The sequence below is a fragment of the Carcharodon carcharias genome, chromosome 4 (assembly GCF_017639515.1).
Source record: "Carcharodon carcharias isolate sCarCar2 chromosome 4, sCarCar2.pri, whole genome shotgun sequence".
Classification (NCBI taxonomy): Eukaryota; Metazoa; Chordata; class Chondrichthyes; order Lamniformes; family Lamnidae; genus Carcharodon; species Carcharodon carcharias.
Window position 1 is genome coordinate 108,085,390 of NC_054470.1, and position 288,358 is coordinate 108,373,747.

Consider the following 288,358-nt stretch of genomic DNA (forward strand, 5'->3'; position numbering starts at 1 on the left):
AATGTGGTTGACCCTTAACTGCCCTCTGAAATGGCCTAGCAAGCCACTCAGTTCAAGAGCAATTAGGGGCAGGCAACAAATGCTGTACTTGCCAGCGATGCCCACATCCCATGAAAGAATAAATTAAATTCCCTAAATTCTCCTGGTTTTCTGTTGTGTTCTTTGGTGAGAAACTGGCAGAATTCCCAGAGAAATGACTACAAACAACGGTTGTCTTGGAAATTATGATGGAAGGCTTGCAGAGCCCTTGTGGAATTTCTAGGCTGGAACTGACATCGAGAGAGTTTTCTTCTTAATGAAATACTTAAATCACTTCAATGGTAGAGTGTGTATAAACCAGACCACACATTTTATTGTACAAATACCACATAACACCACCTGACTTTACATAAGAAATTAGAAACGGTTACATGGAATGCTTTAATTCTGAAAAGAGAGCGATACTGAAACAGGCAAAAAAGTCAAGGTAAGCTACAACACTTTTGTCATACAAAATGTACAAAACATCTGATACTAACTAGACATATTCCTGTGTTGCACTTTCCACAGTTTAACACTTATTATAAAAAAAAGTACCAATTTGTTTTTTTTTGTTAATTTTAGATGGAAAGGAAAGGTTTTCTCTTCAAGTCACTTCTGTCATTGAAGCAGAGTGGTTCTGTAAGAGGACAAAAGGAAAGCATTTTATAAACGTTAGAACTGATGGAGCAACACAGTTTAATTCGTCAGAAATTATGCACACTGCAAATACATTTTGCCAACCAGATTTACAATTATGGGTTAAAAAAGGTTCCAAATTAATTCCAAAACTGAGCCAAGTAGAACTGCTACACAAAGCACAGAATCACAGTACACAGCACTAAATGAGGCACCTCAACCATAGACATAAAATTTGCAGTGTGCACGTGCAGCAGAGAATCACTATTAATCGACAGACGCAGACGGTATCAAACACCCTGTGAAGGGGGAAAGAGTTGCGGGTAAGAGGGGGGGTCCACAGAAAACAGTACAACAGACATCTCAAGTGTTAGAACAGACTGAGGTAATGTTCGAAGCACTAGGAAACTGGGCCATCCTCTAGTGGGATAGTTGCTTGTAATTACTGCACAACAGAAACTCCGTGAAGTCAAAGTCTTTCATCGTGTTGCTGCTAAGGGTGTTCATACAACTTTGCATCATCTTATGTAAGTGTAAAATTCTAGATCCAAAGTTATATACCTTTTCTGGGGGGGAGGGGCATGATTAAAAAAATACCTCTGGTGAGACAGGAAGCATCCTAGAAAATGGAATCAGCTTAGCTGAGCTTTGTGCTAATGCACAGAATGTGTTGTCAATTAGATACTCAAGTGCTGAGTTTTCACCCCCTATTTACTCACTAAGCCTTTTCAATCAAATACGGAATCTCTTTTGGAAACAAGTTGAAAGTACTTTTTCCTTAAAATAAAAAGAAATGAGCAGTCCAAAAAAATGAACAATTCATGTGAGTCATTGGAGGCTGGGTATTTGAGTAGAAGTATAGATTCTTACAGCACAGAAGGAGGCCATTGGCACCCCGCACCTCTGGCGGATCTGTGAATAGCCACCTTTAGTGAGGTGGGAGGTGGTTTCTATCCTCCACTAAGCCTCTGAACTCATCCTTAGCGACTGCTAAGAGGCAAACAGTGCATGTTGGCTACAGGGTGAGGAGGAGGGAGGGGGTACAGAAAGAAAAACAATAGGAGGGTCTTCACAGAGCTACTCCTGCACACCTGCCACTGAGCAGCCAGCAGTGGCATCGGTCGAGTCTAGGATCAATAGGCCTGCACTATTTTCTCAGCCGTAGAAAGTGAACCGGAGAGGGAGGAAGAAACGGAAGAGAAATGGCTTCATAGGAAGCCAAGATTCTCCTATTAAGTTTCTTGGAAGGGTGAAATCGGTATCCAGCAGTTGTGTAAATATGGGCATTAGCAACGCAGCAACTGCTTTTACACACTTTTATTTTTCCATTGGCTTCAGTATAGAGAAGAAAATGGAGACCAGTTTCAGCCCCGTGGTTTGAAAAAAGACTCACAATGAGAGAAATGAGCCTCAAAGTGAAAACTAGTGAAGTTGTCAATGACGGTGTTTCTACAAGTACGTTATGTTGGCGGCACCCTTGCCTGTGCCACCACCTACCGAGGATTGGGCCTCGGAGTTTTTAACATGCACTGGTGGCAGTTCAGGCCTCTGGCTGCCAGCAGCCACTCTGAAGATCAGCCCCATTTCACAAAACATGGGGAGGGGTGGTTTTGGGGATGGTGGGGGGTGGGTGGGGGGGGTGCGGTTGGTGGAAATGGTGGTAGAGATCATTTTAAAAGTGAATTCTTAAACATCAGCCCTCTCTATAACACCAAGTAGATTCTGCGCCGAATCTGTCACGACATTAATGGGGATGTTATAAACTGAGCCAGTCCTGCTGACTTTTAAAACTTATCTGATACGAACACATATACAGTTTAGACTCATTAGAGCCTCTTTATTGCTTCAAGGGTCATTTAGAAGGACCGATATAAGCTTCCTCTTGTTTTTCACTGCTTATACATTGGGTAGGTACAAACAGGGGAGCAAAAAAAATCCTACTCAAGTACTACACTCCCACAGGTCAGGAAGGGATGGTTACTCCATGAAAATTTGCCCTGGATTTTTGATTGATAACCCACCCTCCCACATACTCCCAGGGACTGACATAACACACAGGAGGGCAGGGAAAATGCATCTTGCCCTAGGCAAGATGGCATTCGCATGCACACTCACGCTCCCCCCGCTTTCATTGGGAGATGAAAGTACCCATGTGAATCATCTCTGCGACCTAATCACCTGAAACAGAAAAAAGTTCCCGCCTCAAACGTGTGAAAGTTAAAAATGAAAAATCCAACACTCACAAAGCTGGTCATTTATCACTTACCTGTTTAGTCCTTTAGCCCGTGCCTTAATCCTCCAGATGAGAATTATTAAATTTGTTTCTGGGTGAGGGATACGGAATATTTTTCAAGTGTCCAATTTCAATATCAAGAGCTTCCCGGTATGGAATAAGACAGCTTGACACAGAGTGAAGCTCCCTCTCTTCTCTGCAGCAACGTGCCTTAATCTCTAACACAGGGCAAGCATCTCCCACTGCACCAATTTGCAAAGGAATTTTGTGGTTTGAACTTGTATCCACTGAGACCTGGATTGAGATTAGCTGAGAACCATCTCACTTAGGCCTTTGGTAGAAAGAGGACAGTTTCATACTATTGGTTTGAATTGGATTTTAGCACAGGAGACACAAGGAAGCAGATGATGGTTTACTTAGCCATCAATTAACTGTGTTTTCTAAAACTGTTACTCTTAATTTAAAATCACAAAAGCATGTAGTAATTACAGTCCCACTAAGCAAATGAAGTGTTTTGATGCCTTACATAGAATGTAAAAACACAGAAACAGGCCATTTGGCCCAACTGGTCTGCAATGGTCCCCTCACCCTATTTCATCTCACCCCGTTAATATACCATATGCCTTGGGCGGATGGCAGGAATTCCTGATCTTGTGTGGACTTTAGCCAAGTTCAAACGTGTATCTTACTGCACTACACATGACCAGCAGCACTGTTGGAGCAAGGAGGAGAAGATTTATTCTGCCCTATGCGTGACAAAATTGTCATTTTGTTTTACGGAATGAGTGCACAATTCCATTATTCAAAATGCATGGAGGAAAGCTTTCCCCCATAACCCTCACCAATGTCCGGTCAGAAAAGATAGTCAACAAATCACGGTGTTCAAATAGAACCCTTAAATTCATCAATACTGCAGCAAATTGTTGGAGAAATGTGCTGAACCTGACCATCCATTAACAAGGTGACAACATGATAATTCTGGGCTTTCAAACCTTGTGCTTGTGTGTGCCTTCAGCATTGCAGATGCCACTGAGTGTAGGAGAAGGTGTGTCTGAGCTTACACCTGCTCTCCTTTGTAAGTGTAAATTAATGTAATCCACAGGGCCCTCCTAGCACAGTGCAAAAATAGCATCGGGACATAGAAGCAGCCATTCAGCCCCCAAGACTGTTCCACCATTCAATTAACTCATGGCTGAGCTTTACCTCTTTACTTTGCTTCCATAATCCCTAATATCCTTACTTGTCAAAAATCTAGCAATCTCCATTTTGAAAGTTTCAATTGACCCCCAGCCTCAACAGCTTTTTGGGAGAGGGAGTTCCAGGTTTTCACTACCCTTTGTGTGAAGAAGTGCTTCCTGAATTGTCTAGCACTAATTTTAAGATCATGCCCCCTTGTTCGAGACTCGTTTGCCCAGAGAAAATGTCTATGTACCCGATCAATTCCTTCAATCATCTAAAATCTCTCAGTTAGATTGCTCCTTGATCTTCCATACTCAGCGAGATAGAAGCTTTGTCTGTCTGTGCAAACACTCCTCATAATTCAACCTTTTTAGCACTGGTATCATTCTTTTTGGGGAAAAGAACCAACGCAATAGCAACACAGCACAAACAAACATGTCAACATTTAACAAAATGATACAGTTCTAAATGGGTAAATGCATGGTTCTGATTTTCCGCAGCCACTAGGATTAGCTCTTTGACCGTGCCAACATTCGGGTTGGTCCAGCAATATGGCCATGAGGCCTGGCAAGCAGTTCTGGGCCAAGGTCCGCATAAGACAACCAAGCAAAGTGGCCGGCCATGAACAGCAACCATGGCAACAAGGCCAAGAGTGCAGGAAAATGGAAGCTAGAAAATGTTAACGAGAAGTTTCACAGTGCCAGAATCACACAGGACACCGGAGGAAGGCCATCCATCCAGGAGCAGCAGAGGGGACAGACAGAGCGTAACCTCTTCCAACACTGGACTCATGAACCCCCTTGAGCTCGCAATGGAGCCCCAGTCCCTGCGTCATTATTAAGCATATACCTCCTGGTGAGTTGGGTGTCTGGCTGGTCCTGGAAAATGACCCTGGGACGAAACACCCTCTCTCGGGGGGTTTGGCGATGTCTCCCACCTTGCTGTCATGCAGGCATTAAGGAAAAAAGAGCCATGTTGTGAGATCAATGTAATCAATAGCAATACAGTGTGGTCATTATACTGCTTTGTGAACCAACCGCAGGAGACGTGAGGTGCTCTAATTCCATTTTGGTCAATCTACAACTGCTCAGTTTTCATTTTCAGGGGAATGGATTTCTTTATTTACACTTCCATTTAGACGATTAATGTCTGGATTCGCTAAGCATTAGCCGATTTGTGCCCACGCTGAAGCTGTTAGCACTACAACAAACTGGCAGAAGCAGAATGCTGACACCACGAAATCTCGCACTCTGGTGAATATCCTGTAAGCACAATATTTGGAAAGTGCTTTTATTAAGCTTGTGAGACCGTGCAAGTCCATTAAAGCTTAATGAATAAACTCTAAAGTATGCAGACAACAAATGCGCAAATAGAAGGGCAGCAAAGAGTTATTCACATTAAATCCACTGGGATTGTCACCAGTGTTCACAAATGGAATCAACTGTAATTACATTAAATATCCGGCACAGAAACAGGCCATTCGGCCCAACCAGCCTATGCCGGTGTTTATGTTCCACTTGAGCCTCCTCCCATCCTTCCTTATCCAACTCTATTGGCATAATCCTCTATTCCCTTCTCCCTTATAACCTTATCTCAACTCCTCTCAGAAGAAGAGACCCAGCTTGTTCATCTTTGCCTGATACGTATAAACTCAGAGTTCCAATGTCATCCTTGTAAATCTCTTTGTGCACCCTCTCCAGTGCCTCTACAAACCTTCTATACAATATGGTGACTAGAACTATACACAATTCTGCAAGTGTTGTCCAACTAAGGTGCAATAAATGTTTAGCATAACTTCTCTACTTTTCAATTCTATCCCAATTTTTTATGACCTTATTAACATCTGTTGCTACTTGCAATGATTATGTATTTCTATTCCAAGATCTCTGTGCTCCTCTACTCCATTTAGTTTCAAATTTTCTAAGTAATATGTGACCTCCTTTAATACATTCACCAAACTGTGATACCTCCCACTTGTCTCTGCTGAAATTCATTTGCCAATTACATTCCCATTTGGCAAGCTTCTTAATTTGTTGCTTCAGAAGCCTTTCAAATTAAAATATTAAGAACCTCATGGTCAAAACACTCAGCTTTCTTTCTTGTTTAGAGGCTATGTATTTCCAGCATTTCCTATTTTTAGTTTGGCATTTAATTATGATAGAATCACAGAATCATGGGATGATTCTGCATAGAAAGAGACTATCCAATTAGTCCTACTCCCTAATCATCTAGCCAGAGTCCTACAGTTCTTTTCCCATCAAGTATTTACCCAATTTTATTTTAAAAGTTAATATTGAACCTGCTGCCACTGCCCTCTCAGGGAGCGAATTCCAGATTGCAACAACTCAGTGTATTTAAAAAAAAAACTCCTCACCTCACCACTGATCCTTTTACCAATTGTCTTTACTGATTATTGATTTTTTAAAAATTTATTTATGGGATGTTGGTGTCACTGGCTGGGCCAGCATTTATTGCCCATCCCTATTTACCCTTGAGAAGGTGGTGGTGAGGTGCCTTCTTGAATCGCTGCAGTCCAGGTGGTGTAGGTACACCCATAGCACTGTTAGGGAGGGAGTTCCAGAATCTTGACCCAGCGACAGTGAAGGAATGGGGATACATTTCGAAGTCAGGATGGCGAGTGACTTGGAGGGGAACCTCCTGGGATGTTGGTGTCACTGGCTGGGCCAGCATTTATTGCCCATCCCTAGTTACCCATGAGAAGGTGGTGGTGAGCTGCCTTATAAGACCATAGGACCATAAGACATAGGAGCAAAAATTAGGCCATTCGGCCCATTGAGTCTGCTCCGCCATTCAATCATGGCTGATAAGTTTCTCAGCCTTCTTGAACCGCTGCAGTCCCTGTGGTGTAGGTACACCCACAGTGCTGTTAGGAAGGGCGTTCCAGGATTTTGACCCAGCGACAGTGAAGGAACGGCGATACATTTCCAAGTTAGGACAGTGAGTGACCTGGGGGGGAACTTCCTAGTGTCTATGGATTTTATTAAATCAATTTTTCAGAGAACTATAAGAAAATATCGAGCTTGACAAAGCATTAACAGAGGCTAATGTGCCATGGATCACCAAATAGAAATTATGCAATGATCCATTTGTAAGACAACCAATACAGCCAAAAGGTCTCGTTAATAGAGCATAGATATTTTGACCGTGAAAACCCCACACTGAATGCTATCGACAGATTGTTTAACAATGAGTACCAAGGCTGGCCCCCTTTCCTTTCATGGTCTTTGACGGCTTTTAATGTATTTTTCCTTATGGCTTGATGCTGCAATACCATACCAACAAATTGGAGAAGAAATGGAGGCCTGCAATGTTCAAGGATTTGTGTTACCTAGTGACCAATGATCCACTGGCATGTTTGTTTATCTTTTTATTGGTCTGTCAATATTCAATGAACCCTAGTCTTAAGATTTTCAGTTGCACGCTTTTTATCTGAGGCCAAAGACATAAACATGTTTAAAAGTGGTAAACAGTGTTGGTCACATGGGCCTTGGGATAACCAAAAACAATTCATGTTTTTTTTCTCCTGTTTCTTATCCCCTTTATCCTAACTTTATTTCCCCTCTCTCTTTCTTTCCAGCACATTTGTTTTCTTTTGTTTATTTTTTTCCTCAAATTTTATTTGCTATGTTTTGATTTTTGTTCACTCCTCTTCTCTTTGAAAACCTTATGGCTAAAGAGTTTGGGTGTTTTGCCAATATTTTTCATTTCACCAAACGGCAAGAGAAAACAGGAGAAGGTGCAGAGGCAGTCCTATCCTAGCATTTACTGTGATGGTGATTGACTTTGTAGAACTATAGGGATTGCTGACTTTGTAGTGTTCAGTTGTTTGATTATATGAATCTGGTAACTGATCTATGCTCACTGTACTTAATAAATTAAGCCTGGGCGTGGACTCAGAGCAAAGTAAACAGACACCAGAGAAGCTGCTAGACACTGAGTAGGAAGGATGACATAGACATTTTAAACTATTATGTAGAACTCTATAAATAAAGTTCTCTGCATTGTTCTGTGGAAAACCAAATATATAAAATATATATTAGGCTCTCATTCTGCCAGGCTGGCAACTCTGAGCTAGAACAATCCATGTCCTTACTAACTGGCCTATGTGCTCTACGCAACTGAGTCATGTGATTCTGCCAATTAAAAATGTGGTTTTTACACTGGATAATGGTCAGCAGACACCTTATCAGAGGAGCTAGACTCTGGTCACTACATAGCTATGCTGAGAGGGAAGGAACACAGTAATTTCTTGAGAAGTTTGACCAGTGTCTGGCTGAATTGCCCACGGGTACCTTTACTTCATCCTGTTTGGTCAATCCAAGAACAGGGAGGCCTCCCATTTTGAACACTCCATGCCTATTGAGCTGTGTGGTAGAAAGGGCCAACCTTGGTGCTTGAGGTGGCTCAGGTGAATTTTATATCCAATGTGTGAAGCTAGTACCATTTGCGAAAGCATGACGGGAGAGTCTATGGGGCTTACCTGTGCACTCAATGTTTCAAGTGGGCTTTCCACCCGAGGGAACGTCATTAATGGCACACCATGTGAATCCTCAGGCTTTCGTTTAACTGACATGGCCTGTATTCCTTTGAAGTTGTGAACAACACATATTCCCTAGCAGGAAATGGAGATTAGGGTCAGTAATAATTCAATGAAGATTTAATGCAATGGAGTTACCTATTTTTCTTTTAAAATGAATTGGGAATCTTCCACATATGTGCGATTCACTGCTCAAAGCCTTTAGTGAATGCTTGCAGGTTATCTGAAACCAGTTCAAAGGCCTTGTAAAGTTGGACGGATGTTTTCAGGAATGAGCCCACAGCTCTCTATGTTAAGTTGAAGGGCGATAACTTAGCCTCTGAAATTTGTGGCTAAATCTGCACTATCAGCGAGGGCCTCTAAGCATCCTAGCGTGAGTGGCAACACATTCACAGAACAGGGGCTTCCTGATAGATAACTCTGTGAATATGTTGAGATGTACCACTGCTGGTTAGACAGTGCATTAGACAGAAGAGTTCAGGAGGGTTAAATTTGAAAGCGTCCCTTTTTGGGAGTCCCAATACCAGTCACAAATGATGCAGTCCAAGAAACCCCATATATTGGCTCTTGGGCCTCATTATAATGAGGCAGATGCTGTGAGTCATCCTTTATTAGGGCCAATGCTTGAACTTGAGATCAGTGGGGAGTGTGTGAGAGGGTGGAGCAGCGATTGGGATCAAGGAAGGAGGGGTCGAGGGTGGGACTGGAGTGTGGGACTTGGGCCTTGAACCTGGGATTGGACGGAATTGCTGGTGGGATTGGAAGTCACTGGATCATTGGAGGATCAGGGCGTTGAATCAGAAACTGGAGGAGTCAGAGAGGATGAGGGAGAGGTGCCTGGAGGGCAGGGCCAGAGTGGAGGAAATGGGGTTTTGGAGTAGAGATTGCGGGGGTGGAGGGGGAGTTGATCATGGGGAGAGGGATCAGAACCTTGAACTTAAGAACATGAGGAGGGGTGTTGAAATCAGGATCAAATGCTTCAGAGGAGGAATTGGGGGGGAAGTTCTGGAAGAATGGGGAGGTGTGTTGATAGATGGGTTTGGGGAGGTATTGGGGGCTTTGGAGATGGTCTGGATCGGCAGCAATCAACATGGTGATGTTATCTGTTTACCTTTTTTTATTTATGTGATGTTTGGGTTTGGTTTTCGCAGGGAAAGCCAATATTGCATCAGGGATCTGAAGAACACGTTAGGTCCCTTATTTTACAAAATCTGTTTCAGGTAAAAGGCACCTCTTCTTTGTCCTTACCCAATGTGGCATGCATCGCGCATCAGACTGCAAATGTTTACATGCTCCCTGCCCTCCATTTTGGGACCTTAGGTGGTCCCAAAGCCCAGTTTATCCCAATCACCCCTGAGGAGTTACTTCAAGATTGCTGGTTGCCTTCTCACCTGCCTTCAATGATTAAATGACAAAAAAAGAACCCCCATGGGGAAAGAAGCATTTGGGCGTACATTCCCCCTACATTTTAGGGAAATTTCCCAAACAAGAAGCAGTCTCAAGAGAGGCTTTTGGAGTAAAAAGAGCAAAATAATTTTCACAAACAAAATGAATCCAAAACAAAGTTATGGTTATCTAGTAACTCAACGAAATGGGGCGTTATTTTTAAGATCCCAGCATCCACCCTTTGCTACCGTGTTTTAAGTTTCCCCTTACTTAATAATGGCACATGTTGGATCATTGGACCCTTGAGGGAAAAGGACAGAATTTACACCGCATGACTGTATCCTAACTGGGGAATTTGCATCTGAAACCTGCCCTCACTTCTGGTGGAGTTTCGGGAATTGGGATGTTAAAACTGGCAGATCCCCTCTCCTACCCAAATCTGACCCGACTCCAGAGAGATCCAGGAACACCGCTACCAAATCATTGGATGTTGGGGCCCATAGGTAAATAGAGGCAGAGACCTACCTAGAAAGAGAGAGATGCAATAAATTTATCTGTGCATGCAGTGAACATTATTTTCTTCTTTGCCATTGAATTCAATTAGTTTTCTGCGCATATTAACATGCAAGCAAATGTTGATATTAAAGCAATGCTTGATTTAGATCTTTGGACTGACTCTACAATTGAGCTGGTTCTTGTGCTGGTCATGTTGCAGCCAAGTTGCAGGACTCTGGGAGTTGTGGGTGCTAGAATGAAACATGTACCTTGTTCACTTTAGTTACAAAATGCTAAATGTGTGTGAAAGGAGCTTGTTTATAGTTTGCTTACTAATAGAGAACAGAGGAAATCTTTTTTCTATGCTTTATGATCACCAACAATCTTACTGGTCCAATGGGAACTCACTCCACAGGGTAAGATGGGATATTTCTGTAATTATTTACCACAAGTTTTCTGCTGGTCAGATCACCTAAGGAGAGGACAGTGCAATATTGTGATACCTATCTTGCCCAGAGGCACTGAATTCTTTTTGGAAATGTATAGTTGCTAGTTATCCCAAAGTTCTGGAACTTGATCTGTCCTCTCCTCCTAGTTCCGGAGGAATATTTAAGTGCAGGGCTGTAAGATTTTGTTTACTTATTGCATTTATTGCCCATTCCTAACTGCCCGTGAGAAGGTGTTGGTACACCCACAGTGCTGTTAGGGAGTTCCAGCGACAGCGAACGAACGGTGTGGAGGGGAAGATGAAATAAAGGCCATAATATCGGAGAAAATATCAACTGTAAAGCATGGCTTCCATTTTCACCTTAAGTGAGAGTTGAGGGTGGTCAGGTGGCATTGTGGTGTTGCTGAAGTTTAAACTGCATAAGAGTTGGAACAGACTCGATTTTAAGCGGTTTCTATTCCCAGAGATTATAGAGCCCCTGGCGTGTGTGGCTGGCTGCCGCATTGGATACTGACTCTCTTCAACTCTCCCCAAGGGAGCTGGGCTAGTTCCTGACGGGGCAGAGACTGCATCAGAGAGAAAGTAAGTGTCTTTATTGATAACACTTGGTCCTTGTGATCTTCTGGACTGGTTTCGACTGCCTTAGGGGATCAGAAGGAAATTTTCTAGAGTATTTGTTCCCTTACTGGCCATGGATTTTCCTTCTCTACTTTGGGAGGGAGGTGGGGAAGAGAGAGAGGGAAGGGAAGGGAGTGATTTATTGTTGTGATGCTCTGATCATCTGGGTATAGGGCAGGACAGGCTTAAAGATCAAATGGCCTTTTCCTGCCCATCAGTTTTGTATGCTGGGGTGTAGGATCCGCAACTTATGATTTTCCACATGGAAAATACCCAGTCCTTCCTAGCTGCCTGGGGAAGGAGGTCACAATGAACAAAGGGCCGAATGTCCTCACTGAGGAGGGGCGAGGACAACAAGGGAAAATTAGTGGAAAGCAAATTGTCGTATTTCTGTGCATTTGTCAATAACTGTTAAGTGGATGAAAGACACCCAGGAGAGAAGTCTGCTCACTTTCTCAGGTAGGAAATGGTGGACAGAGCTGGGAACGTAAGGGAGCAGAGGAAAACTTAATTCCATCTAACTTGTGCTGAGTTTACTGAACTCAACCGGATCAATGTCGAGAGGTTGTCACTGGTCCCAATGTTCTAGGACATGGGGGGGCAAGGGGAAAAGTACCAAGTTGCTTTGCATTTGATGATTCTCTCAATGACCTGGTGACTGAAAAGTATACTTTTTGGACACTGGGGAAGAGTTAACCATGATGGCTTCCCCAGTCAAATAGCCTGCTTCTGCATCAAAACTGTTGATGCTGGAAATCTGAAATAAAAACAGAAAGTGTTAGAGCTATTCAGCAGGTCAGGCAGCATCTGTGGATAGAAAAACAAGCTTAAAATGTGCAGCATAAACCCTGCAGGCTTCAGGGCCCCACTGTCAGCTGAAACAGGTGTCAGAGTCCTTACTGTGTGGGGGACAGTCACTCACCTGTGATTTTACTTTTCCCCTCGAATTGGCCAATAGCAGGTGGGCTCTCAAAGTTGGAGAGCCAATAGGAGGCTGCCCAGCCTGGGAAGCAGCAGCAGGTTGACCAGGAGAGTGAGAGACAGGATGCCCCAAGATGGAGGAAGATGGAGGAACCCTCCCTCCAACATTTTTTTTAAATTTTAAAGGAAAAAATAAATCAAACAGCCAGGCTGCCATTATAAAGGGGGTGCCCCCCCTGCTCCCCTCCCCCTACCATCCCCCATCGTCAGTGTGACCTCCAGCTGCAACAGACCAGCAGGGAGGGCCTTGAAGCCTACCCGGAGTGCTGGATCCCAGTCTGCCCCCAGGAATTTGCCTTCAGACAGCTAAACTGTTTCCCACCGTCTCCAAGGACGTGAAGGCCAACTGGAAAATCCCAGTCGCCAACGTCAACCCTCCCAACCCACCCACAACATTAGGCCTTAATAGGCCTCTAATTAGTTGAGACAGCGACCTGCCGTCTGTGCGAAGAAAGCCCTGCCACACACAACTCTCCTGCAGCACCCCCCTCCCCCCAGCATCCTCCCATCTACCCCACTTCCCCCCCCACCCCCACCCCACACTTGCCCCCCTCCCCTATATCGCCTCCAGAAAAATGGCTCGGGAGCCGGATGGATCCTGGAAGCCAGCAAGCTGTACAAATTTCTGCCTCTGCGCCAACTCCCCCTGCCTCCCACCTCTATCGGAGCCCTAAAATTTCAGGATGTTGCATGAAGTGGACGACCTTTCATCAGAACCAGGCCGTAAGGGGATGAAGCTGAGGCCTTTGTGAAGGACGGATGGAACAGGGTCAGAGAGGGCAATACACGGTAAGAGGTGAGGTTGGATGAAGGGGTGGGGGTCAGAGGAAAGGGAAGGGGGAAGTGAAGGGAAGGGGCTGCTTCTGCATGTGGTGCAGATTGACATTGGAGGAGTAATCGCTTGGGCATGGCCCAACCTCAGTCCCCAGCTTCTGTATAGAGGCGCAGAGAATGTTTGAAACTGGAGAATCCAGATTTAAAAGCTTTGGGCTTATTTTCTACATTAACACATGCTGTTGTTGAGGGAAATATTTTGTTGAATGCACACATGTACCTCAACATAAATTCTGACTTTTCTTAGACCTGGCCGCCCTGCAGTAAGTTGACACATCCGTATATCTTCAATGTTAAAAAGATAAGATGGACTTACCAAAAACAAAGCTACTGTGCTGCCCAGTACAAAGCCTGCAATCACATCAGAGCAGTGATTGCGGTACTCAGAGACTCGGTTCAATCCTGTTAAAAAAGCAGCACAGAGAGCCCCCAAGCACAACACGGGTTTGGCTAACCTGCTGCTTTTGGTCTTTATTGTGCTTGTGATGTACATCTGAAACAGAATGAGACCACACACACTGATCAGTGGTACACACGTATTTCTCTGTCTTATATATTTTTTTAAATCACAAGCCGGTGTACGCGCAATACCAGGGATCCTGATGAATATTGATGATGCTACACCGAGCATCACTGTGATGCTTTTCACATTACAGCAGGGACTGCATTTCAAAAGTCCTTCACTGGCAGTAAAGCACATTAGGATGTCCTGAGGTCGTGAAAGGTGCTATATAAATGCGAGCATTTTCTGCACTTCCAATTAATTTAAACACTTGTTCATTTATTTCTCTTTGTGGTGAAAGTTACCAGGACTTAAAAACATGAACCAAAGTCTTCAAAAGTAAAGCAAATGTTCTCCACCACGTTATTCCATTCAATTTGGTTTCTGGGGCGAAATTATGATATGACATTTATTTTAATGACCTAGATCTTGGAATGTAGGGCACAATTTCAGAATTTGTGGATGATATGAAACTTGGGAGCATTGTGAATGGTGAGGAGGAATAGTGTAGAACTTCAAACGGACATAGACACGTTGGTGGAATGGGTGGACTGGTGGCAGATGAAGTTCAGTGCAGAGAAATGTGAAGTGATTTATTTTGACTGGAAGAACATGGAGGGATGATATAAAATAAAGGACACAACGCTAAAAGGGCTGGCGGAGCAGAGGGCCCTGGTGTATACCTACATAAATCAATGAAGGTAGTAGGCCAGGTTGAGAGAGTGACTAATGTAGCATACAGTATTCTAGGCTTTATTTATAGGGGCATTGAGTACAAGAGCAAGGAGGTTATGCTGAACTTGATTAAGGCACTATGGTCAGCCTCAATTGGAGTATGGCATTCAGTTCTGGGTGCCGCACTTTAGGAAAAATGTGAAGACATTGGAGAGAGTACAGAAAAGATTCATGAGAATGGTTCCAGGGATGAGGGACTTCAGCTATGAAAATAGGTCAGAGAAGTTGGGACGGCTTTCCTTGGGTGGGGGGTGGGGAGAGGGGGAAAGAAGGCAAGAGGAGTTTGATAGAGGTATTCAAAATCATGAGGGGATGGAGTAGATAGGGAGAAACTGTTCCCACTCATGAAAGGATCGAGAACGAGAGGGCAAAGATTTAAAATAATTGGCAAAATAAACAAAACCGATGTGGGAAAAAACATTTTCACACAGCAAGTGGTTAAGGCCTGAAATGCACTGCCTGAGGATGTGGTGGAAGCAGGTTCAATCGAAGCATTCGAATGGGAATTAGACTGTTATCTGAACTGGGAGAATGGCACTCAGGGAATTGATCTTTCGGAAAGCTGGTGCAGGCGCGATGGGCCGAATGGCCTCCTTTTAAGTTGTAACAATTCTGTGATTCTGTAATGTTGATTGAAAAATGTGAAGAAAAATGCTATAAATAATCGACATTGAAAGGCTTCAAACACTTATTCATTCAGTTTTCGATCACACTAAGGTGCAAGAGTCAATGCTAACCCAAAACTGTTTACAGCAAATGTTCACGGGGATGAAATTCAACTTGGGAGTAAATACAAGGTGAGTGGTGTTGCATCTGCCACCAGTTATACATATTTAACAGCAACTTGCATTTATATAGAGGGCGGAATCGTCCCCGCTTTGCACTAAGTGCGGTAGTGGGCAGGTAAAACGTTGTTTTACCCGTTGGCCACGATAGTGGGTTTTCACGCAGAATCATCACAAACCCGCCACATTATTATACATTCCTGGGAAACATGCTGTTTCCATGACTGGTGGGCTCCGATTCGCCTGCCACACCACCACCTCGCCACTTCTTCACGCCAGGCACCACATTTAAAGTACAGCTGCAGCCCTCGAGCACCTTTTGGACGCCATGGAGGCCCGCTGTGATGTCCTCTACCCCCGTTCTGGCTGCAGGAGGGGTAGCAACATTACCACTCTGGTTTGGTAGGTGATGGCAGTGGTGATCAGCGCCAATGCTGCACTGAAGAGGTTGGACATCCAATGCAGATAGAGGGTGAATGATCTCATCCATGCAGCGAGGGATGGCAACCATCTCAACTCTCGATACTCACACACTCAAGCCCATCATACATTCACTGGCATCTCACTCACTGCCAGCTCAAGGGACATCACCACCCATTGTCATACACATACCCTCACATGTTCATCTGGCCTCAACTCCTTTGGAGACTGCCTCCTCAGCCCGCACCATTTTGAGGCCATTTGCACAGATCAACATGTGCCCCTACACATACCCTGGGATACCCTCCTTTCCCAGTACAGCCCTCGCCCTGCAGCCTCTTCCCTTGCCTGAGGCCACTTCTCCCCCTTTCCCTAAGCAAGACCTCACCCTGCAGCCATTGAAAAGCCATCCACATACGGCTGATCTGGTAGGTAGAGACCTATCCGTGAGCGCCCCTAAAAGTGATGTGGTGCTGTCTGTGAAGCCTGGCACTGATGACTGCGAGTGTTGCCCGAAGCAAGGTAGGCAAACAAACCTTGAAGTCCTGAGCAAAGTGCAGCTCGCCAGGCGCACATCTTATATATGATGTTGTGAAACATGTCGGCGTGTTTTCCTGCCAATGTAGACAGACAATCCAGTGGGAGAGGATGAATCCAACAGGCTGACCATATAATGATATGCTGCTGCATTACAGTGAGGTTCCTGGTGTCTGATGATGGGGAACGTGGCCTGCCATCAGCGGGCAGAGCAGACAATCACAAACTGGTTTCAAGACGTTGTGAAATCGATTTTTGGCCTTCTTGCCATATTGTCTGCTCACACCACCAAACACACCCGATACTGGCCGGGCACAGAAAATCCCAGCCAGTACCTTTAACACAGTGAAATCTTCACAGGAGAATCATCAAACACAATTTGACACCAAGCCACATAAGGAGATGTTAGGACAGGAAAGAGGAAGGTTTTAATGAGCATCTTAAAGGAGGAGAGAGTGCGATAGAGCTGAGGAGACGGTCAGGGAGGGAATTTCAGGGGCTAGAGCCCAGGCAACTGAAGACATGGCCACCAACGATGGAGCAGGAAGCACAAGAGATCAAAATTGGGAAAGTGCAGAGATCTGAGGGAATTGTAGGGCTAGAGGAGGGAAGGGTAAGGACATGGAGGACTGAGGCCCATCCAAATATTGAATATCAGGAAGTATAACAGACAGCAGATGCAATGGAGACTGTTTTGCATTCCTTCTCAACTCTAATTCCACACTCCACATCTTCCACTGATTTCTACACCCACCAATTATGAGACCATGTGTGGTAATCTTGTGCTGTAGCTGTGCTTTGTAACAATAACACACCCCTTTCACCCAATAACACCCCTTTTGCCCCTCTCCGCATTTGGCAGTCAGGATAACAGAATGGTCCAAATCATTCTATGTCTCTATAGCAGGCTATTGAGTTGGATGATCAGCCATGATCATAACGAATGGCGGAGCAGGCTCAAAGGGCCAAATGGCCTACTCCTGCTCCTATTTTCTATGTTTCTATTAGTCCTGTAGCCTACCAATACCACCCTTTAGTTAACCTTCCCTTTCCCACTTAGCTACTGCAGAATAACCACCCAACCCACACTCATGTCTGAACAAGACTATCCATCCATTTTGAATGGAAGCCCTTTCATTAAGAACATAAGAGCATAAGAAGTAGGAACGGTAGGCCATTTTGCCCCTTGAGCCTGCTCCATCATTCAATAAGATCATGGCTGATCTCTTCTCTCCCTGCCCTCATGTCTCTTGATTCCCTTGGTGTCCAAAAAAAAAGACAGTTCAACAACAGTCTTTACTCATTCACTCCAACTCCAAAAAGTTAATGCGGCAAGATTCCTTACTGTCAGCGGGAGGAAACAAGCACAATTACAGCGAGAGAGTGTGAGAGAAACCACATAGGATTGGTGAGTGGGCAAAAACTTGGCAGATGGAATATAATGTGGGAAAGTGTGAGGTTATGCACTTTGGCAGGAAAAATAGAGGAGGTGAATATTATTTAAATGAAGAAAGACTGCAGAAAGCTGCAGCACAGAAGGATTTGGGAGTCCCTGTGCATGAATCCCAAAAAGCTAACATACAAGTTCAACTGGTAATAGGGAAGGCAAATGTAATGTTAGCCTTTATTTCAAAGGGACTGGAGTATAAAAATAGGTAAGTCTTGCTAAAGCTATAAAAGGCACTAGTTAGACCACATCTAGAATATTGTGAAAAATTCTGGTCCCCTTATCTAAGGAAAGATATACTGGCATCGGAGGCATTCCAGAGAAGGCTCACTAGGTTGAATCCGAGTATGTAGGGATTTTCTTATGAGGAGAGGCTGAGTAGTTTGGGCCTGTACTCATTAGAATTTATAATAATGAAACATATAAGATTCTTAGGGGGCTTGACAGGGTAGATGCTGCGAGGTTGTTTCCCCTTGTGGGGGAGCCTAGGACCTAAGGGCATAATCTCAGAGTAAAGGGGCACCCATTTAAAACAGAGGTGAGGAGGAATTTCTTCTCTCAGAAGTTAGTCAATCTGTGGAATTCTTTACCTTGGCGGCTGGGTCGTTAAGTTTATTCAAGGCTGAGATAGACAGATTTTTAATCAGTAAGGGAACCAAGAGGTTTGGGGAAAAAGCAGGAAAGTGGAGTTGAGGATTATCAGATCAGCCATGATCTCAATGAATGGCAGATCAGATTTGATGGGCCAAATAGCCCATTTCTGCCCCTATGTCTTATAGTCCTATGGTCTTATACATTCAGCATTTACTTAGTTGCAAGCAGAGGACAATACAAACAAACTATACTGTTCCGCTGACCCACAATAAAGCTCAGTGATGAAAGAAAGGGAGCTCTTGTGGTACAGTGGGTAGGATCCCTGCCTCTGAAGTAGAAGCTCTGGTTCAAGACCCACTCCAGGACTTGAATGCCATGGAAGGTATGGTCTTAACATGGCCAAGCAGATTGAGTATGAATCTATAAATCCTTCCAAAGTATGCCAATGGCAGGCAGTAAAAGTGGGAGAGATACTTGGTCAGCCATGTGATGGAAAGGAAATTAGAGCCTCTACCATCACTATCCACAGCTCAACTATGACATGCTTGAGAAAGTGCATGTTGCCACAGCAATTTGGACTCTTGGGGGATGGTTAGTTGACTGGACTGCTGCTGTGGATCAGATTGATGCCAATAGCACAGGGTTTGAATCCTTGTTCTCCTTGCCCTGCCTGTGGTGGAGGTTGAGGTGCTTTGGGTTCAGAGCTGCCTTTGGGCAGAGAGCTCAAGAAGTGAAAGAAAAGCATTAACAAAGGTGAAAGCAAAAAACTGCGGATGCTGGAAATCAAAAATAAAAATAACTGGAAAAACTCAGCAGGTCTGGCAGCATCTGCGGAGAGGAGCACAGTTAATGTTTCGAGTCCGCATGACTCTTCAACAGAACTGCAAAGGTGAATTGCTTAAGTATTGCACAGCATCCTCAGAATGGTTTATTAAACCGCATTTTAAGAGACAATACATCATTCGACCACTAGAAGGCATTAAGCACATGCATATTTGGCTCTTTGCAATAAGGCTACTTTGAAACATTAATTCCTGCAAGCTAGATAAATAACTCAAGATTGGTTTAAAGTCACATTTGGAGGCTTCTGCAAATATAGGGACTCAATGAAGTCATTTTTAAAGAGATTAATGGCAATGACATTCAGCCTAAGCTCTACTCTTGGAAAGGTTCCAGACAGGAAAATACTTTAGCTCCAAATCCCTAAAAGGTAAAATTTCCTCAGTCAGAACTGTAACTTTACAATTACTTTGATGGACTAGAACAGTATTTTTTGACACCGCTAATCTGATCTTATCTGTGAGAGCACAGGAGTGAGGAACTTAATTGTGTTAATATTACCGCACACAGTGCTGAGAACTGTAAAGTTTTAGCCCATATTAATGGAGATTTTGCTCGCTAGTGGCCACTAGGTGGGTTATACAATCCAGCCTAGCAGTCTTGAAGATTCCTTTGAGGGACAGTTGGTGAAGTGAAATATTTTGTAAACCTCGTACAAGAGTCACATGAGTAAAACAGCAATTTTAACCAAAAAAACTCCCCACACTTTAATATAATAAAAACAGAGAATGCTGGGAAGAGTCATACGGACTCAAAACATTAACCCTGTTTCTCTCTCCGCAGATGTTGCCAGACCTGCTGAGTTTTTCCAGCATCTTCTGTTTTTAATATAGATTTCCAGCATCCGCAGTATTTTGGCCTTACCCACATCTCAGAAATGTCAATCACTGACCTAATCGAGTATGAGCAGCTTCGAATAAATCATAAGCGGTTTGATATCTAAACACCATTCTTTGTGCTGTATTTTTCACAGGGATTTTGCAAAATTATATCACAAGTGGTGCTGATTTGAAAATATACATAATCAAGGGTTTTGAATGCAGAATAATCCCTTCAATCTGAATCCCTTCAGCAAACATGTTTAAAACAGCACACTGTTGCTTCTGTACTCCTCAAACTACAGTTTGCTAATGATCCTCTGAGCGGTGAATTCATGAGACAAAATGCAGTCTGGCAAAGGCTTCTCAGTATTATTTGAATAGGCTCTAGAATGAATCTCACCACCACCTTCTGAGTTAGAGATGGGGCAATAAATGCTGACCTGGCCAATGATGCCCACATCTCAGGAACAAATGTGAGGGGGAAAAAAAGACTGGACTAAGATGAGGACTTGGAGGAAATGGAGCTGAGGGTGCAACAATTAATTTAAAAAGTCAACAGTTACCTTTTGATTATATATTCGCATTATTTGCAATTCAACTCTGCAGGAAAACCCATTATTAATATTTTATTTTCTCTTCCATTCTGACTTCCCTTTCCCACTTTTGTCCGATGATTAGGAAGTCCAACTACGAAACCATTCTCCCACCCTGCATTTTCCCCCTATTGTGACATTCACCTTCGATTGATGCAGAGTTGTTAAAAGTCATATACATCACATTTTCCTTTGCTACCACTAGATTCATCCCAACCTCCATATGAATGCTCTATCATCAAAATGAGCTTACAGGCAGGATTCATTAGGCTTCTCCTTGGAATCTCCCTTTACCTGGCTTTGCAAGCTAAGATAACATGGGCAGGATTCTCCCTGTGGCCTTCAGGCTCAAACAGGGGTCAGAAGCCCACACCCAATGTAGGGAACTGTTACTCACCTGTTACCCTCCTTGAGGGAGAGCAGGCTTAGGAAGCTGGATCAGGGGGCAGCGGCTGGGGGTGCCAATAGGAGGCCCTACAGGAGCAGCAGGATGCAGGTAGTTGAGCGAGAGGGCACCCTAAGAAAAGGCACCCTCTCTCCAATGCTTTTGAATGTAAAATAAAAATTAGATCTTTGTAGCTGGGTCGCCATTCCTGTTGTGATATGGGTTCTCTAGGTATCTCAGTGATGAGAACCTAAGACTTACATTTTTAAACATGAACTCTTTATTGTTAACCTTTAACTATTTACAGACCTCAGGTTACTGTCATGCATCGTGCTGTTACCTCCATGCAGGCTGGTTCCAGAGTGTTCTCTGGACTGTTCTCGCAGTCTGCTACCATGTGACTTATACACCATACTGTGGGTGATGCTATTCTCCAGTCCCATGTTAACCCTTGCTCTGCCGAGCACCTTTACATTACAATGGCTTGTAGGCACATCGTATAACATTTGCAAGGAATGGGGGTGGGGGGGGGAGGGTCCACCCCCTCCACCAACAGTGCGGCCTGTGGCTGCTTCTGAACTCAGGCAGGCAGGAAGGTCTAAGTCTGACTGGAGTACTGCCACTACCCCACCAAACCTCTCCCCCTCCAATCCGCCACCAGGAGGCGACTTCCAGGCGGCCTCATTATGCCCCACAACCTGCGGGTACCTGGCTTCGACAATTGGCCTTAATAGGTCTTTAGGGACTTTAAGTGACTACCTACCACTTCCACACCAACCCCACACCCTCGCACCACCCCACCACCACCACCCCCCACCTCCGCCAACACTGGGAAACTGGCCTGTGATTGTGCACCTTCACATTGGCCAGTGATATGAATTTCAGTGCCCGCCAGCCTCCATGCCCACTCCCATTGAGGCTAAAAATTCAGCCCCATATTTATTTCCATTTACTCTGGGAAACTATTTAGTGTTCTGTGTTGGCAGCAGAAATTTGGGGCTGAATTTTCCCCCTGTTGGGGGAGGATGTTGATGGGCAGGTGCTTGAGGGTGCACTTCCGATCGAAGGTGTGGTGTCATTTTACGTGGGTGGTCCAATTAATGGGGGGGGGGTGGGGAAATCCCAAAATTGAGAGTGCGCTCTTTCGCGTGTGTGCCTGAAAGAGCACATTCATCTCCCTGAGACTAAGTGCTGCCGCAGGGAGATCGGCTGTACTTTCAAAAATATTAAAAACAGAAAACAAAAATTTCCCTTACATGTCCCCTCATGTGACAATGTTACATGAGTTGGGACATGTTCATAATTTCCAAAAAAACTTTATTAAAATTTTTAAAACCCTACATGAAACCTCAACCCGCCTGTGGATGAGGTTTCATGTTTTTTTCACTTCTCGCCAGGGCTCCTGGCCTGCCCGACAACCTTAAGGTTGGACGGGCAGGTCCATTAACTACTTTAATTGATCTGTCCATGGCCTCATTTGGCCATTGACAGGTTGTCTGGCCCACAGCTGATTTTGCTGCACTCCCACCTTCCTGAAAATTTAAATGGGGCACAGTGACGCCAGGAGTTCTGCCCAACGTCATCGCGCTTCATTTTATACGTCAGTGAGCGGGTCCCACCCTCGCTCGCCAATGGCAAAATCCAGCCCTTAGAGTCTGCTTTTCTCTTCCAAAGTTTTCAGTTGACAACCTTGATTCCTGACTCTCCATCTTCCTGACAGCAACCATCATGAAGAATAATCTGGTATCTCTGTCAGATTGGTTTCTAAGTGATTTCTTCTTGACAGCAACAGCAGCCTGTGTGGCAAAAATTCAAAATTGCATGGAGTTTACAGCATGGAGATAGGCCATTCGGCCCATGCATCTGATCTATGCCAGAGCTGCTTCACATGAGCCTCCTCCCACCTTTCCTCAACTAACACAATCAACATATCCTTCTGTTCCTTTCTCTCTCACGTGTTTATCTAGCTTCCCCTTAAAGGCACTTGTGTTCTTTGACTCAATCACTCCAAATGGTAGTGAGTTGCACATTCTATGCTGTCTGGGCAAGAAGCTTCTCCTGAATTCTTTACTGGGATTTTTAAAAAGTTATTATCTTATATTTATGACCCCTAGTTTTAGATTCTCCCACACCTTCTCTCCATCTACCCAATGAAACTCCTTTAAAGACCTCCATTAGGTCCCTCTTCAGCCTTCTCTATTCTAGAGAGAAGAACCCCAGCTTGTTCAGTCCCCCCTGACAGTTATGTTGAATGGTAAGTATAAGGAACAAAATATCACCAAACAGCAGGTCAGCTTTCAACTAGTGTAACAGAATGTGCAATTAGTTGGTATATTTTGCTAGCAGTGCACAACAATAGTATGTGCAACAAGTGAAGAGGGCACTCAGTAAAGCGTGTATCTCCACCATGCTGGGATAACTCAATGTTATTACAATTACACAGCTCTTTTCTCAGGTTTTTCTCTGCCTGGTTGATATTCTGTAATTGCAAAACTGAAAAAAGAAATTCCCTTATTAAGGGCTTCCATCGCACTGAGGAGGCTTCAGGCCAATCCACATCCAAGAACCTGCTTTGAAAACTCTGCTCACATTTTGACAGCTGTGACTAATTGCAGCAGCTACAACAGAGGCAATCCACAACATTCTAAAGCAATCGACAATATACTTTAAAAAAAAGTCAATCTGCTCTATCTCCCAATTGTTCCTTTATAAAATTCAAGGATCTGGATCCATATCTTCGCCAAAACCTGAACAGTTCTTCCTTGGCCCATGCCTTACCTGAATACCAAGTTTAGTTGGCATCTGACCATTGGCTTTTGAGATAAATTGTTTACAGACAAACAGATTAACAAACAGGGGAGTTAGGACTTGCACAGAAATAAGAAATTTGCTTATTAATTTAAGCCCATTTTTTTTCGGAACAAGAACAATTTAGAAAGATAGATAATTTGCTTACTTTGAGATATGTTGGAATCCAGGAGTTAGCCCTTCTGTCATGTAAACAAAGATAAATTACTTCTGATACCTGTGATTAAATGGACAAAATCCTTGAGGCATAGCTAAGTGACTCCCTGGCTTATAGTGCTCACAATCAAAGGCTCTGCTTCCCTCTATCAAATATACCGTGGAGTAGAGTAGACAGGGGGGTTGGGGAGTTTAAGTGAGGAATCATTTGACTTCATTAGAAATTTGATCCATTTTTAATGAAAAGGAAAATTGATCCAATTTGCTAAAGCGCTGGAAAATGTTTTTTTATTGCTTTCCTTTTTTAATGTTGATGATGGTTAAGGGATTAATATTTTAAAAATAGAAAATGATAATTACCAGGATAGATTAATCACAGCTGCAAATCCAGTGACTTAGATTCTGCTCAAACATCCAGTAATTGTCGACATTAGCTGAAGCCAATACAATGCTGTATTAACAAGCATCTGTATGTGTTATACACAGAGTGCAATGTTTTTCTTACATTAAACATATTCTATTTCAGTTGTGGATATTGGGCCTCAGTAGGGACAATATTGAGGGTGGAATTGTCCCAGATTTGCACAAAGCGTGGTAGTGGGTGAAAAAAAAAGTTGTTTTACCCACTGGCCGCAATGGTGGGTTTTCACGCCATATTGTCCCTTTCCCACCTCATTAATTACGCAGCCACAGGAAACACGTCGTCTCGCTGGCAGGCGGCTTCCAAGTTGCCTGCCACACCGTTACCTCACTGCTTCCTCACGCCAGGACAGCATATTTAAACTGCAGCTACGCACACACTTCTCAATGCTTGCAGCCCAGTACTGCTCTGATGAAGACATGGCATCAAAAGCCAAGGAGCGTGCAGCCCCTCAATTCAGAGATGCATCCTTGGGATGCCTTCTGGACACTGTGGAGGCCCACCACATGTCCTCTACCCCCAATTCTGGCCGCAGTCTCACCACTCTGGCTTGGGAGACGGTGGCAGAGGTGGTCAGTGCCAATGCTGTAAACAGGAGGTCGTCCATCCAGTGGAAAAAACAGACAAATGATCTCATCTGTGCCGCCAAGGTAAGGCAACCATCTTATCACTCTAAACTCACACACACAAGACCATCACATATTCACTGGCATCTCACTCACTGTCAGCTCAAGGGACATCACCACTCTCTCTCTCACACACACCCTCACATCTCCATCAGGCCTCATCTCCTCTGGAGACTGCCTCCTCAGCCCTCAACATCTTGAGGCCACTTGCACAGATCAACATGTGCCCCCCCACTCCACCCCACACCCCCCCCCCCGCACACCCTGGGATACCTCCCTTCCCCAGTATAGCTCTCGACCTGCAGCCTCTTCCCTTGCCTGAGGCCACTTCTCCCCCTCCCCCAAGCAAGCCCTAGCCCTGCAGCCGTACAAAACCATCCTTGACTTCTGGCTGATCTGGTAGGTAGAGAGCTGCACGTGAGCCCCCCCCCTAAGAAGTGATGTGGTGCTGCCTGGTACTGATGACCACAAGTACTGCTTAAAGCAAGGTGGGCAAACAAACCTCAACATACGGAGCAAAGTGCAGCTCGCCAGGTGAACATCGCTAATGTACAGTTTTGAAACATGTCGCCATGCAATCATGCCAATGTGTCCAAATGATCCAGCGTGGGGGAATGATTCTGGCAAGCAGGGCTTATAATGAGATGCAAATGTATTAAAATAGCATTCCCGACATCCCTTACTTCCTGGTGCCTGCTCCCTCCATCAGGTACTGAGTGCCTTTCAATGAGGGACCCTCTCTGGAAGCCCGCAAGCAGTACCAACATGATTTGCTTTTCAGGTTCCCCACATGGCAAGTCCCCTGCCTGCCGCTGGGTGAATACTAGCGGCAGTGGGATGAGACCCTTAAGTAAGCATTAATTGCCCGCTTAAGGGCCTCAAATTGGCAGTGAGGCAGGATAGTCATCTACGGACCTCCCAGTCACAGATTTAATCAGGGCATGGCAGGAAGGCAGCAGAGTTCTCACCTGCTATGCTCCTGCCCAATTAAATGACACCCACTACCAAACTTGCCATGAGCGTGGGCACTGCATTGTGCCCAACTATCCTGATGCACTCCTGGCGACCTACCTTCCTTCCACCCTCCACACACTTCAGCTCATCCCCAACTCTGCCGCCCTCACTCTGTATCCAACTCACAGCAGGTGCCATTCACCCGTCACCCCTTTAATTGTTGACCTGCATTGGTCCTTGCCTCAGATTTAAAAGAAAATTCTCATTCTTTTTCTCAAATGCCACCAAGCCCGTGCCCTCCCTATCTCTGTAAACTCTGCCAAACCTACCAGCCTCAAAAATCTCTGGGCCCCCTCCTGTTATGGCCTCTTGCGCATTCCTGATTTACAGAATTTCCACTCATGAAGGCCCTACTCTCTCCCTGCTCTCTCACTAAACCTTCCCACCTCCTATCTCTCTCATTCCATTACAATGCTCCTTATAACACATTTTATGAGCAAGATTTCGGTCACCTTTCTTAATACCCCCATATGTGGCTCATGTCAAATTTTACATAAGAACATAAGAACTAGGAGCAGGAGTAGGCAGTTCAGCCCCTCGAGCCTGCCCCGCCATTCAATACAATTATGGTTGATCTAATTTCAATTTCTCGCCTTCTCCCCATAACTTTCCAACCCATCACTAATTAAAAATCTGTCTATCTCTTCCTTAAATTTATTCAGTGTCCCGGCATCCACTGCACTCTGAGGTAGTGAATTCCACAGATTCACGACCCTCTGAGAAAATTAATTCCTCATCTCTGATTTAAATCTACCACCCCTTAGCCTAAAACTATGGCCTCCCGTTCTAGAATGCCCCACAAGGGGAAACATCCACTCCAAGTCTATTCCCTTAAGCATCTCATATACCTCAATTAGAACTCCTCTCATCCTTCTAAACTATAGCGAGTATAGGCCTAAACTGCTGAATCTCTCCTCATAAGACAAGCCCCGCATCTCTGGAATCAATCTAGTGAACCTCCTCTGAACCGTCTCCAATGCAACTACATCCTTCCTCAAGTAAGGGGACCAAAACTGTGCACAGTACTCCAGGTGCGGTCTCACCAATGCCTTGTACAGTTGCAACAACACTTACCTATTTTTATACTCTATTCCTTTAGCAATAAATGCCAAAATTCCATTTGCCTTCCTTATTACCTGCTGTACATGTGTACTAGCTTTCAGCGATTCATGCACGAGGACATCTTGATCCCTCTGCACTGAAGCATTCTGAAGTTTCTCTCCATTTAAATAATAAGTCACCTTTTTATTCTTCCAACCAAAATGGATAACCTCACATTTATCCATGTTAAACTCCATCTGCCAAATTTTTACCCATTCACCTAACCTGTCCATATTCATTTGTAAATTTCTTATTTCTTCATTGCAACTTACTTTCCCACCTATTTTGATGTCATTTGCAAATTTAGCTATAGTACCTTCTACCCCTGAATCCAAGTCAAAATCCAAGTCAACAAAAATTTTGTTTGATAACATTCTTGTGGAGCACCATGGGGCCCCACTTACGACATTAAAGGCACTATATAAGGGCAAGGACCTTTCCATTGTAGTTGTGATATTAAATGAAGAAGTAAACCCTGCAACCAAGCCACTAAGGTGGGACAGCAAAATTCAATTCCAGAACATGGGCCCAGCCATTAGAATGGAAGTGCATCAGCCATGTGAAGGACACCTGTGATGAAACACGCTCTTACCGTGGCATACAAGGCACAGTAGATGCTCAAAGATGCATCCTTCGATGGAAAGGACCTTCGTGCGTTTGCAATGACTTCGGGGTTGCCAGTGCAGATGCGTTCGTTGGTTATGAATCGGGAATGGGAACGGCAATCAGCTCCTGTGTAATTGGGTTTGCAAACGGTTATAAAGTATGGGGTTAGGCTCCCCGTGACCACTTGGCCTGCGTTTACAAATATATCCGTAGCAAACAGTCCAAAGGCAAACACACCTATTGGGGAAGAAAGAAACACAAAACTGATGAATAGATGTCACTCTTTTCTGTGATCTGAGATTCAACTACAATACTGCCTCACTCAGCCACTTAAATGCTTGATACCAAACTCAGCTAGTTATCTAAAACTAGCTAATTTTCAGGGGGGAGAATTTTTCCTATGGCAGACGGGCTTGGCGGGAGCGGGCGGTGGCGGGTGTGGAGCCGATCGCCGCCTGCGATTGGCTGCGCACCGGCATTTTATGTGGGCGAGCCAATTAAGGCCCACCCAGCTTAATGTGCGGCCAGTAGTGTTCAGCGCTACCTTTGCGGGCGGGGGGAGGAGGGAGAGTCGGGGGCCCGCGCTCTTTCGCGCCCTACACATTCCACCCGTGGGTGAGGTTTCCTTAAAAATGCGAAGGCCGCCTGGGCTGTCCACCTGCCCGCTAAGCTTAAGGTTGGACGGGCAGCATTCTTAACTAGTTTAATTACTTTTTGATGGCCTTAATAGACTTGACATTTCGGCCGGTGCGCAGCCACCTATGGTGTGTGCCCGCTGAACGAAATAGTGAGATGATGCGCGATGACATTGAGATGCACGTCTAACATCACCGCGCGTCATTTTACATGTTGGGCCCGCCCCTGCACACCTGGTAGATTCAGCCCCGGGTTTTGCACCTCATTCTGACCAATCCTTTCAAAATAGGAATATCCAATGTTTTGGAGCTGGGGGACCACTCACACCCAGTGAGTGGAAAACATGAGGCCACACAGCAATCAAACTCCGAATGTGCAAAAGATCAAAGCCATCCAAATGCTAAAAATCTCTCAAAATCTACAGAAGAAAATAGTTCTCCTGTGTAAGGAATTGTGAGAACTGCCCATAAAAAGCAACACTCCCATGCACAAAAATTCCAAGTTCGCCATCACAAAAATTCCCACACTCCTTTATTCAAAAGGGCCAAGCGTTCTCCAAGCTCCTTTCCTCCCACTCCCCATCTCTCCCCTCGCTCAAATCTTAGAATCTTGGAAGCTTCAGACCATGCTCTTTAAACTTCCCAATTCCTGCAAAAAAGAAATAAGACGTTTTCCAATTTTTAAAAATTATTATTCATTCTCAGGATTTCGGAATTTATTGTCCATTCCCAATATTCCCTGACATGGCAGTGGTGTTCCTGAGTCGCTATTCTTTGTAGTGGTAAGGTACAATTGAGTGACTTACTGGGGCTCTTTAGAGAGTGGCTAGGAGTCAGCTGTGTTGGCAAGGGAGCTGGGGGGTCACATTAAAAAGGTATAACTAAAGGACATGGGTGAACCAGTTACATTTCGAAGACAATCCAATGTCCTATGGTCACTTTTACTGATATGAAATCCTCACATCTGCCACGAGGGATTTGAAATGCTTCATCAATTATGGGGCAGCCATTTACCTGCCTTCCAGGCTGCAGAACTGAGGATTAGCAGAAGTGCTCAAAGTAAAAGCTCAGGGACATATCGCAGGCTGAACACTCCTGCTTCACAGTACAGCCCAAACATCAATCTTGTTGCACTCATTCCTGAGTTGATAAAGAGACAAAGTATTGGCACAGATCCAGGACATGGGAGGGGGAAGGCTCCTCTGCCCAAGCTGCAGGTTCCCTGTGGACACCCTGTTGAAGCTATGGGTGTGGCGATGGCCTAGTGGGAAAGTTGAGTGCTGGGGGCAATGGCATCAGCTGGCTGTTGTCCGGCCGCCGGTACTTCCATGGGATCAGGAGGAGCCTCCCTTCTCCTCCCATGGATATCAAGAGTGAAACATTTCTTGGGCTGCCTCATGAACAGGCTGTTCAGTCCCCGCTCAGTGCCTGCTACAAGTAGGCAGAGCATGAACGGCGCAGCAGCTCAATTTGTGCATTCAAACTGCCTTGTGGCTTTCTCGTGAGCAAGATGCTCACTTCTTTACAGTCCCATCAGGTGGCTGAGGCATACTTTCCCCCAATTTCCAGCAGCTGGTGTCAGCTTTCCAGGTGTGAAAGGGCAGCTAGTTAGGGACAAACATCCCCTCACTGCTGCTGGGTCAAAATCCTGGAACTCCCTTCCTAACAGTGTTCCTACTACACATGGACTGCAGCGGTTCAAGAAGGCATCTCACCACCACCTTCTCAAGGGCAACTAAGGACGGGCAATAAATGCTGATCAAGCTAGCGATGTCCATGTACCATGAAAGAATAATAAAAAAATCATCCCACCAATGATGGACAGCAATAAGGCCTAAGGAAAGGCCATATAGATGGGTGAAGGAATTTGAAGATTTGTAACTACAGAAATATGCCAATAGCATGCAGCAAGAGTGGGAGAGATTCCTGGTCAGCCATGTGATGGAAAGAAATTGGAGCCTCCATTCACTATCCATAGCTTCAGGGTAAAACAATAAACATGTATAAGTGTATGTTGCCACAGCAACTCAGATTCCTTGAGGGTCCAGCTGGATCAGTTAGCTGGGCAGCTGGATGGATCAGTTTGGTGCCAACAGTATGGGATTCGATCCCCATTCCGGCTGGAGTGGATTTGGGACATGTTACCTTGCCCAACCCATGGTGGAGAACATGGCACTTTGGGTCAGACCTGCCTTCAGGTAGATAACAGAAGAAACACAATGGAAAGGTCACTGGACAGATTAACACAGATGGAGGTGAATGATCTCACCATTGAGAGCAGCTTTTTTTCTGAATGCAAAGTATTTCACAAACACTATAGATGGAGTAGTGGTATAATACTTCTTGGAAGAGGGAAACCATTCCTGGATTTCACTAACATTCATATGGTACTCTGATGAATCTCTGGTCCCTGGATTCTTACAACTAAGCATTTTGTAAATTAATTCTGGAACACGATACACGGCTGGCAATTGCTAAGGGCAGAATATTGCCATCGGTGTGCAGGGATGGGGCTGACATGCCGACGTGTAAAATGATGCAAGGTGATATCAGGCGTGCGACACGAGGTCACCACTCGTCATTTCGATCTCTCGTTCGGCGGGCGCGTGTCAGAGTCGGTTGCGTGCCCGCCGAACTGTCAACGGCCTATTAAAGCCATTAAAAAAGTAATTAACCATATTAACAATGCTGCCCGTCCAACCTTAAGGTTGTTGGGCAGATGGAGAGCCCAGGCAGCCTTCGTGTTTTTCAGGAAACCTCATCCATGGGCACGATGAGGTTTCCTGAAGGTTTTATAATACAATTTAATACATTTTGCTACATTAACAAACATGTCCCAGCTCATGTGACACTGTCACATGAGGGGACGTTTAAATAATTTTTTGCTTTATTTATAACAAAATTTTTTTATCAACTTAATCTCCCTGAGGCAGCTCCCTGCCTTAGGGAGATTGCTGCGCTACCTGGGCGGTCAGAGGGAGGAGGGAGAGTCGGGGCCTGTGCTCTTTCGCACATGCATTACCTCTACATGTAAATGATTTGAGTAATTAAAAGCAAGGATGGGTAATTAAGCATTACTGATTTGTGTTCCTGTGCATTAGAATGAAGTAAGAGTAAGGAGAGTGGTAAATCTAAGAACAATTGAAGGATTATTTCTTTGAGAGGAGGTGGCACGGGCACTAATATTTAGTAGCATGCTATACTATTGATCAAGTTGCATAAACAAAACAGAAACTAGGATAAATAATTTGTTGCCCTAATTAAAAATAAACTGATCCAGAACATCAGTGTGATAATTTGATTTCCTGGAATGTTCAAGCATTTAACAGCTCCCTTTGAATGACATTACTGTGGTTGATAGTGCAGCACATCATCTATAGGGACAATTTCATCATGAACAGGGTTTATCCCACAAAGTTTGTATTTGAGGGTGAGATGGAGAAAGAAAGATTTGCATTTATAAAGCGCTCTTCATGGCCACCTGACAATTCAAAGCGTTTTACCGCCAATGAAGTAATTTTGAAATGCAGTCGCTGTTATTATGTAGAAAATGCAATTGCCAATTTGCACCCTGCCAACTCTCACAAACAGCAATGTGATAATGACCAGACAGTGTGATTTGTGATGTTGTTTGAGGGATAGGTGCTGGCTGAGTCCCCTGCTCTTCTCCAAAACAATGCCATAAGATATTTTACAGATCTGCCTGAGAGAGCAGACAGGGGGCTTCAGTTTAACCTCTCAACCGAAAGACAGCAGCACTCCTGCAATATCGCGTGTGGAGCGCTGCCCTTGGTTTTGCACTCAAATCCTGGACTGGGGCTTGAACCGGGAACCTTGAGCTGAGAATGCTACCACCTCAGTCACGGCTGACATGGAGAGGAAGGAATTAATCCTCCCAGTTCAGCGATGCATTAATACTTCATTCTCACATCTTTGCGAGCTGCCTCCAGAATGCAAGAACCTTCTTACAGTTTGTGCAGCTAGTCAGGTTGCTGCGTGAGGAATTATTTGCCCACACTACTTCCTGCAGTGCATCCTCCAACAAACCCATGAGATTAAATACCATACATCTTCAAAGAAGGTTGCAATGAAAAATGTATTTTTAATGCCTTTTGGGGCAGTCAAACTGCACTTATTCCCTTAGATATCCAGGCTCACTAATGGAACAAGACAGCGTTTGATTCAATGTGCTTACCAGACTAAGAGCTGTTTCCCTACAGGTAACGAGTTACAGGCCACTGTATTCTAGTAGCTCAGAAGTAGCTGCATTAACTCTTTCCACTCCAACAATTAAAGGAGGGACTGTCCTCACTAAAAGGCATTCGGCAGACCGTGTTATTTCATGTCAGAACAGAGAACAGTCCCCAAAAAAAAAAATCAGGCTCCGTTTTGATAAGAGTAACGCCCCACATAAGTGATGTAAAGTTGGCGTGGGGCGACCTTACGCCGCTCGTTTGTGAAGAGGAGATTTACCGAGTGTTTTTCATGAAGGCTTTGGAATATAAGTTTGTCTTAGAAACTGAATGGAGGAGGAAATTGGGCAGCGTGAAACCTAGCTGCAGTTTCACCTCCTTTGCGCTCGGGCCCCAGATGGATTTACGCCGCCCTGCCTCTTTAAGTGTAACTTAACATCATGGCTGCAAATTCCCAGCGTGTGTGAACCTGCAGTTGACTCCCAGCCAAATTTTTTAATGTGCATGAACCTCTCGCACAAAATGCAGGTCAGAGTGAGAACACTGGAAACAGGCCTTTTCGATTTCAGTTTCCCTTCAAATGTCCAGCAGGGGCAGCATTGCCCTGACAACGATTTTAAAAATGAAATGTTACACCAAAACATATCCCTCTATAAGAAGCCCCACGAGGTTTAGCACATCACTGTGAGAAAACTATTGATTTTTAAAATAAATTGGATACTTCGGAGGAAGTTCCTCATCATAATTTAACAGAAATGCTTCCGAGGGTTGCTCTCTCAAATTAGATATTGCTGCATCTTGGCTGACCAGGGTCATTGTTTTGCCAGACTGTAGCAACCAAGCTCAAAGAATCACACAGTACAGAGGGAGGCCATTCAGTCCATCGTGCCTGTCCCAGCTCTTTGAAAGTGCAAGCCCCACTCTCCTGTATTTTCCCCATAGCGCTGCATTTTTTTTCAAGTATTTACCCAATTCCCTTTTGGAAGTTTCTATTGAATCTGCTTCCATCACCCTTCCAAGCATTGGGACCATAGCCGAGCAGTATGAAACTAAATCCTCAATTTTAACCCCTCACACCTGGTGAGAACAGAATGACACGGGTTGGACAGGGGGCTGGGGGTGGTGGGGGGGTGGTTTGGTTGATGGTGCTGGGGTTGCCATGAGCACACTAAAAATTCTTACAGCTCCCTTCTCACCCAATCCCCACTGCACCGCCTGCCCTTGTCACTGCAGCCAGAAAGTCTTCACACCCGGACGGTGATGAGGGCCTCTTTGACAGTAAAAGTCAGGGTCTAATGATATCATTCAGAACCAGGTGCTATTTTAGCTTTCAGCCAGATTTCCCAGCAAGATGGAGTGGTGGTGGTGATGGAGGGAGAAGTGGGCCTCCTTCAGCTGGGGCCCAGGATTCAAAATGGTTCTGGGGCTTAGCTCAACCAATTGTGTAGCCCATGCTCAACTATCAGGGCTGAGTGAAAATCAAATTTACACCAGCTTATAAATAGGATTCTATTCCATTCCATTCCATGAGTACTCTGCCTGTTGGTAGGTCCTTGGCTCATTATGTGTTGTTATTTCAACCTGAGCTATTTCTTGGCAGTTTTATTTTTGTCAGTGGTGGCTTGTCGTTGTTTTCCACTCTCAGGGGCAGGGTGAGGAGGCAGGTCCCAAGTTTACCTCAGCCAGAGCAGGAATCGAACCTGCACTGTTGGCATTATTCTGAACCACATGCTGGCTATGAGCTAACCGGCCCCCATATATAGGGTATATACTTCGAAAGGAGACATTTTCGGGGCAACAGAGAAAGAGGCTGGGGAGTGAGACTAATTGGATAGCGCTTCTATGGAGGTGGAACAGGCAAGAGGGGCAGAATTGCCACCTTGTGTGCTGTCCACAGTTTATGTGTGCAATCACCTCACTATCAATCCTAATGTGTTTTGAAGATATCAATTGATGGGTCCAAAGCAGGCACACAACCAATTTGTTTAGCTTCTGGCTGGGTGCGCACAGCTAATAGTGGGTTTCACTATTGTGGTGAAGGAAACAGATGGCTTCCCTCCACATGTTTAACCTCCATGGTTTAGTTATGAATAGATCAATGTCAGTAATAATCATAATACTGCCCTCGGGCCCTCTTGTTGAACTCTGACCCTTGGTAGACCAGATGCCCATATATCTTTTGACCTCCATTTACAGTTCACCGACAGGGAAAATTATATACTGTGTCCCAATAGACTGTCAGTGAGGACCAGTCTAGATTAGATGCAAATTAAGCCCAAATCAGTTTTTAATTTGCCAGCAATTGCTATGATTTCGGCTGAACTGACTCTTGCTTAGTCTTCATTACTAACATCCCTATTTTAATTAAGTTGGAAGATGAGGGAAGTGGTAAAAGATGCTCAGCTATTTAAATTCACACTCCTCATGAGTTAACATCCCTAAAAACAGATCCAATCCACATTTTCTTTTGTACCTTTTCCCAGTTTCTGACGCCACTAGAAAGAAGGAAACAGAGAGTTATGCAGGTCCTGTAAACATAAACATTGGTAAGGGCTGGTTGGGCCAAATGCCTTGTTTCTGTGCTGTATATTTTATGTAATTCTATGTAACTTATCCTGGCTCATAAAGCCACAGGCATCATCAACCTTCATAGCATGAGGCCATTTGGCCAAAGAACTTGAATGCTGATGCCATGGTGATATTTGAACTCAAATTCTCCAGATTATGCATTAAAATCTCTGGATTACTAATACAATAAACACAGCACCAAGAAGCTCAATACCATCCAGGACAAAGCAGTCCGATTGATTGGCACCACATCCACAAGCATTCACTCCCTCCACCACCAATGCACATTAGCAGCAGTGTGTGCCATCTACTAGATGCACTGCGGGAATTCACCAAGGCTCCATAGACAGCACATTCCAAACCCACGACTGCTACCACCTAGAAGGACAAGGGCAGCAGATAGATGGAAACACCAACACCTGGAAGTTCCCCTCCAAGTCACTCACCATGCTGACTTGAAAATATATCTCCGTTCCTTTACTGTCGCCGGGTCAAAATCCTGGAACTCCCTCCCTAACAGCACTATGGGTGTACCTACACCACATGGACTGCAGCGGTTCAAGAAGGCAGGTCACCACCACCCTCCCAAGGGTAGTTAGGGCTGGGTAATAAATGCTGGCCTAGCCAGTGTCAACCACATCCCATAAATGAAAAAAAAAACTAATCTCCCCTTTCTGAGGGTCTTATGGTGCAGTGGGAAGGGTGCAGAAGCTCTGAGTTCGAGTCTGACCCCAGGACTTGATGGCCAAGGAAGTTGTGCTCATAACAAGGCCAAACAGGTTGACTATCAACCGCTAAATCCTACCAATGCCAATGGTAGGTGGTAAGAGTGGGAGATTCATGGTCAGCCATGTGATGGAAAGAACATTGGAGTCTCTACCCTCACTATCCATAGCTCCAGGCTACAACATGCATGTAAAAGTGTACCACAGTAACTCCGATTCCCTGAGTGTATTGTAACACATCATCACCACACTACCCTTTCTAGAATTACATAGAATCAAAAACACAAGAGCAGACAGGTCACTGAGCCTAACAGGTCCGTGTCAGTGTTTATATGCCTTCTCCCACTCTCAAGCTCTTCCAACCCTGCCATCTATTCCCTTTTTTCATATAAATGCATCAAGCTTTCTCTTAAATGCAGGCTTTCCAAATATCTGTAATTAAACATTTACGACCTGGTTTCAAAGCAGCTTTCAAAAGGCACATTCTTCATAATTTGACATAAGTTTACAGTAAAAATGCAAATATTTTATGAAGCTATAGTAAAGGACACTATAATGAAGAAACATCTGCTCGAGCTGCTAAGTATTCTGTTAGTGGCAGCCTGTCTCATTGCTGTGCTTAACTAGGTGGCACATTTAAGTCACCATTTTAACCCATCATTTCTCCCAGGCACAATTTAACAGTGACAAATATGAATATTTTTGGTTGTACAATTAGCAGAGATTGGTTGATTAGAAACACTGGGTGGAATTTTCTGTCCTGCCACTGGCGTTCATGTGTCTTCAGCTGCCCTGATCCTGAAGTCTGGAATTTCCTTCTCATATTCCTCTGCCTCTCTATCCTCCTTTATGACACTCCTTAAAACCTCCTCCTTTGGCCATACTTTTGATTAGCCGTCCTAATCTCTTCAATGGTTCGGTGTCAAAGTTTGCTTGATTATGCACCTTGTGAAGCGCCTTGGGATGTTTCACTGTTAAAGGTGCTATAAATGCAGGTTGCTGTTTTAGTTGGGGATCACAGCAGATAGAGATGTTGAATTAACCCCCACTGTTCCACCAAGACCAGTGCTGCAATATATAAGCGCATCCTTGCCTTGGGAAACTGCAAGGGTTGGAAAGCTGCCAAAATGAAGCATTAGATATGGGAACCGTAGAAGTTTGCGCTGAGTGGATGGGCGCGCACCCAACCCGCTCGAGCATGAAATGATACATGATGACGTTGAGCGAGTGTCCCAACGTCAATGTGCACTCGCGCAATATTTCATTCGGCGGGTGCACGCGGGAGTCGGCAGCAAGCCCGCCGACAATGAACAGGCCTATTAAGATCATTAAAGTAATAATTGACCAAAATTTTTCACTGCCCGTCCAACCTTATGGTTGAAATCATGGTCGGGGCCTGATTGCGGGCGGTGGTTGGCTTCACAATCGCTCCCAGCCCCACCCACCACACCTGTCCAATAAGATCAAAACCCTGCCTCCAGTTACTGCTTACTGCACTCCACCACAGCAAAACATTTTATAATAATAACCTTTAATAAAGGTTGAAAAATGCCGTGGAATGGAAAGTACTAAACAATCTCCTGAATTAAAAATGAGTCTAATTTATTTGTGTCTCAGAGTGTGCGTAGCATCACTACAAGAAGGCACGCGCACTGTGTGGAACAGATAAACTTTGTAAACTGAAATCCACATGGCGTCCCTTCAAAAGCTAAAAGATTTGGTCTTTAAATGAATATGGTTATTCCTAAAAGGGAACCCATGACCAATGCTTCTAATCATTCAACTGATTCTTCCAGATGGTGTAAATGCACAAAGAAAGCTTTGGAAGAGTGCAATGCACAGCCAAGTTTTCAGCCTAGTTTTATGAAGTTGTTTTTAAGAGTGCTGCAATTCCCAGTTCCTCTCTTATTGTAACACTTGATATTATTTCACTGGTCAGACTGCACACTTATATCTTTACCACCAGATAAAAATGCCAGAGATAAACTAGCGATATTGATTCAGTGCCCCAGCACCCCCCAAACCCCATCATGAGGTATATGTATAGACTAGATTTGTTTTCCCTCGAATATAGGAGATTCAGATGCTATCTAACTGAGATGTTTAAAATTATTTTAAAAATTGATGGAGAGAAACTATGCTACCTGGTGGAACAGTCCAAGCCAAGGCATTAGGGCTAAACTTAAAATTAGAGATCGGTCATTCAGGGTGACGTCAAGAATCATGTCTTTACACATAGCGTACTGGAAATCTGGAACTCTCTCCCCAGTAAAATGTTTGAGACTGAGGGTTCAATTGAAAATTTCAAAGCTGGGATTGATAGATTTTTGCCGGGTTGGGGATATTCAGGGTTTTGGAACCAAAGTGGAAAGATGGAATTAAGACAGATCAGCCGTGATCTCATTGAATGGCAGAATAGGCTCGATGGACTGAATGGCTCCTCTTGTTCCTGTGTTCCTTCCTGTACTGATTTCCATTTTTTAAACTGAATGAAAACTGGGGAGATGCACAACAGGCTGCTATATTGACCTGGCCCAGTTTAGGTTGTTTCAAAGATGTCAAAATTACCCTCTTTGTTACTACTCCTCACCGTAGGGTTGCAGACATTGATATCACAGCCTTTGATCAGCAGCACCTAGAATCATAGAATCTTACAGTGCCATTCAACCCACTGTGTTTGTGTCAGCTCTTTGAAAGCTCTGTCCAATCAATTGCACCCCTTTGCTTTTTCTCCAGGACTATGCAATTTTTCTCCCTTCAAGTGTTTATCCAAAGGTTAATATTGAATCTGCTTCCACTGCCCTCCCAGACCATTATAACTCATAATGTTAAACAAAACTCTCCTCATCTCCTGCCTGGTTCTTTTGCCAATGGCCTTAAATCTGTGTCCTCTGGTTACTGACCCTCCTGTCAGTGGAAACAGTTTCTCCTTATTTTCTGTATCAAAATCCCACCTAATTTGAACCACCTCCAATAAATCTCCCCCCTAACTTTCTTTGCTCTAAAGAGGAATTGGGTTTCCATGCTGCCTCTGTCACCTAATGGGATGGAAGCTAATCTCCTCCCAGTATAGAAACAGCTTCGTATGGTGACTCACCTATAAACCTTATTATTCTCCGGAAAAGAGGACTCAAATAACAGCACTCTCCTGTTATGATGGTCTTCTCCTGATTGAGGAGGCTCTCTCTTGTTGATTTTATAAAATACATCGATATCTCACCAATGAAAATCTGGAACAAAAACAGATACACACGATAACCCAGAATATTAAAGCTGCAGGCAAAGAGAAGTTAGAATTTGGGACATCAAGAATGTCAAGGTGGATAGGATTAGGTAACGTGCATAAGACAGTAAGCTAGTTGACCATTTTCCCATCGTGCCCTGACTCTTTGCAGCAGGCGGAAATGTCCTCACGACACCCGCGCTGAGCATAGCAGGTTGATGTTTACAAGCAGGATGAACTTGTAGCTGCAATATCTAAACAAGTACAGATAAAAATCATTAACAACAGAACACTGTGCCCAGACAAGGGCAGAATGGACGAAATTAGACCCCGGCATATGGTGGTGGTGGGGGGGGGGCGGGGGGGGGGGGGGGGGGGGGGGGGGGGGCACGGAAGGGTGGTATAATTACAAGGCTATTGGTCAGGGACCTTTAGGGGGTCTCATTGCATGTGGAGATCATAGTCTAATAGGTTTGGAATCTCAGAGTAGCCAGGTTGTATAATTATAATTATGGTGGTGTAGTGGTAATGTCACTGGACTAGTAATCCAGAAGTTAAAGCCATGGGGCCATGGGTTCAAATCCCACCACCGCAGCAGGTCAAACTTAAATTCAATTAACTAATAGAAGAAATTTGGTATTGAAAGCTAGTCTCAGAAATGATGACTGTGAAACAATTGTTGCATAAACACAACCTGTTCACAAATGCCCTTAAGGGAGGGGGATCTGCCATCCTTACCTGGTCTGGCCTACATGTGACTCTAGACCCACAGCAATGTGCTTGATTCTGAAATGGCCTCACAAGCCATTCAATTCAACGGAAATCATCAATGGGCAACAAATGCCGGCCTTGCTGGTGACACCTGCGTCCCATGAAAGAATAACTAAATATGATACCAAGACCTTTAATGAAATATGACTTAGTTAATAATCCGGCCCTGTCATGGCAGGACACATGGTGGGAAATTTGGCTGCTCAGTTAAAAGTCCAAGTTTCAACTCCAAATTTCTTTGGTTTCTCGACAGCTGAGCTCTGGCCTTTGCATAGCAGTAACAAGCTTATAGTGTACAATAAATTATATCATGTCAAGATAAAATGAGGGAGATTTTCTTCTGTAAAGCTTCATGTTGTCTAGGCAGGTTAAATTGAGACGGAATGCCAGGGGTGGGTGAGTTATGGATTCTTATCCATCAGACAATCTTCTATTTCCTACTCCTTATGCAATACATTTCTGCCTCTAGCTGGCAATTTTGGGTGTGATTCCTCTCCTGCCCCCTCTGTTGACATAGCTTGGACAGGTAATATGAAGGATAAGAATCTACAGCTCACTCATATCCTAGTAACTGCACGCAGGGACGCCTTCAGAACAAAATCACTTCCACTAAAACCTTCATCCCATCAATCTGGGTTGGATCAGATGCCAAAACTCCGAGTGTCTGGTCAGTCTCTCACCTAAGGCCCTACATGGTGAGATGAAGGAGCATGAAAGCAAAATACCGTGGATGCTGGAAATGTGAAACGGAAACAGAAAATGTTGGAAATGCCCAGCAGGTCTGGCTGCAACTGTGGAGAGAGACACAGAGTTAACCTTTTAGGTCAATGACCATTCATCAGAACAGAGATGATGTAGAGTGGAAGAAGCTCTAATGGACTATAAACACCAATACACACCATTCAAGCTGAATGGCTTCTCTCTGTGCTGGAAATCATGTTTAATAAAAGATTGCTGGGGATCTCCAGCTCCGCTGCGGGTAACGTGGCAGGTCAACCAAAAGTCCATTGACATTCAGAGGGAGATGCATGATCCTGGTGGCAGGCAGGGGCGGAAAATTCCAGCCTGTGTGTTTGCTTGGTGACAATGTGAGACTCATTTCAATGGGTTTGATCTATCTCATGTGAGGAGCAGCATGTCTTAATCAATTTGACCTGGAGGGAGTTTATTTCAAAGTGATGTGGAGCACATTGACCCATTGGAACAAGAAAATTTCCTTCACCCATTTTCAACACTTGGGTCTTGATGATTTGAAGCTGTCAAGCTTAATGGGCATTCAATTAATTAGTAAATTACTGAAGCAGCAATTCAGTGCTTTCAGAAGCACAGTTTGTCAAAGGCATTTTCAAATGAGTTGAGTAAATCTCCTTATCAATGGATAATTAATCTGGTGAAGTATCTTCATCATACAAGTCACCATTATAAATACACACATTGGACTTTACATGAGGTAGTGACTGCTTATAAACTGAGGGAATGATTTCACTTGCCATTTCATTAAAAACCTGAAATTAAGTTGCCACAAGTAGAAGTAAACAGAAACAGGCCATTTGGCCCAACTGAATGATGCTGGTGTTTAGGCTCCATATGAGCCTCCTCCCTAGCCCTCTTCAACTATCCCCTATCAGCATATCCTTCTCTTCCTTTCTCCCTCATGTACTTACCTACCTTCTCCTTAAATGTATTGACGCCAATTGCTTCAACTGTTCCACGTGGTAGCAAGTTTCACATTCTCTCTACTCCCAGGGAAAAGAGGTTTCTCCTGAATCCCCTATCGGATCCTCTGCTGTGTGAAAGGTCATTTTTACCCTTGCCGCTGGATCTTACTGGGTGCTGTGATCCACCATTCCGTTTATGGATTTTTCCATGTGCCCATTCTCAAGGAATCTGCCAAAAATTGGTTACCTTATGAAACCAATCCACCCCTCAGCCCATGTGCACAAGATGATGCATGTCAGTTCACCTTAGACAAGGTCTTAAAACAACTTGGGCATCTCAGACACCTTCAGACAAAGGTGTGAAAACTCAGTTTGGTCAAAAGATTGATGTTTATTCCTAGTGAGTGATGGGTTAGTGTGATGGGTTTGATTTTGGCAACCATTCGCAGATGGCATCCCATCATCTGCCCCATCATAATCCTTGAGCACTGAGTTAGAGCCTGATGCGGTGAATAAAAACAGAAATGAGGAGGATGCACAGCTTGGGGAGGTGGTGTCCGGGCGCGGGGTTGGGGGGGATCAATCACTCGCTGCAATTCGTTCCTCCTTGTAAGCGTCACTTGTTCTCTATCCTTGAATTTCCGCCCCAATGCCGACCTCCATTTTCTTGCCAAAGTCTTTGAATGTGTTGTCACCTCCCCCCGTGCAATACCTGTCCATCTTTCCCATAACTCAATGTTTGAGCTCTTCCAATCAGGCTTTCCCCCTCCACCCGACACAGCGTTGAATTGAAATATACCCAGCGGCGGGATTTTCCGGCCCAACCTGCCTCTGGGATCGTCCATCCCACCGAAACTCCTGCAGCAGATCCCGAGCCAGTAAAGCCCAAGTGACACCTTATGTTACTCTGACCTATGACTCTGGTAAACGATTCCTCCCTATCCTTGGATATCTCTGCAGTATTTATGGCCCATCTCTAGTTGCCCTTGAGAAGGCGGTGGTGAGCTGCCTTCTTGAACCACTGCAGCCCATATGGTGTAGGTACATCCACAGCGCTGTTAGGGAAGGAGTGCCAGGATTTGACCCAGTGATAGTGAAGAAATTGCGATATATTTCCAAGTCAGGATGGTTTGTGACTCGGAGGGGAACTTGCAGGTGATGGTCCTTGTCCTGGGTGATAGGGGATTTGGAAGGTGCTGTCAAAGGAGCCTTGGTGAGTTCCTGCAGTGCACCTTATAGATGGTACACACTGCTGCCACTGTGCATCAGTGGTGGAGGGAGTGAATGTTTAAGATGATGGATGGGGTACCAATGAAGTGGGATACTTTGTCCTGGATGGTGTTGGCCTTCTCAAATGTTGTTGGAGCTGCACACATTCAGCCAAATGTATTCAATCACACTCTGGACTTTGTGCCTTGTAGGTGCTGGACAGGCTTTGCGGAGACAGGAAATGAGTTACTCGCCACTGAATTCCCACCCTCTGACCTGCTGATTTAAGCAGCGCACAGACGTTGTGTGCTATCATTGCACAGAGTTGTCATGGTGCAGTCAAGCTGAATGGCTGCACATAGTCCTGTCAATCTGGAAGTCCTCCTCCATACCTTGGCAGGAAAGCACGAAACCTCCTTGGAGTCAGTTGGCAGTTATACTGAAGGTTGGGAGCATCATTTCAAGGCATTTGTTGAATGGCTCTACTGAGACCTGGTCCAGAGGAGAGTGCCTCTGTTGAACATGACTCCCAAAGTTTTACAGGTAAAGTACAAGTCTGAGGAAAATTAATATGGATATAGAAATATGTGCCTAGTTTCATAGAATGTATTTCTTGCAATATCCTCTGCTATTTACAAAGAATCTACGTTACAATTTTTCTACAGAGCTCCGATTTTTTATAAAAACAAAAAAACTGCGGATGCTGGAAATCCAAAGCAAAAACAGAATTACCTGGGAAAACTCAGCAGGTCTGGCAGCATCGGCAGAGAAGAAAAGAGTTGACATTTCGAGTCCTCATGACCCTTCAACAGAACTAGGTGAATCCAAGGAAGGGATGAAATATAAGCTGGTTTAAGGTGTGTGTGTGGGGGGGGGTTTGGGTGGGGGGAGAGAAGTGGAGGGGGGTAGTGTGGTTGTAGGGACAAACAAGCAGTGATAGGAGCAGATCATCAAAAGATGTCACAGACAACAGAACAAAAGAACACATAGGTGTTAAAGTTGGTGATATTATCTAAACGAATGTGCTAATTAAGAATGGATGGTAGGGCACTCAAGGTATAGCTCTAGTGGGGATGGGGGAGCATAAAAGATTTAAAAATATTTAAAAATAATGGAAATATGTGGGAAAAGAAAAATCTATATAATTTATTGGAAAAAAAAAGGAAGGGGGAAGAAACAGAAAGGGGGTGGGGATGGAGGAGGGAGCTCAAGACCTAAAGTTGTTGAATTCAATATTCAGTCCAGAAGCCTGTAAAGTGCCTAGTCGGAAGATGAGGTGTTGTTCCTCCAGTTTGCGTTGGGCTTCACTGGAACAATGCAGCAAGCCAAGGACAGACATGTGGGCAAGAGAGCAGGGTGGAGTGTTAAAATGGCAAGTGACAGGGAGGTTTAGGTCATTCTTGTGGACAGACCACATTGGGAGCAACGAATGCAGTAGACTAAGTTGGGGGAAATGCAAGTGAAATCCTGCTTCACTTGAAAGGAGTGTTTGGGCCCTTGGACGGTGAGGAGAGAGGAAGTGAAGGGGCAGGTGTTACATCTTTTGCATGGGCATGAGGTGGTGCCATAGGAGGGGGTTGAGGAGTAGGGGGTGATGGAGGAGTGGACCGGGTGTCCCGGAGGGAACGATCCCTACGGAATGCCGACGGGGGGCGGTGAAGGGAAGATGTGTTTCGTGGTGGCATCATGCTGGAGTTGGCGGAAATGGCGGAGGATGATCCTTTGAATGCGGAGGCTGGTGGGGTGATAAGTGAGAACAAGGGGGATCCTATCATGTTTCTGGGAGGGAGGAGAAGGCATGAGGGCGGATGCGCTGGAGATGGGCCGGACACGGTTGAGGGCCCTGTCAACGACCGTGGGTGGAAAACCTCATTTAAGGAAGAAGGAGGACATGTCAGAGGAACTGTTTTTGAAGGTAGCATCACCGGAACAGATGCGACGGAGGCGAAGGAACTGAGAGAATGGGATGGAGTCCTTACAGGAAGCGGGGTGTGAGGAGCTGTAGTCGAGGTAGCTATGGGAGTCGGTAGGTTTGTAATGGATATTGGTGGACAGACTATCACCAGAGATTGAGACAGAGAGGTCAATGAAGGGAAGGGAAGTGTCAGAGATGGACCACGTGAAAATGATGGAGGGGTGGAGATTGGAAGCAAAATTAATAAGTTTTGCCAAGTCCCGACGAGAGCATGAAGCAGCACCAAAGAAATCATCGATGTACCGGAGAAAGAGTTGTGGAAGGGGGCCGGAGTAGGACTGGAACAAGAAATGTTTCACATACCCAATGAAGAGACAGGCATAGCTGGGGCCCATGCGGGTACCCATAGCCACACCTTTTATTTGGAAGAAGTGAGAGGAGTTGAAGGAGAAATTGTTCAGTGTGAGAACAAGTTCAGCCAGACGGAGGAGAGTAGTGGTGGACGGGGATTGTTCGGACCTCTGTTCGAGGAAGAAGCTAAGGGCCCTCAGACCATCCTGGTGGGGGATGGAGGTGTAGAGGGATTCGACGTCCATGGTGAAGAGGAAGCGGTTGGGGCCAGGGAACAGGAAATTGTTGATGTGACGTAAGGTGTCAGAGGAATCACGGATGTAGGTGGGAAGGGACTGGACAAGGGGAGATAGAAGGGTGTCAAAATAACGAGAAATGAGTTCTGTGGGGCAGGAGCAAGCTGACACGATCGGTCTACCGGGACAGTTCTGTTTGTGGATTTTGGGTAGGAGGTAGAAGCGGGCCGTCCGAGTTTGGGCGACTAACAGGTTGGAAGCTGTGGGAGGAAGATCCCCAGAGGAGATGAGGTCAGTGACAGTCCTGGAAACAATGGCTTGATGTTCAGTGGTGGGGTCATGGTCCAGGGAGAGGTAGGAGGAAGTGTCTGTGAGTTGACGCTCAGCCTCCACGAGGTAGAGGTCAGTGCAACCGACAACAACAGCACCACCCTTGTCAGCGTGTTTGAGGACAATGTCAGGGTTGGACCTGAGAGAATGGAGTGCAGTAAGTTCAGAGAGAGACAGGTTAGAATGGGTGAGAGGAGCAGAGAAATTGAGACGACTAATGTTGCGCCGACAGTTCTCAATGAAAAGATCAAGAGGAGGTAAGAATCCAGAGGGAGGGGTCCAGGTGGAGGGAGAATATTGGAGGTGGGTAAAAGGATCCGTTGAACGGGGTGAGGACTCCTGCCCAAAGAAGTGAGCCCGGAGACGAAGACGGCGGAAGAAGAGTTCAAGAATTCATTGAGGTGAGGGCGTAAGGGTATGAAACTAAGTCCTTTGCTGAGCACTGAACGTTCAGCATCAGAGAGGGGAAGGTCAGGGGGTATAGTGAATACACGGCTGGGGCTGGGATTGGAAGAGGGGATGGGGACGGAGGGACAGGCAGGGGTGGAGGGTCTTAGATGGGTGTTGGTGTCGATGAGTTGTTGGAGCTTGCATTCCTTAGCACTTGAGAGAAAGAGAAAAAGTTTCTTGTTGAGGCGTCATTTGAGACGAAGAATAAAATGAAACTGGGGGCATGCGCAGCTTTGATAAAGGGTACGGCGGTGCTGCTGGAGGGAGAGGTCAAGTGTGTTCATATGGCGGCGCATGACACTGAGTGTGGATCTCAGAATGTGACGGGAATAGCAGTCCGAGAAATGTTTTATGTCCCGGAGATAACTGTAATCCTGGGTGGGTTCGAAACATGAGGGTTGGAATTTCAGTTGAAATCCACGTGGGGTAAGTCGGAGACGGAGACAGTCATTGAGAAAGGAGATATGGATGTGAAAGTGGGTTTTAGTAAATACCTTGTCAAACACCAGGAGAGAAATGGAAAGCAATGAAGGTGAGCAAGGCAAAAGAGAGATACGGAAATCTTGTCGCAGAGACGAACAAAACTTCTTCAAGGAAGTTCCAATCTCCACCCCTCCATCATTTTCACGTGGTCCATCTCTGACACTTCCCTTCCCTTCACTGACCTCTCTGTCTCAATCTCTGGTGATAGACTGTCCACCAATATCCATTACAAACCTACCGACTCCCACAGCTACCTCGACTACAGCTCCTCACACCCCACTTCCTGTAAGGACTCCATCCCATTCTCTCAGTTCCTTCGCCTCCGTCACATCTGTTCCAATGACGCTACCTTCAAAAACTGTTCCTCTGACATGTCCTCCTTCTTCCTTAACCGAGGTTTTCCACCCACGGTCGTCGACAGGGCCTTCAACCGTGTCCAGCCCATCTCCCGTGCATCCGCCCTCATGCCTCCTCCTCCCTCCCAGAAACATGATAGAGTCCCCCTTGTCCTCACTTATCACCCCACCAGCCTCCGCATTCAAAGGATCATCCTCCGCCATTTCCACCAACTCCAGCATGATGCCACCACCAAACACATCTTCCCTTCACCCCCTGTCGGCATTCTGTAGGGATCGTTCCCTCCGGGACACCCTGGTCCACTCCTCCATCACCCCCTACTCCTCAACCCCCTCCTATGGCACCACGCTATGCCCACGCAAAAGATGTAACACTTGCCCCTTCACTTCCTATCTCCTCATTGTCCAAGGGCCCAAACACTCCTTTCAAGTGAAGCAGCATTTCACTTGCATTTTCCCCAACTTAGTCTACTGCATTCATTGCTCCCAATGTGGTCTGTCCGCAAGAATGACCCAAACCTCCCTGTCGCTTGCCATTTTAACACTCCACCCTGCTCTCTTGCCCACATGTCTGTCCTTGGCTTGCTGCATTGTTCCAGTGAAGCCCAACGCAAACTGGAGGAACAACACCTCATCTTCTGACTAGGCACTTTACAGGCTTCCGGACTGAATAATGAATTCAACAACTTTGGGTCTTGAGCTCCCTCCTCCATCCCCATCCCCTTTCTGTTTCTTCCCCCTTCCTTTTGTTTTTTCCAATAAATTATATAGATTTTTCTTTTCCCACCTATTTCCATTATTTTTAAATATTTTTAAATCTTTTATGCTCCCCCCACCCCCACTAGAGCTATACCTTGAGTGCCCTACCATCCATTCTTAATTAGCTCATTCATTTAGATAATATCACCAACTTTAACACCTATGTGTTCTTTTGTTCTGTTGTCTGTGACATCTTTTGATGATCTGTTTCTATCACTGCTTGTTTGTCCCTACAACCACACCACCCCCCCTCCACTTCTCCCCCCCCACCCAAACACCCACCCCCACCCACCACCCCCCACCCCCCCCCCCCACCTCCGACACACACACCTTAAACCAGCTTATATTTCACCCCTTCCTTGGATTCACCTAGTTCTGTTGAAGGGTCATGAGGACTCGAAACGTCAACTCTTTTCTTCTCTGCCGATGCTGCCAGACCTGCTGAGTTTTTCCAGGTAATTCTGTTTTTGTTTCTGATTTTTTATGTTGTGCAGGTACAAAGAGCAATATTTTTAAAAAATGTCAATTTGATATAAATATGTCAAGTTGCAAACTGTGTTGCAAGTGCAATATCTAATTGGCTTGCTAAACAGATTTTATCCTGCTTTCCATTAACCTTCTCCCTGTTCTTCAGATAGACAGATTCAGGTACATGACCTCTTTCTCTTTTACCTTTCTGCTTTACCTTGTCGGCGTTTTCTCTGCATTTTTGTCAGTGGCCTCATTCTAATTTACCAATACACAACAGAAACAACTTGCATTTATATAGCGCCTTCAATATGGCAAAATGTCTCCAAGGCATTTTGTTGAATGGCAGAGTGTTATCGGGCAAAAAAATTGTCATTGAGCCGCAAAAGGAGATATCAGAGCAGCTGACGAATAGCTGGTCAAAGAAGTAAGGTTTTAAGGAGTGTCTTAAAGGAAGACAGTGAGAGGTAGAGAGGAGACATCAGAGCTTAGGGCCTAGACATGGCCGCTAATGGTGGGGAGAAGGAAATCGGGAATACACAAGAGGTCAAGAGTTGGAGGAGTGTAGAAATCCGGGTGGGTTGTCGGGCTGGAGGTGCTACAGAGATAGGGAATTCAGGAACATTAAATCTCGAAGGGTTGTCGGGCTGGAGGAGGTTACTGAGATAGGGAATTCAGGAACATTAAATCTGAGTGGGTTGTCTTGCTGTAGGAGGTTACTGAGAAAGGGAATTCTGGAACATTAAATCTCGATGGGTTGTCGGGCTGGAGGAAGTTACAGAGATAGGAAATTCAGGAATATTTTTTGTCAGGAGCACCCCACACACAGCGAGGCCAATTTTCAGCCAGTATGAACAGAGCCTTGAAATGGCATCAGCCTCTTCACCCCAGGGATGGGCACATTGCCAGCAGTCAGAGGCCCAAAAGTGAATGCTGAATCTGATAGGCCCTGCTTCAAGAGATACTGCATGAAAAGCTTAACAAATAAAGGTAGGGCAGGAAAATTAGGTGTTTTTCATTATAACAATGCAGATTACAGAGTGGCATGACAAGAAGCATTTAAAATTAATAAACAGGAGACAGGGTAAATAGAAGCAAACTGTTTCCAGCAGTTGAGCAGGTTAGAACAAGAGACAATAGATACAAGATCAAATGGAAGAGATTTAGACCAGATGGAAGGTGTAACTTCACACGAGAGTTGTAAAGCTATGGGATTCACCTCCTGGGTCAGTGGTGAAATCAGAAACTACGTCAACATTCAAGATTAAAGTAGATTGATGGATAAAGAAAAAGGGATTGATTAAATATGGGAACAGAGGGTTAATGTTATTAGAACTATTTGCTCGTGTAATCTGATAGTAAATCCAGACACAGACTAGGTGGGCTGAATGGCCTATGCCTGCGTGGCAACTTGGGGTGCGTGCTTGTAGGTAATTAGGCCATGATCTAATTGAATGAACGAACAGTCTCAAGGGCTGAATGGCCTCCTCCAGTTCCTATGGCCAGAGTTTTTAGCTTGGCAGGTGGGCACGCGCCTGACCCGACCGAGCGTGAAATGACGCACGGTGATGTCAGCCAAGCATGCCAATGTCAACGCGCAGTCGCGCAATATCTTGGTCGGTGGGCGCGCACCGGAACCAGATGCACCCCCGCTGACAATTAAAAGGCCAATAAGGCCATTAAGTCACCAATTGTGCCGCGTTTCCGCTGCCTGTTCAACCTAACGGTTGCCGGGCAGGCGAAAAGGCCAAGCGGCCTTTGCATTTTTTTGGAAACCACATCCCGCCCATGGATGAGGTTCCAAAATCAAATACAAATGAAATAAAAACCTTAATTTTAATTACAAACATGTCCCTGCTCGCATGACAGAGTCACCTGAGGGGACATGTTGCATTAAATTTTTCTGCTCTTTAATAATTTTTTTCAATATATTCTTCATCTCCCTGAGGTGGCTCTGTGGGAAGTTCATGCTAGGCCTGCTCGCCCTCCCCCCCACACCCCCAGCTCACACAGGCAGCACTCAGCGCTGCCGCTCGCGTATCACGCTGGACGGGCCTTAATTGGCTCACCCGTGTAAAATCCCAGAGCGCTGCCGATCACGAGCGGCTGTCGGCTTCCCACCCGCCCCCGCCAGTCCCACACGCCAAGAGCAAAATTCTGCCCTACATTCCTTGCTTTGAGTCTGCCTGCAGCTCCAAATATTGGCCACTGGGTGGTTCTGTAAAGCACATTTGTCAACTTCATCCGAAAAGTTTTGATCCTTTTCCCCCTCTCAGCACCAAGTCACCGACTCCCAAAGTACGACTGACAAAAAGTTTTCTTTTTTAAAATTAATATTAGATATTTCAGGCCAGCACAATTAAATCCGTCCATTAAATAGTCATCTGTGTCCTCTTACAGCTCCAATGTCTGGACTCCAACTGAACAATTTACTTTTTAACAATTATGAAATGCCTTCTGAGTGTGTAGAGTTTGCCAAATTTCCCAGTGTGTGATCTGTATGTTAATGGGAGTCAAAGGCAAGAGGTGTATGTACCCTCTTCACGGAAAATCTTGGGAGTTTATGGGAAAAAATTTCCACTTTGGCATAAGAACATCATGGGCTGCAAAGTCCAAGCTCCCCAGCGTCGGGTTTGGGGGATGCCCCAAAGATGCGCTGGGGAATCCCTCTGGGAAGTTCCCAGGTAAGGGTTTGCACGGCAACTGCCCGGAAGCACACACTTCCTCTGGACAATTGCGCTGCTCTGGGAACCATCCGAAAATGCGGTTCAAATCGCAAATTTCGGATGGTTCCGCCAGGGATACACCAATAGTTACCCAGAAAAAGTTGGAAGAATTAAAACCGCTTCTAACTTCTGGTGAACTATTGCAAAGACCCAGACCAAACCCAGATGACTCCCCCCATGCCACACCCCTTGCTTCCCTCAGGATGTGCCAATAAAAAGGGGGCCAGGCCTCCTGAATCTGCCGGAGCTGCACGTCCCTGGGGCTTGCGAGGGGTCTTTCAATGCAGGCTCCAAGCAGCTGTCTTGGGAACAGAAGGGTCGGTGTAATTTTCAAAGCCAGGTAAGCGTGCATTTATTTCTTGTAATGCCCGCGGGCCCAGCACTTTCCGACACTAGTTGCAAGTTACAGCCCAATAAACACGTGGCCAAGAGTAGACCGTATGACCCCTCAAGCCTGCTCCTCCATTTAATAAAGACTGATAAGCCTCCATTCCACTTGCCTGCCCTATCGCCAGATCCCTCGATTCCCCCAGAGCACAAAAATCTATCAATCTCTGCCTTGAATGTACCTCAATAACTGAACATCTACAGCTATTTGTGAAGAGAATTCCTATTCTTGGAGCGAGGAGCTTTCTCCTCGTGACCCCTTATCCAAGCAGGGGCATGAACAGTTCACCTGCCCATTAGACACACAATGAATCTTTCAATAGGATATTGCCCCATTCTACACCCCACCCCGGGTTAAAGGTTAAAGTTCCTCCAGTCTGGGGATTGAATTCTCAAAACTTCCATTTTAAGCAAGCGATGAATTTATGTAAATATATTCTAATTGTGCCTTTGTGTTATAAACTGTCACAGAATCAGCATGTTGAAAAAGTAACAGGTGTCAAGTTGAGTTCTTTATTGCTGGTTAGAAAGGAAAGCAGATTGCTTATTTTAACTAGAATTTAGTTAAGCATGGCTTTTGGTTATATATAGAGAGAGAGAGTCTGTTAAAAATAACGTTTCATACTTGGCAATTTTTGTTCAGAAGAATCTGAAAACTGCTGAAATTATAATCTTGAATGTTATTATAGATTTAATAATCTATAGCTATTAAAGACTGAATATGTGGGAAACTCGCTAATAATGTACATTGATTATTGATTATTGTAAATTAACTTGATGTACCGCACAGGTTTCTTACTTGAAACAGATAACTTTATTACAAACCTCTTATAGAAGCTACATGCTTGAACCAGGAGCACAACTAGAAATCTCCGCCCTCCTGATAACCTGCGCTTAGGGCTCGCTCGTCAGTACAATCACGTGACCCCTAAAGGCAGTAGGAAAGGTTATACCTACAATCACTACAGTTATATAATGAGGAAGTCATGCAACTCTAGTCCATGGTTTTCTGTCCATTCATTCACACAAGCAGAAAATTGACACCTAAATGCTTTAAGAAAGGACTCACATTCACATAGGGCCTTTTATGAAGTCAAGACATCCCAAAGTACTTCCTTGACAATTAAGTACTTTTGAAGTGTAGTCACTGTTGTATTGCAGGAAATGCAGCCGTAAGCTCCCACGAGACAACAGAGTAAATGACCAGATAATCTGTTTTTGATGTTTAATGATGAAGGATAAATTTTAGCCAGGGACCTGGGAGAAGTCTCTCGCTCTTCCTTGATTAGTACCACGGGAGCTTTTGCATTTGCCTGACAGCGGGGAGGAGGCCTCCGTATAGAGTCTTGTTCAAAATGCAGCCCCTGCAACATTGCAGCTCTGCCACAGCGTGGTATCAGGTGTCGTCTTAGATAGCTAAAGACCATGGCGCCAAGGGTGAAGCAAAGGGAATTTGGGGGGGTGGGAGGTGATGGGCGCAGGTGTCCATAAGGGTCTAAGTACTTCCCCTGATGCTAACAGACGTCTCCGTTAGCTCCCAGATATAGTAAAGATTGGGAGATTGTATTAACTCATTCTGTTTTCTCTATCCAAATGACAACTTACATTTATGTAGTGCCTTTAATGTTGGGCGGCCTTTGGTTGTATTGCTCTAGGCAGGGAGAGCCTGTGGGCCCGCCTGGAGTTCTGGTTTCCTCCCCACTTCCCCACAACCTGTCGCTGGTGATTGCACCCTGCATCCCCTGTTGCATCGGCGAACTGGAGGCTGACTGGGAAATCACAATTGGCCTTGTTTAACCGTTCCTAACAAGATTGTTAATTGGCTGACCAACTCGTAGCAGTGGGCAGTCTTGCCGGGCCCTGAACTCGCCTCCCTTAAAAGGGCTGGCACCAGGAATTGTTTTGGGAAAGCAGCAGGCTAGTCAATACACCAGTATTTCGGGCCCTTGTCTGCCTCCATCCCTGACCTCGCGATCTGGAAATTCTGCCCAGAATTTCAAATCAGCACAGACTCGTGTCGCTGGGTCTATTAGGAAAGCTGCAATAGCTTAATCTCCTTTTTTGGAGGTTCCATTGGCTTTTTCTTTGAACAGAACACCAGGTTTGTCTAACACCAGATTCTCCCAACGTCAGCACTTTGGGTCATCTTGTCTCCTAATCCAGAACCATGTGTCAGAACACTCTTTGGCCCTGCCAGCCTCATGAATCAAAGTCTTTTACCTCAATACATCCAGAAATTCACCTCAAAATACAACTTAATCAACCTGTGTGCTACAATGACATATTATCCATTGACCATATCCCATGCAATGTATAGCATTGAAAACAATTCTACATTTTGTTTTTGAAGCACTAGACTTCACTATTCCAATGCTCTCCCACCTGGCACCCTCTGTAAACATGAGCTTGTACAAAAGTCTACTCCCAATTTCCTAGCTCACATCAAATCCCATTCATCCCTGTACTCCCTGATCTATTTTAGTTGATAGTCCAGCAACAGCTCACTTTTAAATCCCTCCATGTCCCTCCCTCTCTGTAATCTCAGTAAACCCAGTAAATGCAAGGCCTAATGACTACTCTAGGGCCCCTGATGTGTGTTAACAGAGGCCCAATCTTCTTGTCTCTTACTTTCATGATGCTAACCTCATGCTAATGAGATCTGATGCACTATATCTGGGGGTCCTTGGACCTCTTCATCTATGTGGGGATTGTGGGTGTTAATGTCATGTCAATTTCATTAAGGTTAAGAGAAGCAGATGATGTGTATTAATTGTCTTTGAGCACATATAAATAAGGGATGCCTTCCTCAATCAGTAGGCACCGCGGGAGCTGGGGTGCATCATCACCCCTGGAAGTGACACTTTGATTTGGTTTGTAAGTTTCATTTCACATTTTTGTTTTGGTTACAGTGCCCCACCAGGGGCTGTCACCCCTTATTGATCTTTAGTTTAACTTATTGATTTTGTTTTCAAAAGAGTCTATAAACAGGGGAAGACTGGGACACTGGGTTGTGTGGGAAGAGAGCTGTAAGACGGAACAAATCAACAAAATATCTCAATAAAGAAAATCTCTGTGGCTTGGTCTCAGCTTCATTTGGATCCTTTTACCACTGGGGATGTGAATGGAGGGGGTGTACCCAAAAATAGACGCTCCCGAATCTTTAGGCCTAGCTTCTCAACCTGTAATTAATGGAGTTCAGATAGACAAACTGTAAACAATTCATGGTTCATGGCAGTAAATTCTTCCTGATATCATAGCTTTCTTCCTCTCTGTCCCATCTAATATCTTATTGCCTGACAATGAAAGAATTGATGTGCAAAATTAAAACAAAATTGATACCGAAATAACAATATGTGCCTTGAACACTCGAGCAGTTTGGGGATTGTGTGAATTTTGGATGACACCCTCCTTTTATAATAAGCTATGAAGCCCTAATCACATATTTAAACACAGATTAATATTTAATTAAGCGTTGTAATATTTCTGGACTGTAATCAAAATAATGCATTATGCAAAATTATACATGAAGTGATCCAACATCTATTTGATGGAAATGCTAATGATCCAGCAAATTCCTACCCCCACAGGGAAGACAATGACTAATAGCAAAACAGCTCTGTGCTTCCATTTGATGTTAATATGGGTCAGTCACAGAAATGTTGCAGTGGCGGTTGACAGCAACAAAAGGCAATAAAGGACAGAGGATAGGCGTCACCAACTAAACTGGCACAGTCTTTCCCCCATTTTATTCTGCTTTTTTGTCATGTGTTACTGTGAATCTTGTTTTTCGTGTTTTTGCTTTCGGACCATGCCGTGCATTATTCTGCCATTCACGCTCAATCTGGACAAATAATTTGTTTCTTTAATACAACCATTACCATTCCCTTTGCCTCAAGTTCTACAACATCTTTTGTCACTTAAACTCTCCCCGCCCTTCACGCTATCCTGGACCTTTCCTTTTGTTCTACCTTGCCCCCTGCCCCCCTTTCAACAGTATAAAACCCATCACATTTCTATCTTCCTTCAGGTCCGAAGAAGAGTCACATTCAACTTGCAACGTTAATTCTGTTTCTCCCCTCACAGATGCTGCCAGACCTGCTGAGTATTTCCAGCACTTTCTGTTTTTATTTCGGATTTCCAGCACCCGCAGTATTTTGCTTTTACATCCAACCAGAGTTGTCAACCCTGGCTATCGCAGTAGGTATAAAGCACAGGGATCTCAGCGTGAGGTGGAACAGTTCAGTTCCTCGCTGAGCATCTTGGGGAACGCCCTCAGCACCCCACTCACAATATATGTACCTTTAAAAGTAAAGAGAAAAGTCTTTTCAAGAATGAAGACTCCGGCCCCTCATACAGTCTCCGCTTATCCCCAACGGCTGCCTAGAAGTGGAGTGCATCCATCACTTGCCGTTGCCATTGGCATCAATTGCAAAGGCGCCATTTAAATCATATCGAGTGGATCCTCTGAAAAGTTACATAAAGGCATTGGGCAAAGACAGGATTAGACTGTTTTTGCATTCCTTCCCCTCAGTTTATTAGTGTGCTACAACTTAAATTATGATTTGTGCAAGAGGGGAGAGCTTCTCGCATCTGAGTGATTGTCAAATCATGGGTAACATTTCACCCCCCCCCACTATCGGATGGTTGTGGGGGGTATGGGAGCAGGCGCAGGTGGGCATGTTCCCGATCAGTGCCCCCAGTTGGAAGCGTGCCGCCATTTTATGCGGGCGGGCCAATTAAGGCCCGCCCATTGTGATGTCTGCCCGGAAGCGCTGTGCGCTGCCTGTGCGGGCGGAGAGTGGGGGGATTCCCGAGCCGGGAGTGCACTCTTTTGTGCCTGTGCACGTGAAAGAACACACTGAACTCTCTGAGATAAAGTGATGGAAGTTGTGAACATTTTTGGAAGTGTACAAAAAAAGTTCCCGACATGTCCCCTCAATGTCACTTGAGCTGGGACTTGTCAATTTCTTTTTATTTCAATACTTTTTAAACATTTTAAATCCCTCATGAAACCTCATCCCGCCCGCAGGTGAGGTTTCATGTTTTTTCTGAAGGTCGCCTGGGCTCCCGGCCTGCTCGCCAGCCTTAAGGTTGAACGGGCAGCTCCATTAATTGGCTTAATTAGTATTTTAAAAGCCATAAGTGACTGTTGACAGCTCGGTGGGGGTGCAGCAAAATCTAAATGACGCGGGGTGATGTTGGGACGCACGCCTGACGTCACCCCGTGTCATTTTACGCGTCAGTGAGCAGGCCCCACCCCCTCCACTCACCGACCAGAAGATGCAGCCCCCATGAGTCAGTTTCTTCAGAAAGGATAAAGGAAGGAAGCCATCTGAGCTTTTAAGTTCTGCAAGGCCTTTCTGCAAAAATATCTGATACCACTTGGGCAATATTGTTCGAATGGTTACTGATGCATTTTAAAATAGCATAAGAAGATCTTCCAATACATGTCAGGTGCTTAATTTTGGATCACTTAGAAAATAAGGAGAAAATGAATAGATTAGCAAGACAACGACAGATAAAAGAGAACACAAAAGTCTCCTATAAACACATAGAGCAGAATTTTGCCGTCAGTAAGCAGGGGCGGGTCCTGTTCACCAACGCGTAAAATGACGCAGGATGACGTTGGGCGGAACCCCCGATGTCATCCCGCCCCATTTAAATTTTTAGGAAGGCGGGGGCGCAGCAAAATCAACTGCGGTAAAAACAAAAAAACTGCGGATGCTGGAAATTCAAAACAAAAACGGAAACAGAAATACCTGGAAAAACTCAGCAGGTCTGGCAGCATCAGCGGAGATGAGAACAGTTGACGTTTCGAGTCCTCATGACCCTTCAACAGAACTAATTAAAAATAGGAAATGTATGAAATATAAGCTGGTTTAAGGGGGTGGGGGGTGCTGGGAGAAGTTGGGGGGGGTGTTGTTGGGACAAGCAAGCAGTGAAAGGAGGAGATAACTAAAAGATGTCACAGACAAAAGAACAAAGAGGTGTTGAAGGTGGTGATATTATCTAAAGAAATGTGCTAATTAAGGGTGGAGAGCAGGATAAGCAAGGTACAGATAGCTCTAGTGGGAGTGGGGTGAAATAAGACTAAAAGGGCATAAAAGGTGTAGATAAATGATGGATTAAAAATAATGGAAATAGGTGGGAAAAGAAAAATCTATAGGTTTGTGTGGGGTTTGTGTGTGTGTGTGTGTGTGTGTGGTGGTTTGTGTGTGTGTGTGTTTGTGATTGATTGATTCATTTTCTCTCAAGGGATTTCAGGAATTTACCATAATTTAATTTGAGAGAAGACCTTTTTAAAGATAGCTTTTATTTTCCATTCTTACACACGCTCGACTATTTTAAGCCTCCTCCACTGTCATTCATATGTTTAAACCTTATCTCTTTTAACCAGAAAGGTTCCAGCTAAAGTACTATAATTTGGTGATATCCGTCATCTTTCACACATCCCTGCTTGCTACAATATCCACCTTTGCTACACTTAAGATTATTATATATTATGATGGACACATCATGGGAGTGGGGTGAAATAAGACTAAAAGGGCATAAAAGGTGTAGATAAACGATGGATTAAAAATAATGGAAATAGGTGGGAAAAGAAAAATCTATATAAATTATTGGAAAAAACAAAAAGGAGGGGGAAGAAACGGAAAGGGGGTGGGGATGGAGGAGGGAGTTCAAGATCTAAAATTGTTGAAATCAATATTCAATCCGGAAGGCTGTAAAGTGCCTAGTTAGAAGATGAGGTGCTGTTCCTCCAGTTTGTGTTGAGCTTCACTGGAACAATGGACTGCTGTTCTCGTCGCATTCTGAGATCCACACTCAGTGCCATGCACCGCCATAACACACTCGACCTCCCCCTCCAGCAGCACCGCCGCACCCTTTTTCAAAGCTGCGCATGCCCCCAGTTTCATTTTATTCTTCGGCTCATCCGACGCCTCAACAAGAAACTTTTTCTCTTTCTCTCAAGTGCTAAGGAACGCAAGCGCCAACAACTCATCGACACCAACACCCATCCAGGACCCTCCACCCCTGCCTGTCCCTCTGTCCCCACCCCATCTTCCAATCCCAACCCCAGCCGTGTATTCATTATACTCCCTGATCTTCCCCTCTCCGACGCTGAACGTTCAGTGCTCAGCAAAGGACTCAGTTTCATACCATTAAGCCCTCATCTCGATGAATTTCGGGCTTGGCATGATGCTGAACTCTTCTTCCGTTGCCTTCATCTCCGTGCTCACTTCTTTGGGCAGGAGTCCTTTCCCCGTTCAACGGATCCTTTTACCCACCTCCAATATTCTCCCTCCACCTGGACCCCTCCTTCTGGATTCTTACCTTCTCTGGATCTTTTCATTGAGAACTGTCGGCGTGACATTAGTCGTCTCAATTTCTCTGCTCCCCTCTCCCATTCTAACCTGTCTCTCTCTGAACTTACTGCACTCCATTCTCTCAGGTCCAACCCTAACATTATCATCAAACCCGCTGACAAGGGTGGTGCTGTTGTTGTCTGGCGCACTGACCTCTACCTCGCGGAGGCTGAGCGTCAACTCGCAGACACTTTCTCCTACCTCTCCCTGGACCATGACCCCACCACTGAACATCAAGCCATTGTTTCCAGGAACATCACTGACTTCATCTCCTCTGGAGATCTTCCTTCCACAGCTTCCAACTTGATAGTCACCCAACCTCAGACGATCCGCTTCTACCTCCTACCCAAAATCCACGAACAGGACTGTCCCAACAGACCAATCGTGTCAGCCTGTTCCTGCCCCACAGAACTCATTTCTTGCTATCTTGACTCCCTTCTCTCTCCCCTTGTCCAGTCTCTTCCCACCTACATCCGTGATTCCTCTGACACCTTACGTCACATCAACAATTTCCAGTTCCCTTGCCCCAACTGCCTCCTCTTCACCATGGACGTCCAATCCCTCTACACCTCCATCCTCCACTGGGATGGTCTGAGGGCTCTCTGTTTCTTCCTCGAACAGAGGCCCGAACAATCCCCATCCACCACTACTCTCCTCCGTCTGGCTGAACTTGTTCTCACACTGAACAATATCTCCTTTAACTCCTCTCACTTCCTCCAAATAAAAGGTGTGGCTATGGGTACCTGCATGGGCCCCAGCTATGCCTGTCTCTTTATGGGGTATGTGGAACATTCCTTGTTCCAGTCCAACTCTGGCCCCCTCCCACAACTCTTTCGCCAGTACATTGATGATTACTTTGGTGCTGCTTCATGCTCTCGTCGGGACCTGGAAAAATTTATTAATTTTGCTTCCAATCTCTACCCCTCCATCAGTTTCACATGGTCCATCTCTGACACTTCCCTTCCCTTCCTGGATCTCTCTGTCTCAATTTCTGGTGATAGACTGTCCACCAATATCCATTACAAGCCTACCAATTCCCACAGCTACCTCGACTACAGCTCCTCACACCCCGCTTCCTGTAAGGACTCCATCCCATTCCCTCAGTTCCTTCGCCTCCATCGCATCTGTTCCGATGATGCTACTTTCAAAAACAGTTCCTCCGACATGTCCTCCTTCTTCCTTAACTGAGGTTTTCCACCCACGGTACTTGACAGGTCCCTCAACCGTGTCCGGCCCATCTCCCGCGCACCCGCCCTCACGGCTTCCCCTCCCTCCCAGAAACATGATAGGGTGCCCCTTGTCCTCACTTATCACCCCACCAGCCTCCGCATTCAAAGGATCATCCTCCGCCATTTCCGCCAACTCCAGCACGATGCCACCACCAAACACATCTTCCCTTCACCCCCCCCCCCAGCAGCATTCCGTAGGGATCGTACCCTTCGTGACACCCTGGTCCACTCCTCCATCACCCCCTACTCCTCAACCCCCTCCTACGGCACCTTCCTATGCAAACGCAGAATATGCAACACCTACCCCTTCACTTCCTCTCTCCTCACCGTCCAAGGCCCAAACAGTCCTTTCAAGTGAAGCAGCATTTCACTTGCACTTCCCTCAACTTCGTCTACTGCATTCATTGCTCCCAATGTGGTTTCCTCTACATTGGAGAGACCAAATGCAGACTGAGTGACCGCTTTGCAGAACACCTTCGGTCCGTCCGCAAGCAGTACCCAGACCTCCCTATCGTTTGCCATTTTAACACTCCTGCTCTCTTGCCTACATGTCTGTCGTTGGCTTGCTGCATTGTTCCAGTGAAGCTCAACGCAAACTGGAGGAACAACACCTCATCTTCCGACTTTATAGCCTTCCAGACTAAATATTGAGTTCAACAATTTTAGATATTGAACTCCCTCCTCCATCCCCACCCCCTTTCCATTTCTTCCCCCTCCTCTTTATTTTTTCCAATAATTTATATAGATTTTTCTTTTTCCACCTATTTCCATTATTTTTAAATGTATTTCCACCCATCGTTTATCTATACCTTTATGCCCTTTCAGTCTTATTTCACCCCACTCCCACTAGAGCTATCTGTACCTTGCTTATCCTGCTCTCCACTCTTAATTAGCACATTCTTTTAGATAATATCACCACCTTCAACACCTTTTTGTTCATTTGTCTATGACATCTTTTAGTTATCTCCTCCTATCACTGCTTGCTTGTCCCAACAACCGCCCCCCCTGCTTCTCCCCAACCCCCCTTTAAACTAGATTATATTTCACCCCTTTCCTATTTTTATTTACTTCTGTTGAAGGGTCATGAGGATTCGAAATGTCAACTGTTCTCTTCTCCACCGATGCTGCCAGACCTGCTGAATTTTTCCAGGTATTTCTGTTTCTGTTTAAAATCAGCTGCGGGCCCACCAACTTGTCAATGGCCAATTGAGGCCATTGACAGGATAAATTAAGCAATTAAAGGACCTGCCCGTCCAACGTTAAGTTTGGCGGGTCAGCCAGGAGCCCCGACGGGGAATAGAAAAAAACATGAAACCTCATCCAGTGGTGGGACGAGGTTTCATGTCCGGTTTTAAAAAGTTTAATAAAATTATTATATAAATTATGAACATGTCCCATCTCATGTGACATTGTCACATGAGGGGGACATGTTAGAGAATTTTTTTTTTCTATTTTTCATATTTTTCAAAATGTAAGCGATCTCCCTGAGGCAGCACTTCGCCCCAGGGAGATGCGCGCTCTTTCGTGCACATGCATGAAAGAGCGCACTCTTGCTTTTGGCGAATCCCCCCCACCCGCACAGGGAGCGCATAGTTTAATACCTTAATTGGCCCACCCATGTAAAATGGCGCCAGGACCTGCTCCTCTGGCATGGATCGGCTCCCCGCCCGCTGGAGATTGGGCTGGGCCCACCCACCCGACAGGCAAAAAATTCTGCCCATAAATAATGGGAGATTGGGGTCAGTTAAGGACCAAACATGAGGTTGTGTCGTGGAGGCACAGAGCAGTAGCCTTACGGCAGTGGCAGTATGTGAGTACTTTGCATCTGCCTTTACTAAAGACCGGGATGTTGTAAATGTTATAGTAAAGGAGGGAGTAGTAGAGAAATTCGGTACGATGAAAATAGATCTATGAGGATAGATTGTAGAGTTTGGGACTGTCCTCCTTGGAGAAAAGAAGGCCGAGAGGAGACTTGATAGAGGTATTCAAGATCCTGAGGGGTATGGACAGGGTAAATGGTGAAAAACTGTTTCTACTCAAGACAGCATCAAGAGCTAGAGGGCACAGATTCAAAGTAATTAGCAAAAGGAGTAAAAGCGATGTGGGGATTTTTTTTTTTTGCCCAGAGTGTGGCTGGAACCTGGAACAAGCTTTCTGAGAGGGTGGTGGGGGCAGATCCAAAAGGGAATTGGATGGCTATCTGAAAAGCAAGAATGTGCAAGGTACGGGGATAAGGCAGGGGAGTGGGGCTCGGTGGAATGTTCTTTCAGAGAGTCAGTGCAGACATGATGGGCCGAATGGCCTCCTTCTGCACTGTAAAGATTCTGTGATTCTGTGAATATTTTGGGTACTTTCAAGTGCGATTTAGCATTATTCGTTCGTGGAATGTGGGCATTGTTGGCCAGGCCAGCATTTATTGCCAATTGCCCTTCAGAAGGCGGTGGTGCACCTGTCAATAAGCCTTAACTCCAATTCACCTTCTGGCCCCTGGAACTCCTAGCACTGCTGTGAGTCCTTTGTGCTAAATGCCTTTTGGCTCCATTTTGGAAAGAGGTTATATAAGCCAATCCTCAAAGAAGAGGTGGGGGCTGTACTCTGAAATGGTCCTTGGTTGGTCCAGTATTTTCTGATACATCCATTTTAGCCTTCAAAACGAACAGAAAACCTCACGCAAAATACAGATAAGTTCCATATTTTGAAAGGTGCATTTGCTGAAGTATTTAGTGATCAGGAGCTCGCAACAGAATATTAATTACTATTTCTGCAGATCCTGACTTTACCAACCCAAAACGGCAAAACAGTTAGCAACAGATGTAAAACGTGAGTTTGAAAGGAGTTCTAGCTTACAGAAACAAAATGGTTTAAAGTTACAATAAAGTCACAAAAGCTCCCTGAAAATGTATCAATGCTAATCTGGGACTGAATACAATTTGCTAACAAATTTCTGCAAATCTGCATCAAGTGCTTCAATTATTTTGCTTAAAATGTGTCCATCATAACATATAATAATCTTAAGTGTAGCAAAGGTGGATATTGCAGCAAGCAGGGATGTGTGAAAGATGACGGATATCACCAAATTATAGTACTTTAGCTGGAACCTTTCTGGTTAAAAGAGATAAGGTTTAAACATATGAATGACAGTGGAGGAGGCTTAAAATAGTTGAGCGTGTGTAAGAATGGAAAATAAAAGCTATCTTTAAAAAGCTCTTCTCTCAAATTAAATTATGGTAAATTCCTGAAATCCCTTGAGAGAAAATGAATCAATCAATCACAAACACACACACACACAAACCCCACACACAAACCCCCCCCCCACCCCCACCACACACACACACACACACAAACCACACACACAGACAGAAACCACATACACACTCAACACACCCCACACACACTCAACACACCACATACAGACACAAACCACACACACACAACACACCACACAAAAAACCTACACATAAACCCCACACACACTCAACACACCACATACACACAAACCCCACACACACCATACACACACACAAACCACCACACACACAAACCAACACACACACACACAAACCCCCCCCACACACACACCACACACACGCACACACAAACCACACACACACACACACCACACACCACACACAAACCGCACACACAGACACAAACCACACACACACTCAACACACCACACTCACACACACACACACACACACACACACACACACACAAACCCCACACACACTCAACACACCAAATACAGACACAAACCACACACACACTCAACACACCATGCAAAAAACCCAAACAAACCCCACACACACTCAACACACCACATACACACAAACCCCACACACACTCAACACACCACACACACACACACACACACACCCACACACACACTCAACACACCACACACACACACACAAACCACACACACACACACACACACACACAAATCCCACACACAAACCACACACACACCATACACACACACACAAACCCCACACACAAACCCCACACACAGACACACACCACACACACACACACAAACCACACATACACACACCACACATCACACACACACACAAACCACACACACAGAGACACAAACCACACACACACACAAACCACACAGACACAAACCACACACACAAACCACACACACACAAACCCCCCACACAAACCACACACACAGACACAAACCACATACACACTCAACACACCACACACACACACACACACACAAACTACACACACCACACACACATAAACTCCACACACAGAGACACAAACCACACACACACTCAGCACACCACACACACACTCAAAACACCACACACACACACAAACCACACACACACAGACACAAACCCCACACACACCACACACATACACACAAACACACACCATACACACACAACACTCCACACACACACACACACACACACACACAACACACCGCACACACAAACCACACACATCAAAGCTACTTGAATGTTAAATGGTTCTCATATGACTGCACTGGATGTAGACTACGTGTACATCTCATGCCGCAGATTGCAAGTCGATCTTCATTACAGGCTTCCAATGAAGCAGCAATGATTTTATGAAGCTTAAGAGAGCTGTGGTTTGACTATCAGCGACTGATGTCTGAATACTGATGATTAAACGAGGCAAAGCATTAGCAGCAGTAGGCGTGGAACTGGCAATGGAAAAATGCCTTTCTAAATTGTAATATTTATTAACAGTGCCATAATTTCTAATTTTGAATAGATAGGGAGCAAATTGCTCCCATGTACTGCAGTCTTGTGAATAACTTATTTTTTTGTTTAAGTGATGTGTACGCACTGAGGCTGCAAAAGGTATAACATTTCCTCTTTGTCTTGGATGTATTGAAAGGAGTGAGAGATGAAAAAAAAACATAGAGGGGAAGTGAGTGATGGAGACACAACTGCACAAATTGGATTTGAAAAGGAAAAGGAAAAGGGGAGTGAGGGAGGGCAAGTGAAACACTGGGAGAATTTGACAGAGGAATGATAGATCGAGATGGATAGGCATTCACAACAGAGATGAAGAGCAGCATGCAGTTTGGCTGGTTTACTTACAATGATGGTTGGAGTTGCGGCCAGCACACAGTACAGGACGAGCGGGGAAATGAAGCTGTCTTCTTCTGGTCCTGGGTACGGCTTCATTAAGTCACCGTCTTGGCAGAAGAACCCCTGGATATGCACCTCGAAGGTGTCTGTACACTCAAAGTAATAGGCGAGCAGCACAGTCCCAGCCATTATGACAAGCTGAAAATACAGCATAGTTAACATAGAGATGTGTGGTCATTACTACAGAAGCTGCTTATGGTGCCTGAGATCAGGTGGTCCCAGAGTGCATGCTCCCTCTAGCAACCCAACTTCTGCCACTGAGCAATGTGCACTCCCCTTTGATCCTCCCGTTATGTAAGTCCTTTGGCAGATAACACTAATAAATGTTTCATTTGGAACTAGGGGCCAGTGTCTGGCACATGAGAGAACTGGTGCTTTCAGTCTCAACTTTATCAAAGGGAATACGAGTGTTACTAATCATTAAGTAATCAATGTTGATGGCAAAAGCATCATGTCCTGAAGTTAAACATCAAAATCAGCTCTATTTTTGTCAGCCCATCTGTTTCCGGAGACATTAAGGCTGTTGAAGCGCTGGAAAGCTTGCGAATCCAGCACTTGGCATTTGCTGGGCTAATTAAATTGTCTGTCTTTGTAGACCAGCTGCAGTACACTCCCAAAGTACCAGCGCCGAAAGCAACCTCATCTACAGGTGAAAAGCCAGCAACAAAACCTCAAAGTCACAGGTCTGGGAATTTTGAATTTTACAAACTCTGCAGCAATCATGTTCATGAAACATGAATCTTTGCTGAATAAAATTTTACTAGGCTCTTATCAGTGTTATTCTAAACAGTCGCTGGCAGGACAGAACTTAAACTGTTGATGAAAGGAGCCATATTGCAATGGATGTTGCAAATTTGGCATTATGCATTTGTCCTGATGGGTTCAAGGTGAAAGACTTTGGCAATATGTTTCTCTTTGTGTTTTTGAGCAATGTTAAGGGGCAAAGTGACAAGTCTCATTTTGCAATTTCTTTCTTTAGAATATTTTTTTTCAAATGGAGTTGCGGGACCTCTCAGAATTACATAAGGTTGAATTTTACCAGCCCTGGGGAGATGGGCTGGAAGCTAGGGCAACTGTGCCACAAAAATGTCCGATTAAAAGCTACCCCCTCTCCCTGGCTGGCATTTTGCCAGTATCCAAGGGGCCCTCCACCGCAAGGGGAGTCCGCCAGGTAAACCTTCATGGTTTCCCAATTAGTTTGGGGGAGGGGACCCTCCTCAATGAGTGCTCCAAGGCCTGCAGTGGAGCCCCTTGGTGACAATAATCACCCCTTTGGCTAAGGCACCTCCCCTGGCATATGCCATCTTAACTCCTCCCCCCCCCCCCAACCTTTTCCCTCAGTCTCCAAAGTTTCCCTGTCTTGACTTGGCACAGTGCCCTGACACGATTATCAAAGAAACTTATCTTGTCTTCAGGGGTGCCTTGACATGGAGGCACCTCCTTCCTCATCCTGCAGCTTGACACTGGTCACCACAAGCGAAGGAGCTGCCAAGGCCTCTGAGCTGTTGACCCTCTGATTAGGCCAGTAGCTCTGGGAGGAGAGGACGATTGAGGACAGTGACCCCAATGGCAGCCTCTCAACTGAGAAAATGTTGCCCCAGGGTCCTGCTCTACACAGGATCTTGCTTTCTCTCCCAGCTGGGGACTTAGCTGCTGATAACTTTCAGCTTATAGAATGTACAGAACAGAAACAGGTCATTTGGCCCGACTGGCCTACGCTGGTGTTTATACTCCACATGTGCCTCATTCCACCTTACTTCATGTCAACTTATCAACATATCCTTCTATTCCTTTCTCCCTCCAATACAGTTCGGTCCTGACAATCAGATAACATCTTTACTTTTCTCTGAAACTTTGCTCAAGGATTAATAAAGAACAAATGTCTGAGTGCATCTCATCTTTCTAACTGTCAATGTACAATTAGGGACCCTTTAAAGGGTTAAACTTCTATAAAAGGAAGAAGGTAGTCATTTTGTGTTGTTTCTTCTAGATTGCGTGCAGCAACTTAGACCGGGATTTTCCAGCCCTGACATGGTGGGACCTGCCATAGGGGATGCGAGGGTCCAGCCAAAAGGCAGTAGGCGTGGGCTGGTAAAATCCCATCCATAGAAACCTCCAATCATCAGACTTTCCTCACCAAACACCAATCGACTTCTGTCTGACATCAGTTAGATTTAGATTCTCAATACAAACTGATCTGTTTATGGGGGAAGAAGCTTAACTACAGAGTAATACATTATTCATTTAAAGATGTTACCCTCCCTGTTATCATAAAACAGCAGATCATCCTACTTACCAAAAGTAAAACAATGGGAGATTGACTGAAGGATATCTTAAGTACTCTCTGTCTGTGCGGTGCAGTGTTCTGGTGTTGTAGAGTCACTTTGACCAATTGCAGCACAGAACCAGCTGAATCCAAAACTTAACACCTGCCCATAACTGTGGCTCTATCAAACCTTCCCATGCACCAACCTGGATAACTAGCAGAAGCTAGCCTACAAATCGTAATAAAGGGGAGAATTTATTGGATGGTAGGATTTTCCACCCCCCACAAAACTGCATTCCCCAACCCCACCCCACCCCCCCCCCCACCTCCCACCCAGTAGGGTTGGTGGGAAATGCATTAGCCAGGACTAGGACTACATGCAGTCTCCACATCCTAAGCCCAGGACCAGATAAGTGTGTGTGTGGGCAGTGGGGCGGGGGGCTTATGGCGTAGAGGGGAAGTGAGGCCCTGGGGAGGGGATGGGTGGGGACAGTGGAGGTTGGGCTCTTAATGGAAAGGCCAGGGGTCGGCAGTGTGCACCCACATGAAGCAGACTTTGGACGGGGCACCTGATGTGGAAAGGGGGCCCTTGAGGCCGGGTGTCCACCACTTCACCCCCGAGGCTTGAGCAGGGTGACCTGCTGGGATTCCCTCCTGCCCCTGAACTCCTTCCAACAGCCTCCTAATTGGCCACCTAAGGCCTCAATTTTGGCGAGGGTGGGCAGGCCTCGCCCACCCTGTACAAAATTGCAAACAAGTCAGGAGAAAGCAAGTGGCAGGAAAGCCGCCCCACCCTACATCAGCAAACCCTGGGGAAACCTTTTATGGGAACCATAAAATTCTGCCCAAGGTTTTGAATGTAAAACCGCCCTAAATATAAGACCATGAACTGCAATAACAAGTACTTACACTGAAAGTGCAGTGGTTTGTCATTTACACTGCCGACATACCCAACATTGCTTCACTTCTTTGGACAGAATAAACTACCCACATGAAATGAAAGCCCTTAAAAGGAGTACAAGTGTCAAAGGCACAAGAACATTTTAGATTTCATTTTCAATAATTTGGTGAGTTTTTCAGCATTGAGGAGTCTTGAATGAATGTGGGCATGGAATTTCCTCAACCATAAGGAACACTTCCTCAATATTTTCAAAAATACTCTTTCTATCAATTAGGAGTTAACTCCTGATATCTAATGTAACTTTCTCTTCCCAAAAATATCAGCTAATCTATTACTGCAAGAAAAGGGTATTAATTCACATTCATTTTTTTAAAGATGCCTAGTGGCAAATAGACTGTACTTGAAGCTAACCTTATCAACTGCAGGGTCATTCCAATTAAATTTAGAATTGTTTACACTTCATTTAAATGCTGCCAACCCCTTTGCTTTCCTCCCCCATCCCTTGTGTCAACTAACTGTGCATTGCTCTTGAGACCTTCAGACAAGCTCCAAACTGAAGTTTATGCCTTAAAAGTAGCCCAATGTTGATCACACTTTTTTCACAAATGTTACAACTTTAATTGTGGACTAGTAAGTACCATTTGGGATTTCAACAGACCAACTGATCCATTGCTTCCCAAAAGCTACCTAAACAATCACTCTCTGCCTCGTTCCACAAAGGCACCGCATTCCCTCCACAGGGATACTTTCTTTCTCTAATACACTGCAGTTCGTACTTGCTCAACCCCTCCAATCTTCCCCAGTTCGAAGGCACCACCACTCCATTCTGCCCACTAGTTCCCTTCTCCTCTCAGTTCATGCTGGCTCTCCTCCCTTCTCCCCGACACATAAAGTGCCTGGCCGATACACTTTTTTAAACCTCAATTCAAGTTGGCACTATTTCTCCGTCCTGCCATATTTCCTGCTGGACATGTTCATCCCCATCCCTTCATCCATCACATGCCAAAACTCCTCTCCATCGACCCCCTCAATTCAAGTTATCAATCATTTCCAACCGACCCATCCACTTTGAGCGTATGTTGTCAATCTTTCCCCATATCTCTTCACTTGATGCTGGCACTCTCCTCCCCTATCCCTGCTCCCTCTTCTACCTCAAGCTGTTCTTGTCGCAGGGATCCTGATGGAATTAAATTTAAATCCCTGGGCAAGTAACAGCAGTAAGAGGAGATAAGAGTCAGGATTAGTGCTATAGTCAGGAGAAATTCCTGGACTGTCCCTGGAGCAGATCCAAGAATGACACTGGATATTCATTAGCAATGTAAATATTTGCCTGGCAATGCTGACTACCCACATTTAATGCAGTTTGTTAGAAAAAACTTGCATTTATATAGCACTTTTAATGACCTCAAGACATTCAAAAGCACGTTCCCAACAACAAATTACTTTTAAAGTGTGGTGGGACAACAATGTGTCTTGTGCAATGTGAGATATTAATCTTTAATTTCGTTGGCTGGTCAGCTATACATTGAACATCCTTAAAAGGATTTTTGCCAAGCAAAGACACTGTCGGTAAAATGGCTGCTAATTTGCATTTGTGAAAGCCACATTCCCTGTCTTAGAGTTACCAAGTCTGCAGAACCCACAGATAGACATTCCCTTCAAGGTGTAAAAGCCTCCTTTCTACTTTAGGGGAAAATGGAGCCTTCAAGGAGTTAATAGCTGAGACATTAATATTCAATCACAATGGCTAATAGGATACAAGGAATTAATTGCCTGACCTATTGGAGGCCACTGTTGATCAATAACGCCTCCAACAACAGGAGAGAGAACAGGTCAGAGGGAACGATGACTGTGCACTTTGAAAGCCAGTCACATGGCACAGCAACCATCTTGCCTGCCACCAGAGATATAGAAAAGCCTGCAGAAAGTTATAACATAGAAGAAGTCCGCAGAATGGACCAGTAACATCATGTCTCTCTACCTGCTAGTTTCAAGTTTAGAGCCCCATCTCTGTTACACTTGGAATACATTACGGAGATAGAGAATTTTGATCAAGAGGAACTTCAAGTATCATAGAATCCACTTTGGGAAAAGCCAGATTATAGTTTAAAAGAGATTGTCTCTAGAAATTATAGCTACTGTCGGCCGCAACATCACTGGTATTTTAAGACCGCCAAGAAAACATTGGAATGTATATTTCTTCATTTTCTTATGGACTTTAACTCTTGCCAATTGCACCTCCTTCACCCTGTAAACTGCTCTGTTTTGCATGTCAGTGTGTGTATGTGTGTTTGTGGGTCGGCAGATTTGGGATGCATTTTTTTACCTTTTTAATAAGTCTTATATTTTTACCTGAGTGAGTTTTTAACAATAAAACTAACCCCATACTTGTTAACTCAATAGACATGGAGGGCTTATTTCTTCCTATAGCTTAACATACAGTCAAGTACATATTGAATTGGAAAAAAAAATCACATCTTTTAAAAAATTCAAGCTCTGTTACAGCTTTCCTCAGGAATGGGAAAGAGGAATTTATTCACCCTCCAGACTTAGAAGAAACTAAGAGATGTACAGAGACAAGAGACAAATGGCAAGCAATTGTGCTAAAGACACAGAGTGCCAGACTTGAAAGGGAAATGGGTGTACAGAGTGGTGAAACACAGAAACAGTGTAATAGCCACTCAGAGAGCAAGAGATGTACAGTAGAGAAATAACAGTAAGAAAATCAACAAAGAAAACAGCGAAATACAAAGATAAGAGAGAATTTTATCTCTATTGTACTGGGAAGCACTAGTCAGCTTGTTATAGAAACCATGCAATATTTATTCCACTGAAATCAATGCAGACTAACCTTGCCTTCACCACATAACAGCCCATGCAGTGAAGATGAAGAAATACCACATGTGAGAAAGTGTGAGAGGAACATGAAAGAGATAGAGCAAAAAAATTGAAAGCAGATGAACAGAAAGACAGTGATAATGGGATACAAAGAGTTGAGAGTGTAAGGTAAGGAGAGACAGTAACAGGAAGAGAAATACTTTCTTTTCACAGAATCACAGAATTTTAATGGCACAGAAGGAGGCCATTCAGCCCATCATGTCTGCACTGGCTCTTCAAATGAGCATTATAACCTAGATCCATTGCCCTGCCTTTTCCCCGTGCCCCTGCACATTATTTATATTCAAATAATCATCAAATGCCCTCTTGAATGCCTCAATTGAATCTGCCTCCACCACACTTCCAGGCAGTGCATTCCAGACCCAGACCACTCGTTGTGTGAAAAAGTTTTTTCTCACATCACCTTGCTTCTTTTGTAAATCACTTTAAATCTGTGCCTCCTCATTCTTGATTCCTTTACGAGCAGGAACAGCTTCTCCCAATCTACTTTGTCCAGCCCCCTCATGATTTTGAACATCTCTATCAAATCTCCTCTTAGCCTTCTTCTCTCCAAGGAGAACAGTCCCAACCTCTCCAATCAATCTTCGTAGCTGAAGTTTCTCATCCCTGGAACCATTCTTGTAAACTTCTTCTGCACTCTCTCCAATGTGTTTGTCCTTCCTATAATGTGGTGCCCAGTACTGTACCCAATACTCCAGCTGAGGTCTAACGAGTGTCTTATATAAATTCAGTATAACCTCCCTGCTCTTGTGCTCTATGCCCCTATTAATAAAGTCCAGGACACTATATGCTTTATTAACTGTTCTCTCCAGCTGTCCTGCCACCTTCAATGATCTATGCACATATACACCCAGGTCTTTCTGCCCTTGCACCCCCTTCAAAATTTCACCCTTTATTTTATATTGTCTTTCCTTGTGCTTCCTACCAAAATGAATCACCTCACACTTCTCCACATTGAACTTCATCTGCCACCTATCTGCCCAATCCACCAACTTGTCTGTGTTCTTTTGAAGCTCTATATTGTCCTTTTTGCAGTTTACAACACTCCCAAGTTTTGTATCATCCGCAAACTTTGAAATTATCCCCTGCACGCCAAGATCTAGGTCATTAATATATATCAGGAAAAGCAAGGGTCCCAATATCAACCCCCAGGGAACTCCACTACAAACTTTCCTCCAGCCCAAAAAATATCCATTGACCATTACTCTCTGCTTCCTATTTTTTAAACAATTTTGTATCTATGTTGATACTGTCTCTTTTGTTCCATGAGCATTAACTTTTCTCACAAGTCTGTTGCGTGGCACTGTATCACATGCCTTTTGAAAGTCCATGTACACCACATCAACAGCATTGCTCTCATCGACCTTTTCTGTTACCACGTCAAAAAACTCCAGCAAGTCAGTTAAACATGACCTCCCCTTTAGAAATCCATGCTGGCTCTTCCTTATAAGCCCATATTTTTCCATGTAACTACTAATTCTATCCCGAATAATTGTCTCTAGAATTTGCCCACCACTGAAGTTAAACTAACTGGTCTGCGATTGCTAGGTTTATCCTTACAACCTTTTTCGAATAGGGTGTAGTGCTCGCAATTCTCCAGTTCTCTGGCACCTCCCCTGAGTCTAGGGAAGACTGAAAGATTATGTCCAGTGCCCCTGCAATTTCTACTCTCACTTCCTTCAATATCCTTGGATGCATCTCATCCGGTCCCAGTGCCTTGTCAACTTTAAGTACCTACAGTCTATTCAACACTTCCTCCTTATCAATTTTGAATTTTGTCTATAAGCAACACCAAAGGAGTACTAGTAATTTTTAAAAATGAACTCAAAAGTCTGGCAAATCTGTCAGAAAATATATATTTTTTTCATTCTTAGACTGCATTGGAAAGAGAAATTAGATAATCAAATATACTTTCAAAACACTGAAATACATCTATTATAAGAGCAGCAGAGAACACTTAGGCCAGGATTTTCTGTTCGCCCCGACACGTAAAATGACGCGGAGAGACATCTGGAATGTGTCCCGACATCACCACGTGTCATTCCAATCTTTCGCTCGGCGGGCGCACACCGGACTCGGCTGCGTGCCCGCCAAACTGTCAAAGGCCTGTTAAGGCCATTAATAAACTAAGTAAGCAATTTGACAGGGCCGTCTGTCCAACCTTAAGGTTGGCGGGGGGGCAAGCGAAGAGCCCAGGCGGCCTTCGCATTTTTCATGAAACCTCATCCGCGGACGGGATGAGGTTTCTCGAAGGGCTTATTAAATTGAAAAATATTTTTTAAATGTTTGATAAACATGTCCCAATTCATGTGACGCTGTCACATGAGGAGACCTGTGTAAATGATTTTTTACCTTCTTTTATTTTGAATTTTGAAACTGAACTTAATCTCCCCAAGGCAGCTCCATGCCTCAGTAGTGCTGAGCGCTACCGGGCGCGTGTCTTGCTGCATTGGTCTTACGTAAAATGGCGGCGCGCAGCCAATCACGGGCAGCGATCCACTCCGTGCCCGCCCGCTCCCGACCGACCCGCAAGACAGAGAGAAAATTCCCCCCCCCCCCAAGGTAGAATCACACTTTGGAAGGTATATTACATAAAATTACACAGGGTTGGATTTTATATTCTCGTGCAGTTGTGAGGGAGGCGGAATGGAAAATGAATGGTCCACTGGCTTCTGCCCCAGTCCTCTCAGCACAGCAAATCAAGCGTCTTATAGCCAATTAGGGATGCGAGGATCGGGAGTCTAGGCCGGGATGTCATGCAGCAGAAAGGTTATGCTGTGAACAGGAAGTCGGTCATAGCTCCGAATTTAATGGCCCCCCTGCCCTCTCAACCTCTCTTTATCTTTTATTGAAGGCTGAAAAATGTTTTTGTTAAAAAAGGAACTCAAAAGTCATACAAACACTGCCACTTTCACTGACACAATCTGTTGCTGCATTTAGCCATTTCTTTGGCTCTTGTGCCACCCTGTCATAGCTGCTGTAAAACACTCCCAAACTTTTTACCCATCCACTGCCTGAAAAATGCAGCAGGCAATGAAAAATCCCATACAATTGGCTTTTTAACAAGCTCAATAGCTGGATAATCAATAGTCACTCAGTAGTACAGAACTTGAGTATCACTGAGAAAAGAGACATATCGAAGTTTTTCGTCTTACACTATTTAGGACACTTTGCAAGAATACCAATATAAGGGGAAAACAACAATTTATACTGTATGTGAAGAGAGTGCTGATTAGTTGGCAAATGGACTCTGATTGGTGAGGCATTTCCATGGGGAATGCACCAGTAATGGTGACAGACATTGGTGATTTAAAAATGGTGGGTCGGCTTCTGATTTAGTGCTCACTCGCCTTCCCTAATATTTGAGACTGGCATGATGACGTCATATTGCCGACCCGACGTCAATACGCTCGATTTACAGCTGTAAAATCCACAGTATTTACAGCTCAGAAAAAGGCCATTCAAGACAATGGGTCCATGCCACTGCTTATGCTCCACATGAACCTCCTCCTGCCCCTCTCCATTTGGATTGCCAATCCACCAGGATTGAATTGAAGATCAATCTCCAGGACACTGTGGTGTGCAACCCTGGAAAAATGTCATAGGGACATTAAAATAGATTGTATTTTTTTTCATCTCCTTTGAACATTTCTCTTTACCAGATACAAAGACATTGAAAATAGGGGGGAGGCAGAAGACTGTTGGGCTGACAGTCAAGCGTTATCCAGTTGGGTAATGAGTCTTTTTATTTTTCAATTGGTATAGGAAGGCAGTGTGTCACAAGGATGGATGTGTTGACCAACTAATGGCTGGAATGTGGGGGCAAGTCATGCGATGAAACCTCCAGGATATACATTTAATCACAGTTGGCAACTCCACTCCTCATCTAACCTGATCATTGTCATCTATTTTCTCTTCCCTCATGTATTTATCCAGCTTCCCCTTAAATGCACCTATCCCCCACAATGATACCCTGCGGTAGTGAGTTCCACATTTTAATTACTCTCTGTTTTATAGTTTCTCCTGAATTCCCTACTGAGGTTATTAGTGACTGTCTTAGTTTGATGGACCTAGTTTTGCACCCCACCCCACCCCACCCCCCCCCTCCCCCCACCCCCCCCCCCCCCCCCCCCCCCCCCCCTCCGCTCCTCATACATGGAAACGTCCTCCCCACTTTCAAATCCCTTCATAATCTTAAAAACATCTCTGAGGTCAGTTGGCTATAATGCCAGCACAAGACCCGGTCAGAATGGATCTAATTGGATCATTTCTCCTGTCAATCACAGCTGGATTCCTGGAAGTGGTTGGGATTGATTTCACTGCGAGTTATTTATATTACATAACTAACCTTCACCCTTCAATTTTCTGGAGAAATATTCCGGTTTGCTGTAGTTTGTGTGACTTTGACTCTAAACCATAGTTTGTAGAGGCTCTTTAAGCTGTGTAGCAAATAAGAGAATAAGAATTAGGAGCAGGAGTAGGCCATTCAGCCCCTTGAGCCTGCTCCGCTATTCAATAAGATCATGGGCTGATCTGACTGTGGCCTTAACTCCACTTTTCTGCCTCCCCCCAACATAACCCTTGACTCCCTGTCTGTCAAACTCAGCCTTAAATATATTCAATGACCCAGCCTCCTGCTCTCTCTCTCTGGGGAAGGGAGTTCCAAAGAATAATGACCCTCTGAGGGAAGAAATTCCTCCTCATCTGCCTTCAAACATTTTCACCTTCAAGTAATGATCCAATTCTCTTTTCAAACCTATTATTTAATCTGCTTCCATCACCCTTTCATCTAATACATTCTAAGTAATCTTTAATAATGAGTATCCTACAAGGTTTCGTGTGTAATAGAAACAGAAAGTGCTGGAAATACTCAGCAGATCTGGCAGCATCTGTGAAGAGAGAAACAGAGCTAATGACTTGAGTCAAATTATGACTCCTCTTCAGAACTGACTCAGACTCATATTCATATTCGATTCAAAAGGACAACTCTGTTTCTCTCTCCACAGATCCTGTCAGGCTGCTGTGTTTCTCCAGCATGCTCTGTTTCTATTTCAGATTTCCAGCAACCACAGTCTTTTGCTTTTATTTTCAAGTCTTGCATGTCTTTTTTTGTCTTTCCGATTTAAATCACTGTCTCAATCAGAATTTTGTTCTTGAGACAGAGACAGATGGTTTACAACAGATGTCTTTGGAAGATTTTTCATATTTATGCAACCTCGATATCCTTGCCACATCAATTTGGCATCCCTGTGAATCTATGTCTGCTATTTTGTGAAGTTATCTTTCTCCTGCTGCTTCCGTTTTGTGTTCCGTGTTCCACAATCCAAGAAAAATCTGCACCAATTCAGCTCTGGAATTCCCTCTCAAAACCCCTCTGCCTCTCTATCTCTCTTCCTCCTTTAAGGTTCCCCTTAAAATCTATGTCTGCCATCAGCCCAAATCTCACCTTGTGTGACTTGGTCTCAAATTTTGGTTTGGAGGTTCTCCTGTAAAGCGCCTTGGAATGTTTTATCACATTAAAGATACCATATAAATGCAAGTTGTTGTTGTAGACAGACAATGTTTGTAGTTTGGAGTTCAGCAAGAACTTTTGGTAGTTTTGTATTGCCTCTCTGTTGATTGGCTCATACTAATCATAGGATGGTTAAAAGCATGTTGCCTTCCATGGTCGCCAAAGTGCATATTGGCGCTTCTATATCAGCCAATGAGTCAGAGGCCGAACAAGATTGAGTCCATTTATTCAGCAAACACTTGCTTAACAGGGGCTGTACAGGATTGCGCTGACAGGGCTTTTCCCCTCATGAAGGAATCTAGAACTAGGTGAAAAATGCAGCAAGCAATGAAAAATCCCATACAATTGGCTTTTTAACAAGCTCAATAGCTGGGTAATTAATAGTCATTTGGTAGTACAGAACTTGAGTATCGCTGAAAAAAGAGACATGTCAAAGTTTTTCGTCTTGCACTTATCAGGACACTTCACAAGAATACCAATATAAGGGGAATACCTGGAAATCTTGCCAATATGGTTATGGCAGGCAGTAAGTGCAGTAGAGTCTCCTGGTCAACCATACTTGATACAGAGTGGCGCCCCTCAAAATATAGCCTCTGACTTCATGGCCTATGACCTGTTCCAGAAAAACAGGCTATGGAAAACATGCATAAGCATGGGCTTTGTCTGTCTCATGTATCTCCAGGCTCAGGAAGTCTTCTAAGTCGAGAGCTCTGCTACATCTCCTCTGGACCGATTGTTTGTTTCTGTGTTGGCCCCGTTCACCTTGCACTATCATCCCTTTTGTCAATCAGTCACTGCTGCCCTCCGTCCTTTCAGTGAATTTCCTCTTTTCCTCTCTTCCAGCTCCCCGCTCTCCCCACCACCACCACCACCAGCTCCCCAAACTTTTCCCTGACTGTGTACTTGCTTAAAAGACCTCGTAACATCTTTCAGTTCTGACGAAAGGTCATCGACCTGAAACATTAAACCTTTTGTTTCTCTTCCCACCAGTTGCTGAGTGTTTCCAGCATTCCCTGTGTTAATGTCCCGGGGCTAGGGCAGGAGGAAGAAAGCAAATTAACCAGGACTCAATTACTCTCCCATGACCTCTGCTGTAAAATGTCGGGTGTGACTGCGAAGAGCCCAAAAGGCTCAATAACATCTACTGTCCAAGGTCACGTGTGAACTGTAGTCCAGGGTAAGTCAGCAACACAGTAGTGGAAATTAAAAGAAATTTGGAATGAAGAAAAGCATCAATGTCTGGAGAGGAGGGAGGTCTCGCTATGCACCACGTGCAATGAAAGATGATAAATAATGGATTTACGGTTTCGTTCCAAAGGAAACCACACTGCAGCATTTCGCCACACTGTCATAAGTTAAGCCGAGACCCCATGTGCCCCCTCAGGTGGACGTAAAAGAGCCCAAGGCAATCCATTTATGAAGGAGAAGAAGCAGTCCGGTCAATATTTATTCACCAACAAACACCAGCAAAGATAGATTAGAGCAAAAGCTTTACACTTCAATACAAAAACTTTTCCAGCTGTCAAGTGATTCAGGCCAGCCTGGTGTTGTGAAAGGCACAATTATAAACACAAGTTTAAAGTATTTTTTTTTTCCTTTTAAAGGTTCTAAACAGGATACCTTCGATGTCTACTGAACACAAATCACTGTCACTTCATCTTCACTCTCTATTCGCTCTGTTCTGGGCCGTATGTGCAGAATCTGTCACTCACACACCACAATAATTCTCAACATTCAAAGCTGACACTCGTGAGGCATCACAAAAGAATTCTATTTAATCCATTGCCATTCAAAATGTCAATATTGTTAGGGTTGCTGCAAATCTACTGAAAAAATGCAATCAGCTCATCTTCAGCCAGAGGCCGCCTGACATTTGCAGTCAAAACTGTCAACTGGAATGGAGTAAATCTCCTGGTGCAGTAAGGATAAGGGTGAGAGCCAGATAAATGCAGCAGCCGCCTAGACAGAAAATTAATAAATGCAATGAATAAACCCATGACAGTTAGCCATCTCTGAAAGGAAAAAAAAATACAGTTTTGAAGCTGGGTTTGGAGGCAATTTGGTCCTGCAGTTTATGATATTTTTCTCCCCAGTCACATGGCACCAAGGATGTGACGGTGTAGTGGTATTATCACTGGGCCAGTAATCCAGAGACCCAGGGTAATGCTTAGGGACCTGGATTTGAATCCCACCATAGCAGCTGATGAAATTTCGATTCAATTAAAAGTTTGAGAACACAACCGTTGTCAATTGTAGTGAAATTCCGGTCTCCTCTACATTGAAGAGAACAAACGCAGACTGGGTGACCGATTTGCAGAACACCTTCGTTCTGTCCGCAAGCATTACCCAGACCTCCCTGTTGCTTGCCATTTTAACACTCCACCCTACTCTCTTGCCCACATGTCTGTCCTTGGCTTGCTGCATTGTTCTAGTGAAGCTCAACGCAAACTGGAGGAACAGCACCTCACCTTCCGACTAGGCACTTTACAGCCTTACGGACTGAATATTGAATTCAACAACTTTAGATCTTAAACTCCCTCCTCCATCCCCACCCCCTTTCCGTTTCTTCCCCCTCCCTTTTGTTTTTTTCCAATAATTTATATAGATTTTTCTTTTCCCACCTATTTCCATTATTTTTAAATCTATACCTCTTATGCCCTTTTAGTCTTATTTCACCCCACCCCTACTAGAGCTGTACCTTGCGTGTCCTGCCTTCCATTCTTAATTAGCACATTCTTTTAGATAATATCACCACCTTCAACACCTCTTTGTTCTTTTGTCTGTGACATCTTTTGATTATCTACTCCTATCACTGCTTGCTTGTCCCAACAACCACCACCCCACTCCCACTTCTCTCCCCCAACCCACCCCCCCCACCTTAAACCAGCTTATATTTCACCCCTCTCCTATTTTTACTTAGTTCTGTTGAAGGGTCATGAGGACTCGAAACGTCAACTTTGTTCTTCTCCGCCGATGCTGCCAGACCTGCTGAGTTTTTCCAGGTAGTTCTGTTTTTGTAGTAAAAATCCATCTGTGTTTAGGGAAGGCTACCTGCTATCCTTACCTAATCTGACTTCTGTGTGTGTGTGTAAATGGCCTAGCAAGTTCTGAGGGGCAATTAGGGATTGGCCATTCCATGAGTGAATTTTTTTTTAAATTGAAAATCTAGGAATTGAAGATCAATCTCCAGGACACTGCTGTGGGCAACCCTGGAGGAAAATCATAGGGACATTAAAAAAGATTGGCCTGAATTTTTTGCTTGGTGGGAGCGGACGGGAATTGGGTGCCTGACCGCGATTTCACCTGTGAAACACGTGCTGAGAAAGGCTCAGCACTGCCGGTGGGGGCGAGAAGAGGGCAGGTGCTGGTGAGAGCTTCCAGTGAGCTCCCTGAAAGCAGATGGCTGCCCCAGGGAGTTGCAGACCTCCACAGAATAAACGAAACAGCAAAAATGCTGCAAAATGTGTCCAGGCAGCACCATCAAGCGCCTTGAAAGCAAACCTCATAACATAAAAAACAGTCCCCAGATATCTCTTTTTTTCTTATTTCCCCCGCGGATATTTCATCCCATCCCGGATCGAGGTTTGAGCAAATATATAAAGGCCGCCTGGCCGATCGTAAAGGTGGACGAGCCACGAAAAATCGCTTTCAATTGCTCCTTCATGGGCTTGATTGTTGGCGGGCATGCTTCCGACTGCCATGTGCCCCCACTGAGCGAGATATCACTGGCGCTACCTAGCGACCAGATGGGCCGGATGAGCATCTACCTACGTGACGTAAAATTCTGGCCATTGTCCTTTTTTTCCATTCTCTTTGACGTTCCAGAAATAAAAACATTGGGAAGGACTTTTAGCTCGGCGGGATCGGCCGGGGAACAGACTCCTGACCGCGATTGTGCACTGGATGGGCCTATTCAAGGCCAGCCAGTGTGAAACGTGCACTGAAACGCTCAGTGCTGCCGGCGTGTGCGGGGGGTGGGGGTGGGAGGAGAGCGAGCGCTGAAGTCAGCGCAGGCGTGGGGGAGTGTAGAATGATAGTTCCCTGAGGGCAGAGAGAGCTGCCTCAGGGAGCTGAAGAGTTTTAAATGCAATAAAATCAGATTTTGAAATCCGTAAAAAAAAATGCCCACGCATCAGAATCAGTCACCTGAACATAAAGGGCAGGATTTTCCCCGGGAAGGTGGGGGGGAATCTCAAAATCGAGAGTGCGCATGCATGCGAAAGAGAGCACTCATCTCCCTGAGGCTAAGTGCTGCCTCAGGGAGATGGTCTGTTCTGTGACAAATATTAACAATAGAAAAAAAATGAGTTGGGACATGTCCATAATTTTTTTTAAAACTTTATTAAAATTTTTCAAAACCTAAATGAAACCCCATCCCGCTGGTGGATGAGACTTTGTGCTTTTCCTAATTCCCACCTTAAGGTTGGATGGGCAGGCCTATTAATTAGCTAAATGACTCTGTCAATGGCCTCAATTGGCTATTGACAGGTCAGTGGGCGCACAGCTGATTTTGCTGCACCCCTGCCTACCGGAAAATTTAAATGGGGCGGGATGATGTCGGGAGTTCCTCCTGATGTCACCGCTCATTATTTTATGCCTTGGCGAGTGGGCTCCGCAACCTCCCACTCGCCGATGGAAAAATCCTGCCCATAGAAGATGAACATTCTGTCCATACATTTTATATTAATTTAATAACGAAAACCTCATCCTGCCCGTGGACGAGGTGTCCTGAAAAATGCAAAGGCCGCCTGGCCAATCCGCCCTCCTGCCAACCGAAACATTGGACGGGCAATGAAAAATCTCCGTTAATTACAACTTTAATGACTTTAGTAGGCCTCTTAATTGTTAGCTGGAGTGCTTCCAACTCTCACCGCCCGAAATATCACGCAAATCTGCAATGACGTCGGGACACTCGCCCAACATCATCACGTGCTATTTCACGTTCGAGCGAGTTGGGCGTGCGCCCGCAGGCCGTGTGAAAAATTCTGCCCATTAAAAATGGGGATAAAAGGCTGTTTGGCCAACAGTCAAGCATTATCCAATTGGGCGGTGAGAATGTTTGCTTTCCAATTGGTGTAGGAAGGCTCAAGGCTGGATATGTTGAACGACTAATGGCTGGAGCGTGGGGGCAAGTCATGTGATGAAACCTCCAGGAATACATATAATCATGGTTGGTGACCTTAGCTCCCTTCAGTATCTCTACTTTGCCTCTGTGCATTCTCGATGAAGCTTCTTGATGTGTCTGGTGCCTTCCTGAATGAGCCTTCTCCATTTTGACTGGTCAGGGTCTCCCATGAGTCGACATGTTGTTTGACCTCTTCGGGGATGCTTTGAGGACATTGCTAAAGCCTTTCCCCTGTCTTCCTGACAGTCTCCTGCCATGACTATTGTACATATTCTTATTCAACAGCCCTTCAGAAGCAGCTGCTCCGCTATTTAATTCCAATTCAATTTCAGTCAGGAGGGTCTCTCTTTCAATAAGATCTTTCATCATCATTCTGATTTTTGTGCCAGCTCAGCATTGGCACTTAAAATTTTCCCTGTCATGAAGGTTGTGATTTAAAATCTCACCCCTGAGACTTGAGGACAAAAGCTTGACTGACACACCAGTGTTGCGCTGCCTGAGGTGCTATCTTTCGGATGAGTTAACCCTATCTGCCCCCTCAGCCGGATGTAAAAGATCCTATGCCACTATTTCGATGAAAATCAACGGAGTTATCCCTGGTGTCCCGGGCCAATTTTAATACTCAGGCAACATCATTAAAGCAGATCACCTCGAGCCAAATTGTGCACAGCATGATCCCATGGACAGCAGTGTGATAAATAATCAAATGGTCTGTTTTTAATGGTGTTGATTGAGTGGGAAATATTGGCCAGGACAATAGGAAAAACTGCCCTGCTTCCCTTCAAAAAAAAAATAGCATTGGATCTTTTACATCCCTCTAAGAGGACGGACAGGACCTCGGATTAACATTTCTTCAGAGAGACACAACCTCCGACAGTACAGCACTCCCTCGGTACTGCGCCAGGAATATCAACCTAGATTCTAGAGTGGAGTTTGAACCCACAACCTTCTGACTCGGAGGTAATTAGTGACTGGTCTGCAGAAGAAACAAATATCTGGACTTATTGACCTGAACAGGGGATTCTCTGATCTGAATTGGATTGGAATTAAATAGCGGAGTCGCTGATTCTAAAAAAGCTGTTAAAAAAGAATATGTATCAGCCTGTGATTTTTAACAAAAAATTGCTCAGGTACTTTTTTGACAATTGAAATCTCGCTATCCAATTCAACACTCAGGTGGAAGGATCATTATTGGACAGAAGGTTTAAAATGCCGAAGCTTCCACAGGGATTAAAACTTTTCTGCTTTAAGGGTTGGCTGTTTTATGGGATTGGATTTGGAGAGCTTCTTTCTGTTTTGGAAACAAGAGGGCCCATGGTTTGACGTCTTGAGCACCACTGGCATCACATCTTTGTGAGGAGAAATTTATAATTGAGATACATTTTCAAATTCTAAAAAGATGAGCCAGCCACTTTTGTGTGAAGATGGTATCGCCTAGGCAAGCACCCTTTTTAGTTATATCACCTCTGGTTTGGTGGGCTACACTCTTACCTCTGACTCAGAAGGTTATTGGTTCAAGTCCTGCTTTGGAGACTCGAGCATAAAGCATGGGGCTGAGGGAGTGCTGCATTGTTGGAGGTACCACCTTTCAGGTGAGATATTAAACTGAGGTTCCATTTGCCCTTGCAAGTGCATGGAAAAGATCCCATGGCACTATTTCAAAGAAAAACAGGGATGTTTTCCCTGGCCTCCTGTCTGACACTATTAGAACATATTATCTGGTCACTTATTTCATTTCCGTTGGTGGGAGCTTGCTGTGTGTAAATTGGTTGCTATGTTACAATAGTGAGTACACTTCAAAAATACTTCATTGCCTGTAGAGCACTTTTGTATTTCATGAGGTTATGAAGGGCACTTTATAAATTCAAGTCTTTTCTTTAGATCTCACTAGTTATATTCAGACTATTCAATTAAAAAAAATACACAATATTTTGTTTCTTCGAATTTATTATTAATAAAGTGAACAGTAAAATAATGAGAGACGCAACAAAGATGTTCCTATCCTGCTTAATAAAGACATCAGTTGTTGCTCTGTGGGTGTTGGATATTAAAACAACTAACTGATGAAGATTAATTTAAGCCGAAATTCTCCTTGTATATGGGTCTCAAGGCAACGTCTTCAGTCAAGTGCTATCTGATATGCTCCTTCCAAGACTCAACTCCCAGAACAATCAGCAGGGATCTCGTTTAATACACAGCAGTACATTCAATTAGAAGGACAGGCTTCAGCTATCAGTAGGAGCGTTGGAGCTTCATAAGTTTACAGCTCAGAGTTCTAGATGCAGCAGATTTCTTTCCGTGTGGACTTTGCAGCTGGTGATGGTCTTAACATAAATCTAGGTTTATGAGCTTGGTTGTCCCAGTATCTGTAATATTTTCAAGTGTTGTTGCTAATTAGGAAGTTAGTGAGTCGGAGGTTGTCAAACAGAACTTTTCTTCATCCAATATTTAATAAAGCTATTGAATAAATGACAAGGATGGCCATTGAAGCTGGCAGAATTGGACTTGAGAGGTAATTGGAGAAAGACATAAATTTCTCAGCAAGGGATAGGCTAGTGGGGGTTGGAACTTATCAAAGAAAAAAAAATGATTTTACGACTGCCCCCATTTCCTGTATAGTTTCCTGTGAGAGATGTTCCCTCCATCAAGCCATCTGGTATTTGAATTAGGCTGCGGACTATATACCACAATGTGTGTGAACTGGAGTTTTGATTGGCTGCCATCAATCATCAATAGATGGCAGGTGTAAACATCCTTCCCTCTGTGTTATATGCAGCAAATCAAGTCCCTTGGGCAGGGGAACTTAGCTTCATATGGTGCACTTCTGCTGATGGCTGAAGAGACCAATCCATGAGAAGCCACAAGTTCTGCCACAAGTGTCACATATGAAGTGGTTATCAGGTATCGTTGTGGGTTGTTGTTCTTGGTGTTGGTGTCCATTGTCAAGCCGTTGTAGCCACTGATCGTCATGGTGATACATGACAGCCCACAGATGATGTCCCTATTTTCCTCTGTCATTGACTAGTGACTCCAAGGTGGGAAAATTGATATTTAGGGATGTTGAGTCATACTTGCATGCATCTTTGAAGTGGAGCTTTGGACGTCCTACAGTCTGGCTCCAGCTACCTTGCTGCACTGAAAATCCTTGTCTGTGTGTCTGTTGTCCTAGCTCTGTTGTTTGTCAGATTTTACTAATCACATCATCACTAAAAAGTTCTTCTTTGCTACAAAGCACTACTGAGGGAGTGCGGCACTGTCAGAGGTGCCATCTTTCAGGTGTGACCTTGAACTGTATCTTTCCTCTCAGGTGGCTGTAAATTTCAAACAATAGAGGGTGGGGGGGGGGTTCTCCCCAACTCCATGGCCAATATTTATCCCTCAACCAACATCACTAACCAAATCTAGACATTATTTCATTGCCATTTGTAGGATTTTGCTGTGTGCTAATTGGCTGCTATGTTTCCTAGATTCAGTTACACCCTAACTGAAACAGTGGAAAAGGGAAAATTGCAAGTGAGAGGGCCAAGGATGGCAATGGATAGTCAAGGTTTGAGGTGAACAGTGAGGACCTCCCTAGGGAGTTGATAGCCCAGGAGCCAAGCAATGTTCCCCTCCAGCAAATTCCCACCTCATTCAGCATGGGATGTGCCTGTTGTCTACCCACTCCAGTACCTTTATTTTCCTATTTTCAATATTTTGATATCTAGTAAAGAGAAATGTTTTTTTAAAAAAATGAAAGAAAAATCTATCCTAATGCCCCCTATAATATTTCTCCAAGGTTGCACACAGCAGTGTCCTGGAGACTGATCTTCAATTACTGAAGACTCCAGGCCAATCCTGGATGGTTGGCAACCCTAGTTGCAGTTCCACTGGCGCAAGTAGTGGGTGCATTTTAACTTTAATTCCAATTTAACGGTTCGTTTGGACCATGCCTGCTGAATCCCCTGACCATGCCTGCTCTCTGTGTTCCTCAGGAGCACTGGATCCTTTCTCAGTTTGGCTTCCAAATTTATGGATGGCTCTGAGGATGTCAAGACAACATTTCTGTGCTGGGCTCCACTAGGTTACACCATAAGACTCAGCCACTGTGACTCGGAGCTGTTGCTCTGTTACTATTATTTTAAAGTTATTTTGATCAGCTGACACCCGATTCGCCAACACTGCTGTTTCTTGTTCAGCTTGTGACTCTCTGTCTACCGGTTTTTTAGCTTCAGCTACAGTCTGGTTCCTGGTCAGGGATTCACACTCCTGGGCCAAGGTACATTTCTCTGCCACTTATCAGGAACCCATAGTAACCTCCAACCTTGCCACTGTTTTTATTCCACTACACAACCGATTCTGTACACCTTCTTCTTCATTCCCATGGAAACACCTCCATCAGTGGTCTTCTGACACACTGTTCTTCAAATAGCTTCAGGACTTCACTCGCCTGCCACACCTGTCTCCGAAAGTGGACTACAGTTTGTCGATACTCCAAGCCAATTCCGCCCTCACTGCGTTAATTTTATGCCACCATGGATTCCCTGACACTAACTCTGGACTCCCTCCTATTGTCTCCTATTTATTTCCTGCTTACTTTCAGGTTCTTCTGCATCCTAATAATTGCTACGTAACCAAGCCTGGGTAACTTGTGTTTTCTCCATGTCCATTCACATGGGCATTTTGGTTGGCATTTCAGATCCGAGCCAATCACTTCTATTTCCACTTTATTGCCCTCCTTTTTTTTCTTTTTTTCTCTTTAGTCCATCTCTCCTGTTGTCATGACTCCTTTCAATTCTCCCTTCTCAGGTACCCTACCCTCCCCAATCCCTACTCTGAACTTTCAGCGCTCTTCAACATCCTCCTCTCCTGCCAAGTTTGTCTCTCTCTAAGATAAGCCTAAAGCTTCCCCACTTCCTTTCTTAGCATCCTCAAGTGGGCCCATCGAGGCACTCGATCGCTGTCGCCTTATAAGCAGCAACCCCAACTATTCCACCCCACTCTCACCGGCCTTCCCGCCCTGCGTGCCAAAGGTGGGGATAATCTAGCCAATCTTTTACCCCTCACCCCATTCTCACCCGTCCCACCACTGACCCTGTGGGATGCTGTCGCCACCCCTTTACACATCTCCCTCCAGAATGGAGGCCTCTGCCTGTGGATGATTACATTGGCATCAAGACCTTGACGGAAACCTGGCTGATGGGGTGATCCCCGAAATGAACCCGCTGCCTGGCTACATCTTCCTCCTCTTTCCCTGTCACAACCATCCTGGTTGGCGGTGTGACCCTGATCACCAAATCAGGTTTTGGTCTGACCCCTTACACCTCTGGCACTTTCTCCTTCTTTCAGCATCTCACCTTGTTGTGCCTCTCTCACCTCTCATTTAAAATTCTCCATTTCTACTGCCAATCCAAGTATCACACCAATTTTCTCATTGAGGTATCTTCAGTACTTTCCTCCCTCTGTACCAAGTGACTTCTCAGCCTTGGTGATTTCAAGCTCCATTCCGAACTTATCATGTTCTCTCTCCTTTGACTTCACAGCCCTCTTATCCTCACTTAAATTCTCTCTCTCCTGGTAAACTCCCCAACCCAAGGTCACCCTCTTGACATTGTCATTTCACATGGTTTCACATTTGTATCAATCTCAGATAAGGCCATCTCTAATCACTTCTTTTTGTCACTCTCCACCCACATCTCCCTTCCACCTCCCAATCTCACTTCCTTCTATGTCAGCCCCTGGGGAAAAATCTCTCCCAATTCACTTTCCAAATCTCTAAGTCTTTGACACTCAGTTTGCCACAACATTTCTGCAGCTACTAATCTGTTCAACTCCACCTTTGATGCCAATGTCCCCATTAGCACAATTCTTCTCTGTCTCCCCATTCTCCCTCATACGGCCTTCATCTCTTCTCCCTTCTGGCCAAGGATGCAGACTTGGAAGGATTGGGTTGGCAACTGATTTAGTCATTTACCACCAGATCTGGCTGGACCACATTAGCACTATCAGGTCTGCTCTCATCTGCCAAAACTGCTCACTCCTCCAGGATCATCCTGCGATGCAAACATAGCCCCTAGTTTATTTCCAATACTGCAAACTATCTCCCCCTGTCCCCTCCACCCTCACCTCCAATAAGTTCAAGGAGCTCAAGGACCTCTTTGTCACTTAACTTGAGTCCATTGATCAGCTGTCTCTGCTGCTTCCTTCCCTTCCATTAGCCGACCCGGCCAAACTTCCTCTAAAGTTCCTCCCCCAACCATCGCTCTAACCCTGAACTCGCAACTTTTTCCAGTTTCTCTCCTGTCTCCCCTCATCATCTTGTCCATGAGACCCACCTCCTGCTCCCCTAAACCCACTAAATTGATGATCATGCAAATTCCCCTCCTGGCCCCCGTATTAGCTGACATTGCTAATGTTTTTCTCTCTCCTTCAACCCTTCCATCATCACCCATCCCCTCCAAAACACCTTTGATCTCTTTGTCGTTGCAAACTGCTATCCCGTCTCCAACCTCCTTTTGCTCTTCAAAGCCTTTAAACGCATTTGTTGCCTCCCAAAACCGTGCCCATCATGTCTGAATCCCTCAATCAGGTTTTCGCCTCTGCCACAGTAACAAAATGGCTCTTATCAAAGTTACAAATGACATCCTATGTGACTCCTCATCCTCCTCTACCTGCCCGCAGTATTTGGCACAATTGGCCACACCATCCTCCTCCAACACCTCTCCACGATCATCCAGCTGAGTGGGACTCCTCTCATCTGGCTCCACTCTTATCTATCTAATCATAGCCAGAGTGTCACTTGCAATGGCTCCTCTTCTCACTCCTGCGCCATTATCCCTGGTGTCCCCTAAAGGTCGACTCTTGCCTCCTTCCTATTTGTCATCTGCACGCTGCCCCTCTCTTATGACAACAGTTTGAGGGGGCCCAAAGATATGCTGAAAATAATATATCGCACAGTGGGGGCAGTTTTTCTTGAGAAAGCTATTCATTTCATTGCTGCGACAGTCAGAAAATTAAAATGTTTCGAGATTGAAGCCCCAAGTCACTCAAGATGAATGAAAGCCATTTTCAGTGTTCTCGCTGTGAAAAGACCTTTGTCACCTGTGTCATATTAAACTGAAACATTTACTTATGGTAAGTTCTACGCATCAATCACATTGCACAAGATACCACAGTATATTTCAATGATAGCCTCAGTGATGCTAGAGGTAGGTCAGTAAGACAACTGTTGCTGTAATGCCACTCATTCTCTTTCACCTTATTTCTTAGCGCAATATATTGATATTTGGTTAAGTTTCCGATTTGGTGATCTTGCTATCAATCCTTTATTTCATGGAAATGTTTCTTTGAAGCAAAGATATTTATTATTTATTTATAATTACATAAAGAGCGATCATTACCTGGTTGCCAAGGTGGGCAGTTTATTTACCACAAGCACTCTAGATCAGACAATCGGGATGCCCTTTCCCACTGTTGCTAAGACAGCAGCCTGTACACACGATGGCGTACAGTTCCTCTCTGTGCTAAGGTGAGGGAAGAGGATGGTAGGAATGTTTTTGTAATTCATTCCCAGGACATGAATATCACTGCCATGGCCAGCATTTATTGCCCATCCCCAGTTGGCCCAGAGAGGGTGGTGACAGGTGGCCTTCTTGAACTACTGCAGTCCGTGCGTGTGGTGAAGGTGCTCTTGCTGTAGGGGGCAGTGAGTTCCAGGATTTTGGCCCAGTGACAATGAATAAAGACGCTATGTTTTTGAGTCAGGTGAGTGACTCAGAGGGGGATGTGGGGGTTGAGGTGTTTCCCATGGACCTGCTGCCCTTGCCCTTTGACAACTGTAGCTTATATTTTTATAGCACTTTTAACACAATGAAACATTCCAAGGCACTTCAGAAGAGCATTATCAAACATAATGTGATATTCAGCCACACAAAGAAAGATTTACATTTACATAGTGCTTCTCATGACCACCTGATGTTCCAAAGCGCTTCACAGCCAATGAAATACTTTTTGAAGTGAAGTCACTGTTGTAATGTAGCAAACGCGGCTGCCCATTTGCGCAAAGCAAGCTCCCACAAACAGCAATATGATAACGACCAGATAATCTGTTTTTGTGATGTTAATTGAGGAAGAAATATTGGCCAGGTCATGTGGGGATAACTCCCTTGCTCTTCTTCAACATAGTGCCATGGGATCTTTTACATCCACCCAGGAAAGCAGATAGGGCCCTGATTTTAACATCCAATACAAAAGACAGCACATCTAACAGTGCAGGACTCCCTTGGTACTGCCTTGATTTTTGTGCTTAAGTCCTGGAGTGGGACTTGAACCAGAACCCTATGATTCAGAAGTAAGAGTGCTACCAACTAAGCCACATAAGGAGATATTAGGGCAGGTGACCAAATTCTTGCTCAAAGCAGTCAGTTGTAAGGAGCCTCCTAAAGGAAAAAAGTGAGGCAGAGAGGCGTACAGGTATGGGAGAGTACTGCAGAGCTTAGAGCCTTGGAGGCTGAAGACTCGGCCAACAAAGGTGGAGCAATTAATATCGGGCATATTCAAAAAACCAGAATTAGAGGAACACATATATCTCCAAGGGTTGTGAAGCTGGACGAGATTACAGAGATAGGGAGGGGCGTAGCCATGGAGCAATGGTGGTGGAGGACATGGGTTTGGAAGTTGTTGCCAAAGTAACACTGGCGACCGGCTATAGTCCCTCCTGTGGTTAATAAACACTGTCACCAAGGTGTATCACTAACTGAAGGAGTGAATATTTAAGGATTTCTTGATTTATAGTTGTATCATTTTTTCCACTTATATTAGCAGGAAGCTACAATTTATCCCAATATCTGTGCTCCAGAACACTTACCAAAATCAAAATAATAATTGGTTGCAAGGAGGACTACAGGAGCAGAAAGCTTTCTTTCAAACCACAATGAATTTAATCATCTGAGGAACTGTAAAGGGGCTTGTGTCTGTCAGGGTTAGAAAAGGTAACAGTACATCAAATACAAACTTATGAATTAGGAGCAGGAGTAGACCACTCGGCCCCACAAGCCTGTTCTGCCATTGAGTAAGGTCACGGCTGATCTGGTTGTCACCTCCATTCCACATACCTGCCTACCCCCCGATAACCTTTCACCTCCTTGTCAATCAATAATCTATCTTGCTCTGCCTTAAAAATATTCAAAGGCTCTGCTACCACTGCCTTTTGAGGAAAAGAGTTCCAAAGACTCACAACCCTCTGACAGAAAAGATTTCTCCTCCTCTCTGTCTTAAATGAGTGACGCCTTATTTTTAAATAGTGACCCCTAGTTCTAGATTCTCCCACAAGAGGAAACATCCTCTCCACATCCACCCGGTCAATACCCCTCAGGATTTTAAAGGTTTCAATCAAGCTGCCTCTTACTCTTCTAAACTCTGCTGGATACAAGCCTAACCTGTCCAGCATCCCCTCTTAAGACAACCCGCCCATTCCTGGTATTAGCCTAGTAAACCCCCCCCACTAAACTGCTTCTAAAGTATTTACATCCTTCCTTAAATATTGATCAATTACTTCTGGAAAGGTGGGACAATGTTAAATTTTATTTGTCAGCTTAAATATTAGCAGCAGTTTTTGTGGGGTGCAGGGCTAATTTCACAAATGCTCTGTCCAACTCTGAAAATAATCAAGTAAACTTGAGGACACAACAATTGTTTTATTCCCAAGTAGGAAAATGAATCCCACAACTAATTATCCTAACTCCATTTGTGTGAATTTCTGAGACATTTTAGATGGGGCACCGTCAATGTATTTTGCCATCGCTCCAGAATCAGCATTCCGGGTCTAAGAGAAATAATGAATGCTTACTCACTGTTCAAACCTCAAAGAAGACCACGGAATTTCTCCCCATTGCCCTGGACAATATTCATCACTCAACCGGCATGGCTAGAAAAACAGATCATCCAGTCATTTGCCAGAATCTTCCGTTCTGGAGTCTAAAGTTCTGGGGTGTGTGCAGAAGTCGGAGTGAAAGCTGCTGAGCGGGATGGGATGGCTGATCACACGTGATCTTGCGCTGGCACTGCCACCCACCCAGTCTGAAGCACAGGCTGGCATTTACAGGCACTCCCCAAAGAGGACAGTGCAGCGGCAACTCACTGTTAATCATGGAAGAAGCCTGCCTAGCCAGGAGTACATCCCTTAACGTGCAGCTGTAAAAGTGGACATTTTCATTTCTCACTGGCAGGGGAACTTATTTCTGGCGAGGTGACCTTTCAATGAGCATGCATGACATGCTTTTGATTGCAAAAGAGCTTCCTGACATTTTTTTAAAATTCATTCTCAGGATATGGGAGTCGCTGGCTAGGCCACCATTTATTGCCTAACCCTAGTTGCCCTTGAGAAGGTGGTGGTGAGCCGCCTTCTTGAACTGCTGCAGTCCATGTGGTGTAGGTACACCCACAGTGCTATTAGGAAGGGAGTTCCAGGATTTTGACTCAGTGACAGTGAAAGAACGGTGATATATTTCCAAGCCAGGATGATGAGGGGCTTGGAGGGGATCTTCCAGGTGGTGGTATTGCCATGTGTCTGCTGCCCTTGTCCTTCTAGATGTTAGTGGTCATGGGTTTGAAAGGTGCTGTCTAAGGGGCCTTGGTGAATTCCTGCAGTGCATCTTGTAGATGGTACACACTGCTGCTACTGTGCATCGGTGGTGGAGGAAGTGAATGTTTGTGGATGTGGTGTAAACTAAGCGGGCTGCTTTGTCCTGGATGATGTCAAGCTTCTTGAATGTTGTGGGAGCTGCACTCATCCAGGCAAGTGGGAAGTATTCCATCACACTCCTGACTTGTGCCTTGCAGATGGTGGACAGGCTTTGGGCAGCCAGGAGGTGAGTTACTCACCACAGGATTCCTAGCCTCTGACCTGCTCTTGTAGCCACAGTATTTAAATGGTTAGTCCAGTTCAGTTTCTGGTCAATAGTAACCCCCAGAATGTTGATAGTGGGGGATTCAGTGCTGGTAATGCTATTGAACATCAAGGGGCGATGGTTGGATCCTCTCTTGTTGGAGATGGTCATTGCCTGACACTTGTGTGGCACGAACATTACTTGCCACTTGCCAGCCCAAGCCTGATATTGTCCAGGCTTTGTTTGCCAGGAAGCTCAACTTGCCTTTAACTCGCCTTCAAAATCCTGAGAAAGTAATTCCTAAAGTTCATCCTGCCATCAGGAAACTGACCTTTGGCCTCACACAAAATTAATTCGGCCCCCCCGCCCGCCAAGCTTCCAGCTGTTGGCGGGCCCGGAAGATTCCGTCTATTATCATATTGCTGATTGTACAAGCTTTCTCGACCCCAAAAGGTAATTAGAAATATTAGATCTGATTGGTTGTTCAACTTTTACATGCTAATGCCATTGTCTGTCTGGAGGGTGGTGAGAAGGTGGAATTTGCTACCGCATGGAATAGATGAAGTGATGCGAATAAATGGAAGCTGGGTGAATGCAAAAGGTAGAAAAAAATAAAATTTTATGCTGGTAAGATGAGGTGAAGTGTGGGAAGAGAATCGTGTGAAGCATAAATGCCAGCACTGATCAGTTGGGCTGAATGGTCTGTTTCTGTTCTGCATGTTCCATGTATATTGATGCATTTGATGAGTCATTAAAGACATAGGTGCTAGTTCCACATTGCTGTGTACAGATTGCAGTATTCAAATGTTAGTTCAGTTTTAGTGTTAGGATAGTTCCTCTGATCTTTCACTCTCACTGGACATATTAACAATGGACTATTGAAAGTTCCTACACAATAGGACAACATGAGTCATGGATTAAGTTTGGCTGCAGTCACAGTACAGTGAGCAATCCAATCCTTTGCTCTTGTAGTGGTCTTAAATAGCAAATCAAAATGATGAAAGGGTTAAATTATGAAGAATCTTAAAAAAATTTATGTGTACATGGGATGCAGGCATCACTGGCTAGAACAGGCCTGGATTTTACAGCCACTCCCACCCAGAGGGATATTACAGTCCTGCCGAATTGAATGATGATTTAAATGGCTCGCTGCCTCTGCAGGGGGGAGACGCACCACGATGGGGCCATAAAATTTTGGCCCAGCATTTATTGCCCATCCCCAGTTGCCCTTGAGAAGGCAGTAGTGAGCTGCCTTCTTGAACTGCTGCGGTCCATGTGATAGGGACACCCACAGTGCTGTTAGGAAGTTCCAGGATTTGGACCCAGCGACAGTAAAGTTTTCAAGTCAATGTGTTTCCAAATCAGGACGGTGAGTGACTTGGAGGGGAGCTCGAAGGTGATGGTGTTCCCATGAATCTGCTGCCCTTGTCCTAGGTGCTGGAAGTCACGGATTGCATGCACTAGGCTTGATTTCCCTAGAGTATAGGAGATAAGGGGATGATCTAATTGAGGTGTTTAAGCTGATAAAAGGACTTGAAAGCCTAGATAGAGGTAACTATTGCCTTTGGTGGGGAGAGTCCAGAACAAGGAGGCAGAACCTTAAAATTAGAGCTAGGCTGTTTAAGTGTGATATCAGGAAGCATTTCACACAAAGAGTGGTAGAAATCTGGAATTCTATCACTATAAAAGCTGTTGAAGTTGGTGGGGGTGGTGGGGGGGAGGGGGGGGTCAATTAAAAATATCAAAACTGAGATTGATAGATTGATGTTAGACACAGGTACTAAGGGCAGAATTTTTCAGTTGGCGTGCAGGGACGGGCCCAACACACTGACGCGTGAAATGACATCGGGCATGCGTCCCAACGCCATCGCGCAGAGTTGCAATGTTTCGTTCGGCGGGTACACACCAGAGTCAGCTGTGTGCCCGCTGATATGTAAACAGCCTATTAAGGCCATTAAGAAAGTAATTGAAGTACTTGTTAACGCTGCCCATCCAACCTCACGGTTGGCGGGCAGGCGAAAAGGCCAAGCGGCCTTTGCGTTTTTTTAGGAAACCTCATCCACGAGCGGGATGAGGTTTCCTAAAGCTTTTATTAAATAAATAAAAATATTTCCCAAAATATAAAAACACATCCCATCTCATGTGACACAGTCACATGAGGGAACATGTTTAAATAACTTTTTAAATAACTTTATCCATGCCTCAGAGAGATTGAAGCGCTCTTTGGCGTGCATGCCGAAAGAGCACTGGCCCTGACTCTCCCTCCTCCCTCTGCCCGCACAGGTAGAGCTGAGCACTACGTCACCCGCGTTATGCTGGGCAGGCCTTAATTGGCCCACCTGCATAAAATGGCGCACAGAGCTGATCATGGGCGGTAATCAGCTCCATGACCGCCCCCACCTGCTCTCGCCGAGCCTGCCCACCGCCTGAAAATTCAGGCCTAAGGGTTATAGATGCAATTGAGATACAAATCAGTGATGAACTAATTGGATCGAGAGGCTAATCGCTTACGCCTGTTCCTAAGCTTGAAGTATATTACATATTAGCACAAACTCTATAACATCCATTATATTTAATCAAATATAAATATGAAATAATGAGAAAGTATTATAGCTCTGCCTGTTCATAGGGAGACGCAGTACCACAAAATTGTTCAGTAGGGAGTCATTGCCACCATTAGAAACATGATGTATAGGATATATGTATAAATCAGTTATCTGATGTAGCTGATTCCTGATTGGATTTGTGATGTTCTTTATTATTATTTCTTATGAAGTTAATGCATAAATTATCAAGAGTTCAAGTGTAGTTTTAATGAGTTAAGTAGAATAAGACAGTATATTTTAGCACTATCTGAGAATTGCTCTGGGATTACCTGTAAGTCATAATGAAATGCAGCCATCCACATTATCCTCACACATTACTGCACTGCCGGAGTGATCTTAAAAGTTCTCATTTTTAATTCTACTTGCAATTCAGAGTCAATTAAATGAAAACAGCAAAATATATTAACTAAATCACTTTCCTAGTACACGTGAAAATATAACATTAACTCCACAGGTATAAAGTCTATGAGGGAAATCTCTCATTTCAGTAAAGGAGGTTTGTAAATTTATGTTTACGGCTTAAATTACAAGAGACAGTTTTCTGATCATGGGATTTATCTGTTCTTTCTGCAAAGAATTACATAGAGAATTTACGATGCAGGTCCATGCTATTGTTTATGCTCCACTTGAGCCTCCTCATGCCTTACTTCATCCCACCTCATCAACATATCCTTCGATTTCTTTCTCTTCATGTGCTAATCTAGCTTCCCCTTGCACGGAGCTATAAAAATGATTGTGCAACAAGAAATAAGTCAATAGAGGCCTGAATGGAGAATAGGACAGGTATGCCAACCAGCAGAATTATGAACTGAGAAAGACTTGCATTTATATAGCGCTTTTCACAGCCTCTGGGTATCCCAATAAAGTGCTTTACAGTAAATGAAGTACTTCTAAAGTGTATGATTAACACGGCTGCCAATTTGCAAACAGCAAGCTCCCACAAACAGCAACATCTAATGACCAGATAATCTGTTTTTGTGCTGGTGATTGAGGGATAAACATTGTGCAGGATAACAGGGCAAAGTCCCGTGCCCTTCTTCAAAATAATGCCACAGGATCTTTTACTTCCACCTTAGATAGCAGGTGCTTTAATATCTCATGAAAATCCATCTGCTTCACTCATGTCCTTTAGGGAAGGACAGTGAAGCCCTGTAGTGTCAACTTGGACTTTGTGCTCATGTGAGATTTGAGCCTGCAACCTCCTGGCTCAGAGGTGACAGTACAACCCCCTAAGCCACAGCTGACAGCTAAAAACATGGTGAATTTGAATTTAGTATTTACGGCGCTTGTCCAACTTCAACTCATTTGCAAGACATGAGTGACAGGTATATATTGTCCCATGACTTAGCATGTAGGAACATTGGCATGTACCTATACTGGCGTTTCTCCATCACTTAGTTTCTCTAAGGCTGTTTATTTTCTCCCACTTGCTCTCCCACTTCCTCACATTAATTATCCCTCTCACTCATCATCTGACTCTATGTGATCATTTGATAACGAACCGACGCTACGTGCATTCGGTTTTATCAAGTTGCATGTCTCTCAGTACATAGCCCTAATTTCTCTTTCACAGCAATGGTTTGATCACTAAATCTTGATCTTTCACACACCCAAGAATTAGAGTTGCCAACCCTCCAGGACTGGTCTGAATCTTCTGGAACTAACGGTACACCAGATGTGTAACACCTACGAAAGTCATGGTTGCATTAAAAAAAGTGTTATTTTTCTTTTCTTTGAACAATTTTGGATATTAGTTGTAGAAATATTGGATAAAGGGGAAAAAACTATTGACGGTCAAAAATCATCCAATCAGTTAATGATGAGTTTGTTTGCTTTCCAGTTGGTTGTGGGAAAGCATCCCGAGGTAGGGCATGCTGTGGACCAACAGCGCGAGGTGGGTAAGTTGGTGGGGCAGTGAAGGCAAGTGGTCATGTGGTGAAACCTTCAGGAATAGCCAGTCAGAGTTGACAAGCCGACCTTCAACAAGGCAATGTAAGATTGTTTCCTTCAACTGTTTAAAGACATTTTATCAATGTATATCACAGTCCAGCCAACACCTACTAACTTTCCATTTCAAGGCTGCACTTTAGAATTTTTCTCTCTTTCATGGGATGTGGCTGTTGCTAATTGAAGGTTTGGCTGTCCTGAAAGCTGTCTTCTTGAACAACTGCAGCTTTCAGAGTGGCTTGCTCAGCCATTTCAGAGGGCAATTAAGAGTCAACCATATGGCAAGTTCCGCTCCAAGTCACATGTAGGCCAGACCAGTTAAGGACGGCAGATTTCCTTCCCTAAAGGACATTATTGAACCAGATGGGTTTTCACAGCAATCAATGATACTTCACAGTCACCATTACTGAGACCAGCTTTATGTTCCATTGAAATTGAATGTATTCAATTGGAATTCCACCAGCTGCTGTGGTGGGATTTGAACCCACTTCCCCAGAGCATGCCACCAGCTTCCTCCTGATAAATCTGGTTGTCTGTTTGCATTCTCTGGTCTTAGATGCTACTCCCACTATCCCCCATTACTAACACTGCTTCCTAAATGCTTGGTTTCCCCTTTCATACTGAATACTATTATTTCTCCTCTTCAGCTTTTAACCCCATTGGCGCCCAATCCACCACTTTAAACATTTACTCCCTCCACCAGCGCAAAGTGGCGGCAGTGTGTACTATCTACAAGATGCACCACAGCAGCTCACCACGGCTCCTTGGCAAAAGGCTCCAAACCTGCTGCTTGTACCACCTAGAAGGACAAGGCAGCAGAAGAAATAAAACACCACCCAAGTTCTGCAATTGGAACAAGTTCCGCTCCAAGTCACTCACCATCCTGACTCGGAAATATATTGCCGTTCCTTCACTGCCACTGGGTCAAAATCCTGGAACTCCCTTCCTAACAGCACTGTAGATGTTCCTACACCATATGGACTGCAGTGGTTCAAGAAGGCAGCTCACCACCACCTTCTCAAGGGCAATTAGGGATGGGCAATAAATGCTGGCCTAGTCAGTGACGCCCACATCCTAAGAGTGAATTAAGAAACAGCTTTCAATGATTCACAAGGCAGAATCACATGAAAAGGGCCTGCTGCTCTTTATAGCTCATCCTAGCAGAATACCATGCCCACCACCCACCCACTATAGCATCGAACTGTTTCTGAAATTACTCCAGTGTTATCCCCTCGGTCACCCTTCTAACCAAACCTATTCCAGGCCCTCCCTTGCCTACATTTTCCAAGATCAGTGCAAGTACGTTGCACTTACCCTCGATGGGGGTGCAATTATGCTTGCATCAGGTAGGCGTAGTCTGGCTGGATTCTTACAATGCTTCCTCAAATTCGATCCCTGCAAATGGAAACTTGGGATCTCTGCTCGTTGTCATGCACACCCAGCTTGGTGCCATGCAGGCTCAGACTGCTGTTATCCTGGTTGTGGATATCAGTGCCCAAAGGACCTTTAGGGTCCAACCACTCCAGCGGAGGAGCTGCCAGGGGGACTGTCATTGACTCCGCGGTGCACAAGGCCTCTCTCATGGTGACAGTATTCATGTTCTAACTATTGGCACTCTGCTAGTGCCCCGTCAGGAAGCCCTCTACCCTGGCAAAGCCATGTGCCCACTTGCCCTGCTTCCCTGCTTAGAGGGATTCCCCTCTCTCGCGTACAGGACCTTGGTGATGTTCCTGCTGCAGCAATGCACCGTGAGCTGAGAAATGTTGGTGATGTGACTGGTTCCACCCTGGAAGAATCCTGAGGAATCGAAATTGAAGGCCACAGTGATCGTGACATCTGCTGGCAGCTAGATCCTTGCCCTGCTCTGTGGCTGCAGGTCGAGGTGGAGTTCTGTGACCACCCTCTTGCTGAAGCGTATCTGCCTCAGATACTACTCCTGGCTGAGGTGGAGATGTGGGAAGTGCTCCCTGAAGACCCTCAGTAGGCGGGGTCTTCTAATGAGAGCACTCCTCTGCCCTCTGCGAGCAACTTACCCTCTCTGCTCCATCTCCATGTCATGCTGCCACCCTAGGGTGACTGCAACTATAATAATATATATAAAAACAAAAAAACTGCGGATGCTGGAAATCCAAAACAAAAACAGAATTACCTGGAAAAACTCAGCAGGTCTGGCAGCATCGGCGGAGAAGAAAAGAGTTGATGTTTCGAGTCCTCATGACCCTTCGACAGAACTTGAGTTCGAGTTCAAGAAAGAGTTGAAATATAAGCTGGTTTAAGGTGTGTGTGGGGGGGGGGGGGGGGGGGAGGGTGAGTGAGTGAAGGGGGGAGGGGTGGTGTGGTTGTAGGGACAAACAAGCAGTGATAGAAGCAGATCATCAAAAGATGTCACAAACAACAGAACAAAAGAACACATAGGTGTTAAAGTTGGTGATATTACCTAAACGAATGTGCTAATTAAGAATGGATGGTAGGGCACTCAAGGTATAGCTCTAGTGGGGGTGGGGAGAGCATAAAAGATTTAAAAATATTTAAAAATAATGGAAATAGGTGGGAAAAGAAAAATCTATATAATTTATTGGAAAAAAACAAAAGGAAGGGGGAAACAGAAAGGGGGTGGGGATGGAGGAGGGAGCTCAAGACCTAAAGTTGTAGAATTCAATATTCAGTCCAGAAGCCTGTAAAGTGCCTAGTCGGAAGATGAGGTGTTGTTCCTCCAGTTTGCGTTGGGCTTCACTGGAACAATGCAGCAAGCCAAGGACACACTTATGGGCAAGAGAGCAGGGTGGAGTGTTAAAATGGCAAGCGACAGGGAGGTTTGGGTCATTCTTGTGGACAGACCGCCCCCCACCCCCCTCCACACCTTAAACCAGCTTATATTTCAACTCTTTCTTGGACTCGAACTCAAGTTCTGTCGAAGGGTCATGAGGACTCAAAACTTCAACTCTTTTCTTCTCCACCGATGCTGCCAGACCTGCTGAGTTTTTCCAGGTAATTCTGTTTTTTTTTTGACTGCAACTATAGTTCCCCTGACTGGCAGCAAGTTTCCAGCTCAGAAACATTTCAAATTCGCAGCACTCCTAGAAAAGGTCCAGAACAGTGCCCTTCGAAAAACAACAACATCAACAACATAGTCCACTGGAACTCCACTATTACCCAGCAGCAAAGTATTTTGTCCAGAAGTTGCATGGTGAGGGGAAGGGGGATGTGGATTGGCAGGTGGTGGTCCCTCATATATAGCTGAAGGACTTGTTCAGCCATATGGGTTTAAGAGGGAGATTTAACAGGACCTCCGAGTTCCAGAATGGCAGGTCAAGGCTGCCAACTTGGAGTTAAATGCAGACAGTTGTCACCATCTGCCCCCGCTGCATATTTCTGGCACACAGACTGGGTGTCCCCGTTTCTTGGCGTCGCGACCAGCCCAGGGCACAACACAAGGGGATGGGAGCGAGCTCTCCACCATATTTTCATCTCGCAGTTCCTGTAGCGCCAAAACCGGTCACTCTATGGAACTGAATTTTTCATGAATGGTGACAAGTAGGGTAGTGTGTTTGGTATACAGTTATAAAATTCATTTGCCTCATGTTGAATCCTGTCTGCCAATCCCAGCCACATATTTGTAACAGTGACTCACTGTACAATTAAGATACTTCTTCGGACTAATTGACCACTTGTAAAGAGGCTTTCTTAACTCATTTGGAAATGATGAACATGCTGTGCTTCTATAAGGCATAGGGTTTTAGTCATGTTCTAATTGATCCGAACATATTGACAACTTAAAATCATAAACATCTTGCTCCAAACAGCCTGCTTTAAGTTCTATGTAATTTTCTTCTAAAATCAGGCAGAATTCTAATCAGGCTACCTGCTTATATACCAAATTAAGTTGTCACTGCAGTGTAGTAATACCATATAACTCGACTCCATATGTTCATCCAATTCTCTTTTGATTATTATTATTAAATATGCTTCCACCACCATTTTAGACAATGCATTCCAGTCATAACAGGTTCTTGTGCATTTCTTTTTCCCTCAAGGTGTCTTTGTTTCTGCTGCCAATTACCTTAACTCTGTGCCCTCTGGTTACTGACCTTCCTGCTATTGGAAACAATTTAACCTTATTCACTTTCATGATTTTGAATACCTCTATCAATTTGCCCCATAACCTTCTCTGCTGCAAGGAGAACAACGCCAGTTCCTCCAGTCTCTCCACATAACTGAAGCTGTTGATCCCTGGTACCATTCTGGTAAATCTCCTCTGCACCCAATCTTTGGCCTTGACAAACTTCCAAAACTGTGGTGTCCAGAATGGGACATAATTCTCCAGCTAGGGCCTAACCAGTGTTTTACAAAGGTTTAGTATACCATGCTTTTGTACCATATTCCGCCAAAAACCAAGGATCCTGTTTGACTTTGCACTGTAATTTTAACAATAATGGATGTGATACGCTACTCCAATTGGGCACCTTGCTGGACTTGAAGCAAATTTCCAAATACCCCTCTCCTGTGTTCTAGCCTCCTTGTCAGTCGTTGCTGTTTGACTCCTTCCCAGCTTATTCTTTCTTAAAGTCCCTGACTCCAGTATTAGTTTTTAGCTAAACTGATCCCTCACCCAGCCACTCTGCAGTAGCTCGCTTCAGCCTAACTTGGCAATGGTGCTCACTGAGCTCAAACAGATAGAGTTAGTATACAATTGGCGCAATGTTGAACCCTCTCTCATTGGGGTTATAACTGAAGTCAGTGTAAAGAAAGCTGGAGGGCCATGATACGATGCTCATTTGCTGCTGTATACTGCCGCTGAAGGCCTGTTTCACCCTCAAGTGTCTCCAGTCTGAAAAATTAATCTACAACTGGAAGCGCTGCTGTCATTGTGACTTTAACCCTCTGAGAGCCAGGTTTAGCCCAATGGTATTACTTTTAATATATTGCCACCTCAAGGTCCTTCCATGGCAACTTGGTTTGAACTCTGACAACATGACATCTGTACACAAGATCTTTAGACTCAAAAAATTCGACTGATTTTCAGATAATGGACATCGATCCTACGCTGCTGTTTCCTTATCACTGCCTAAGACACTTGCAGAAGGTGGCAATCTAAGACAGTGGTCAATCCCTGCTGGATAATTAACAGTGTTTTAATGATCTGTCCCATTTCTATGATGTGCAAATTGGCCAGGAAGTTCAGTAGATAAAGAGATATACCGTGAGTTACAAATCTTCAGAACTTGCTGGTCAATTTCCCTGGTCTGGCATTTGTTTCATCCAAACTACATCTTGTCCTCACTCTCCCTCTTATTTTTAAGACCTTGCTCGATTTGCACATTAACTGCCCATGAACCTTGCCACGGAAAGTTAGGGCTGGTGATTAATAGCATAAGTACCCTTGTAACTTTTAATGCAATGCCAATCAACCTCTTTGACCCAGAAAGGGAACAATTTAAATTTCTGAATCTGATTCATTCATGTAGTACATTCTTCTTAGATATTCATGAACATGTCAAATTCAAAATCTTACTTTTCCTTTTTATCTCTTTTCTCTCTCTGCCTTAATCCAATCTTTCTTTCCCTCCCTTTATTTCTCTTCCTCTAACTGATTTGACTCTAATCCTCTCTAATTCCTTCTCCATTGTTCTTTGGTTTCTTTCTCAATCCCTAAATCTCACTGGGTTAAGGAGATAGGCTGTTGGCCCATTGTTCACTGAGGACCAAGGTGCCCCATTGCTTTCACTGCTCCATTATCAGCTCACACTATCAGCATCTTATACAGGGCTCAAAGCACTTGATACTGCAAAGGCTATGGGCCCTGACAAGATTCCAGCAATAGTACTGAAGACTTGTGCATCAGAACTCCGACAACACTCAGGGAGCTTGACACCATCCAGGACAAAGCAGGCCACTTAATTGGCACCCCATCCACAAACATTGACTCCCTCCACCACTGATGCACAGTAGCAGCAGTGTGTACCATCTACAAGATGCACTGCAGGAATTCACCAAGCCTCCTTAGATAGCACCTTCCAAACCCACAAACACCACCATCTAGAAGGACAAGGGCAGAAGACATATGGGAACATCGCCACTTGCAAGTTCCCCTCCGAGCCACTCACCATCCTGATTTGGAAATATTTCACTGTTCCTTCACTGTTGCTGGGTCAAGATCCTGAAACTCCCTCCCTAATAGCACTGTGGGTGTACCTACACCACATGGACTGCAGTGGTTCAATAAGGCAGATCACCACCGCCTTCTCAAGGGCAACTAGAGATGGGCAATAAATGCTGGCCTAGTCAGTGATGTCTACATCCCATGAATGAATAAAAAGAAAGATTGCCGCCAAGCTGTTCCAATACAGCTACAACACTGACATCTACCCGGCAATGTGGAAAATTGCCCAGGTACGTCCTGTACACAAAAAGCAGGACAAATCTAACCCAACCAATTACCACCCCATCAGTCCACTCTCCATCATCAATAAAGTGATGGAAGTAATCACTACTGTACTACCAAGCGGCACTTGCTTAGAAATAACCTGCTCACTGATGCTCAGTTTGGATTCTGCCAGCGTCACTCAGACCCTGACCTCATTCCAGCCTTGGTTCAAACATGGACAAAAGAGCTGAGCTCCCGAGGTGAGGCGAGAGTGGCTGCCCTTGACATCAAGGCAGCATTTGACCAAGTGTGGCATCAAGGAGCCCTGGCAAAACTGGAGTCCACGGGAATCAGGAGGAGAACTCTCCACTGGTTGGAGTCGTACCTAGCACAAAGGAAGATGGTTGTGGTTGTTGGAGATCAATCATCTCAATTCCAGGACATCACTGCAGCAGTTCCCCAGGGTAATGTTCTAGGCCCAAATATCAATGATCTTCCCTCCATCATAAGGTCAGAAGTGGGAATGTTCGCTGATGATTGCACAATGTCCAGCACCATTCGCAACTTCTCAGATACTGAAGCAGTCTATGTGCACATGCAGCAAAACCTGGACAATATCCAGGCTTGGGCTGACAAGTGGCAAGTAATATTCACACCACACAAGTGCCAGGCAATGACCATCTCCAACAAAAGAGAATCTCACCATTGCCCCTTGACACTCAATAGCATTCCCATCACTGAATCCCATACTATCAACATTCTGGGCATTTCCACTGAACAGAAACTGAACTGGAATAGCCATATAAATACTGTGGATACAAAAGCAGGTCAGAGGCTAGGAATCTTGCGACGAGTAACTCACCTCCTGACTCCCCAAAGCCTGTCCACCATCTACAAGGCAAAAGTCAGGAGTGTGATGGAATACTCTCCACTTGCCTGAATGAGTGCAGCTCCAACGACACTCGAGAAACTTGACACCATCCAGGACAAAGCAGCCCGCTTGATTGGCACCCCATTCACAAAATTCACTCCCTTCACCACCAATGGACAGTGGCAGCAGTGTATACCATCTACAAGATGCACTGCAGGAACTTAGTGAGCCTCCTTAGACAGCACCTTCCAAGCCCAGGACCATTACCATCTAGAAGGACAAGGGCAACGGACACATGGGAACACCACCACCTGGAAGTTTCCCTCCAAGTCGCTCACCATCCTGACTTGGAAATATATTTCCGTTGCGTCACTGTTGCTGGGTCAAAAATCCTGGAACTCGCTCCCTAACAGCACTGTAGGTGTACTTACACCACAGAGACTGCAGCGGTTCAAGAAGGCAGCTCACTACCACCTTCTCAAGGGCAACTAGGGATGGACAAGAAATACTGGCTTAGCCAGCAAAGCCCATATCCCATGAAGGAATATATATATGTATATATAAGCTGAAAGGTGGAGGGATAAGCCTAAAAAGCCAGGCCACTAAATGCCTCATTCCAGCAAGACTTGGCACAGTGAGTCGCCACTTCCATCTGGCTACGCACAATTTTCAGCAATTTCTGGCCTCGAGCAGGCCAGAGTCAAAATGAAATTCCCGCAGCTTGGGGTCAGACCCAGCCCCAGTGCCAGAGCAAAGCTCTGAAGACACAAAAAGACTGGAGAGCTGTGGGAGGGCAGCTGTAAAATGAACACAAGCTCTTCAAAATAATGAGGATTGGTTGCAGGATTGTTTAGCAGCAGAATAACCATATTGGTCCATGCGTGCAGCGTGCTGCGATTGATAGACAATGACTGCTTAATGTGTGAATAGCCAGGGGGTTGAGGTAATGCAAAGGAAGAACTTAAGCTGTTCTCCCATCATTTTATTGATTCTTTTTTCCACCTCATTGATTTCTCTGCATGCTCGCAGCAGCTGAGTCCTTGAACAAAGCATTTTGGTTACATAGTATTTACAGTACAGGAATGGGTCAACCAGCCCATACGGGCCTCCGCCCATCATAACTTACTAACCCTATCAATGTAACCTCTATTCATTTCTCCCTCCTGTACTTATCTAGCTTCCCTTTAAATGTATCTATGCAATTTACCTCAGCCACTCTGGGTGGTGGAAAGTCCCACGTTCTCTCATTGCTCTCTAGGTAAGGAAGTTACTTCTGAATTCCTTTCACAGAAATTTACAGAATTGTTATGGTGCAGAAGGAGGCCACTCGGCCCATCGTGTTTGCACCGGCTCTCCGAATGAGCATTTTAACTTAGTGCCTTTCCCCCATAGCCTTGCACATTGTTTCTATTTAAATAATCATCTCATGCCCTCATGAATGCCTCGATTGAACCTGCCTCCACCACACTTCCAGGCAGCGCAATATAGACCCGAGCCACTCGCTGCATGAAAAATTATTTTCTCACAACACCTTTGCTTCTTTTGAAAATTACTGTAAATCTGTGCCCTCTCGTTCTTGATCCTTTTACGAGTGGGAACAGTTTCTCCCTAACTACTCTGTTCAGCCTCTTCATGATTTTGAACATCTCAATCAAATCTCCTCTTGGCCTTCTCCTCTCCAAGGAGAACAGTCCCAATTTCTCCAATCTACCTTCATAAACTGAAGTTTCTCAACCCTGGAACCACTTTTGTAAACCTAAATCCTTGTTGGATTTACTAGTGCTTATCCTGTCTTTATGATGCCCAAGCTCTGGATTCCCCACAAGTGAAAACGTGTTTTCTACGTCTCTCTCCTAATGAGTTTTTTCATGATTTTAAAGGCTTCAATCAGGTCACCTCTCAGCTATCTCTTTTTTTTTAAAGAGAAGAGCCCCAGCCTATTCAATCTATCCTGTGTGTTATAAGCTCTTAGTTCTGGTTCCTGACAAGGCAAAGAAAATTGTGAAAGCGCAAATAAAAATGTTGGAACTGCACAGCAGGATGATAAACATCTTAAGAGGAGGGGAAAATGTGTCAGTTATGGCAATCCACCAACAGCTCTGTTGAAAGGGTCAAACAAGGGTTGTCAACCCTCCTGGATTACCCTGGAGCCTCCAAGCTTTGAAGATTGATCTTCAGAACATTACTGCAAGCGATCGGGGGGAAAATCATTGGGACGTCAAACAAAAATGTGCTTTTATCCTTAATTTTTTTTTGAACACTTTTGTTTATTGGTTTTAAAAAATACAGGCATGCGGGGAGGGTGGAGGAAAGAGACTGCGACACTGGAGAAGCATCCAATTGAGTCATGAAGAACCAGTTCGCTTTCAGGGTAGGCAGTTCCAAACCAGCTCATGGGAATTACAGCTTATTTTATCAAGGGTAAAGAACCAAACACCACCACATTTTGGACTCTTATCGAAAGCAGTACCAGCTCTGTAAACATGAAACAAAAGCATGAAACAAAATTTTTCCAAAGAGAAGTCTTTGAAGTTGCAAAGGGGTTCAATCTGGGAAACATATGTCTCTGATTGTGCGGGAATCCAAACACAGGGAAGTCATCAATATAAGTTGGACACTAGTAAAACCCAGAAGGAACCTCTTTACTGCAGAAACCGGTGAAAATATGGCACTCACGACCGCATGGTGCAGCTGAGGCAAATGGCAGATGCATTTAAGTAGCAGCTGGATAAGTACGTGAGGGAGATAGCAATAGAAGATTATTCTGATAAGGTTAGATGGAGAGAGATAGGAAGAAGCTCATGCGGAACATCATGCCTTCCCCAGTAGACCAGTTGGGCTGAATGGCCTGTTTCAGTTTCTGAGCTGTAACTTGAAGTAATTCTCAGTGACAACAATAACCCTTTAAAATTGGCGTAATTTATATGTTACATGTATGTAGAATATTGGAGGGGGGGTGCGGTGAGGTGAGGAGGGGAGGAAGCACCTTCATACATTTTGGTTTGTCTGTATAAACTTTGAATGTTTCCAAAGCACTTCAACTGCAGTTTCTATCATAAATCTTTAAACCAGTCAAAACTCAAAGATTGCCTTACAGCAAAAGAAAAATGAATTGTTCACCTATTGAGAAAGCAGTTTAGACTGTTCTGGCTTTTACAAATGAACTTGAGAACACTGCTGCATTGAATCTGAGCACTATAATGGAATCTGTTATGCTGACATTCTACCATGTAAACATACCCTGCATTGGGCTCTTAACCGCCAGGGACATTGGTCAGTATTCACAGAACACTGATTTCCCTTTACGTCCATGACAGTTCACCCCCATTCCCACCGCCCAGACCCTTCGGAGGTCAAAGGTCAGCCCATACAATGGTAGATTCTCTCAGTTCCTGTCTTTCATCCTTTTGGGACCTGGGATACGATCCAAAGAACGGAAAGATGATGAATGTGGCGGTGGCCAAATGTCACGGGAGGAATGCTTCTGAATAATTCCACTGGATGCAGCCACAGCAAAGGAATTCCCTGAACTTGGTGTCTGCCTTTAGTTGCTGGATTAAAGGGACTTTGTAACCAAGCTGAGGAATTTGATTTGTCCAAGCTGCTCTCACAGTCTGATCCACAATCTTCACCTGAAGTGATACCTTATTAACTGTTCAAATAACTTAATGGAATAACCCCATGGCTGCGAATCGAGACAAATATCTTCTTTACAACTTGCTTCTTATGTTAGAATTTTCTTAATGACACATCTGCGATATCATCATACAAACTTGATAAAAATACACGAGAAGACTTTGTAAAGAGATGATAGTGCCCCATCTTCTCAGATTATGCAAATAACTAATAGGCCAGTGATTTTTTTAAAAATTCTTTCATGGGATGTGGGTGTCTCTGGCAAGGCCAGCATTTGTTACCCATCCCTAATTGCCCTTAGAACTGCATCGCTTGCTAGGCCATTTCAGAGGGAAGTGAAGAGTCAACCACATTGTTGTGGGTCTGCAGTCACACATGGGCCACACCATGAGAGGACCACACGTTTCCATCCTGAGCCAGATGGGTTTTTATGACAATCGATGATAGTTTCATGGTCACCATTAATTTCAATTCCAGAATTTTTTTTTTTAAATAATTGAACTTAAACTCCATCACTTGCTTTGATGGGATTTGAACCCATCTCCCCAGAGCATTACAAAAACAGAATTACGTGGAAAAACTCAGCAGGTCTAGCAGCATCGGCGGAGAAGAAAAGAGTTGACGTTTCGAGTCCTCATGACCCTTCGACAGAACGAAGGGTCATGAGGACTCGAAACGTCAACTCTTTTCTTCTCTGCCGATGCTGCCAGACCTGCTGAGTTTTTCCAGGTAATTCTGTTTTTGTTTTGGATTTCCAGCATCCGCAGTTTTTTTGTTTTTATCCCCAGAGCATTAGCCTGGGTTATGAGTCTAGTGACATTACTAGTAGGCCACCATCCCCTCCAGTGATTAAAAAAAAGCCTCCTTAAGGTAATCAGGTCAATATTTCAGCTTAGTAACAGTAAGTGGTCCTACTTAGTCCTCTGCTTTGTTGTTGAGTTTGAGTATGAAAGCTTTACTCTATTACTCTTTAGCAGGGAGTTCTCCCAGGGTCCTGGTCAGTATTAATTTCCCAATCAATACCAACAAAACAAACTTGTTCTTTGGCTGGGCTTGTACCAAAAACCCTGATGATCTTCAGTCTTTAACTGAGCCTCCCTCCCTCCACTCTTCCACATTCCAGCCATTGATTGCCTGAGAGGACCACCTGCAGGTCATACCATCTTCCGACACCAAGTGAACTGTTCCCCAACTGGATGTTAGTCAATAATATAAAAGCAAAATACTGCGGATGCTGGAGACCTGAAATAAAAGCAGAAAGTGCTGGAAAAAAACTCAGCAGATCTGGCAGCATCTGTGGAGAGAGAAACAGTTAAAATTGAGAGTCAAATATGACTCTTTTTTGGACCTTAGGGGTTCCTTGGGGACATGTAAGTATGGTAGCCTCAAGAGAACAAAATGCATGGTGCAATTTTCAATACGCTACATTAGCTCCTGTGATTCACCTGTTTTACAGTTCACTGGCTTGATGTTCTCTGCCAGAAAGTACATCTCTCTGCTGCCTCCTGTCTGTCTTTCTCTCAGTTTCTCTCCTTCCCACTTACTTATTCATTCGTTCTAGTTCTCTGCTGTTTCCCTGCGTCAGAATCTCTTTACTACACTCGCTTTTTAAGCTGCTTTTTACACCTCTCTGCTCCTGTCCCTATTGACAGGCCACCACTGACAGGAAAGACTGAATAAGCTGGGGCTCCTCTCTAGAAAAGAAGGGTCACTTTACTGCATAAACATCTTTAACCTCATCAGCAAGAGCAGGCCTGTCAACAGAAAAGCACTTCAATACCTAAGGGGCACAGCAATTCCAACTGCTACACTTCAGAAATGTCAAAACAGTGGCAGGCGGGCTAAGAAAAGACTAGAATCCAATTTCACGGGCACAGCTCAACAATCTGCTGCTCAAAGTCACTTCAAACTTTGTTATTGTTCTTTCAGTCAGTGATAATTAAGATTAATGTTCAACATTGCAAAGAGTGCCATAATGGTAAATACGTGTCATTATTTCTCGCAATTGGTGTTGATCCAATTCCAATGGTTAGTGAAAGCAAAATTCTCTGAATGCCGGAGGTCTAAAATAGAAACAGAAAGTGCTGGAAAAACTCAGCACGCCTGGCAGCATCCGTGGAGAGAGAAACAGAGTTAAGGTTTCGAGCTCGTATGACTCTTCTGCAGAACTCTGAAGTTCGAGAGGAACAATGCAGAAGAAAATAGAGTGACTTAGAGCCAGATCAGTTACAGAAAGAGAAAGAAAGAGAGGGAAAGGTTGCATTAAGCAAGAGGAAAAAAGAAACGGAATAGAAAAGGAAGATAAAGTCTTTAAAATTTAAAAGGCCTCGAGGAACACATGACGACCTGCAGGAATGAGATGCCACAGTTTTAATTGTTCTCTACCTGGGTAGCGCATTGCACGAACATACACCTCCCCATTAAAAGGGTCCTTACACTGTTAAGTGCCAGCCCTAACTTTCTGTGATGAGTTTAATTTGCATTTACAGCACTAATCCAGCAAATTCTTGGCAATCACAGGGATGTTGAGGATGAGCCCCATTTTTATGAAGCTAATGGTGGAGAGACGTCAATCAGTCAGTAACACGTGACGCTTCACAGCATAACAGAAGATGGTGGTGTGGTGGTAAAGTTACTTGTCTAATAATCCACAGGCCCAAGCTAATACCCTGGGGGGATGGGTTCAAATCCCACCACAGCAGCTGATGGAATTTAAATTCGATTAATAAAATCTGGAATTGAAAGCTGGTCTCAGTAATGTTGACTGTGACAACTATCATTGATTGTTGTAAAAGCCCATCTAGTTTATTAAATGCCCTTTAGGGATGGAAATTTGCTGTCCTTACCTGGTCTGGCCTATATATGACTCCAGGCCCTACAGCAATGTGGTTGACTCTGAAATGGCTTAGCAAGCCACTCAGTTCAAGGGCAATTAAGGATGGGCAATAAATGCTGGCCTCGCCAGTGATGCCCACATCCCATGACAGAATAAAAATTAAAAAACTCTTCACTGCCACAAGCTGCTAAGCTATTTACAGGTCACTGGTTAAAAATAAGGGATCACTCATTTAAGACAGAGATGAGGAGAAATTTTTTCTCTGAGCGTCGTGAGTCTTTTGAACTCTTTTCCTCAAAAGACGGTGGAAGCAGAGTCTTTGAATATTTTTAAGGCAGAGTTAGATAGATTCTTGATTAACAAGGTGGGGGAGGGTGAAAGGTTATCGGGTGTAGGCGGGAACGTGGGGTTGAGGTTACAATCAGATCAGCCCTGATCTTTCTTATTGAATGGCAGAGCAGTCTCGAGGGGCTGAGCGGCCTATTCCAGCTCCTAATTCGTATGTTCGTATGCCATGCATGGTCATAAATAACTCACTGATTTTCACAGTAAATTCTGGCCCCTTGTATTATATGCCCGACTGCTACTTTGTGGCATGTTAGCTGGCATTTGCCATTAGTCACTCTTCAAAAGCTTATGGGTTTGCAATATGCTAATGACAAGACAATGGAATGGAAAGTGTGCAGGGTGTAACACAGGCCGAGGATTCACTATCGCTCCTTCTGCACTCCTGACCATCAGCAACTTCGCCATCCCATAATAGGAAGAGTGGAAAAAGAAAGAAAGACTCGCATTTATATAGCGCTTTTCACAACCACTGGGCATCTCAAAGCACTTCACAGCCAGTAAAGAACTTTGGAGATGTCGTGACTGTCATGACAGAGCAAAGGCTGCAGCCAGTTTCTGCACAGCAAGCTCCCACAAAACAGCCATGTGATAATGATCAATTAATCTGTGTTTGTGATGTTGATTTGAAGAGTGAATTTTGGCCCAGCACAACAGGAAACTCCCCTACTCTTCTTTTACATCCACCTGAGATGACAGGCAGGGTTCGGTTCATCTGAAAGACAGCACCTCCTACAGCGCAGCACTTGCTCAGTACTGCACTGGAGGGTCATCCTTGATTTTTATGCTTATGTCCTGGAATGGGACTTGAACGCAAGACCTTGTCACTATGAGACGAAGGAAGAAGTAGAGCTTCAGTCAGTCGGAATCGGTGACAACAATACTATCAAACCAATTGCCCTGCTGACTGCTCACTTTACCGTATCAGCTCTTGACAATTCCCTGTGCTGACTTGACAAGGCAGGTATATCGGAACAGGAGGGGGCCATTCAGCCCCTTGGGCCTGTTCTGCCATTCAATTAGATCGTGACTGATCTATATCCGAACTCCATCTGCACTTTGGTTCTGTAACCCTTAATACCCTTTCCTAACGAAGAATGCATCAACCTCAGTTTTTTAATAAGTCATCTAGTTTCAACAGTTTTTGTCACGGAGAGAGTTCCAGATTTTGACTCCCTTTTTGTGTGAAGAAGTTCTTCCCTGATATCACCCCTGAATGGCCTGGTTCGAAACTTTAAGGTTCTGACTCCTTCTTCTGGACTCCACCCCCTACCAGAGGAAACAGTTTCTCCCTCTCGACCCGATCAAAACCTTTAATGTGCCTCAATCAGACAGTGGGGTGGGGGGGGGAGGGGGGGGAAGAAAGGAAAAACCCCTTTTGATGCAGAGCTCATACGTGGCACAAGCTATTTACCCCCCACCATATTAATGTGTGGGTTTTAATTTGGGTAATTTAACTTGTGTGACATTTTTGACATTTTAAACGAGGGCCCAGAGTGGGGGAGTGGAGGGGGAGGGTGGAGTTTGGAATCCAGGTAGGGAAACCCAAATGGGTTGGTGGGGGGCTTCTATGGTCTTAGGGGGGGGAAGTGCTTCCATTGTGCACAGGGCACAACCCCTCCCCCAAAGGATGTAACCCCGTTTTCCTTCCCACCCTTTCCTTGATGAAGAAATGGCCTTCCCACTCTCGCTCGCCATCACTACCCAGTGTATTGGAGCAGTGGAGGAGGACTGAAGGCCTTGAGTGGCCATTAGTTGGGCCGTTAGTGTACAGGTTCTTAGCTGCTTAACATGAATGTGGCAGCCTTGGTTGAGTTACTTGATTCAGGTCACTTGGCAGGCAGCGTTGCAAAAGGGGGCTGGTGTCAGTCTCTAGATCTTGTTGGCAGAGACTAAATGGAAGTTCAGTGACAGGTGGTGTTGTCAAAGGGGTGTTATGGCCTATCTTTTCTTCAAGCGGCAGGCCAAATTCTGATGAGCGGCTACCCAAGAGCGACTGAGGAATCTCTGTTGGGGGCAGGTCACGCTCTCAATGGACCGAATTTTACGGGGCAGGGGTGTGGGGTGGTGGGGTGTACTGCTCACTACCCCCGTTAGAAAGTTCGGTCACCAACCGACCGACTTTTTTTTTAAAAAAGGCTGTCCTGCGGCGACCTTATGCAGCAGGCGGCCTTAGCTAATTGAGAGTGGGACTTGCGCCCCCTCAGTGGGAGGAGGTCCCATCCCCCAGAGCTGCCAGCCAACCTGACTGCAACAGAACTCAGTTTTGGGCACTGCTGGGAAAGTAAGGGCTCCCACCAAGAAGGTTGATGGCGACCAGACCCAGCTACGTCCCGGAGCTTTTGGCTAGGAAGGGATCGAGGGCCCAGAGTGGGGGAGTGGAGGGGGAGGGTGGAGTTTGGAATCCAGGTAGGGAAACCCAAATGGGTTGGTGGGGGGCTTCTATGGTCTTGGGGGGGGAAGTGCTTCCATTGTGCACAGGGCACAACCCCTCCCCCAAAGGATGTAACCCCGTTTTCCTTCCCACCCTTTCCTTGATGAAGAAATGGCCTTCCCACTCTCGCTCGCCATCACTACCCAGTGTATTGGAGCAGTGGAGGAGGACTGAAGGCCTTGAGTGGCCATTAGTTGGGCCGTTAGTGTACAGGTTCTTAGCTGCTTAACATGAATGTGGCAGCCTTGGTTGAGTTACTTGATTCAGGTCACTTGGCAGGAGCCAGTGCTTCCCCCGCCCCCACCACCCCCCCACAAACACCTTCCAACTACCCCCCACCAAACTCGTTTCAGGTTAAAATCCTGCCTCCGTCAGGCCCACAGAGCTCACTCTGCACATTTAAAGAGCACCACGCCAGCATGGGGATCCTGCACTTTACATCTGTAACCAGGAGCGGGGAAAGATGAGAATGAGTCCGCCCACTGCTCCAACTTAACTGCACTGCCTTCAGCAAATCCCCTCCATGGTGTTTACCCGAACTGGAATTTGGGCTAACATGGTTATCGGCCAGAACAATAGGCGCAGGGACCAGCAGACCTGTTGGCTGCATCCACATCAGGCATGAGTATCAGGTGCTGGCCAGAACATTGGAAGCACCCAAGCGGTATCACTTAACTATTTGAGATTGTCTAAGTCATGCTGCTTCCATTTGAAATATTAACTGGTTAATGGTTAAATCCTCAAGGTGGCCATGATGGCAAGTCTGGAGGCTAGATGAGAAGTAACTCGCTCCAATATACACAAAGCAAGCGTACACAATATACCAGGGAACAGCCCCTCTAAGATCAGACCTCACAGGATAAGTGGAGGGAGAACATCTAAGGCCAAGTTTGATCACCTTGGGTCTACAAGAAATCAGGCAGAATGAATCCACTGTATAACCATCATAGTTATTATACTATTGGTGTCTGAGTATTAACCTTGCATTTGGATAAAACACTTGAGCCGAATCACGAGGAATTATTTAACTGTGTTTAAAGGGTTTCCAACACTTGGTTTCTGCCACACCGGGGTGAAGGGGGTTAAAAATCGACTCTGGCCTGAATGTTTCACTCGTCGGGCGATTGGCAGACCTGGGAGCAGACTGGAAACCGGCCCTTGACCGCGATCGACTCCCGACTGCAATTTCACGCTGGCTAGCCAATGAGCAGCTTGGCCTGAGTGAAACGCACACTGAGAAAGGCTCAGCACTGCCGGTGGGGCGTGGGGAGAGGGTAACCACAGGTTGCTGGTGGGCTGTACTAGTGAGCTCCCTGAATGCAGACAGCTGCCCCAGGGAGCTGCAGACCTCTACAGGATAAACAAAACACTAAAAGTGCTGTGAAATATGCCCATGCAGCACAATCAAGCACCTGAAAAAAAACCAGCCCCCAGATATCTCTTTTTCTTCTATTTCCCGCCCGGGATCGAGGTTTGAGCAATTATGTAAAGGCCGCCTGGCCAATTGACCCATCTGCCAACCATAAAAATGGACGGGACATGGAAAATCGCTTTCAATTGCCCCCCTAATGGGCTTAATTGTCAGCGGGCGTGCTTCCAAAAGCCGCGTGTGCCCACCAAGCGAGATATCTCACGAGTGCACGATGACGTCAAGACGCTCGCCCAACACCATCTCGTGCTATTTCACAGCTGGATGGTTCAGGTGCCCACCCGCTCGCAGAACGTGAAATTCTGGTCTCCGTGAACTTTAAACTCTGGGGGGCATCAAAGCTGACGAGGAGATGCGGTTCTTCGTCATCTAGCTACGACACTCAAAATGACTGGGGACTCAATGTGTTTAATTAAGTTACAACTGATCCCTGTTATGAAATTTATTATCATGTGCCAGGCTTTGGCAAGCAAGCTCATTTAGCGGAGTGTTCGAATAAAGCACCATGGGCTTGGCCTAAATAGCCAAGTGGTTATGGTACTGGGTTTATAACCCCAAGATCAAGAGTTCAAATCTCACGATGGCAAACTATGAAACAATGTAACTTCATCTGAAACAGATGGAAACAGGTTTACTCAAAAGAGTATCACCATCTCTGTCTGTCCTCAGATCCTGTGCTACCACCAGATGGCAGCAGAGCTACATTTTTATTAAAACTTTGGACAACAGATTTGCCAGTGATAAATGAATTATTTTGTCCTCGGGGCTCCCTTTAAATATTCTGCTTTTGCGCAGGAACACTGGTATACTTGATCTGCAATGACTGGGAACTTTTTTTTTTTATTCGTTCATGGGCTGTGGGCATTGGTGGCTAGGTGAGCATTTATTGCCCATCCCTAATTGCCCTTGAAAAGGTGGCGATGAGCTGCCTTCTTGAACCACTGTAGCCCATGTGGTGTAGTACACATGCAGTGGTGTTAGGGAGGGAGTTCCAGGGCTTTGATCCAGGGACAGTAAAGGAACGGTGATATATTTCCAAGCCAGGATGGTGAGTGGCTCAAAGGCATCTCTGGGTTCCCATCTCTATAGCCCTCAGTATAAATTTGAAATGGTTGTATTCCTTATCCATATGACTTTATGAACATGAAGGGTGCTTTTATGTGAATAGCATCTTGATACTATGGTTTAGCGAGGTGCACCCACTGATATGTTAGCCTTGTAGTCGCTAAAAAGCAAATTTATATAACCGCAAACTACTTACTCAAATTTTGAAAAAGCGCAGATGTCTTATTTAAAAACCAGACCCTCAATAAATATTTAGCTGTTGGATACTAACATTCAAAGTTCAACACGCGTCCATTTAGAAGGAATCCATATATATTGCCTTTTATCAAACATGCTTGGATGTCACATTCCCAGCTTGGAGCGTGGCCCAATTTCACATAATGTTCCGCACATTATAAAGGTGATTACATTTTGGAATCGCTCCATTGACTATAAAGGTCTTTGAAATATTCTGAGGTCATGAAGGGCACCGGATCAATGATGTCTTCCTTCTTCGAACATCATCAATAGTTTGATAGTCAGGGCTCCTTAAAGGGTTTTATATTCAGGGTGGGTCATACTGCAGGCACAAGTCAAAATTGGAATCGCTCACACTGCAAAAAACCCAAAGCAACTGGGCTTAAAGCCACCGAATTTTTTATGATCATCTGAACATGCAGACAGGGCGAGTGAACCGAGGTTTCATCCAAAATGGTGGCACTTCTGAAAGTGCGGTGCTCCTTGGGTTGCCAATCTATACTATGTACTTGTGTCTGAGAGTGGGACTTGAACTCTCAGCAGCCAAGGGGCCACGGATTTGATGGCAGCATTGAAAGTTAGTACTCGACAGCTAACTATTTAGAAAGGGTCTGGTTTTTCTGCAAAACCTCTTCTACCTTTTCTAAATTTTGAAACTTAGGTAGTTTGTGGCCAGTTTTTATTTCCCTGCTTATTTAACTCTGACAGTTTAAATCCGCTAACATATCAATGAATGCACCTCACTAAACCATAGTATCCAGATGCTGCTCGCATAAGAGTGCTCCTCATGTTCAAAATGTCTCATATTATGGGTAAGGAATAAAACTCTTTCAGCTTTATACAGAAAGCCATGGAATGCCCCAAAGATCCCAGTAAGTGCTGTTCAAATATCCAGTGTTTCTACTCAAACTTTAAGGGAGCATATACTTGCATGTTATTTCCCTAACACTTAATGCCCATGGATAGTGACTGAGAGCCTGCTCTTCATTGAGTGTTACTGTGCTCAATAAATTCCATTTTTTAAAATTCATTCACGGGACAAGGGCTTCGCTGGCTGGGCCAGCATTTGTTGCCCATTCCTAGTTGCCCTTGAGAGGGTGGTGGTGAGCTGCCTTCTTGAACCGCTGCAGTCCATGTGGTGTAGGTACACCCACAGTGCTGTTAGGGAGAGAGTTCCAGGATTTTGACCCAGTGACAGTGAAGGAATGGCGATATATTTCCAAGCCAGGGTGGTGAGTGGCTGCAAGGCATCTCTAGGTTCCCATCCCTCTCGACCTCAGTATAAGTTTGAAAGAGTCCATGTCAGGATGGACTGCAGAGGTTCAAGAGGGCAGCTCACCGCCACCTTCTCAGTTTGAATAGAAACACTGGCTATTTGAACTTTGGGGCATCTCCATGACCCTCTGTACAAAGCTAAAAGATTTTATTCTTTACCCATAAGACAGGACATTCTGAACATGAGCAACACCCTTACATGAAAAGCATCTTGATACCGTGGTTTAATGAGTTGCATTTATAACAGAGTTAATGATTGCAGGATGTGTGAGTCAGTGCATCGATGGTTTTATGTTAGGGAACTTGGGCAGGCCTCCTTGAACTGTTGTATATTGAGGGCAGGTACAAGTCTAAGTTGAAAGCTCGGCATAATTAAATCCAGCGTGGAAGAAACCCAAAGCAACAGGATCTTAGCAATGAGCTGGACTCTACAGGTTGAAGAGGATCTCGGTGGTTCAAAATGGCTCCCAGCTCAATGACTTGAATGGGATATCTTAACCAAAGCTGCCATACTCAGGGTAAGCAGCAAAGAGCCGGTACTGAGATGCTCAAAACAGTTGATATCAGATCGAATAGTTGAGGCCAATTCCTATTACGAAGAAGTAAAATAAAAATACTTATTAAAACAAACCACAAACTTTCCCTTAACTGAAATTGCTCTGATCAAGGATTCACCTCGACTTGATTGGGAGATTAGAGGCCAAGCATCGGGATAAAGGGAGTGGCAAGTGGTGTTTCCCAGAGATCTGTCTTGAGCCTGCAGATTTTCATCACATATTTTACATTGAATTTACAGCCCAGAAACAGGCCATTAAGCTCAATGTGTCCACGCCCCACTCGAGCCTCCTCCACTCTGCATCAACCAAAACCTTTCAGTAAACACGTCTATTCCTTTCTCCTGCCTCTACTTATCCAGCTTCCCTCAAATACATTTTTTTTTCATTTGCTCTTGGGTTGTGAGTGTCACTGGATAGGTCAGCATTTACTGTACATCCCTAATTGTCCTGCACCACCACCTTGAGCCACTGTAGTCCATGTGATGTACGTAAACCATTTTTTTCTGTAATAGTTTGATCCAGCTGAGTGGCTTGCTAGGCCACTTCAGAGGGGAGTTAACCGCAATGCAATGGGTCTAGAGTTGCACATAGGCCAGACCGGGTAAGGATGGTAGATTTCCTCCATGAAGGATATCTGGTAGTTTTATTATCGTGATTTATTCCAGATTTATTAATTTAATTTAAATTCCCCTAGCTGCTGTGGTGGGATTTGAACTCATATCTTAAAACCATTAGTCCAGGCGTCTGGATTCTTAGCTCAGTGACATCACCACTATGCTGACATCCCCCTTTATGCTAGCCTCATTTGTGACCTTTATTTGTGGCCACCACCTCCAGATAAAACAATTTCTCTTGAATTCCCAATTGGATTTATTGGTGAATATCTTGTTATTATTGTTTAAGACTCCACCACAAGTTGTAACGTCAGTGATCTGGATGAAGCAACGAGAGGAGTTGTGCATCAACGTTTGGAGATGACTCTCGCTTAGGGGGTAGAGCAAACTCATCAAATCATAAAAAACATAGGAGCAGAAATGGGCCATTTGACCCCTCGAGCCTGGTCCACCATTCAATACGATCATGGCTGACCTGACTGGGGTCTTAACTTCACTTTCTTGCTTGCCCCCAATCCACCCAACACACCACTCCCCCCAACCCCTCCATAACCCTCGTAGATCAAAAATCTATCTAACACAACCTTGAGGATATTCAATGACCCAGCCTCCACTGCTCTCTAGGGCAGAGAATTCCACAGACTAACGATCCTTTGAGAGAACAAATTCCTCCTTGTTTCTGTCTTAAATGGGCGACCCCTTATTTTTAAACTGTGCCCCCTAGTTCTAGATTCCCTTATGAGGGGAAACATCCTCTCAGCATCTATCCTGTCAAGCACCCCCACAGGATCTTATATCTTTCTTGTAATTGTGCAGATGGAAGCCAGGGGTTACAAAGAATCTTAGACAGATTCGGTCGGTGAGTGGGCAGAACAGTGAGCGATGGCATTCAGAGTGGACAGAACAGTCACCAATAGGGTTCAATAATGGGAAATGTGAGGTCAGCCACTTTGTATCTGAGAAAAACAAATCAGAACAGCTCCTTAATATATAATAAATATATAATAATGACTGAAACTTGATAGAATTTTGGACTCTGAAGGTAATCCATGGATATGGGAAGGAACATGGAGTTGAGCTGAAGCTCAACAGGCTCAATGAGCCAAATGGCCTACTCTTGCTGCTATTTCATATGTTTTTAATGGTGAGAAATTGAGGATTGAATGATTTAGCTGTCCTGTACGCAGATCACTAAAAGCTAGTGCAGAGGTACAGAAAATAATCAAAAAGGTGATCAGAGAGTTGGTCATTATCTCAAGAGGGCTGAAGCTGAAGAGGAAGAAGTAATGCTTCACTTATACAGAGCCCTCCTGGACTGTGGTGTTCAGTTTTTGGGCACTGTACCTCAGAATGGATGCATTGGTGTTGGAAAGCGCTACAGTAAAGGCTCATCAAAAATAATACTTTAAAGTATTAAATAAACAGGTTGCATAGTTTGTATTCCTTAATGTTTAGCAAGTTAAGTGTTGATCTAACAAAGTTCTTTATAATGACTTTTGATAGTGTAGATACAGAGAAACTATTTGCTCTGATTGGGGAATTCAGGACAAGCGGGCGTAACCTGGAAGTGAAAGCTCAGTGATATAGTACTGAAGCCCAAGGAGCATTTCTCTACACAAAAGGCAGTGGAACCTGGAACTCTCTATGCCAAAAGGCTGTAGATGCTGGGCAGACAACTAAAACTTTCAATACTGATGAGATCAATTGATTTTTGTTGCGTAATGGTATCAAGGATTATGGAGCAAAGGCGGGTGGATGGAATTGGGTTATAGATCAGCCAAGGCTCCTTAGACAGCACCTTCCAAACCCATGACCACTACCATCTAGAAGGACAAGGGCAGCAGACACATGGCAATACCACCACCTGGAAGATCCCCTCCAAGCCCCTCACCATCCTGGCTTGGAAATATATCACCGTTCCTTCACTGTTCCTAGGTCAAAATCCTGGAACTCCCTCCCTAACCATACTGTGGATGTACCTACACCACATGGACTGCAGTGGTTCAAGAAGGCAGCTCACCATCACCTTCTCAAGGGCAACTAGGGATGGACAATAAATGCTGGCCTAGCCAGTGATAACCACATCCCGTGAATGAATTAAAAAAAAGGCAATTCACAATCTGAGGTTTTGCCTTACTTGAAATGAAGACTTCTGATACCTCAGGATGATTCATTGAGCTTCTGTCAACACTGTTAGTTAATAATATCACATTTATATTGTACCTCTAATGTCGTGAAACACCCCAAGCTGCTTCACAGGAATGTTATCAGACAAAATTTGACACTGAGCCGCATAAGGACACATTTGGACAGATGACCAAAAACTTGGGTAGGTTTAAATTAGAAGTGTCAGTGACACTCACATCACATAAATGAATGAAATAAAAATGATCCCATTCAGTGTTGTCCAGTACACACGCTACACATGGGGAAATTAGCCACTGACATGTGACTAATTGGTGCTTTTCATCAAGGGAGATATTTCAATCGTTTGGACATTAGGACCCTGCGGCAGTCCATTTCACTGAGGACGTGGTTCTAGACTCTGTCTGACACAATCTACGGCCATGCGAAAAGCAAATAGAAAATTCTGCAGAAGAAACAATCTTTAATATTAAAAACCCGTAGCTTCTCCTGTAAAGTAATTGATAATGAGGAATTGTTTAATTAAGAATTAAGATTAAGAATAATTGATATGAAGGAAGTGGAAGCTTGTTGAAATATTTTTAGTTGATACTCCACAACCGCTGCTAAAAATATTCTTTGACAGAGCTGCTGTCACAGTGCAGTAGATTATAGTTCACCATTAGTCCTGTCTTTGTTCATTATGTTACAAGATTCACCAGATCCATCGCATATATTTTGTATCATGTGGCAAATGTTTTTTAAAATTCATTTATAGGATGCGGGCATTGCTGGCTAAGCCAGCATTTGTTAACCCATCCCAAAATTGTCCCTTGAGAAGGTGGTGGTGAGCCAACTTCTTGAACTGCTGCAGTCCCTGTGGCGTAGGTACACCCACAGTGCTGTTAGGGAGGGAGTAAAAGGATTTTGACCCAGCGATAGTGAAAGAACGGTGATATAGTTCCAAGTCAGGGTGTGTGTGTGGCTTGGAGGGGAACTTACAGGTGGTGATGTTCCCATGCATCTGTTGCCCCTGTCCTTTTAGGTGGTGCAGGTCGCAGGTTGGGAAGGTGCTGACAAAGGAGTTGCTGCAGTGCATGCTGTACATATAGTATATTGGAGTAGATGGTGACTTGACCATCAGAAGTTTGGCAAGCATTGAAATCCTACTGGGCAATACTGATCTAGGTCAATCTAATCGAGGGACTGAATGGTCAACTCCTGTTCCTATCTTGCTCGATGATCCAGAAATTGTGAAATTGAAACAGTGCTATATCTGATTATGGTATAGATTTTCCAAGCTAGGAATAATAGTGTTAATGGAGGGGATGCCCCACAGAGCACAAGTAGTTCTCCATCCATACAAGGCACATCAGGACGAGTGCTAATTGAAAAAGTCTGTACAACGGGCAATAACATTCCTACTAAAAAGCACCCAATGCAAGGAAATGATGCTAAACACTTTATCTAAATAATCATCAGTTGTGGGCACCACACTGTGTGAAAGACATCAGAACCTGGAAGACTCCAGAGATTTACGGCAATGATGTCAGAGATGAGGAATTTCTGTTATGTGGAGAGACTAGAGGAGCTGGGATTGTTCTCTTTTGAGTAGTGAATGTGAACAGGAGAATTAATAGAGGTGTTTCAAATCATGACAGATGGAGTAAGTAAGGAGAAACTTTTATCGACAACCAATGGACACACACTTAATATAGTTGGCCATCAAACCAGCTGGGAGATTAGATTTTTTTTTACACAGCAAGTTGTTGTGACCTGGAATGCACTGCCTGAGGGGTGGTGAAAGCAGATTCAATAGTAACTTCCAAAAGTGAATTGGATTAATACTTGAAAAGGAAAATAAATTGCGTGGAAAATAAGTTATGTGCCCACTAGAGGCTGGATTCAGGCGGTTCAAATGAAGGTGAGATGGGGCCTTAACAAACAGCAGAGCAAGGAGAACGGATTTGAACTGCCTTCTAGAGGTGAAAGTCAATGTCTATCCCATTGCACCACCCGTTTCCCAATAATGTCCCTCTCCTGGCTTGGAGGAGACAGTGGTGTAATGGTAATGTCACAGGACTAGTAATTCTAGAAGCCCTAGCAAATGCTCAGGGGGCATGGGTTCAAATGGCAGCTGATAGAGCATAAAGTTAGTTAATAAATCTGGAATAGAAAGCTAGTAACAGTTACCATGAAACTATCATTGATTGTTGTAAAAACCTGCCTGGTTCACTAGTGCCCTTCAGGGAAAGAAATCTGCTATCCTTACCTGGTCTGGCCTACATGTGACCGCAGACCCGTAGCAATGTGGTTGACTCTTAACTGCCCTCTAAAATGGCCTGGCAAGCCACTCAGTTCAAGGACACTTACAGATGGGTGACAAATGCTGGCCTTGCCAGCCATACCCACATCTCATGGAAGATTCAATTCTAAAAAAAGCTCAGCTTGGTTCATTTTTTTAAGGTTAGCCTTCATTAACACATGCCTGTGGATAATAAGAATCCCAGCTCAGCCCACCCACATTGGCCCAGCAAACTAGCAGGCAGACACAGGGTGCCAAATCGCACCCCTACTGTCCCAGAGTATTCTGTGCCACCTCTGCAGGGCAGCAGGCCTCAAGACCTGTCCTCCGCCTGGATTCTTGTATTGGCTTCACCCTTTTGCCTATTTGCAATTTCTTCTCCAGCCCCGTACTCCATTTCCTCTGAATTGATGGATGGCCCATGCTCCATTAGATCCACTATTGGAGGCTGTTGTTTCAACCATTACCCCTCTGCCCTCTGAAATTCGCTTTTAAAGCCATCTTTCATAGAGTTTTCCAAGCCTCCAAGACTGCCCTGCAATCTCCACGAATTAAGGCTTCATTTCCTGGACCCTGCTGAGCACAACCCCAAGAAGAATTTGGCTTTCATTTTATTTGGAAACCTTTATTTATTGGAAACCAGGGATAACTCCTTTCCTCTCCCTCGACATAGTGCCATGGCATCTTTCACATCCACCTGTGGAGACAGATGGGACCTCGGTTTAATGTCTCTTCTGAAAGATGGCACCACAGGCAGTGCCACACTGACGTAGCAATTTTGTGGCCAAGACCCACCCCACACCATGCACCCCACCACACTCCCCACCTCCCCCACAGTGATCCTGATCTCAGCAGAACTGGACCACCTGGGGTAAGGGCTCAATGTTTCCCTGGGTAAGGAGGGGAAAGAAATGAAGTCAAATAGAGAATCACACTGGGGCTGCTCTCCTTTCACACTTCTTGACCTGCCAGTTGGAAAAGTCACACTGGCAAAGATTCTGCAGATCTCTTCATGGAGACAGGTTCAGGTTGAAGAAAGCCCCTACGTACAAACATACAAATTAGGAGCAGGAGTAGGCCATTCGGCCTCTCAAGCCTGCTCCGCCATTCAATAAGTTCATGGCTGATCTGATTATAGCCTCAATGCCACTATCCTGCCTACCCTCAATACCCTTTGACGCTTTTGCAAGAATCTATCTACCTCCCCCTTAAAAATATTCATTGACCCTGCCTCTACCACTCTCTGGGGAAGAGTTCCAAAGACTCATGACCCCCTGAGAGAAAAGAAATTCTCCTCATCTCCGTCTTAAATGGGAGACCCCATATTTTTAAACTGTGTCCCTCAGTTCTGGTCTCTCCCACAAGGGGAGACATCCTCTCAGCATCCACCCCGTCAAGCCCCTTCATCCCATTTTATCTCACCCTTCCAAACTGTCAACCCCATTGCTTCCCATTGGACCATTTCATTTTTTCTTAAGTTAATCCAGTGCCTGGGCATCAATTGCAACCTGCTCTAAATGTTAATGTATCTCTCTACTCTGAAATTCCTGATTTCTATCCTATTTATGCCCTTCACAAACCTGAGCCCTAATTCTCATCCCTTCCTGGGGGATGATTTCCTGATGCCCATGACCTTCTGTGTGGAGAAGTGCTTTCTGATATCACCGCTGAATGGCCTAGTTCTAATTTTAAGGTTATGCCCCCTTGTTCTGGACTCCCCCATCAATGGAAATAGTTAACTCGAAATGTTAACTGTGTTCCTCTCCGCAGATGCTGTCAGACCCACTGAGTTTTTCCACGTATTTTTATTTTTGTAATGGAAATAGTTTCCCTTGATCTAAAATATTAATTTCATTAATCATCTTAAGCACCTCAATTAGATCACCCTTTAACCTTCTATACTGGGAGAGACACAAGCCTATAGTCTATGCCACTTGTCCTTATAATTTAACCCTTTTAACAGCTTTGTTGTTTAAAAATAAGGTGTCGCTCATTTAAGACCAAGGTGAGGAGAAGTTTTTTCTCTCAGAGGGTTGTGAGTCTTTGGAACTCTCATCCTCAAAAGGCGGTGTAAGCAGAGTCTTTGAATATTTTTAAGGCAGAGCTAGATAGATTCTTGATTAACATGAGGTGGGGGGGTGGGGGGGGTGGAGTTGGTGTTGAAAGGTTATCAGGGGTTGACAAGAGTGTGGGGTTGACGTTACATTCAGATCAACCATGATCTTATTGCATGGCAGAGCAGGCTCGAGGGGCTGAGGGGCCTACTCCTGCTCCTAATTCTGTAATGTATCAAGTTGGTGCTCACAGCCTTAACCACTGACCCCTAGTATCAGCCTCCATTCTCTTTGTTGCCCTGTCTCTGGGTTTTGGAGGCCCCTCATGTGTGTTGCACAGGGTAGCTGGGTCATTTGCGACCTGAGGGGGCGGACGTCCCTGCCCTTTTGTGAGGTAAGAGTCCAATGCTCGGGGTTACAAATCCTGATGGCCGACGGCGGAAGCAGTGGCTTTTCAGTGGTAATGGCGGAAATGCTAGAACTTTGAGGGACATCAGCTGCCTACAAGCAGAGGATCCTTTGAGAGGAGGACTTGTGTTTCCGTGAAGCATATATGAGGAAGGCAACGGGAAACCAGCTCACGTATTCTTTCCTCTAGCTAATATTGCTAATTGAAATGGAAAATGGAAGGTTCTTAGAAGCAACTGAATAGGAACATGATGTTCTCAAGGTGAAGACCATGCAGCATTAGCATTACTGACGGGCATTATAACACAGAACATTTTTTTAAAAATTCATTCATGGGATGTGGGCATTGCTGTCATTTATTGCCCATCCCTAATTGCTGTTGCTCAGAGGACATTTAAGAGTCAACCACATTGTCTGGAGTCACATGTAGAACAGATCAGGTAGGGATGGCAGATTTTCTTCCCTAAAGGGCATTAGTGAACCAGATGGGTTTTTACAACAATTGACAATGGTTTTATGGTCATCATTAGACTTTTGATTCCAGATTTTTACTGAATTCAAATTCCACCATCTGCCATGGTGGGATTTGAACCCAGGTCCCCAGAACATTACCCTGGGTCTCTCGATTACTAGTCCAGCAACTCATGGCACAATATCCTGTTGGCATTGTTAATGGCTAAATCTCATGAGTCAACTAACACACCTAGATCTCTTTCAGCTTCCTCCCTGAGCAGTTCCATCTCGCCCATGATGACTAATGGTCTCCCAATGTCAAAATTCCCATGCGCAGGAAAAAACACAAAAGGGAATCCAACAATGTCTTGAAACAACATTGAAATGCATTGTTCGCTCTTAATCAGTCCACCTGTAGTCACTTTTCCGGTACTCTGGTGGGTTAGATGTTTCTGAAACAGTTTCCTAAAATATATTCCAGTATAAATTGCTCCCATTTCTTCCCACTTTACCCGTCTCTCGAGCTGCAGGTTTCAGAAACAAAAAAACGCTGGAAAAACTCAGCAGGTCTATCAGCATCTGTGTTTCTCTTCCAGCACTTTCTGTTTTTGTTTCAGATTTCCAGCATCCACAGTATTTTGCTTTTATCTTAGAACTGCAGGTTTCACAGGCCCAGAATACACCCCGAGGTCAGCTTTGGCTTTACTGCATGTGCCCTGCACGCACAATTCTAGCCATATCAAAGCAGACATTTTTAATTATTAGGTACTTGCAATTTTTCTCTTAAAACTCCTCGTCTTCCTCAACTCATTAATTCAAAAGTGAAATACTGCTGATGCTGGGAATCTGGAATAAAATCAGAAAATGCTGGAAATCCTGGGCAGGTCAAAGAGCACTGACAAATGTAAGAACATGAGAAGTAAGAGCAGGAGTAGGCCATTCAAGCCTGCTCTGCTATTCAGTAAGATTATGTCTGATCTTCCACATCAATACCAACTTCCCACCTGCTCCCCATATCCCTTAATTCCTCTGGTACCCAAAAATCTATGGATCTCTGTCTTGCATATATTCAACGACTGAACATCAAGAGAATTCAAAAGATTCACAACCCTTTGCTTGAAGAACTTTCTCCTCACCTCAGTCGGGAATGGCTGACCCCTTATTCTGACACTGTGACCTTGTGTTCTAGACTGTTCAGCCCAGGGGGAAACATCCTCCCAGCATCTACCTGCCAAGCCCCTGTCAGCCATTCTGACTAAAGGTCATGGAACTGAAACTCTAACTCTGTTTTCTCTCTTCAAAGCTGCCTCCTGACCTGCTGAGCATTTCCAGCCTTTTCTGTTTTTAATTTCTTAATTCAGATTTTTCTTGAATCGCACTTAAAAATGAACCATGTGTTTCCAACTGTTCTGAGCTAGACAACATGAAAGAGACAGACAAGCATTTAAATAGTCCTGTCCAAGCAGTCTCCCCCTTACCTCTACAAATATGAAGCATGGAATAATGGAATAACTCCTCTGAATGTTGTTCACTTCCGTTGCCATTATGATTCATCAGATCACTCTCAGGAGGGAGCTGAGTTTCAGAGACCTTCACACCTGCAAATCAATAACTGCATTTTAACTACTGCATTCTATTAGCTATTTTAATCCAAGTTAGTGCTAACTCTAGCAAATCAAAGAGAAATAATTAGCATTATATGAAACACTGCTCCAGACTTCCTATATTGGATAGCATAGTCTCCAGCACAGAAACAGGCCCAACTAGTCCATGCTAGTGTTTATGCTCCACATGAACCACTTCCCATCCAACTGTACCTCAGCTGTGCTTCAATAGCTAGCACTCTTACCTCTCAGTCAGAAGGTTGTGGGTTTGAGTCCCACTGCAGGACTTAAGCACAAAAATTAAGGCTGATACGACAGCACTGAAGGAGTTCTGCACTGTCAGCAGTGCTGTCTTTCAGACCAAGGCCCCTCCTGCTCTCTCAGGTGGATGCAAAAGATCCTACGGTATGGTTTTGAAGAAGAGCAGGAGAGTTACACCCCCTGTGCCCTGGCCAATCACTCAAACAGATTAGCTCATTATGATCACATTGTTGTTTGCATGTGTGCACATTGGCTGCAGCTTTTGCTACATTACAACAATGGCTACACATCAAAAGTGCTTCATTGAGTGTAAGTGCTTTGGGACAGCCTGTGGTCATGAAAGGCGCTATAGAAATGCAAGTCTTTCTCTTCTCTTTTCACTCTATCAATATATTTTTCTATTCATTACTCCCTCAAATGTTTACCTGGCCTTTAATTATAAGTGCATCATATTCATCTTGTGTTAGTACATGGTCTCCTCAGTAATAAATGTAACGTTGAAAAGTAAACCAATCAGTCTTTAATAGAACTAACACAAAAATAAGAATCAGAAAAGACACGTTTAAAAGTCATGTGCTCCTGCCTTTTTATTAGCAGTGTGTTTCTCCTGGAGAAACCCAAGCCCTTCCATTTCGTTATCAAATGCAAATAACCCCCCTAATTATCTTGAACTATATTTTCCTCTGTTGACTAAATTTAGTGAAACATTAGGCATGATTGGAGATCAAAATTTGTCTATTTTAATCCTGGGTCTGTTGATCGCTAAAATTGACATAATAAGCAAAATCCACCCCTTAAGTGAGCTATCGACCTTTTTCCCCCAAGCATACGCACACAGGCTATCCTACAATTACTGTCAAAAGTAATCGCGAGCAGTTTGCCTGAAAGCCCAATGAAGTATAAGAGATGGGGACAGGGATTTTTAACACGTGATATCCTTGAAAGTGAACTAAAAACAAACTTGAGCCCACGGTGGCCAAGCTGTTGGCGTAATCATCAAAAGGGCTTTACATTTGTGCCACTTCATATCAACACCGATATTGGATTTAAAGCGACAGGGTCTAATACACCCTGGAGCACATTGCATTAAGACAGCAAATTCCTGGACTTAAATTGTTCATTAAATACATGCAGAAGGAGGGCACAAGAGGTTTAAGTGTTGAAAATGTTTTATTTTTACAAACACATATTGACTGCTAGTCTCTCTGTACATATGAGAGAGTTCATTGTGAACATCACCATTTAAATGCACAAAGGCATTCCTTAGTGGTCCATTCTTACATGCAACCAGGGCAGAATTAAATACATCTCGTTGCTTTTCTTTTTCAAAAAGCAGTTTATTTGTCTAAAATTTCTCACATTGATTAATTTTCTTACAAACAATGCGATCCAACCAATAATGTTCAATTCCAACATCACAGCTGCCTCATCTTTCAAATGAAATCACACATTGTAGGTTCACCCAGTGTTAAACGTTCTGTGAAGGGGAAGGGACACATTTTCTTAAATCCCTTAAGAAACCAACAGAGGAAAGGATGTCGGGTCAACTCCAGTTACATATGTAACTTCCCCTTGGATCTCTGAACTGAAGGGGGCCCCAATTCACGACAGTGTGAATCGATCACTGGGGCTGGTTACACTTCTCTAGCCAATGCGTGTCGTGCAAAATCCATGTTTTGCACAAGATTCAAACTACACAGATTTGATGCAGCCTTGTCAGTTCTTATTTTCCAGACTTCACTGAGAGGATTCTTGTCGATCGAGGTTATGCCGGAGCGCACATTTATTTCTACACAAGTAAAGGAAGAGGTGCCTATGAGACCAGGAAGCAGCCGAGTACTGTATTCAAAGGCAGGCAGCCTGTTTTCTGCATTTGATTATAACTGTACAATGTAGTCACCAAAAAAGATACTGACGGGGACTGCTTAATTAAGGACTGCTACCTTAAGATTTATTTCAGCAGAAAACATTTAAGCCTCCCGGAAAGTTTCTTTAAAAAAAAACAATTAAGGTCTTTAAACAGTTAGTTGACCCCCTTTCATGAAAGGGGGAATTATGTTGTCTTTGTCTTATGGGTTTGACAACAAAAGCAGGTTTTGCAAAAAAAAAACATGGTCCCAGGCGAACAATGCGATGTCCGGGGACACCGTGAGACCTCAATGTGCAAACACCACAAAACCATGCATAAACCGCAAAGCAAAAACACTGCTACTTTAGCCCAGGAAAATAAATGCGGTCTATTCCGTTTATATTGATTTTTTTATACATTAATATTAAACCAATTTTGTAAGGCAGGACTGAATGGACAGGCTACCATCGCTGCAATCTAGAACAATGGTAGGTGACAAATGCTATTAAAATATTGAACCTGCTGATTCTATAATGTTGGATTATTCAATACAAAGCAGAAAAAGAAATAAGATTTTATCCAAGCATTTGAGGTTTGAGCGGCGGAGACTGCTTCCACTGACTAGTGGTGGCTAAATCTGGCTCTTCTGTAAGAATGTCTGGTCCCTACAAACAAAAGAAGCGACAGGCGGAGAGAGGGAACGAGCTACAAGCTTATTTCTTACCTGTGGTGGTGCCACTCGTTCACCAGTGCCGTTCTGCCAAGCTGCTGCCTCACCGAACGCACCATCAGGACAAAACCCAGAAGCTGCTCAGCGACCGGGTTGGGGGCTCCCCTCCTCTGTGCCTTAGTCCCTCCAGCAGCTCGTCTTCACTCCTCGTTGATCACCCGAACAGCAACGGCACCATCCCACAGAACTGCCCCTCTGCTGCCACCCCTTGCCATGCACGTCTCATTTCCTGTTTGGAGGGGCTTTAAAGGAGGCGGGATCACCAACGAGGCAGTCACAGAAGTTGCTTAAAACAGAATATCTGCTCTCTTATAAACACACGCAGAATCTGCTCTCCTGTCCACACACACAATAAAACAGAATATGTTCTCTCTCACACACACAAATATTAAATCAGAAACTGCTCTTTTATAAACACACACACAATCTGCACTCCTATCCACACACACATACCCACAACAAAACAGAATATGATCTCTCTCTCACACACACAAATATTAAATCAGAATCTGCTCTATTACAAACACACACAGAATCCGCACTCCCATCCACACACACATAACCATAACAAAACAGAATGTGTTCTCTCACACACGCACACACAAATATTAAAACAATCTGCTCTATCTCTCCTATACACAGAATCTACTCTCCGACACACACACTAACATCAAAATGGAATATGTTTTCTCTTAGACATACACAAATGTTAAAACAATCTGCTCTCTGCACACATTGCTTTGTCCTCTTTTTCACACATACAAACTTGAGTTGCAATGAAGTCTAATGGCCCCAATTGTTGAACTACCAGTTAATGTATGGTGATGTGTGGTGCTGTATGAGCTGCAAGTTCATCTTTATTTTCTTTTCAAAAGAAAGCAACTTGATTTTTTCCTTCATTCATTTTGGTATTCCTGATTTTATTCTTTGTAATTTATTTAGAAACATGGGCCATAACTTCCGAGCTCCCCAGTGTTGGATTTGGAGGGTACCCGAAAAAGGCGCTGTGGAATCCTTCTGGCAAGTTCCCAGTTAAGGGTTTGCATGGCAATTGCCCAGAAGTGCACACTTCCTCTGGACAATTGCGCTGCACTGGGAACCATCCGAAATGCAGTTCAAATCGCAAACTTTGGATGGTTTCACCAATTGTTACCCTGAAAAAGTTAGAAGAATTAAAACCTCTTCTAACTTCTGAGTAACTACTGTAAAAATCCAGACCAACCCCACAGGACTCCCCCCCACCTCCCACCCCCCACCACCACCACCACCACCCCCAATGACCACCCCTATTCCTGACCTCTGACAACCCTCATCCCTGACCTCTGACACCCCCTGCCCCTGACCTCTGACACCCCCCACCCCCGACCTCCAACGTCCCCAACCCCCCTGACCTCCGGCACCCTTCATCAATTTGAGCACTGGAGAAATGCAGCACCAAAAGAATAGCCCAGAGTTTGCTGGATCAGGCCATCTCATGGCGAGCACTGTGAGTTGCATTTTTTTTTCTTTATTCTTTCATGGGATGTGGACGTCATTGGCAAGTCCAGCATTTGTTACCCATCAACTGAGTGGTTTGCTAGGCGATTTCAGAAGTCAGTTAAGAGTCAACCACATTGCTGTGGGTCTGGAGTCACATGCAGGCTGGACCATGTAAGGACAGCACACTAAAAACAAAATGCTGGAAAAGCTCATCAGGTCAGGCAGCATCTGTGGAGAGAGAAACAGAATTAACATTCTGAGTCCATTTAAGTTTTCTTCAGAAGTCTGGCATTTTCTGTTTTTATTTCAGGTTTCCAGCATCTGCAGTATTTTGCTTTCATCAAGTGAGGATAGCAGATTTCCTTCCCTAAAGGACATTCGTGAGCCAGATGAGTTTTCACAACAATTGTTTCACGGTCACAATTACTAAGACCAGCTTTTTTTTTAAAAAAAAATCCAGATTTTTAAATTCCACCAGCTGCTATGGTGGGATTTAAACCCATGCTCCCAGGGCATTAGCCGGGGCTCTTAAACAGACTATTAGCTCAGTGACATTGCCACTATACCACGATCTCCCCCAAGTTAATTAACCAGCCTTCAGAGACTATTAGTTTTGCGCGAAAAGTTACTGGTGGTGTGAGCTGATAATAACACCACTAGGGCAATGGGGTATCTATAACCTTCCAAATGTCTGGTCCAATAGGCTATCTCTTTAACATAAGGAGCAGAAGAAGGCTAAAAGCCCCTTGAGCTCATTCCACCATTTACTGAGATCACGGCTGATCTGCAACCTAACTCCATATACCCACCTTCGCTCCACATCCCTTAATATCTTCGACTAACAAAATATTTCTGTCTCAGCTTTAAAAAAAAATTGATCCAGCATCAATTACCCAGTTGTGGGAGAGAGTTCTAAACTTCTGCCATGGTTTGTGTGAAGAATTGTTTCCTAATTTCACTCCTGAAGTGTCTGGGTCTAATATTTTGGAATGATAGAAAAGGAAATAGAATCAATAAAAATGGACTGGACTCAGATTAGGTACAGAAAGGGAACTAAAGAGAGATAATGGATTATGAGAGAGAGAGAGAGAAAAGAGACAGAATGGAAAATTATGAAAAAATTAAATTCAATATTATTCCACTAGGAACAATTTATTACCTGCAAGAGTGATACTCCATAGTTTTAATTGCTCTCTTTCTGGGCCTCCAGGTTTTAGTGACATTGCAGGCCCATAAATCATGTAATTAAATTGGTCCTTACATTGTGAAATGCCAGACCTAAATGGCTACAGCGAGATTCATTCCTACTTGCTGCACAAATACAGAAATTTATTGAACTGCACAGGGAGGCTAATGATGACCTCTTGTTTTTGTATGGGGTTGCATAGAATATACAGCACAGAAACAGGCCATTCGGCCCAATCAGTCTCTGTTGCTGTTTACCTTCCCGTAGAACCTCCTGTCCTTCCTCATCTAACTCCATCAATATAACCTTCTAGTCCCTTCTCCCTCATTTGCTTATCTTGCTTTTGCTAAGCTAATGGCGGAGCAGCATAAACACTCAACAACGTGTGGCGATTTATATTTCACATCATATCTCTTCCTCGCTCCAAGTTGCTGGAAATTTTATGCATGAGTAATAGTGATTACAGTGAAGTCACTGTTAATTTTCCAGCAATTATTGGGCCATTGGTTTGTGTTCCATTTTGGCAGATGTTAATAACGCTGCATTCCCAATGATGTGGCCTGCAGAACTCCAATTTCTCCCAAAGTGCTTTAAGGATGAGGAGGTATGGGGATCTGCAACTCCTGGAGCTCATGAACCTCCATCTAGTGGTAGAGGTGTGGAGCTACAGGGGGAATCTTCAGGGGGATGTCACCTCAAGAGTATGGTACAATGGTGATGTCAAAGTAAAGAGTATGCGCCATTCAGCTTGTGAAATGTGGGTCTGGCGAAGGGCTCTCAGAGTCTGCTGGACAGAGCAAAGAGCCAATGAAGCTGTCCACAGGAAAACTGGCATCCCAGCATCTTGTGGGCTTTTAACTGAAGTGAAGAAATTGGGAACTGAGTATATACGATCACTGGGCAAGGCAGGGTGAGAGTCTGGTGTTGGTGACAATGAAAGGTGAAACGTCAGGAAAGAACAGGCCAGGTCAGAGGAGGACTGAATGGGTGGACAACATCAGAAACTGAACGGAGAGAGCAATGCCATGTAGAATTGCAATGAACAGACAGAGGTGCCCATGACCCCTCGTTGATTACGACTAATTATGGAATGGCGTGGCCATACATACATTACAGCTGTGTTCCAGTTTCATCTTTTTCTCCCCACCATTCTGTTTTTTGTGTGGAAAGAGCTAAATGACAGGTTTGACAAGCTCAGATCTGTGTCTTTATCCTGTATCCCACTGCGAGAATTAGCTCAATGGAAAATCACACAGGATCCCACTATGTGTCCTGTCCATTCGAACAAGAAAAAACATTATTCTTGGACCACTTTGCACTTCTGAGCATATATCTGCTCTGTCACCAAGACTACCCAATTCCGCCTCAGTAACATCAACTGTCTCCACCCCTGCCTGAGTTCATCTGCTGCTGAAGCCCTCATCCGTGCCTTTGCTACCTCTCAATTTGACTATTCCAATGCACTCCTGGCTGTCTCCCATTTTCTACCCTCCATAAACTTGAACTCATCCAAAACTCTGTTCCCCGTACACTACCCCAAGCCAAGTCCTGTTCTATCAGCCCTGTGCTTGCTGACCTACGTTGGCTCCTGATCTGGCAACCTCTTGATTTTAACAATCTCATCCCTGTTTTCCTTGGTCTTGCCCTCCCTAACTCTATAATCTTCTGCAGCCCTAGAAATCTATAAGGTCTCTGTGCCCATTTGATTCTGGCCTCTTGAGCATCCCCAGTTTTAATCAGTCCACCAGTGGCAGCCATACATTCAGCTGCCTTGGACCCCAGCTCTAGACCCCTCCTGAAACCTCTTTGCCTCTCTACCTCTCTTATGATGTGGCAGATGATGTGTGCCAGGTGGATCAAATCCACAAGGGTAACTTTGTTGCGCCATCACAACAGTTTTGTAATTTGTATTTATTACAAGAAAATGTGTGCACTGAATTCAGAAGTAATGAGTCCACCAAGACTTTTAGAGATTTTAACAATTAAATTAAAATCTTTATGAACAAAATAAAAGATTTCAAACACATACAGAAAACTACAATTACCTACTACTATAACAACTCCTAAAATTCCTAATTAACCTGACCCCCAGTTACACCCCCTTTAAGCCAACAGTCCAAAATAGATTTTAGATTTGAAACAAAATCAGCAAGTTTATACAGTGCCCACTTGACAGTGGAATTCCAAATGGGTGTCTCAAACTTCAGTTACTTTACAAAGCAGGCCTATGCACAAATGGCTGGAGGCCTTGTGAACATGTGTTCGTGTTGTTCGTGAACATCGTGAGAGATACTGTTAGATCTTATATGGCCTTCTCCCACATAGCCTTTCATCCTCCTTTATATATGTTTCTCTCTTTTAATATGTAAAGTCTATTGTTCCATATGTCTTTTTGAAACTGTATCTTTCTCATAATATAACAACTTTCATGTTGTCAATATTGTCAGTATCCTTCAGGAAAAATAAACACACTTCTTGCTTATCTGGCTAGTTGTAAACAGATTAACATCTGTTTGAAATCCAACAATCCCTTCGTTTATCTAAAAATGCAAATTCCCTTCACACCTTACATGCTAAGCCAGCATCCATGTTTACTCGTTAGCATGCCAAGCATGTAGCTTCTTTTGATGCAGTCTACTTGACTCCAAATGTAACTAAATCACACAGACAGACTCAACCATACTTACCCCCATAAACCTACTTCACAATAAACCAGAAAAATATTATGAAAATTATTATACTTTCATCACAACTGCACTTTCCTACTTTGAGATGCTTCTTAAAATCAATCACTTTGATCAACTTTTGGTGATTTGTTTTTTAAAATTTCCTCATGTGACTTGGTATTTTATTTTCTTTGATAATGCTCCTGTGAAGCACCTTGAGACATTTTACAACATTAAATATGCTATATAAATGCAAGTTGTTGTTGCTGTGCAGCTAAACTAGTATCCTGATTTATTTGTAATTACAAAAGATTCACAGAAGCAAATAAGTAGGCAAGAATTGACAGTGCAATTCATTCTCTATATTACAACAGCATATATCTCATCCAAAATCCATCAATAGGGAGGCGATGGTATAGTGGTATTGTCACTGGACTAGTAATCCAGAGACCCAGGGTAATGCTCTGGGGACCCGGGTTTGCCAAGGCAGATGGTGGAATTTAAATTCAATAAAAATCTGGAATTAAAAGTCCATGAAACTGTCGTTGATTGTTGTAAAAACCCATCTGGTTCACTAATGTCCTTCAGAGAAGGAAATCTGTCATCCTTACCTGGTCTGGCCTACATGTGACTCCAGACCCACAGCAATATGGTTGACTCTTAAATGCCCTCTGAAATGGCCAAGCAAGCCACTCAGTTGTAACAAACCACTACAAAGACACAAAAAAGGAATGAAACTGGACAGGCCATCCAGCATCGACCTAGGCACTGGAAATGACAATGGCAATCGCAGCCCTGTCAACCCTGCAGAGTCCTCCTTGCTAACATCTGGGGGCTAGTGCCAAAATTGGGAGAGCTGTTTCACAGACTACTCAAGCAACAGCCTGACATAGTCACCCTCATGGAATCATATCTTACAGATAATGTCCCAGGCTCCACCATCACCATCCCTGGGTATGTCCTGTCCCACCAGCAGAGGTGGTGGCACAGTGGTATACAATCAGGAAGGAGTTGCCCTGGGAGTCCTCAACATCAACTCCGGACCCCATGAAGTGTCATGGCATCAGGTCAAACTTGGGCAAGGAAACCTCCTGCTGATTACCACATACCGCTCTCCCTCAGCTGATGAATCAGTGCTCCTCCATCTTGAACATCACTTGGAGGAAGCACTGAGGGTGGCAAGGGTGCAGAATGTTCCCTGGGTGGGGGATTTCAATGTCCATCGCCAAGAGTGACTCGGTAGCACCACTACTGACCGAGCTGGCCGAGTCCTAAATGACATAGCTGCCAGACTGGGTCTGCGGCAGGTGATGAGGGAACCAACAAGAGGGAAAAACATACTTGACCTCATCCTCACCAACCTACCTGCTGCAGATGCATCTGTCCATGACACTATCGGTAGGAGTGACCACAGCGAGAAGTCCTGCCTTCACATTGAGGATACCCTCCATCATGTTGTGTGGCACTACCACTGTGCTAAATGGTATAGATTTCAAACAGATCTAGCAACTTAAGACTGGGCATCCAAGAGGCGCTGTGGGCCATCAACAGCAGCAGAATTGTAATTGACCATAATCGGTAACTCATGGCCCGGCATATCCCCCACTCTACCATTACCATCGAGCCAGGGGATCAACTCTGGTTCAATGAAGAGTACAGGAGGTCATGCCAAGGGCAGCACCAGGCATACCTAAAAATGAGGTGTCAACCTGGTGAAGCTAGAACACAGGACAACTTGTGTGCCAAACAGCATAAGCAGCAAGTGATTGACAGAGCTAAGTAATCCCACAATCGGCGGATCAGATCTAAGCTCTACAGTCCTGTCACATCCAGTTGTGAATGGTGGTGGACAATTAAACAACTCACTGAAGAAGGAGGCTCCACAAACATCCCCATCCTTAATGATGGAGGAGCCCAGCACATCAGTGTAAAAGATGAGGCTGAAGCATTTGCAACAATCTTCAGCCAGAAGTGCTGAGTGGATGATTCATCTCGGCCTCCTCCAGAGGTCCCCAGCATCATAGATGCCAGTCTTCAGCCAATTCAATTCACTCCACGTGACATCTAGAAACGGCTGAAGGCACTGGATACTGCAAAGGCTATGGGCCCTGACAACATTCCAGCAATAGTACTGAAGACTTATGCTCCAGAACTTGCCACGCTGCTAGTCATGCTGTTCCAGTACAGCTACAACACTTACATCTACCCGGCGATGTGGAAAATTGCCCATGTACATCTTGTACACAAAAAGCAGGACAAATCCATCTTGGCCAATTACCACCCCATCAGTCTACTCCCCATCATCAGTAAAGCAATGAAAGGGGTCATCAACAGTGCTATCAAGTGAGCAATAATCTGCTCACTGATGGCCAGTTTGGGTTCCGCCAGGGCCACCCAGCTCCTGACCTCTTATAGCCTTGGTTCAACCATGGACAAAGAGCTGGACTCCAGAGATGAGGTGAGAGTGACTCCCCTTGACACCAAGCATTTAACTGAGTGTGGCATCAAGGATCCCTAGCAAAACTGGAGTCAATGGGAAACAGGGGGAAAACTCGCCGCTAGTTGGAGTCATACCTAGCACAAAGGAAGATGGTTGTGGTTGTTGGAGATCAGTCATTTCAACTCCAGGACATCAATGCAGGAGTTCCTCAGGGTAGTGTCCTAGGCCTAAGCATCTTCTTCTGCTTCATCAATGACCTCCTTCCATCATAAGGTTAGAAGTGGGGATGTTCGCAGATGATTGCACAATATTCAGTACCATTTGCGACTCTTCAGATACTGAAGCAGTCCATGTCCAAATGCAGCAAGACCTGGACAATATCCAGGCTTGGGCTGACAAGTGGCAAGTAACGTTTGCACCACACAAGTGTCAGGCAATGACCATCTCCAACATGAGAGAATCCAACCATCACCCCTTGATGTTCAATGGCGTTACCATCACTGAATCCCCCACTTTCAACATCCTGGGGGTTACCATTGACCAGAAACTGAAGTGGACTAGCCATATTAATACTGTGGCCTCAAGAACAGGTCAGAGGCTAGGAATTGCGCGACAAGTAACTTGCCTCCTGACTCCCCAAAGCCTGTCCACCATCTTACAAGGCACAAGTCAGGAGTGTGATGGAATACTCCCCACTTGCCTGGATGAGTGCAGCTCCTACAACACTGAAGAAGCTGGACACCGTCCAGGACAAAGCAGCCCACTTGATTGGCACCACATCCACAAACATTCACTCCCTCCACCACCTACGAACAGTAGCAGCACTGTGTACCATCTACAAGATGTACTGCAGGAATTCACGAAGGCTCCTTCGACAGCACCTTCCAAACCCACAGCCACTACCACCTAGAAGGACAAGGGCAGCAGATAGATGTGAACACCGCCACTTGGAAGTTCCCCTCCAAGCCACTCACCACCCTGACTTGGAAATGTATCGCCGTTCCTTCGCAGTCGCTGGGTCAAAATCCTGGAATTCCCTTCCTAGCAGCATTGCGGGTGTACCTACACCACATGGACTGCAGCGGTTCAAGAAGGCAGCTCACCACCACCTTCTCAAGGGCACTTAGGGATGGGCAATAAATGCTGGCCCAGCCAGCAAAGCCCACATCTTGTGAATGAATTTTAAAAAAGGGACACCTCCAGCAGTGCAGCATCCCTTCAGCACAGCACTGAAGTATCAGCCTATGTTTTTTTTATGCTCTCGGCCCCGGAGTGAGATTTAAACCCACAACCTTGTACCTTAGAGGCAACTGAACCACAGCTGACACATATGTATGTTTTGGTGCTCTACAAACTTTCTGGATTAAAAATAGGCAAAATGAGGATTTTACTACTAAAAGCTTAGACAGGTAGCTTTCTTCTGAAGTTCAAGCAATCTCTTTGAAGTGATTTTGTCTGTTTTCAAGAATGAGCCAGACCAGTTATTGGCTGAGGCTGAGTTCACATCAATTGTCTTTATAAACAGCATTTGTAGCTTGTGATCTCCAGGACTAGTGTTGATCATCTGCAGAAGCTCAGAGAGGGACTTTCCAGAGCATTTATTCCATATTGGCCCTGGTTTTTTTTGTTGTATCTTGCTTGCCTTTGAAGTTTGAGGGTGGCAGATCGTGGTGGGGAGGGATTCTGGCAGGGAAAGTGTTTAGTCATGATGGTCTGGCCATTGTGCGTTGTGAGGCAGGCTTGATGGACCAGCTGGTCTTGGCCTGCTCATCAATGTAGTACATCTGTAAAGAATCTGTTAAAATATGGTTGCCTTCACAGCTTGGCAGACAGTGGAATGCCTTATCGCTCCCTGATAATGATTGCCAGCCCGTAATCTAAAATGGCATTTCTGACCTTTCCTTTTAATTCTTTCATGGGATGTGGGTGTCACTGGCTAGGCCAGCATTTATTGCCCCTCCCTAAATACCCTTAGAAGCTGGTGGTGAGCTGCCTTCTTGAACCGCTGCAGTCAATGTGGTGTGGGTACACCCACAGTGCTGTTAGGGAGGGAGCTCCAGGATTTTGACCCAGTGATAGTGAAGGAACAGCAATAAATTTCCTAGTGAGGAATGAGGGCCAATTTAGGTCAGCAAGCATGGGAGTTAAGGTACCTTATAAATGCAAGCTGTTTTAATATACAAGGGCCTACTCCATAAACACTGCAAATAGTTGTTCTATTAAGAACAACAAAGCTTGCATTTATATAGTGCCTTAACCCCGTGCTTACCAACCTAAATCAGCCCTCAGTTCAGTGACTTCGCAATTTTAAATTTCTCAATTTTGTTTTCAAATCCTTCCATGGCTTTGCTGCAACCCCATCCACACCCACCCCCGCCCACAACCCCCTTCCCCACCCTACTTTACTGAGCCCGAAAATCCTCCGAGAGCTTTGCATTCCTCTAACTCTGGCCTCTTATGCAACTCTGATTTCAATCACTCCACCACTGGTAGCCATGCCTTTAGTTGCCTCTGGAATTCACTTCCAAAACCTCTCCACCTTTCTCTTCCCCTTAAAATCTGCCTCATTGACAGAATATTCCTGTACGCACACCGAATTTGCTAAGTCAATCACTGCACACATTTAAAGACAGATTTTAAGAGGATAGCCTTATACTAATCAGATTCTTTTAGACTATAAAACAGAAAAGAAAATCATGGTGGATTAATTTGGTCAGGGTTAATCTCTAGCTCACAGTACATGCCGGTTGTCACTCAATGGATAGCACTCTTTTCTCTGAGGCAGAAGGTTATGGATTTAAGTCCCATTCCAAAGGATTGAGCACAGAATCCTGACTGATGTTCCAGAATGGTACCTTGGGAATGCTGTATTGTCGAAGATGCCATCTTTCGGACAAGACGTTAAAATCTCGGGCGGAGCCATAAAAGACCCCATGGGACTAATCAAATACAAGCAGTGGAGTTATCCACAGTGTAGTGCTTGACATTGACCACTCAATCAACATCACTGTAGTGTTCAATTGTTTGGTGTCTGATTATGTAAATCTGTTGAATACTCACTGTGTGTGATCAGTTAAGCCTGGGCATCGTCACATAGAAGAAAAAATTAAACCGAGGCAAACTGCTGTAAGCATGAGAACAGACATTTTAAATCATTGAATAAAACTCCCATTTCACTCTTAGAAACTGATGTATCATCTCTGTATATCTCCACGGCATAAAACACAACAGCCACTAACAGATTATTCATTTATGGGTGAAAATTGGCTGCCATGTTTCCCTCATTTAAAAAGTGACCACATTTCAAAAGTAATTCCTCAAACTAATAAAACAGTTGTCTTTCTTTGATGGAGAGAGATGCCTATAGTTCTTTGTGGGTTGCATCTTACCTTATCTACTTTCATAGTAAAGCACCTTGCAATTTCCTGAAGTCATGAAAACTGTTGTCAAATGAAAGTCTTTCATTTCTTTAATGCATGGCCCTCCAATTGATTTTTTGTAAACAGAATGCTTCTAAGTTCCTCCAATGTAACACAGCAGGGAAGAAAGTAGTGAGGCTGTGAAAATAAAAATATGTCTCAATCTGCCACATCTGAAAGCATTCCATGCTAAATGTTTGCATTGGCAATAACAGAATTAGCAATAACAGCCCCGAAATGGCTCAGCAATCTCAGGCACATAAGGATATTTCAGAAAATTACTCATAGGATTAGCCTGCAACGTCACAAAATGACAGTGTAACTTCAAAGTGAAGCGAAAATACTTTTCAACAGAATTAGTCAAAGGCACGAGAACAATGTTGCACTGTCAAAGCCTGGGAATATCTCAATGTAAGCACTTTACACTGACTTTCTTGTCATTATAATTCATAGGTGGCATCAATTCCATTAATGGCCTTTTATGAGTATGATTGAGGATCTTGAAAATGCATCGCCAATTATAATATCTAAAATCATAAATATTACATGCCTGTAAAATGAAATGCGTGCACAGAGGATTGGTTGGATTAGTGGTTAACCTATGTGACCATAGTTAGCGTCAAGCCAAGATTGATTGGAAGGAAGTCTCCGGCCTTTGAAGGCTGAGAGTCCTGAATGAAATGAGCTGGGGTCATCCAGGAGTGCAATGTGGGAGGATGGTGCAGAAAATTGTCAGAGATGCCATAATTCCAATGAGACATTAAAGCAGGCCAACATCTGCTCTCAAACTGTTGATTGTCATGTTCAACCCTTCAACAAAAGATGTCACAGAAGCTTTTTTTTTTGTCTGCTTATTGGATCTTTGTGTTAATGGCATCCTGGTACCATGCACCAACTGTGGCTGACAGGACCTCTGCCAGTGCTCCAGCGAAACCAAATGTAAGGACAGCCCTACGTCATTGACCCACTTCCTGTGGATGCTGCTGAGATCTTCCCTTTGCTGCTGCGCTGCTTCTTACATTACAAGTGTGTTTCCAAAACACCAAATTAACTGATTAACTTAATGCAATTAGGTGGGCTACACCGCAGATCCTGTGTATTTAACATCCTTACAGACTTGTCATTAATAAGTTCAGCATGGACATGGAACTGTAGGCCAAATTTTCCCATAGCAGGGCATCTAATGTTGATTGCCATTAGTTAGACCTGCCCTTGCATGTTTTGGATTCGCAAATGGCTGAATTTGCAAGCTAAGAATGGTGCCGTGGGTGAAATAGGACATCTGGGACTGGAGTGAACAGGGCAAGAAATTGTGATATCCTTAACCAATCAGATAGAAGGATTGAGGAATATGGCCTGAGAAAGAAATTTAAATTTATGTGGGTGAGTTCAATGTCAAATCAGGTACAGAAATAGAAATAGAGAAGAAGAAAGGCTGGATGGAGAAAGAGAAGATAAAAAGAGACAGATAAGAAATATAAAAAAAAAATAAACCTTTTGTATTGTTGGAATCTCCAACAACAATTAAAGTCTGAAGGAATGAGACTCAATACTTATAATTGCCAATTTTCAGCAAATATAGTCATTCAATGCATTTCAAAGGTGAGACAAACAGTGAGGTGTTGTTTTTTGCAGAGCTAATGTTGGGATGATGCATCTCGGATAGCAACCTTTGGATATTTGAGTTCAACCTTGCATTTGCTTCTTGCTTGAAGTTGCTCTACCATATGTGTATAATAACAGCAAGCCATGTTACCCTCGCTGTTATTTTGACAGGAAAATCTGTGCCATTTTCCTTGCTGAAACCAGCAGCAGGATAATAACACAGAACTTTGTTCTTCATCCTTTCCAATCATGAAGAGAAAGACCATTGCGATGTTTGAGAAAATTGGATTGATGCTCATTTCATTTAAGGGACTGTTGATGTTCCAGAATTGGACTGGCTGTTTTCTACTTAAAAATTCATCTATTCAACCTGTAGGCCGTGTTCAACTGTTCACGGTAACACTGTTCGCTGGGATTTGAAACATTAGAGCAATGATCAGCACACAGGGCTGCTTTGGGACTAAATCAATGTAAAAAAATGATCCGTCAAAGAGATTTCCAGCTTTAGAGACCTAGATACAGAACTGCACTTATCAAGGGTACTAACAATAACAACTTTCATTTATATAGTGTCTTAATGCAGTAAAACATCTGTGAGAATTGCACAGGAACATTATCAGGCAAATAATTTGATTCTGAGTCACACATGGTCTATCAGAGTAGTTGAACAAAAGCTTAGTCAAAAGGTATTCTCTATTTGTATTCTTTACCTCACTCACCATCCAAGGAGCCCTAGCTTTGGTTTCCTTAAATTTTGTCCTTGATGGAATGTACCTAGCCTGTACCTGAAACATCTCCTCCTTAAAGCTCACCCACTATTCCGTTACAATTTATCTTGATAATCTTTGGTTCCATTTTCTCCTGGCTAGGTCCCTTCTCAACCCATTGAAGGCCAATTTAGAAGTTCTATGTTAGATCGATCCTTGATCACCTCTATTACAAATCTAAACCTTATGATATGATGACCACTCTTACCCAAGTGTTCCTCCACAGACTCTTGGTCCACTTGGCCCACCTCATTCCCCAGTACCAGATCCAGCAATGCCTCCTTCCTAGTTGGACTGAGAACACAGGTCAAGGAAATTCTCCTAAAAACATTTCAGAAATTCATCCCCACATAACTCTTCATTCTAAGATTATCCCAATTGATTTTTGGGTCATTAAAGTCTCCAAGTATCATCACTCTGTGGTTCTTGCATATCTCTGTGACCCCTGTGATCTTAAATACACAGGATCTATGCTTTAGTCCACCTAATTGTATTGAGTTCATCAGTTAATTTAGTGTTTTGGAAACACAATTGTAACATAAGAAGCAGTGCAGCAGAAAAGGGAAGACCCCAGCAGCATCCACAGGAAGTGGGTCAATTACCTAGGGCTGTCTTTGCATCTGGTTTCACTTGAACACTGCAGATTTGTTCCTTTATCTCTCTCTCCTTATTTGGAGGCCTATAGAATACCCCTAATAACATGATCATCTCCTTTTTGCTTCTCAACTCTAAACAAATGGATTCTGATCTTGTCTTTCTAGGACACCTCTCTTTCTGACATGACAATGTAATGTATTTCCTCATCAATATTGTCACCCCAACTCCCTTTATCCCTTCCCTATGTTTTCTGAACACCTTATATCCTTAAATATTAAGCATCCAGTACTCACCATTTTTAATCCATGTTTCTATTATTGCCACTACATCATATTCTCACACAGTTATTTGTGCTTGTAGCTCACCAGTCTTATTGGTGGGAAGAATAGAGAGGTCAGTAGGAAGAATAGGGAAGTCATTTAGTACTTGGGTGGTGCTAGTCTAGTGAGGTAGAGGAACAAACGGATCTCAGAATACAAATACACCAATCACTAAACGTCACAGCACAGGTTAGCAAGACGAAAGAAATCAAACCAAGCACTGGGATTTAGTTCTAGAGGGATCGAATTATAAAAAAGAATTTAAAAGTTATGTCAAACCTGTACTGAACTTTGGTTAGACCACTGTATTGCCTGCAGTTCTGGTTGCCACAAGGATATAGAGGCACTGGAAAAGGGTGCAGAGAGAATTTACAAGGATCATACCAGAAATTCATGGGTAAACATCAGGAAAAGGATTGACAGGCTGGGTCTCCTTTTCTCTTGTAAAAAGAAGGCTGAGAGGTGACCTAATAGAGGTCTTTAAAATGATGAAAGGTTGTGATAAAATGGATACAGAGAAGATGTTTCCTCTTGTGGAGAAGAGCAGGACTAGAGGCCATCAATATAAGACAGTAACCATGAAATCTGACCGGGAATGTAGATGAAAACTCTTTAGCCAAAGAGTGGTGAGAATGTGGAAATCACTACCACAGAGAGTGGTTGAAACAAATAGTATAGATGTACCTAAAGGGAAGCTAGACAAACATGAGAAAGCAGGAAATAGATGATTGCAATGGTAGATTTAGTTGAGAAAAGATGTGAGGATGCTTAAGTGGAGTATAAACACCGACAGAGACTAGTTGGGCTGAATTATGTGCTGTATAAATGGGGTAAGTTTTAAGCAGCATCTTAAAAAAGAAGAGAGAGGTGAAGAGGTAGAGAGGTTTAATGAGTAATTCCAGAGCTTAGGGCCTAGAGCTAAAGACACAGCTGCCAATGATGGTGTGATGGAAATTGGGGGTGTATGCAGGCCATGATTGGAAGAGTTATAAGAAGGTTGTATGGCTGCAAGAAGGAAGGGAAGAGATAAGAAGGGGGGAGGACATGGAGAGATTTGAAAACAAGTATATAATAATGTAATAACAAAATAGTTCAACTGGATTTTTCGAGCCTGCCTGAGTGGGCAAAGGAGGCTTCAGTTTAATGCTTTATCCAGAAGAGGGAACATCCAGCAGTGCAGCACACCCTCAGCACTGGACTGGAGTGTCAGCCTTGATTACATGCTTACAGCTACAAAGCTGAGGGGATAAATTATGTGGTAAAAGCCCACAATCGTAGCATAATCTCAAAACTCAGATCAAAAACAGTACACTACAAATTCTTAGCTATATTTCCTTTAGCTTAATCTTCCAATGATTATATTGAAAGCTGCAGCATAAAAACCACACTGCAATATGGGTCAGACGGCTGATTAAGACACTTGGGTTCATTCAATGCTTTAATCAATTCTGTTGTTACAGCGATATAAATATTTTGGCAGGAGCAACACACAATGTTGATGTGGCCTTTTGAGTAATAAGTTAAATAAATTTTAAACTTCAATTCTCCTTCCTTTCTTCTCCAGCACTTTTAATTAGCCTGTATCAGTTTGAATAAAAGCATGCACAAGGAAACATGTTTCTTTCTGTCATTGCTCTTCACTCAACCACAGAGCGCTGCATTACCGCCACGTTATTCTTTATTTTACAATTCATAACGCAGAGATCATTTCAAACTGAATCCTGTCAAGGGATTTTTGTTTTTCTTTTGCGATTCCCTGGCAGCATTCTGGTTGGAGACACGGGAATTTATGCAGTTGTCACAAACTTTCAACTGAGAGATGCAATCAGAGCTCCCTCAACCGTTTCTAATCCTCCGCCTCCTGTAACACTCATCATTTCCATTGCTTCCTGACTGATCCACACCTACCTAATTACTATCATTGTCAAAGGGCGCTGCCACATTTTAAACTCAGCTCTCACAGGTCTTAAATTACATTGGGTCATGGGCATTTATTTTGTAGAGCAGCAGATTGAAAGTAGGCCTTTGAATAAAACCTCCAGCATTGTAATTATAAAACAACGCACATTCCATTGGTTGGTTGTGATCAATGTACAAATACCACAAGCATGTCAGCATTAATGGGAACCAGATGATCTATGTAGCAAGAGTCGCACTCTACCAATTCAATGGCAACAGTCTGAGGCAATTTACCAGTGAAGGCAATGCACTAAAACACTTAAACACTCGAGAATGATAGCACAGGAGAATATCCAAACTAACCTGATGTATCATCAGGTCCTGCACTAGGCAAAAGATAAGGCTGAAGCATTTCCAAGAATCTTCAGCCAGAAGTGTCGAGTGGATAATCCATTGCAGCCTCCACTGGAAGTCCCCAGTATCACAGATGCCAGTTTTCAGCCAATTTGATTCACCCCATGTGATATCAAGAAAAGGCTGAAGGCACTGGATGCTGCAAAGGCTATGGGTCCTGACAATATTCCTGCAATAGTACTGAAGATTGGGGTGCTCCAGCACCCTGAGCCAAGCTGTTCCAGTACAGCTACAACACTGACATCTACCTGGCAATGTGGAAAATTGCCATGTATGTCCTGTACACAAAAAGCAGGATAAATCCAATCCAGCCAATTATCGCCCCATCGGTCCACTCTCAATCATCAGTAAAGTAATGGAAGGAGTCATCAACAGTGCTATCAAGCAGCACTTACTTAGCAATAACCTGCTCACTGATGCTCATTTTAGGTTCTTCAGGGCCACGCAGCTCCTGACCTCATTACAACCTTGGTTCAAAGAGCTGAACTCCAGAGATGAGGCGAGTGTGACTACCCTTAACATAAAGATGGCGTTTGACCGAGTGTGGCATCAAGGAGCCCTGGCAAAACTGGAGTCAATGGGAAACAGGGTGAAAACTCTCCACTGGTTGGAGTCATACCTGGCACAAAGGAAGGTGATTGTGGTTGTTGGAGGTCAATCATCTCAGCTCCAGGGCATCACTGCAGGTGTTCCTCAGGGTAGTGTCCTCGGCCCAATCACCTTCAGCTGCTTCATCAATGACCTTCCCTCCATCATAAGGTCGAAATGGGGATTTTTGCTGATGATTGCACAATCTTCAGCGCCATTCACGGATCCGCAGATACTGAAGCAGTCTATGTCCAAATGCAGCAAGACCTGGACAATATTCAGGCTTGGGCTGACAAGTTGCAAGTAACATATGTGTCCCACAATGCCATGCAATGACCATCTCCAACAAGAGAGAATCTGACCATCGCCCTTAACATTCAATGGCATTTCCATTGCTGAATCCCCCACTATCAACATCCTGGGGTTTACCACTGACCAGAAACTGAACTGGACTAGCCATATAAATACTGTGGCTACAAAGCACATCAGAGGCTAGGAATCATGTGGCAAGTAACTCACCTCCTGATTCCCCAGAGCCTGCCAACCATCTACAAGGCACAAGTCAGGAGTGTGATGGAATACCCCCCACTTGCCTGGATGAGTGCAGCTCCTACAACGCTCAAGAAACTCGGCAGCATCCAGAACAAAGCTGTCCACTTGATTGGCACCCATCCACCACCTTAAACATTCACTTCATCCACCACCAATGCACAGTGACAGCAGTGTGTACCATCTACAAGATGCACAGCAGGTACTCACCAAGGTTCCTTCGGCAGCACCTTCCAAAACATGACCACTGCTATCTAAAAGGACAAGGGCAGCAGATACATGGGAACACCACCATCCGGAAGTTCCACTCCAAGTCATTCACCATCCTGACTTGGAAATATTTCGCTGTTCCTTCACTGTCGCTGGGTCAAAATCCTGGAACTCCCTCCCTAACTGCGTTGTGGGTGTACCTACACCACATGGAGTGCAGCGGTTCAAGAAGACAGCTCACCATCACCTTCTCAAGGGCAACTAGGGATGGGCAGTAAATGCTGGCCTAGCCAGTGATAACCACATCCCGTGAATGAATTAAAAAAAAGGCAATTCACAATCTGAGGTTTTGCCTTACTTGAAATGAAGACTTCTGATACCTCAGGATGATCTATTGAGCTTCTGTCAGCACTGTTAGTTAATAATATCGCATTTACATTGTACCTCTAATGTTATGAAACACCCCAAGTTGCTTCACAGGAGTGTTATCTGACAAAAGTTGACACTAAGCCACATAAGGAGATATTTGGACAGATTACCAAAAGCTTGGGTAGGTTTTAAAGTAGAAAACAGTGGTTCAGAGGTGGAGAGGTTTATGGAGGGAATTCCAGAGATTAGGCCTTCAGCAGTGGAAGCAAGGCCACCAATGGTGAAGTGATTAAAATCAGGGATGCGCAAGAGGTCAGAAAGGAGAAGCGCAGATATCTCGAAGGGTGACAGTGCTGCGGCGGGTTACAGAGATAGGGGGCCATGGAGGGACTTGAGAACAAGGACATTATTTGAAAATAATATCAGAAATACGTGTCCTCTCATGACTTAGTGGGTGAATGGCACTAAGCTATGCAAGTTCTGGAGTTCAATTTCTCTAGTTAATGAGTTAACTAGGGTTAACAATCGAGTTAATATTAGAGTCAACCATCACAGTCCAGGTGGTCTGTGTGTTAGAATAGGCCTAAACGCTCCTGCTGAAGAGGATGAGAGAGGAATAAACAGCCAGGGTCCTGCTCTTGAAATGACTCGCCTGGTCACATGGCTTGCAGGCATCCACTGTCTGGGATCAAAAGTGAAAGATTCCTGCTTGGCTATGTTAGTAGAGGGCTTCTCCCAGCTGTGGGGCAGTAGCCTAGCATGATTCACTGCTTGCAGTAGGAAAGAATATCAAATCAACAGGTTTATGTCGAGGTTTTATTTAATAACCCATTAATGATCCTCTCCACAAACAACACAATAATCCAATGTTTATTTACTGGATAACAGTCAGGGTTAGAAAACCTCCATGGATTTCATTTCCTCTCTACTTGTACAACGGTCCTAAGGAAAGTTCTAGCCTCCCCTAAATCAGTTAAAAATCAATACTTGCACTTATATAGCGCTTTGCACAATCTCATAATGTCACAAAGTGCTTTGCAGCCAATAATATGCCTTTGAAATGTAGTCACTTCTGTAATGTCAGAAACATGGCAGCCAATTTGCACACAGCAAGTTCCCACAAATGACAATGTGATAAACAACCAGATAATCTGTTTTTAGCAATGGTCAGCTCACCAGGGAGAACTCCTCTGCTCTTCTTCAAAACATTGCTGTCAGATCTCTCGCGTCCTCCAAAACCTCAATTTAATGCCTAAATCCAAAAGATGGCAACTCTGACAGTGTAGCCCTTCCTGTGCACCACATAAGGTCAACTCAGATTTTCTGATTCAAATTTCTGAAGTAAAGGCAAGAGTGCGACCAGTTCTGCTATAGCTGACCCTAGCATTGAGCTTGAAACATTCCCCATCTCTGTAACTCAGTACAACACTGGCTCTGTACTTTCCCACTATTACAGTTCTATGGAACCCTTGTTTATATAGGCAATCAAAAACAAATCTGTATAAAATGTTAATACGTCTACCCAAAGCCACTAATATTGCTTTATGATAGGATATTGTGGAAATAAATACTAAAGCAATAGAGGATGTCATAATAATTTAACCCTAGCTGTTGCACGAAGCACAAAATAAACTTTATGGAGGCATTTATAGGCATAGATTGGTGACTGACTTATACATCTGTCAACAACATGTGTTGAACAAGTGATGGTTAAGCCTCCATTTAAACTTATGCATAGAAGAGATAAGAAGATATATTCTCTTCCTTTGCTGAATACCAAGACTATTTCCCTGTGTTATAGTCATACTAACCTTTGGGCTAACATCAGCAAACATTTAAAACATAGCTCAGTTTGCACGTTATCACGACTGCCTCTTCACCTTAATTCCATTCTCAGGGGTCAAAGATAAAGGAGTAGTGTTCAGACTTCCTGTTTATTGAGTTCCATGCAGTTTAGACCCAGTGTTTTTAAAACTGAAGCATTAATATTTCAACAGGACAGCCAGTTGCACCAAAATCTCTGCAGCTGCTACGTTCAAAATGAAAGGGGGAGGTGGGTTTTGTCCCTTTGTACGAGCCTGGTTCCTTTCCTAATCCTTTCATTATTAAACCATTCCTTTCTGAGCTACAGACATGAATTGCCAGAGGAAAAAGATTAATATTAAAGTAAGAAAATTATAAAGCTGATTGATTTTTGAGCACATGTTACCTTGCCCTGACTTATGCAAACTTCCAAACTGGCATATTGCAGTGATCAATGTTAAACCCAGAGGATTGTGCCCAATTGGACTAATTGGGTCTTCTGAGGAGTACATGAATCCTTCATCTCCTTACGACAAAAAGACAATCCTAGAAACAAAGTGGCCTAATTAGAATCAATAATGCCAGGACTAATTACCATCCTATCTAACATTGTGCTTTAAATAACCTCCCATCTACGATAACATTATGACACGCCAGTGTGCATCTGCGCTTTGTGCCTCAGCTGATAAGAGAACGTTGCCTGTGCCAACTCTTGTCACATCAAATAACTTGTCTCCAAGGCCAAAACAAGCTTGAATGAAGAAACGTTGCTGCAAATTCATTGCAACCGGAAGATGCAGTTTCCAATGGGCAGGAAGCTGGAGAGAAATGGGGGCTTCTTTCTCACTCTGACAAACCGTTTATATCAGAGGGTCCACAAGTGAGGTTTGCTGATGGAGCATTGAAGGAAGTCTTGTATTTCTACAACGCCCACTTTCACGATCCCAGGAAACCCCCAAAGCGCCTTTTTTTGCAATGAATACTTGTGAAGCATACTATAATACAGGAAACACAGCAGTCAATTGACTCACAGCAAGCTCCTGCAAACAGCAATGGGTTAAATGATCAGATACTCAGTTTTAATCCAGGCAACAGGGGTCTTGGCTAGAGAAATAGTCGGAGCCCCGTGTCGCCTACTTTGGGGAAAGCCTGTTGAGTTAAGTGCCTCTCAAACACATAAGTGCCCAGTGGTAGGCCTTCCCCGGATAAAGGACCTGAAGGGGTTAGAGGTGGGGGGAGAGTGGTGGGGGGAGCGGGTGGGGGGAGCGGAGTAGGGGCAAAAATCCCACCCCCGAGAGTTATCGGGCAATAGGTAACTGCTCACATTGCAGCTGGCACCACTCGCGGAGCAGTGGCAGCACTCAGGGAACGGTCCAGGGTCGCTGAGCGATACAGGGTACAGGTGAGTGAGGGCTGGGTAGGGGGAGTGTGGTGTGGGGTCGCAGGAGGTGGGGAGGGCTGTCTCAGAGGCAAGGGTCTCCGCAGGTTCTCCATTCTGATACTGGGTCCCTCAATCAGGCACTGAATTCCTTTGAACAAGGGACCCCCTCTCAGAGCCCACAAGTAACCCAACAGGGTTTGTTTTTCAGGCTCCCCCTGTTGCAGCTGCCCTGCCTATTCTGAGTGAATACCAGCAGTGGTGGGAAGGGGCCCTTAAGTGGCACTAATTCCCTCAATTGGTGGCAATGTGAGAAGGCTGTCCATGGACCCTACCACCACACACATAGTTGGGGCAGAGGCAGGAAGATGGTCAGGCTCCCACCCAACGTCTTCCCGCCTAATTAAATGACCCCTCTCCTCCAAATTTGCTTCAGGGAAGGGCGTTAAATTCATCCCATGTTGGTAAAATGGCATTGACTTAGAAGGTCAGCCACTATCTAGTTGATTAGTGGAGCAGGCTCAAGGGGAATGGCCTACACCAGCTCCTATTTCCTATGTTCCTTTAACCTACAATTCAGAGATTCCCCGCATACCCTGGGGCTTTTCAGGTGGGATACCATCCAGATGATTCCCTAGGACAGAGTATGTCTGTGATGCCAGCCGGAGTGGTTGTGGGAATGTCAAGCCCAAGTGAGGGGCCTATCTGACCCCAGGGCCCTTGGGGAGGAGGGGGTATAGTCCAACCAAGGGTTGGATGGGGTGGGGTTGCTTCAGTTCCAGTGTCCTGGAGTTCAAGGGGAGGTCTTGAAGGGACCCAGTTACATGGTCCTGGGCTGTGGGTGGGTCCAGCCCTGATGTCCAGAAGCTCAAGGTCAGTGTTGAGCTCAGGAAAAGTTCAGAGGCCTCACGGAGGGGATGAGAGACCTGGGAGGGGGATGATAGTCACTGACCTGGGTTGGAGGAGGTTGCGCAGAGGCCTTTTAGAGGATGGCCGGGAAAGGGTGATTGAAGGCTCAGCCTAGGGATGGGGGTTGTCAGAGGCTTTGCAGGGAGGTAGGGGTGAGATCGTAAGGGTTGGGGGGGATGTTTCTGCTCACAGAGATGTTACCATGCTGGATCCAGCAGATATCATCACTGAGGTACTGATCCAGCATTCCCTCGCCTCAGTTTAGCCGTGTTCAATTTTAAACAGTGAATAAAAATGAGGCACACAACTTTGTTATAATATTTAAGGCAAAAACCTGTTTCCTTGTTGTGGCTTGGTCACTCGCAGCCACCAACAACTCCCCATTTTGCCACTGTTAAAACCTAAGTGGGTGTGATTCAGATATTTAACACTTCAATACCCTCCCCACCCTCATGCCCCAAACATGCTTATCCTTTGGGGTTAAAATTCTCCCAATTATTTGATAAGTATGAGCCAAGGGCACCAACAGATAACCCCCCATGCTTATTAAAAACAGTACTATGGAATCTTTCATGTCCATCCAAGACAACAGACAAGACCTCAATTTAACACCTTAACCAACAGCAAACACATCCAACAGTGCAATGCCCCCTCAGTATTGCACTGGAATTGAGCCTAGATTTTTGAGCTCAAGTCTCTCAAGTGAAAATTGTACCCACAACTCCACAGATGCCACCTGACCTACTGAGTATTCCCAGCATTTCTGTCTAACACGAGGTGTTGTTATGATACAGCAGTTGGTAAAGGCTGAGTTGTTTAAATCCCAGTGGGAAACTTGAACAACTGTCATAATCTATATTTTCAATTGGTATGTTTGAGATGCAGATCTGAATTCAGGAATAAGACCACCAAGCCTCAAGAGGTTTTAATATAAACTAAATTAAACATTTATTAATTTAAGAATGTCTACATGTCTACAAATTACTACCACAATAATTTTTAAACAAATCACCAGATTGATCACTCCCAGGTAAATTTTCACCAAGGCAACAATAGCCCATAGACTTTATACTGACACCAAGCAAAGCAATTTGACCGTACAAATTCAAAATGAGGTCCCTTGCAATTTGGTTCCTTTGCAGACACAGTTGTAGGGCTTACAGGCTGCTTAGATCTTATATGCCTCTGACCTGCACACACAATCTCCTCTCAGGTCAGACCTAGTTTCCCCTTTTAATGTAAATTTTCATTGTATCACTAGGTCTTTGAACTCCATCTCTTCTAACAATAAAACCCCTTTCATAGCACCCATTCCATTAGTAATATAAACACATTGCTTGGTGTCTCCTAGCTAAGTGCAAGATTTTACTCCCTTCTTTTGAACGGTTTATTCAACAAATGTAAATGTACTCTTTACCTTCTAGTCTTATGTTTCTCTAATTAATATCTCGAACTATTATATGTCAAAGCACCCTGACTAGCTGGCTTTAATCTAATTAAGCCCTCCCCCACCACACCCCAAAACACACACACACACACACACACACAGACCCTACTACAAGTCCAATTTCAAAATGATTTCCAATAGCATTAGGTACATTAATATCTTCATGACAGTGTGATACCATGATTGGACAGTGCTTGCTGAACAATCCTGAGTGTGCTAGGAATTAGACTGACATCCAATTTAAGATTATTGGTCAGGCTCACAATGTAGCTCACTTACACTTGCTAGAAGCTACAAATATTCATACGCAGGGACCTGTCCTCTGCAGGCAAAAGGAACATGTCCAGGCATTGCGCCTTTTTTGAATTAAACAAAGCACAGGGGACAACAACTCCTGAGTAAGAACTCCAATCAGAGTTGACTTATCAGTCGGTCAGCACATTTTTCTCATGCAGTATAAATTGTTGCTTCCTTTGAAATTTAGCATTCTTGCATCTGTCCTGATGAGTGCATGATGTAAAGCTTTAACAACATGTCTCACTTTTTCAACAATACTCGTTTTCTGTTTTCTTTCTGCAGTGGCCAATGTTTGATTGATTCTTATATCAATAGGTGAGTTGACAGCAAGTTCATCAAAGGTGATTTTTAATGTTTAAACTTAGGAGGTAGACCTCATCTATTGCCCATCCCTGTTGCCCTAAGAAGATGGCGGTAAACCTACTCATTGAACTGCCAAAAGTCTTGTGGCATTCCCAAATGGTGTCAGACAGGGGACTCAGGGGCAATGATCCAAACAATTTCCAAGAGCTTCAGAGAAGACACAGCAAAAATACACAAATTATTCCATGGAGAATGAGCCAAGTGAGTAATAAAAAAATCCTTGAGATGTATAGTTTAGAGATACAATACTTAAAGGAGCAAAGGGCTGGAAATCTAAACTCTAGACAGAAAATTCTAGAAATGCTCAGTAGGTCAACCATCATCTGTGAAGAGAGTCTGTGCGACATGCTGAGTATTTCCAGCATTCCTGTTTCTATTAACAATTAAAGGGTGGTGGGGAGGGTGCGGTGTTAATCATATAAAATATTAAGTGACTTGGATATGTTAAATAATACAACATGGATACAACATGGCCAAATTGCCTCAGCTGTAGCCACAGGAGGAGGCCAGTGAAATCACTAAGAGAAGGCCTGAAGCATGGGTATGACAGAATGTGGGGGAAAGCCCTCTGCGTGTGTGTGTGTTCTGGTGGGGGGGCATGGGTGGTGAAGGAGGGGGAAGGGGTGAATGTTCAGAACTCAATGGTGGACTTTCCTGAACTAGGATTCCTAGTTTGGCCTTAGTGAGGGACGAAGTCTCCCCTTATGAAGTCGGATTGGGACAGTTATATTGCAAAAGGGATAAAACATCAAGAAGCCAAATTACTTTTATCTTCATTGCTTTCCTTCTAGATTTGTGTCAGCATGGTGGCCTGGATGTTTACAGAGATTTGAGAAGGGAGCGCAGTGATGGGTGGGGGAGTGGAAGCAGTAAGCTGGCGGGCTTGGTGATAAGGAAGACCTGCCAAATTTAATGGCAGGACCTCATTGTGATTTTTGTATTTCATTTCCTAGCCAGCTGCAGAAGGCGGGGATCGGAGACTATCGGGAACATGGTCTCCGATAATCGGGAAAGATCAGGGTTTGATGGGGTTGGGGGTGGCAAATGGAAGGAAGGGAGAAAGAGGAAGGCAGGGGATTAGGGGAATGGTAGATCTGAGCCCAGAAATTAAAGCGAGGTAAAGATCAGGGGTTTGGGGGAAGAGGGTGCGATCACAGCAACGGGAAGAGGCTGCTACCAGTAGAATGTTTGCTTGACAAGCCAGGGGCAAATAGCCCTGGATCTCCCAACCCACAAGCAGTGCTGCAAAAAGCACCAACCTGCTTGAACCTGGCTGCTCCTGTCCTCATTTTGCTGCTGGATTTCCAGAGACCTGGGAAACGAGGCAGCCGTTACATTTAAATCAGGCTGTCAATTGCACTTTGGGAAGCTGGGTTTAAATATAATGATGAGGAATTCCACTTCTGAGGGACAGGATGCGGACGTGCCATGCAACCCACCACCACACATATCGGGGCACGCACGTACAAGGCTGGTTGGCATCTTGTTTCACCAGTTTCCTTTTATTTCTAACGCCCTTCTGACTCTATGCCAATCATCATGACCCCACAATAATAGCAGAATCAAAGATGACATATTTCCCAAATTCACCCTTTAGTCATCAGATCAGCCCCATAATCAAATGGACATCCTTGCTCTGCATCACCAATTGTTCATTAAGATCTGTCAGAACACTTACTTCGACTTGACAAAAACATAATGACAAATACACTCTCGAAACACACTGTCAACAGATCTGGCCTTTTTTTTTGCCCCTTACACTTAGAAACTTAAGGCTGGAAATTCATCTCGGACTACACCACCTGTTTTGCACTATCGCATGAGCCAAATATCTGGCTCTTGTACTCTGCATCTAATTTATTATTTTCTCCCTATTCTGAGAGGAAGGAAACATTTCAAGTTTCCTTTGCGCCTTTTGATAGATGCACTTGGAGATTTCTTTTGAAACCAAACTTCATTCATCAGAACAAAGGAGCTGTTGACAAATTTCCAAAAATAGGAAATAACAAAATAAACAAGTAATGTGTACTGTGACCATAAAAATCCAAAGAAGTCACTCCAAAATAAAGAAAATAAAATCCTGAATTAGAAACATTCTCAATTACACATATACATTTATTAATGCTTCTTCTGTTCATCTACAATTAATTTTTGTTGGGGTCCTTTAACAGGCATTAAGACTCTACTTTGTGTATTAAAGGGATTGATATCTGTTTTAGGAATGAGCCTGGGCTGGTAAAAGGTACGGCCTCATAAATTTAGCAGCAAGAACATCATTCTTGCATTCCTAGGGCAACTTTCACAATCTTTGTGATTACACTGTGTGGTGGATGGACAGACAAGTGGCAGGTGATGTTCAATGCAGAGATGTGTGAGGTGATTAATTTTGGCAGAAAAAATATGGCGAGACAGTATAAAATAAAGGGAGAACCTCTAAAGGAGACGCTGGAACAGAGGCACCTTGGTGTATATGTACATGGGTCATTGAAGATGGCAGGGCATGTTGCGAGAGCAGTTAATAAAAATATAGTATCTTAGGCTTTATTAATAGGGACGTTGAGAGTAAGGAGGTCATGTTGAGCTTATAAAAGACACTAGTTAGGCCTCATCTGGAGTACGGCATCCAGTTCTGGGTGCCATACTTGAGGACGGATGTAAAAGCTTTGGAGAGAGTACAGAGGATATTCACAAGAATGATTCCTGGGTTATAGAGCTGTAGCTTTGGGGATAGATTGGAGAGGTTGAGACTCTTTCGTTGGAGAAAAGGCGGCTGAGAGAAAACCTGATAGAGGCATTCAAGATCTTGAGGGACAGGGTAAATAGTGAGAAACTGTTCCCACACAAGAGAACATCAAGAACTAATAGAGCACAGATTCAAAATAATTGGCAAAAGGAGTAAATGTGATGTGAAGAAAAATGGTGTCACCCAGAGGGTGGTTGGAGTCTGGAATGAACTTCCTGAAAGGGTGGTGAAGGTAGTTTTGATCGAGGCATTCAAAAGGGAATTGGACTGCTACCTAAAGAGAGAGAATGTGCAAGGTTACAGGGATAAGGCAGAGAAGTGGGACTAGGGGGAATGCTCTTTCAGAGAGCCAGTGCAGACTCGATAGGCTGAATGGCTTCCTTCTGCACTGTAAAGATACTGAGTGCTTTACACCCAATGAAGACATTTTGGAGTGTAGTCATTGTTGAATTGCAGCAACCAATTGTGCACAGCAAGGTCTCACAAATCAGCAACACGACAATGTTCTTCGAGCCTGCTCTGCCATTCATTATGATCATGGCTGATCATCCAACTCAATAGCCTGCTCCCGCTTTCTCCTCATACCCTTGATCCCTTTTGCCCCAAGAGCTATATCTAACTCCTTCTTGAAAACATATAATGTTTTGGCCTCAACTAATTTCTGTGGTAATGAATTCCACAGGCTCATCACTCTCTGGGTGAAGAAATTTCTTCTCATCTCAGTCCTAAAGGGTCTACCCTGTATCCTCAAACTGTGACCACTGGTTCTGGACTCCCCCACCATCGGGAACATCCTTCCTGCATCTACCCTGTCTAGCCCTGTTAGAATTTTATAGATTTCTGTGAGATCCCCCCTCATTCTTCTGAACTCCAGCAAATATAATCCTAACTGACTCAATCTCTCCTCATATGTCAGTCCCCATCCCAGGAATCAGTCTGGTAAATCTTCGCTGCACTCCCTCTCTAGCAAGAACATCCTTCCTCAGATAAGGGGACCAAAACTGCACACAATATTCCTGGTGTGGTCTCACCAAGGCCCTGTATAATTGCAGCAAGACATCCCTGCTCCTGTACTCGAATCCTCTGGCTATGAAGGCCAATATGCCATTTGCCTTCTTTACCGCCAGCTACACCTGCATGCTTACCTTCAGCAACTGGTGTACAAGGACACCCAGATCTCGTTGCACATTCCCCTCTCTTGATTTATAGCCATTCAAATAATAACCTGCCTTACTGTTTTTGCTACCAAAGTGGATAACCTCACATTTATCCACATTATACTGCATCTGCCATGCATTTGCCCATTCCCTCAGCTTGTCCAAATCACACTGAAGTATCTCTGCATCCTCCTCACAGCTCACCCTCCCACCCAGCTTTGTGTCATCTGCAAATTTGGAGAAATGGGATCTTTTGCATCCACCCAAATGGGGCCTTGGTTTAATGTCTCATCCTCTGACAGTGCAGCTCTTCCTTGATACAATGTGAGAGTGTCAGCCTAGACTTTTGTGCTTAACCCCACAGTGGGACTTGAACCCAGAACATTGTGACGCAGATGCAGGAGTGTCAACAACTGACCCACATCTGACACCCATAGGCCGGAATTTTCCAGCCCCTCCTGCCGGAAGGGAATCATCTGGTCCCGCTGAAGTAAATGGACAATTGGAATGGCTTGCCAGATTTGCTGGCTCCAACCCCACCACTGGAAAACTCACCTTATAGTTATTGTCCATGGACACAGCATAACTTGTTCCTTTTGTTTGAAAGAGTACCATGGGATTGTTTACATGGGGAGGCCAGACTGGGCTCCAGTTTAATGTCTGATTAGAAATATGCACCCTGACTGAGCAGCACTCCCCCAGTACAGCAGCGGAATGTCAACCAAGGTTTTGCTATGGGACACAAACCCATAATTCGGAGGTGAGAGCTAAATCAGTACAGCTAAATCGGGATATATTTTAGCCCGGTTTACAGATGAAAATTGGGTGCATTGCATTCTAATTTCTACCCCATAGACTTTAAATCTGGTGCTAATGCCTCCTAATTGCTGAAACAGTACATTCCCATGGCCAACACATACCAGCCATCACCATCACCATCACAATGTGACTACCTTCTCTGTTGCTTAAAAACATCAACACAAAAGAAATAGGACATGGGGTCAGCTGTATGGCCCCTCAAACAATGATAATATAGTTGACCTTTGCCCTCAACTCACTTTCTTGCCCAATTGCCACATCCCTTGAATCTTTTGGAATCCAAAATTCTATTGATCTCAGTCTTGAATACACTCAATGACGAAGCATCTCCAGCTCACTGGGGCAGAGAGCTTCAAAGATTCGCCCATCTCTGAGTGAAGTAATTTCTCATCTCCAAAATGGCCAGCCCCCTTATCCTGAAGAATGTCCCCTAATTCTAGATCCTCCAGCCAGGGGATACAGTCTCTCAGCATTGACCCTGCTAAAACCTGTCAGAGTGGTATATGTTTCAGTAAGATCACCTCTCATTCTTCTCAATTCCAACGAGCTAAGACATCTTGCTGGCAAGGGGATCGAAGATTATGGGGCATAGTTCATTCTACTCAATCTCTCCTTATAGGGCAATCCAGGTTGCCATGCCAGAGCCTCTTTAGCAGTTACTAGTTTACCCCACATGACAACTGAGGCCTAGCTGTGGGTGGACAGTATTTATGTTTAGGCTTAATTTCATTCCTTAGTTACAACAAGATTGGGGAACAATTTATATAAGCCAAGGGAAATCCATGTACAATGCGATGTAAATCACATAAAGATGATAAGCATACCTATTGTCACACTATCCAGACTAACAACTCCTTAACATGTACAATTTCCTTTATTGGCATTTCTAAATTGCCAAACATTACAATGCACATCTTTATTAGGAGTTCATACAGGGAGCTCCCATGCAGTTGTGAACAGTGCGCCATTCAATATTTTATGCTAGACATGATTGCCAACGATTCAGTGTTTTAATCAACATCTGGGCTTGAACAAAGAATGCATTTAAAAGAAGCCAATCAAATAATTAACAATGACATTTAAACAATTCCTCTTTACTGAAAAGCGGACTCAAACACTTCAGTCACTGCTCTACAATTGTCAAAAACATCTGTTTGTTCTTCTGGTCCCATAGCATATGAATATTTACTGCCTCAGTCTCCTTCAAAAAAATCACTTCAATGATTAACCATAAGCTTTTTTGTTTCTTACAGAGGGGTCATTCATTAGGTGGAACCTTGTGCTCTCATCTTGTGTGAGCTTGGAGGTGGGAAGGCCGTGTGATTAGGCAGGATGGTGATGTACAGGAATCTTGCTGCCTTCCCGCCTCCACCCCAATTAAGTTCTGGGAGGGAAGACCCAAGGTTGACCTTCCCACCACACTGCCATTTGAGGCCCATAAGTGGCCAATTAATGACCAATTAAGGGCCTCATCCCAACTCTGCTGGTATAACCCAACTGTAAAGGCTTGGCCTAAATAGCCAAGTGGTTATGGTACTGGGTTTGTAACCCCAAGTGCAAGAGTTCAAATCTCACAATGGCAAAACTATCAAGAGTTCAAATCTCATAATGGCAAACTATGAAACAATGTAACCTCATCTAAATAGGAACAGATGGAAATGTGTTTGTACTTGAAAGAGTTATAACCCAACTGTAAAGGCTTGGCCTAAATAGCCAAGTGGTTATGGTACTGGGTTTGTAACCCCAAGATCAAGAGTTCAAATCTCACAATGGCAAACTATGAAACAATGTAACTTCATCTGAAACAAACGGAAATGTGTTTGTACTTGAAAGAGTTATAACCCAACTGTAGGTGGGCCTGTTGCCATGTATGCGAGATGAACCTGTGCAGGCTGCTTGTCAGTTCCAGGGTTTTGCGGAGTGGGGGGTGGGGTGGAATGGGTCACTTGATCAAAGGTGCTCCATGTCTGATCGAGAGGCTCGATATTGGGAAAGGGGAGCCCGTTGAGAGCCAGCCCACTGTGCCCTTGCTGCTAAACCCCTTCCCCCCACCATTACTTACCTGCGGCCTGGGTTGCTCTCCAGCCTGGGACTCTGGTGTCCTTCCAGCAGCAGCCACAGTCTCTCCTGTAGCACTGTCGGACTCTGATTGACCTGCAGCTCTCAGTAGGTAAGTTTTATGTCTTGGGTAAATGGGTTCGTTGGCCAACCGAACTCTAACTGCACGCCTTCCTATGTTCTCATCAATTACTGCTTGCAATCAATAACAAGGAGAGACTGATGTAAGAATAAACAGTGAATGGTTCATTGAGACATAGGCCAGAATTTTTCCTCGTCGGGCGGGCTCGGCAGGAGTGGGCGGGGACAGCCGGGAAGCCGACTGCCGCCTGCAATCGGCTCCGCTCCGCGATTTCACATAGTTGGGCCAATTAAGGCCCATCCTGCATGGATGGCAAGCCCCTGTGTGGGCAGAGCAAGGAGGGAGAATGGGCCTGGCGCACAGTTCACGCATGCCCGCGAAGGAGCGTTTCAATCTCCCTGAGGCACAGAGCTGCCTCAAGGATTTGAAACGATTTTTAAAAAAATTAATAAAGACCTTAAAAAATTTTTAAAACATGCCCTCTTATGTGACTCTGACATGTTTTTGATTCAAAAATAAAGGTTTTAGTCAATGTTAATTTGCTTTAGGAAACCTCATACTGCTCGTGGATGAGGTTTCCTAAAAAACATAAAGGCCACTTGGCCTTTTCACCTGCCCGCCAACTGTAAGGTTGGATGGGCAGCGTTAATTTGATTTTAATTGCCTTGAAAATGGCCTTAATAGGCCTTTCAATTATCGGCAGTAACAGCCATCTCTGGCGCACGTTCACCAAATGAAATATTGAGCGAGTGCGTGATGACATCAAGATGCACACCTGACGTCATCGCATGTTGGGCATGCGCTCGCACGTCGAATGTAAAATTCTGCCCATAGGGCAGAGCACCAGATCATACGTGCTCACTCAGAAACCTCCAGAACTAGACTTAATGTTCCCAGTTGCCCACGCTGTACAGTGATTCATCAGTGCTGTCACATGATCAATACACTCACATTCTCTTAAAGGACAGGATACTTCACTTTACTAGAGTAAGACTTCCAAGTTCCCTCAGGGTCATGATTCCAGGGGAAGGCCCACCACTGGCCTCACCATTGCCTGATTGGCTTGTGTTTCAGCTGGTCTTCCAGAAAAGAAGCAGCGCAGTTCCCTCGCTAGCTCTCCAGCCAGCAGGAAAGACCCCCAACACCTCGACAAGATTCTGTCCATCCTCAGCAATTTCTGCGTCAAATATTGCATAGTCCAAATTGAAGAATGAAGTTTCTTGCTTTCTGGCCCAATAATGTGCTCCAACCCCAACAGTGACAGAAATAGAAACAGATTTTACAATAATTTCCAAGAGGGAGCCGGATATGTACTTCAAGAAGAGAAAACTGCAGAGTTATGGGAAAAAAGCAAGAGAAAGGAACAAATGGGATAGCTCTTTCAAAGAGCCATCGCAGGCTCTGTGAACCAAATGGTCCCCTTCTGTGCTGTACCATTCTATGACTCTATCATTCCATGATAATATCTCTTACATGTAGAGCATGAATGTTTTACATCTAAATACTAGTTCAATGTGTGGGGTTGTTAGTTTGGTATTAATGGCAAACATTGAGCAGTTTTATATTGCGCATTCATACAAAATAGTAGATTGACTAATATTTGCTGAATTTGTCTCACCTTTGATCCTGGCAGCTGGCAAAGGAAGAAGCCTACATATGTTCATGCCCAATTTAAAAGCAAGCCTGAGAAGTGAACAGAGTGTCTGACTCATTGTGCCAACCAGTCTGCTTGCAGGGTGATTTTCCCACAATTATGTAAACAAAAACACAGAAGGAGAGCCAGGTATCAGGGGGTAGCACTCTATCTGAGTCCAAGAGGTTATGGGCTCAAGTTTCACTCCAGCAGCTTAAGCACAATTCCTAGGCTCACACTTTGAGTGCAGTACTGAGGGAGTGCTGCATGGTCGGAAATGTTATCTTTCAGGTAAGACATCAAACCACGGCACTGTCTGCCCTTGTGGGGTAATTTAAAGATCTCATGGTACTCCTTTGAAAAAGAGCAGGGAATTCTCCTTGGTGTCCTGGTCAATATTTATCACTCTACTAAGACCAGTGAAACAAACTATTTGCTCATTTATCACTTTGCTATTTGTGGGAGCTTGTTGTATATGTTTCTGACATTGCTGCACTGATGGCAACACAAGAAGTATTCAACTGACTGTAAAGTGCTTTACAGAGACATATTTTCAGCAAAGTGGTGTAGTGGTAATGTCACTGGGCTGGTGATTTAGGCTATTGCTCTAAGGACATGGGTTCAAATCCAATAATAGCAGTTAATGAAATTTAAATTCAATGGGTGGAATTGTCCCAGATTTGCACAAAGTGTGGTAGCAGGTAGGAAAGCATTACTTTACTGTCAGCTGCAATAGTGGGTTTTCACACCATATCCTCCCATTAATTGTATCCTGCCTCATTAATTATGCAGCCAAAGGAAATATCCCGTCTTGCTGGCAGGCAGCCTCCGATTTGCCCACCATGCCATTACCTCACTGCTTCTTCACTCTGAGTGCTATATTTAAACTGTAGCCGTGCACACACTTCTCAATGCTTGCAGCCCAGGACAGCTACAGTGAAGACATTTTCCCAAAAGCTGAGAAGACTGCAGTCCCCTAATTCACTGACACATCCCTGGGGTGCCTTCTGGATGCTGTGGAGGCCCACTGCGATGTCCTCTACCCTCGATCTGGCCACAGGAGGCCCATCAGCCTCATCACTCTGGTTTGGGAGGCGGTTGCAGAGGTGGTCAGTGCCAATGCTGCACATAAGGAGTCGGCTATCCAGTGCAGAAAGAGGATGAATGATCTCATCCGTGCCATCAGAGTAACTCAGCCATCTCATCACTTTAAACTCACGCACTCACAAACCCATCACACATTCACTGGCATCTCACTCACTGCCAACTCAAGGGACATTACCACTCACTCTCTCGCACACACCCTCACATCTCCATCTGGCCTGATCTCCTCTGGAGACTGCCTCCTCAGCAATGATCATCTTGAAGCCACTTGCACAGATCAACTTGTGTCCCCACACACACCCTGGGACACCCCCTTCCCCAGTAATGCCCTAGACCAGCAGCCTCTTCCCTTGTCTGAGGCCACTTCTCCCCCTTCCCCAAGCAAACCCTAGTCATACAGACACTGAAAAGCCATCCCCGCCTTACGTCTGGCCTGGTAGGTAGAGACCTGCCCGTGAGCCCCCTAAGAAATGATGTGGTGCTGCCGGCAAAGCCTGACACTGATGATTTTGGGTGCTGCCTGAAGCAAGGTAAGCAAACAAACCTCAAAGCCTGAGCGAAGTGCAGCTCATCAGTAGCGAGTCGTTTATGTACAGTGTGAACACATCGACGTGGTGCCTGGATGATCCAGCATGGGGGAGGATGATTCTGGCAAGCAGAGTTTATAATGAGATGCTAAAGTATTGAAATTAGGTTCCCAAAGTGTGGCGGTGGGAAACACGGCCTGCCATTGATGGGTGGAGCGGACGATCGCAAGCTGGTTTCACGGCAGTGGGAAACCGATTTTTGGCCTTCTCGCCGTATTGTCCAGCCTGCCATGATGCCCGACGCCAACGTGGACTGAAAATTCTGGCCAATGAGTTTATAAACCTGGAATTGAAAGCTAGTCTCAGTTAGAGCAGCCATTGGAACAATCATTGATTGTCATAAAAACCTACCTGGTTCACTAATGTCCGTCAGGGAAGGTGACCTGTATCCTTTCCCGGTCTGGCCTGCATGTGACTCCCCACAGCCACATGGTTGACTCATAACTGCCCCTCTGAAATGGCCAAGTAAGCCACTCAGTTCAAGGGCAGTTAGGGATGGGCACCCACCTCCCATCAAAGAATTGAAAACAAAATGTCCTGAGTGCTATCTTTAGTCAGATTTAGTAACAAAAAGTCAGTGTCTTTGAGGCAGTGTCCTAGTGAGCTCCTGCAGCCATAGAGAGCAAAGAGGTGAGATCAGCCTGTACTAGTACAGGTTCATAGCGATTGGCACTCTGTCTTACGTACACAATGCTTTTTTTTCCCTCCACTGACTTCAATGAAAGAAAATCAGGCACATTGAGAATGTAGCTGCTGATTCATTATCAGCCCATTTTATTTTCCTGTCGAGGGCCAATTTCACTGCCATTATTCTTGTAAGATCTCAATAGTAAACTACTAAACAGTTAAGCAGATTTTGTTCAAGCTGTAATGACTTTGTTGCTCCCTTAACCAACTGTGAAACTGTCAAGTACTGTTTCATTAGTTCAAACTTGGAAGTGTTCCTGCCATATACCATCAGAAGTGTGCAGTCAACTTTCTCGAAGCATGTCTGTCTGGAAACAATTGCAGAATCCTCTTCCATCATGAACTTTTAACCCTCGTCTATGTTTGACAAACGGATCAGTTTAAATGGTTTATGTAGCATTTTTTGAAGAATTGTGCAATGTTGCTGAAAAAGGAGGCATGTTCTCAAAGCTCCTCATCTTGCACTGATCAGGGCAGATGAATAAATGCCAAATTCCGTTTATATCCATGTGCATTCACAAAGATATCTTGAATTTTCAACAGTTTGCTCTTAATTGCCTCATGTGCAGTTTATACATTTAAAATACTCAATGGGAAACAACAGATTTAAATCCATTTTATTCCACGATGAGGAATTCAGAACTCATTATGAGTGAGATAGCAAGGCATATGTTTGGGGTGGTTTAACTTCCCCTGTGTTGTGGGCTAGCTGTCGAAGATGCCTTCTTTTGCATGATTTGCAGCCCTACCTTCCCGCACAGGTGGATGTAAAAGATGCCGTGGCACTATCTGAAGGAGATCAGGGTGTCCTGGTCAATATTTATAACCTAATCAGCATCACAAAAAAACACAGATTATCTGGTCACTATCACATTGCTGTTTGTGGGAACTTGCTGTGTTTTATTTAGCCACGGCATTTCCTGCGTTACGGCAGTGACTGCACTTCAAAATGATTTCATGGCTGTAAAGCACTTTGTGACATCTGGTCATCGAGAAAGCGCTATATAAATGCAAGTCTTTCTAAGTGTTTTAAATTTAATTTGAAGCATCACACCGCTGGAGAGACAGCCGCTTGCTGTGTAGCAGCCTTAAAACAACTGACAGAGCATTGTGAGTTTGGGACATCAATTAATGACATATTAAGAGCCAGAATGATAATGAGGATATTTCTGAACTTGTTCCTACTGGGGTGCCTAGTGGACAGATAACTCCTGAGAAGGAAGCCACAGATAAACCGTCCGAAGTCATAGAACCACAATGGTCGACACATTTGAGAGACTGAATTTGTAAACCGTTTATTTATTGTAAATAGTTAATATAACGCAAAATGTACTTTCAAGTAAAGGGGGAGGGATGTGGTAATCTGAGGTCTATTACATCTTTCAGAGAATATGAGCAAATTGACCACGTGACTGTAAGATCCAATAGCTGTGTCGTGGAGGCTACCAAGTTAATGTTACACTAGGGTAGGGTCTGGCTGGAGAAGAACACATCATGTCAGCGCTCTGTTGTCTGTGTAAATAAATAACACGTGCTTCATTTCATTTTGGTCTCTGCATCTGTAGTATATTGTAATTGACTCACCTGCCGACAGATAAATGTGCAACCAGTTTGTGAGCAAAATGACCCCATAGTAGAACATAACAGCCCTGTATCCATTGGGATATGTCTGAATAGCATTGTCATTGAAGTAAAAACCGTCATTGCATTTAGTTTCTATGCCACTGAGTCTCTCCAGATGTAGCAATAGTTTTCTTTTCCTCGAAATAAAGAAACACAGGATGAAAGCAGGGGTATTATCATAGAATGATATAGCACAGAAAGAGGCTATTTGGCCCATCGAGTCTGTGTCAGCTCTTCCGAGAACAATCCAGCTCCCCACGCTTGAGCCATATCCTTGCAATTTTTTTCTCAATGAAGTAGTTAACCATTTTCCTTAATTTTAAATCTACTATTGAGTCTGTATCCATAATTCAGGCTTTGTTGCTGCAATGATAACGTATGCCCAGTGCAGGAATGATGAAGTGATGTGTTGTTCTATGAGACATTAATCCGAAGCCCTGTCTGTTCTCTCAGGTGCATGTAAATGATTCTGTGATACTATTTCGAAGAAGAGCAGGGGAGTTCTCTCTGGTATCCAAGCCAGCATTCACCTCTCAACTTAATCACCAAAAAATATCTGATCAGTTTCACGTTAGTATTTGTGGAATTTTGCTGTACACAGATTGGCTGCAGTGATTCCTACATACAACAACAGCCACTCTTCAAAAAAGAGTCCTTCATTGACTGTAAAGCACTTTGAGATGCCCCAGATTCATATAAGGCACTATATGAATGCAAGTTCTTTCTCTATAAGTTGGCAGGTCTGGTCAAATCAGTGCCAGCTGAAGGTGGAAAATGTTAAGCAAACACTTCTGTGCATGAAGACAATCAATGAACGATCTTTTTCAGTTGCCAGTAAGCACACCTACTTTTACTAACCTATTATAATAATTCAGAAATATCCTGATTATCACTCTTATGTGCTCAGCTCTTCTGCTGCCTGGAACCCTTCTTGCCCCGCTCTCACCTCAAGTATTCAAATGCCTTCCTGGTTGGTCTCCCACCTTCCAACCTCCATAACCTCCATTCCAGCAGGAGGCAATGGTGGTGTAGTGGTATTGCGTTAGTATTCCAGAGTAATGCAGTGGGGACCCATGTCTAAATCCCACCAGGGCAGATGGTGGAACTTAACTTCAATAAAAATCTGGAATTAAAGGTCTGATGATAACCACAAAAAAAAACATTGCTGATTGTTGTAAAAACCCATCTGGTTCTCTCTGCTGTCTTTACCTGGTCTGGCCTACATGTGACTTCAGATCCACAGTGCTGTGGTTGACTCTTAAATGCCCTTTGATATGCCACTCTGTTGTATCAAAGCACTACAGAAAAGTTCCCTCCCTCACAGCACTGTGGGTGTACCTACACCATATGGCCTGCAAGCATTCAAGAAGGTGTCTCACCACCACCTTCCCAAGGACAATTAGGGATCAGCAACACCCACATCCTGTGAAAGAATAAAACAAATCTCCTTATATGACTAGGTGTCAAATTTTATCTGTTAATGCTGCTGTGAAGGACCTTGGGATGCTTTTATTACATTAAAGACGTTATATGAATGCAAGTTGTTATGGGGGGTCATTCACTTACAATTGTAATGGCAATTATAACAATAGTGTAGCACGAAACCGTTCAAGCAAACACGACTGATATCTGAAAGCCACTTATTAAATGCGGATAGGCATTTCTTCAAGTACAAGAGAGGTGACATTTATACTGGTGTGACATAGTTGACAGGGACATTCATTATTAATAAAACAATATAAAAATAAAGTGCTGGTAATATTCAGCAGGTCTGGCAGCATCTGTGGAGGGAGAAATAGTGTTAACGTTTCAAGTCGAATATGACTCCTCTTCAGAGTTGAACGGAGGTAGAAATGTGATGAATTGTATGCTGCTGAAAGTGGGGGGCAGGGGGAGGAAGAACAAAAATGCATGTCTGGGATTGGGTAGAAGATGGAGGGATAAAATAACGAAGGTTTCATGAGCAAAAACCAAAAGGGAGTGGTAATAGTTATAGAACCATAGAACCATGGAAAAGTTACAGCACAGAATGAGGCCATTCGGCCCATCTTGTTCATGCCAGCCCGAGGACACCCAGGTGCCCTTTCTTATCCCACCTTCCTGCACCAGACCCATAGCCCTGCAGCTTACAGTACTTTAGGTGCAGATCCAGGTAGTTTTTAAAAGAATTTAAAGTTTCTGCCTCTACCACCAACTTGGGCAGCGAATTTCAGACACCCACTACCCTCTGTGTAAAAAAGTTCTTCCTCATGGTCCCCTACACCCCCCTTATAATAAAGAAACAAAGCATTGGTCCAGAGTGAGTGTTAATAGTTGAATAAAGGCTGCTCTTTTCGTTTTATTTCGGATTTCCAGCATTCTTAGTGTTTTCGTTTTATTTCAGTGATCTTCTCCCCAAGCCTGTCGAGTTGTAGATCTCCCATGTGGTTACTTCCTACATCTGCTGGACTCTCCGTGTAACAGTGGGCTGCCCTTCATGCCCAGAGGACATTTCGTTCGAGCTATCCACAAAAACATGAAAGGTCATCCTCCTTCTTGCTCTCTCAATTGTTTGATAGCTGCAGCATATCAGAACATCAAACAAAAAAATCATTGTGGAGATACATTTCTGAACTTGGTTTGATGGGTGGGAAAATTTCAGGTGTAGTTTATTGATCTGCTCTGCTGGTGAGAAGAGTGCAAACTCAGACAAAATGCAAGTAAATTGGCATGTTGCTGTAAGTTAGTTAAAATGGGCATCTCACTATTCATCATTCTATGCCCTACTTTTATTAATTGATAAACACATTGGTTTAACTAGTTTTATAAACTGAAACAGTGAATCATTGGAAAGTTTTAAGCTGTTGATACCTCTCAGCAGATATAACTCTTACACTCTTACTATTGGAGAAGTTTTCCAGGAAATGTTTCCATTCAATGTCGGGAATGAGCTCCAAGTCATTTCTACAGCCAAACAGACTTAACTGGACCAATTGGTTTGACTTTGATCTTTAGCCTTCAGATGGTACTTCCACTTTGGTAACCGTGGCAACATATTTCAACACAGACCCTCTGAAATTGCCTTATCTGAGGCCTTATTGGGTTTGAAAGATGATATTATGTATTAAGAATACACCCTAGAGATTCATACAATGATACAACACAGAATGTGGCAATTCAGCCCATTGTGCCTGTGCTGTCTCTTTGAAAGAGCTATCCGATTGGTAGCATTCTGCTGCTCTTTCCCCATTGCCCTGCAAATTTCTCCATTTCAATTGTATATTCAGTTCCATTTGAAATGCTCATCTCCCTACTTGACTGTTATTATTGAATCTGTTACCACTACCATTTCAGGCAGTGCATTGCAGATCACAACAACTCACTGCATAAAAATAAATTCTCCTTGTCTCCCCTGTGGTTCTTCAGCCAATTACCTTAAATTTGATTCAGAATTTATTTTGATTCAAAATCAACTTAAAACATCAAATCACATAGGTGTGAAGACTGGTATAAAACTTCTAGCCAACCATCACCCAATATATTTCTGTAAAGGGCCATTACACAGGGGAACACAGTGTAATTGTACAGCAATTAGTTTCACACTGTATAAGAAAAGCAACATGTCTTATTTACAAAGCCCTGCGTTAGATACAGCACAAAAATAGGCAATTTAGCCCAACTAGCCTATACTGATGTTTATGCTCCATACTTGTACCTTCCCATTCCATCCGCCTCACCTCAGCTTTTCAACTTGATTGTGCTTTCGATGCATTATTAAACTAAACAACAACAGTTTCTGTTAGCTATGGAGACCATGGATGTCATAAAGAAAACCTTGGTGTTAATGACATGTTAATGACATTTTCAGATAAAAGGCATTGTTTAATTAAGTACTTAGAGTGCTTATAAAGAGAAACTGGGTGCGGAGGAGCTAGGCAGGGAGGAGGACCTCCTTATTTGCATGTTCCTGGGGCCTGACCAAATTGGCCATTAACGGGTCCAGGCAGTGGGCGTTCGAGGGGATTGTCTGATCGGATTGTTTGCACCTCTTCTACAGCTATGTTCGCAACCAGGTATCCCTGGAAAGGGAGCATGCGGTGTCCGCTGGAACTGTCGAGGCCTTCCATGCCCGATGGGCACCACGTGGACTGGGGTGCTTTATAGACCCGTTTGATCACATTTTGATTTAATTTTGGTAAGTTTCCTTTAAATTTTGTCTTTGCTTTTGCAGTTTCCCTTTAAGTGGCTGCCTTTTACTTTATCCCTCATTTTGTTAATTTAGTCTATTTGATTTTGACTCGAAAGAATTATAAAGAGAAACTGGGTGCAGTGGGAGCTGGGCAGGGAGGAGGGCCTCATTGTTAGCCTGCTCCTGGGGCCTGGCCAAGTCGGCCATTAACACGTCCAGGCAGCAGACAGTTGAGGGGGTCATCCGACCTGACTGTCTGCCCCTCTTCCATGGCTACATTTGTGGCTAGGTATCCTTGGAGAGGAACACTTGGTGTCCACTGGCACGCTTGTGGCCTTCCCCAGCCAGTGAGCCCCACAGGGGCTGGAATGCTTCCTCAGCCCACAAAATGAATTTTTTAATTTGATTTAATTAAGTTCCTTTAAAAAAATGTTCTCCTTTGTTACGGTTCCCCTTTATTATACAGTTCCACTTTAATTTGATTTGATCTGTTTATTTAACTTGACCTCTTCACCTGTTAAACTTAGCTACACTCAGAAGAGTATAAAGAAAGGCTGGGTGCAGAGGGGGGCAGGCAAGGCAGGCAAGGGTCGGCGGGGGGACAGACCTCCTTGTGTGCTTATTCCTGGGCCTGGCCAAGTTGGCCATTAACAGGGCCAGAGAGCAGGCAGTCAAGGGGATCGTCCAGCCCAACTGTCTGCCTCCCTTCCGCAGCTATGTTGATAGCCGGGTGTCCTTGGAGAGGAAGCACGTGTGTCCACTGGCATGCTTAAGGTCTTTCGAGGCCGGTGGGATGTGGGGGCTAGAGTGCTTCATCAGCCCCAAATATGAAATTTTAATTTGACTTAATAAGGTTCTTTTTAATGTTTTTTTCTCCTTTGTTACAGTTTCTCCTTTGTTACAGTTCCTCCTTTAAGGGGTATCACTTTAACTTGATTTGATCCGTTCACTTAATTTGACTTGTTCACCTGTTACTTCACCAAATTAGTTAGCAGTATACTCAAAAGAGGTGTAAAGAGAAACTTCCAGGACATGGGGTAGTAAGTAGAGAGCAGACATATGCAGTGCTGCATTCTGTAAATAAACCTATAGATATTATCAAAAAAAGGTATAAAGAGAGACCAGGCCAGTGGGCACCTTGAGGCTGGAGTGCATCACCAGCCCCCAAAACAAAATTTTGATTTAATTTGGAAAGTTCCCTTTAAATTTTTCCTTAGTTATAGTGCCCCTTTAGGGCTGTCAATTTGTTTAAATCAGTTTATTTGATTAATTGTTCTTAGTTCATTGGTGTAAAAGAGTATAAGAGAGACTGCTGGGACACTGGGTCAATAGATAGGAGGCAGACATTTGTAATACTGCATTCTGTACAAAAAGGAACTATCAAGAAAAGTAATTTTATATTTCACTATCTGGCTTGGGATTCATTTAACACTTGGATGATATACGGAACATCTTGATAAAGGCCAGTACTTCATATTCAAGGGCTGGCTATACACTGCTTGTGAAAAATTGATGCAGTCAGGACTCATAACATGCCTCAGAACAAAGAGGCAGGACTGAGAATAATAACCTCTACATTGAAAGCATTAGTTACACCACTGAGAGCTATTTCCAGAGGGATAGAATTGAAAAGCAGTGAAATTATATTAAACCAGTTTAGAAGCAAAAAGTCATTTGGTAATGCAGAATCTGAGTATTGCTAAAGAAAGGGGCAGGCTGCCGAATCTTTTTGTCTTGCACGCATCAGGACAGAGTCATAAAAATACCAATTGTAAAGGGAACAACAATTTATACTGCATGAGAAGAGGATACCGACTGTTCGGCAAGTGGATTCTGATTGGTAGAGGCGTTGTTATGGAGAATGCCTAGGGGATAGTTAACTGCCAAGCTTTTGTTTAAATTCAAACAGCAGATTGACTCTGATTGCAAGGCATTATCAGTTAACTGTTCCCTAGTGCATTCTACATGGCAATGCCTCTACCAATCAGAGTCCACTTGCTTACTAATCTGCACTCTCTTCTCATGCAGTATAAATTGTTGTTCCATTTACAATTGGTATTTTTATGAATCTGTCCTGATGAGTGAAAGACAAAAAGCTTTGACAGCCTGTCTCTTTTTTCAGCAATGGTTTAGAAGCCTGGTTACTAGACCAGGGGTTCTCAACCAGGGCCCTCTATGGGTCTGCAAGAAGGTTTCAAGTGGTCCGCCAGTCAATTATAAACAATATATATTTACACTGAACAAGTGCAAGACTCATTTACTTGAAACAACTTTTGTAAACTCCACCTTCCAGTGGCATTGATTGGCCAATTCTGCCTCATTGAGGAGTTCCCAGGGAAGTGGATTGGCCGGTACACTGTCAGAGTGATAGTGGCGGATTTCCTTTTAAGATGACCAAGAACAATCAGATTGGTCAGATTGTCTGTCACGCAGTGTTTGCAGGGCCTGAATTTTTGAATGGTGGGGTTTCCCTTTCCACCATCCGAGGAGTTGGCAGGGAACTGAATGAACACCAGTTGGCTGCAGGCATGACTTCTGCCCCTCACTCGGGAGGAAGTCCTGCCTCAGGGAGCTATCAGCCAATTTGATTAGCCTGCAGCTCTCCGGTCCCTTCAGCGGCAAGAGCTGCAGTGGACTGAAGAGGAACTTCAGGAGCATGCCTGCAGCTAAGTCCCGGGACTGGAGGACAAGGTCATTTAAAGGGGTCCCAATTTGGGGAGGAAAGGGAAGGTCTGGTGGGGGGGGGGGTGGTGGTGGTGGTGGAGGTGGTGCCAAGGGGGAGATCAGGGTGTCAAGGGAAAGCCGTGAGCAGGGAGGTCCAGCAGCCACTGGACCTTGGGGGCGGTGGGGGTGGGGGGTGCCGCCTACAGTCAGAAGGCTGCTTCTCACGGAGGCACTCCCCACCTTCTCTCCCGGGATTTAAGCCCATTCTTTCTCAGGCTTCCCCAAGGTTGGTAAGTCCTTCCGCTAGCCTAAAAAATGAGGCTGGGCAGGAGACGGCCCTTTAGTGACCAATAATTGGCCACTTAAGGGCCTCAACTGGGGAAAGGGCAGATGTCCCGTCTGAGACCTTGCCCTTTCCCAGCATAAAATTGCTGCAAGGTGGGGGCGGGCGGGAATCCAAAGGGAATCCCACCCCATCAATTTCATGCTCCCCCACCTGCCCCCCCACATCTAAAACCTGCCGACGGGGGAGCATGAAATTCAGGCCCAGCTGCTCATTGAGAAACAGCATCATTTAAACAGAGATCTCAGGGAACAACCGGGGAAGGTTTAAGAATAATGGTGGAGGAGAATCTTTGAGAAATTCATGGGCATTTCAATTCCATGGAAGTGAAGGTTTCAAATCTGCAGGAAGAGAGGGAGCAAAAAATGGGCTAATATTTCTGAAGGTGAAGGATTATATTGTGGACAACTTCATACAGTCACAGGATAATAGGTGACACCCACTGAAATGTTTGCAACTGATTTAAATTAATTGCTTTGTCTATTCTGGGGTGTTTCTGCAATTCTCACTGAACTAGCCTTCTCCAACACCGTTAGCAGAATGTCTGGAATGCCCCACAGTCTTTAAGGAGAGGTGATAGTGTAATGGTAATGTCACTGGACTGGTAGTCCAGAGGCTCAGGGTAATGCTCTGGGGACCTGGGTTTGAATCCTGCCATGGCAATGGTGGAATTTGAATTCAATAAAATTTGGAATTAAAAGTCTGATGATGACCATAAAACCATTGTTGTAAATGCCCATCTAGTTCACTAATGCCCTCTAAGGAAGGAAATCTGCTGTCCACAGCAATGTGGTTGACCTTTAAATGTCCTAGGGATGGGGAATAAATGCTGGCCTAGTCAGTGACACCCAAATCCCATGAATGAACAAAAAAAAGAACAACTTGCGTTTAGGTAATCCCTTTAAAATAGTCAAACACTCATGAGAGTTATCAACAAAGTTCAACACTGAGCCTCGTAAGGAAACTTCAGTAAAGATAAATGAAGAGGTATGTTTTAAGGAGCATTTTAAAGGAGGGGAGAAAGGCATGGAAGCAGAGAGGTTTAGAGAGGGAACTCCAGAGGAATGGGACTAGCCAGCTAAGGGCCCCAGATGCCAATGGTGAAGCACTGGAAATCCATCATGAGCAGCAAGAGGTCAGAATTGAAGGAGTATAGCAAACTTGGAGGATGTTATAGATACAGAGAAGGACATGCCCATGGAGGGAAATGAAAAAATACACCAGCAATAGGTTTTGCATTAAATAAGCAAAGCAAAAATAATAGATAAATATATTTCATTGTATAACTATTTTCATAGGGAAAGAATGCTTGTACTGTGTTACCGGGCTTGTAACACTGGATGGGAGCCTCCGAAGCAAAAAATGTTGAGAATTCCTTGGTTAAACCACATTCAGAGTCCTGTGAACAGTTCTGGTCTCTATATTGTAAAAATAACACAGATGTAGACATTAAGGAGAAGATGCAAAAAATAATTATCAGAATGATGCCAGAACTGAGAAATTGTACCTGTTAGGAAAACAAATTGAGCAGGCTGGTGTCTCTTTGCTCTAGAAAAGTGAAGACTGAGAAGTGGCTTGATGAAGGTCATTAAGATTGTGAAAGGGTTCGACAGGTTAGATGTAGAGAAGATGGTTCCACTTGTGGGTGGGGCCAGAACTAGGGGCAATAAATATAAGACGGTCACTAGTAAATCCAATAGGGAATTCAGGAGAAACTTGCTTACAATAGAGAATGGTGAAAGTGTAGAAATGACTACCACAAGGAGTGATTGAGTGAATAGTAGAGATACATTTAAGGCTGTGTTTGCTGACACCACAAATGAATGGGGTGCATTAGTATTGAGGGGTCTCCCAGACCCTGTAGATACATTTGCTGTGCCTGTGATATCACTGACAGCGATGTCCCGGGCAGCTGCCTGCATCAAAAATGGCCCAGATGTAACAAATATAGAACAGTCTTGTCCACCACACTTGCCCAGCACCTTGCCACCCCTCCTGCCAGCTCCCTCCTGGCCCCTTGCCATCCTGCTCGCCAATGTACCCTGGCCCCTCACCACTCCACCCGCCTCCTCCATCCCAGCCTGTCACCACCCCGCTCACCCTTCCCCCCAGCACCTCGCCACCCAGCTCGCCACTGTCCTCCAGCCCCTCATCACCCCGCCCCCTCCATCACAGCCCCTCTCCACCTCACCTCGCTCCCCCTCCCTCCCAGCCCCTCACCACCCCACTCATCCCTCCCTCCCAGCCCCTTAACACTCCACTCGTCACTAACCTCCCAGCTCCTCGCCACCTCACGCCCTCATGACAAGCCTCTGGACTCGGTCATATCAGAGTTGTTGGATATGCAAAGGCAAGCTCAGGAACATCAGGAAGCAGTGCCCGCTGCACTCCTCAGATTGCAAGGCATGACGGAGGAGTCCATCCGCCTTCAGTCTGAGGTTAAAGTGCCGGCATGCAATGCACCGAGGTCAACACTAGTAAGATGGTGGCCGCCATGGAGATCAGAGGACACCCGCCAAGGTCATCACAGACAGGGTGTCACAGTCAGCAGGCTGCATCCACCTCCACTGTGATTGCCCAAGGAGTACCAAGATGTAGCAGCAAGGTTAGGAAAGTTAAGAAAAATTAATTGCAAGTGTTAATCACTTGTACATAATGTTCACTATTGTCAATAAATTCCCAAGAATGTCTCCCTGCCTCTGGCTCCTTGTTCTGATGAGCAGTGTTCATGTCACTCAGATGTGAAACCTTTCAGCACAAGATAAAGGCAGGTGTCTCAGTGCAGGGCCTCTTCCCTTTGCAGCCTTCAGACCAAAGTGATGGTCCAGCCTCACACTCCCTGGACACATTACTGATGCTTGCACCTTGGCGGTGCTGGTCATTGCTGCCAGAATGTAGTGGGCAGGGGCCACAGACTTCTCTCATCCTCTCTGTGTGGTCTCAGCACTTTTAAAGTGGGACTGGCCCCCATCTCTTCAGCATCTGTGACCTCTGATGCTGTGCTCCTGAAGGGCTCAGCTGCTGAAGGCAGATAAAGGATCAGATGCTTTTAAAGTTTCATGGCTGTGTCTCTATGATATGATCCTGATCACAGAACGCGAGCGATCTGCCCTCAGACAATCAGGAGTCAGACATTCTCAGAGGCTATGTGAAGATTTATGGAGTGTCCTCACTGCATGTCATCATCATCCTCCTGGAATCAAGCTACTGTAAGGGCCTCCACTGTGTCTCCATGACAGGAGCATTCTTACAGAGGGTACTCGTGCTGCCTTAAGCCAGCCTGGAATCAAACATTCGCAGATGCAATGTGAGGATCTATGGGGTTGTCATCATCCTCCACAAATCTAGCAGCTGCGAGGGAGTCCCAAGCACGCCTGCCTTGTTTAACCAGTGCGAGGGCCTCATCCCCATCATCGTCGCCTCTGAGGAACTCCTCACCCTCATCCCCATCGGTATCCTCCTCATCGGAGAAGGTGTGCAGCCCCTCCATCTCCTCCTCAGCCAGCTCCTCTCCCTGTTGCAGCACCAGGTTGTAAAGGATGCAGCAGATGATGACGATGCATGACATCCTCTGTGGACTGTATTGCAGGGCTCCACCAGACCACTCCAGGCATCAGGAGCTCATCTTCAGCATCTCGATGGTCTGCTCCACCAAGCTGCAAGTTGCAGCATGAGCCTCATTATAGCATCGCTCTGCTGCAGTCTGAGGCAGCCGCTCGGTGTCATCAGCCACGGCCTCTGTGGGTAGCCCTTGTCCCCAAGGAGCTATCCCTGCAGCTTCTGTGGGCCCTGGAAGACTTCAGTGATCTGTGACCGACTGAGAATGTAGGTGTCGTGCACACTCCCTGGAATCTGTGTGCACACCTGCAGGATGCACTTGTGGTGGTCGCACAGGCAGCTGCAAATTCAGCGAGTGGAATCCCTTGTGGTTGATGTAGTTCACCGTGTGTTGTGATGGAGATCTGAGCGCCACATGAGTGCAGTCAATTGCAGCTGCAGGAAACCTGAGATCTGGTCGAATCCAATCACTCTTGCATCTTGGCAGTCCCGGTGCCAGGCAAAATGCACAAATTTGTGTGTCCTCGCAAAGGTGGCATCTGTGACCTCATGGTTCCATTTGTGTGTGGAGGCTTGTGACATCCCACAGAGATCTCCACAGCTGTGGAGCCCTGAAAGGAGACACTGGCATAGAAATTGAGCGCCACAGTCACTTTCACAGCCATTGGCAGTGGATGCCCTCCATGTCCCCTTGGCACCAAATCCTGCAGCAGCTACAGATGTGAGCGACCAGTTCCCTAGACCTGCGCAGTCTTCAGTGACACTGGTCTCTGTCATCTGCAGGAACGAAAGGCAGTGTCTATAGACCTTGGGTGTCACTAGGCGCTTGGCCAGCGATGACTCACTCTTGGATGGTGTTACGGCAGCCCCAGCCGCCCCTTCTTCCTGAGGGTGCTGCTCCTGCCTCTGCGCAGCCAGGAGTGTCAGCCGCTCCCTCCTCTGCTGTCTCCACTCTCTGTAGGCCATCAGTCATACAGTTAGTTCACCAGGCTCCATATCCTAATGTACTCCTCCTGTAGGATGAAAGAGAGAGATACGTGGTTAGCATGGTGTACAAAGAACCTGTTCTGGTTAAGTATGACGGCTTTCCGGAGAGTGCTGACCACCACTTGGATGACCAGAGATTAGTACACTGCCCTGTTAGCTTGAACCGTGGTGGGGACTGGTCCAAACCAGGATGCTCACAGTGCATGGGGCTGTGAGCACCTCCAGCAGCATTAGCGAGGAGATTGTATAACGTGTGCAGTTGTGAAACTGTTCTGCAGTCCACTAAGATGCTCATGAATTTGCAGCCTGTGCGGGGGTGAGGGAGTGGGAAAGCTCTGGAGCACTTGGTGGCACTTTGACCTCGCTGCATTGCTTGAGTGGACAGATAAGTTCGGAGCCCGACTCCAATCATATCGATGTGGCTGTGTTTGAACTGTCTCAGTTGCAGAATGATGGTCACTTTATGCAAGTTTCTCTAATGCGTGGCCTCTTCCCTCCCACAACCTCCCCCCCACTCTAAATGCATGTGTGCTATATTCAACGGCATGGCTGCCCTTGCCCTGCCACAAGTCGCCCCAACGACATGGCTACCCTTAAGCCCCCACCCCCACCACAAGTTACCTCAATGGCAGGGCTGCCCTTAACCCCGACCCCTCAACTCCCCTGAATCTTGAAGTCCACTAGGCAACCCTGGCAAGTGCTGCACATCATTACCGTGCTCTCACCCTCGAGTTCCCCTCAAAGTGCAGGCCGCCAAGTGCACACTTTTTATGTGCTGTTGTGAAACATGTTGGCATGCTTTCCCACCAACATGTGGGTGGGATGATCCAGCGGGGGAGGGGACGATGCTGGCAGGCTGGCCTGATGACGATATGCTGATGTATTACAATGAGGTTCCCGATGTCCGATGGTGGGAAACGTGGCCCGCCATCGGCGGGCTGAGCAGGCGATCACGAACTGGTCTATTCGTCGTCGTAAAACCGATCGCTCCACATAGTCCGCTCACGCCGCCAATCATGCCCAATGCTGGCGGGCACGGAACATTCCACCCAGCGCCTCAATTCATCAATTCTGTTGCAGCTTCCTAAAAAGTTCATCCACAAATCCCTACTTCAGGGAAAGGCAACACACAGGGACTGCAGTGGTTCAAGAAGGCAGCTCACCACCACCTTCTCCAGGGCAATTAGGGATGGGCAATAAATGATGGCCCAGCTAGTGACGTCCACATTCTGTACATGAATGTCAAAAAAAAATCACCAGCCCCATTTCAAATTCGATGCAGTATTCCAAACAGAACAGGGACAGCATTGCGAATTTGAAACTTTTGAGACCAGCAAATTTATTTCTGGAACACATGCCCTCAACCAGAGAGTTTTTTCATTCCCACAGGAATGCTGGAAAGAACCTTTTTCATAAACTGATAGAAGAGATGCATCCACAGCTGTTCCTGATGCATTTCACCAATCCCGGCTGATTAGCCAGCATACTGTGTTCCATTTTGCAGTAAGCGGTTCAGCAAGTTAATTATTAAACAAACTGAATGAAGTGATATACTTAGAAGGCCTCCTGTAAAAAGCATTTACAGAATCATACAGCACAGAAGGAAGCCATTCAGCCCATCATGTCTCTTTGAAAAATAATCCCACTTCTTCCTCATTGCCAAAACCTTTTAAGCACACCACAGTTCCCTTTTGAAAGTTACTGTTGAATCTTTCAGGCAGTGCGTTCCAGATCATAACTAATTGCATTAAAAAAAAATGCCCTCATCAATGTCCTGGCCTTTTTGCCAATGATCGTAAAGGTGTCCTCTCTTTATTGGCCCTCCTGCCAGTCAAAGCAATTTCTCCCAAACCAAGCTATCAAATGCCTCACAATCTTGAACACCCCTATTAAATCGCCACTTCCTTGGAAAATCAGCTTTTTAAAAAATTCTTTCATTCCTGAAGGCACTGATGTTCACCGGTGTACCCTTACAATGTCAATACTGTAGTGAACCCCCCAACCCACAACTCCTCATGAGGCCATTCCTCATAAGGACATGCCTGGGCAGTGAGTCATCGCTGGTTTATTTGATTCTCGAGCGTCTGAGTTTGGCCCTGTTCTCACCTGATGTCCCACATGTGAACATATTCTAACAGGCCAATGGAGGGCAGTTGCAAGCAGGAATCCCCATTGCTCTTCCACCCCACCCTCTCCACAAAGGCGATTGTGGTGTCTCTCTGCCCAAATGAGCAATTAACTCCTTGAAAGTCTGGAGTAGAACAGGGAACACCAATACACCAGGCGATGTATTCCACCAGTGGGATACATAGGGGCTATTTGTTCTGACATGGATGCAAGCATGGTGGTAAAATTCTATTAACATTACATCTGTAAATTTGAAATTGCTTTGCAGTAAATTTCCATTTTAAGCCGTTTTGTTACATGCACATCTTGAAGGCAGAGTTTAAAAGCCATTTATGCATTATGCTCATGTCATTCCAGATTTCTTTTCCCTCACTCGGGTTAAAATTCACTTTGGGGGGCATTGAAAAATAGCTGGCATTCAATCCATTCCTCATAAGGACGTGCCTGGGCAGTGAGTCATCGCTGGTTTATTTGATTCTTGAGTGTCTGAGTTTGGCCCTGTTCTCACCTGATGTCCACATGTGAGCATATTCTAACAGGTAAACGGAGGGTAACTGGAAGCAGGAATCCAAATTGCTCTCCCCCGCACCCCCTGTCCCACCCCACCCCCTCCACAAAGACGATTGTGGTGTCTCTCTGCCCAAATGAGCAATTAATCCCTGACATTCACTCCCATTTCAATAGTAATTATACTAAACCTGAATTTCCTCGCTCTTGTGTGCCTATCTATCAATCCCTGCCCCCAAACACAACTTGTCTCATTATATTGGGCCTGCCCTCAAGCTAAACAGTCTAGGACATGAACTTCCCGCCAAACAGGCATAAAATTAGGGACTGCGTTTGTTGCCAATGCTGCCCATGCGCATTTATAGTGTTTTACTCGGTTATGTCATTGCTTGTGATGGAGAAGGCAGTGGCCAGGAGCTGAGATGCTTATCAAACAGCTGTGAAAGACATTTCCCCATGAATTTTGAAATAAATTTCAAGCAAATGCAGGTGCTGTAAGAAAACATCAGGTGAGACCCCGTCTCCAAACCAGTTAAAAAAAAGTTCCAATCGCGCACAACAGCGTTCGCCCTACAGCTCCCCAAACCAGAGGAGGCCACTGAAGGATACGGTGGGCCATTGTCCTGGACATTGATTTGGCAGCTTAACCTGCTCACACTAGGCCTCGATTGCTAACAGCATTATTCTCATCTAGCTGGTGCCTATTGTAGGGTGGCCAAGTTATGCTATTAATGATCAGGTTGATCTGCAGACACTTCTTGGGTGGAAACATTAAGTTTATTTGCAGTATACTGAGCAGCAACTACATCTGTGCTTTCAACTCCAACTCTATCTCGGCACTGATTCCTGAGATAGCGTGCACTTACTCTCCCATTGGTTACTACAGATCATGTGATCTTCCTTAACAAGTATTATTCTTAAAGGTACATTGCACACTAAATAAAACTATAATTACTACGGTGCCAAACTGCTACAACCACACATGATCCATTCAGTCCCATGCACACGGTTCTGATTGGCTTACACACATCACCCTGCCCCCTGAAACTGACATACCATTGGTCGAAGTGGATGTCAATCATGTCCAGATGCCCACCTCTGCTGTGCTATCAGGCTAGGTTGTGCAGCAGCCCTGACAGGTTTTTTGCTAGCATAATCAAAAGCAGAAAAATTAAACAGTTGAGCATGAAAATCACCTTCATTCAGGAGTGATTTTTGGAAACATTCATATATGCAAAGGAAGTTTGAAACAAGTAGCAGTTGATGCTCATTCAATTGTTGATTTTGGATCTGAGATAGGTATATTTTTGTTAAGGGATATGGGGCAAGGGTATGTATATGGAGTTAGTTGTTACGGCAGGCAGATGGTCAAAGCCAAACTGCTCAAATCCCAGAGGGAAACTTGAAGCAGATGCCACAACTATTTGCAATTTGTATTTATTTCGAGGTGTGTGCTTTGAATTCAGTAGTGATAAGACCACTAAGTTAAACATTTATTAATAGAAGAAATGATTTTAAGCACATACAATTACTACTATGATAACTCCCAGCTCCACTGATTAATCTAACTCCCAGTTATGCCTCTGTTAAGGCAACAGTAAAATACATAGATTTAAACAGACCCAGGCAAAGCACACCCTGGACAGTCAAACTCAAAGTGAATTTTTCTCAGCTTCAGTTCTTTGTAGACTGCAGCTTGATGCTTAGGTGCTAGAAGCTTTTCATACTTGTGTTAGATCTTAAAATGCCTGCCCTTACACACAGCCTTCTCTCCTTTATACATATTTTCCACTTTGAATGCAAACTCCTGTTGATTTACTATGCCTTTGGACTTTATTGCTCTAATAATAAAAATCTACCACAGCACTAATTTTACCAGTAATCTTTTAGAAAAATAAACACACTGTTTCTTAACTTCTCCTGGCTAGGTGTAACATTTCACCCCCTCTTTTGAATTCAAGCTACCCTGGTTTATTTCAAAATACAAATTTTCCCTTTACACCTCACATTCTAAAACTTCACCCATGTTTACCTATTTAGTATTTCAAACCTAGCATCTCTTCTAACATCAAAGCCTTCAGACCAGCTGTCTTTAATTCAATTAAGTCCCCCAGGCTCCCCACACACACACACATACCCCTCATAGACACAGAGCCCACTATTACTCTATCCTAAATTCCATTAACATTAAGAAAATTATTATATCTTCCTTACGTTAGGTTGCAGACCAGTCATTGAACTCATTGACTGGCAAAAGAAGCTTGAGGGATGGCCTCCTACTGTTTTTACGTTCCTCTGCTCTGACTGGATTGAATTCAAATGAAGAAAACAGTAGTTGAAGCAGAATTTATCAAGAAAACATGAACGTCCAAATAACCTTCAATGTTGCTCCATAAATTCTGACTGTACTTGCAAAATGCTGCAGATTCTGGAAGTCTAAATGAAAACAGAAAATGTCTGGAAACACTCAGCAGGTCAGGCAGCAGCTGTGGAGAGAGAAACAGTGTCAGCTGACCTTTCATCAGAACATTCAAGTGACATTAAGAGCATTTGTACATGCAGCAGAATATGATCATTAAAATATACTTGTAGTAGCAGCACTCAGAGTTGTTCCAATTGGCCCACCCCTTGCTCCTTCCCTGGAGCCTTGAAAATCTTTCCTTTACGAGTATTTATCTAGTCCCCTTTCAAGCGTTACATTTGAATCAGCTTCCACTGGTCTTTCGAGCAGTAGATTCAAAGTTGCTATGTGTAAAAATAAAATTCCTTCATCTCCCCTCTGGTTCCTTTGCCAGTCAGCTTAAATCACAGAATTGTTACATTGTAGAAGAAGGCCATTTGGCCCATCGTATCCGCACCGGCTCTCTGAGCATTATGACTCAGTGCCAATCTCCTGCCTTTTCCCCGTAACCCTGCACATTGTTTCTATTTAAATAATCATCCAATTCCCTCTTGAATGCCTCAGTTGAACCTGGCTCCACCACACTTCCAGACAGTGCATTCCAAACCCTAACTACTCACTGTGTGAAAAAGTTTTTTCTCACCTCACATTTGCTTCTTTTGCAAAACATTTTAAAACTGTGTCATCTGGTTCTCAATCCATTTACAAGCAGGAACAGTTTCCCTCTATCTACTCTGTCCAGACCACTTTTGATTTTGAAAACTTCTATCAAGTCTCCTCTTAGCCTTTTCCTCTCCAAGGAAAACTGTCCCAACTTCTCCAATATTTCCTCATAACTGAAGTGTCTCATCCCTGGAACCAATCTCATAAACCTCTTCTGGTTTCCATCCAGAAAGGACATTCACATCCTCCCTATAGTGTGGCATCCAGAACTGTACACAATACTCCAGCTGAGGTCTAACCAGTTTCTTATATAAATTCATCAAAACCTCCCTGCTCTTAGACTGTATGCCCCTATTAATGAAGCCTAGAATACTGTATGCATTAGAAACAGTTCTCTCTACCTGTTCTGCCACCTTTAATGACTTATGTACATATACACCCAGGTCTCTCTGCTCCTGCACACCCTTTGGAATAGTATCCTTTATTTTATTCTGTCTCTCCATGTTCTTTGTACCAAAGTGTAATCTGTGTCCTCTGGTTCCCGATCTTTCTGCCACTGGAAACAGTTTCTGGTTATTTACCCATATCAAAGTCCTTCATGATTTTGAGCACCTTCAAGAGGGTAGGTAAGTGTTCTGCTGTCAAGCACCTGATACCGCCTAACTAGAAAGCATACAGAAGTAATTTGTGCGGTGATTGTTGCTTTAAGGTCAGCCTTACTGAGTAAGGGTCACATGGTCAGAATAGCCAATCATCACCAAGTGCAGGGAATCTCATAAGGGGGTGGGGTTTCCTCACCAGGGATAGTGTGTTGTAGCCTTGCTAGAGGCAGGCAGCTAATCCAACAGCTTTGTAAATAAAGTTCGTTGTTCAATTAAAGAAGACTCTCAGTAGCACATCTCGACATCTGGTGACGAAGATAAATGATCCTGGCGCTACCTCTCACCATAAAATTCTGAGTATCTCATTTTAAAGAGGGAAAGAAAAAATATATACTCACCAGGATGCCTTTTTTAGGGAGAATTGACCCATTTGACTCCTCGACGGAGGACTGGATAATACATCAAGTGCATGGGGCTTATTTCCAGGCCAATGAAATAAGGGAGGGGGCAAAGTGCAAAGCAATTCTCTTGAGCATCTGTGGGAGTCAAACCTATAACCTTATTCGCAGTCTCAGAGCTCCAAGTGTGCCCAAATCCAAATCGTTCAGTGAGCTCAAGGATTTAGTGAAGGCCCATTTTCAGCCCAAACCATCAGTCATTATGCAAAGATTTGAATTTAATATGACGGTGAGGGCCCCAGGCAAATCGATGGCGACTTATATTGCTAAGTTGAAGCAATTGTCAGAGCGTTGTGATTTTGGAGTGACCTTGAACTACATGCTACAGAATCAGCTAGTTTGTGGTGAGCACAATGATGCTGTTCAGAGCTGATTGCTTGCAGAAGTCAAAATAACTTTTAATCAAGCAATGGAGATAGCACTGGCCATAGAAAGTCCTGAAAAAGATTCTCAGGAGCAACAGAGCTTGCAAAATGGTGCCGTTTACCAGTTAGGGTGGGAACCTGAAGCCAGGCGTGGCACCAGAACTGCAGAAACAGCCACGAGGCAGGAATCATTCCCAATCACCCAGAAATCAAAAACATATACTGAGGCAATCAGACAGTGAACCTGAAGTTGAAATGATACCGATGTGGGGGTAACCGTACTCCTGAAACATGTAGATTTAAGTTTGGTATGAGCCATGTGTACCAGCAGCTCCAGTTAAATAACAGATCCCGGGGGTATGTCACAATAAACTCACACAAGGGCCTTTCCAGCATACGCACCTTTCTTTTGGCATGTCCTCGGCATGTGCATTACTTCAAAGGATGATGAAGAGTCTGCTACAGGAATTACTATGGGCTGTAGTAACTGAGTCGACAGAGGCTGAGCATTTGGCAAATTTAAAGGAGGCATTAAGAAGATTTCTGGAAGCTGGGGTCCACCTATAAAAGGAGGAATGCACTTTCCAAGTCACCAAGGTTATCTATCCAGGGCACTGTGCGGATGCACAAGGGTTACACCTCATAGAAGAAAAGGTTAAGGTGATAAAGGAGGCACCTTCCCCCACAAATATCACCAAACTCAAATCATTTTTAGGGATGATAAACTACCCAATTTTACCCAATTTATCGATTGTACTGGCCCCCTTACACATACTGTTGAAGAAACACCATCGTTGGTCTTGAAAGGCTCCACAGGAGGAACAGAGTAAAACAACTGCTGCACTCCTCAACCTTGTTAGTGAACTTCAACCCATCTAAAGAATTGATATTGACCTGCAACAATGCTCCATATGGTGTTAGTGCAATGTTGTCCCATGAAATGGACGATGGCTCTGAGAGGCCAATATGTTACGCGTCAAGAATGTCTGTGGCCGATAGAGCTTATTCGCAGATCAAGAAGGAAGGACTGTCAATAGTCTTCGGAGTTAGAAAATTCCACCTGTACTTACATGGCAGGCACTTTACTATCGACTCTGACCACTTTTGGGCCTTTGCAAAGAAGGTAAGGCTATCCCACCAATAGCCTTGGCAAGAATCCGGCGATGGGCATTAATTCAGTCCGCCTATGAATACACTTTCAAGCACTGACCTGGGACACACATAGCGAACACAGGACGCTCTAAGTCACCTACCCTTGCAAGAAAGCATCGTGTGTACTCCTGTACCCCAAGAAATCATCCTTGCATTGAATTTTTTAGACACATTGCCCGTCTGCATGAAGCAGATCAGGAATGGGACCAATCGCTTCTGTCCAAAGCGAGAGACCAGATACTTACAGGGTAGTTAAATGAGCCAGTCTCTGAGGAAATGAAACTATTTTTTACCCGCAAATACAAATTGAGTTGTCAGGATGGCATCATACTATGGAGAGCAAGAGTAGTCGTTCATGTACCAGGCAGGGGACTGCTCCTAACCGAATTACACAGCACTGACCCTGGCATTTCTAAGATGAAAATGCTCACCAGGAGTTACATGTGGTGGCCTGGCATAGATGCAGATATTGAGAAGTTAGTCAAGCACTGTCAACAGTGCCAACGGCAACAGAAGTTGCCTATCACAGCCCCACTACACCCTTGGGAATGGTCTATCCGACCATGGAGGCGGATCCATATAAACTATGCGGGTCCATTCATAGGCACAATATTTTTGCTCAATCGAAGTATACGCAAAACGGATGGAGATTTTAAAGGTGAAATCACCTAAGCCACATGCTACCAACGAAAGGTTATGCCAATGCTTTTCAACTCACGGATTGCCCAAAGTTATTGTATCAGACAATGGAGCTGTATTTACAAGTGCTGAATTTCAGAGCTTCACCAGTCTAAACGGCATTAAACACACCTGAACTGTGCCTCACCACCCAGCAACAAACAGACTGGACAGGAAAGCCATCCAAACTTTCAAGTCAGGACCAAAAAAATTGTCAGGGGGAACCTTGGAAACCAAAATCCCATGCTAGCTTCTTAGCTACCTCATGCAACAATAGGAGTTCCACCAGCAAAACTGCTTATGTAGTGTCGTCTCAGAATGAGACTGAGCCTTGTATTTCCCAGTTTGCCAAGGAGGGTAGAGAAGAATCAAGGTAAATCAGAAAACAAGCCATGATTTGCATAGTAGATTCCGGAAATTTATAGTAGATGAAGCCGTATATGTAAGAACCTACGGTAGCGGTCCAAGTTGGATCCCAGAGATTATTGTCTGTGAGACCGGACCCCTTTCATACCAAGTAGACATGGAAGGCCTGATCCTCCAAAAACACGTGGATCACCTGAGGAGCAGGGAGACGCTTCCACCGTCAGTGTTGCCACCAAGGAATGTTATTGAACCTATAAGCACCAAAGTGCCTGATCGACCTGTCATAGACATAACTGATGTCTTCATTGAATCAATTATTGATGAACTGTCTGTGCCAAAAGAGGTATCTGCATCACAGTTCTTGTTAGTGTCGATCCTGTAGGAGAGCTGCTGTGCCCAAAACAGAAAACCCCCTCAACGACTTGATATGTAATTACTGAGCCCATATATATGTGTATAATCTGAATTCATGACAAAGTGCCAGTGTGATTATTTCTAAGATTTTTTATGTTGTTTTCTATTCACTTGTATAAAATAATTTGTATCAGGAATGTAAAACAAGGGATTAAGTGGGGGTGGGGGAGGGTGCGGGGATGTGGTGATTGTTGCTTTAAGGACAGCCTTAATGAGCAGGGTCGCGTGGTCAGAACAGCCAATCAACACCGAGCGTGGCGAATTTCATAAGGGTGGGGGGGGCGAAGTTTTCCAAAAAGGGGGAGTGCATTGTAGCCTTGCTCGGGCAGGCAGCTAATCCAACAGCTCTGTAAATAAAGTTCATTGTTCAACTAAAGAAGCCTCTTGGGTAGTACATGTCTGCAGATTGGAATAGCCTTTTCCCCCGTTCTCCCACTCTCTTTATAGGATCCATTCACTACAACAGTTTTGGGTGAATTCAAGCCATGTGTCGGGAACCATTGGCACAAACCCATGCTCCAACATTCTTTCGCATTGTAGAGTTCGGCATTTCACCATGCTGTGCCTTCATAATGCAATTACCATTAAACATCTTGCTTTAATCAGATGTGGTTTCAAGCTTGACATATGTGTACATCTTGGATTGAGGCTATGGTTCCCAGAATATATGCTGTATTACAGGGTGGATGTGATTATAATGTGCAAGGCTGCCTATAGAGAAAGCCAATTATTTTACTTCAGAAGGACCACAGCATCTGTCGAAGATGGCAATTCTGTTCATTCAGTCCAATGCTGGGAATAATCTACTTATTCTAATTTTCAACAGCAACAATATTTTAAGTATGTTAATGTTAGGATGCATCAAATAGCAGAGGAGGAGGTGGTGGATAATTTAACCCAAGGTGATAACGTAGTGGTGTTGTCGCTAGACTAGTAATCCACAGGCCCAGGGTAATGCTCTGGGGACCTGGGTTTGAATCCTGCCATGGCAGATGGTGGAATTTGAATTCAATAAAAAAAGTCTAATGATGACCATGAAACTATTGCCAATTGTTGTAAAAACCCATCTGGTTCACTAATGCCCTTTAGGGAAGGAAATTTGCTCTCCTTACCTGGTCTGGCCTACATGTGACCCCAGACCCCCACAGCAATGTGGTTGACTCTTAAATGCCCTCTGAACAAGGGCATTAGGGATGGGCAGTAAATGCTGGCCTAGCCAGTAATGCCCACTTCTCATGAATGAATAAACAAGGCACACCACTGAAAATGGCGCCATGCCCTCATTGATTGTCCACATCCCCAATGAACAGCTTCCAAGAAGTCCACTTCAGCCCCTGCTCATAGACTTTGGAAGGCTGTTGCTCTTACAACTGACCCACGTGTGGTGCAGAAGTCAAATTGTGTCCATCATTCTATTTTCTTCATAGTTACGATGCCCTTAAAATTGCTGCCTAGCTGGCAACTTGGGATCCAGTTCATATTAATTAGATCTTATTTGTTCATTACCAGACATTTCTGTTCTGTTTAATGTCTTGTGAGTAATTTTTAGCAGGTATATTTATACACTTGTGTATCATTTCCCTTAGAGCAAAGAAGGTTAAGGGGAAATTTAATGGCGGTGTTCAAAATTGTGAAGAGTCTTGATAGTGCAAATAAGGAGCAACTGTTTCCAGAGGTAGAGGGGCCTGTAAGCAGAGGTCACAGATTTACAGGAAGTGGTTTAAAAAAAAACAAGGTGATGATGTGCAGACTTTATTTTTAGACGGCGGGTTTTTGTGATCTGGAATCTGCCTGAAAGGCATGTGGAGGCACATTTATTAGCAACTTTCAAAAGGGATTTAGAAAAGTACTTGAAGGGAAGGAAATTGCAGAGCAATGGGGAAAGAGCAAGAGAGAGAGACTAATTGAATAGCCTATTCAAGGAGCTGGCACAAGCATAATGGGTTGAATGGCCTCCTTCTGTGCTGTAAGATTTCATGCTGCTATGGAGAAAGGAAAATAATTAATAGATCTGAATAGCAGAATTGTGATGCTGTTTCTTAAAGGTGATTATTTGGTTGCGAATTTGGTGTCAATTAACCTAAAAATGTGACCTCATAATCTTTGTAAAAGTAAAGTGAGCCATAAGTGGATGACACAGGCAACTGTGGGGATAGCTTTGGAAAACTATTTTCTGTTCATTGATACAAAGTAAAGCTGCAGGATAGAAAGTGGATCCCGTGGGGTGGGATTTGATGCTGTGCGTGTATTGCAGAAGTCAAGCGGCTCTTTAATATAGTGCAAGCCCTCAGACTGTAGAAGGTGCTGAATGTGTCATGAGGTTGAGTCAGGAAACAGCTTGGAAACAGCAACATGCGCAGTTGCTTTTCAGTTACACCCTGACAGTTCTCGAATGACTATTCCTTGCAAAAGAGGCTGGACAAGGGGCATACAGGTCTGTAAGGAAAGGCTGCCTTGCAAGAGGTCAGAAAGGTGACTTGTCACTGTCAAGAAGTGGGAAGTGCCAGATCCCTCCCTTAAAGGCCATGGGCGAGCCAATTGACATCAAACAGCAGCTTTCGTGGGACCAAATGTATAGAATCCAATTTCACAACTTGCCTGAGTAGGATTTAAACTCATCAGCTGGAATTTTCCGTTGGCGTCGGGCATCAAGGCAGGTGGAGGTGCATAATATGGCAAGAAGGCCAAAAATCAGTTTCACACTGGCATGAAAGCACAGCGCGATCATCCGATGGCGCCCACCATGGTGGAACGCAAATCCTGCTGGAGGCCTTTGTCAACCCGATATGCAGAGTAAGGCCAAACCAGAATCGCCCCACCCACCACAGAAAAACACGCTGGACCAGAAAACACCTGGACATGTGTGACATGCAGAATTCAGCACTTACCATTAGGGCCTTGCTCAGGTCGCAGACATCCAAGGAGCAGAAGATGCTGGAGCCCTACAGCGACCGGACCCTGGAGCAACAAGTGTATCGCATGCTGGGTGGATTCTCATTGACATGGCTCTGCCGCGCAGCAGCTCAAGGAAGGTGGGAGGTCTCCGTTGATGTCTCAGGTCTGCTTCGGAACATCACAGTATTGGCCATGGGCTGCTACGAATGATTGGCGAGAGGGGGCAGTGAAGGTGAAGGTCCAGCTGTGAGTAGGAGAGGAAGATGAGGGGAGGAGGGGGGAGGGGATGGGTTGGGGATGGCTGGGTGCAGGGGAGGAGGGTGAGGTTAGTGGGGAGTGACAAAGATGTTTGTGGTAGGTGAGGTTGGGAGGTGAGAGGAGGGAGTAGCAGGGGAGAATGCGGTAAGTGGGGAGGAAGGCGTAAGGGAGGGAGTTATGAGGGGGTGAAGGAGATTGGAAAGGGGAAGTTTTCAGGTGCTGGGGGATGGGTAGGGTGGGGGAAGGTGCCTGGGGGGAAGACGGAGTTCAGAGGGGGGGAAGGTTTCCAAGGGGAGGAAGGTGTCCAGCGGATGAAGGGAGTTTGAAAGCAGGAAGGTATCTGAGGGAAGGAGGAACTAAGGGTGGAGGAGGGAGTAAGGGGTGAGGGGTGTCCAGGTGAACATGTAAGGGAGGGGTCTGTGGAGTCAACGACTGCCTCCTGGGAAGCGAGCTGAGGTTGGGTGTGGTACGAGGCAATGGTGAGTATAAGAGGGGGTAGAGGGAGCTAGAAATGTGGAAGGGTGAGAGTGTGTTGGTAGCAGTGGAAGAATGGCCAGGGTGGTTGGTGGGGACTTGGAGGAAGACGGGGACCCTGGGAGTGGGAAGGAGGAGATCAGGGAGATCAATGTGGATGGGGGTGGGATTCTCAGGAAGATGGGGAACGTGCACATTCACCTGGACATCCTGGAAAGCAAGGGTTTTGGTTGGTAGGTGATGGTGAGGAGGTAGAAGGTGATACCAGGTTGGTCAGCAGGGGAAAGGACATGAGTGACTGGGGAAGGGGAAAGGACAGGGGAGCTGATCAAAAACTTCACTACGACCATAGGTATAGAAACCGAAAGTGAGCGGAGCCTTGTGTTGGATGGGCACAGGTGCTGCATGGGAGTGCAGTCAGTGGGTGGGTGGAGATGCAGGTCAGTTCAGACGGACAACTGAAAGAGACCCCCAGCAGGCAGCATTGAAAATGCTCAGGACATTGAGATGAGTATGATGGAGGAAGAGTCCGTATGCAGGGAGAGTGCTTGCATGAGGCTCCGAAAGGCCCTGCCACACACACACTTCTCCTTCCAGAATCACTCGTGGTCCTGCTGCATGCAGCTGAACTGCTAGTAGAGGGCAGAAACAGTGGGAGGACTTGCAAAGCCTGTAAATGAAGCTGAAAGACACCATTACACAATATCCAGTGAAAGTGAATATATTTCCAGATTATAAAGTGACAAAATGTATTCAATCACGCAACCACTTGTGATCAGAATTTCTTAACTTTTCTAGGTCTACCACTTCTTCTAGGTGCTGCCCTGACATCTGCAGCAGGGGTGGAGACAGCCTGTACAATGGTTGGGTCTGTTGCCTCTGATGACTTTGGCATGCATCCTCTGGAGAGCCGAGGGCTAGTGGGCCCCGGCTTGCTTATGCTGTCCTCCTGTGGGCTAGCTGCTCTATCTGTGGTGACAGAGCTCGAGGTTGAGGGGGTAACAGGTAAAGGGGGCTCAGAGGGAGAGGACAGCTTCTGAGATTCCTGAGTGGATGACACAGGGGTGTCCAGCTGCCACTCCTTCTCCTTTCAGGTGACCGAGGGCCCCAGCCTGACTCCTTGAGGGGAAGGAGCTCCTGGAGGGACATCAAGGTACCCCATTTCCCTCTTGCATTGTCACTGCAGGAACTCACCCATGGATCCTGCAATAGAGTGTCGGTCTGCGCGCATCTCCGCATTCTGCTGGGCCAGGATCTCCATGGTGTCCGCCATCCTCCCATGATGACCTCCATACGGGCACATGTAGGCACTACTTCATCAGAGATCAGGCGGATGCACTCCTCCAGCTTGCATGCCACTCTGTTATTGACTTCCCACAGCTCCGCGTGATGTTCTCCCACCTACTGCTGACTCTCCACGATGAGTTGGAAGGCTGAATCTAGGGGCTCATCATCTGACTCGGACCTCACAGATGCCTCTTCCCCAGCAATCCTCCGAATGCCGGGGAGCCGGGCTGAACCTGTGTCCTCCTGCTGCGGACACGTGTCCGTGCGGTGACCACCAGATTGTGAGCCCAAGCCTGCTCTGGATCTAGGTCCCACCAAGGTGTGTGTCTCTGTGCTGGGGGAGGGTATGGGTAAGCGCTGTGATGGGTCTTCCAGGCTGCTCATTTCCAGCTCTTCAATGGAGGAGGTGTCCTCTTGGATGGGGGTAAGGATGTGAATGGAGCTGAGGGACTGGCTGGCTGAGGGTATCAGTCCTTACGCAGAGCTCCCTATGAACCAAAGTAGAGATAATTAATGCATGGCAGCAGAGTCAAAAGCAGGAGAGAGAGCACTCACAGTTGCGTTGAGAAGGGGAATGATGTGGTGCAGAAATCTCATGTGGGTGTCCACCATTGACCTCACCACCTCCGCAGGCAGGGTCCATGTCCTCACCAGTCAGCACACTCCACAAAATGAGTGAGGGGCCTAATGTGGGCCACTCCGCCCCCAGTATGGGACTTCTCCCTGCTGTGGTGAATCAGCTTCTCTTGCATGAAAACAGATAGCGAGAGTGTGAGCAGAACGCATGCCACGGCAAATGATAAGGATGTGTGGAAGTTTGTGTGATGAGCAGAGCCATGGATGGGATGAGCACACCAGCACTCGAGGATATGAGCCTGATGGAGAGTGTGTGAGAGTTAGTGGGGCTGTCCCTTGAGGTGTGAGATCCCTGTGGACGTGTGATGGGTTTGTGAGTGTGTGAGTTGAAAGTGATGGAGTGGCTGACTTACCCTGGTGGAACGGATGAGAGCGTTCATCCTCTTCCTGCATTGGGTGGCTGACCTCCTCTGTGCTCCAGTGGCATTGACCCCCACTACCACCCGCCTCCCCAGGCCGGATTGGTGACTCTGATGGACCTCCTGCAGCCAGAGCGGGGGTAGAAAACATTGCAGCGGTCTTCCACTGTGCCCAGCAGGTGCCCCAGAGAGGTGTCACCTAATTTGGGGGTGGCCGTCTTGTTTGCTCTCAGGGACATCTGTCACCTGGAGCAGCCCTGGTCTGTAGATGTGAAGTAGTCACGAGCTCTGGTGCGCTTTAACTATGCCATCCGGGGTGAGGAAGCACTGAGTTCACACGGGGCGGGCAAATCTGAGCCCACCCGCCCGCCAGCAGTCTGGAGTGTTTCCTGTGAATACATTATTAATGAGGCAGGATGCACCGGGAATGGGACGACACGGTGCGAAAACCCGCCATTGCGGCTGGCGGGTAAAATGACTTCTTTCCCACCCACTACCGCGCGTTGTGCAAATCTGGAACGATTCCGCCCGTAATGTGGAGTTGCTGATCTAATACTGTAATCGTTAGATTATCACATCCAATCTACCTGCTGAATGCTGAAAGTGCAAATTCAACAAACTAACTGAGCAACGTTATTAATAATTTCACACGTTTGTACATTTAAAGAATTGTACATGCTTATTGTGAAAATTTAAAATCAAACTGAAACAATGCAAATGTAACCACAATACATGTAAACAATTCAAGTTACGTTAGCCTTATTGATATATGTACTTAGCATAGAAAAATGTCCAGGTGATTGGGTGATTTCATGAGATGTCTTGAGTAGGACTAAGGTGCAATGCTTCTTCGGGATGTGACCCATCGGAGCTCCATAAGCTTGTCATGTTTGTACCAGCATCTTTCAATACTGATGGTTCACCCCAGAGACTTGTTCAATTATATTATCTTTAGATGAGCGCAAAATCATCAGTGTAAATGAGATTTATATCTTTGAAACTTGGTGACTTTTTCTTCGGATGGCAAAAGGCAATGTGACCTTTTTTTAATGTCACCGAGGAGAGAATTTATCTCCCAATCCGATGCAACAGATTTTTAAATGGTCTTTAAATGCAAATAAATGTCACATTGGAATAATGGAAAGGAATAGAAATACAGAGGAGTGAGTAATCAAAACATTAAGGATTTGTTACTCAATTCCCAGCACCATTGTATAAAACCAAGGTGTCGTACCTATTCACAACTTACTCAATGTTGTGATGCATAACACAATCAAAATAGAGTAAAATACGGTAACAGCAATGATCACGGATAGTTACTTAAAAAGTAAAGCATTCATCAGGCAATAAAACAGACATAAATATAACGGATTAGGTGAGTTATTGAGCATTCTCTGCTTATGTCACAGAAAGCTTCCCATGAAAATCTAAGGGTCCCTGTGGCATGGATTTCCCGTTTCCCAATCACAGTTCAAATCCATGCCAAGTCAAGGAGATCGCCAGAGGTACAGTAGCAGTGATATCAGCAAGCAGGGTAAGCAGCCAATCACATTAAGGTATTCTCATAGACAGGAAACTTGGAAGTTGAAAGCTAAATTTAATTCTTCATCTTTAATTTAAATTTTCACTTTAGCAAAATAAAAGCTTATGATTGGATTTAGATGGAAGCTAAAATATCAATATAAACAAACTTTAAAAGATATTTTATTTTATACAGGGTGGAGTTTTCTCTCAGCTGTCAGCAGGAGGCCTTATCCACCGAGGGGGCTGAATAATATGGGGGGAGGCGGTTGGTTTGCCCCCATCCCACCCCCATCCCCGCACCACCCCTGAAGCAAAGTCAGCGTGGAGTCAACTCGCTCGACACCAGCCTGCCCCACCAGCAGACTAAACAAGGGCCAAGTGGGACTTCTGCTCCTCAATGGAAGTCCTGCCCTCTGGAGCTGCCAGCCGATTGGATTGACCAGCAGCTCCATCAGTCCCGGCTGCACCAAGAGCATGTTAGTGGCTGTTTCCCGGACTGCAAGAAGAGGAGGAAGGAGACCCCGGGATCCCCGAAGCTGGTAAATCTGCTGTCTTGGGCAGGGAGGGTTTCGGCAGATTAGGGACGGGAGGGGTCGGAGATGGGTTTAAGGCCGGCAGAGGAAACACGCCCAGCAGGGACACGTAAAATGCAGCCCAGGGTCTTCTGAGCGTATATCTCTTACCTCAATCTGGGCCATGAACATTGGGTGGGTTGCTTCTGTTTCACAAAGGAGCTGCTCACTGAAATTTGCCACTGTTTGTCCTGTAGACCAGACCTGCAGTCTGAAAGCAGGACAAAGACAGAGCGGTCAATGGCTGTGAATGTAACCATGATCATGAATTTTTTTGCACCAAGCTCCTTCCAGGATGGAGCAGGCAACAACTGTAACAATTCCCAGTTCTCTGCACTTCTGTGGTAAATGCTAAGATTGCACGACCTCAGTCTAAGCTTCCACTGCAACACTGTGATGTAACAACTGTGACAGACCACTTGATTTAACAACTGTGATGTAACAACTGTGATGTAATAGCTTGATCTAATAACCTTGATGTAACAACGGTGATGTAACGAGTTGATGTAACAACTGTGATGTAATGGCTTGATGTAACAACTGTGATGTGACAACAGTGATGTAACAACTGTGATGTAACAGCTTGATCTAATAACTGTGATGTAATGGCTTGATGAAACAACTGTGATGTAACGGCTTGATGTAACAACTGTGATGTAACAGCTTGATGTAACAACTGTGATGTAACAACTGTGATGTAACAACAGTGATGTAATAACTGTGATGTAACAACTGTGATGTAACAACTGTGATGTAACAACTGTGATGTAACAACTGTGATGTAACAGCTTGATGTAACAACTGTTATGTAACAGCTTGATGTAACAACTGTGATGTAACAACTGTGATGTAAAAGCTTGATGTAACAACTGTGATGTAACGGCTTGATGTAACAACTGTGATGTAACAACTGTGATTTGACAGCTTGATGTAACAACTGTGATGAAACAACTGTGATGTAACAGCTTGATCTAACAACTGTGATGTACTAACTGTGATGTAACAACAGTGATGTAACAACTTGACCTAACACCTGTGATGTAACAACTGTGATGTAACAGCTTGATGTAACAGCTTGATGAAACAACTGTGATGTAACGGCTTGATGTAACAATTGTGATGTAACGGCTTGCTGAACTGACTGTGATAGAACTGCTTGATGTAACGACTGTATTGTAACGGCTTGATGTAACAACTGTGATGTAACAGCTTGTTCTAACAACTGTGATGTAACTGCTTGATGTAACAACTGTGATGTAACAAGTGAGATGTAATAGCTTGATCTAACAACTGTGATGAAACAACTGTGATGTAACTGCTTGATGTAACAACGGTGATGTAATGGGTTGATGTAACAACTGTGATGTAACAGCTTGATCTAACAACTGTGATACAACTGTGATGTAACAACTGCGATGTAACACCTGTGATGTAACAAATGTGATGTAACAACAGTGATGTAACAACTGTGATGTAAGGTCTTGATGCAACAACTATGATGTAACAGCTTGATGTAACAACTGTGATTGAACGGGTTGATGTAACAACTGTGAGGTAACAACTGTGATGTAACAGCTTGATGTAACAACTGTGATGTAACAACTGTGACGTAACAGCTTGGTCTACCAACTGTGATGTAAGAACTGTGATGTAATGACTTGATGTAACAACTGTGATGTAACGGCTTGATGTAACAATTGTGATGTAACAGCTTGCTCTAACAACTGTGATGTCACAACTGTGATGTAACACCTGTGATGTAACTGCTTGATGTAACAACTGTGATTTAACAACTGTGATGTAACAGCTTGATGGAACAACTTGATGTAACAAGTGTGATGTAACTGCTTAATGTAACAACTGTGATGTAACTGCTTGAAGTAACATCTGTGATGTAACAACTGTGATGTAAGAGCTTGATGTAACAACTGTGACGTAACAGCTTGATGTAACAACAGTGATGTAACAGCTTGATGTAACAACTGCGATGTAACAAAAGTGATGTAAAAACTGTGATGTAACGGCTTGATGTAACAACAGTGATGTAACAGCTTGGTATAACAATTGTGATGTAGCGGCTTGACGTAACAACTGTGATGTAACAGCTTGATGTAACAACTGTGATGTAACAGCTTGATGTAACAACTGTGATGTAACAGCTTGATTTAACAACTATGATGTAACGGCTTGATGTAACAATGGTGATGTAACAGCTTGATGTAACAACTGTGATGTAACAGCTTGGTATAACAATTGTGATGTAGCGGCTTGACGTAACAACTGTGATGTAACAGCTTGATGTAACAACTGTGATGTAACAGCTTGATGTAACAACTGTGATGTAACAGCTTGATGTAACAACTATGATGTAACGGCTTGATGTAACAATGGTGATGTAACAGCTTGATGTAACAACTGTGATGTAACGGCTTGATGTAACAATTGTGATGTAACAGCTTGATGTAACAACTGTGATGTAAAGGCTTGATGTAACAACTATGATATAACAGCTTGTTATAACAACTGTGAACTAAAGATTTCATGTAAGAACAGTGATGTAACGGCTTGATGTAAGAACTCTGATGTAACAAATGTGATCTAACGGCTTCATGTAACAACAGTGATGTAACGGATAGATGTAAGAACTCTGATGTAACAACTGTGAAGTAAAAACTTGATGTAACAACTGTGATGTAACAGCTTGATGTAACAACAGTGATGTAACAGCATGATGTAACAACTGTGATGTAACAGCTTGATGTAACAAATGTGATGTAACGGCTTGATGTAACAACTGTGATGTAACTGCTTGATGTAACAACTCTGATGTAACAACTGTGATGTAACAACTGTGATGTAACAACTGTGATTTAATGGCTTGATGTAACAACTGTGATGTAACGGCTTGATGTAACAACTGTGATGTAACGGCTTGATGTAACAACTGTGATGTAACGGTTTGATGTAACAACTGTGATGTAACGGCTTGATTTAACAACTGTGATCTAACAACTGTGACGCAAGAGCTTCATCTAACAACTGTGATGTAACAACTATGAGGATCGGCTTGCTGCAACAACTGTGATGTAACAACTGTGATGTAACAACTGTATGTAACATCTGTGATGTAACAGCTTAATCTAATACACTTGATATAACAACGGTGATGTAACCGCTTGAGGTAACAACTCTGATGTAACGGCTAGATCTAAAAACTGCGATGTAACAACTGTGACGTAACAGCTTGGTTTACCAACTGTGATGTAAGAACTGTGATGTAACAACTCTGATGTAACAACTGTGATGTAACGGCTTGATGTAACAATTGTGATGTAACAGCTTGCTCTAACAACTGTGATGTCACAACTGTGATGTAACACCTGTGATGTAACTGCTTGATGTAACAACTGTGATTTAACAACTGTGATGTAACAGCTTGATGGAACAACTTGATGTAACAAGTGTGATGTAACTGCTTAATGTAACAACTGTGATGTAATGGGTTGATGTAACAACTGTGATGTAACAGCTTGATCTAACAACTGTGATACAACTGTGATGTAACAACTGCGATGTAACACCTGTGATGTAACAAATGTGATGTAACAACAGTGATGTAACAACTGTGATGTAAGGTCTTGATGCAACAACTATGATGTAACAACTGTGATGTAACAACTGTGATGTAATAACTGTGGTGTAATGGCTTGATGTAACAACTGTGATGTAATGACTTGATGTAATAATTGTGCTGTAACAGTTTGATTAAACAACTGTGATGTAACAAATGTGATGTAACAACTGTGATGTAATGACTTGATGTAATAATTATGCTGTAACAGTTTGATTAAACAACTGTGATGTAACAAATGTGATGTAACAACTGTGATGTAACAACTGTGATGTAACGGCTTGATATAACAACTGTGATGTACAACAGTGACGTGACAGCTTGATCTAACAACTGTGATGACACAGCTGTGTTGTAACAGCTTGATCTAACAACTGTGATGTAACAACTGTGATGTAACAGCTTGACCTGACAACAGTGATGTAACAACTGTGATGTAACAGCTTGATGTAACAGCTTGATGTAACGACTGTGATGTAACAGCTTGATGTAACAGTTGTGATGTAATGGCTTGCTGACACGACTGTGATCTAACTGCTTGATGTAACAACTGTAATGTAACAGCTTAATCTAACAACTGTGATGTAACAACTGTGATGTAACAGCTTGATGTAACAATTGTGATGGAACAGGTTGATGTAACAGCTTGATTTAACAACTGTGATAAAACAACTGTGATTTAACAGCTTGATGTAACACTGTGATGTAACATTTGTGATGTAACAACTGTGATGTAACAGCTTGATGTAACAGCTTGAACTAACAGCTTGATGTACCAACAGTGATGTAACAACTGTGATGTAACAGCTTGATGTAAAAACTGTGATGTAACAACTGTGATGTAATGGCTTGATGTAACAACTGTGATGTAAATGCTTGATGTAACAACTGTGATTTAACGTCTTGATGTAACAGCTTGATCTAACAACTGTAATATAACAACTGTGATTTAATGGCTTGATGTAACAACTATGATGTAACAACTGTGATGTAATGGCCTGATGTAACAACTGTGATGTAACAGCTGGATGTAACAACTGTGATGTAATAAATATGATGTAACAGCTTGATCTAACAACAGTGATGTAACAACTGTGATGTAACAGCATGATGTAACAGCTGTGATCTAACTGCTCGATCTAACAACTTATATGTAATGGCTTGATGTAACAACTGTGATGTAACAGCTTGATGTAACAACCGTGATGTAATAACAATGATGTAACAACAGTGATGTAACAACTGTGATGTAACAACTGTGATGTAACAGCTTGATGCAACAGCTGTGATGTAACTGCTTGATCTAACAACTAATATGTAACTGCTTGATATAACAATTTTGATGTAACTGATTGATGTAACAACTGTGATGTAACAGCTTGATGCAAGCAACAACTGTGATGTAACAACTGTGATGTAAGAGCTTGGTGTAATAACTGTGATGTAACAACTGTGATGTCACAGCTTGATGTAACAACTCTGATGTAACTGCTTGATGTAACAACTGTGATGTAAGGGCTTGATGCAACAACTATTATGTAATGGCTTGATGTAACAATTGTGATGCAAAGGCTTGATGTAATGGCTTGATGCAACAACTGTGATGTAACAACTGAGATGTAACAGCTTGAAGTAACAACTGAGATGTAATGGCTTGATGTAACAACTGTGATGTAAAAATGGTGATGTAATGGCCTGATGTAACAGCTGTGATATAACAACTGTAATGTAACAGCTGTGATGTAACAACAGTGATGTAATAACTATGATGTAACAACTGTGATGTAACAGCTTGATCTAACAACTGTGAGGTAACTGATTGATATAACAACTGTGATGTAACAACTGTGATGTAACAGCTTGATCTAACAATAGTGATGTAGCAACTGTGATGTAACAGCATGATGTCACAGCTCTGACGTAACTGCTTGATCTAACAATTGATATGTAACAACAGTGATGTAACAGCTTGATGTAACAGCTTGAACTAACAGCTTGATGTACCAACAGTGATGTAACAACTGTGATGTAACAGCTTGATGTAAAAACTGTGATGTAACAACTGTGATGTAATGGCTTGATGTAACAACTGTGATGTAAATGCTTGATGTAACAACTGTGATTTAACGTCTTGATGTAACAGCTTGATCTAACAACTGTAATATAACAACTGTGATTTAATGGCTTGATGTAACAACTATGATGTAACAACTGTGATGTAATGGCCTGATGTAACAACTGTGATGTAACAGCTGGATGTAACAACTGTGATGTAATAAATATGATGTAACAGCTTGATCTAACAACAGTGATGTAACAACTGTGATGTAACAGCATGATGTAACAGCTGTGATCTAACTGCTCGATCTAACAACTTATATGTAATGGCTTGATGTAACAACTGTGATGTAACAGCTTGATGTAACAACCGTGATGTAATAACAATGATGTAACAACAGTGATGTAACAACTGTGATGTAACAACTGTGATGTAACAACTGTGATGTAACAGCTTGATGCAACAGCTGTGATGTAACTGCTTGATCTAACAACTAATATGTAACGGCTTGATATAACAATTTTGATGTAACTGATTGATGTAACAACTGTGATGTAACAGCTTGATGCAAGCAACAACTGTGATGTAACAACTGTGATGTAAGAGCTTGGTATAATAACTGTGATGTAACAACTGTGATGTCACAGCTTGATGTAACAACTCTGATGTAACTGCTTGATGTAACAACTGTGATGTAAGGGCTTGATGCAACAACTATTATGTAATGGCTTGATGTAACAATTGTGATGCAAAGTCTTGATGTAATGGCTTGATGCAACAACTGTGATGTAACAACTGAGATGTAACAGCTTGAAGTAACAACTGAGATGTAATGGCTTGATGTAACAACTGTGATGTAAAAATGGTGATGTAATGGCCTGATGTAACAGCTGTGATATAACAACTGTAATGTAACAGCTGTGATGTAACAACAGTGATGTAATAACTATGATGTAACAACTGTGATGTAACAGCTTGATCTAACAACTGTGAGGTAACTGATTGATATAACAACTGTGATGTAACAACTGTGATGTAACAGCTTGATCTAACAATAGTGATGTAACAACTGTGATGTAACAGCATGATGTCACAGCTCTGACGTAACTGCTTGATCTAACAATTGATATGTAACAACTGTGATGTAACAGCTTGATGTAACTGCTTGATGTAACGACTGTGATGTAACAGCTTGATGTAACAGTTGTGATGTAATGGCTTGCTGACACGACTGTGATCTAACTGCTTGATGTAACAACTGTAATGTAACAGCTTAATCTAACAACTGTGATGTAACAACTGTGATGTAACAGCTTGATGTAACAACTGTGATGGAACTGCTTGATGTAACAATTGTGATGTAACAGGTTGATGTAACAGCTTGATTTAACAACTGTGATAAAACAACTGTGATTTAAGAGCTTGAAGTAACACTGTGATGTAACATTTGTGATGTAACAACTGTGATGTAACAGCTTGATGTAACAGCTTGAACTAACAGCTTGATGTACCAACAGTGATGTAACAACTGTGATGTAACAGCTTGATGTAAAAACTGTGATTTAACGTCTTGATGTAACAGCTTGATCTAACAACTGTAATATAACAACTGTGATTTAAAGGCTTGATGTAACAACTGTGATGTAATGGCCTGATGTAACAACTGTGATGTACCAGCTGGATGTAACAACTGTGATGTAATAATTATGATGTAACAACTTGATCTAACAACAGTGATGTAACAACTGTGATGTAACAGCATGATGTAACAACTGTGATGTAACTGCTTGATGTAACAACTGTGATGTAACAACTGTGATGTAACAGCTTGATGTAACAACTGTGATGTAATAACAATGATGTAACAACTGTGATGTAACAACTGTGATGTAACAGCTTGATGCAACAGCTGTGATGTAACTGCTTGATCTAACAACTAATATGTAACGGCTTGATATAACAATTTTGATGTAACTGATTGATGTAACAACTGTGATGTAACAGCTTGATGCAAGCAACAACTGTGATGTAACAACTGTGATGTAAGAGCTTGGTATAATAACTGTGATGTAACAACTGTGATGTCACAGCTTGATGTAACAACTCTGATGTAACTGCTTGATGTAACAACTGTGATGTAAGGGCTTGATGCAACAACTATTATGTAATGGCTTGATGTAACAATTGTGATGCAAAGTCTTGATGTAATGGCTTGATGCAACAACTGTGATGTAACAACTGAGATGTAACAGCTTGAAGTAACAACTGAGATGTAATGGCTTGATGTAACAACTGTGATGTAAAAATGGTGATGTAATGGCCTGATGTAACAGCTGTGATATAACAACTGTAATGTAACAGCTGTGATGTAACAACAGTGATGTAATAACTATGATGTAACAACTGTGATGTAACAGCTTGATCTAACAACTGTGAGGTAACTGATTGATATAACAACTGTGATGTAACAACTGTGATGTAACAGCTTGATCTAACAATAGTGATGTAACAACTGTGATGTAACAGCATGATGTCACAGCTCTGACGTAACTGCTTGATCTAACAATTGATATGTAACAACTGTGATGTAACAGCTTGATGTAACTGCTTGATGTAACGACTGTGATGTAACAGCTTGATGTAACAGTTGTGATGTAATGGCTTGCTGACACGACTGTGATCTAACTGCTTGATGTAACAACTGTAATGTAACAGCTTAATCTAACAACTGTGATGTAACAACTGTGATGTAACAGCTTGATGTAACAACTGTGATGGAACTGCTTGATGTAACAATTGTGATGTAACAGGTTGATGTAACAGCTTGATTTAACAACTGTGATAAAACAACTGTGATTTAAGAGCTTGAAGTAACACTGTGATGTAACATTTGTGATGTAACAACTGTGATGTAACAGCTTGATGTAACAGCTTGAACTAACAGCTTGATGTACCAACAGTGATGTAACAACTGTGATGTAACAGCTTGATGTAAAAACTGTGATTTAACGTCTTGATGTAACAGCTTGATCTAACAACTGTAATATAACAACTGTGATTTAAAGGCTTGATGTAACAACTGTGATGTAATGGCCTGATGTAACAACTGTGATGTACCAGCTGGATGTAACAACTGTGATGTAATAATTATGATGTAACAGCTTGATCTAACAACAGTGATGTAACAACTGTGATGTAACAGCATGATGTAACAGCTGTGATCTAACTGCTCGATCTAACAACTGAACTGTAATGGCTTGATGTAACAACTGTGATGTAACAGCTTGATGTAACAACTGTGATGTAATAACAATGATGTAACAATGGTGATGTAACAACTGTGATGTAACAGCTTGATGCAACAGCTGTGATGTAACTGCTTGATCTAACAACTAATATGTAACGGCTTGAATATAACAATTTTGATGTAACTGATTGATGTAACAACTGTGATGTAACAGCTTGATGCAAGCAACAACTGTGATGTAACAACTGTGATGTAAGAGCTTGGTGTAATAATTGTGATGTAACAACTGTGATGTCACAGCTTGATGTAACAACTCTGATGTAACTGCTTGATGTAACAACTGTGATGTAAGGGCTGGATGCAACAACCATTATGCAATGGCTTGATGTAACAATTGTGATGCAAAGGCTTGATGTAATGGCTTGATGCAACAACTGTGATGTAACAACTGAGATGTAACAGCTTGAAGTAACAACTGAGATGTAATGGCTTGATGTAACAACTGTGACGTAAAAATGGTGATTTAATGGCCTGATGTAACAGCTGTGATATAACAGCTGTAATGTAACAGCTGTGATGTAACAACAGTGATGTAATAACTATGATGTAACAACTGTGATGTAACAGCTTGATCTAACAACTGTGAGGTAACTGATTGATATAACAACTGTGATGTAACAACTGTGATGTAACAGCTTGATCTAACAATAGTGATGTAACAACTGTGATGTAACAGCATGATGTCACAGCTGTGATATAACTGCTTGATCTAACAATTGATATGAAATAACTGTGATGTAACAGCTTGATGTAACTTCTTGATGTAACGACTGTGATGTAACAACTGTGATGTAACAGCTTGATGTAACAACTGTGATGTAACTGCTTGATGTAACAACTGTGATTTAACAGCTTGATGTAACACCTTGATCTAACAACTGTAATATAACAAATGTGATTTAACGGCTTGATGTAACAACTGTGATGTAACAACTACGAGGTAATGGCTTTATTTAATAGTTGTAATGTAACAACTGTGATGTAACAGCTGGATGTAACAACTGTGATGTAATAACTATGATGAAACAACTGTGATGTAATAACAATGATGTAACAACGGTGATGTAACAACTGTGATGTAACAACTGTGATGTAACAGCTTGATGCAACAGCTGTGATGTAACTGCTTGATCTAACAACTAATATGTAACGGCTTGATATAACAATTTTGATGTAACTGCTTGATGCAAGCAACAACTGTGATGTAACAACTGTGATGTAAGAGCTTGGTGTAATAACTGTGATGTAACAACTGTGATATCACAGCTTGATGTAACAACTCTGATGTAACTGCTTGATGTAACAACTGTGATGTAAGGGCTTGATGCAACAACTATTATGTAATGGCTTGATGTAACAATTGTGATGCAAAGGCTTGATGTAATGGCTTGATGCAACAACTGTGATGTAACAACTGAGATGTAACAGCTTGAAGTAACAACTGAGATGTAATGGCTTGATGTAACAACTGTGACGTAAAAATGGTGATTTAATGGCCTGATGTAACAGCTGTGATGTAACAACTGTAATGTAACAGCTGTGATGTAACAACATTGATGTAATAACTATGATGTAACAACTGTGATGTAACAGCGTGATCTAACAACTGTGAGGAAACTGATTGATATGACAACTGTGATGTAACAACTGTGATGTAACAGCTTGATCTAACAATAGTGATGTAACAACTGTGATGTAACAGCATGATGTCACAGCTGTGATATAACTGCTTGATCTAACAATTGATATGTAACAACTGTGATGTAACAGCTTGATGTAACTTCTTGATGTAACAACTGTGATGTAACTGCTTGATGTAACAACTGTGATTTAACAGCTTGATGAAACAGCTTGATCTAACAACTGTAATATAACAAATGTGATTTAACGGCTTGATGCAACAACTGTGATGTAACAACTACGAGGTAATGGCTTTATTTAATAGTTGTAATGTAACAACTGTGATGTAACAGCTGGATGTAACAACTGTGATGTAATAACTATGATGTAATAATTATGATGTCACAGCTTGATCTAACGACTGTGATGTAACTGCTTGATATAACAACAGTGAAGTAACAACTGTGATGTAACAGCTTAATGTAACAACAGTGATGTAACAACTGTGATGTAACAGCTTGATCTAAGAACTAATATGTAAAGGCTTGATATAACAATTGTGATGTAATTGATTGATGTAACAACTGTGATGTAACAGTTTGATCTAACAACTGTGATGTAACAACTTTGAGTGTAACAACTGTGATGTAACTGCATGATGTAACAACTGTGATGTAACAGCTTGATGTAACAACTGTGATGTAACAACTGTGATGTAACAGCTTGATGTAACAACTGTGATGTAATAACTATGATGTAATAACTGTGATGTAACAGCTTGATCTAAGAACTAATATGTAAAGGCTTGATATAACAATTGTGATGTAATTGATTGATGTAACAACTGTGATGTAACAGTTTGATCTAACAACTGTGATGTAACAACTGTGATGTAACAGCTTGATTTAACAACTGTGATGTAATGGCTTGATGTATTAACAGTGGTGTAACTGCTTAAAGTAGCAGCTGTGATGTAACGGCTTGATGTAACAACTCTGATGTAACTGCTTGAGCTAACAACTGTGATGTAACAACTGTGATGTAACAACTGTGATGGAACAACTGTGATGTAACAGCTTGATGGAAGAGCTGTGATGTAACTGCTTGAACTAACAACTGATATGTAAAGGCTTGATGTAACAACTGTGATGTAACTGCTTCATTTAACAACTGTAATGTAACAACTGTGATGTAACAGCTTGATGTAACAACTGTGATGTAATAACTATGATGTAACAACTGTGATGTAACAGCTTGATCTAACAGCTGATATGTAACGGCTTGATGTAACAAATGTGATGTAACTGCTTGATGTAACAACTCTGATGTAATAACTGTGATGTAACAGATTGATCTAACAACTGTGATGGAACAACTGTGATGTAACAGCTTGATGGAAGAGCTGTGATGTAACTGCTTGAACTAACAACTGATATGTAAAGGCTTGATGTAACAACTGTGATGTAACTGCTTCATTTAACAACTGTAATGTAACAACTGTGATGTAACAGCTTGATGTAACAACTGTGATGTAATAACTATGATGTAACAACTGTGATGTAACAGCTTGATCTAACAGCTGATATGTAACGGCTTGATGTAACAAATGTGATGTAACTGCTTGATGTAACAACTTTGAAGTAACAACTGTGATGTAACAGCTTGATGTAACAACTCTGATGTAATAACTGTGATGTAACAGATTGATCTAACAACTGTGATGGAACAACTGTGATGTAACAGCTTGATGGAAGAGCTGTGATGTAACTGCTTGAACTAACAACTGATATGTAAAGGCTTGATGTAACAACTGTGATGTAACTGCTTCATTTAACAACTGTAATGTAACAACTGTGATGTAACAGCTTGATGTAACAACTGTGATGTAATAACTATGATGTAACAACTGTGATGTAACAGCTTGATCTAACAACTGTGATGTAACTGCTTGATATCAAAACTGTGATGTAACAACTGTGATGCACAGGCTTGATGCAATGGCTTGATGTAACAACTGTGATGCAATAACTGTAATGTAATGGCCTGATGTAAAACTGTGAGGTAACAGCTGGATATAACAGCTGTATTGTAATAACTATCATGTACCAACTGTGATGTAACAGCTTGATCTAATAACTGTGATGTAACTACTTGATATAACAACTGTGTTGTAACACCTGTGATGTAACAGCTTGATCTAACAACAGGTGATGTAACAACTATGATGTAACAGCATGATGTAACAGCTGTGATGCAACTGCTTGATCTAACAACTGATATGTAACAACTGTGTTGTAACAGCTTGATGTAACAGCTTGTTGTAACAAGTGTGATGTAATGGCTTGATGTAACAACTTTGATGTAACTACTTGATGTAACAACTGTGATGTAACAACTGTGATGTAATGGCCTGATGTAACAGCGGTGATGTAACAACTGTGAAGTAACAGCTGGATGCAACAACTGTGATGTAATAACTATGATGTAACAACTGTGATGTAACAGCTTGATCTAACAACTGTGATGTAACAACTGTGATGTAACAGCTTGATTTAACATCTGTGATGTAACGGCTTGATGTAACAACTGTGATTTAACTGCTTGATGTAACAGCTGTGATGTAACGGCTTGATGTAACAACTGTGATATAACAACTGTGATGTAAGAGCTTGGTGTAATAACTGTGATATAACAACTGTGATGTCACAGCTTGATGTAACAACTCTGATATAAATGCTTGATGTAACAACTGTGATGTAAGGGCTTGATGCAACAACTATTATGTAATGGCTTGGTGTAACAAATGTGATGCAAAGGCTTGATGTAATGGCTTGATGCAACAACTGTGATGTAACAACTGAGATGTAACAGCTTGAAGTAACAACTGAGATGTAAAGGCTTGATGTAACAACTATGATGTAACAACGGTGATGTAATGGCCTGATGTAACAGCTGTGATGTAACAACTGTGATGAAACAGCTGGATGTAACAACTGTGATGTAATAACTATGATGTAACAATTGTGATGTAACAGTTTGATCTAACAACTGTGATGTAACTGCTTGATATAACAACTGTGATGTATCAACTGTGATGTAACAGCTTGATGTAACTGCTTGATCTAACAGCTTGACATAAAAACTGTGATGGAACAATTGTGATGTAACAGCTTGATGTAACAACAGTGATGTAACAACTGTGATGTAACAGGATGATGTAACAGCTGTGATGTAACTGCTTGATGTAACAACTCTGATGTAATAACTGTGAATTAACAGCTTAATCTAACAACTGTGATGGAACAACTGTGATGTAACAGCTTGATGGAACAGCTGTGATGTAACTGCTTGATCTAACAACTAATAGGTAACAGCTTGATATAACAATTGTGATGTAACTGCTTGATCTAACAACTGTGATGTAACAGCTTGATATAACAACTGCGATGTAACAACTGTGATGTAACAGCTTGATCAAACAACAGTGATGTAACAACTGTGATGTAACTGCTTGATGTAACAGCTTGATCTAACAGCTTGATGTAAAAACTGTGATTTAACAACTGTGATGTAACAGCTTGATGTAACAACAGTGATGTAACAACTGTGATGTAACGGCTTGATGTAACAACTGTGATGTAATAACTATGATGTAACAACTGTGCTGTAACAGCTTGATCTAACAACTGTGATGTAACTGCTTGATATAACAACTGTGATGTAACCACTGTGAATTAACAGCTTGATCTAACAACTGTGATTTATCAACCGTGATGTAACAGCTTGATGGAACAACTGTGATGTAACTGCTTGATCTAACAACTAATAGGTAACAGCTTGATATAACAATTGTGATGTAACTGCTTGATGTAACAACTGTGATGTAACAACTGTGATGTAACCGCTTGATATAACAACTGTGATGTAAAAACTGTGATGTAACAGCTTGATCTAACAACAGTGATGTAACAACTGTGATGTAACAGCATGATGTAACAGTTTTGATGTAACTGCTTGATCTAACAACTGGTATGTAACGGCTTGATGTAATGGATTGATGTAACAACTGTGATGTAATAACTATGATGTAACAACTGTGATGTAACAGTTTGGTCTAACAACTGTGATGTAACAACTGTGATGTAACAGCTTGATGTAACAGCGTGATGTAACTGCTTGATGTCACAACTGTCATGTAACAACTGTGATGTAACGGCTTGATGTATCAACTGTGATGTAACTGCTTGATGTAACAACTGTGATGTAACAGCTTTATGTAACAGCTGTGATGTAAATGCTTGATCTAACAACTAATATGTAACGGCTTGATATAACAATTGTGATGTAACTGATTGATGGAACAACTGTCATGTAACAGCTTGATGGAGCAGCTGTGATGTAACGGCATGCTGTAACAACTGTGATGTAACTGCTTGATGGAGCAGCTATGATGTAACGGCATGCTGTAACAACTGCGATATAACAACTGTGATGTAAGAGCTTGGTATAATAACTGTGATGTAACAACTGTGATGTCACAGTTTGATGTAACAACTCTGATATAACTGCTTGATGTAACAACTGTGATGTAAGGTCTTGATGCAACAACTATTATGTAATGGCTTGATGAAACAATTGTGAAGTAACAACGGTGATGTAATGGCCCGATGTAACAGCTGTGATATAACAACTGTGATGTAACAGCTGGATGTAACAACTGTGATGTAACAGCTTGATCTAACAACAGTGATGTAACAACTGTGATGTAACAGCTTGATGTAACTGCTTGATCTAACAGCTTGATGTAAAAACTGTGATTTAACAAGTGTGATGTAACAGCTTGATGTAACAACACTGATGTAACTGCTTGATCCAACAACTGATATGTAACGGCTTGATGTAACAACTGTGATGTAACAACTGTGATGTAACAGCTTGATGTAACAACTCTGGTGTAATAACTGTGAATTAACAGCTTGTTCTAACAACTGTGATGTAATAACTATGATGTAACAACTTTGCTGCAACAGCTTGATATAACAACTGTGATGTAACAATTGTCAATTAACAGCTTGATTGAACAGGTGTGATGTAACAACTGTGATGTAACAGCTTGATGGAACAGCTGTGATGTAACTGCTTGATCTAACAACTAATAGGTAACAGCTGATATATCAATTGTGATGTAACTGCTTGATGTAAAAACTGTGATGTAACAACTGTGATGTAACAGCTTGATCTAACAACTGTGTTGTAACAGCTTGATATAACAACTGTGATGTAAAAACTGTGATGTAACAGCTTGATCTAACAACAGTGATGTAACAACTGTGATGTAACAGCATGATGTAACAGCTTTGATGTAATAACTGTGATGTAACAGATTGATCTAACAACTGTGATGGAACAACGGTGATGTAACAGCTTGATGGAACAGCTGTGATGTAACTGCTTGATCTAACAACTGATATGTAACGGCTTGATGTAACAACTGTGATGTAACTGCTTCATTTAACAACTGTGATGTAACAACTGTGATGTAACAGCTTGATGTAACAACTGTGATGTAATAACTATGATGTAACAACTGTGATGTAACAGCTTGATCTAACAACTGTGATTTAACTGCTTGATATCACAAGTGTGATGTAACAACTGTGATGCAAAGGCTTGATGTAATGGCTTGATGTAACAACTGTGATGTAATAACTGTGATGTAATGGCCTGATGTAACAGCTGTGATGTAACAAGTGTGATGTAACAGCTGGATATAACAGCTGTGATGTAATAACTATGATGTAACAGCTTGATCTAACAACAGTGATGTAACAACTGTGATGTAACAGCTTGTTCTAATAACTGTGATGTAACTACTTGATATAACAACTGTGATGTCACAACTGTGATGTAACAGCTTGATCTAACAACAGGTGATGTAACAACTATGATGTAACAGCATGATGTAACAGCTGTGATGCAACTGCTTGATCTAACAACTGATATGTAACAACTGTGTTGTAACACTTTGATGTAACAGCTTGATGTAACAACTGTGATGTAACGGCTTGATGTAACAGTAACTGCTTGATGTAACAACTGTGATGTAACAACTGTGATGTAATGGCCTGATGTAACAGCGGTGATGTAACAACTGTGAAGTAACAGCTGGATGTAACAACTGTGATGTAATAACTATGATGTAACAACTGTGATGTAACAGCTTGATCTAACAACTGTGATGTAACAGCTTGATTTAACAACTGTGATGTAACGGCTTGATGTAACAACTGTGATTTAACTGCTTGATGTAACAGCTGTGATGTAACGGCTTGAAGTAACAACTGTGATATAACAACTGTGATGTAAGAGCTTGGTGTAACAACTCTGATATAAATGCTTGATGTAACAACTGTGATGTAAGTGCTTGATGCAACAACTATTATGTAATGGCTTGGTGTAATAAATGTGATGCAAAGGCTTGATGCAAGGGCTTGATGCAACAACTGTGATGTAACAACTGAGATGTAACAGCTTAAAGTAACAACTGAGATGTAAAGGCTTGATGTAACAACTATGATGTAACAATTGTGATGGAACAACTGTGATGTATCAGCTTGATGGAACAGCCGTGATGTAACTGCTTGATCTAACAACCGATATGTAACGGCTTGATGTAACAACTGTGATGTAACGGCTTCATTTAACAACTGTGATGTAACAACTGTGATATAATAACTAGGATGTAACAACTGTGATGTAACAGCTTGATCTAACAACTGTGATGTAACAACTGTGATGTAACAGCTTGATTTAACATCTGTGATGTAACAACTGTGATGTAACAGCTTGATGTAACAACTGTGATGTAATAACTATGATGTAACAACTGTGATGTAACAGCTTGATCTAACAATGTTGATGTAACTGCTTGATATCACAACTGTGATGTAACAACTGTGATGCAAAGGCTTGATGTAATGGCTTGATGTAACAACTGTGATGTAATAACTGTGATGTAATGGCCTGATGTAACAGCGGTGATGTAACAACTGTGAAGTAACAGCTGGATGCAACAACTGTGATGTAATAACTATGATGTAACAACTGTGATGTAACAGCTTGATCTAACAACTGTGATGTAACAACTGTGATGTAACAGCTTGATTTAACATCTGTGATGTAACGGCTTGATGTAACAACTGTGATTTAACTGCTTGATGTAACAGCTGTGATGTAACGGCTTGATGTAACAACTGTGATGTAACAACTGAGATGTAACAGCTTGAAGTAACAACTGAGATGTAAAGGCTTGATGTTACAACTATGATGTAACAACGGTGATGTAATGGCCTGATGTAACAGCTGTGATGTAACAACTGTGATGAAACAGCTGGATGTAACAACTGTGATGTAATAACTATGATGTAAGAATTGTGATGTAACAGTTTGATCTAACAACTGTGATGTAACTGCTTGATATAACAACTGTGATGTATCAACTGTGATGTAACAGCTTGATGTAACTGCTTGATCTAACAGCTTGACGTAAAAACTGTGATGGAACAATTGTGATGTAACAGCTTGATGTAACAACAGTGATGTAACAACTGTGATGTAACAGGATGATGTAACAGCTGTGATGTAACTGCTTGATGTAACAACTCTGATGTAATAACTGTGAATTAACAGCTTGATCTAACAACTGTGATGGAACAACTGTGATGTAACAGTTTGATGGAACAGCTGTGATGTAACTGCTTGATCTAACAACTAATAGGTAACAGCTTGATATAACAATTGTGATGTAACTGCTTGATCTAACAACTGTGATGTAACAGCTTGATATAACAACTGCGATGTAACAACTGTGATGTAACAGCTTGATCAAACAACAGTGATGTAACAACTGTGATGTAACTGCTTGATGTAACAGCTTGATCTAACAGCTTGATGTAAAAACTGTGATTTAACAACTGTGATGTAACAGCTTGATGTAACAACAGTGATGTAACAACTGATATGTAACGGCTTGATGTAACAACTGTGATGTAATAACTATGATGTAACAACTGTGCTGTAACAGCTTGATCTAACAACTGTGATGTAACTGCTTGATATAACAACTGTGATGTAACCACTGTGAATTAACAGCTTGATCTAACAACTGTGATTTAACAACCGTGATGTAACAGCTTGATGGAACAACTGTGATGTAACTGCTTGATCTAACAACTAATAGGTAACAGCTTGATATAACAATTGTGATGTAACTGCTTGATGTAACAACTGTGATGTAACAACTGTGATGTAACCGCTTGATATAACAACTGTGATGTAAAAACTGTGATGTAACAGCTTGATCTAACAACAGTGATGTAACAACTGTGATGTAACAGGATGATGTAACAGCTGTGATGTAACTGCTTGATGTAACAACTCTGATGTAATAACTGTGAATTAACAGCTTGATCTAACAACTGTGATGGAACAACTGTGATGTAACAGTTTGATGGAACAGCTGTGATGTAACTGCTTGATCTAACAACTAATAGGTAACAGCTTGATATAACAATTGTGATGTAACTGCTTGATCTAACAACTGTGATGTAACAGCTTGATATAACAACTGCGATGTAACAACTGTGATGTAACAGCTTGATCAAACAACAGTGATGTAACAACTGTGATGTAACTGCTTGATGTAACAGCTTGATCTAACAGCTTGATGTAAAAACTGTGATTTAACAACTGTGATGTAACAGCTTGATGTAACAACAGTGATGTAACAACTGATATGTAACGGCTTGATGTAACAACTGTGATGTAATAACTATGATGTAACAACTGTGCTGTAACAGCTTGATCTAACAACTGTGATGTAACTGCTTGATATAACAACTGTGATGTAACCACTGTGAATTAACAGCTTGATCTAACAACTGTGATTTAACAACCGTGATGTAACAGCTTGATGGAACAACTGTGATGTAACTGCTTGATCTAACAACTAATAGGTAACAGCTTGATATAACAATTGTGATGTAACTGCTTGATGTAACAACTGTGATGTAACAACTGTGATGTAACCGCTTGATATAACAACTGTGATGTAAAAACTGTGATGTAACAGCTTGATGTAACAGCTTGATCTAACAACAGTGATGTAACAACTGTGATGTAACAGCATGATGTAACAGCTTTGATGTAACTGCTTGATCTAACAACTGGTATGTAACGGCTTGATGTAATGGATTGATGTAACAACTGTGATGTAATAACTATGATGTAACAACTGTGATGTAACAGCTTGGTCTAACAACTGTGATGTAACAACTGTGATTAACAGCTTGATCTAACAGCTGATATGTAACAACTATGATGTAACAGCTTGATGTAACAGCGTGATGTAACTGCTTGATGTCACAACTGTCATGTAACAACTGTGATGTAACGGCTTGATGTAACAACTGTGATGTAACTGCTTGATGTAACAACTGTGATGTAACAGCTTTATGTAACAGCTGTGATGTAAATGCTTGATCTAACAACTAATATGTAACGGCTTGATATAACAATTGTGATGTAACTGATTGATGGAACAACTGTCATGTAACAGCTTGATGGAGCAGCTGTGATGTAACGGCATGCTGTAACAACTGCGATATAACAACTGTGATGTAAGAGCTTGGTATAATAACTGTGATGTAACAACTGTGATGTCACAGTTTGATGTAACAACTCTGATATAACTGCTTGATGTAACAACTGTGATGTAAGGTCTTGATGCAACAACTATTATGTAATGGCTTGATGTAACAATTGTGAAGTAACAACGGTGATGTAATGGCCCGATGTAACAGCTGTGATATAACAACTGTGATGTAACAGCTGGATGTAACAACTGTGATGTAACAGCTTGATCTAACAACAGTGATGTAACAACTGTGATGTAACAGCTTGATGTAACTGCTTGATCTAACAGCTTGATGTAAAAACTGTGATTTAACAAGTGTGATGTAACAGCTTGATGTAACAACACTGATGTAACTGCTTGATCCAACAACTGATATGTAACGGCTTGATGTAACAACTGTGATGTAACTGCTTGATGTAACAACTGTGATGTAACAACTGTGATGTAACAACTTTGCTGCAACAGCTTGATATAACAACTGTGATGTAACAATTGTCAATTAACAGCTTGATTGAACAGGTGTGATGTAACAACTGTGATGTAACAGCTTGATGGAACAGCTGTGATGTAACTGCTTGATCTAACAACTAATAGGTAACAGCTGATATATCAATTGTGATGTAACTGCTTGATGTAAAAACTGTGATGTAACAACTGTGATGTAACAGCTTGATCTAACAACTGTGTTGTAACAGCTTGATATAACAACTGTGATGTAAAAACTGTGATGTAACAGCTTGATCTAACAACAGTGATGTAACAACTGTGATGTAACAGCATGATGTAACAGCTTTGATGTAATAACTGTGATGTAACAGATTGATCTAACAACTGTGATGGAACAACGGTGATGTAACAGCTTGATGGAACAGCTGTGATGTAACTGCTTGATCTAACAACTGATATGTAACGGCTTGATGTAACAACTGTGATGTAACTGCTTCATTTAACAACTGTGATGTAACAACTGTGATGTAACAGCTTGATGTAACAACTGTGATGTAATAACTATGATGTAACAACTGTGATGTAACAGCTTGATCTAACAACTGTGATTTAACTGCTTGATATCACAAGTGTGATGTAACAACTGTGATGCAAAGGCTTGATGTAATGGCTTGATGTAACAACTGTGATGTAATAACTGTGATGTAATGGCCTGATGTAACAGCTGTGATGTAACAAGTGTGATGTAACAGCTGGATATAACAGCTGTGATGTAATAACTATGATGTAACAGCTTGATCTAACAACAGTGATGTAACAACTGTGATGTAACAGCTTGATCTAATAACTGTGATGTAACTACTTGATATAACAACTGTGATGTCACAACTGTGATGTAACAGCTTGATCTAACAACAGGTGATGTAACAACTATGATGTAACAGCATGATGTAACAGCTGTGATGCAACTGCTTGATCTAACAACTGATATGTAACAACTGTGTTGTAACAGCTTGATGTAACAGCTTGATGTAACAACTGTGATGTAACGGCTTGATGTAACAACTTTGATGTAACTGCTTGATGTAACAACTGTGATGTAACAACTGTGATGTAATGGCCTGATGTAACAGCGGTGATGTAACAACTGTGAAGTAACAGCTGGATGTAACAACTGTGATGTAATAACTATGATGTAACAACTGTGATGTAACAGCTTGATCTAACAACTGTGATGTAACAACTGTGATGTAACAGCTTGATTTAACAACTGTGATGTAACGGCTTGATGTAACAACTGTGATTTAACTGCTTGATGTAACAGCTGTGATGTAACGGCTTGAAGTAACAACTGTGATATAACAACTGTGATGTAAGAGCTTGGTGTAATAACTGTGATATAACAACTGTGATGTCACAGCTTGATGTAACAAATCTGATATAAATGCTTGATGTAACAACTGTGATGTAAGTGCTTGATGCAACAACTATTATGTAATGGCTTGGTGTAACAAATGTGATGCAAAGGCTTGATGCAAGGGCTTGATGCAACAACTGTGATGTAACAACTGAGATGTAACAGCTTAAAGTAATAACTGAGATGTAAAGGCTTGATGTAACAACTATGATGTAACAATTGTGATGGAACAACTGTGATGTATCAGCTTGATGAAACAGCCGTGATGTAACTGCTTGATCTAACAACCGATATGTAACGGCTTGATGTAACAACTGTGATGTAACGGCTTCATTTAACAACTGTGATATAATAACTAGGATGTAACAACTGTGATGTAACAGCTTGATCTAACAACTGTGATGTAACAACTGTGATGTAACAGCTTGATTTAACATCTGTGATGTAACAACTGTGATGTAACAGCTTGATGTAACAACTGTGATGTAATAACTATGATGTAACAACTGTGATGTAACAGCTTGATCTAACAACGTTGATGTAACTGCTTGATATCACAACTGTGATGTAACAACTGTGATGCAAAGGCTTGACGTAATGGCTTGATGTAGCAACTGTGATGTAATAAATGTGATGTAATGGCCTGATGTAACAGCTGTGATGTAACAACTGTAATGTAACAGCTGGATATAACAGCGGTGATGTAATAACTATGATGTACCAACTGTGATGTAACAGCTTGATCTAATAACTGTGATTTAACTACTTGATATAACAACTGTGATGTAACAACTGGATGTAACAACTGTGATGTAATAACTATGATGTAACAACTGTGATGTAACAGCTTGATGGAACAGCTGAGATGTAACTGCTTGATCTAACATCTAATAGGTAACAGCTGATATAACCATTGTGATGTAACTGCTTGATATAAAAACCGTGATGTAACAACTGTGATGTAACAGCTTGATCTAACAACTGTGTTGTAACAGCTTGATATAACAACTGTGATATAAAAATTGTGATGTAACAGCTTGATCTAACAACAGTGATGTAACAACTGTGATGTAACAGCATGATGTAACAACTTTGATGTAATAACTGTGATGTAACAGATTGATCTAACAACTGTGATGGAACAACTGTGATGTATCAGCTTGATGGAACAGCTGTGATGTAACTGCTTGATCTAACAACTGATATGTAATGGCTTGATGTAACAACTGTAATGTAATTGCTTCATTTAACAACTGTGATGTAACAGCTTGATGTAACAACTGTGATGTAATAACTATGATGTAACAACTGTGATGTAACAGCTTGATCTAACAACTGTGATTTAACTGCTTGATATCACAAGTGTGATGTAACAACTGTGATGCAAAGGCTTGATGTAATGGCTTGATGTAACAACTGTGATGTAATAACTGTGATGTAATGGCCTGATGTAACAGCTGTGATGTAACAAGTATGATGTAACAGCTGGATATAACAGCTGTGATGTAATAACTATGATGTAACAGCTTGATCTAACAACAGTGATGTAACAACTGTGATGTAACAGCTTGATCTAATAACTGTGATGTAACTACTTGATATAACAACTGTGATGTCACAACTGTGATGTAACAGCTTGATCTAACAACAGGTGATGTAACAACTATGATGTAACAGCATGATGTAACAGCTGTGATGCAACTGCTTGATCTAACAACTGATATGTAACAACTGTGTTGTAACAGCTTGATGTAACAGCTTGATGTAACAACTGTGATGTAACGGCTTGATGTAACAACTTTGATGTAACTGCTTGATGTAACAACTGTGATGTAACAACTGTGATGTAATGGCCTGATGTAACAGCGGTGATGTAACAACTGTGAAGTAACAGCTGGATGCAACAACTGTGATGTAATAACTATGATGTAACAACTGTGATGTAACAGCTTGATCTAACAACTGTGATGTAACAACTGTGATGTAACAGCTTGATTTAACAACTGTGATGTAACGGCTTGATGTAACAACTGTGATTTAACTGCTTGATTTAACAGCTGTGATGTAACGGCTTGAAGTAACAACTGTGATATAACAACTGTGATGTAAGAGCTTGGTGTAATAACTGTGATATAACAACTGTGATGTCACAGCTTGATGTAACAACTCTGATATAAATGCTTGATGTAACAACTGTGATGTAAGTGCTTGATGCAACAACTATTATGTAATGGCTTGGTGTAACAAATGTGATGCAAAGGCTTGATGCAAGGGCTTGATGCAACAACTGTGATGTAACAACTGAGATGTAACAGCTTAAAGTAATAACTGAGATGTAAAGGCTTGATGTAACAACTATGATGTAACAATTGTGATGGAACAACTGTGATGTATCAGCTTGATGGAACAGCCGTGATGTAACTGCTTGATCTAACAACCGATATGTAACGGCTTGATGTAACAACTGTGATGTAATGGCTTCATTTAACAACTGTGATGTAACAACTGTGATATAATAACTAGGATGTAACAACTGTGATGTAACAGCTTGATCTAACAACTGTGATGTAACAACTGTGATGTAACAGCTTGATTTAACATCTGTGATGTAACAACTGTGATGTAACAGCTTGATGTAACAACTGTGATGTAATAACTATGATGTAACAACTGTGATGTAACAGCTTGATCTAACAACGTTGATGTAACTGCTTGATATCACAACTGTGATGTAACAACTGTGATGCAAAGGCTTGAAGTAATGGCTTGATGTAGCAACTGTGATGTAATAACTGTGATGTAATGGCCTGATGTAACAGCTGTGATGTAACAACTGTGATGTAACAGCTGGATATAACAGCGGTGATGTAATAACTATGATGTACCAACTGTGATGTAACAGCTTGATCTAATAACTGTGATGTAACTACTTGATATAACAACTGTGATGTAACAACTGGATGTAACAACTGTGATGTAATAACTATGATGTAACAACTGTGATGTAACAGCTTGATGGAACAGCTGAGATGTAACTGCTTGATCTAACATCTAATAGGTAACAGCTGATATAACCATTGTGATGTAACTGCTTGGTATTAAAACCGTGATGTAACAACTGTGATGTAACAGCTTGATCTAACAACTGTGTTGTAACAGCTTGATATAACAACTGTGATGTAAAAATTGTGATGTAACAGCTTGATCTAACAACAGTGATGTAACAACTGTGATGTAACAGCATGATGTAACAACTTTGATGTAATAACTGTGATGTAACAGATTGATCTAACAACTGTGATGGAACAACTGTGATGTATCAGCTTGATGGAACAGCTGTGATGTAACTGCTTGATCTAACAACTGATATGTAACGGCTTGATGTAACAACTGTGATGTAACTGCTTCATTTAACTACTGTGATGTAACAACTGTGATGTAACAGCTGGATGTAACAACTGTGATGTAATAACTATGATGTAACAATTGTGATGTTACAGCTTGATCTAACAACTGTGATGTAACTGCTTGAAATAACAACTGTGATGTAACAGCTTGATCTAACAACAACGATGTAACAACTATGATGTAACAGCATGATGTCACAGCTGTGATGTAACTGCTTGATCTAACAATTGATATCTAACAGCTGTCATGTAAAAGCTTGATGTAACTGCTTGATGTAACAACTGTGATGTAACAACTGAGATGTAACGGCTTGATGTAACAACTGTGATGTAACTGCTTGATGTAACAACTGTGATTTAACAGCTTGATGTAACAGCTTGATCTAACAACTGTAATATAACAAATGTGTTGTAATGGCTTGATGTAACAACTGTGATGTAACAACTGCGATATAATGGCCTGATGTAATAGTTGTGATGTAACAACTGTAATGTAACAGCTGGATGTAACAACTGTGATGTAATAACTATGATATAAAAACTGTGATGTAACAGCTTGATGTAACAACTGTGATGTGACAACTGTGATGTAAGGGCTTGATGTAACAACTGTGATGTAACTGCTTGATGTAACAGCTTGATGTACCAACTGTGATGTAACGGCTTGATGTAATAATTGTGATGTAATGGCTTGCTGAAACGACTGTGATGTAACTGCTTGATGTAACAACTGTGATGTAACTGCTTGATGTAACAGCTTGATGTAACTGCTTGATGTAACAACTGTGATGTAACGGCTTGATGTAACAATTGTGATGTAATGGCTGGCTGAAACGACTGTGATGTAACTTCTTGATCTAACAACTGTGATGTAACTGCTTGATATAACAACTGTGATGTAACAACTGTGATGTAACAGCTTGATGGAACCGCTGTGATGTAAATGCTTGATCTAACAACTAATATGTAACGGCTTGATATAACAATTGTGATGTAACTGATTGATGTAACCCCTGTGATGTAAAAGCTTGATCTAACAACTGTGATGTAACAACAGTGATGTAACAGCTTGATCTAACAACTGTGATGTAACTGCTCGAAATAACAACTGTGATGTAACAATTGTGATGGATCGGCTTGATGTAACAACTGTGATGTAACTGACTGATGTAACAGCTTGATGTAACAACTTGATGTAACAACTGCGATTTAACGGCTTGATGTAACAATTGTGATGTAATGGCTGGCTGAAACGACTGTGATGTAACTGCTTGGTCAAACAACTGTGATGTAACTGCTTGATATAACAACTGTGATGGAACAACTCTGATGTAACAGCTTGATGGAACCGCTGTGATGTAAATGCTTGATCTAACAACTAATATGTAACGGCTAGATATAACAATTGTGATGTAACTGATTGATGTAACAACTGTGATGTAACAGCTTGATCTAACAACAGTGATGTAACAACTGTGATGTAACAGCACGATGTCACAGCTGTGATGTAACTGCTTGATATAACAACTGTGATGTAACAGCTTGATGTAACAACTGTGATGTAACAGCTTGATGTAACAGCTTGATGTAACAATTGCGATGTAACGGCTTGATGTAACAATTGTGATGTAATGGCTGGCTGAAACGCATGTGATGTAACTGCTTGATCTAACAACTGTGATGTAACTGCTTGATATAACAACTGTGATGGAACAACTCTGATGTAACAGCTTGATGGAACCGCTGTGATGTAAATGCTTGATCTAAAAACTAATATGTAACGGCTTGATATAACAATTATGATGTAACTGATTGATGTAACAACTGTGATGTAACAGCTTGATCTAACAACTGTGATGTAACGGCTGATGTAACAACTGTGATGTAACAGCTTGAACTAACAACTGTAATGTAACTGCTCGATATAACAACTGTGATGTAACAGCTTGATCTAACAACAGTGATGTAACAACTGTAATGTAACAGCACGATGTCACAGCTGTGATGTAACTGCTTGATATAACAACTGTGATGTAACAGCTTGATGTAACAGCTTGATGTAACAACTTGTTGTACCAACTGTGATGTAACTGCTTGATGTAACAATTGTGATGTAATGGCTTGCTGAAACGACTGTGATGTAACTTCTTGATCTAAAAACTTTGATGTAACTGCTTGATATAACAACTGTGTTGGAACAACTCTGATGTAACAGCTTGATGGAACCGCTGGGATGTAAATGCTTGATCTAACAACTAATATGTAACGGCTTGATATAACAATTGTGATGTAACTGATTGATGTAACCCCTGTGATGTAACAGCTTGATCTAACAACTGTGATGTAACAACAGTGATGTAAAAGCTTGATTTAACAACTGTGATGTAGTGGCTGATGTAACAACTGTGATGTAACAGCTTGATCTAACAACTGTGCTGTAACTGCTCAATATAACAACTGTGATGTAACAACTGTGATGTAAGAGCTTGGTGTAATAACTGTGATGTAACAACTGTGATGTAATAACTGTGATTTAACTGCTTGATGTAACAACAGTGATGTAACAGCTTGATCTAACAACTGTGATGTAAGAACTGTGATGTAACAACTTGATCTAACAACTGTAATATAACAGCTTGATGTAACAACTGTAATGTAACGGCTTGATGTAACAACTGTGATGTAATGGCTTGTGCTGCTACCGGACCTGGGACATTGGCCACCAGATTCTGGATCATCATCAGGTCTGCAGGTGCTCCCATACCTGACAAGAGAGAGACAAGTGTGCTGTCAATGTGGTCGGATCATGTGGCTGTTATAGTTGATTAGCTGGAAGATATGGGTGTGAGGTTTGCAGCACTGCTGCATATGCAAGGCTGAGATGAGCCTATGAATGTTAGGTCTGAGTTGGTCTGGACAGTGACTGTTGGTAGGTGAGTGATTGTGGTGAATTGAACAGTGTCTGAGTTCATTGTGGTGCATTATTGCATTTGCAGATGCACGCCTTGACCATTTGTGCACTGACAGCAATGGCTAGCTGCATGGACTGACTTTTGAGTATCTGTCTAGAAGGCCTCCTGGACCTCTGTGGGCAGACAGTTTCATTCATTCTCTTTATTTCCTTCAGCAAAGCCTTCAGTGCTGCACCAGGGAATCTCTCCATCCTTTTGTGCCATTTTCACCATATTCCTACCTAGGTCAGGGGTTTCCAAACAGTGGGGTCACAAACTCCCCCTCCTCTTAAGCAGCATTGGTGACCTTGAAGTAGATACAGCAATGGGACAGCCTGGGATTAGCTCCAGTAGCCCAAAACACACACACACACATTTCCTTTCCCTCCTGTGCTTTGTTGAGCATGTCCTAAGGTGAATGACCTCTGATGTCCCAACACTGACTCCATCTGAGCCTGCAAAACAGTACGGGAATAAGTCACCGGCCCCTTATTCTCTCTCAACAACAACCCTCTCCCCAACTCACAACTTCCCTCTACACCTCTCCCTACACCCCCACACTCTCACACTCTTTCCCTCCCCTGGCTCTCACTCTGGGGTCACGCCAGTATTCAGGCATTAAAATAGGGTCACAGTGAGAGGACATTTGGGAAGTTCTGGTTTAGAGAATCTTCCACAGCCCCTTCCAGCCCCCTGCTGTGGCCAGAATGCAATACCCCACACCAGCCCCCCAACCCGATACCTCCTCCTTTCCCTCCCACCCCATCCTCCAATGCCCCAGCTCCCTTTTAAGAGGTGCAGCCTGTCTTTAAGGAATGTAAGCTAGCTTTAAACTGGTTCGAGCCTTATACAAACTTGGTTCCCCCACCCCCTCCCGCTGAGATCTGCTGCTACTCAACAGCATGCTTAGTCTTGGGCTGCTTCATCATTGCCACAAGGTTTGCACGTTGTCTGCATCTCAGCGAGCGGGCATGGACTAATCACACAGCGAGATTCCCGTGCCCAGTTTCAGGGCTTCTCCAATTTCTCCCCACTCATGTGAGGATTAACTTCAATCTGATTGGTCGAGGAGACATGCAGCTGCTTGTGCTGTTTACAAGGTTTCAAATCCATCTTTGGTTTGACTCTCTAATTACCACAAGTCACAGCACTGAAGCCCACAGATAGCCTATTTTAATGGGCAAGGGCAATGAGCACTGCTGTCTGCAAAATGTGGACCAACGTTAATGGTAAGAAAATCATAGATTTTATTTGCTAACATTTAAGGAAGATGATTAATTTCTTGACAATTACATATATATATATAATATGCACACATACACTTTAGAAGTGTCATGTGATGCATTCCCATTGCTGTATAACCCCCTCTGAAACCCTCTCCCATTTTACAAAGTGCATTTTAAAGTTTACCAAATCTTTCACATTGGCGAGCTGCATAAATATCTATCAAATTGAAATATGAATATATCGTACTGTAATTGGACTTATACATAAAGTTATTACATTAATACTCTGCAAATTAAACTGAGTAAATGAGAGTGGGCATGCATGGGCAGAGCTACACTCACTGGCAACTGATTTAAATGAGTTGAGATCTCAGGCAGAAACAATACTTTGCAGATATTAAAAGGATGCATAATTTAGCTCAAAAACAACCCAGCAGGTCCACTGAATCAGTTTGGCACTTCTGAAATATAGTTTTTGCACCTCACTGGAGTTATATTATTCCCAGTTGGAACCTATGTGAAATGGGAATATGTATTGGAGGTGACAACACAAGTCTTGACTTCACTACACTTGGATTTATGATTACCAACTTCACTCATGCTTTTTTGGTGCATCACTGTTGATGTGAATGAGAAACTGCACTGTGTCAAACTCCTGATTAGGTGGAGGATACTCAGAGCTACTGGGCATGTTAAAACCAAAGGGAGTTGAAAAAAAGGATAAAGAAGTCTTCAATTGTTGTGTGCCACCCATGGCTCAACTGGTAATGTGCTTCATGTCTGAGTCACAAAGTTCTGGATTCAATCCCCACTCCAGGGCTTGAGCATAAAAGTCAATACTGACCCTTCAGTGCAGTACTGAGATAGTGCTGCATTGTTGGAGGCTGTGTTGGCCTGCTTGGGCAGATGTAAAAGACCTTCTGGCACTGTTTTTAAGGAGAGTAGTGGAGTTATCCCCGGCCAATATTTATCCCTCAATCAACATCACAAAAGCAAGTTATTTGGTCATTATCGCATTATTGTTTGTGGGAGCTTGCTGTGCACAAATTGGTTGCTGGGTTTCCTTTGCAATGGTAAGTACACTTCAAAAGTAAAGCACTTTGAGACATCCAGTTATCATGAAGGGCCTTATAATATTGCAAAGCTTTCCTTCTTTTAGACCAGGGATTGAGTGGGTACATCTGTGCCAGCCATATTGCAGCTCATGCTATGACTCACATTGATGCAGAATTGGGTTGAGGGATGGATTACAGCCAGAATGATTCGTCACATTGAAGAAGAATAACAAAGTCTGTAAGTGAGCCATTTCTTCTGGGACCTCAGTTAACTCTTTTATCGCAGACATAAAGTAAAAGGACTCTTATGTGGTGAAGCAAAGGAGACAGGCTTATAGGGTTCTGACATTGAGAACCCACCACAATCTGAAAAGAACATCTGAGCACGGATCTATTCAATATAAAATAATTATATATACTATATAAGCCTCTATCTGGCATTGAATGGAGGTAAATACCAGAACTGCCTCTTAGACTGCTTAAATAGCACAATGCTTCTTTTTATATGCAAACGATCCCTGTTTCACAGTGCCTCCTTTAATTTATTTTAACTCGGTAACTGCTGCAGCTTTCAGGGAGAACATAGAGCGACAGAAGGTGTGTTATTTTGCAGTCACTAACATGCTCCTTCATTTGTTAACTTAGCAAATGTATCTCACAACTAACATTTTCACGGAGAAGAACCCCCCCCCCCGCACCCCCCGTAGACTTGCCATGATAATAGACAGGTCTCTGACAGACCATAAGAAATTGTCAAAACCACAGGAATTGTGGAGGGAGGCTGGTGGGGGGTGATGTCAGGATTTTTTTTGTGTACATTTTTTTTGTGTACATTTTACGATGAGGTGTGACCAGCTTCCCTTTCATTCCATCAACATGCATCATTGTTATAAATCACACGGAGGCTTCAGGCCTGTCGTTACCATGGCAACTGCTTCACGGCAAGTTATTTATAGAGATCTGTATTTGCTACAGTTCAACATATTTAATGGCAGGGAAGCTGTAGCCAATACAAATCAACGTAATATATCATAATGAAAATATTTAATATTTATTGTTGCGAAAACAGCTATCCTTCTGATTAAAAATACATTCTGAAAGTACAAAGAATACCAAGCATAGCCAGTATGCTGGAACCCATCTTAATCTAGTAATTATTATAACTTGCTTTTTCCAGAAAATGAAAACCACAAACAACATTAAGACCAGTGCCACATTATAAAGTAGATTAATAGTATCAAACAATATTGGATAATGGAATGACTCTCAGCTGGGTTAGTGTATAAATGCACCGCCTGGTGTGTAATAAGCTATATAGATGAGGATAATCACAGGTTTGTTCCCTGGACTTTGCTGAATTAGCTGATTGATGCCAGTGCAGCAGTAGGGGCTCTACAATTTGCTTCAGTGTCCCAAGCTGCATGAGAGGAATTCCTGCTCCTGATTTTAGTGATATCCTTGTTCCATTGCGATGGATTCTGCTCAGGCACAGCACACCAACAGCCGAAGTACACATTCTGAGGTTCCTGTCTTACGGTTTCCAGCCTGTCGTGTTCTCACAGTAAATCAGTCCCCAGTGGCTTTCTACCCCCCCACTCAACGTTCTCCCTGACGTTACGCACAACTGACACAGACCACAACTACACTCCTTACTGGAAAATACCAGTCTATTGGCATGAGGGAGAAACAGGACTGTGGGGGTGGCTCACAGAAACAACTACCTTATATTCATTTTCCAGACTCACCATAAGGAGTGGCTACTTAAGCAAATTAATGAAGGGTTGCCAGCAATGATGAATCAGCACATTTAGGAGATGAAAGACACATGAAGGGATACCAAATAATTCAACATCTGTCAAATCCCATATCATCTAATAGCTATAATTTTGCACTATGAATTAATTAAGATGAGTTATTGCATTTTTGATGTGCTTTCATTAAAATATATACGGTAGTAAATGAAGGTATAGCCTCTCCTACTGTCTATCGGGGTCACATGATTGTTCTTGGAAGCTCTGACCAATGAGCCCTAAGCGCGGGTAACCTGTGGGGCGGGGCTTCTTGTCAAGGACCTGGTTCAAGCGTGTAGCACCTGAAAAGCTGTCTGTAATAAAGTTTATCTGTTTCTTGTTGAAACCTATCCGGTACTTCAAGTCATTACATTTGGCGACGAGGGTAAAGTAACTCCAACACTGCACCTGGCCTTGTTAATGTGAGTGGATCGAATCTAAAGAAAAAATAAAAGACTGCTCACCAGTTATGCCACTCCTTATGATGCAACTCTGGAAGACTGGAGCCAGTATGTAGAGTGCCTTGGTTTTTATTTCATAGCGAACAAAATTACCATGGAGGAAAAGCAGAGAGCAATCCTTTTGAGCGTATGTGGTAGGCAGCAAGACTTACAATCCTATCCACAGCCTGATGGCCCCGAACGTTCCCAATTCTAAGTCCTGTAATGAATTAGTGGACCTCATGGAAACACATTTCCAGCCACAGCCATCCCTAATAATGCAGGGGCGTAAGTTTAATTCCAGAGTGAAGGTCCCAGGAAAGTCCATCGTAACCTATATAGCGAAGCTGAAGCAGTTGACAGAACATTGCGACTTCGGAGACACATTAAATGATAACCTGCGGGATCAATTAGTTTGTGGAGTTCAGGGCGATGCCATTCAGCACTGTTTACTCGCTGAAGTCAACATTGATATGAAGTGCGCGCTGGAAATAGCACCAACCATGGAAAGTGCAGCGAGAGGCTAGCAGGCTTTACAACATGTACAACATGGCACTGTTCTTCCTGTGGGGTGGGAACCTACTGCCAGGTGTGGCATGAAGACCAGAGACACAGCAGCGAAGTGAGAAGCAAGGTCCCCTATTACAAACACGAAAAAGCTGAGCAGAAACACTTCAGCAGCGAATCCAAGGTTAATATGTCATAGATGTGGGGGTGACCACGTGCTGGACACCTGCAGATTTAAGGAGGCAGAATGCCATTGCTGCCATAAGAAAGGTCACATAATAAAGCAATGCAGAGCGAAATTGAAATAGCCCATAAAGCAGCAAACCAAAATGATTGAATTGAATAATACAATAGAACCTGAAGATGTCGATACCGACATCTATCCCCTGTGCAACATCACAGCGGTAAAAAACGAACCTATTACTGTCACAATCCAAGTTATTGGGAAGCCACTAATAATGGAGGTAGTTACGGAAGCCTCAACCACAGTGGTGGGAGAGCACACATTTAAATATCTAAATGAAGGTACCCAGCCACTGAATCTGGAGTGGACAACCATTCAGTTGAAGACACATACTGGAGAATCTATACAGGTAAAGGGCATTGCCACAGCACCTGTGTCCTATAGGCCTAGGTGAAGGGCCTAGCCTGCTGGGCCAAGACTGGTTACAGAAAATCAAGCTTGACTGGTCTGAAATATTTCTTGTGACAGCAGGAGTTCCTGAACTGCTAAGGGAACATGACAGTGTATTTTGGGATAAGTTAGGAGAATTGAAGGGCCTTCAAATGCTGCAAGGATCCCTCAGGTCAGAGCTGTTCCTCTGGAAAATCATGAAGAGAAACAAAACGAATTTAGTACCACTCTGAACAAACTGAAGAAATAGTTGGCAGAGAAGACGCAACAATGTTCAATATTCCAGAAGGAAGTCAAGAGATACAAGAAAGAGACTGAACAGCTGAAGAATCAGCTGAATGAAACAAAAGGGGCATTTGAAGGAACAGTGGTAGAAGTTGCCAAGATGCGAGTGGATAATGAAGCCATTGGTAGCTCAACTACAGAAGTGAACCAAGTTAAGATTTCCCCAGAGAGAAATTTGGCCGACTGTGAAATCAAAATGAAAGATGAGTCAAACTCTGTGGCAAGCAGACAAAGAAAAGACAGAAATCAAATCAGAAAGGCCAAATGGCTATGTCTCAAGAAACCGCTCCACAACCGAGAAGGATTATTCCCAACTAAAAAAGGAAGGTTTATTGGTGATATTCAGATTGAAGAAATTCCACCAGTATTTGCATAGATGACATTTCACCATTGTAACAGACCATAAGCCATTAATGGGTTTATTCAATGAGGATAAAGCCATTCTGTCAATAACATCAGCAAGAATTCAATGTTGGACTTTGATAGTATCTGTGTATGAGTATACCTTTATGCACCACCCTGGCTTACATATTGCAAATGTGGATGCACTTAGTCGTCTCCCACTACCAGATAACATTGTGCATGATCAAGTGCCACAAGAAGTTGTGCTTGTACTGAATTACTCAGAATCTTTGCCTGTGTGCATGAAGCAAATTAGAGATTGGACAAATAGATACCCAATTTTGTTGAAAGTCCAAGTATTGCAAGGGTGGTCAAATTAACCTGTGTCTGAACAGATAAGACATTCCATGCTCAAAAAATAGAGTTAAGCTGTCAAGATGGAATCTTGTTGTTGGGATCAAGAGTCATCGTCCCTTTGCAAGGAAGAGAAACATTCTTGACAGAGCTTCACAATGCACATCCAGGCATATTGACAGTGGTAATGCTTGCAGGAAGCTATGCCTGGTGGCCAGGCATTGACAGTGACATTGTAAGCATGGTCAAGCACTGTCTCCACTGACAGCAACAACAGAAGTTGCCTGTTTCAGCTCCACTGCATCTGTGGGAGTGGCCTGATCAACCCTAGGTTAGATTACATATTGATTATGTAGGACCATTCTTAGGTACCATGTTTTTATTGATCGTAGTTGCGCATTCTAAATGGACAGGTGTAAATAAAGTCAGATCATCGACATCAAGTACAACTGTCGAAAAGCTGTGTCATTCTTTCAGTATACATGGCCTATCGGAAGTCTTCATTTCTGATAAATGTACAGTCTTTCCCATTACAGAGTTTCAGAAATTCATGAGTTTAAATGGAATCAGACATATTGAAACAGCACTGTACCATCCCTCATCAAATGGTTTAGCTGAGAGAGCTGTGCAAACTTTCAAATCTGGAATGAAGAGGTTATCAGAAGGTACTTGAGAAACCCGACTTTCCCACTTTCTTCACCTACGTACAAGGTTAAGCCTGGTGTTTCGAAACTTAGAGGGGAAGGTAGAGAGGAATCAGAATAATCAAAAATTGAATCACCATATTCATAGCAAAGCTCACAGATTCACAGTGGGAGACTCAGTTTTTGTGCAGAATTTTGGAAGTGGACCATGTTGGGTTCCTGGAACAATTGTCTCAGAAACTGGTCCCTTATCCTTCCAGGTGGAAGTGGAGCACCGAATTGTTTGAAAACATGTGGACTATCTTTGGAGTAGGGAGACATTTCAACAACCATCTATTCCGCCTATGATTAACGTTGAACCATTAATCCCTAAGGCGACAGATCGACCTAGAATAGACATGCCCAATGTCTTTGTAGAGTTGCCTAACCCTGAACTGCCACGTTCTAATGATATATCTGGTGCTGCATTTCCTGATCATGTCAATCCTGTGAAAGAATCTCAAGTAGACAAAGCTGCTCTAACTGAATAAGGAAAGCACCTCAGAGACTTAATCTTTAATCACCTAAGTTGTACATATATATATTGTAGGATATTCAAATGTTCTCTGTAAATAGAAACTGTAAATATAACTAAAGGGGAAGAAAGTGTAGCAACTGAGGGTATAGCCTCTACCACTGTCTATCAGAGGTCGCGTGATTGTTCTTGAAGGACCTGACAAATGAACCCTAAGTGCAGGTAATCTGGGGCAGCAGGGCTTCTTGTCAAGAACCTGGTTCAAGCATGTAGCATCTGAAAAGATCTCTGTAATAAAGCTTACCTGTTTCTTGTTGAAACTTGTCTGGTACATCATGCATCATGTCATTACAATCCCCTTTTCCAGACCAACAAGATTCAAGATCTCTGCACTCCTCTACTTGAGGCCTCTTATGCCAATCCAGCTTCCACTGCTCTAGCACTGGCAACCACGCTTTCAGATGACAAGATTTTTGTTCTGAAATTTCCCTTTAAATCTCTTCGGCACTTCTTATCCCTTTAAGCTGATTCTGAAAACATTCCTCTTTATCATCTTGTACCACCTACAAGATGCACTGCATGAATTCACCAAGGTTCCTTCGGTAGCACCTTCTAAACTCACAATTACTACCATCTAGAAGGACAAGGGCAGCTGATACATGGGAACACCACCACCTGGAAGATCCCCTCCAAGCCACTCACCATCCTGACTTGGAAATATATCACCATTCTTTCACTGTCGCTGGGTCAAAATCCTGGAACTCCCTTCCTAACAGTACTGTGGGTATACCTATACCACATGGACTGCAGCAGTTCAAGAATGCAGTTCACCATCACCTTCTCAAGGGCAACTAAGGATGGGCAATAAATGCTGGCCCAGCAAGCGAAGCCCAAATCCCATCAATATGTAAAAAAAAAACAAGCTTTTGGTCGCCTGTCCTATTGCTGTGGCTTGGTGTCAAATAATAACACTCATGTGAAGCGCCTTGGAATGCATTAGAGATGTTATATAAATGCAAGTTGTTGTTGTACGCACCCCTCCCAGCATGAACATGCATATGTTGCCTATGTGCAGATCTCCATCAACACAAGTGACACCTCCATCAATACAGGAACACAGTTTAAAAATAAGGGGTCTCCCATTTAAGACAGAAATGAGGAGAAATTTTTTCCCTAAGGGTCATGAACTCTCTTGCCCCCATAGTGGTGGAGGCAGAGTCATTGAATGTACTTATGGTCGGGTTAGCTGGATTCTTCTCGATAAGGGAGTCAAAGGGTATAGGGGTAGACAAGAAAGTGGAGCTGAAGCCACAAACAGGTCAACCATTGAATGGCAGAGCAGGCCCAAGGGCTGAATGGCCTACTCCTGCTCCTAATTCACATGTTCAAATGTAATGAAGCTAACGAGAGACATAAGACACTGTGAGGGCAGCATTTCCCAGCATGGAGCTGCCTCTGCTCCCCAGCTCATCTCTAGAACATGGAAAATGCATTTAGTTGTAAGCAAGCCACCTTGCTCTGTGGCCACAGGTATCAGTGACCTCCCATTGTGGAACCACTGCATGTCAACTACAGATCCATCAGCATTCACAGCAAGAGAAACAGCATTATTGTTTCAGGTCGAGGGCCTTTGTCAGGTCTGGAAGAGGTTAGAGATGCAACAGTTTTTAATTAAGAGGCAGCGAGAGGGGGAGGGGGATGGGAGGAAAGAGCAAAAGTGAAGGTCTGTGTTGGGATGGAAAGCAGGGGAGATTAAATGACAAAAGGAGTGATGGTGCATGATAAAAAAGGAAACGGTAATGGGAAAGTAAAGAAACAAAAGATGGGTTTAAAGGGGGTGGAAACAGTTACAGTAGAATCATTACCAGCACCTACTGGTCAAGAAAATGGGAGCAGTGGTTAGGAGTTCAAATTGTTGAAGTCAATGTTAAGATGGAAGGCTGTAAAGAGTCTAATCAAAAGTTGAGGCATGCTGTTCCTCAGACGTATCATATATGCACAAAAAAACAATCATTTAAAATGACATTTTTTTGTATCTTCAAATTACTTGCTGTCATTATTCACTATTCCTGAGCAGAGCTACATAATGCAATGCAACAGCTTCTGACCCTCATTGTGCTTTTGTGATACTCCCCCCTGCAACCCGCCACACCCCCTCCAGCCCCCAAATTCAAAAATGCTTGGTTACACAAGTGAAGGTACAATTCAAACCTCTTATGTACTAAAGATCAATCCAGTACCTGGATTGAGAGACTGCAACATAAACTTATGTCATTTTAAACCCTCTTCCCTCCTTTAAGATGCTCTTTCAAATCAATCTCTTTGACCAAGCTTTTGCTCCCAAGGTTTCACTTTTGAGTAAATAGAGAGAAACCGTTTCCAATGGCAGAAAGGTTGGTAAGCGGAGGACACAGGTTTAAGGTTATTGGCAAAAGAGGCAGAGGTGGCATGAGGAAAAATTTTTTACGTAGTGAGTTGTTGTGATCTGCAATGCACTAACTCAAAGTGCGGTGGAAGCAGATTCAATTGTAACATCCAAAAGGGAATTAGATAAATACTCAAGAGGGAAAAAGAAATCAGGAGGTCATGGGGAAAGGTCAAGGGACTAGAATGAATTAGAGAGCTCTATCAAAAAGTTGGCACAGACACAACTGATCGGAACAGCCTCCTTCTGTGCTGAATCATTCTATGATTTTGTAATTTGGCTCAATTGTAGTTTAATAAAATGCATGGGGTGTTTTACTGCATTAAGCATGCTATATAAATACAGCATGTCGTTGTTAAGAAAATTATAAGGACCACCAATTATGTTTGATTTTACACTGTTTTAAAAATACAATCCTTTAACCAGTCTTCTACATACTGTTACCAAAGATTTGTGATTTTGGTAAGCATTACTTTGTTACTTTGTCCATTGTGGCATTGTTAGCTACAGATTGTGAGGTAGGCTCATAATGTAACACAAAACTGAACAAAACTACAGAGATCGTTAAGGTTGTACAAAGACTGTACAACTTCAACCATCTTCAATATACGGATCAGATCTAAGCTCTGCAGTCCTGCCACATCCAGTCGTGAATGGTGGTGGCCAATAAACAACTAACAGGAAGAAAAGGCTCCATAAATCTCCCCATCCTCAATGATGGGGGAGCCCAGCACATCAGTGCAAATGACAAAGCTGAAGCAATTGCAAAGTATCTTCTGCCAGAAGTGCCAAGTATATTTTTCATCTCAGTCTTCTCCAGAGGTCCCCAGCCCCACAGATGCCAGTCTTTGGCTGATTCGATTCACTCCACTTGATATCAAGAAACAGCTAAAGGCACTGGATACAAAACCTATGGGCCCCGACAACAATCAGGCAATACTACTGAAGACTTGTGCTTCTAGCCGTGCTTCTGGCCGAGCTGTTCCAGTACGGCTACAACACTGGCAGCTACCCGGCAATGTGGAAAACTGCCCAGGTAAGTCCTGTCCACAAAAAGCAGGACAAAACCAATCTGGCTAATTACTGCCCCATCAATTTGCTCTTGTTCATCAACAAAGTGATGGGAGCTGTTGTCAATAGTGCGCGTAATTAGCAATAACCTGCTCACAGATGCTCATGGGTTCCACTAGGGCCATTCAGCTCCTGACCTCATAGCAGCCTTGGTCCAAACGAGGACAAATGTTTGAATTGGAAAGGTGCGGTGAGACCGACTGTCCTTGACATCAAGGCAGCATTTAAAGAAGTGTAGCATCAATGGCCCATGCAAAGTTGAATCAATGAGAATCAGTGAGAAAAGCTTTCAAAGTTGAATCAATGAGAATCAGTGAGAAAAACTTTCCAATGGTTGGCGTCATACCTAGCACAAAGGAAAATGGTTGTAGTTAGAGGTCAAACATTTCAACCCCAAGACATCTCTGCAGGAGGTCCTCAGGGTAGTGTCTTAGGCCTAGTTAACTTCATCAATGGCCTTCCCTCGATTATAAATGGGGATGTTCGCTGATGATTGCCCAGTCTTCAGGACCTTTCACGACTCCTCAGGTCCTGAAGCAGGCTTTGTCCATATGCAGCTAGACCTGGATAACATTCAGGCTTAGGATGATAAGTGGCAAGTAACATTTGTGCACAAAGGACCAGATAAGGACATCTCCAACATGAGAGAATCTAACCATTTCCCCTTTACATTCAATGGCATGACATCACTGAATTCTACACTATCAACATCCTGGGGGTTATTGACCAGAAACTGAACTAGACCAACCATTTAACACTGTGGATACAAGAGCAGGGTCATTGGCTGGGACTTCTGTGGCATGTAAGTCACCTCCTGATTCTCCAAAGCCTGTCCACCATCTAAGAGGCACAAGTCAGAAGTGTAGAGGAATAGTCTCCACTTGCCTGTGTCTCCAACAACACTCAAGAAGCTCAACATTATCCAGAATTATTAAAGCAGCTTGATTGATCACCATCACATCCACCACCTTAGAAATTCACTCCTTCCATTATTGATGCACAATGGTAGCAATGTGTACCATCCACAAAATGCACTGCAACAACTCACCAAGCCCTCGTCGACAGCACCTTCCAAATCTGTGACCTCTACCACTTAGAAGGACAAGGGTAGCTGATGTATGGGAATAGCAAGTTCCCCTCCAAGCCACTCACCATCTTAACTTGGAACTATTGCCATTCCTTAATTGTTGCTGGGTCAAAATCCTGGAACTCCCTTCCAAACAACATTGACTATGTACCTACACCAGATGCACTACACTCGTTTAAGAAGGCAGCTCACCACCACCTTCTCAAGGGCAATTAGGAATGGCCAACAAATGCTGTCTGTGCCAACAATGCTCGCATCTCATGAATGAATAAAAAAAATGTACTTTTTACCTTTTGATCATGATGGTTGCATCGCATCACACTTTCTAATCTTTGATATGGTTTCATCATCAGCTGGAAACTTCCAGACATGAACAGTGCACAAACAGGAAAATTACAAAGAAATTATAATTTCCAGAATAACTAGAGAGTGCTGCATTGTTGGAGGTGCTATCTTTTGGAAGAGGCGTTAAATCAAGTCCCCTTTGCCCTCTCAGGTGCACGTCATATTTTGAAGAAGAACAGGGGATTTATCTCCAGTATCATGATCAATATTATCCCTCATTCAACAGCATTAAGATAGATTACCTGGTTATTATAGATGTTTATGAAAGCATGCTGTGTGCTAATTGGTTGCCACATTCCCTACATTACACCTGTGATTACAATTCAAAATGTAGTTAATTGGCTGGAAAGCACTTTGGGGAATTCTGAGGCTTTCAAAAGCCACTCTAAATCCAAAACTTTCCTGTTTTAGTATGTAGCAATATAGCTTTTAGCAGATTTTTTAAGCTAATTTTAGGTATTCTCTTAATTGGTCAGACAGCTCCGTATAAATGCTTACAGTAGCTGAAGGTATTTAAGTCTAATTTGGTTACTGATATAAATGTGAATGATTAAGAGAAAGAAGGGCAGTTAAATTTGCAGAAAAACTGTTAAAAGAGCATCCAATGAGAAAGGTTGTTGAAGCCTTTGGCTCAATTTCATGGGGGGTGCAAGTGTATTGATGACACCCACTCACCCCATTGCAAAAGTAGGATGCCAGACGACCAACTTTTTTAAAAAGTCTGCCCCTCAGCAATAACGCACTGGCAGAGGACTAAAGGAGGAGAGAGCAGGACCTCTGCCCCTCAGTGGAAAGAAGTCCTGCCTCGAGAGTTGCCATCCAATCCGATTGCCCGACAGCTCTAGCAGCCTCAGAAGCTCCATAGTTGCATGCCAAGCTCAGCTGAGAATCTTCTGTCACTGTGGCATGCTATGTAGCCTTACTACAGATACAACTTATCCTGCCAATCAGAGAGAAGTGACAGTAGCTGTGCTCAGCATCAAGGTGATGTTCAATTATGCATGGAACCAAGGAGCCCAAATAAAATTGAGGTCTCTGGGGACCAATTGAAAAAAAACTTCAGTGGTTGAAATTATGCCTGATACAAAGATAAGTGATCATGGCTGCTGGAGACAAATCATTACAGCCACTGTAGGAGTTTGAATGAGCAGTTTCCTGGATCCTACCATCTCCCACTGCCTCATCATTGATCAATAGCAATTCCATAGTGTTCAGCTCCACTCACAAGTCCTTCATGTAGGGAATTGAAGGATGGCATCAAGAAGCCACAGCAAAACTGGGATCAGTGGGAATCAAGTGGCTCGAGATACACTAAAAACAAACTAAAATAATTATGGTTGTTGGAGACTAATCATCATTTGACATCACTGCAGGAGTACTCAGGACACATTCTTGGCCCAACCATCTTCAGTTGCTCCCCCAGTGAGTTTGCTTTTGTTGTGATATTAGTGTTAATATGTTTACTTTTGTTCTTTCTATGTTATCTTTACAAAGATAGCAAACAAAAATATGATCCAAGCATGTTCGACTTCTATATGTGACTGTTGCAAGCAGCCATTTCAAGGTTATAGCCTTTAAGAGATTCAATTTTTCATCTGTTTTATTTTATAGCCCTTCTTCCTACCTTTTTGACCTTCTGTTAAGTTTAAAATTCATTCACATGAGGTTTTCCATTTCTTTTTCTCTTTAGTCTTTGTTAAAATTTGAATTCCATCAAAACCATGCTTATATGTTCATCCATTCAAGGTTGCTAATTAGCTTCATCAATTAACTCAAAAAACACTGAGTCCCATAAAGCATCTGCTCTAGTTCATTGTTTCATATGTCATGCTAAGCAGCAGCCATTGATCACCTCTATTTGTCCTTTCATTTCTCCCTTTCAGTTTTATCATCCATCCACTCTCCTTTTAAAATAAGGGGTGATGTTGGGGGTGAGTGGTGCTGGGACTTGTAGGCAGGCTCTGGGATGAAGACAGTCATGGCGGCCAGACCAAGGTAAATCTTAGGTTTTGGATGGGGAGGGAAGAGGGTGGGGGGTGGTGGGGGGGCAGGTGGCGTGTGAGGGGGGTGGCAGGATGGTGATTTTTGGAGGCCAGGTCAGGAGGTACAAAGTGGGGTTAACAACTGGGAAGGGGGTACTCGCAATGCACACAGAGCACCTCCCAAATAATATGTCCTTTTCCTTCCTGCCTTTTCCACATAATATTCAGGTTAATTGGCTTGCTAACAAGCTCAATTACCTATTAACCTTTTCCTTAAAAATGGAGGGTGGGCTACTGATTTCGGCACCCGCCAGCCTGCTATTTTATGTGGACTGGGTCAGGAGTGGGTGGGAGTGAGGTGGGCTAGCTAGCCACTGTCATATTTTACATGCCACTCGCCAAAAACACACCCGGCGGTGGGGGTGGGGGAGTGGATGGGCCAAAATCCAGCCCTATAATTATAGGTTACAATTTAGTATACGCTAAATTGAGAAAATTACAGTTGTAGCAAATAGCATAAAACCCAACATCCCTCAGCCCAACATTTGTCATAAAAGTCCTGCCAATGACAGAACAAAGTGGTGCATTTTAAAGATATACTTACTGCTTTTTTCTCTTTATTTTGTGGCATTTTGAAATATCTTAAGGACACGTCCAACTGTGAAAGGAGCCATGGAGAGGCGATTAAAAGGTTGCAGGCTAAAACTGTTGGCCTTGAGCTTTGAAATTACATTTTTGAACTATTCATCAAAGTACTCATGGTTCTAGTTTGAATAGAAATTACATAGAGCATTTGCCCAAAAGATTCTGTACTTAACAAGCAATATTCAATAATAACTATGCCGTTTTTTTAAGTTGGACTTTGTCACCAGATTTACACTGCAATTAGTCTAAGCAGATCTTTTGCATAAATTGCAGATTATTTAAGTGTGTGCTTTGACCAAAAAAATAAAACAAATGTCATGTGAAATTTGTTCGAGCTAGATCATGTCAAAATCTCCAAAATGCGCTTGCAGAGGAAAAAAATAAATGATTAAGCTGTGTTGCATTCAGAATTTCAAAACATCTAGCTGAAGATTGTATCTATGAGTAAACATTTCAATGTAGTTGTTTTTATTTAAGATGATGAGCATCCTTGTTAAATGATTAACCCATGATCCAAGTTGGCTTCCTCCAAGTATATAAAAAGGGCTGAGAGGATGGGGTGGGAGGGATGCGGTAGTGGATGTTGTAATTCTGACTTAACGTCATGGGACAGACAGTGAGAGTGAATCCACAGCCAATGGAAATGAAATTCGGGAGTCATTTGAAACCATCTACCAGTTCCCTATCAACCATTTTACACTGTCATCCCAAGTCAAAAATTACTCCCCCACTCACCTCTTCCCCTCACTTCCAGCCTGCCAGAGTGTAAAACTTGGGTGTAGAAATTTGAATGCATCCGTTGGAGAGGGGTTGGGGAATCAGACATTCCTAATGCCAACTCTTGGAACTTGTTACCTATTAGGGTGATGGAAGCAATTGGAGACAGTCAACAATTTCAAAATGAAATTGGATGGACACTTGAGATAATTAAACTTGCAGGATTATGGGGAGAAAGAGGGGGAATGGGACTGATTGGAGAGTTGGCATGCAATTCATGTGCAGAATGGCCTCCCTGTTCCAGCATCTCATAACACAAGCATGTGCAGTTTGACTGTAGACAACAGGGAAACTTAACAGACTGAAGAACTTGGCCTCTGAAATGATCCATCAAGCCACTCAGCTCAAGGATGATTAGCGATGGACAACAAATGCTGGCTTTGCCAATGACACCCACATCCCATGAAAGAATTTTTTTTTTAAATTCTCTTGTCAAGCAAGAAAATGTGCCGGCCATTGTGGGCTAGTGGAAGAGTCAGGGCCATGATAATTGGCAATGCTAGAAGAGGTGTCCCACAGGGCTTTTTTTTTTAAACACAATTCTCCTTTTTCCATCTTACCTCTGTCTCAGCCTACTGAATCTAGACAATAACCTGCAGCTGCTTACACCAGCTGCTTCTTTCTCTACCCTCCATTCATGTTAAAAGCTAACTCTTTCCTTCTCATTACAGGAGCTGAAAGTGTGGAGATCCCTCAGCTGCTTCAGGAATGGGAAACCATCCTTCCTGAAAATGCACCATCACTCAAACTGACTCTCGCTGGAGAAGTCTTGTCCCAACTTCATATCAGGGCTCCACGTGGAGCATTCTACCAACATGCCAGTGGCAACTACTTAGCTAGGGCTTCCAGAGTGTCGCATTATGCTTGCACTCTATTCTCACCCGGTGCCAATTTGGCACGGAGATTCAATCCTAGGAATGTGGCCGTTGCTCCAGTCCTCCCTCAGGTTAACAATATGCCAGCTCCCATGCTGCCCACTCTGCCAGTGTTCTTGTTGGTGCCAGTCAGCCAGTTGTACCAGCTCGCACCATCCCACGCTGAGATGCTGCAATTTGTCGTCAGGCCCTGAAGTCCCAGCACTACCTGTGGTTGCCCACAATGGCCTTCTGAAGTGTCCACTACTGAGACCAGCAGCCTTCCACTTCCCTAGTGGTAACCATTGGGGAATCAGTAGGAGCTCTAGGAGAGGTAAAGAGCACACAATAGATCCAGAGGTTTTACACAAGGGTGATTCAGAATTATTTCTGTTTCCTATTATGTAGAGGTGGAATTAAGTTGTTTCATAAATTTGTTGATCTGGATTTGTTGGCAGTGCTTTCTATATCTATTAATGTGAGGACAAGGCCATAAAGCTAGACTGAAGGAAGGCAATGGGATGATGTTAGTAATGTTGACAGTGCTAAGGATTGCAGCTCTTGGGCTATTGCCAATGGGAGGGGTGGTTCAGGTGAAGCAGTCTTAGATGAATCACTATGTGAGAGCTCTGGCAGCCAGGGTCATATCTCTCCGAGCTGTTATTCCTTCTCTTCATATCTCTCCCCCTTCTGCTCCTGGTCCTGATCCTTCTCCTGCTGCACTTCTTGCTGCCCATGATGGCAAAGGTTGGTCCTTTGTGAAGGCTAAGTCACAAAGCAGACAACGAGAAATCGATATAACCCTTCAGGGTGTACAGCAAGGCACTTCCAAATGGCCTAGTCAAGCATTGCTTGAACACATTGACCATCTGCTCGATGACTTTTCTGGGGCGTCATGGTTCGGGTTATATGCCAGCTCTGAAACTGTTCCCGGCTTCCTGACTGGCGTCATGAGCCAATTATGATGGGCAGAGCCCCTGTTACTCAGTAACCTGGGAGCTCGGGGAGGAATAAAGGCAGACACTGAACACTGGCAGAGGGTGAATGCATTGCAACTGTTGCCAGAAAATCAGGCTCAGATTTGTTTGCCCATTGGAGCTTGCCTGTGGTTGCTAGAAAGCTGGTCATTGAGAGAGTGAAATCTCGTTCTATTGAAAAAGGTTGGTGATGGGGAACATGCAATGTGTGCGCAGTCAATGGCACCTTCAACCTGGCGGGGGGTGTTGGTGGTGGTGGGGGTGGGGGGGGGTGGGGGGGGAGGGGGGGTTGCCAAGTCTGCAATGTGGGGCAAGCCTAGTGCCCTCTTGCCCTTCTTTCCCTCCCTGTCAATGGGGAATGAGATGTAGGTCTCCCCTCCTGATCTCAGTCACCTCTCTGATCAATGCTATGATAGAATAACAGAATTGTTACAGTGCTGAAGGAGGCCATTCAGCCCATTGTGTCCATACCGACTACAAACTGGGAAATTTCCTTGATGTGACCTGCCGCAGTCCGGCAGGATGCTGTTGCATAAAGGTTGAAGGCCACGGTGACCTTGACAGCCATAGGCAGTGCTAGCTGTGCACTTCGAGACTCAAGTTATGACTGCAGCAGATGACGGAGCTCAGTGACAGCCACCTCGGCAAAGCCAAAATGATTGAGACATTGATCCCCCTTGTCCTCCAAACACAAAGGTGGCCCTACAAAACCATATATTCTTGAAATAAAACAGTTTTGGAGACAGCCAAATAGAGGGCAGCACCAGCAAAACTTCTCTGAAGCCAGAATTAACTCAGAAAAGAGGGTAAACAGGCCCAGATATTACCCAACAGCCTTACAGAAGGTATGAGAGACCAATCAAAGATTTGTTACAGTGTAGAGGAGGCCATTCAGCCCATCATGCCTGCACTGGCTCTCAAAAAGGGAAATTCACCTAGTACTATTCCCCCGCTTTCTCTCAGATACCCTGCAGATTCTCTCTCTTCAGATAACAGTCTAATTCCCCTTTCAATGCCTCCATTGAACCTGCCTCCAGCACACTCCCAGGCAGTCCAGTCCAGACCTTAACCACTCGCTGCGTGAAAAAGATTTCACTCATGTCACTTCTGTTTCTTTATACAAATTACTTCAAATCTGTGCCCTCACCTTCTTGAACCTTTCAGGAGTGGGAACAGTTTCTCCCTATCTGCTCTGTCCAGACTCCTCATGATATTGAATATCGCTATCAAATCTCCTATCAGCCTGCTCTTCTCCAAGAAAAATAGTTCCAGTTCCTTCAACCTATCTTCATAACTGAAGTTCCTCACCCCTGGAACCATTCTCGTGAATCTTTTCTGCACTTTCTCCAATGCCTTCAAATCCTTCCTAAAGTGAAGTGCCCAGAATTGGATGCAATACTCCAGTTTAGAGAAAGCAGATAGAAAGAAAAGACTGGTCTACAGCTTTGTCTCTTCCCTTGTCATATTATCACTCTGTTTGGCTTGCAGTATCATCACTTTTGTCACTGAATCACCCCTCACTCCATTACAGACCTCTCTCCCTTTTGTTCCATCCCTGTCCTCTGTTCCCTGGTTCTGTACTTGTATGAAAGTTGTTCAGTTCTAACGTCTTCCAGTTTGGAGCCATTGCCCTAAAACCTGGCGGCCATGGGAGGAGCGTTCCGTCATGGCCCCTATAGTCAGGCTTTCCTGCGAATCATTCTACAACGCTATACCCAGCTTGCTGCCACCTGGATTTCCCGAGGCTGCAAGGATTAGCAGCAAGGGAAGGCAGAGCAGCATAACAAGAAGACCTCAAACACTGTGGGCAATTTTACAGCCCACCTGATCTTGTACTGCATTGAAGTCAATGCAGAGCAACATTCAGTGGATGTAAACACAGTACTCCACCCAATCCTGTGGGTTCTCGACAGAGGGGTTTGATTAAAACTACTTCCATTAAATCATTTTTTTCTCTCTCCATTGGTGCTGCCTGAGTGCTTTGCAGCATTTTTAAATTTTATTCATTTAAGTGAGTTTGAATGACTTTCCTTCTGGTACCAGTTGACAGTCCTGACATTTAAGTGAAGCTCCCGTTGATGTACATTGTGCAGTGTCCTGGAGTTCCTGCTGTCATCATCAACTCATCAACCTGACCTTATAAAATAAGCATCAAATGTTGCTGGGGCCTGACCTAGCAGTATGTAAATTTGAATTTCGTTATATAAACAAACCTGGAATGAAAAACCAGAATCAGTGATGGTGACCATGAAATGATCAGATTGTTGTATAAACCCATAGGTCCCCTCATGTCCCTTAGGGAAGAAAGTCTGCCATCCGTATCAGGTCTGAATTACATGTGACTCTAGTCTCACATCAAAGAGGCTGACTCTGAACTTCCCTCTAAAATGGCAAGGCACTGAGTTGTATCAAACAATGAATAGAAAAGAGCCACCACTCAGGAGAAGAAGACTCACCACCAGGGCAGCTTGGGATGGGCAGTAAGTGCTAGTGACCCCCACACCTTGTGAACGGAGAAATAAAAAGTATTGACTAAAAGAGACTTCTTTGATGACTGTGAGGAGAATTTGCATCTTAATTGTTACCATTTTTTTCCCTTTCTTGTCCTGATATCTTAGTACCAACATGGGCTTTCCCCACCCAGCAGGAAAAAAACAGTAAAAACTGGGTAATAAGAATACTGGTCTGAACTGGTCTTATCTACCTTAAAATGGAGCACCAGTTAAACTGGGAAATAAGAATACTGGTCCAAACTGTTTTTCCTTCTGGGCACAGAAAGAGTGGAAGAGAAGGACCAATTGAAGGACAGGCCTCAGGCACATGGCAACTGTCTTAAGTAACAGACTCAGCCTACCTTTATGGGATGGCTGTGGTTCAGTTGGTAGGCTGCTTGCCTCTGAGATGTGGTGGGTTTGAGTCATACTACACAGATTTGATCACAAAACCTAGGCTGACACCATGCTGCACTGTTCGAGGCACTATCTTCCAGATGAGATGTTAAACCAAGGCCCTATCTGCCTTGTCAAGTCGCCATAAAAGATCCTATATGGCACTATTCTGAGGAACAGCAGGAGTGTCCTTCCCAATGTCCTGCCCTCTCAGCATAAAAAAAGGCAATGAGCTTTCTGCTCAGACTGGTACAGCCCGTGCAGTGATTTGTTTTCTTTCTTGTTGCTGTTTGTGGGATCTTGCTGTGTGCAAACTGGCTGCTGAGCTTATGACATTACAACAGGGACAATGTTTCAAAAGTAGAATAAACTCTCCTTGCAGACTTCAGCAAGGATTTGTTCATCTATGACCTTAAAAAAAACCTATTCATTCATGAGATGTTGGCATTATTGACAAAGCCAACATTTGTTGTCCATCCTTAGTTACCCTCGAAAAGCCTTATTGAACCACTGCAGTCTGCCTGGTGATGTATTCTTTGTAGCTGTTTGATACAACTGAGTAGTTTGTTAGGCTAGTTCAGAGGGATGTAAAGCACTTTGGAATGCCCTGAGGTTGTGAAAAGCATTATTTATTTACAAGCCTTTCTTCCTTTTCATGAGCAGTTTCCAGTGCTTGCACAGACTGTGGTTCACAAGGGACTGAGTTGACTTAATTGTGACATATGCAGTACAGGGACTGTAGCCAAGCTCATCCACAGGTGCAGTATTCCCAGTGACAGTGAAGGCCACAACAGCCCTTCGTTTCTATAATTCCAGGTCATTCCAAGACAGCGCTGAAATGTTGAAACAGGCGACATTGCTTTGTTTACTGGAGCAAACAGTTTCACCTCCTTCCCTGCAGGCAATCAACAATGTGTAGTCAGTAAGTAGTTAGCCATAGTCCACAAAGGACTGAAGGCACATCCTCCCATTCAGGTGTTACGATCCCAGCTGATGTTAATAATGGACAGGTCAGATCCCAGAGTGAAACCTGGCTTGATAGATCCTAACTTTTTTTGCGTAGGTACTGTGGAGGAAAGTTACTGAACAAATTCACAAGAGTCTGCTGATGAACTTTTAATACAAAAAATAAAATATCTATTAAAACAAGAAAAATGAACTACGTTACGCCAGACAAAAAGTTTGGAAAGATCTCAATAAAACATAAGAACATGATTCAATTTCCCAATGATTTTTTACCCAGCAATATCTTTACAGACACATAAACCAGTGAAAAGTTATCGCTAGCTTGACACAAAGGTTGGGGTTGAGAAACTTATCAGCCATGATTGAATGATGGAGCAGACTCGATGGGCCGAATGGCCTAATTTCTGCTCCTATGTCTTATGGTCTTAAGGCTCCTTGCTTGGGACTGGAACATGTGCAAATGATGTTCTTCTGGTGAATTCTTAACCATTCACTTGAAGCTTCTCACCCAACTCGTATCTCTTCCAGGACTCACAAAAATAACCCACTTAGCTCACTGTTTCAGTAGCAACACGGTTGAACTGATCACACTACTGAGTCCAGTAACTGACTATTCAGTTAACTACTGTCCCACTAGCCTTGTACTTTTCTCTTCTCTGAGAGCTGAGAAATCCCTGCCTTCACTCTCTGACACACACTGAACTCTTCCCTGTCTTTCTCCTGTGTCTCACAGGAGGCCAACCTCCTGTGTGCAGCATTGGCACTGACCACCACTGCCAACATCTCCCAAGCCAGAGTGGTGGGACTGATGGGCCTCCTGTGGCCAGAGAAGGGGTAGAGGACAATGTGGTCCTCTGTGGTGTCCAGAAGGCATCCTAAGGATGCATCAGTGAATGGTTTGGCAGGCTGCCGGCCAGCGAGACAGTGTGTTTCATGTGGCTGCATAATTAATGAGGCGGGAATGGGATGAAACAGCACTAAAGCCTGCCATTGCAGCTGGCGGGTAAAACAACTTTTTTCCCACCCACTACCACACTTTGTGCAAGTCTGAGATGATTCCGCCTTTTGTGCTTTTCTTCCCCAAATCACTAAACATCTAATCGCTTTTTAACCCATCTCTTTAACTTCAGACCTTGTAAAACCTCATTAAAATTATATGTATCAGCCACAGGTCCACACAGACTTCTAGGCACCAAGTCTCATGAACAACCAAAAATGAAACTGAAACCTTTTTACCTTTCTTAACGCACAAAGATATATATTCAACTTAAAAATTATGCATTGTTCCTAACTCAGGGCTGTGCAATTTTGCAAGAGTTCTAGGATTACCAAAGTTTAAATGACAACTACTTGCATTCATTTTTAATGGAACCTCATCCACAGACAGGATGAGGTTTCATAAACATTTTAAAGTGTTTGAAATTTTTTTAATAAAATTAATGGGCATATCCCAGCTCATGTGATAGTTTCACATGATTTCAATTCACTTAGCATTGTTAACATAGTAAAACATCACAAAGACATAATTTGACACTGAGCCACTGTTATGACACAGTAGCTGGTAAAGGCTGAGTTGTTTAAATCCCAGAGGGAAACTTGGACGACTATCATAACCTATATTTTCAATTAGTAGGTTTGAGATGCAGCTCTGAATTCAGGAATAAGACCACCGAGCCTCACAAGGCTTTTATATAAAACTATATTAAACGTTTATTAATTTAACAACAAATTAACCACATTCACATGTCTACAACCTACTACCATAATAACTTTTAAACAAAGCCCCAAATGAATCACTCCCAGGTAAATCTTCACCAAGGCAACAATAACCCATAGACTTTAAATAAACAACAGGCAAAGCACATTTGACCTTACAAGTTCAAAATGAGGTTCCTTTCAATTTGGTTCCTTTGCAGACACAATTGTAGGCTTACAGGCTGTTTAGACCTTAAATGTCTCTGCCTCACACACAAACTCCTTTCTGTTTATACCTAGCTTCCCCTTTGAATGTAAATTTTCCATTGTATTACTAGGTTTTAAAATTTTACCTCTCCTAACAATAATCCTTTCATTCCACCAATTTTATTAGTAACATAAACACATTGCTTGGTATCTCCCAATTAAGTGTAAGATTTTACTCCCACTCTTGAATGCTTTATTCAACAAAAGCAAATTTACACTTTACTTTTTCCTCACTGTTCTTATCTAATTAACATTTCAAAACTACTATACATCAAAGCACCCAGACTAGCTGACTTTAATCCAATTAAGAGACATACACACACATAGACACAGACCCTACTACAATTCCAATGTAAAAATATTTCCAAAAACATTATAGGCATTAATATCTCTTCATGAAAGCCACCTAGAGAAATACTTGGACAAGAGACTAAAAAGAGACAGTAGGTTTTAAGGAGTGACTTAAATGAAGAGAGAAGTCCTCCTCCACCTTCAGGTGCCATGCCCTAAGAGGGCATGGATGACCATGGACTTCGTTACGACCATGTGAAAAGAACTGAAATGACTCCCTTAGTCTCCCACTGCAGTTTTGACTATAACAGGGGATTTTTTTGTGAATTTGGAGAGGATGCACTTTGCCAATTCTGTAGGAGTCCCATCCTTTACGCTTTTAGGTTGTAAAGAATTAATCAGACAGGTTTTCTTAGGTTAAGCAAAAAGATAAGATAAATGTATTGAAATTATTTCCTGAACTAAACAAAGACTAGGTAACTCGCAACCAGCATTCATCCATCACAGGCTTTCGCCTGGGCCCACATGCATATGCAAGCATGCACACACTCAGATGGTAGAGGAAGAGGATAGGATTTTTACAGTTTGTGAAAAAAATTAAACAGGTGTGTATATGGTTAGCTGTTCCTTGGCTGATCTCGAGGCGGTGATTCCATGTTACAGCTGTTTTGTTAAGTTGTCTTCCTGGGTGTAGTTGTACAGAGCAGATTTCCATGGGTTTTTTGTCTCAAAAAAGTCTCGGTTCACAGTAGATTCCTCTTCTCAGGATGGTTACTTTGCAAAACTAGTATAGCGCTTGCAAGAGAGAGAGAGAGACAGAGAGGGCACACAGCTTCAACAGCCTGTGTTCAGTGCAACAGTGTCTTTTTGTTCTCTCCCTCCTGTTTGGCAAGGAGTCCTTAAAGTACCTTGCTGGCTATATATTCCAGTGAAATTCTATTAGTTCATGCCTGCTGCAGATATTGTTTCAAAACAGGTAATTGCATGTCGATGTCTCATCTCAGAAACATTTGAAAAGTCTCAGAATGGTGTGGAGCCAACAGGAAATGAGGTCTTTCATGGTTCCAAGGGGGTTGAGCATCTGTTTTTTTTCATCCCACTTGGTGGAATGCGAGTTTGTGTATATCGTAGCAGTCCAAGCAGTTTCATCATTGCCTCTTAGAGGGTTCCAGTTCTTGTTTAAATCCAGCTAGAAAAAGAAAATTTAGAAATTGTATCTTTAAAAAGTGCATCTTGTAACAACTTCCATTGGATTAGTCCATCATTATGCTTGACAAAATATTGTAGTGGTTTGCCATTGCCTTCTACAGTATGATTGACCAGGAAACTCTCCTGCTCTTACTGGCTGCCATCAGGTTTATTGGAAGAATTTACAGACTGATAATCAACTTGTTTGGCCATCATGTCCTGGAGTGGGTCTTGAACCCAGAAGTGATGGGGCTATCACTGCGACATAAGACTAAGAAAGAGGTAGACATGGAAAAACATTTAGGGAGGGAATTCCAGGGCTTTGGACAGATCTGCCGAAGGCAATGACAGCAAAGGAAATTCAGGATCTTAAGATCAGAAAATAAAATCACAGTCACAGTCGAGTTAGATTCTTCTTCAATTCTCTGCCCAAAGGCAGGTCCGATTGACAGCAATGTGACCTTCATCACGGGTAGGGCATGGAGACAGATCCCAAATCCACCTCAGCTGGAGTGAACCCCATGATGTTGACATCATCTGATCCACGTTGCCCGTTTGGCCAACACGCTTCCCAAGGAGTCCGAGTTGCTGACTACATGTTGTAGTCAGGAACTATGAATAGGGATTGAAGAGGCTCCAATTTTCTTTCCATCACACGGTTGACCAGGAATCTCATCCGTACTTACTGCCTGCCGTTGGTGTATGTTGGAAGAATTTACAAGTTGATACTCAACCTATCTGGCCATATTATCAAGTCCTGGAGATGGTCTTGAACGCAGAGCTTCTGGCTAAGAGGCAGTGCCACTAGCCACTGTGCCACAAGACCTCCTGTCATGGTAAATTATATGAATCATATAAGATAAGGCTCACCAGGCACCATTAAAAATCCTATAATGTCATACAAAGTAAACTAAATTCAACATAAATGTGTCACCATAAACCAATCATTGGAGTTGTATGATATGATCCCTAAAACGCCAATAAAAATCTCAGCATTCCAGTTGGTACCAGAATTTTATATCTTTTTTATTTATTCAAGGGATGTGGGCATCGCTGGCTGGGCCAGCATTTATTGCCCATCCCTAATTGACCTTGTTCAGACGGCATTTTTAAGAGGCATCCACATTGTTGTGGGTCTGGGGTCACATGTAGGCCAGACCAGAAAAGGACAGCAAATGGGTTTTTACAACAATCAACAATGTGGCTATCAGATTTTTAATTCCAGATTTTTTTACGGGGTTCAATTTTCACCATCTGCCATGATGGGATTCATGCCTGGGTCCCCAGAGTATTATCCTGGGTCCCTGGAAAACCAGTCCAGTGACAATACCACTATGCCACCAACTCCCCAATTCAGTAATTGAGTAGGTCAGATCCGAGACTATGGTCTACGTTCCATTAGTGGGATGTCATCAACCATGAGGTGCTCCAGTTTGTTTTGCCCCATTCAACAGCACATCCTAAACCTGCAACCTCTACAACCTAGAAGGACAAGGGCAGCAGGCACATGGTAAATGCCACCACTTCCAATTTCCCCTCCAATTCACACATCATCCCAACCTGGACTTGGATCAAATGTTCCCTTCTCATTGTTGGGTCAAAATTCTAGAACTGTTTACCCAACAGCTGCATGGACTGCAACAATTCAAGATGGCAACTCACCAGCTTCTGAAGGGCAACCAGGCATGTACAGAAAATGCCAACCTTGCCAACGACACCCATATCCCGAGCAGGAATAAAAAGTAAACTCTGTAATTGTATGATTTGCAGTGATCCAGGACTTCACAATGACATTTCTGGACATGTCCAGTAGACACTTGAACTTCTTGCAGACACCTACAGGAGCTTGAATAACATTGAACGCTGAAAACATAGATTTCCACCATGTCATTCTTCACTCACTTAATTTGCACATTTGCAAATACGGTTCCCAGCAAGGTTCAAAGTTTGCAAGAAAAATCGCATTTCACAAATTTGTTTATCTCTATCACATTTTATGCTCAGTACCCTCAGTCCTGCTCCTAAACAACTATTCATCTATTTTGCAATAAAAGAAAATCAATGCAGAAAATTTTGCACACAAGTACAGACTCCATTAGCTAGGCACTTTTTCATTAGTCTGCTAAAACACCGTTCATCAATAAAAACATTTTTCTCAATTTAACAGAGTGCATCTTACAGGTTACACAAGTTTATGAGCATATATGATGAATGAGAATATATCATATCTAAATCTGATCACAGCAGAGCTTGCCTGGGTGAATTAATAGGTGTGGCGCATTACAAGCATCCCACATCTTCGAGTATTGCATACAGGTTTGGCCTCCCATGCTTAAGGAGTGATATACTTAAATTGGAAGCAGTTCAGAGAAGGTTCACTAGGGTGATTCCTGAGGTGAAAGTTTTGGTTTGTGAGGAAAGGGTGAGCAGGTTGGAACTATAATAATTGGAGTTTAGAAGAATGAGAGGTGATCTTATTGACACATTTAAGATTCTGAGGGGGTTGACAGGGTAGATGCTGAAAGGATTATTCCCCTTGTGGAGGATTTTTGGACAAGGGGTTTAAAATAAGTGGTCTCCATTTAAGATGGAGATGAGGAGAAATTTCTTCTCTTAGAGGGTTGTTAGTCTTTGGAATTCTCTATCACAGGGAGCAGTGGAGGCTGGGTCATTGAATTTTTATTTTTATTCATTCATGGGATGCGAGTGTCGCTGGCTGGGCCAGCATTTATTGCCCATCCCTAATTGCCCTTGAGAAGGCAGTAGTGAGCTGCCTTCTTGAACCGCTGCAGTCCATGTGGTGTAGATGCTGTTAGGGAGGGAGTTCCAGGATTTTGAGAATATTTCCAGAACATATTCAATCAAGTTAGGCAGCTTTTAGATCTACAAGGGAGTCAAAGGTTATGAGGGGTTAGGCAGGAAAGTGAAGTCAAGGCCACAATCAGATCTGCCGTAATCTTATTGAATGATGGAGCAGGCTTGAGGTGCCAGATGGCCTATTCCTGCTCCTATTTCTTTTAATCTTACACCTGGGGTGTGTACAATGTGACAACATTTTGTAGGCCATAAACACCATTTAAAATATTTGTTACCAATTCCACTGATTGAACAAAACCTCCACAGGTTATTCAATTGTTGGGAGTCAACAGGAGATCATGCTAAATGTTCATTGTGAACTTTCCTGTGCACTTTTAATTTTTTGCCCACAATCACTTTTTTTTATCTTCCTCCAATTTGACAATTGTGGAATTGAAGGAAGTTTTTTTTTGCCAATGCAAATATCCACACAAGTATTTAAAAGCTAAATATTTTGCCCAAGTAATTATATAAACATAAGAGAGAAAGAACTATCGTTCTATAATACCATTCAGAATTGTAGATGCACCAAAGCACTTTACAGTCAATTGTCATGAAAATATAATAATTGTCATAATATTATTGTGATTTATTGTAAAGATAGATTAATAGTGGATAAAAACAAAAAACTGCGGATGCTGGAAATCCAAAACAAAAACAGAATTACCTGGAAAAACTCAGCAGGTCTGGCAGCATCGGCGGAGAAGAAAAGAGTTGACTTTTCGAGTCCTCATGACCCTTCGACAGAACTAGCTGAATCCAAGTAGGGGATTCTAAGCTTATATTTTACCCCTTCTTGGATTCACCTAGTTCTGTCGAAGGGTCATGAGGACTCAAAACGTCAACTCTTTTCTTCTCCGCCAATGCTGCCAGACCTGCTGAGTTTTTCCAGGTAATTCTGTTTTTGTTTTAGATTAATTGTGGAGTCTGGATTAGTTTCTCTGTGTGGTTGTGTGTGGGGGAGTTTAATTGAATTGCAGACAGCTCATCTGGAGCTTTTGAGGTATCAGAAGAGAAGCTAGGTTTGAAATGCTAAATATGTAAACATGGTTAATGTTTTACCATGTGAGGTGTGAGGAACATATGCATTTTTAGATAAACAAGAGTAGTTTGAATTTCAAAGAGATAATGGGATGTTGCACCTAGTTATTAAAGGCTAAGCCAAACAGTGTGTTTATTTTTCCCAAAGATTACTAATAATATGAGTAATATGAAAAATTTATTTTATGGCAAAAGTAAAGTTGCAAAGACATATTGGGACTATGGAATTTACATTAACAAGGGAGAAATCTGTATAAAGGAGATGAGGATATGTGTAAGGAGAAGGCAGTCTAAGATCTAACAAGTATGAAAAGCCTCCAGCCTAGATGCAGCAAGCTGCTGTCTGCAGGAACTGAAGCTAAGAAAACTTACTGTGACTATCACTGTCCAGGGTATTATGTGTTTTACCTGGGTCTGGTGAAATCTATTTTGTTTTATTGTTGCCTTAATAGAGGTGTAACTGGGAGTCAGATCAATTAGGGGATTTAGGAGGTTTTTTGTTGTAGTAATTTGTAAACCTATGTATGTGCTTAAAATCTTTTCTTCTATTAATAAATGTTTAATTTAGTTCTGTAAAAAAAATCTCTAAGACTTGGTGGTCTTATTACTACTGAATTCAAGGCATGCATCTTGAAATAAAAAAACAAATTGCAAAATAGTTGTGGCAGCTGTTTCAAGTTTTCCTCTAGGATTTGAGCAGCTTAACATTTACCATCCACTGTGTCATAACATGATGAAGTGCTTTTCAAGTAAAGTCACTGTTTTAATGTACAATTGTTTTTGTGATGCTCGTTTAAGGCTAAATATTGGTCAAGAGATTGGCAGAATTCCTATACGAACATACGATTTAGGAGCAGGAGCAGGCCATTTAGCCCTTCGAGCCTGCTCCACATTCAATAAGATCATGGCTGATCTGATTTTAACTTTGACTCCACATTCCTGCCTACCCCTGATAACTCCCCTGCTTGTCTTTAAAATAGTGCCCTGGAATATCTTAGATTAATATGAGAGGGCTGTGGTAGGAAAAATCTATAATTATTATATTGAATATATATATATATTTGTGTGTTAAGAAAGGTAAAATTGCTTCAGTTTCATTTTTGGCTGTTTATGAACCTTGGTGTCTGGAAGTCTGGGTGGACCTGTGGCTGAAAGGCCAGTCTTTTGGGTTATATATATATTTTTTAATTAGGTTTTCTAACCCCTTTTTAACCCATCTCTTTACCTTCAGGAGGTTGTATGTTTCATAGTCTTGGGAAAAAAACACAAAGTAGAAGAAACTGGGCTGTTGCCTAGCAACAGTGGGCAAATGGCTCAGAGACACAGAGAAAGGTAGGGAAGAGTTCAGTGTGTGTCAGAGTGGAGACAGGGATTTTAATTATATTAATTACATATTCCCGAGAAACACACTGTTTCCATGGCAGATGGGCTCTCATTCACCCGCTACGCCATCTTGATGTCCTCGACGCACCTTGACACCCATCCAGGTGCTCCTTCATCTCAAGGAATCAGGCCAGGGCCCTTGGGCACCCGAAAGGAGGAGAAGCAGCAGTTGGACACCCCTGGGTCTTCCACTCAGGAATCTCAGAGGCTATCCTCTCCCTCCGAGTCCCCTTTGCTTGTGAGCCCCTAAGCCTTGTCCTCTGTCACTGCAAAGGGAGCAACTGGCCAACGAGTGATTCTGGAGGGAGAAGTGTGTGTGTGTGGTAGGGCTTTTCAGAGCCTCTTGCAAGCATTCTCCCATGCATGTCAATTCCCTGAACATTTTCAATGCTGCCTGCTGGGGTTCGCTTTCAGTTGTCCATCTGAGCTGACCTGCATCTCCACCCACCCAATGATTACACTCCCATGAAGCACCTGATCTCACCCACCAAGGCTGTCATTTCACTTTTGATTTAGACAGCATGGTCTAGATTCGATTTGTCATGCATGTGCCTATCCTTTCCCTTCCCCCAATCATCATTTCCTTTCTCCCATCACAGTTGACACCCCTGGCATCACCTTCCACCTCCCCTCTGTGACCTACCAGCCACAACTTTTTCCTTCGGGGATGCCCAGGTGAATGTGCATGTTCCTTCCTTCCCAAAAATCCCACCCCCATCCACATTTATCTCCCCGATATCCTCCTTCCCACCCCCAGGGTCTGTATCTGCTTCCGAGTCCCCACCAACTATCCTCACCATCCCTTCTACTGCCACCATCAATCCCTCACCCTCCCACCTACCACTTCAATCGGCCATTCTCATTATTCCCTCATACCACCCTAACTTACCCGCTTAGTCCCTCCCCCATCCTGACTCCCTCAGAAACTCTTTCTTTTGCCACTCTTAGTCCATCCCCCCTCCCAACTTCTTCCTCCAGCCTCAGTTCTTCTTCCAGCTTTATCCTTCCCGCTTTCTAATTCCTTCATTCACCCTTACATCTTCTTCCACTCTTACTCCCTCCCCAACTCTTACTTCCTCCCCTCTCTGCACTCCTTCATCCTCCTGGACTCCTTCTCCTCTCTGCACTCCTTCCTCCCCCTAAACTCCTTCCCTTACACCTTCCACAGCCCCCCGTACACTTACCTCCCCAGTTGCCATCTTCTTCCCCCTTACCCTCTTCCCCCTCATTGCCTTTCCCCACAACTTCACTTCCATGACACCTTCATTGCCCCCCTCCTAACCTCACCACCCCCCCCAACTCCCAGTCAATCCTAGACCTTCCTCTCCACTCCCTTGACCATCATCTGTTACGAGCAGACCCTCAACGGTGATTTTCCAACTTCCATGATCTGCATTGCAGCAGAGCCATGTCCATGAGGATACACCCAGCATGCTATGAACGTTCCTCTAGGATCCTATTGCCATTGGAATCCAGCATCTTCTGCTCCTCGGATGTCCGCAATGTGAGCAAGGCCCCGGCGGTACTTCCCAGCTTTTGCACGTCACAGTTGTCAAGATGTGTTCTACACCAGTTTTTGCACCAATGTCGGCAAACAATCCAGCTGGGGGGGAATGAGTCCGGTGGGCTGATCTTAAAATGGTATGTTAATGTATTACAATGAGGTTCCTGACGTATGATGGTGGGAAACGCAGCCCACCATCAGCGGGCAAAGTGGATGATCGCAAACTGGTTTCACAACGTTGTTTAACCCACTTTGGCCTTCTCGTCATATTGTCTGCTCACGCGACCGAACACATCTGACAGCAATGAGCATGGAAAATCCTGGCCAATGAGTTTAAAATGCAATTATCTTTGGGTGACTCTTGGAGAGGTAAGAGTTGGGTGAGAAGCGTCAAGTGAGTGCTCAAGAATTCACCAGAAGAAAATACTTTACTCTCCACTTGCCTGGGTGAGTGCAGCTCCAACAGCACTCAAGAAGCTTGATTCTTGAATACTCAAAGCAGCCCACTTGATTGGCACCCCATCCACAAATATTCACTCGTTCCATCACCGACACACAGTGGCAACAGTGTGTACCATCTACAAGATGCACTGCAGTAGCTCACCAAGGCTCCTTAGACAGCACCTCCCAAACCCACAACCACTATCATCTAGAAGGGCAGCAGATACATGGGAACACCACCACCTGCAAGTTCCCTTCAAGCTACTCACCATCCTGAATTGGAAATATATCACCATTCCTTGACTGTCACTGGGGCAAAATCCTGGAACTCCCTCCCTAACAGTACATGGATTGCAGCGGCTCAAGGAGGCATATCAACACCACCTTCTCATGTGCAATTAGGGATGGGCAATAAATGCTGGCCTAGTCAGCAACACAGACATCCCATGAAGGAACAAAAAAAATGGTGCCATTCCCAAGGAACCTTTGTCAAGCTAGTTCACTATTTTATGTGTCAGTAAAAATTTTGCTGGGTAAAGGAACATTGGGAAAGTGAATCATCATTGAGACCTGTCCAACCTTTTTTGTCTGGTGTAATATAGTTCATTTTTCTTGTTTAATAAATATTTTATTCTTTATGTTAAAAGTTCATTAGCAGACTCCTGTGAATTTGTTCCGTAACTTTCCTCCACGGTGTCTACAAAAAAAAAATGAGCATCTATCAAACCTGGTTTCATTCTATGATCTGACTGGTCCCGTAGTAACATCAGCTAGGATCATATGACACTGGGAGTGTCAGCCAGAATCTTATAGTCAGGTCTCCAGAATGGGAATTAAACAAACAACCTACAGAGCTAGAGGCAAGTGTTACCCACTGAGCCACAAATGATACCTAGATGCTACTGGAGATGTTGAGTAGATGTGTTCAAACTTGTTTTGTTGACAGACACATGAGCCCAAATTTCATTGCCATGGTGATGTTGGTAACGAGCGCCATAAATTAAAGAATTGCGCTCCCCAATCCTCCAATGGAAAACCTTTATCACAACTTAATGGAAAAATAATTAGAATACACACTGCAGTGAGCGTAGCAGAGGTTCAGGAGCGGAGGGGCCAATGGCCAAAGTTAAATCCTGTCACAATGGGATACTACTTGGGCCTAGTAGTGTTAGAAATAGATATAAGACATTTAACTGAGTGGGAGAAACGAGTACAAATTCAAGTTATAGTGAGCTGTTTTGCTTTAATGTCTGTTTTTATACTTATCTGGTTTGTTCACTAAATAGAACAGTGACCACCCACTCTCTTCCCACTGAGATGTATGAACTAATCGTAAACTAGAGACTCAACTGGACGAGCAGTCGGTAATCCCAGTGATATTTCTGATTTACTATGTGAATTTTAATGAGGTGTAAAATCGGTCCATTGTGATTGAGAATGCCAACATTCACAACGCACAGGATTAACAATCCCGAAAACATAATAAAAAGCCACATTTGGATGGTAGCTTAAGGCTACAAACTGGAAACCCCCTCTCGCCTCTGAAATATCATTTCACATGTTTTGCAATTTGCACCAGTGACAATAAACAGCATCAGTACATCACTGCTGAGTAATTTTTAAAATGCTCCCAGTGGGGCTAACATGATTTTTTTCTTGATTTAAACAGCAAACCATAAGACCATAGAATAATACAACACAGAAGGAGGACATTCTGCCCATCGCTCCTGTGCTGGCTCTTTAGTAGTGTTGTCCAATTAGCCCCACTTCCCTGGTCTTTCCCCATAGCCCATGTAATTTCGGAGCTCACCAACACCATTCTACGATGGGCCAAGTGACTGTAGTGATCTTGGTGGCATTAATTCAGCAAACCTGAATTTACCAGAACCCATGTGGTTATGATAATTAACTGTTCAACATTTTCAGTGAGCATCTCCGAGGAAACATGCCAGGAAGTTAAGGCACAGCACATGTAAAAGCATAAGTCACACATGCCATAACGTCTTAACATTTCTGCACCAGAACAAAGGCATTCATCACAGGTACGAAATTGCTATGATGCACATTTTCGGCAAAGTTAAGGACCATGGTCTTAAGACAAATGAGGGTTCATTGTACGTTCCTACTTGGCAGACCACCTGCCCTGGGAAAACACTGCACCAACCAGCTCAGGTGGAGGCAAGAACCGAAATTTGGTTCTGCACATTTCCCGGACCGTCTACGCCAAATTCGCAACATCCACCGCAGAAGTTTCCCTAAGCACCAACAACGACAATATGAACTGCCAACTCTGTGGACGTTCATTCTGATCCTGCATCAGACTCTTCAGTCATGAGAGGACCCACAGAAAACGATGAAATCATTTACAGCTTGGACATGCTTGAACAATGAGCAGCTTTCCACAATGTATTAAAGTTCAGCAGAAAATAAAAGGAGGGTTTCCTGTGCTATTTTAAAACATGTCTTACTTGCATAAGGTAAGTGTGTTAACAATACTACTAAAATAGTAAATGTGTGCTTGCTGCTAGCATTTTAAGCATTACCACAAAGATAATAATCTCTGTCTTACTACCTGAGCCATGAGAAAATTGCCAAAGTGTAAATAAGATTAGGGAGTTGAATGGGCAGCTGAAATAACTTGATGGAGCAGCAAGTTTGGTGAAGAAAAGGCTAAACTTTACTAAGGAGACAGGTAGAGGTGCTTGCACGCTAGACACAATCTCTCCGGCGGAAGACCCACAGACAGGATTACTCGTGCAATAAGCTTATTGGTCAAAACCCCCCATAATCGCATCACATGATGAGTGATTGACAGGAGGGAGGGACAATACATCTAGTTGCTACAGTGGCTCTACAATTGGAATGTGAGAAATGGGTTTTGATTCATGGGGCACTGGCATCAGTATTAGCAAAATAGGAAGCTGTATTGTTCGGATGGCCTTCACCTGAACCACGCTGGGACCAGTTTATCTGCAAATCATATAACTGGGTTGTAGAGAAGGCTCTAAATGAAATAGTGGGGGATTGGGAGGGTTCTTGTGAAGGGACATTTGGAAAGTTAAAGAAAAAGAACAAAGCAATATTCCAGGGCAGTGAGTGGGTAACAAAAACCAGAGTGTGACAGGAAGGGAAAGAGCAAACACACATAAAAGTACACCAGCCAATCAGGTCAAAATAGGGAAGAATGCTAAAAAGACAGTTCTAAAGACTCTTTATCTGAAAGCAGGCAGCATTCATAACAAGGTGGAAGAATTGCTAGCACCAATAGAAATAAAGGAGTATGATATGATAGCCAGTAGTAATTGACCATGACTGGGACCTGAATATTCAAGGCTTTTTGACATTTCAGGACAGGTAGAAAGGAAAGGTGGTGAGGAGACTCTATTAACAAAGAATGAAATCAATGCAATAGTGAGAAATGATCTTGGTTTGGAGGATCAAAATGTAGAATCAGTTTGGGTGGAGATAACAAATAGCAAAGATAAGAAGGCACTGATGGGAGTGGTTTATAGACTTGCTGACATAGCTATACTTTAGGCCAGAGTATAAATCAAGAAATAATGGAGCTTTATAAGAAAGGTACTGGAATAATTGTGGGAGAATTTAATCATCATGCAGATTGGACGAATCAAATTGGTAAAGGTAACCTGGAGGATGAGTTCATAGAGTGTATTCAGGACAGTTTCTTAGAAACATAGAAAAATAAGGCAGAAGTAGGTCATTCGGGCCTGTAAGCCTGCTCTACCATTCAATATGATCCTGGCTGATCCTCTATCTCAACGCCATACTCCAACACTATCTCCCCATACTCCTGATGCCTTGGGAGTCTAGAAATGATCTATTTCCTTCTTAAATATATTCAGTGACTTGGCTTCCACAGCCCTCTGTAGTAGAGAATTCCACAGGTTCACCACCCTCTGAGTGAAGAAGTTTCTCTTCATCTCAGTCCTAAATGGCCTAGCCCGTATCCTGAGATTGCGCCTTCTTGTTCTAGACCCCCAGCCAGAGGAAACATCATCCCTCCATCCAGTCAGTCCATCCCTGTCGGAATGTTATACATTTCAATGAGATCCCCTCTCATCCTCCTAAACTCCAGTGAATAAGGCCTAGTCGACCCAACCTCTTCTCATATGACAATCCTGCCATCCCAGGAATCAGTCTGGTGAACCTTTACTGCACTCCCTATGTGGCAAGTACATCCTATCTTAGGTAAGGAGACCAGAACTGCATACAATACTCCAGGTGTGGTCTCACCAAGGGCCTGTACAGCTGCAGTAAGATATTCTTGCTCCTGCACTCAAGTCCTCTCATAATGAAGGCCAACATATTAGAACAATACATCCTGGCACCCATCAGGGAGCAGGCTATTTCAGGCCTAATCATTTGTAATAAAACAGGATTAATTAGTGATCTCATTGTAAATCACCCTCTTAAGTAAGAAGGATCATAACATGGTGGAATTTCACATTCAGTTGGAGGATGAAAAATTTGGGTTTGAAACTAGTGTCTTAAGCTTAAATAAAGGCAATGATGTGGGGCTGAGGGGCAGGCAGGAAAGAGGAGTTAAGGCTGCAATCAGAACATTTATGATCTATTGAATGGCAGAGCAGGCTCGATGGACTGAATAGCCTACTCCTACTCCTATTTCTTATGATCTAATGAGGGCAGCACTGATCACAATTTTACATCAGTGAATTACAATATAAGCCTGGTAAAAAAAATGTTAAACCATTTACTGGGAGCAAGTACTCTGTCCAGTTCTTTGCCATCTTAAAGTTGCCTTATGGAGTGAATTGCCTTCCCATTTTTCCATTTCAGCCAGGCACTGTGACACCATGAACATTCTGCGGACAGTTTGCCGTATGCAGTCCAGAAACCAATCAGGAAGGCAGTTGGGGTGACGTGGGTTATAATCAAAAGAAACATGATCACATTTTTAAGTCCTGTGTTTCATGCATTTCTGCTGCCCCAACAAGAACCATTACATTTATAAAGCACCTTTAACATCGTATCATCAGGAGATGTTAGGACAGGTAGCTAAAAGCTTGGCGATAGGGGTAGGTTTGAAGGGGCACCTCAGAGAGGATGAGATATAGTGAGGCGGTCAGGCTTAGGAGGGAGAATTTCAGAGCTGCAGGCCCAGCCAGCTGATGGCACGGGCAGCAATGGTGGAGCAATTAAAATCGGGATTTGCAAGAGGCCAGAATTGGAGATAGGCAGAGAGCTCAGGGGTTTGTAGCACCGCGGGAGGTTACAAAGCTAGGGAGGGGTGAGACCATGGAGGGATTTGAAAACCAGAATGAAAATTTTAGTTTTGAGGCATTGCCTGACCAGGAGTCAGTGTGGATCAACGAGCATCAGAATGATGAGTGAACAGGATTTGGTGCGATTTAGGACACTAGCAGCAGAGTTTTGGATTAACTCAATTTTACAAAGGGTGGAAGGCGGGATGTCAGGAAGGAAACCAGAAACTATGTATTCTAACAACACACACCACTCATTGAAAAGACAGCACTTTACATATAGATGGCATTGCTTTGACATAAATCACAGAGTCAGTGTCTTCTAATACCTTATAACTGCATGGCACTGCAGCCAACATGAATTCAGGATTCTACTTCTAAAAAGAAAATGGAGGTAGCACATCAAGACACTTTGTTGCTCAAGTCTCCACTTGTATTTAAGCAATTACAAACCGGGTCAGACAACTTGTCACAATAAAACAGCCTTGGCAAATCAGGACTATCCAGCAGGATTAAAATTTCTGGCCTGTCCATCCAAGTTGGCACCAGGGAGGGATGTCAATATACTATTGGCAACACCTAGTCAAAGAGGTCCATAATGAACAGTGAGATGATTAGTACAACTTGTAGCAGAGCACAAAGTACAAAGTGACGCGTCTAATCAGACGGTCATCTGCCTCATGTGAAATGAGCAAGAAAGAGACTTTTACTCCAATCTGCTCTTGGTAACTGGCCGCATTGATTGGCCATCCCTGCTTGACTTGAGTCCTTGAACCATTGCAGTCTTAGTGACGGTTATGCTCTCAGTCACAATGCCATTAAATCATTCTTAATTAAATGATTCTATCATAGACACAGGTTTGTCATTTTTTCTTTCAATAACCCACCCACTAGTTCCTTGCAAAGTCCTGCTGCCCATCCCTTCCACAGCCCAGCAAACTGGAAGATACAAAACAAAAATTCCCTGGCTGGCTTGTTCCAAACGTTGGTCCAGATTTTTCCCTGACTGGTTTGGTAGTGTTTACAATTACAGCTGTAATTGAATGCTTTCCACCTGAGCACAAGATCCAGTACTCCAGTACAGTACTGAAGGAGCACAGCACTATCAGAGGCGCTATCTCTCAGGTTAACCAAGGCCGTGTCTGCCCTCACAGGCGTATGTAACCAATCCCGTCGCACTATGTCAAAGTTCAGCATGGATTGTGGGCTCAAGTCTCTAAAAGAGGATTTGAATCCACAACTTTCTGACTCAGAGGTAAGAGCACTGTCAACTGAGTGACAGCTCAACTTGCATACAATAGTTACTCATTCTAAACTGTTACAGGGATGGGAAATAGATTTTAAAAATTAAAAGCAGTTTTTTTTTTCCTCTGGCATAACAGCATCAATTTCAACAAGACACTCCTCTATTCCAATTCAACATGCACAACATTTTTACTTCCAGTCTACAGTTAGATTTTGCTGATTGACAGGAGCTTGTGATACGGTGTTTCATATTTGCTGGTCTCCCCCAATACTGAGAGAATAAGGTCATTGATCCCATCTCGTCGGGATTTGGGATCAACTTCTTCATTTCATAAATGATATCCACCACTACATCCACGTCAGTGGATCCATATTCTGTCACAGAGGCTTGGCAATTCGTTGTCAAATGGATAAGCCCTGAGGAGGGGAATTAATATATTTCTCCTTAGGACACTTAGCACTTAACAATTATGCAGAGAAGATCATTAGGCTCAGATGTTATTAAGATGCAGCTCCAAAAAGAATTATAACCTATTTCACATACAAAAAAGCAACCTTTGCAATTATATTATATTGATATGAATTACAAAACATCAATCATTCTGGAATATATTTACTATCTGCAGAATCTGAAATGAGATTCTAAGGCAAATCCTTGTACAATATTGGCAACCACATTGACAAGCTTTCCACTTATTACATTTCACAGAATTAAACACTTAATATGGTTGATTCGTATCTTAACTCTATCTAATTGCCTTGGTTCTGTAAACCTTAACAACCCTTGCCTAACAAAAATCTACCAATCTCAGTTTTGAAATGTTCAGTTGACCACCATGCCCCCCACCACCCATGCAGCCTCCCTCCACCCCCACCAAACAACCCTTCCAATCTCAACAGCTTTTTGGGGGAGAGATTTCCAGATTAACTTGCAGGACTCTGGTAATATCTAATTTACCAGGAGGCAGTTGTGCGAAATATCCTGAAAGATTACCCTGAAGGTTTATTCTGCAGAGATTTCAAAAGGAAGTTGGATGGGCACTTGAGGGAAATAAGCTTGCAGGGCTATGGGGATAGAGCTGGGGACTAGGAATGACTGGATTGCTCTACAAAGACCCAGCATGGACTGATGGGTTGAATGGACTCCTTCTGTGCCATAATGACTCAACTTTACTCTGGCATAAGCAGAGATTGTTGGAAGTTCTTTCCCCTAACAAGCAGGAGCCTTGTTACATTTCAAAAAGCTACATCGCACTCCAGAGCCTTGAGTATTACATCTATAGGCTTACAATTAAGTGTTGCCCTGTTGGAGATGCTGTCTTTTGGATGTGACATTAAAACTAACCAAACCCTCTCATGTAGACAAATGGCACTATTTTGAAGAAGAGTCGGGAAGTGCACCCTGGTGTCCTGGCCCATATTCATCCTTCAACCAACACCACTAAAGAAAAACAAATTAGCTGAACGTGTATTTGTGAACGGTAAGTAAGTTGCTTTGGCAGATTTTTTGATTCTCACAATAGTCATATAGGTCTTAAAGGAGCTGGACAAGATACAAATCTGCGACATCTTCTGAAATAATTCTCCAAGTGAACAAAGCCCTAAAGGTGCACAACATTATGTGACATCTTCTTTCCCCATGTCTTTTCTCCTCTCCCTCAGGACGTAGTACCTCATGCTGGCGAATATGTTCCAGGGACACCTCATGGTACCTTCCCAAAATGGCTATTTTTCTTATATGTTCACTAACAAGCTATTCAACCATGTATTGAAAAGGGCAAAACAGACATGCTATCCTATCATGATCTGACATTCGACACCTACATTATCACTGAAATCTAGTTGATTATTTTTCCTTTAGCTGTGGTTGATGAGGATAATTACCACAACACAAACTGAGGTGAGCTAACTCAGCTCAGGCTGGAGATCGAATCTATGATATTCCTGGTGCTTACTCTTCTATTACTCACCAACCCCACCATCTAAACCATCCTAGAAGTGTTGAGTAATTGCTTAAAAGTGCCTTGGGAACGTTCATTGAGCATTAACATAAAACATTCGAAGGTAGTGGCAAAAAGCAGGAGTTTAATTCCTCTACATAAAATAGACTAGGCGCGTTGACCTTCAAATCATAAAATATTGATAATCTGCCAAAGCAAGTTACTTACTGTACACAGATACACGTTCAATAAATTAGATGAATGCAATTTGAAGCGTTCAATTCATTCCTGTCTACACTAGGGGCTGTGCTGGTTAATTGAGTATAATCAATTGTTTCTGGCTAATGTGTGAAATCTAGGTTACCTCCTGATCAAAGTTGACAAGATGTATAATTCAGCACTTTACACAAGCGCTGATGCAGATCCTGGCCTGGCAATCTTGTGTGCATTTCTTTGCGAAAGCAAAAAAGTTGAGATATTTTTGCATTCGGCAAATAGATGTTGAGTCTGCTGCATCTGCTATTAACAAGTTGCCAGACATGGTATTTAGCAAACTATTAAACTGTCATTTCCACAGTATTTTACTGCATCTGACAGCATAAATCATGCCTTAAACATTCAAATTACTTCATGTAGGATGGTTCAAATGGGACTTTGCTTAACCAAGGAAGTGTACTAATTAATCAATAGTGTGTCAGCATACAACATGCATTGCTACAAATGGGCTTGAACAAAGAAACAGGGATTGAAAAGAAAAACAAATACAATGTGTAGGTGTTAAATCAACCAGGAGGTTTATGTTACTCTGCAGAAATTATGCAGGCTGGCTAATTTGATGCATGGTCTACACCAACACACCATAAACAAACTAAGGCAGGTCCCTAAGTCAGATGCATAACTGTGTTATAACCAGAATTGGGACTCCATTTGCCCAACCTAGCACCACATCCAGATTAAAAATTATTACATGAAATGCACATTGACATATACATACCTGTACAATGGATTTAATACTCTAGAGATAAAAACAAAAAAACAAAAAAAAAAACTGCGGATGCTGGAAATTCAAAACAAAAACAGAATTACCTGGAAAAACTCAGCAGGTCTGGCAGCACGGCGGAGAAGAAAAGAGTTGACGTTTCGAGTCCTCATGACCCTTCGACAGAACTTGAGTTCGAGTCCAAGAAAGAGTTGAAATATAAGCTGGTTTAAGGTGTGTATGTGGTGGGGGGGGGGGGGGGCGCGGGGGTGGGGGGGGGGGGAGTGGGAGAGAGAGAGAGAGAGAAAGAGAGAGAAGTGGAGGGGGTTGGTGTGGTTGTAGGGACAAACAAGCAGTGATAGAAGCAGATCATCAAAAGATGTCACAAACAACAGAACAAAAGAACACTTAGGTGTTAAATTGGTGATATTATCTAAACGAATGTGCTAATTAAGAATGGATGGTAGGGCACTCAAGGTATAGCTCTAGTGGGGGTGGGGAGAGCATATAAGATTTAAAAATATTTAAAAATAATGGAAATAGGTGGGAAAAGAAAACACCACACCAACCCCCTCCACTTCTCTCTCTCTCTCTCTCCCACCACCCCCCTCCCCCCACCCCCACACACCTTAAACCAACTTATATTTCAACTCTTTCTTGGACTCGGACTCAAGTTCTGTCGAAGGGTCATGAGGACTCGAAACGTCAACTCTTTTCTTCTCCACCGATGCTGCCAGACCTGCTGAGTTTTTCCAGATAATTCTGTTTTTGGATTTAATACTCTGTTTAGTATAGAATATAGCTGAACCTTTGAGGCAGACCAACACTCAATAATAGTAATTACCAATGGTAATTCAGAGTGGGTACTGACACCAATACGGCAGCCAAATAGTTGGAGGCGGAGTGGGGCTTTGAACAGTGTTTGCAGTTAACAGAGTCTCGTTACTCCGCAGAGTCTGTGACCGTGTCTCGCAGAAGAGCAGGGGAGTTGACCCCCAGTGTCGTGGACAATATTGATCCCTCAACCAATATCATGAGAAGAAAAACAGATTATCTGTTCATGCTTATATTGCTGCTTGTGGGATCCTGCTGTGCACAAATTGGCTGCTGTGTTTCTTATAGGACAAAAGTGACAACAAAAGCACCTTATGGGATTTAAAGCCCTTTGGGAGGCGCTGATGTTGTGAAAGATAAGTCTTCCTTTTAGGTCAAATTGTGCGCTGATGTTAGCTTGAATTGTCCTACTAGCAGGTGTGCCTTGTGTCGATGCATTGTATCATGTAATTCCCTCTCCGGGGAACTCTGTAGTGCTTCATCAAGACTGAATCAATCATTGTAAAATTCCCTTTAGGACACAAGCTCCTTATAGAATAGCTGCCAGAGCAGTTATCAGGAGACTTGACGACTGACTATTAATGGCTTCTGTTGGCTCCCCTGCAGCTCTTCACGGCCATGGATTTATGAACTGTGTTCACAAATAAACCCACTGTGTTACAACTGTTTCATAATGTAGGGTTCCTACGGAATCCATGAGGGGCTCCTAGCAAGTTTTCCTACAGCATTTGATGGACAGTAAAACAACCGGATTTTAGGGGAAAAAAATCCCAAAAGCACAGCAAGTGTTGCATTTATGTAACAACACTGCTGCAAATCTGAAATGGACAAACAGAAAATGCTGCAAACATTCAGTAAATGACAAATCGAATGTGTTATCTGAGATAGAATCTATCATTAAGCCCTATGTTGGGCTTTCAGTGACCTGTCTTTCAGCATTGGCAGAATAATTTATTTTATTATTTGTTCATGAGATGTGTGCATTACTGGCTAGGCCAGCATTTATTGCTCATCCCTAATTGCCCTTGACAACTAAGTGCTGGGCCATTTCAGAGTCAACCACATTGCTGTGGGTCTGGAGTTACATATAGACCAGACTAGGTAAGGACAGCAAATTGCTTTCCCCAAAGGGCATTAGTCAACCAGTTGGGTTTTTATGACAATTGGACAATGGGTTTGTGGTCATCAGAGGGTTTTTACTGAAGTCATGGTGGGATTCGAACACAGATCCCCAGGGTATTACCCTGGGTCTCTGGATTACTAGCCCAGTGACAATACCACTGCAGTACCACCTCCCCCAAAGACCAAAGAATTGATTAAAGTGACATTTAACCATAAAGCATAATTCAATTGTCTCCCCGAATGTATCCTTGAAAAGGTACAGACGGAGAAGAGTAAAAGAGTGAAGGTTACGGGAATCAGGAGCTTAAATTATTATGAAAGGTTAAAAAAATGCTTTTATTTGTTTGGGTAAGACATTTCACAGAATCACAGATTTTTAACTAATTTTAATTTCAAGCTAACTGACTTCAAGTTTTTAATGTTGCATTGCAAGTTGATAAAGAAAGGAAAATAAAGCCTTGCATTTAGATAACAAAATATTGCTGCAAATCTGAAATGGACAAACAGAAAATGCTGTAAATATTCAGTAAATGACAAATGGAGGTTGGTACAAGACAAATTGGGCTGGTAATGGGATGAATAAAGAAACAGAGAATGGATCTAGAGGAGGTGTAAATGGCAACAGCAGAATCCTTACCAGAACCTGTTCTTTGAAGAAATGGAAATAATAAGATTTGTGATTATGATCACTCCTGTCATCCATCCTATTGCAACTTACCTATTCATTCATTTCTCCCCTTTCCCTGCCTCTGTACTTGCTTAAAATCTATTACATCTCTAATCTTTGCCGGTTCCGTTGAGAGATCAATGACCTGGAACAGTAACTCTGTTTTTCTCTCCACAGGTGCTGCCAGGCCTGCTGAGAATTTCCTGCATTTTCAGCATTTATGTAGTGCCTTTCACATCCTCAGGACTTCCCAAAGAAAGAGAGAGCTTCCCGGACATTCTGCAACACGGTAACCTTTAAGGTCCACATGAGAGAATAGATAGGGTCTCGGTTCAACACCACATCCAGGAAATGATGTCACTGACAGTGCAGCACTCCGTCCTTATTGCCCTGAAGTGCCTACCTGGATTAAATGCTCAATTCTCCAGAGAGGGATCCTTAGCATTTGTCACTGGGTGTCCTTGCAGTCTAGAATGAATGTTGCATTTGCATGTGTGTGGCAAGCCAAACTGCATGCTGTTCTTTGCAATCTGCATCTGTTTGGTAAGCAAGAGCAGCGCAGGATCATTCTTTAGAAGTCTGAAGTTTCACACATCATGGGGCAGAATTGGACCTCTTGATAATTTAATAGGTTTGAAAGGGACGTAATGAAGCCCTTCCTACACACAATGAATGCCTGAGAAATATCCAATCTGAAATTGCAGCAAATACAGCCACCCAAAACAGATGTTAAGCCCCTTTTTAATATGCTAATGAGGTGCTTTAGGAGCCCTCAGGGAAATTGGGCCACCCTGAGGCTTCGGGCCTACTCTCCTGGTGTATTCCAGGTGTGGCCATGGCCTATCTTTTTTTCTAAGTGTCTTGTGGAGCAGGGAGGATGGCTCTGATTGACACCCCCCACCCCCTCCCCCCACCCCCCACCACCCACCCTGCCCTACTCCCCTCAATTCCCAGGACTTAGCTAAGGTCCGCTGCCAGTAAGGCAAGCAACCCAAAGTACAACAGGCACCTTCTTCTTGCCCAAACATTTGACATCAAGCTCCAAGCCCAAGTTTGGTACTTAATTCTGGTTGGGGTGCATGCACCTTGCATGGCTGCTGACTCTGAGCCTGGAAATACGCCAGGACAAATGTTTAGCCCAGTCTCTCCAGTTAGTATTTATTATTGTTGATTAGGACAGACGTACATGGTAACGCATTACCTAATTTGTAGGGGGCTTCTCACAATATTGGAACAGACACTTAACCATTCTGGTAGGTGGTTGTGTTGACTCTCAGTATTTTCTGCTGCACAGTTACTGTGGTCTAACAGCAGTACATCGTGTGATATGCTGAGCAAAAAATCATTCTGAGAGGTCATAAAGATGCTTACAAAACCAGAACCAGCAGTAATGAGAGTGAGTGGGATCATGTTAGGTTCAGTAAATTCCAAATTCAGACATTCTCAGACTTCCATTAGCACAATGTAAAACATTATGCTTTACAAATAGACCTTTTCCTGAGCTGCTATTATTGTGGTCCTTACTCACCACTATTGTTGGCTTGCTTCCTGGTCTTCAGGAACTGCAACTTCAGTTCCTTCTTATTTATTCATTCATGGAAATGTGGATGTCGCTGCTAAGGCCAGAATTTATTGTTCATTTCCAATTGCCCTTGAGAAGTTGTTGGTAAGCCGTCTTCTTGAACCTTTGCAAGTGTGTGTGATGTAGGTACAACTGCAGTGCTGTTAGGGAGGGAGCTCCAGAATTTTAATCCACAGACAGCAAAGGAACAGCGATTTAGTTCCAAGACAAGATGATGCATGACTTGGAGGGAACTTACAGATGGTGGTTTTCCCACCTTGCCTGCTGCCCTTGTCCTTCTAGGAGATAGATGTCATGGGTTTGGGAGATAACTGCAGTGCATCATCTATAAGCTACCATCTATGAGGCCTTACCAGCACCTCATAGATGATGCACTGCAGGCACGTTGCACTGGTGGTGGAGGGATTAGTTCATTACCGATGTGATGCCAAATAAGCTGTGATGAGGATGCAAAGATGCTGCAAAAAGACATGGACTGTTTAAGTGAGTGGGCAGGAATGTGGCAGATGGACTATAATGCGGAGAACTGTGAAGCGATCCACATTGGTTAAGAAAATAGAAAAGCGGAATGCTTGTGAAAGGATGAGACACAGGATTCAGTGGGACCCAGGGCTCCTTGTACACAAATCACAGAAAGTTCACATGCAGGTACAGCAAACAGATAAGAAGACAAATGGTATGTTAGCCTCTATTACAAGGGGATTGACGTACAATGGTAATAAAGTATTCCTGCAAATATATAGGTCCTTGGTGAGATCACAACCAGAGTACTCTGTACAGTTTTAGTCTTGCTACCTAAAGTAAGATATAATTGCCTTAGAGGGAGTGCAAAGAAGATTCACTAGGCTGATTCCTGAGATGAGGGTTTGTCCTACAAGGAGAGATCAAGTCGACCAGTGCCCAGATTTTCATCACGACGGCTGTAATTTCTAAGTCCTCCCTCCGAACCCGGCATTTCCGATCTTCGCAGGGGCAGGACTGGAGTTGGGTTGGGGTTCACATATGCATGATTCACTGGAGCACCTGGCCATCTAAATCACCAGCTGCCTCCAGTGAAGTGGGATTTTTGAACTCTGGCTGTGTGCATCCTGGAGTGTGCAGAGCAGACCAGGGAAGAGGAGATCTTGGTAGATTCTTTGAATTGCTAGGGTACCTCTTTGGTGAGGTAAGGTCCCCCTTTGGGTAGGATCCTGGGACACTTTTGGGAGAGGTAAGGCACCCTTTGGGATTGTCAGAATTAAACATGATTATGCACTTTTTACACACAAACTCATTGAAGCTGTCAAGCTGCTCAGGATATTTCAAAGCTGTCCAGGAATTGTCAAGCTGTCCCTGAAGTGTCAAAGCTGTCCAGGAACTATCAAGCTGTCCAGGAAGTGTCAAGGGATGCTAGGTAAGTTGACATGGAGAGGGTAAGGGCAAAGTGTGGTTGGTGGGGGGGATGGAGTGGCATGAGTTGGCACTCAGTTGGCGTAGGAGGTATGAGGGGCTATGGGAGTGGGTAGAGGGGCATGGGCTGGCCAAGGAGGTATGAAGGGCTATGGAGTGGGGGCATAGGTTGGCATGGATTGGGCATGGGGAGTGCGTGTGAGGGTGAGGGGGGGATGAGGGGTGATGGCTGGAGGGATGTTTTGTTTTTTTTAATTTAAACATTTCCAGAACACAGAGGCAGGTCTTACGCCCAACCCACCTCTGCACCCGGCAGCCTCCACACTCATTGTGGTATCACTCACCCCCAACTCCTATTTCAGCCCACTAGCCACCCCCACCCTCGCACCCCCGCAACACCAACCAAAAGTTTGACCTGCAGGCAGCCATTTTTAAAGGTCAGGTTCATCGATCCAGGAAATCTCTCGACTCTGCTAGGTGGCTCGGGGATGAAAATCTGGGCTTAGGTCAAAGTCCAGGGGAATGAGAGGTGATCTCATTGAAATAGGTAAAATTCTTAAGGGGTTTGACTGTGTAAATGCAGAGTGGGTGATTCCCCTGGCTGGTGAATCTAGAACATGGGATCACAGTCTCAGAATAAGGGATTGTCCATTTAGGTTAAGATGAGGAGAACTTCCTTCATTCAGAAGATTGTGATTCTTTGGAACTCTTTACTCAGGGGCTTGCGGATGCTCAGTTGTTGAGGATATTCAAGACTGAGATCAATAATTATTTGGTCACTAGGTAAAGAAGGGATATGGAGACAGAGTGGGAAGGTGGAGTTGAGGTAGAAGATCAGCCATGATCTTATTGAATGACTGAGCATGCTCGAATGGCTTACTTAAGCTCCTATTTCTTGTGTTTTTGTGATTTTGGATGGTGTTGAACTTTTTGAGTGTTGTTGAAACTGCACTCACCGGAGCAAGTGTGTTCCATCACAATTGTATTTTATGCCTAGTAGTTGTTGTAAAAAGCTTTGGGATTCAGGTTGTGAGTCACTCATGCAAAATGCCTAAGCTGTGACCCACTCTTGTAGCCACAGTATTTATGTGGTTGGCCTGGTTAAATTGCTGGTCAATACTGAGCCACAGGATATTTATACTGCGGGATTCAGTGACGATAATGCAGTTGAATGTCAAGGGGAGTTATTTAGGTTTTCTCTTGTTGGAGATGGTCATTGCCTGGCACCTGCGTGGGATGATTGTTATTTATCACTTATCAGGCCAAGGCTGAATGTTGTCTTGCTTACAGACAATGACTGATTCAGTGCCTGAAGAGTTGTGAATGGTACTGAACACTGCAATCATCAGCAAACATCCATATTTCTATCCTTATGATGGAGGGAAAGTCATTGGTGAAGCAGCTGAAGATGGTAGATCTTAAGACACTGCCCTGAGGAGCCCCTGTAGCGATGTCCTGGGGCTGAGATGATTAGCCTCCAACAACCCCCTGATTCCCATTGACTTCAATTTTGCCAGGGCTCCTTTAACTTGGTAATGCTTTTAACATAGTAAAAGATTCCAAGATATTTCAAAGCAGCGATTATCAAAAACAGGAGACACTGGACCACATGAGGAAATATTAGGACAGTTTGATGAAAGAGGTAGGGTATTGAGGAGCTTCTTAAAGGAGGTGAACGGAGAAATACATGGAGGGAACTTCAGAGCTTGGAGCCTAAGCAACTCAAAAAAAGCCACCAAAGGTGGAACAGTTAAAACCTTATGAGCCAATCTTGGCTTGTGTGTAGCATATAAAAGACTGTTAAGTGAGTCCCCGGATGGTTGGCATGAAAGTTTATGTACTGTATGAAGCATTAGTAAGTCAGAGCATCACATATTAGAACTCTGGTGTGTGCTGAATTTGCTAGGGTGTCACTGGGAGCTCTTGAATCCAGAAGTAAAGAACATATAAACTTATAACTTAGGAGCAGGAGTAGGCCATTTGACCCCTCAAGCCTGTTCCACCATTCATTGAGACCATGGCTGATCTGACTGTGACCTCAACACCACTGTCCTGCATACCCGATACCCCTTGATTCCCTTGTTAGTCAAGAATCTATCTACCTCTGCCTTAAAAATATTCAATGACCCAGCTTCCACAGTCCTCTGGGAAAGAAAGTTCCACACACACGGAACCGTCTGAGAGAAAAAAATTCTCCTCATCTCCATCTTAAATGGACCACCCCTTATTTTTAAACTGTGTCCTCCAGATCTGGTCTCTCCCACAAGGGGAAACATCCTCTCAGCATCCACCCTCTCAATCCCCCTCAGAATCTTGTGTTTCAATAGGATCACTTCTCACTCTTCTAAACTCCAATGGACAAAGGCCCAACCTTTCCTCAAAAGATAATCCCCCACCATTCCAGGAATCAGTCGAGTGAAACTTCTTTGAACTGCTTCCGATGCAATTATGTCCTTTCTTAAATAAGGAGACCAAAACAGTACTCCAGATGTGATCTCACCAAAGCCATGTGCAACTGTAGCAAAACAGCCCTACCAACATAAAAGCAAAATACAGCAAATGCTGGAAATTTGAAATAAAAACAGAAAATTCTGGAAAAACTCAGCAGGTCTCAACAGATGCTGCCAGCCCTGTTGAAATTTTCCAGGATTTTCTCTTTTTATCCCTACTTTTATATTCCAATCCGACTCCATTCCACACCCGTCCTGCCTCACTCACCCACTCATCCCAGCACTGCAGAATGAAAATCATGCCTTTTGGGCACACTGTTTCCTGTGGCAGGGGAGCCAAGTGGGATATTTCCCAATCCCAGCTACCTGCCTCGGGAGCGAAAACCTCACCCATGAGGGCAAAAGGAATAGAAGGTTAGGCTAATAGGGTTAATTTGCAGATGGAGAATGAGGTTTGTGTGGATCATAAACACTGACCTGGGCCAACTGTGCTAAATGATCTGTTTCTGAGCTGTACGCAGGCTTTTGAGATTATTTGGTGAAATATAACTCCATGTCCTTTTTGAATTAATACAAATTGAAAACACTCTGAATAGCCATTCAATGTCAAAGTACTGGATGGATTTTCTAGGGTCATAAAATGTGGAGGCAATGGCATAGTGCTATTGTCACTGGGTTAGTATTCCAGAGGCTCAGGGTAATGCCCTGGGGATCTAGGTTTGAATCCTGCCATGGCAGATGGTAGAATTTGAGTTCAATTTTTAAAAATCTGGAATTAAAAGTCTAATGAAAACATTGTCGATTGTTGTAAAAATCCATCCGGTTCACTAACGTCCTTTAGGGAAGGAAATCCACTGTCCTTACCTGGTCTGGCCTACATGTGACTCCAGGCTCACAGCAACCACACACCAACAATGTGGCTGCCTCTTAGTTGCCCTCTGAATAGGGATGGGTAATAAATGCTGGCCTAGCCAGTGATGCCCACATCCCATGAATGAATAACAAAAAAAAACACAAGAGTGAAATGAGTGGCTGCTGGTAAGTAATTTCCAGTTTTACTTCATTGATGAGGTCATTCATTAGTTTCTTCCAGCGTTAGGAGATGCTTGGCCACCCAAGGTGTTTACAGAGTGTAATTTCAGAATGTCAATACTCAGACTCTCACGGTTTTCAAAGTTGATTGCATTGGACCATCAGGCTAGAAAGCAACCATGTGTGTAAGCTGACAGCTTTAAACAATTGTGCAAGAGAACTGTAAAATTCCCTGGTTAGTAGCCACTGATTCTGCAAAGTGATAGTTCTTCAAGAGAGTTGGCAGAGGTGAGAATTTGCCCTCTGCCAGTCTCTAGGAGCCATACTGCTATTTAAAATTAACTTTTGCTCTGCCAGATTGATGGTGGCAAATGGTGAAATCAAATGTTGTAAAATTTGATGTTCTTTCTCGAATGCAAAATACTGTAGATGCTGGAAATCTGAAAGAAACAACAGAAAATACCGAAAGTATTCAGCAGCTCTGACAATGCCAGTGGTGAGAGAAACCAGGATCAATTAATGTTTCAGGTCAATGGCTTTTCATCGTAAAACTATCAATCTCCGTTTAGGAATTTGCAGTTGACAACTGCACCCCCAACCCAACTACCAGCCTCAACTGTTTTTTAGGGAAAGAGAGTTTCAGAATTCAACCACTCTTTGTGTGAAGAAGTGCTTTCTCGAATCACCCCTGAATGGCCTAGTTCCAATTTTAGGGTTATGCTCCCTTGTTTTGGGACCTTATAAATCATCCTATAAGAGGGGACTTTTATTCATACATAGCACTTTGTGACACCCTCGGGAGACTTCAAAGCACAACAAAGTCAATGCATTACTACTGATATAGAGTCACTTTTTTAGTGGGCAAATGCAACAGCCAAGCAAGATCCCACAAACAACAAAGAAGCTGGATAACCAATTTTTTTTTATATCATGGAAGAGCACATTCATGAAACAAACTCTCGACAGATGCTACCAGATCTATTGTGCATTTCCAGCATTATCTGATTTTATTGTCTTTGTTTTTAAGTGTTGGTTGAGGGAAGAATATTGGCCAAGATACCAGGGGAACTCCCTGCTCCTCTTCAAATAGTACCTTGAAATCTTTAATCTCCGCCTGAACCGGTAAACAGTGCTTCTCGTCTGAAAGACTGTCCCTCCTACAATGCACCTTTATCCTCAGTACTGCATTTTTCAGCAGTCAAGCCTAGAATATGCCTTCAACCCACAACCTTCTAACTTGGGTGAGGATGTTACCAATTGACTCATGTTGATTATCAATAACTAACTGGCCTTTCACGGTTCTTGTTGACCATGAGATTCCCCCAAGGAATCCCTTGGTCCGCTCCTATTTCTGATCTACATTGTGCCCTTAAGCAACACCATCTGAAAACACAGCATTATTTTCACTTTACACTGAGGATGCCCAGCTCTACCTCCCCCACCACCTCTCTCAAATTTCTCCCCTGTGTTCAATAATCTACATTAGCTCCTTGTCAAGCAATGTCTTGGTTTTAAAATTCTCATCCTTGTTTTCAAATCCCTCCATGGTCTCACTCCCTACCTATCTCTGTAATATCCTCCAACTCTACAGCCCTCCAAAATATCAATGTTCACCTAATTCTGTCCTCTTGAGCATCCCCAAACTTAATTGCTCCACCACTGGTGGCTGTACCTTCAGTTACCTTGGCCTTAAGCTCTGGGATACTCTCCTTAAATCTCTCTACCTTGCTTTCCTCCTTTAAGACACTCCTTAAAACTTACCTTTGTAGTAACTGAAGGTGTAGCCTCTCTTGCTGTCTATCATGGGTCATGTGATGTTCTAGGAGGCTCTGACCAATGAGCCCTAAGCGCAGATAATCTGGGCGGGGTGGGGCTTCCTGACGAGAGACCTGATTGAACATGTAGCATCTGAAGAGCTCTCTGTAATAAAGTTCATCTGTTTCTTGTTGAAAACTGTCCAGCCTGTCAAGTCATTATACTCTTTGATCAAGTTTTTGGTCCTCTGACCAAAAATCTCCTTTATGTGGCTCGATATATTTTGATTAATAATGCTCCTGTGAAGCGCACTAGAATGTTTCATTACAATGAAAATGCTATATAAATATAATCTGTTGACATAGTTGTCACTTGATTGGCATTAATCCCAGAAAAGGGCCCAATGTTCTGTTACTGTTCCTCATATCTGGCCCGATCTCATGGAACTTCAGCTATGACTCAACCCTCTGTTTTGACAAGTCGCTTCAACAAAATCATTATTGCAACTGAACCGCACTGCCAGCGGATTGATGGTGCAAGTTTAGGTAGTTAATTCTTTGTGCTCTCTGCTAACCCGATGACTGAATTTTCCATGACAGCATTAAAACAGAGGGCATACTCCAGGTTCCATGGTAACCGTCCCCAGATTGTCTCCTGACCTTTTGTTCTGCAATGCAGGGTGCCAGTTGAGCTATTGCCTGTTGTTACTTCCATTGTTCTAAGTCTGTTATTATATCAATTGCAGACACTGGCACCGAGCTGCCTCATGCTTACTACTCAAGCAATGATCAAGGAATCCTCCTTGTGAACTTAGTTTAAAACAATTGATCAAAAGCAATGTTGGAAACCTGAAAGAAATAGCTGGAAATAGTCAGCAGATCAGGCAGCATCTGTGAAGAAATAGGAATCAGACTACAGTTGTGAATAAAAGACAGGATTGCACTTCACAGCCTCAGGATATCCCTAAGGTGTCTTATGACCACTTTTGAAGTATAGTCACTGTTATAACGTAGGAAGCGAGGCAGCCAATTTACATACAGCAAGCTCCCACAATCAGCAATGTGATAACAACTAGACAATCTGTTTTTTTTTTAGTGATGTTGGTTGAGTGATCGATGTTGGTCAGAACACCGGGGAATACTCTCCTCCTCTTCTTCAATATAATGCTAAGGGATCTAACATATCCACCCAAGAGGGCGAACAGTTTAGCATCTCATCCGGCAGTGCAGCAATTCCCTCAGTACTGCCCTGGAACATGAGGATTTTGTGTTTAACCCCCTGGGTTGGTGTTTGAACCTCTGATCCTTCTGGCTCAAGGGTGAGGGTACAACAACTGAGCGACAGAGGAATGGGCAGGCCTGACAAGGCTTGGGGGTTGGGGCTCGGGGGTGCAATCAGTTACTGGTGGGGGATCCACCAGCAACACCACCAAGTGCCCATAGGGTGTCCTAGCTTCCTTCTTTTACCTCGGACTCTGCCAAGTAGGTAAAAAACAGTTCGGACCAGTACTCTTATTTCCCAGTTTTTACTGGCGTTCTATTTTAAGGCATACAAGACCAGTTTGTACCTGTATTCTTATTTCCCAGTTTTTACTGTTGTTTCGTTCTGGGCAAGATGTTCCTTTGCTGATGCAGCTGCCCATCAAATGTATCTGGAACCAATACTCCCTCCCTGAGATTCTGGTAAGGTCAGACGTGGAGGTCTGCAGTGTAAGAAAAAAGAGGGTCTACAGAAAGTAACAACAACATGTGCATTTATATAGCACCTTTAATGTAGTAAAATTCCCACAGGACTTCGCAGGAGTGTTATCAAGCATAATTTGACACTGAACTCCAACATTTGGATAGGCAGCCAGAAGGCTTGGTTGAAGTGGTAAGTATTAAAGGAGCAGCTTAAAGGAGGGGAGAGTGGTAGAGAGATGGAAAGGTTTAGGGAGGGAATTCTGGAGCTAAGTTTTGGGGTGGGGGGTGGGGTTGGATAGTGAAGCACATACTGCTCTCCTCCACCTCCCCTCCATTACAAAAATAGTTTCAAACTGACCAATCTAAAAAAAGCACTGTCTTGCAGCAATACACGCTGCCCGAGGGCTAAACGATCATAGATTGGGACTTCGGCCCATCATTTGGAGCTAGTCCCACCTTCGAGAGCTACCAGCCAAACTTATTGGGCAGAATTTTCTGCCTGTCGGGTGGGCAGACCCGACCCAATCTCCGGCGGGCAGGGAACCGATCCCTGCCGGAGAAGCGGGCCGCACTGCCATTTTACGTGAGCGGGCCAATTAAGGTCCGCCCAGTGTGATGTCCGGCGGGAAGCGCTGTGTGCTACCTGTGCGGGTGAGGGGGATTCCCCAAAACCGAGAGTGCGCTCTTTCACACATGCACACGATAGAGCACACATCTCGTCGGGGCTCCTGGCCGACCCGCCAACCTTAAGGTTGGACGGGCAGATCCTTTAATTGTTTAAATGATCCTGTCAATGGCCTCAATTGGCCATTGACAGGTCGGCGGGCCCGCAGCTGATTTTGCTGCGACCCAGCCTACCTGAAAATTTAAATGGGGCGCAGTGACGTCAGGGGTTCCGCCTGACATCATCCCGTGTCATTTTATGTGGCGGCGAGCGGGTCCCACCCCCCTGCTTGCCAACAGCAAAATTCTGTCCATTGGCTGGCAGCTCTAACAGCCCCAGCAGCACCGGAACTCAGTAGTGGGCATTGCCAGGACTGCAAGCAGACCCCAAGAAGAAGAGCAATGGATCCTGGACTGAGGTGAGTCCTGGGCTTTTAGTGGGAGAAGGGTTTGGGAAGGCTTGTGGTGGTGGGTGGGGTGGTTGGGGGGTGGGTTTTGGAGGGGAGGCACCCAAGGGTGGGATACCACCTTGGGTGGGTGCCCCCGATGCTAGGGCACCCCTCCAATGATGTCCACCCCCTTCCTTCTCACCTTTCCAATCAAGTTATTTTAATAAGAGCCTTCTAGATCTCATCCACCTGCCCACGCCAACCATACTATGGCATGGGCAATGTAATATTTGGGTCAATTAGCTTGTAAACAAGCTCAACTGCCAGTTAACATTTGTGTAAAAATGGCAGAGATTGCCTTCCTTGTTATGGGGACCCGGTGGTCAGGGATGTGTGGGAAGGCAGTGGGCTAGCCACCCACCACGTTTTACATGTCCCTGCCCCTTAGGCCTAGTCAGCTGAAAGGCCTGCCACCAGTGGTGGTGCGGTTTAAATAAGGGTTGTGCAGGTCAAAGAAATGGATTAGCACCTAGTATAAAAGGGAAATCAGAAGTCTTTTGAAATATTCAAAGGAAATGTGGGGGAAAATAGGGACCAAAGTGAGGCAGGGGACATGGCTGAGTTACCAAATGAGTGTTTTGCCTCTGTCTTCATTAAAGAGGATGCTGCCAAGGTCACAGCGAAGGAGGAGGCAGCAGAGAACTTATATAGGGGGCTCCAGCCACAGTCTCCCAATCCTCCTTGAATGTGTGGCTGGTGTCAGTGGACTGGAAGGTTGCTCAAAAAACGTGGAGAGTGATAAACTTGATGACTACCAGCAAGTAAGCCTAACATCAGTGTTGGGGCAACTTTCAGAAACATTAATCTAGGACAAAATTAATTGACACTTCGAAAAATAGCAATTAAGAAATGAAAGCTAGCATGGACTTTTTAAAGGCAAATCTTGCTAAACTAATATACTTAACTGCTTTAAGGAAGTAACTGAGGGCAATGATGGGGCTCCTGACTTGACTTTTGCTCCCATCCAGTGGAGAGCAGTTCTTGATTATTGGGTTAAAATGGTAAAGGCCTCATGTTAAATTCCCCATTGGGATTGCTCTACCTCTCTGCACCCCAGCCTAGCCCATATATGCACCCAGTTAAAATCAAGCAGACACATTCTCAGGTCCCTTGCTTTTTTGAATCATTCACAGAGTGTGCATCACTGGCAAGACCAGCATTTATTGCCTGTCCCTTGTCTTGCTGGGCCATTTCAGAGGACAATTAAGCGTCAACTACATTGCTAAGGATCTGGAGACATGTAGGCCAGACCCAGATAAGTGCAGCACTTTCTTTCCGCAGTGAAGCACATTGGTTTTTACAAGAATCCTAGAATATCAAGGTTATCATTACTGATACTAACATTTTAATCCAGATTTGCCTTGAATTTAAATTTCCCCAGGCTGCTATGGGGGAATTTAAACTTGTGTTTCCAGATCATTATTCCAGGTCTCTCTGCTGCAGTATTCTCTCTGGAGATTTAACTAAAATGTCTTGCATTCCTTAAAGCCCCAGTTTAGACTTCCAGGGATGTCAGTGTGAATTAGCCACCGTGATGTAAGATTAATTAATCCTGAGGCTTCCTCTTTTCCAAGAAGGAATGTGCCTTTGTTTGCAGATGTTCACAGGCAGTAAACCAATATCAAGTCCTTAAGTAGCTGTAAAATATAATTAACTGTTTCTGTGAAGACTTGAGCACACAATCCAGACAGACACTCCAGTGCAGTACCGAATGGATGCTGCCCTGTTATCTTTCAAATGAGATTTTTTACACCAAGTCCTCATCTTCCCTCTCAGGTGGACACTATTTTGAAGAAGAGCAGGGATGCTATCCCCAGTATCCACTGAAATTTATGCCTCAATAGACATCACAAAAACAGGTTACCTGGTTATTGTCACATTGCTTTTGTGTCATGTGCAAATTGACTGCTGCATTTCCTAGATTACTACAATGTCCACGACAAACAAAAAAATTAGGAGTGGGGTGTCCTGAGGACATGGGAGGTGCTATATAAATGCAAGCCCCTTTTGTTTCATAAAGCATTTTAGGAAGTGGACATCTTTTTCAATAAGGTATATAGCTTTCATTGACTGATTCTGCTTAAAGTAATTGGCACAATTACTTTCAAACCCTTTGAGAATCACTAATAAGATTATTTTCTTCAATCTAATCTTTTTTCCAGGTGAAAAGTTGTGCTGCTGCCATTACTGGCAGCAAAACTAAATACAGCTGAGCAAAGCAACCTGGCTCATTCAACTCGGAGAAAGAAACTTGTAAGGGTGTTTCTGCATTTTAGATTGTGTGATTACTTGGCATAAAAATAGTTTAGAAATGATTTAAACCAGGGTTTATTTTTCTCTTTATCTCATTCTTTCTTTCTCTCTTTATCTCTTTCTTTCTTTCTCTCTCTTTATCTCTTTCTCAATCTCTCTCTCTCTCTCTCAATCACCCTCTCAATTCACTGTTGACTACAGAATCTAGATTGGAGAAGCTGAGGCTGTTTGAGACGAGATTTGATACAGGTGTTCAAAATCATGATGGGTCTGGACGGAGTAGATGGGGTGAAACAGAGGATGCCAATTTAGGGTAAAGGGCAAAAGAGCCAAAGGTGACATGAGGTGATACTTTTTCACACAGCAAGTGGTTGAGACCTGGAATGCAATGCCTGAGAGAGTGATTGAGGTATTCAATCTGGTATTCAAAGTGGAATTGAATAATTGTTTTGAAGAGAAAGAAAATTCCAAGGCCACGGGGAAATGTTGGGGGAATGAGACTAGCTGAGTTGCTCTTGCAGAGAGCCAGTATGGACACAACAAGCCAAATGGCCTCCTTTTGTGCTGTAACCATTCCACAGATCCAGTGATAAACCTGGTCCTTATATTCAATGGATAATTTCAAAATTAAGTAGCTTTTTTCAGAAACCAATTGAGTGGTAAAATTGTTTTGGAGCTGGAGCAACTTATTTGAAACATTGATGTGTGCAGGTTCATTTAATGAATAACCCTAAATGCTTTAATAACTCTGAAAGGGGAATGGGGAGATGTTTTCTATTTTTATAGAAGAGATGTGAGAGCATGGTCATGTAGCTCATATGAACAATATGCCACAACTATCTGAACCTGGAAACTTTACTCCATTATGCACTTTGTATTCATTCAGGTTTTGGTTCATTCAAAGACACAGTCTGCTTGTGGAAGCTGCCTATGAGCAGCAAGTACTAGAAATAAGTGTTGGGCTATAAGCCCAAATGTTATTGTCTCCATCGTGTAATCAGCCTCAATCTTGAATTTATCATAAAGTATTCCTCTCTGCCACTAGCAGTTTAGCAGCAGATGTTTAGCAGTTTTGGCCTTGTCGGACTCAGACAACACTGAAGGAGACCATTCAACCCTTTACTCTTTTGATAGCTCTTTAAAAGAGCTATCAAGTTAGTCCCATTCCTGTGTTCTTCCCCAATGGCCCTGCAAATATTTCCCTTTCCAGTACATGTCCTTTTGGAAGTTACCATTGAATCTGCTCCCACCACCCTATCAGGCAGTGCGCTCCAGATTACTGTATGCAAAAAATATCTCGTCTCACCCCTGGTCCTGTTGCCAGTTATAAATCTTTGTCTTACATTAGTGAAAACAATTCTCCTTACTTACTCTATCAAAACCCCTTATAATTTTGAAAAGGTCTCTTAAATTTCTCCATGACCATCTCTTTTGAGACCTTACTCTTTTGCCTTTTTCTTGGCTTACCTTGAATAAGTGTCTTGGACTCCTCCTATGTCAATTACATGTAAAAATCGTTGGATAGTTCACAACATCCCATTTCACAAAAACATCAGTCCCAATATGAACTGCCCCATCTCTGTTTACTCGCAGTGCATGATACCAAGTGAAATGGAGATTTCTGCTGTCTGTGATCTAACATTATGTAACATCTTCACTATTTGCACCCAAACAAAAATTGGGACGTGCAAAACCAGGTTAAAAAAAGGATCAGTCAACCAAAAAATTTGGGCGCGAAATGTGGTAATTCAAAAGTAATCAAGAATTGTTATAATGTCAAGAGCTGTATTTTCACCACTGAAATACTTCTACTCCCCCACCAAGATAATCTCCTCCTTTTCACTATTAACCTAAACGAAGATAAAAAAAAACATTTACTCAGGTTATCCTTTTGACAGATGCTACTGTGAATTCTGTGGACTGCGGAAATTTGTCGGTGCATATTTAAATACAGCCATGATTTGGAAGGGGTGAGGAGCTGATGCCACCATTGGACCAGCAACACAACTGCCCTTTTCACCCCCGGATTGATTCCAGAGTCACACGATTAAAAGGGGGGGGGGGGGATTTTAACCCATCAGCAGTTGGGTAATACCAGGCTGGGTGCTAAAACTTGCCTCCCACCCAATGTTGTGGGCTTCTCGCCCGTCTAGTTTTGATACATAAAATGGGGTGAGAGAGCATTAAAGCTAAGAAAGACAAGATAGCAGCCAGATGAAGACAATGCTGTCAGCTAGCATGTTCAAGGTTGTCCAAGGTTGCAGCAATAGAAAAGTTGCTAAGGACACTGAAAAGACCAATATCATCAGTGTAGGTAAGAATACACCAGTGTTTACTCAGAATTAAGCAAGGGATTACGATATAAAGCAATATCCAGCAAAAGAACCAATCAGGGAAGATAATGAAAAAAATTAAGAAATAAAAGGGTAAAAATAAAAGTGTTTTCCTTTATTCAGGCAGTACAGCAGGAGTATATATGCCCATATTTGCTGTAACCTATCAGTGAATAATTCCACTTGCAAATTGCTTTCTAGGCTGAAGTAAAAGAATGAAATGATTGTAATCCCTGTCTTCGTTGCTACTCAAGTGAACAGCACAAAGTTATTTTGCTTTAAGGACATAGAGTTAAATTAAAATTATTTACCCCATCCCCAACTTCCCCAAAAGTCTCTCCTTTCTGTCTGTAAGATTCCAATGTGAAAAGATGCTATTCAATCTGAACCCCACTTCTGAGTTGGTGTAAACCCCTCAACTATGCTGATCTTGGCCCAGGTTGAGGTGGCAACAGAATAGGGAGGGGAAATATTTGGGGGATTTTCCACACTTTGGCCTGGATTTTCGCCAAGTCAGGACATCATGGGCACAGCAATGTGGTTGATTCTTAAACGCCCTCTGAACAGGGGCAGTTAGGGATGGGCAATAAATGCTGGCCAAGCCATCGATGCCCACATCCCATGAATGAATAAAAAAAAGACTTATGGAGGCTTCTTGAAGGCTGTTTCACACATTCCTGTTAGATCTTACATAGCCCTCACCTCACATAGCCTTTCATTCTCCTTTATATATGTTTCTCTCTCTTTAATATGTAAATCCTATTGTTCCATATGTCTTTGAAACTGTATCTTCCTCATAATATAAAAACTTTCATGTTTTTCATTAAACCAGAAAAATATTCTGTAAATTATTATACATTCGTCGGGGGAGAAATAACTCCTGAAATTCCTTCATTGACACACTTTGAAATATTTTTTATAATGCTGTTTGCTTTCAATAGTTAGATGCTGTGTTGTTAAGTTAGATGTGGTTTTGTTGCAGTGATTGATTATAGGGCTCTGCTCTGCAAAGGCAAGTTCAACATTATATTGATCAGTATTGTGTAAGGGTTGAGATGTATGTGAATACATCTCTGATTGGGCAAAATGCTCTTTTGCATTCAAAGCTGAAAAAAAAACTGCTTGGGATCTCTCTTGTGATGATTTAAATGCCCAGAATCCTTTTAAAATGAAAATAAAAATTTTCAGCATCTTTCACTTAGAGAAAAGAAGACTCCATCTGCACCTGGACTGCTTTGATTGACAGAAAATCTGGTTTCAGTTTAAAAAAAGACCATCTGGTTTTTCCGTATTAATGGAGTCCATTGTTTTCATTTCCCATGGATTGGGAAGCTCTGTGCCTATTATGAATGCTTGGCTTAGTTTCAGAAGCCCTAGGACCACTTATCTCAGCTGAAGGGGTTGAGTCTACATTTTGATTGACAGTTTTAAGAGATTATTAAAGAATTATATGTCTTTGATGAAGTTACAACAGGACTGACCACTTCAGGGGATTTAATTTTTTTTGAGTGGGTTTTATGAAGGGAAAACCATGTTTAACTAATTTATTGGAGAACTTTAAAAGAGTCACATGTGCTCTGGAGAAAGGGGAACCGCTGGATATACTGTACTTAGATTTCCAGAAGGCACTTGATAAGGTGCCACATCAAAGGATGTTGTAGAAAATAAAAGTTCATGGTGTAGGGAGCAACATATTGGCATGGATAGAAGATTAGTTACCTAACAGGAAGCAGATAGTAGGCATAAATGGATGTTTTTCTGGTTGGCAGTGTGTAATAAGTCGTGTGCCACAGTGATCAGTGCTGGGGCCTCAGCTTTTTACAATTTATATAAATGACTTGTATCAAGGGACCAAATTGGCTGATGATACAAATTATGGTAGGAAAGTAAGTTGTGAAGAGGACATATGGAGGCTACAGAGAGACATAGATAGGTTAAGTAAGTGGGAAAAAAAACTGGAAAATGATGTATAATGTGGTAAAATGTGAAATTATCCATTTTGGCAAGAAGAATAAAAAAAGTAGCTTATTTTCTATATGGTGAGAGATTGCAGAGTTCTGAGATTCAAAGGGATCTCGCTGTCCTAGTGCATGAATCTCAAAAAGGCTAATATGCAAGTACTACAAGTAATTAGGAAAGCTAATAGAATGTTATCATAAAAGTAGAGAGGTTATGCTTCAGTTGTACAGGATACTGGTAAGACGTAAATGTGTTAGAAGCAGTGCAGGGAAGGTTTACTAGATTAATACCTGGAATGGGCAGGTTGTCTTATGAGGAAAGGTTGGACAGGCTAGGCTTGTATCCATTGGAGTTTAGAAGAGTAAGAGGTGACTTGATTGAAACCTTTAAAATCCTGAGGGGTCTTGACAGAATGGGTATGGAAAGGATGTTTCCTCTTGTGGCGGAATCTAGAACTAGGGGTCACTGTTTAAAAATAAGACAGAGATGAGGAGAAAATCTTTCTCTCAGAGGGTAGTGAGTCTTTGGAACTCTCTTCCTCAAAAGGCAGTGAGAGTAGACTCTTTGAATATTTCTAAGGCAGA

The 288,358-nt window shown here is 43.4% G+C and overlaps 1 protein-coding gene across 3 annotated transcripts; it reads right to left on the reverse strand.

Moving 5' to 3' along the window:
• Positions 1 to 334: 334 nt before the first annotated feature.
• On the reverse strand, positions 335 to 130,729 carry plppr1 (phospholipid phosphatase related 1). 3 transcript variants are annotated; one of them, XM_041186335.1, is made up of 9 exons: positions 130,529 to 130,729; positions 127,569 to 127,688; positions 64,913 to 65,101; positions 38,999 to 39,131; positions 27,767 to 28,017; positions 13,706 to 13,882; positions 8,571 to 8,702; positions 2,773 to 2,835; positions 335 to 658 (listed from the first exon to the last, which is right to left on the reverse strand). In XM_041186335.1, exons 2-8 carry the CDS (start codon positions 127,632 to 127,634, stop codon positions 2,815 to 2,817), a joined length of 969 nt encoding a protein of 322 aa, XP_041042269.1. In that variant the 5' UTR covers positions 127,635 to 127,688; positions 130,529 to 130,729; the 3' UTR covers positions 335 to 658; positions 2,773 to 2,814. The 3 variants fall into 3 exon arrangements, with proteins under 3 accessions (XP_041042269.1, XP_041042268.1, XP_041042270.1); XM_041186334.1 differs by lacking the exon at positions 2,773 to 2,835; XM_041186336.1 differs by lacking the exons at positions 2,773 to 2,835; positions 127,569 to 127,688; positions 130,529 to 130,729 and adding an exon at positions 75,377 to 75,433.
• Between the last annotated feature and the right edge of the window lie 157,629 nt (positions 130,730 to 288,358).

Coding starts and splice junctions, on each gene's coding strand:
- plppr1 (XM_041186334.1), bottom strand. CDS start 127,634: ATGGCAACGGAAGTGAACAACATTCAGAGGAGTTATTCCATTATTCCA. Junction 65,102..127,568: donor CATGCTTCATATTTGTAGAG/GTAAGGGGGAGA, acceptor CTGTATTTTCAG/CTTGTCATAATGGCTGGGAC. Junction 13,883..27,766: donor ACTGTGCCTTGTATGCCACG/GTAAGAGCGTGT, acceptor ATTCTGTTTCAG/ATGTACATCACAAGCACAAT.